At 37.4% G+C, this 235,427-nt stretch overlaps 60 protein-coding genes, 3 long non-coding RNA genes and 11 pseudogenes across 116 annotated transcripts in view; 47 read left to right on the top strand and 27 right to left on the bottom strand.

Annotated features, from left to right (window-relative positions):
- Nucleotides 1–3,060: 3,060 nt before the first annotated feature.
- On the top strand, nt 3,061–3,878 carry LOC147941781 (secreted RxLR effector protein 161 pseudogene; annotated as a pseudogene).
- Nucleotides 3,879–4,521: 643 nt separating this feature from the next.
- Nucleotides 4,522–6,774, top strand: LOC104702675 (fructose-bisphosphate aldolase 1, chloroplastic). The gene is made up of 6 exons (XM_010418575.2): nt 4,522–4,953; nt 5,051–5,320; nt 5,585–5,694; nt 5,777–5,867; nt 5,960–6,229; nt 6,329–6,774. The coding sequence occupies exons 1-6, from the start codon at nt 4,774–4,776 to the stop codon at nt 6,605–6,607; spliced, it is 1,200 nt and encodes a 399-aa protein (XP_010416877.2). The 5' UTR covers nt 4,522–4,773; the 3' UTR covers nt 6,608–6,774.
- A 409-nt stretch (nt 6,775–7,183) lies between these two features.
- Nucleotides 7,184–9,042, bottom strand: LOC104702674 (B-box zinc finger protein 18). 4 transcript variants are annotated; one of them, XM_010418572.2, is made up of 5 exons: nt 8,594–9,042; nt 8,064–8,160; nt 7,848–7,963; nt 7,595–7,759; nt 7,184–7,510 (listed from the first exon to the last, which is right to left on the bottom strand). In XM_010418572.2, the coding sequence occupies exons 1-5, from the start codon at nt 8,684–8,686 to the stop codon at nt 7,460–7,462; spliced, it is 522 nt and encodes a 173-aa protein (XP_010416874.1). In that variant the 5' UTR covers nt 8,687–9,042; the 3' UTR covers nt 7,184–7,459. The 4 variants fall into 4 exon arrangements, with proteins under 4 accessions (XP_010416874.1, XP_010416875.1, XP_010416876.1 ...); XM_010418573.3 differs by having other exon boundaries at nt 7,184–7,507; nt 8,594–9,034; XM_010418574.2 differs by having other exon boundaries at nt 7,848–7,942; nt 8,594–9,034.
- A 3,581-nt stretch (nt 9,043–12,623) lies between these two features.
- LOC104751786 (kinesin-like protein KIN-7E) lies at nt 12,624–18,659 on the top strand. 6 transcript variants are annotated; one of them, XM_019227909.2, is made up of 15 exons: nt 12,624–12,935; nt 13,385–13,455; nt 14,524–14,749; nt 14,953–15,042; nt 15,124–15,224; nt 15,310–15,423; nt 15,515–15,596; nt 15,756–15,823; nt 15,915–15,980; nt 16,070–16,194; nt 16,352–16,688; nt 16,801–16,899; nt 16,999–17,649; nt 17,721–18,031; nt 18,096–18,659. In XM_019227909.2, exons 3-15 carry the CDS (start codon nt 14,530–14,532, stop codon nt 18,418–18,420), a joined length of 2,589 nt encoding a protein of 862 aa, XP_019083454.1. In that variant the 5' UTR covers nt 12,624–12,935; nt 13,385–13,455; nt 14,524–14,529; the 3' UTR covers nt 18,421–18,659. The 6 variants fall into 6 exon arrangements, with proteins under 6 accessions (XP_019083454.1, XP_019083452.1, XP_087313349.1 ...); XM_019227907.2 differs by having other exon boundaries at nt 13,385–13,460; XM_087457223.1 differs by having other exon boundaries at nt 12,791–13,039; nt 13,385–13,460.
- A 737-nt stretch (nt 18,660–19,396) lies between these two features.
- LOC104702672 (small ribosomal subunit protein bTHXm) lies at nt 19,397–19,943 on the bottom strand. The gene has a single exon (XM_010418568.3). The coding sequence runs from the start codon at nt 19,941–19,943 to the stop codon at nt 19,644–19,646; it is 300 nt and encodes a 99-aa protein (XP_010416870.1). The 3' UTR covers nt 19,397–19,643.
- Nucleotides 19,944–20,012: 69 nt separating this feature from the next.
- LOC104702671 (epimerase family protein SDR39U1 homolog, chloroplastic-like) lies at nt 20,013–22,479 on the top strand. Its single transcript, XM_010418567.3, has 12 exons — nt 20,013–20,232; nt 20,327–20,380; nt 20,457–20,532; nt 20,613–20,672; nt 20,796–20,914; nt 20,993–21,037; nt 21,145–21,223; nt 21,312–21,373; nt 21,530–21,632; nt 21,731–21,791; nt 21,880–21,950; nt 22,072–22,479. Exons 1-12 carry the CDS (start codon nt 20,149–20,151, stop codon nt 22,311–22,313), a joined length of 1,056 nt encoding a protein of 351 aa, XP_010416869.1. The 5' UTR covers nt 20,013–20,148; the 3' UTR covers nt 22,314–22,479.
- A 160-nt stretch (nt 22,480–22,639) lies between these two features.
- Nucleotides 22,640–25,328, bottom strand: LOC104702670 (ubiquitin fusion degradation protein 1 B). 3 transcript variants are annotated; one of them, XM_087457221.1, is made up of 10 exons: nt 25,227–25,328; nt 24,686–24,738; nt 24,508–24,585; nt 24,311–24,335; nt 24,192–24,224; nt 23,979–24,100; nt 23,755–23,885; nt 23,351–23,571; nt 22,996–23,249; nt 22,640–22,907 (listed from the first exon to the last, which is right to left on the bottom strand). In XM_087457221.1, the coding sequence occupies exons 2-10, from the start codon at nt 24,686–24,688 to the stop codon at nt 22,809–22,811; spliced, it is 966 nt and encodes a 321-aa protein (XP_087313347.1). In that variant the 5' UTR covers nt 24,689–24,738; nt 25,227–25,328; the 3' UTR covers nt 22,640–22,808. The 3 variants fall into 3 exon arrangements, with proteins under 3 accessions (XP_087313347.1, XP_087313348.1, XP_087313346.1); XM_087457222.1 differs by having other exon boundaries at nt 25,065–25,283; XM_087457220.1 differs by lacking the exons at nt 24,686–24,738; nt 25,227–25,328 and having other exon boundaries at nt 24,508–24,591.
- Nucleotides 25,329–25,431: 103 nt separating this feature from the next.
- Nucleotides 25,432–27,471, top strand: LOC104704953 (NADP-dependent D-sorbitol-6-phosphate dehydrogenase-like). Its single transcript, XM_087457218.1, has 6 exons — nt 25,432–25,633; nt 26,073–26,167; nt 26,253–26,370; nt 26,533–26,665; nt 26,755–26,974; nt 27,080–27,471. Exons 1-6 carry the CDS (start codon nt 25,501–25,503, stop codon nt 27,308–27,310), a joined length of 930 nt encoding a protein of 309 aa, XP_087313344.1. The 5' UTR covers nt 25,432–25,500; the 3' UTR covers nt 27,311–27,471.
- Nucleotides 27,472–27,506: 35 nt separating this feature from the next.
- On the top strand, nt 27,507–29,430 carry LOC104702669 (protein BASIC PENTACYSTEINE4). 2 transcript variants are annotated; one of them, XM_010418565.3, is made up of 3 exons: nt 27,507–27,731; nt 28,258–28,342; nt 28,445–29,430. In XM_010418565.3, the coding sequence occupies exons 2-3, from the start codon at nt 28,274–28,276 to the stop codon at nt 29,261–29,263; spliced, it is 888 nt and encodes a 295-aa protein (XP_010416867.1). In that variant the 5' UTR covers nt 27,507–27,731; nt 28,258–28,273; the 3' UTR covers nt 29,264–29,430. The 2 variants fall into 2 exon arrangements, with proteins under 2 accessions (XP_010416867.1, XP_087313345.1); XM_087457219.1 differs by having other exon boundaries at nt 27,697–27,795.
- A 95-nt stretch (nt 29,431–29,525) lies between these two features.
- Nucleotides 29,526–30,319, top strand: LOC104702668 (uncharacterized). The gene has a single exon (XM_010418563.3). The coding sequence runs from the start codon at nt 29,649–29,651 to the stop codon at nt 30,174–30,176; it is 528 nt and encodes a 175-aa protein (XP_010416865.1). The 5' UTR covers nt 29,526–29,648; the 3' UTR covers nt 30,177–30,319.
- An 846-nt stretch (nt 30,320–31,165) lies between these two features.
- On the top strand, nt 31,166–34,941 carry LOC147941780 (uncharacterized). 2 transcript variants are annotated; one of them, XM_087457217.1, is made up of 6 exons: nt 31,166–31,289; nt 31,526–33,351; nt 33,439–33,541; nt 33,654–33,786; nt 33,891–33,975; nt 34,206–34,941. In XM_087457217.1, exons 2-6 carry the CDS (start codon nt 31,527–31,529, stop codon nt 34,688–34,690), a joined length of 2,631 nt encoding a protein of 876 aa, XP_087313343.1. In that variant the 5' UTR covers nt 31,166–31,289; nt 31,526; the 3' UTR covers nt 34,691–34,941. The 2 variants fall into 2 exon arrangements, with proteins under 2 accessions (XP_087313343.1, XP_087313342.1); XM_087457216.1 differs by having other exon boundaries at nt 31,526–33,541.
- Nucleotides 34,909–37,939, top strand: LOC104702667 (bZIP transcription factor 30). Its single transcript, XM_010418562.3, has 5 exons — nt 34,909–35,382; nt 35,485–36,637; nt 36,742–36,874; nt 36,950–37,034; nt 37,416–37,939. Exons 2-5 carry the CDS (start codon nt 35,502–35,504, stop codon nt 37,625–37,627), a joined length of 1,566 nt encoding a protein of 521 aa, XP_010416864.2. The 5' UTR covers nt 34,909–35,382; nt 35,485–35,501; the 3' UTR covers nt 37,628–37,939.
- A 1,047-nt stretch (nt 37,940–38,986) lies between these two features.
- LOC147941779 (uncharacterized) lies at nt 38,987–44,746 on the top strand (annotated as a pseudogene).
- A 450-nt stretch (nt 44,747–45,196) lies between these two features.
- Nucleotides 45,197–45,880, bottom strand: LOC104702666 (protein SMALL AUXIN UP-REGULATED RNA 12). Its single transcript, XM_010418561.3, has one exon. The coding sequence runs from the start codon at nt 45,792–45,794 to the stop codon at nt 45,477–45,479; it is 318 nt and encodes a 105-aa protein (XP_010416863.1). The 5' UTR covers nt 45,795–45,880; the 3' UTR covers nt 45,197–45,476.
- Nucleotides 45,881–49,062: 3,182 nt separating this feature from the next.
- On the top strand, nt 49,063–49,638 carry LOC109125677 (auxin-induced protein X15). The gene has a single exon (XM_019227899.2). The coding sequence runs from the start codon at nt 49,152–49,154 to the stop codon at nt 49,440–49,442; it is 291 nt and encodes a 96-aa protein (XP_019083444.1). The 5' UTR covers nt 49,063–49,151; the 3' UTR covers nt 49,443–49,638.
- A 1,474-nt stretch (nt 49,639–51,112) lies between these two features.
- Nucleotides 51,113–51,971, bottom strand: LOC104702664 (uncharacterized). The gene is made up of 4 exons (XM_010418560.3): nt 51,833–51,971; nt 51,695–51,748; nt 51,571–51,622; nt 51,113–51,453 (listed from the first exon to the last, which is right to left on the bottom strand). The coding sequence occupies exons 1-4, from the start codon at nt 51,901–51,903 to the stop codon at nt 51,343–51,345; spliced, it is 288 nt and encodes a 95-aa protein (XP_010416862.1). The 5' UTR covers nt 51,904–51,971; the 3' UTR covers nt 51,113–51,342.
- A 205-nt stretch (nt 51,972–52,176) lies between these two features.
- LOC104702661 (uncharacterized) lies at nt 52,177–55,285 on the bottom strand. The gene is made up of 6 exons (XM_010418559.3): nt 53,932–55,285; nt 53,514–53,713; nt 53,055–53,195; nt 52,893–52,973; nt 52,550–52,674; nt 52,177–52,468 (listed from the first exon to the last, which is right to left on the bottom strand). Exons 1-6 carry the CDS (start codon nt 54,152–54,154, stop codon nt 52,420–52,422), a joined length of 819 nt encoding a protein of 272 aa, XP_010416861.1. The 5' UTR covers nt 54,155–55,285; the 3' UTR covers nt 52,177–52,419.
- LOC109125678 (uncharacterized) lies at nt 55,268–57,061 on the top strand. Of its 2 annotated transcripts, none has more exons than XM_087457215.1 (2): nt 55,268–55,610; nt 56,923–57,061. In XM_087457215.1, the coding sequence occupies exon 1, from the start codon at nt 55,310–55,312 to the stop codon at nt 55,589–55,591; it is 282 nt and encodes a 93-aa protein (XP_087313341.1). In that variant the 5' UTR covers nt 55,268–55,309; the 3' UTR covers nt 55,592–55,610; nt 56,923–57,061. The 2 variants fall into 2 exon arrangements, with proteins under 2 accessions (XP_087313341.1, XP_019083446.1); XM_019227901.2 differs by having other exon boundaries at nt 56,918–57,059.
- LOC104702662 (uncharacterized) lies at nt 56,930–57,528 on the top strand (annotated as a pseudogene).
- Nucleotides 57,529–57,743: 215 nt separating this feature from the next.
- Nucleotides 57,744–60,353, top strand: LOC104702660 (triosephosphate isomerase, chloroplastic). Its single transcript, XM_010418558.3, has 9 exons — nt 57,744–58,294; nt 58,701–58,727; nt 58,818–58,887; nt 59,013–59,136; nt 59,291–59,375; nt 59,464–59,596; nt 59,677–59,850; nt 59,918–60,000; nt 60,084–60,353. The coding sequence occupies exons 1-9, from the start codon at nt 58,109–58,111 to the stop codon at nt 60,138–60,140; spliced, it is 939 nt and encodes a 312-aa protein (XP_010416860.1). The 5' UTR covers nt 57,744–58,108; the 3' UTR covers nt 60,141–60,353.
- A 428-nt stretch (nt 60,354–60,781) lies between these two features.
- LOC104702659 (translocon-associated protein subunit alpha) lies at nt 60,782–63,165 on the bottom strand. The gene is made up of 8 exons (XM_010418557.3): nt 62,714–63,165; nt 62,082–62,246; nt 61,940–61,990; nt 61,771–61,859; nt 61,603–61,680; nt 61,291–61,494; nt 61,135–61,206; nt 60,782–61,050 (listed from the first exon to the last, which is right to left on the bottom strand). Exons 1-8 carry the CDS (start codon nt 62,772–62,774, stop codon nt 60,997–60,999), a joined length of 774 nt encoding a protein of 257 aa, XP_010416859.1. The 5' UTR covers nt 62,775–63,165; the 3' UTR covers nt 60,782–60,996.
- Nucleotides 63,166–63,177: 12 nt separating this feature from the next.
- On the bottom strand, nt 63,178–66,198 carry LOC104702658 (protein XAP5 CIRCADIAN TIMEKEEPER). Of its 4 annotated transcripts, none has more exons than XR_015561214.1 (12): nt 65,920–66,198; nt 65,477–65,542; nt 65,327–65,391; nt 65,119–65,234; nt 64,560–64,638; nt 64,388–64,477; nt 64,236–64,297; nt 64,020–64,151; nt 63,878–63,931; nt 63,726–63,791; nt 63,548–63,622; nt 63,178–63,441 (listed from the first exon to the last, which is right to left on the bottom strand). XR_015561214.1 is itself a non-coding variant. In XM_010418554.3 (12 exons), exons 1-12 carry the CDS (start codon nt 66,088–66,090, stop codon nt 63,391–63,393), a joined length of 1,014 nt encoding a protein of 337 aa, XP_010416856.2. In that variant the 5' UTR covers nt 66,091–66,198; the 3' UTR covers nt 63,178–63,390. The 4 variants fall into 4 exon arrangements, 1 of the variants encoding a protein (XP_010416856.2); XR_015561215.1 differs by having other exon boundaries at nt 63,548–63,649; nt 65,920–66,195; XR_015561213.1 differs by having other exon boundaries at nt 63,548–63,649; nt 64,388–64,464; nt 65,920–66,195.
- A 2,338-nt stretch (nt 66,199–68,536) lies between these two features.
- LOC104702657 (proline-rich protein 2-like) lies at nt 68,537–70,200 on the top strand. The gene is made up of 2 exons (XM_010418553.3): nt 68,537–68,947; nt 69,183–70,200. The coding sequence occupies exons 1-2, from the start codon at nt 68,785–68,787 to the stop codon at nt 70,001–70,003; spliced, it is 984 nt and encodes a 327-aa protein (XP_010416855.2). The 5' UTR covers nt 68,537–68,784; the 3' UTR covers nt 70,004–70,200.
- A 1,167-nt stretch (nt 70,201–71,367) lies between these two features.
- On the top strand, nt 71,368–72,395 carry LOC104704952 (peptidyl-prolyl cis-trans isomerase CYP19-2). Its single transcript, XM_087457214.1, has one exon. The coding sequence runs from the start codon at nt 71,754–71,756 to the stop codon at nt 72,270–72,272; it is 519 nt and encodes a 172-aa protein (XP_087313340.1). The 5' UTR covers nt 71,368–71,753; the 3' UTR covers nt 72,273–72,395.
- A 947-nt stretch (nt 72,396–73,342) lies between these two features.
- LOC104702656 (putative magnesium transporter NIPA6) lies at nt 73,343–76,329 on the top strand. Of its 3 annotated transcripts, none has more exons than XM_010418552.3 (10): nt 73,343–73,681; nt 73,776–73,914; nt 74,143–74,199; nt 74,324–74,414; nt 74,536–74,696; nt 74,793–74,920; nt 75,031–75,168; nt 75,505–75,597; nt 75,679–75,796; nt 75,889–76,329. In XM_010418552.3, the coding sequence occupies exons 2-10, from the start codon at nt 73,794–73,796 to the stop codon at nt 75,963–75,965; spliced, it is 984 nt and encodes a 327-aa protein (XP_010416854.1). In that variant the 5' UTR covers nt 73,343–73,681; nt 73,776–73,793; the 3' UTR covers nt 75,966–76,329. The 3 variants fall into 3 exon arrangements, 2 of the variants coding, with proteins under 2 accessions (XP_010416854.1, XP_087313339.1); XM_087457213.1 differs by having other exon boundaries at nt 73,354–73,681; nt 73,773–73,914; XR_015561212.1 differs by having other exon boundaries at nt 73,379–73,681; nt 75,031–75,241.
- A 517-nt stretch (nt 76,330–76,846) lies between these two features.
- LOC104702654 (dirigent protein 23) lies at nt 76,847–80,060 on the top strand. The gene is made up of 2 exons (XM_010418549.3): nt 76,847–77,258; nt 77,355–80,060. Exons 1-2 carry the CDS (start codon nt 76,847–76,849, stop codon nt 77,594–77,596), a joined length of 654 nt encoding a protein of 217 aa, XP_010416851.3. The 3' UTR covers nt 77,597–80,060.
- LOC104702655 (pentatricopeptide repeat-containing protein At2g21090) lies at nt 78,035–80,060 on the top strand. Its single transcript, XM_087457210.1, has one exon. It carries the CDS (start codon nt 78,035–78,037, stop codon nt 79,829–79,831), a length of 1,797 nt encoding a protein of 598 aa, XP_087313336.1. The 3' UTR covers nt 79,832–80,060.
- A 127-nt stretch (nt 80,061–80,187) lies between these two features.
- On the bottom strand, nt 80,188–81,937 carry LOC104702652 (uncharacterized). 4 transcript variants are annotated; one of them, XM_087457211.1, is made up of 4 exons: nt 81,676–81,835; nt 80,951–81,593; nt 80,634–80,865; nt 80,188–80,556 (listed from the first exon to the last, which is right to left on the bottom strand). In XM_087457211.1, exons 2-4 carry the CDS (start codon nt 81,572–81,574, stop codon nt 80,420–80,422), a joined length of 993 nt encoding a protein of 330 aa, XP_087313337.1. In that variant the 5' UTR covers nt 81,575–81,593; nt 81,676–81,835; the 3' UTR covers nt 80,188–80,419. The 4 variants fall into 4 exon arrangements, with proteins under 4 accessions (XP_087313337.1, XP_087313338.1, XP_010416847.2 ...); XM_087457212.1 differs by having other exon boundaries at nt 80,634–80,847; XM_010418545.3 differs by having other exon boundaries at nt 80,951–81,937.
- Nucleotides 81,876–84,753, bottom strand: LOC104702653 (uncharacterized). 2 transcript variants are annotated; one of them, XR_754069.3, is made up of 9 exons: nt 84,280–84,703; nt 83,992–84,194; nt 83,527–83,905; nt 83,236–83,443; nt 83,010–83,117; nt 82,761–82,910; nt 82,604–82,673; nt 82,292–82,421; nt 81,876–82,214 (listed from the first exon to the last, which is right to left on the bottom strand). XR_754069.3 is itself a non-coding variant. In XM_010418548.3 (8 exons), the coding sequence occupies exons 1-8, from the start codon at nt 84,507–84,509 to the stop codon at nt 82,360–82,362; spliced, it is 1,410 nt and encodes a 469-aa protein (XP_010416850.2). In that variant the 5' UTR covers nt 84,510–84,753; the 3' UTR covers nt 81,876–82,359. The 2 variants fall into 2 exon arrangements, 1 of the variants encoding a protein (XP_010416850.2); XM_010418548.3 differs by having other exon boundaries at nt 81,876–82,421; nt 84,280–84,753.
- Nucleotides 84,754–92,362: 7,609 nt separating this feature from the next.
- On the top strand, nt 92,363–93,268 carry LOC104702649 (cold shock protein 2 pseudogene; annotated as a pseudogene). The gene has a single exon (XR_015561211.1). The product of XR_015561211.1 is annotated as a cold shock protein 2 pseudogene (transcript).
- Nucleotides 93,269–93,407: 139 nt separating this feature from the next.
- Nucleotides 93,408–96,023, bottom strand: LOC104704951 (auxin transporter-like protein 2 pseudogene; annotated as a pseudogene). The gene is made up of 6 exons (XR_015561210.1): nt 95,645–96,023; nt 95,350–95,535; nt 95,147–95,259; nt 94,871–95,054; nt 94,511–94,608; nt 93,408–94,367 (listed from the first exon to the last, which is right to left on the bottom strand). The product of XR_015561210.1 is annotated as an auxin transporter-like protein 2 pseudogene (transcript).
- On the bottom strand, nt 94,248–95,803 carry LOC147941778 (auxin transporter-like protein 2). The gene is made up of 6 exons (XM_087458643.1): nt 95,645–95,803; nt 95,350–95,535; nt 95,147–95,259; nt 94,871–95,054; nt 94,501–94,608; nt 94,248–94,367 (listed from the first exon to the last, which is right to left on the bottom strand). Exons 1-6 carry the CDS (start codon nt 95,801–95,803, stop codon nt 94,248–94,250), a joined length of 870 nt encoding a protein of 289 aa, XP_087314769.1.
- Nucleotides 96,024–100,262: 4,239 nt separating the features above from the next.
- Nucleotides 100,263–101,451, bottom strand: LOC104702648 (protein HIGH ARSENIC CONTENT 1, mitochondrial-like). Its single transcript, XM_087458641.1, has 7 exons — nt 101,439–101,451; nt 101,358–101,388; nt 101,172–101,246; nt 101,006–101,082; nt 100,853–100,923; nt 100,675–100,728; nt 100,263–100,581 (listed from the first exon to the last, which is right to left on the bottom strand). The coding sequence occupies exons 1-7, from the start codon at nt 101,449–101,451 to the stop codon at nt 100,459–100,461; spliced, it is 444 nt and encodes a 147-aa protein (XP_087314767.1). The 3' UTR covers nt 100,263–100,458.
- A 578-nt stretch (nt 101,452–102,029) lies between these two features.
- On the bottom strand, nt 102,030–105,714 carry LOC104702647 (synaptotagmin-1-like). 2 transcript variants are annotated; one of them, XM_087457208.1, is made up of 12 exons: nt 105,246–105,666; nt 105,066–105,209; nt 104,700–104,798; nt 104,575–104,625; nt 104,338–104,461; nt 104,048–104,166; nt 103,841–103,942; nt 103,663–103,737; nt 103,272–103,348; nt 102,934–103,180; nt 102,375–102,860; nt 102,030–102,290 (listed from the first exon to the last, which is right to left on the bottom strand). In XM_087457208.1, the coding sequence occupies exons 2-12, from the start codon at nt 105,174–105,176 to the stop codon at nt 102,159–102,161; spliced, it is 1,623 nt and encodes a 540-aa protein (XP_087313334.1). In that variant the 5' UTR covers nt 105,177–105,209; nt 105,246–105,666; the 3' UTR covers nt 102,030–102,158. The 2 variants fall into 2 exon arrangements, with proteins under 2 accessions (XP_087313334.1, XP_010416843.1); XM_010418541.3 differs by having other exon boundaries at nt 105,066–105,714.
- A 277-nt stretch (nt 105,715–105,991) lies between these two features.
- On the top strand, nt 105,992–108,770 carry LOC104702646 (uncharacterized). Of its 2 annotated transcripts, none has more exons than XM_010418540.3 (11): nt 105,992–106,324; nt 106,588–106,774; nt 106,882–106,956; nt 107,043–107,280; nt 107,383–107,507; nt 107,589–107,622; nt 107,709–107,755; nt 107,847–107,984; nt 108,070–108,134; nt 108,214–108,277; nt 108,367–108,770. In XM_010418540.3, the coding sequence occupies exons 1-11, from the start codon at nt 106,225–106,227 to the stop codon at nt 108,497–108,499; spliced, it is 1,206 nt and encodes a 401-aa protein (XP_010416842.1). In that variant the 5' UTR covers nt 105,992–106,224; the 3' UTR covers nt 108,500–108,770. The 2 variants fall into 2 exon arrangements, 1 of the variants encoding a protein (XP_010416842.1); XR_015561209.1 differs by having other exon boundaries at nt 106,132–106,324; nt 107,589–107,632.
- Nucleotides 108,771–109,071: 301 nt separating this feature from the next.
- LOC147941777 (uncharacterized) lies at nt 109,072–109,659 on the bottom strand. Its single transcript, XM_087457207.1, has one exon. The coding sequence runs from the start codon at nt 109,657–109,659 to the stop codon at nt 109,198–109,200; it is 462 nt and encodes a 153-aa protein (XP_087313333.1). The 3' UTR covers nt 109,072–109,197.
- LOC104702645 (uncharacterized) lies at nt 109,072–111,122 on the bottom strand. Its single transcript, XM_087457205.1, has 3 exons — nt 110,226–111,122; nt 109,913–110,135; nt 109,072–109,817 (listed from the first exon to the last, which is right to left on the bottom strand). The coding sequence occupies exons 1-3, from the start codon at nt 110,430–110,432 to the stop codon at nt 109,702–109,704; spliced, it is 546 nt and encodes a 181-aa protein (XP_087313331.1). The 5' UTR covers nt 110,433–111,122; the 3' UTR covers nt 109,072–109,701.
- Nucleotides 111,123–111,193: 71 nt separating this feature from the next.
- Nucleotides 111,194–111,888, top strand: LOC104702644 (uncharacterized). The gene has a single exon (XM_010418539.2). The coding sequence runs from the start codon at nt 111,290–111,292 to the stop codon at nt 111,689–111,691; it is 402 nt and encodes a 133-aa protein (XP_010416841.1). The 5' UTR covers nt 111,194–111,289; the 3' UTR covers nt 111,692–111,888.
- A 249-nt stretch (nt 111,889–112,137) lies between these two features.
- LOC104702643 (uncharacterized) lies at nt 112,138–113,434 on the top strand. The gene is made up of 5 exons (XM_010418538.2): nt 112,138–112,304; nt 112,382–112,478; nt 112,652–112,730; nt 112,826–112,907; nt 113,113–113,434. The coding sequence occupies exons 1-5, from the start codon at nt 112,272–112,274 to the stop codon at nt 113,242–113,244; spliced, it is 423 nt and encodes a 140-aa protein (XP_010416840.1). The 5' UTR covers nt 112,138–112,271; the 3' UTR covers nt 113,245–113,434.
- A 736-nt stretch (nt 113,435–114,170) lies between these two features.
- Nucleotides 114,171–115,782, bottom strand: LOC104702642 (protein CHAPERONE-LIKE PROTEIN OF POR1, chloroplastic-like). The gene is made up of 3 exons (XM_010418536.3): nt 115,120–115,782; nt 114,553–114,910; nt 114,171–114,478 (listed from the first exon to the last, which is right to left on the bottom strand). The coding sequence occupies exons 1-3, from the start codon at nt 115,459–115,461 to the stop codon at nt 114,303–114,305; spliced, it is 876 nt and encodes a 291-aa protein (XP_010416838.1). The 5' UTR covers nt 115,462–115,782; the 3' UTR covers nt 114,171–114,302.
- A 926-nt stretch (nt 115,783–116,708) lies between these two features.
- On the bottom strand, nt 116,709–118,327 carry LOC104702641 (uncharacterized). Of its 11 annotated transcripts, XR_015561206.1 has the most exons (6): nt 118,006–118,310; nt 117,842–117,894; nt 117,595–117,741; nt 117,410–117,468; nt 117,278–117,328; nt 116,709–117,194 (listed from the first exon to the last, which is right to left on the bottom strand). It is a non-coding gene; the product is annotated as an uncharacterized LOC104702641 (long non-coding RNA). The 11 variants fall into 11 exon arrangements; XR_015561201.1 differs by lacking the exon at nt 117,410–117,468 and having other exon boundaries at nt 118,006–118,327; XR_015561202.1 differs by lacking the exon at nt 117,842–117,894 and having other exon boundaries at nt 117,595–117,676; nt 118,006–118,327.
- A 652-nt stretch (nt 118,328–118,979) lies between these two features.
- Nucleotides 118,980–122,373, top strand: LOC104702639 (V-type proton ATPase subunit B2). Of its 4 annotated transcripts, XM_010418535.3 has the most exons (14): nt 118,980–119,112; nt 119,216–119,274; nt 119,366–119,421; nt 119,478–119,576; nt 119,670–119,729; nt 119,823–120,143; nt 120,356–120,484; nt 120,568–120,705; nt 120,779–120,929; nt 121,042–121,124; nt 121,206–121,253; nt 121,328–121,465; nt 121,648–121,923; nt 122,163–122,373. In XM_010418535.3, exons 2-13 carry the CDS (start codon nt 119,226–119,228, stop codon nt 121,831–121,833), a joined length of 1,458 nt encoding a protein of 485 aa, XP_010416837.2. In that variant the 5' UTR covers nt 118,980–119,112; nt 119,216–119,225; the 3' UTR covers nt 121,834–121,923; nt 122,163–122,373. The 4 variants fall into 4 exon arrangements, with proteins under 4 accessions (XP_010416837.2, XP_087313329.1, XP_087313328.1 ...); XM_087457203.1 differs by lacking the exons at nt 118,980–119,112; nt 119,216–119,274; nt 119,366–119,421 and having other exon boundaries at nt 119,422–119,576; nt 120,303–120,484; XM_087457202.1 differs by lacking the exons at nt 118,980–119,112; nt 119,216–119,274; nt 119,366–119,421 and having other exon boundaries at nt 119,422–119,576; nt 120,297–120,484.
- Nucleotides 122,374–123,472: 1,099 nt separating this feature from the next.
- Nucleotides 123,473–134,897, bottom strand: LOC104702637 (serine/threonine-protein kinase ATR). Of its 2 annotated transcripts, XM_010418533.3 has the most exons (18): nt 134,627–134,897; nt 134,229–134,373; nt 134,003–134,115; nt 133,431–133,762; nt 133,172–133,296; nt 132,814–132,958; nt 132,127–132,681; nt 131,972–132,047; nt 131,551–131,854; nt 130,184–131,428; nt 126,596–129,965; nt 125,942–126,511; nt 125,134–125,754; nt 124,849–125,043; nt 124,530–124,749; nt 124,264–124,336; nt 124,001–124,113; nt 123,473–123,911 (listed from the first exon to the last, which is right to left on the bottom strand). In XM_010418533.3, the coding sequence occupies exons 1-15, from the start codon at nt 134,790–134,792 to the stop codon at nt 124,600–124,602; spliced, it is 8,112 nt and encodes a 2,703-aa protein (XP_010416835.2). In that variant the 5' UTR covers nt 134,793–134,897; the 3' UTR covers nt 123,473–123,911; nt 124,001–124,113; nt 124,264–124,336; nt 124,530–124,599. The 2 variants fall into 2 exon arrangements, with proteins under 2 accessions (XP_010416835.2, XP_087313325.1); XM_087457199.1 differs by lacking the exons at nt 123,473–123,911; nt 124,001–124,113; nt 124,264–124,336; ... (2 more) ...; nt 125,134–125,754; nt 125,942–126,511 and having other exon boundaries at nt 127,022–128,210; nt 128,318–129,965.
- An 86-nt stretch (nt 134,898–134,983) lies between these two features.
- LOC104702636 (receptor-like serine/threonine-protein kinase At1g78530) lies at nt 134,984–137,752 on the top strand. Of its 3 annotated transcripts, XM_010418530.2 has the most exons (7): nt 134,984–135,341; nt 135,434–135,506; nt 136,111–136,296; nt 136,401–136,748; nt 136,845–137,102; nt 137,215–137,348; nt 137,438–137,752. In XM_010418530.2, exons 3-7 carry the CDS (start codon nt 136,161–136,163, stop codon nt 137,633–137,635), a joined length of 1,074 nt encoding a protein of 357 aa, XP_010416832.1. In that variant the 5' UTR covers nt 134,984–135,341; nt 135,434–135,506; nt 136,111–136,160; the 3' UTR covers nt 137,636–137,752. The 3 variants fall into 3 exon arrangements, with proteins under 3 accessions (XP_010416832.1, XP_087313326.1, XP_087313327.1); XM_087457200.1 differs by lacking the exons at nt 134,984–135,341; nt 135,434–135,506 and adding an exon at nt 135,934–136,023; XM_087457201.1 differs by lacking the exons at nt 134,984–135,341; nt 135,434–135,506 and adding an exon at nt 135,956–136,004.
- Nucleotides 137,753–138,407: 655 nt separating this feature from the next.
- Nucleotides 138,408–139,494, top strand: LOC104751749 (glucan endo-1,3-beta-glucosidase-like). Its single transcript, XM_010473769.2, has 4 exons — nt 138,408–138,668; nt 138,822–138,850; nt 138,939–139,176; nt 139,276–139,494. Exons 1-4 carry the CDS (start codon nt 138,614–138,616, stop codon nt 139,305–139,307), a joined length of 354 nt encoding a protein of 117 aa, XP_010472071.1. The 5' UTR covers nt 138,408–138,613; the 3' UTR covers nt 139,308–139,494.
- A 300-nt stretch (nt 139,495–139,794) lies between these two features.
- LOC104702634 (solanesyl diphosphate synthase 1, chloroplastic) lies at nt 139,795–142,176 on the top strand. Of its 4 annotated transcripts, none has more exons than XM_010418526.3 (7): nt 139,795–140,081; nt 140,206–140,376; nt 140,611–140,735; nt 140,825–140,952; nt 141,045–141,148; nt 141,235–141,362; nt 141,446–142,176. In XM_010418526.3, the coding sequence occupies exons 2-7, from the start codon at nt 140,211–140,213 to the stop codon at nt 141,992–141,994; spliced, it is 1,200 nt and encodes a 399-aa protein (XP_010416828.2). In that variant the 5' UTR covers nt 139,795–140,081; nt 140,206–140,210; the 3' UTR covers nt 141,995–142,176. The 4 variants fall into 4 exon arrangements, with proteins under 4 accessions (XP_010416828.2, XP_010416827.2, XP_087313323.1 ...); XM_087457198.1 differs by having other exon boundaries at nt 139,814–140,081; nt 141,027–141,148; XM_010418525.3 differs by having other exon boundaries at nt 139,809–140,376.
- Nucleotides 142,177–142,474: 298 nt separating this feature from the next.
- On the top strand, nt 142,475–143,696 carry LOC104702633 (uncharacterized). Its single transcript, XM_087457196.1, has 2 exons — nt 142,475–142,844; nt 143,073–143,696. Exons 1-2 carry the CDS (start codon nt 142,582–142,584, stop codon nt 143,464–143,466), a joined length of 657 nt encoding a protein of 218 aa, XP_087313322.1. The 5' UTR covers nt 142,475–142,581; the 3' UTR covers nt 143,467–143,696.
- A 276-nt stretch (nt 143,697–143,972) lies between these two features.
- LOC104702632 (SOUL heme-binding family protein) lies at nt 143,973–144,865 on the top strand. The gene is made up of 3 exons (XM_010418524.3): nt 143,973–144,280; nt 144,375–144,404; nt 144,437–144,865. The coding sequence occupies exons 1-3, from the start codon at nt 144,018–144,020 to the stop codon at nt 144,840–144,842; spliced, it is 699 nt and encodes a 232-aa protein (XP_010416826.1). The 5' UTR covers nt 143,973–144,017; the 3' UTR covers nt 144,843–144,865.
- Nucleotides 144,866–145,579: 714 nt separating this feature from the next.
- LOC104704948 (putative F-box/LRR-repeat protein At4g13960 pseudogene) lies at nt 145,580–147,361 on the top strand (annotated as a pseudogene).
- Nucleotides 147,362–155,063: 7,702 nt separating this feature from the next.
- On the top strand, nt 155,064–156,557 carry LOC104702631 (gibberellin 2-beta-dioxygenase 1-like). The gene is made up of 3 exons (XM_087457195.1): nt 155,064–155,516; nt 155,719–156,036; nt 156,145–156,557. Exons 1-2 carry the CDS (start codon nt 155,146–155,148, stop codon nt 155,963–155,965), a joined length of 618 nt encoding a protein of 205 aa, XP_087313321.1. The 5' UTR covers nt 155,064–155,145; the 3' UTR covers nt 155,966–156,036; nt 156,145–156,557.
- LOC147941776 (gibberellin 2-beta-dioxygenase 1 pseudogene) lies at nt 156,145–156,557 on the top strand (annotated as a pseudogene). The gene has a single exon (XR_015561193.1). The product of XR_015561193.1 is annotated as a gibberellin 2-beta-dioxygenase 1 pseudogene (transcript).
- Nucleotides 156,558–156,650: 93 nt separating this feature from the next.
- On the bottom strand, nt 156,651–158,036 carry LOC147941775 (uncharacterized). The gene is made up of 2 exons (XR_015561196.1): nt 157,779–158,036; nt 156,651–157,556 (listed from the first exon to the last, which is right to left on the bottom strand). It is a non-coding gene; the product is annotated as an uncharacterized LOC147941775 (long non-coding RNA).
- Nucleotides 157,903–158,920, top strand: LOC147941774 (uncharacterized). The gene is made up of 2 exons (XR_015561195.1): nt 157,903–158,119; nt 158,599–158,920. It is a non-coding gene; the product is annotated as an uncharacterized LOC147941774 (long non-coding RNA).
- A 1,196-nt stretch (nt 158,921–160,116) lies between these two features.
- On the bottom strand, nt 160,117–162,142 carry LOC104702630 (interactor of constitutive active ROPs 4). The gene is made up of 3 exons (XM_010418523.3): nt 161,811–162,142; nt 161,390–161,450; nt 160,117–161,285 (listed from the first exon to the last, which is right to left on the bottom strand). The coding sequence occupies exons 2-3, from the start codon at nt 161,401–161,403 to the stop codon at nt 160,316–160,318; spliced, it is 984 nt and encodes a 327-aa protein (XP_010416825.2). The 5' UTR covers nt 161,404–161,450; nt 161,811–162,142; the 3' UTR covers nt 160,117–160,315.
- A 1,455-nt stretch (nt 162,143–163,597) lies between these two features.
- LOC104702629 (E3 ubiquitin-protein ligase DA2) lies at nt 163,598–166,952 on the bottom strand. Its single transcript, XM_010418522.3, has 9 exons — nt 166,392–166,952; nt 165,747–166,150; nt 165,594–165,645; nt 165,460–165,505; nt 165,259–165,340; nt 165,016–165,160; nt 164,826–164,919; nt 164,397–164,463; nt 163,598–164,304 (listed from the first exon to the last, which is right to left on the bottom strand). Exons 2-9 carry the CDS (start codon nt 165,936–165,938, stop codon nt 163,753–163,755), a joined length of 1,230 nt encoding a protein of 409 aa, XP_010416824.1. The 5' UTR covers nt 165,939–166,150; nt 166,392–166,952; the 3' UTR covers nt 163,598–163,752.
- A 3,843-nt stretch (nt 166,953–170,795) lies between these two features.
- On the top strand, nt 170,796–171,678 carry LOC147941773 (uncharacterized). Its single transcript, XM_087458640.1, has 2 exons — nt 170,796–171,509; nt 171,607–171,678. The coding sequence occupies exons 1-2, from the start codon at nt 170,796–170,798 to the stop codon at nt 171,676–171,678; spliced, it is 786 nt and encodes a 261-aa protein (XP_087314766.1).
- Nucleotides 171,679–172,218, top strand: LOC147941772 (uncharacterized). Its single transcript, XM_087458639.1, has one exon. The coding sequence runs from the start codon at nt 171,679–171,681 to the stop codon at nt 172,216–172,218; it is 540 nt and encodes a 179-aa protein (XP_087314765.1).
- Nucleotides 172,219–173,297: 1,079 nt separating this feature from the next.
- Nucleotides 173,298–173,953, bottom strand: LOC104702628 (VQ motif-containing protein 10-like). The gene has a single exon (XM_010418520.2). It carries the CDS (start codon nt 173,756–173,758, stop codon nt 173,426–173,428), a length of 333 nt encoding a protein of 110 aa, XP_010416822.1. The 5' UTR covers nt 173,759–173,953; the 3' UTR covers nt 173,298–173,425.
- A 2,467-nt stretch (nt 173,954–176,420) lies between these two features.
- Nucleotides 176,421–178,234, top strand: LOC104704947 (exopolygalacturonase-like). The gene is made up of 3 exons (XM_087457194.1): nt 176,421–176,672; nt 176,788–177,615; nt 177,735–178,234. The coding sequence occupies exons 1-3, from the start codon at nt 176,514–176,516 to the stop codon at nt 177,945–177,947; spliced, it is 1,200 nt and encodes a 399-aa protein (XP_087313320.1). The 5' UTR covers nt 176,421–176,513; the 3' UTR covers nt 177,948–178,234.
- A 5,116-nt stretch (nt 178,235–183,350) lies between these two features.
- Nucleotides 183,351–185,912, top strand: LOC104702627 (9-cis-epoxycarotenoid dioxygenase NCED9, chloroplastic pseudogene; annotated as a pseudogene). Its single transcript, XR_015561192.1, has one exon. The product of XR_015561192.1 is annotated as a 9-cis-epoxycarotenoid dioxygenase NCED9, chloroplastic pseudogene (transcript).
- A 3,944-nt stretch (nt 185,913–189,856) lies between these two features.
- LOC104702626 (glycolate oxidase 1-like) lies at nt 189,857–192,480 on the bottom strand. Of its 3 annotated transcripts, none has more exons than XM_087457192.1 (11): nt 192,200–192,480; nt 191,897–192,086; nt 191,660–191,784; nt 191,503–191,549; nt 191,355–191,432; nt 191,086–191,278; nt 190,952–191,014; nt 190,788–190,857; nt 190,551–190,651; nt 190,339–190,443; nt 189,857–190,228 (listed from the first exon to the last, which is right to left on the bottom strand). In XM_087457192.1, exons 6-11 carry the CDS (start codon nt 191,092–191,094, stop codon nt 190,037–190,039), a joined length of 540 nt encoding a protein of 179 aa, XP_087313318.1. In that variant the 5' UTR covers nt 191,095–191,278; nt 191,355–191,432; nt 191,503–191,549; nt 191,660–191,784; nt 191,897–192,086; nt 192,200–192,480; the 3' UTR covers nt 189,857–190,036. The 3 variants fall into 2 exon arrangements, 2 of the variants coding, with proteins under 2 accessions (XP_087313318.1, XP_087313319.1); XM_087457193.1 differs by lacking the exon at nt 191,503–191,549 and having other exon boundaries at nt 192,200–192,315.
- Nucleotides 192,481–196,574: 4,094 nt separating this feature from the next.
- On the top strand, nt 196,575–197,993 carry LOC104702624 (glutathione S-transferase U19). The gene is made up of 2 exons (XM_087457190.1): nt 196,575–197,091; nt 197,410–197,993. Exons 1-2 carry the CDS (start codon nt 196,777–196,779, stop codon nt 197,752–197,754), a joined length of 660 nt encoding a protein of 219 aa, XP_087313316.1. The 5' UTR covers nt 196,575–196,776; the 3' UTR covers nt 197,755–197,993.
- Nucleotides 197,994–198,379: 386 nt separating this feature from the next.
- Nucleotides 198,380–199,551, top strand: LOC109125674 (glutathione S-transferase U20-like; annotated as a pseudogene). Its single transcript, XR_015561190.1, has 2 exons — nt 198,380–198,798; nt 199,044–199,551. The product of XR_015561190.1 is annotated as a glutathione S-transferase U20-like (transcript).
- A 2,785-nt stretch (nt 199,552–202,336) lies between these two features.
- On the top strand, nt 202,337–203,571 carry LOC109124868 (glutathione S-transferase U20-like). The gene is made up of 2 exons (XM_087457188.1): nt 202,337–202,838; nt 203,035–203,571. The coding sequence occupies exons 1-2, from the start codon at nt 202,524–202,526 to the stop codon at nt 203,380–203,382; spliced, it is 663 nt and encodes a 220-aa protein (XP_087313314.1). The 5' UTR covers nt 202,337–202,523; the 3' UTR covers nt 203,383–203,571.
- A 639-nt stretch (nt 203,572–204,210) lies between these two features.
- On the top strand, nt 204,211–205,281 carry LOC104702622 (glutathione S-transferase U21-like). The gene is made up of 2 exons (XM_010418517.3): nt 204,211–204,670; nt 204,799–205,281. Exons 1-2 carry the CDS (start codon nt 204,350–204,352, stop codon nt 205,141–205,143), a joined length of 666 nt encoding a protein of 221 aa, XP_010416819.2. The 5' UTR covers nt 204,211–204,349; the 3' UTR covers nt 205,144–205,281.
- Nucleotides 205,282–206,720: 1,439 nt separating this feature from the next.
- Nucleotides 206,721–207,736, top strand: LOC104702621 (glutathione S-transferase U22). Its single transcript, XM_010418514.3, has 2 exons — nt 206,721–207,170; nt 207,265–207,736. The coding sequence occupies exons 1-2, from the start codon at nt 206,856–206,858 to the stop codon at nt 207,604–207,606; spliced, it is 657 nt and encodes a 218-aa protein (XP_010416816.1). The 5' UTR covers nt 206,721–206,855; the 3' UTR covers nt 207,607–207,736.
- Nucleotides 207,737–207,812: 76 nt separating this feature from the next.
- Nucleotides 207,813–209,207, top strand: LOC104702620 (glutathione S-transferase U23-like). The gene is made up of 2 exons (XM_010418513.3): nt 207,813–208,507; nt 208,627–209,207. Exons 1-2 carry the CDS (start codon nt 208,193–208,195, stop codon nt 208,972–208,974), a joined length of 663 nt encoding a protein of 220 aa, XP_010416815.2. The 5' UTR covers nt 207,813–208,192; the 3' UTR covers nt 208,975–209,207.
- A 1,505-nt stretch (nt 209,208–210,712) lies between these two features.
- Nucleotides 210,713–212,059, bottom strand: LOC147941771 (uncharacterized). The gene is made up of 4 exons (XM_087458638.1): nt 212,005–212,059; nt 211,535–211,862; nt 210,937–211,423; nt 210,713–210,871 (listed from the first exon to the last, which is right to left on the bottom strand). The coding sequence occupies exons 1-4, from the start codon at nt 212,057–212,059 to the stop codon at nt 210,713–210,715; spliced, it is 1,029 nt and encodes a 342-aa protein (XP_087314764.1).
- A 1,003-nt stretch (nt 212,060–213,062) lies between these two features.
- Nucleotides 213,063–214,754, top strand: LOC147941770 (zinc finger BED domain-containing protein RICESLEEPER 2-like). The gene is made up of 2 exons (XM_087458637.1): nt 213,063–213,820; nt 213,872–214,754. The coding sequence occupies exons 1-2, from the start codon at nt 213,063–213,065 to the stop codon at nt 214,752–214,754; spliced, it is 1,641 nt and encodes a 546-aa protein (XP_087314763.1).
- Nucleotides 214,755–217,454: 2,700 nt separating this feature from the next.
- On the top strand, nt 217,455–218,988 carry LOC104702619 (VQ motif-containing protein 9 pseudogene; annotated as a pseudogene). Its single transcript, XR_015561189.1, has one exon. The product of XR_015561189.1 is annotated as a VQ motif-containing protein 9 pseudogene (transcript).
- A 386-nt stretch (nt 218,989–219,374) lies between these two features.
- Nucleotides 219,375–221,526, bottom strand: LOC104702618 (14-3-3-like protein GF14 omega). Its single transcript, XM_010418511.3, has 4 exons — nt 220,462–221,526; nt 220,138–220,260; nt 219,846–219,962; nt 219,375–219,747 (listed from the first exon to the last, which is right to left on the bottom strand). Exons 1-4 carry the CDS (start codon nt 220,939–220,941, stop codon nt 219,679–219,681), a joined length of 789 nt encoding a protein of 262 aa, XP_010416813.1. The 5' UTR covers nt 220,942–221,526; the 3' UTR covers nt 219,375–219,678.
- Nucleotides 221,527–223,188: 1,662 nt separating this feature from the next.
- On the top strand, nt 223,189–225,064 carry LOC147941769 (uncharacterized; annotated as a pseudogene).
- A 5,545-nt stretch (nt 225,065–230,609) lies between these two features.
- LOC104702617 (serine/threonine-protein kinase SRK2C) lies at nt 230,610–232,865 on the top strand. Of its 3 annotated transcripts, none has more exons than XM_010418507.3 (7): nt 230,610–231,085; nt 231,219–231,342; nt 231,454–231,528; nt 231,615–231,716; nt 231,802–231,855; nt 231,949–232,338; nt 232,426–232,865. In XM_010418507.3, the coding sequence occupies exons 2-7, from the start codon at nt 231,223–231,225 to the stop codon at nt 232,717–232,719; spliced, it is 1,035 nt and encodes a 344-aa protein (XP_010416809.1). In that variant the 5' UTR covers nt 230,610–231,085; nt 231,219–231,222; the 3' UTR covers nt 232,720–232,865. The 3 variants fall into 3 exon arrangements, with proteins under 3 accessions (XP_010416809.1, XP_010416811.1, XP_010416810.1); XM_010418509.3 differs by having other exon boundaries at nt 230,668–230,831; XM_010418508.3 differs by having other exon boundaries at nt 230,691–231,085; nt 231,201–231,342.
- Nucleotides 232,866–232,977: 112 nt separating this feature from the next.
- Nucleotides 232,978–235,427, bottom strand: part of LOC104702615 (lysine-specific demethylase JMJ21) — a 4,875-nt gene continuing 2,425 nt past the window's right edge. The window contains exons 8-16 of the mRNA XM_087457186.1: nt 235,185–235,427; nt 234,971–235,093; nt 234,787–234,867; nt 234,376–234,707; nt 234,073–234,291; nt 233,893–233,980; nt 233,646–233,805; nt 233,361–233,550; nt 232,978–233,279 (exon numbers count right to left, since the gene is read on the bottom strand). The exon at nt 235,185–235,427 is cut by the window's right edge and continues 336 nt beyond it. Coding sequence (XP_087313312.1) covers nt 233,153–233,279; nt 233,361–233,550; nt 233,646–233,805; nt 233,893–233,980; nt 234,073–234,291; nt 234,376–234,707; nt 234,787–234,867; nt 234,971–235,093; nt 235,185–235,427 — 1,563 coding nt within the window. The 3' untranslated portion in view covers nt 232,978–233,152. The remainder of the gene's footprint in view (nt 233,280–233,360; nt 233,551–233,645; nt 233,806–233,892; nt 233,981–234,072; nt 234,292–234,375; nt 234,708–234,786; nt 234,868–234,970; nt 235,094–235,184) is intronic.

Below are 235,427 nucleotides of genomic sequence, written 5' to 3'. Positions count from 1 at the left end.
CCTCTAAGCACCTTGTTGATCTCTATCAAGATAATCTACAGAAAAATCCAGAAGCTAATTTGGTTCATCTCGATGGTGAAGGTGATTTCGACCATGAGAAGGATGACATATTGGATTATGAAACATCTGATTGTTTAGGAGAGGATAATTAAACTCAAATGTTGTTTTGATTTAATTTTGTGGTTTATGTTTTGCATTTGATTGGATTATTGTTTTGGATAATTATTTTGGTTTAAATTCAAATTATTTATTTCCTTCAATATATTACTTTAAAAGTTTAAAATATAAATTCTTGTCTATATTAGAAATGGATGAGGACAAGAACATACTTGTGGTGGATAGTGGATCCAGCCACACAATTTAGAAGGATAAGAGATATTTTAATAATCTCATTATGAAAAATGCCAATGTTAGTACAATTGCGAGTATAGCAAGCCTAATTGAAGGTTACGGCCAGGCTAATATTTTGCTACCTAATGGCACACATCTTGAAATAAGTGATGCCTTGTATTCACCCAGCTCAAAGAGAAGTTTATTGAGTTTTAAAGACATTTGTTTGAATGGTTTCCATGTTGAGACAAAGGGTGAAGGAAACAAAGAGTTTCTATATATTACAGAAATCACCCAAGGACATAAAAAAGGTCCTAGAGGTTATACCTGCACTAGTGACTGGTCTTTACCATGCTAAGATTGATATGATAGAAGCTAACTTGGCAATGAATAAGATGTTCAATGAACAATTCACTTTATGACATGACCGGCTTGGCCATCCGGGTTCGAACATGATGAGTAAGCTTATAATGAATTCAAATGGGCACACCCTTAAAGAGAGGAAAGTTATCCCTAAACATCTCACTCGTGTAGCATGTGCACAAGGGAAACTTATTATACGGCCATCACCAGCCAAAGTAAATAAAGAGACTTTAAACTTTCTGGAAAGAATCCAGGAGATATATGTGGACCAATACACCCACCTTGTGGGACGTTTAGATATTTTATGGTCATGATAGATGCATCTACCAGATGGTCGCATGTTTGCTTATTGTCAACTAGAAACCTTGCGTTTGCTAGATTGCTAACCCAGATTATACGTCTGCGAGCCCACTTTCCAGATTTTCCACTTAAGACTATACGTCTAGACAATGCTGGTGAATTTACATCCCAAACGTTTAATGATTATTGTATGTCCATGAGGGTAAGTGTGGAACATCCCGTGGCAGAGAACTAAGATGGGACCTCAGAGGAGGATGGGAATATATGTTGGATATGATTCTCCCACCATTATTAAGTATCTTGAGCCAACTATCGGTGAATTGTTCAAGAAAGCGCTAGGCGGTATTTGGGCGGTGACCCAACGCCTAGCGCCTAGAACGCTTAGTCGGGGCCTAGACGGTTTTTAGGCGATTTAGGCGTTTACAACATAAAACATTATATATATATAATTATATTAAAATATATGTTATAAAAATAAAAAAAATTATAAATTATAAACAATGGTAAGAAAAAACATTTATTTAAGTTATATTAACAACATATAAATGTTTATAATTACATATATAGATATAAAACATAATAATTTAATTATATGTAATTTAAAAATCAAAAATAAATATTAAAACAAAATGTATGTAATTTTAAGCGGGTTAGGCGGTCATCTAGGCGTCTGCTGAGCGCCTAGCGCCTAGGCGGCCGCCTAGACCGCTTTCTTGAACACCGGCGGTGATTTATTTAAGGCCAGATACGCAGATTGTCACTTTGTTGAATCTGAATTTCCTATGTTGGGGGGAGAGAATAACAAGCTGGTTAAGAAAATATCATGGAATCAGACATCCTTAAATTGGCAAGATCCTCGGACTCTAGCATGTGATGCAGAGGTCCAGAAAATTATACATTTGCAAAAGCAAAATCGTACATACCAGCTTGTAATGCACCAGTATGTATTGATGTTCAGAAGGAGCACAATAATCAAGTTGTTACAGAGTCTAAGGCCCGTTTGAAACGTGGTAGACCATTAGGTTCCAAAGATAAGAACCCTCGGAAATCTAAGAAAGGTGCAAATCAAACCGAGGTTAAGGAAATTATAGACATGGTCGCGGCAAATCCTAAGGTACCAAATGAGGTTTGGGACGCTGAACCTCAAGGACCTGATGGTATTGATAATAATGAGATCTCAATCAATTATATCATGTCTGGAATAAAATGGAACCGTAAAGATGTCGACATTGATGAAGTAATTGCGTATAAGATAGCACTTGAGATAAATGAGGATCATGAACCCACGTCTATATTAGAGTGCACTCAAAGTAAAGATTGGTTAAAATGGAAAGAAGCTATTGACGTGGAGTTAAACTCTTTAAAGAAGAGGAATGTGTTTGGTCCTATCTTAAGGACACCATTCGATATAAAGCCAGTTGGACATAAGTGGGTTTTTGTAAGAAAGAGAAATGAGAATAATGAAATCGTGAGATATAAGGCGACTTGTGGCACAAGGATTCTCTCAAAGACCAGGAATAGATTATGAGGAGACATACTCCCCTGTGATGGATGCAACGACTTTTAGATATTTGCTAAATCTGGCTATAAGAGAAAAACTTGATTTGCGGCTAATGGATGTAGTGACCGCATATCTATATGGTCCACTGGATAATGAAATATATATGAGATTATCAGAAGGTATTGAGCTCAAGGATAAGAGCGGTTCTCGAGAACAATACTGCATAAGGCTAAACAAATCTCTTTATGGACTAAAACAAAGTGGGCTTACGTGGTAAAATAGATTAAGTGAGTACCTAACCAAAGAGGGCTATAAGAATGATCCCATCAATTCATGTATATTTATAAAGAAGTTTGCAAACAAAGGGTATGTGATAATAGCAGTATATGTGGATGATTTAAATATCCTAGGAACCTCTGGGGAAATCGCCCAAACAGTCGAATATTTAAAGAAAGAATTTGAGATGAAAGACCTAGGCAAGACAAAATTTTGTTTGGGATTGCAGCTTGAGTACATAGATAATGGGATCCTTGTGCATCAAATGGCATATACTGAAAAGGTACTCAAGAGGTTTAATATGGACCAAGCTCACCCATTGACTAGCCCAATGGTTGTAAGGAGCCTTGATTTGGATGAAGATCCGTTTGGTCCAAAGAAGGACGATGAAGAAGTTCTCAGTCCTGAAGTGTCATACCTCAGTGCAATGGGAGCGTTAATGTTCTTGGCTAGCCACACTAGACCAGACATTTGTTTTGCTGTGAACCTCCTAGCAAGATTTAGCTCTTGTCCAACCCAAAGGCACTGGAACGGTATTAAACATGTATTGCGTTACCTACAAGGGACGACAGATTTGAGTTTATTTTATACTAACCATAACAAAGAAGGTTTAGTTGGTTTTGCTGATGCAGGTTATCTGTCTGATCCACATAATGCTAGGTCTCAAACTGGCTATGTATTTACGCACGGTGGTACAACAATTTCTTGGCGTTCTATGAAGCAGACTATTGCGGCCACATCATCTAACCATGCAGAGATTTTAGCAATGCATGAAACTAGTCGAGAGTGCGTGTGGTTGAGGTCGATGACTCAACATATCAGGCCAGACTGCGGTATGGTCGATGATAAGGAACCAACCGTGATTTATGAAGACAATACGGCTTGCATCGCACAGCTTCAGGAAGGCTACATTAAGGGAGATCGGACGAAGCATATATTACCCAAGTTCTTCTTCACACACGAATTACAGAAGGTCGGAGAAGTTCAAGTGGTACAAGTTCAGTCTTGCGACAACTCAGCCGATCTCTTCACCAAATCTTTACCGGCATCAACATTCAAGAAGCTCATGCATCAGATTGGAATGCGGAGGCTTAAAGACTTTCAGTGATGCTTAGAACAGGGGGAGCAATGCGTGTTGTACTCTTTTTCCTTCACCATGGTTTTGTTCCACTGGGTTTTCCTGGTAAGGTTTTAATGAGGCAGCACCCCCAAGCGTATTGTACTGATCCCTTAGCATCGGCACAGTTATGTCATCCAAGGGGGAGTGTTGTAAAACACTTGGAGTGAACTTCCATAACTGGCCCATTACTTATCCTATTGTGTAAGGCTCATCGGCCATGTGTAAGGCTCATCGGCCATAACCTATTCGGTTTAGGTTTAGGCGTTGCCTTCTACTATATAATGTACTTGTTCTGTGAGTTAACGAGAATAAGAAGAAAAGAAACACCAACCATCTTTCTTACTTTTACAACAATGTCAAGTAATTTTTTTTTTTTTTGGACAAACTGTCAAGTAATCAATGTTCAAATATATATATAGTCACCAATAAATTTGTCAAAATTTTATTACATAGAAGCCAATAGATCTAAAATTTTGGGAAATTTTAGATTTAGCTTCTGCTTGGTTTAGTCTTAGATTTTGTCAAAAATTATTACATAGAAGCCAATAAATCTAAAATTTTGGGAAATTTTAGATTTAGCTTCTGCTTGGTTTAATTTTATAAACACGTAGTCTGATAAGTTTTTTTTATCATATGGTTTATATAAAGTCATCTTTTTGTTAATTTTGTTTTTGTCATTCAAAGATATTATCGTCCACGTGGCAAATCCTCGTCAGCCGGCTCACGAGAACCTCAATTATCCAATCTTTTGTTTATGTCTCTTCAGTCTCTCTATATATTAAACCACTGAAACGCACGATTGCCTGTACTAGTGTGCTGTGTGTGTTGAGAGCGTTATTATTAAGCTCTCTCTGTAGAAGAAGATAGTAGCAAAGCAACAACAATGGCGTCAAGCACTGCGACTATGCTCAAAGCGTCACCGGTCAAATCTGATTGGGTGAAAGGACAGAGTATCCTCCTCCGTCAACCTTCCTCCGTCTCAGCTATCCGTAGCAACGTCACACCTTCCTCTCTCACCATCCGTGCCGCTTCTTCTTACGCCGACGAGCTCGTCAAAACTGCTGTAATTATTCTTAATTAATCCAAAATAAAAACAAATCATTTAATAACTTCATTTGTGGATGATTTAAATATTTTTTAAAAAAAAAACTGGTGTGCAGACAACAATCGCGTCTCCGGGACGCGGGATTTTGGCGATGGACGAGTCAAACGCGACTTGCGGGAAGCGTTTGGCGTCGATTGGGCTAGAGAACACGGAGGCTAACCGTCAAGCTTACAGGACGTTGCTTGTGTCGGCTCCTGGACTGGGACAGTACATCTCCGGTGCTATCCTCTTCGAGGAGACTCTTTACCAATCCACCACCGACGGCAAGAAAATGGTTGATGTTCTCGTCGAGCAGAACATCGTCCCTGGCATCAAAGTCGACAAGGTATGTATATGTACATTGTATTGTTGTTGTACTAGTAAAACCTAGCTAGGTTTATGCCATCTTTAGGTTTAGTAGGTCTGATATATCTTAACCGGGTTAGACTTTAGTTTGTTTTGGTTTGGTCTATTCTTCGGTTTGTGAAATCTTTAGTCCGGTTGAGATTCGGTTCAGGTTGGGTTCAGTTTTAATGTGGTGTAATCTATGACTATGAGTGTTGTTACTTATGAAAGTGGATAATGATGAGTTTGTATATATTATAAACAGGGTTTGGTGCCACTTACTGGGTCTAACGACGAGTCCTGGTGCCAAGGACTCGACGGGTTAGCCTCTCGCACCGCTGCTTACTACCAACAAGGTGCTCGTTTCGCCAAATGGTACGTTTATATATACTCTCATTGCAGAATCAATTTACCAAAATGGTGTTTTTGATTGAACTCTCCTCATCTGTATGATTAGGCGTACTGTTGTGAGCATTCCAAATGGACCCTCTGCTTTGGCTGTTAAAGAAGCAGCTTGGGGACTTGCCCGTTACGCTGCTATTTCTCAGGTACTATATATAACTCTAATCGCACCGCTCTTTTTCATGTACATTAACACTGTATTGAATATACTTATGCGTTTTGAGTTTGTGTTCTGCAGGACAGCGGTCTGGTGCCAATTGTGGAGCCAGAGATTATGTTGGATGGAGAACACAACATTGACAGGACATATGATGTTGCAGAGAAGGTCTGGGCTGAGGTTTTCTTCTACCTGGCTCAGAACAACGTCATGTTCGAAGGTATTCTCCTGAAGCCGAGCATGGTTACTCCAGGAGCTGAGGCCAAAGACAGAGCTACTCCCGAGCAGGTTGCTTCCTACACTCTCAAGCTTCTCCGCAACAGAATCCCTCCTGCTGTCCCTGGAATTATGGCAAGTTTTCTCTTTTACTGTCAAATTTTTGCAGCTGAAGAAACTACTGTATGCTTTAGAATTGAAACAGAGATTTGATATTACCTATATTGTATGCAGTTCTTGTCTGGTGGACAGTCTGAATTGGAGGCGACCTTGAACTTAAATGCCATGAACCAGGCACCAAACCCATGGCATGTGTCCTTCTCTTACGCACGTGCCTTGCAGAACACTTGCTTGAAGACATGGGGAGGCAGATTAGAGAACGTGAAGGCAGCTCAGGACACTCTCTTGGCCAGAGCCAAAGCCAATTCGTCGGCTCAGCTCGGGAAATACACAGGAGAAGGCGAGTCCGAGGAAGCCAAGGAGGGAATGTTTGTAAAAGGCTACACCTATTAAGCTATTTGTAATAATGGTTCCATAGATCAAAACTCATAAACTTGAGAGCTTGATTCTGGTGTTTTGAGTTATCATTATACTCTTCTTCATTATAAGCGGTACAAAAGTCAACTCGTCTGTTATCTATCATCTGAGACTAGTTTTTTAATATATGATCGTTTCTACTATCTTTGTACTCGTTACTACCAATAATTGAGTTACGTCTGTTTTAACCATTGTTATAAAGACATTCAAACTCTGGCATTACTAGTTATGAAACTGTTATAATGGTACGTTATCCTCTCTCAGCTGAAAAATCACATCATCTAATACAAGAAAATGACATTACAAAAGACCAAGCATTATGTTAATGATGAATCCTAGGTTTGTATCCAAGAAAAATGGAGCAAGAAACATCAAAACACAATATTGAAACTTGAATAATGAGAGATTGCATTTCAAGGTCATGAGTGACTCTCATCTCATCTTTTTATAAGAAAAAAAAATCCAAAAACAGAGTGAGCTCAGAGTTAACAAAAATAGGCAGAGAGAGAGAGAGAGAGAGAAGAAGAAGATGATAATAGCAATGGCTCACGGTGATCACTTAAACTGAGCCAAGAAGTCATCTTCTTTAATGGCTTTTTCATAGTTTTTATTTGAGATTTAACTCTGAAGATTCGTCGTTACACAAGAATCTCTTCCAAGCTTTGCTACTATCTAATTGACCATTTCGCAAAAGAGAAGAAATCCAGAAAACATCTTATTGGTTTACACTAAGCCATTTAAGCTGATTTCTTCAAAACCAAAAGAGAGATTTCTCTATAAAGATAGTGTTCTTGCATAGGTTTCTTACTTGATCTTGTGTATCTATGATCACTGTTCAGGCTCATGATTGTTTGCGTTATCTACATCAATACCCTCCTCCTTGAAACAAACAAAACAGTTTAAGAGAACTGTAGAAAAATTGAGGCAACAATATTACGTTCATCAAGATAAAGATACACGTACTTGGTGATTCGATCCAGGCTCGTGTACTCTTTGAGGGTTGGAGTTGAGATCAATCATATTGTGATCATGATCACCATTTCCATTTGATTCTTGATCGCGACCAGAAGAACCCTTTTGACAACGTAATCCCAATTGGTCGGCATGATTAGGCTTATCGCCTGGGAACTACAAGACACAAACATTGTAAAGCAGAATCAATATCACAAAATCAAGAATGCTTCAAGATCCTAAGAACTAGTCTCAAGATTCAAACCTCAATCCTCTGTCTCAGCAATAGAAAACGCCTGTGTGTTCTCTTCCCACCAACATGTACAACCATGTCACATTGTAGACAAAGGGAACTACCATCTATCTCACAGTAAAAGAATGCTGCTCATCGAGTTAACACAAAAACATGTAAAAAAACCGAACTTTTCCTTTGTTCTATACACCAAAGAAAGACAAAGGAATCATATTCATTCATTCATACCAGGTGCATTTTCGCATATGTCACAGCGTGGGGCATTGCTTGGATCAGCTAAGCCTACACGTACATGTCGACTAGCAAGCTTGTTGCACTTATGAACCTAAACACACGAACAAAAATGTTTCTTTCTTAAATGTCATCATCATCACTTCCTATACTTATCACCATTCTCCTCAAAACAAAACTAATCAGAGCTCTTACAGCTGCAATAGAGTGACTGTAAAAGTGTATCACCAGAGACAATGCTATAAGCAAAGTTCAAATTCTGACTAAGCTAAAATCAGTACATGATCATCACTAAACAATCAAAAACACACGCCTGCTTTTGATAAAGAAATTGGTACTACACTTTTATGGGACAGCTTCGAGTTACAACGATAACCTCAAAATCCACAAATTTAGCACTGCAACTAGAAATTGCCTCAAAAATTATCCAACTTTATCAGCATTGGTTGAGATACAAAAGTGTTAAACTAAAAAGAAGAAGAAGAAGAAGAAGAAGAAAAATGGCTTTTTCAGATAAAGATGGTTACTTTTTCGTCGCAGGAGCAACAGAGAGCAGCTTCGTCGGCGGCGCAAAAGACAATTGCGGCGGCGCTCTCACAAGCATCACACAGAATTCGCATGTTTTTCTTCTCAAACGATCAGTTTCAAAGTTCGCATCTTTCTCACCAAACCCAAATTCCCCTTGCTATTGAAGGGGGGGAGGGGGGGGGGAGAGATAGAGAGATGAAGGGTTTAGGAAATATCGAAGTAAAGAAGATGATTGAGATATTTTTGACTCAAAAACTATCTCAGAGAGAAGACGGAGCCTGCGAGATAGAGAGAGATAGACAAGGAGCAGAGAAATATGATAAATTTTTTTTGCAGAATACTGCGAGTAGAGATTTATATATATATATGCAATACTAGTATGCTCGCTCTCTCTCCCGTTTATTTGATTTCTCCCCTTCTCATGGCCACAACTTAAACTTAAGGTAGCAAACAAAATTGAGTTGATATAATCATGGGTTTGAATGGTAGATGTGTATACCATTCTTTTTTTTTCATAAAATTTACAGTCTTTTACGGTTATCTCTTATTTTTAACCATTTACTACTCTTTATTTTTCTATAATTTTTACCATAATTATTACAGTTTTATTAAGTCAGCAATCAGATCTATAGATTTTAAGAATCAATTATGAGAAAACCATCATTTGGAATGGTATTTGTTGATTATAACACTTTTTTGAATAGTTTGTAGATTTTTGCCATTGTTAAAATTATCAAATGTGATTTATCTGTCATCTTTGGGTTTAATCAGTTCTATTTGTTAAGATTTAGTATTTGATATGAAGTACATATTGTATTGTAAAAAGAAAAAAAAATCAAAAATACATATCTTTTAACTTCTTAAAAGTGGTAAAATCCATGAACTATTTAACTAGTAGTATTTTCATAAATAAAAAAAAATTAAAAAAAAAAAGTGAAAAGTCAATCAGTAGAAATCGTTTTCGTGAGTAGATGACTTATCACTTATGTGGTAGTAATTAAAAGATGGTAAACATGAATCTATATTTATATGCATGTACGATTATTACATGCATCATGTAGGTAAGGTTCGGTGATTCAGAAAAAAAAAAAAAAAAGCCTGACTCAAATTAATGCATTTTTAAAAAATATGTTTCATAAGTGAAAAGTCAATAGATGGACAAAAAGAAAATGATAGATTAGAAACGAACTTTGGCTATGTGCATGGAGAGGTGTTCTAAGCCTTTTTAAAATAAAAAATATAGAGAACAGTGTCTTGAAAAACATGTTGTTGATTTTTGATGTAAAACTGATTTTGGGACAATTTTTGGGTGACGTGGCAACTCGTGAATGGATACAATTTTTTGTAAAGGAGAAAACATTTATTTGTTTGGAGGAAGTTTTGTTTGTATTTTTTTATTTATATCTTTAATGTTTTTTTGTTTCATAAAAATTTGGTATTGTATTTTGAATTTTAGTATAAGTTTTTGAAAAATTCTTTTAAATACCACTAAAAAAGTTTTTTTCCAAAAATACCACTTTTTAGTTTTTTTTTCCAAAACTACCACAAAAGTTTTTTTTCCAAAATTACCATAAACACAAAAAGTTGATTTTTAAGGATGTAGAATTTTTTTTTTTAGGTTTGGGTTGACACATTTAGTTTTAGGGTATAGTTTTAGGGGTAAAGTTTAGTATTTAGAATTTAGGAATTAGTTTTTAGTATTAGAAATTTAATTCAATTATGTGGTATTTTTGGAAAAAATTACATTTTAGTGGTATTTTTGGAAAAAAAACTAAATTGTGGTATTTTTGGAATAAAAACCTATTTTAGTGGTATTTATGACAATTCCCCTAAGTTTTTTAAGTTTGCAATTTAAATGTTATTTTTTAAAGTTATTAAAATTGTAATATATTTAAGATTATTATATTATTAAATCTTATGATCTTAAACATGTTCTCCCAATAACCAATTTTGTTAAACTTCTTAACAAAAGATCTAAACTAATAATCTTACATTATTTTTATAATATTTTTACTATAAGACCATCCAAAATTCTTCTCCGATGCCCTTAGGGTCAGAGTCTATGGACCCAGTGACGAATTAATGAGAAACTACATTAGACCAAACGACTTGTTGTTGTAACTTGTAAGAGCTGTTTCTTTCTTTTTGTCAAATTTGTAGAATGTTCGAGTTCGTGTAATCTCGTCCATGGAAATAAAAATGTCTGTCTTTTTTTTGGTAAAATCGTAATCAATTCCACGTTAGTTTTTATCATTTGTTGAACAAAAACAGGGTATAGTACGATAGGCTAGTTTTAGTAGTGAAAACTTTAAACATGAGGAAGGAAAAATAAGGGCCACACGAAGGAATGAAAACAGAAATAGTAGGGTCGAAGCTATCAACAGCCACTGGAACTGGTGGTCAACAAGTAATGATCGTTTCCAAGTAGGTTTGTTTGTTTTTTTTTTTTTTTTTTTGCATTTTTCTCTACTATGTCCCAAATTATTCGATTTTGGACAAAAATATACTGAAAATGTTTCTGCGTCGGTCCAATCAATGATCTTAGATATTTATAGAGTTCAATAGATTTTTTAGACCTTGATTGATCATTTGCTTTTTTTTTTTTTTTTTTGGCTCTCTTGTAAAACTATAAACAAACACATACAGCATATCTATGTCATATTCCTCCTAATTTTGCCATATGTTGCCAGCCATAAACAAAGGTTCTAGAATCTAGAGTGAAGTTTTACTATGATATTGTTAGTACAAGCCAATTCTTATTGAATTGAAAACTAGATAACAAAAGTTGCTATGATTCATAACAATGTACAAAAAAAGTCGAGTATATGTTGAATTGTTTGATATGACATTAGTTCCTTTGGTTTCTCAACGTTGTTCAACAACCCAATTTTCGATGATGTTTTGGATCTTTTTGTTCTTACCAGAATACCTTATATTGGGCTTTATGTGTAAGCCCACCAAAGATCTAAAGCGTAATGTTTATTTTTCCTTCATTGACACTTTTTTTTTTTTTTGGTGATGGCATGGACGGCACCATATGGCATATGCCAAACCCAAACCACCTGCAAGGCTGCAAAACCGCATTTGAGTTTCGTCGAATCACTTATCTTATCTTATCTTCGGTCAGTGTAACTAAAGCCACTGACTGATGTTTCCAGATATGAAGTAATTTAATTACAAGAAAATTAACGTTGTGTTCGAGCTTACCAATTTGACAATGGATTTGAAGTCAAAGTTTACATAGTTTATGTTACCAACTTCACTCATTTGTTCTATGTAACTAGGTCATCCGATTAACACATTGTGTTAAAGGAGTATACAAATACATTGGTTTGACCGTTTGAGAGTTAAATTAACCCCATAAACTAATGTTATAAATTGGGGTTTGAGGATACAATTGATCACATGGAGTTAAAATGGAGTTATGTTTGTAATTTATCACAAGGAGCATTAATTACAGTTAATTTGGGTTAATGACTTGTGGGGAAAAAAGAAGAAGATATGGACTGATAGTTACTAGTGCCTTAAATGGCTTTTTGACTTTACCATTTTCTCTTGTTTATTTAATTATCTGCTAAAATAAAATAGTAAAAAAACTTGTATAAGTTAAATGGACCGACATAAAAAAAAAAAAGGCGATCCGTGATTTTCGCCGTTTAACTAATTTCACGTTTGTTCGGTAAACTTGTACAGTATGTCAGTGTGTGTATGAGGAAAATAGTAGAAAAAGTTGTAAAATAATTAGTAAAATAAAATGTTTGGTATATAAATAATTAATAAATAATAATAAAAAGAGAGTCTCTTAATGGGGGAGAGAGTCTAGAGAAACACCTTTGGGCTCCGTACCTCTCTCTCAACGGCTATAAAAGCAGTGGTCTTCGTGCCACGTGTCTTAGTAGTAACTGAGAAGAATATATATATTATATATATATATATCGCGCATTAAAATTTAAGGAATAGAAATTATTATATATTAAAATTAAAAAAAAAAGAGGAATTAAAAAAGCAAACGTGGCAAGAAGGGGCTTTAATCAGATTCCCGACAACGTTTCAGGGGGTAAAATTGGTATTTCAGTTGGTATCTTCCTTCCACCGCACACACTCTCTCTCTCTCTCTCCATCGGTTCAACAAACAAATAGAGAGAGAAGAGAGGCGCTTTGGCTACGAGATTTGCGGGACCAAATCAATGCTCATTGGTCCCTCCTCCTCCTTCACACTCAGAGAGAGAGCCGAACCAAAACCAATGGCAATTGTTTAGAAAAAAAGATAGACGACGACGACGACGACAAAAGCAGCATGAGAAAGATGGAGTAAAGCAAACGACGACGAAGAAGAAGAAGGTGACTTTACTGTGATTCTCTTTATCTCTCTATGTATCTCTATTTCTCTCCGTATTCTTCGCACTAGTGATATATATATAGAGAGAGGGAGAGAGAGATCAATGGTTAGCTTTTGATTCCACTGTTTTATTATCCCATACATACCCTATATAGATTTCTTCTCCGATTTTTTTTTTTGGGCAAGATTGAAGCTTAGAGGAATTTATTTGGGTCAAGTGTTTCCTTTTTCCCTATTTTTTAGATCGAGATTGCTATTATTGGTAACCTTTTTTAATTTTATGTGGAGAACGATTCTGCGTTTTTTATATATTTTAAGATTCGCTTGATAGATTCAGAACACTATACGGTACCCCTCTAGTCTAGGGTTTATTTAATTTTTCGATTCCACTCTCAAAATCACTTCTCTCTGTGTGTTTTAATGCTCAAATCTTCTGTGGTGGATGTTTCAGATTAGAGCTCTGTGAAGAAGAAACGGCGTCACTTTGAGGAAGAAGACAGCAAAACTATATACTCTCACTTGGTCAGGTCTCTATAAAAAAAAGCCCTCTCTTCTTAACACATATCCAACATCTAACACACAATTCGTTTACACACATTGTATATGAATCAAAGATTGAAGATTTTAGGGTTTAGCTTCAAAGATGTGGGGTTTTTTTTTATTGCATTCTAGTCAAATTCATATACTATTATTTATTATATTCAATTAGTCCTACCCATTGTTTAATGTTAAACTCAGGCTTTTTTCTTTACTTGCATTATTATGAAAACTCAAGTGCACTGGTGAGAGAAAGACTTATGAATACTACTGTTTCTATATTAATTTTCCTATCCTTTCTTCTTTTTTTCTGTCTCCTTTTGCGTGTGTAAGATTGCAAATCAAAGTACTTTGAATATGATGATAACTTTTCCTTTTTTGAGTTCCTCTCTTTGCTATTAAAATATAGAGATGCGTTTTAACACAGAAGGTGTGCGTGCTTCTGTGGGACCTTTTCTTTACTTGTATTTCTATTAAAGAAACTTTAGATCGATGATGATACATTACTTCGTTTTCAAGCATAGTGGGTGGCCACTAATGAATAAAAGTCGGTACTCTTTTCTTTTTCGTTTGTTTCTTCTACAGTTAAAAGCTTGATCACCTTCTAAGTAAACTCTCTTTTGTTTTTTCTAATTACAATATCCCATCCCTCTATTAATAAGTAATAAGTCATCTCTCTTTCGCTCGTCTTTTTCTTTCTTTCTTTCTGTTTAAGCAGTGTGTTGCAGAAATTTTGAACTCTGGTGTTTAGTTGCAGTGTAATTGACTTTACTCTGATACTATGAGTTTGCTTTGTTGAACTGTTCAAGTTTTCTCTATTTTTTTTAAGGTTCTTGTTCTGGTAAGATGAGATGTCTGGGCTTTATCATTTTTATATGGTTGTGTTAGTTGGAAAATAATGACTCTTTTTTTTTTGGTCTCTTCTTAGATCTATTATGTTCTTGAAAGCTTTCAGCACTTGTTCAAATATGAATGAAATGCATCAAACTTCAAAAAAGTAACGAGCTTCCTCTGTTTAAAAAGCTCATTGTGTATTATTGTTGATTTGACCAGTGAGCAATGGGAGCTATTGCTGGAGAAGAGCTGAAAAAAATGGAGAAGACACAGGTGCATGTTGCCCGGGAAGAGAAGATATTGGTTCTGGTTAGACTTAGACCTCTGAACGATAAAGAGATCTTGGCTAATGAAGCTGCGGATTGGGAATGCATCAACGACACTACCGTGTTATACAGAAACACATTGCGTGAGGGCTCAACTTTTCCTTCTGCATACTCATTTGGTAAGAATCGCCATGGTGTTTTGAGTTCAAACATCTTCTATGTACTTGAATTAGCTTCAGTTTATGTTTTCTTTGAACCGTTCCAACCTCTTCTATTAACTTTATTCTACCTGGGCTTGTCCCTGTGAATTTCACACACACCTGTATATCACATCCATGAGTTGATTTGGATGCCCATTTCTCTTTAAACATTTTGGTGACAGATAGAGTGTACCGAGGTGAATGCCCAACCAGACAAGTTTACGAAGATGGCCCCAAGGAAGTTGCTCTCTCGGTTGTCAAAGGAATTAACTGTAAGCTTCCTTTATTGTTGTAATGATGTAGACATAGATGACATGGAAAGCTAAAATGATGCATTAATTATTGTTTCCCAGCTAGTATTTTCGCGTACGGTCAGACTAGCAGTGGAAAGACATACACCATGTCTGGAATTACCGAGTTTGCTGTGGCTGACATATTTGATTATATATTTAAGGTACTGCCAAAAATTAAGTCTGATTTTCTCGCACACTACTTTGATATGTATTCCTCGTTTTCGCTAATTGGACTGGGCGCTGCAGAATGAAGATAGGGCATTTGTTGTGAAATTTTCGGCTATAGAGATCTACAATGAGGCCATCCGAGATCTTCTCAGCCCGGATAGTACACCACTGAGGCTACGAGATGACCCTGAGGTGAAACATTACTGTTTTCTCCTTACTGTAAGTGCTTTTTGTTAATAATGGTGTGTGACCTTCTTCTCGTTTTTTTTTTTCTTCAATTTAGAAAGGGGCCGTCGTTGAAAAAGCCACAGAGGAAACCCTGAGAGACTGGAACCATTTGAAGGATCTTATCTCTGTTTGTGAAGGTAATATTCTCATATAGTCCACCTATTTTTCCATTACTACAAACGAGCTGATAGTTATGTAGTTTGCTCCAGATTTGCAACTCAGGTTATTCTGCATAAAGTGTTGTGTGAAAAATATCTCTCACCACGTGTCTGTACTTCTTGATGTTCTTATTGCAGCACAGCGGAAGATTGGTGAAACCTCATTAAATGAGAGAAGTTCAAGATCGCATCAAATTATCAAACTAGTAAAGCTCTTTTCTATCACTGGATCTAAATGATTTCCCTTTTTTTTTTTTTTTTTATCTTTGCATAATCTAAATTATTAACTTTTTGTAGACAGTTGAAAGCTCTGCTCGTGAGTTCTTAGGCAAAGAGAACTCAACCACTCTCATGGCGAGTGTGGTATGTTATTATCTACTTTATTTATATGCGTCTCAAGGTTCTAAGCTTTGCCGATCATCTTGTTTGTGCTCATTGTTTCTTATGTGCAGAATTTTATTGATTTGGCGGGGAGCGAGCGCGCATCGCAGGCCTTATCAGCTGGGGCAAGACTTAAGGAGGGTTGTCATATCAATAGAAGTTTGTTGACCCTAGGAACCGTGATACGTAAACTCAGGTGTGGAAGTGATACTTCGGCTGACACTGTAACCTTACAATTTGTAGCATGTGCTGTTGATCAATATTAACAAACACAATTCGAACTCTACAAGCATCTTTATTTATCTTTTTGAAACTTAATGTGCTTTGATATAAAGACTGTCAACATGATGCAGCAATGGAAGACAAGGACACATCAATTATAGAGACTCCAAGCTCACACGTATTCTTCAGCCATGCTTGGGGGGCAATGCCAGAACCGCCATAGTCTGCACGCTGAGTCCAGCGAGGAGTCATGTAGAGCAGACTAGAAACACTCTCCTGTTTGCCTGCTGTGCCAAGGAAGTTACAACAAAGGCACAGATCAATGTTGTCATGTCAGACAAGGCTTTGGTGAAGCAGCTACAGCGTGAGCTAGCCAGGCTCGAGAGCGAGCTGAGAAACCCAGCCCCTGCCACCTTAAGCTGCGATTGTGGGGTTGCGCTGAGAAAGAAAGATCTTCAGATACAGAAGGTTTGTGCTATTGTGGAAACCCAGAAGTAGTTTTAACAGATCCGTTGGCAGGGGTGGTTGGTTTACTTTTGGATAGTTGGGTTTATTCTGATGAAGGTTTGATATCATGCAGATGGAGAAGCAGCTTGCAGAAATGACAAAACAGCGGGATATTGCCCAATCTCGGCTTGACGATTTTATGAAGATGGTGGAACACGATGAGTCTTCAAAGGTATCTCAGTTCAGTCGACAGTTTATCAAATAATCTTTTACAATTTGATAGCATTTCTAGTTTCATCCATGTGTTTTTTTTCTTTTCAAATTTTTAAAGGCTGGGGCTCCGCATAATCGTAACCGGACCAACAAGTGGGAGGATGGTTCAGTGTCAGAGACATCAGGCGTGGTTGATCCAGATAGGACCAGTTTCATATCAGATGGGACATCTACGCCTCTGTCAACTGCAAGAGCTCATGTTAGGTCTCACTCTGATGATCTGGAGGAGGAATTGTCATCTGGGCATTTAGGAGATCAATCAGAAGAATACTGCAAAGAAGTACAATGCATTGAGATGGACGATGAATCAACCAGTGACATTAATAACAACAGTGAAGAAAGGACAGATGCAGAAACACTTCTGGGCCACAACACAGAGGCAAACGGTGGAACAGGTCATGCTCAAAACAGTACCCCGTCAAGTGTTAGAAGTGTCAGGAGGAGGCAGAGTTGGAGCCGTGGAGAAACCATGCCGGGCACAAGCACTCCTCCTGATGCCCTGGAGATGGACTACCCTGGAAGACCGGAGGTTCATGGTATCGTGTTTCCTGATTTAGAGTTCGGTTCTGGTGGGAAATTGTTGAGGGAAGATTCAATGTCCTCCCGCGGAAGTGATTCCACTGAGGCTCACAGTGTTGGAACACCGTTGGTGGGAGACGATGGAGGTATCACCAGCATTCGGTCATTTGTTGAAGGGCTGAAGGAGATGGTAAAAACCGTTATAGCCGTCTCTATCCTTTCTACAAAGAAGCAACTTCTTATGTGGAGCATTGTTTTCAGGTTTCGGACACTGAGAATTCAGGGAAAATGGGGAAGGACATTGGTGTGGACGCTATGGAGGAAGAGGTGTCTGGGACGATGACAAACTGGTCGGACGAATTTGAGAGACAGAGAGAACAGATTCTGGGGCTGTGGCAAACATGTCATGTCTCGCTGGTGCATAGAACATACTTCTTCTTGCTCTTCACGGGAGATCAAGCGGATTCAATATACATTGGAGTAGAGCTAAGAAGACTTTCATTTATGAAAGAAAGCTTCTCTCAGGGAAACCATGCCTTTGAAAGAGGACAAACACTAACAGTAGCTTCAAGGTTAGTACTTTTAGCGTTTGATTTTGTATCCGCTGCAAAAAGCTAATGCTCGGTTTTGCTGTAGCCTAAAGGCGCTTCATAGGGAGAGACGGATGCTAAGCAAGCTTGTCGGGAAGAGGTTTACTGGAGAGGAAAGGAAGAGACTTTACCAGAAGTTTGGAATTGCTGTGAACTCGAAACGCCGGAGGTTGCAGCTAGCGAACCAGCTCTGGAGTAAACCCAACGACATAACCCACGTGGTTGAAAGCGCTGCGGTTGTAGCGAAGCTTGTTAGGTTCGTGGAGCAAGGAAGAGCTATGAAGGAGATGTTTGGTCTGAGCTTCACGCCTCCGCTTCCAACAACACGGAGATCACTTAACTGGAGAAAAAGCATGGCCACGCTTTTCTAATTCTAATAGAGAGTTCAAACACGTTCATATAATGGTTTTTGAGGTTGTATGTGTAAATCTTCTAGGCGCTGGTGTTTGATGAAAAATATCATGATTCTACAGCTTAAGATGGATCTCTCTCTCTATTTTTATTGTCGGTTTGATGGGGTTTTTGATTTGTAAGCTGACATCAACACATTCTGATGTTTTTTCTTTAACTGGTAAGGCTATTTTAGCGCAACGAAACATAGTTTTCAAAATGTGCGTGACATTGGTCCAACATCGATACGAATTCGTTAAACAAGACCGATCAATTCTGCTAACTACAATTCTGAAGCCCAAAAGAATGCTCAGTTTCTAAACACTGTCGTTTTTGTATAAATGTTTTTAGTTTCTAGTTTCTACAATGTAAAACAACAGTAAAGGCCAAAATTGAAAGAAGAGTAAAAATATCAAACTAAAAAAAACAAGAGATATTGAGCAATCTATGATCATCACCAGGAACTACAAAACATAAAGGCTAACATCACTCAAACCGTCTAAATTTGCAGAGAGCAACCATAATTATAGTTACTCAATATGATATCTTGGAACTAGATCTTCAACCAACAAAACTGCAAACTGGAACAGGAAGCTGTCTGACCTCTCGTCCTATTCAAAAATCAATGAATACAAACAAGTTCTCGCCATTTTAAAGTGTGATATGCAACAAGGCGGGTATTCAAAAATCTTATACAACTCCAAATCTGAGAGTCACTAGTAGTCTCTTAGGCCAAAATTTGCTATCCTACATTCAGCCATCCATTCATACCAAACAAAACACTATACTACACAGTTACACACACATTCATACCAAAGCATCAAACGTGGCTCAGTTGCATAATCTTCCTATAACCACCTAATCCACAAGTTAAAGGCTCCCGGTGAAACACTCTGATTACTTCATACACACTTTTAAGCTTGAACCAATCAACAAATCTTGTGTATAAATAAGCGATTGCAAAATCAAAACTTATTAATTTCAGTGTAATTTGGATTCTGATCCCAAATGAAGCCACAAGGGGAAACATCTAAGCCTCTAAAATCGCAAATGAGTTGAAAACAACACAAATCATGAACAGAGACGAGTTTTATACTCAAATGATTCATGATGAGAAGAAGTATACAGACAACACCATTAAAGGCGACATTTTTAATTGTTGGCAAACAAGAAAAAAAAAAAACCCTAAAAAAAGAGAAAAGTTTCAGATGAGTTTGAAAGGGAGAGGCCAAGGAGTAGACCTGGGAACCTCAAGCTTGTCTTTGATTCTCTCAATCATCTTCTGCTTCTTCCCTCTCGAGTTCCCGTACGATCCTTTGAATCTCTTCCCTTTCTTCGTCTTCTTATCTCCTCTCCCGCACAAATCCATTCCCGATACCGCCGGAGCTGCAGACGCCGGTGATAAAGATGAATACTTCGCCGCCGAACAGTTCAATGCTGCAGATGTTCGCTGCGTCATCATAATCCGTCGCGCCATCGCGCCGCACCACTGCATCGCTGCCATCTCTCTCTCTCTCTCTCTCTCTCTCTCTCACTCACTCTTTCGTCCTCTCTCAAACTTCATAGAGACAGACTAAAACACACATTGGGTTCACTCATGGGCCTTTAGTAAAGCCCATTAAAGGCCTTTTGAGTGGTCTTGGTGCAAGACGTTATATGTGTCTCCACCACTCAGTCATTGAGTTAACGATCAGTATCAGCGAAACACCATGGAGCTTCTCTGCTCAACAACGTCTCTTTCCTCCTCCTTCGCTCTCTCTTCTGCTCTTGTCGTTCCTTCTTCATCTTTCCCAGTACGCAATTTTGGGTTTTAAACTTGTTATTTTCTGAAAATTTTTGTTCTTTTGGCCTCTAATTCGTTGCGGGAAATTTTGGATTTTTTTTTAGGTGCCAGGGAGCAGGAGATTCATGGTTCTGTGTAGTTCCGAGAAATCTCAGAAGGTACTTTCATTCAAACCCATTGCATTGATTATACAATTGAAGCTATTAAAAATGTGGTCTTTGTTGTTTTCCCCAGGAAAATCAGATGACAGTTTCAGTAACTGGAGCAACTGGATTCATAGGGAGACGATTGGTTCAGAGACTTCGTGCTGGTAAGATGATAATGATACACTGATGACACTCGTTCGACTTAGTTATGACTCAATTTTTTTTTCAAATGTTCGTTCTGCAGATAATAACTCTATCCGTGTCTTAACACGTTCTAAATCCAACGCTGAGCAAATATTTCCTGGTAAGAAGGTAATGACTGTTCATTCATTCTGATTCTATTTTACTAGGATCATATGTGATTTGATTAATCATATTTACCAGTCTTTTGTTTTGATTCATCTTGTTCTTAATGGTCTCCTTTCAGCCAAGGACTTCCCTGGTATTGTGATTGCAGAAGAACCGGATTGGAAAAACTGCGTACAAGGATCCACTGCTGTTGTGAACTTGGCAGGACTGCCTATTAGTACAAGGTGGTCTCCCGAGGTCAGTTTTCTTCTTACACCTTTCTCTAAAGTTTGATCCTTTTTCGCTTCTCCACTGATATCTTTGCTTGCTTTGCAGATCAAGAAAGAGATTAAGGACAGCCGGATCCGTGTCACCTCTAAAGTTAGTGATTATACTGTCTTTTTTCATTGGATTGTGGTTCCAAGCTTCACATTTTGAGGAGATTTTCTAATTTAGAGAGGTTTCATTTTTTTCTAAACTACATGAAGGTTGTTGAGTTGGTGAATAATTCACCAGCAGAAGCCAGGCCTACCGTTCTAGTTAGTGCCACGGCTGTTGGTTACTATGGTTCGTTACAATCCTATATGCGGTAGCCATCAAAGTTTGCATTCGTGAATCATGTCAACGAGAATTCTAACCCTCTTTAAACTGTCAGGTACTAGTGAGACCGGAGTATTCGACGAAAATAGTCCATCAGGGAAGGATTATCTCTCAGAGGTAAATGTCCTAGAATATATTTCCTTTTGCAAATTCTGAATCTTTTTCTAGTTTAGATCCTGAAATAACTGTTTGTACTTAGCGGTGATAGATGTCGATCTAACTCCATGTTCACCAAATTTGCTTCTTAAATGAAACATGTACTTGTGAACTTAGGTTTGCAGAGAATGGGAAGCAACTGCACTGAAAGCGGATAAGGATGTTAGAGTGGCACTTATCCGCATTGGTGTTGTTCTTGGCAAAGATGGTGGAGCTTTGGGTGCGTATTCTCTCTCGCTCTCACACGCTAATGAAATTTGTTTGTGAAGAACTTAGATACTTTGATGATATGATAAAGTATTTTTTTGTGCATTGCAGCCATGATGATACCCTTTTTCCAAATGTTTGCTGGAGGACCTCTTGGTTCAGGACAACAATGGTAAAAGTTGAGTTGGATACTTTTCTGGTTATCTCTTGATGGCTCTCAGCGATTTTTGAAGATCGTTCTTAAACAATTCATTGTGTAGGTTCTCTTGGATTCACGTTGATGACTTGGTGAACTTAATTTATGAGGCCCTCAGTAATCCATCCTACAAAGGTAACAACAAACATACATGTCCTTTATGTTTCGTCTTAAGAATAGGTAACGGAGTTTGTCCAAAAAAAAAGGAATAGGTCAAGGGCTAAAGCATAGTGCTATTGGTGCTGGTTGTTGGCAGGAGTTATTAATGGGACTGCGCCGAATCCGGTTAGACTTGGGGAAATGTGCCAGCAGCTAGGCAGCGTTCTTAGCCGACCATCGTGGCTACCAGTTCCTGACTTTGCACTCAAAGCTTTGCTCGGAGAAGGTGCCACTGTGGTTCTGGAGGGACAGAAGGTTTTACCTGCAAGAGCCAAAGAGCTTGGCTTTGAATTCAAGTACAAATACGTGAAAGATGCACTCAAAGCCATTATGCAATAAGGTGACACATAGAGCACCGTTGTAGCATTGGATTTGTCACAGAAAAACAAGAGATTCTTTTCTTTCGTCTCTAATATATTCTTTTTCCGAGGGATATATCATGTTATGTATGTATCTATCAGATGTGTTGAGAGGATATTATTACTCAGACATAGGATTTTTCTCATATACTGTTCTTATTCATAGGGTAATTTAGCCAACTCACAGGTCCTCTACAGGCTTCAGCCAATGACTTCACCTATAAAGCGCCAAAGCTTTGATATTCACGAAAAAATTATGTGAATGACGTGCTCAGACTTATATCATGCAGTAAGAATATATAGAAGAGCAGGGAACTGTATGAAATGGCATTGAATCTGATAAAGAAAACAAATCTAGTCAAGACAAGCCAGAGATTTATTAACTTGTTTTCCTTTTAATTCGAGGCACTAGTCTTTATAATACACAACATGAGGGGATCATAAATAAACTGAGCACACTCATTGTGTGAGTTGGTCAACCCCTCAATGAATACTTCTTCCCAGTGAAAGCTTGGAACTTAGGCTCTTCTTTCTTCTCCTGTTCTTCTTGCTTTGTCTCTTTTCCAGCTCCAACCTGAAAAAGGTCATTCATAGGTATTGGTCTCTCAGTTCCACTCCAATATCTGTTTTGCCATTGATCAAAAAAAGGTTTTTATAACTACCTTAGGAGGAGTAGCCTCTTTTGGAGCACGGTTGGCATTGGACCCAAACACAAGTTTTCCTTGTGCCTGTCGCGCCGCTTTCTCTGAGCTACTTGCTGCAGATGACTGTCCATTACCATTAGCAACAACAGGCTGTTTGTCTTTTGGGATAGAGGCAGGTGGTGGCTCATAGGCAAGAGGTCTCCCATCTAACCGTCTTCCAGATCCCGTGAAAGGATTGAACTTTGGTTCAGGTTCATCCACAACTTCCTCAGCTGCAAAAGAATTGGAAAAAAAGAACATGAGATCCAACAACTTGAAGCTAATAGACTAATAAGTAAATCCATCTTATGACTCCATGTCCATGAATACATACCTTTTGCCGGACCCTTTGCTGCAGCAGGTGCTGTGTGACGTTCAGGCTCCTTGTAGTCAAGGGGAGTTGCGAAATCAACCTCACAGTCTGTTTCTATGATGCTAATTCCGTTAGCAGGCTTAGTTTCAACTATATCTATAAAATATTTCTTGTTGTTGTATGGAACCATAATGCTATCCCCAGTGGTTAGGCAAGAGTAATTCCTCAAAGCAGTTTCCAAGCTGCAAGGTTCACTCATTCATCAGCAAGCCACAAGGAAATATAGATAACAAACAGAAACAGATGAAAGTATCTAACTACGAGCCAGAAGACAAGAAGAACTTTAATACAATACATTCTCTAAGCAAGAACCAACATGAAGACTAATACGAGATTACGAGAGGGTCGAAATAAGATGGACTCACATTGCTTTCGGGTTGGAGATTTCGAGGAAGTCTTGTGTGTGGGGCTGTAGTTTAACGTAAGTTCCTTTTGGAAGAGTGACATTTCTAACTCTCACAATGTCTCCTTCTTGCAGGAGCAGATTCTGCATCATCTGGATTAGATAAAAGTAGCAAACAATTAGTTTGGTAAAGCTGCATGATCCCGAGAATGTCAACCGATAACCAAAAAGGAAGCTGATACGAACCCAATATGGCATGTAGATCATGCCTTCTTCTGCAATGAACTCAAGGACTCCACAGTGAGAAACACGTTCAATTCCAGCATTACGAAGCTCAAACAGCATTGGATAGTCAATATGCAAAGAAGCTGTAAAGTTTCCTCAATATTAGAGCTATGATATTTTCCCAAGTTTAACATATTAAATCAAACTCAAAAGAGGAAATCAGTGGGAGCATACCTAGACGATCAAGGGCTGATGGTGGCATTATAACTGAAAAAAGAATTAACACAAATCAAACTTCGAGCTTGAACAATATGGATGAAAACAAACAATGGCGTCTAGATAGAAAGACTTACTCTTGTCACCACTTTCAATTTGTGGCTGCAGAACGAGAAAAGGGAATAGAAATCAGAAACAAGAAAATAGAAATCAAGTATGCAGAATTTTGAATTTGAATCTGAGAATTGTCAAAGAATTCATCAAGTAGAACCTGTAATGTTACAACAAAATAAGACTCCAAGATTAACTAAAAGTAAGAGAGCTGAAACCAAACCTTGTCGATAAAAGATGCCGGATAGCAGCAATAACTCTGCTCAAAGGTCGTTCCATGATAATGGTATCCATCGAAAAACTGCATCGTGTTAAGTTCCAAAGGTTTAGACAAAACAACATGTAAGTGATTACTAAACTAGCATTAATGGTTAAAAAATGAAACCTTTGAAGACACTTACCATAGTTTGTTTTTGGTGTTTGATAAAGAGAATAAGTTAACTCAGGCAATCAACTGTCAACATACCGCAAAAAAAGAAACGTCACACAACTCAAATTAGAAGAGATCCAAATCAGACAAGATATATAAAAATAAATATTAGGGTTTCAAATCGTCAATCGTGGGCAACAATTCCAAGCAGCAAGGAACATCCAAGTCGGTGACTTTGACAAACTTTAATCAAAAAAAAAAAAAAAAAAAAAAAAACCCTAAGACTTCAATTTCGAATCTCAGAAAACCTAAAAAAAAGTTCGAAGAACCATCTCTATAACTCGCAAAATCAAACCTTTTTCAAACAAAACCAAGTAAGATCCTTGGAAACCTATCCCAATACGACTCACCAGGAATCCCCAAGAGAGAAGAATCCAATCACAAATCCAAGAGTGAGATCGATTCAAACAAAACCAAAAGCTTTACAAAATTGAAAGCTCGCGTTGAGATTATCAGAGATAAAAGAAGACCACAAAAACTACCGATTGAGCTACCCCGACCATTAAATTTACCTGTGGGAGAGTTTTATTCGATTCCGGACACAAACAAGTAAAGATGTGAACTTTGATGGGGTGACCTGTGCTGTGGTAATGTATATATACCATGCGGTGCGTATTGAGTCTATGTCGACATACATAATATTGGGCCAAATAAAATAAAAAAAGCCCATTATTTACGGTTGGCCCATTGATGGCTTTTTAAATAAACACAGAGTGAGAAACTCACAATCTGACCAGATATTTTACCCAATCAGGGACTCATGAGGATTCAGGGAGAGAAGCAGAAATGGAGCTAACACTGAACAGTGGCTTCAAGATGCCGATCGTCGGCTTAGGAGTATGGAGGATGGAGAAAGAAGGGATCCGAGACCTTATCATCAATGCTATCAAGCTCGGCTATCGCCATCTCGACTGTGCTGGTAACTCTATCTCTCCTCAGTCAGACCTAGACCTATTGTGGTTGCTTCGGGTTCGTTTGAAGATGTGAATTTATTGGGGTTTGTGGCGTGTTCAGTATTAAAGCTTAAAACTTAATTAAAGATGGTCTAAGATTTGGGAGCTGAAGTGAGTACTCTCTGTAGATCTTTATTTGTATTTGTTGCTTCAGTATTTGGAATCACAGAATGATCTAAAGTTTTTGCTCTGTAGATGATTATTTTGTGGTAGCTTTTGTAGCTGTTACTTGTAATGGACATGGTTCATTTTGACTTTTGACTTTTTTTTTTTTTTTTTTTTATATATATGAATTGCTTGGTAGGTTTCTATGTCTTGATTTTGGGAGCTTTATGAGTCTTTTTTTCATCCCTTTTGTTTATGCTAACATCTTTTGGCGTGTACGTGTTCCATTCCATGCTGCAGCTGATTACAGGAACGAGACCGAAGTTGGTGAGGCTCTTACAGAAGCATTCAAGACTGGTCTGGTCAAGAGGGAGGATCTTTTCATTACAACCAAGGTCAAACGAAACCACATAGCTGTGATATGTATCTCTATTTTTAGTTTGGGTGATTAAGAAATGAGAATCTTTCTTGGTTTTGCAGCTATGGAATTCAGACCATGGCCATGTTATTGAGGCGTGCAAAGACAGTCTCAAGAAACTTCAACTTGATTATCTTGACCTTTTCCTCGTTCACTTTCCCGTAGCAACGAAACACACTGGTGAGGCTTCTGCCTTTTGTCTTGGCTAAAGACCATTGCATTTTGTTTTTATTATACATCCTCCTTTTCAACTGGCTGAATTCAAGTTTCCTGAAGTCTTTGGCATATGGTACAAACAATATAATAAGCTGTAACCCGTACCCACTCTATATGTGCTTGCAGGAGTTGGAACAACCGATAGTGCTTTGGGTGATGATGGGGTATTGGACATAGATACAACAATCTCTCTGGAAACTACATGGCATGACATGGAAAAGCTTGTTTCTATGGGTTTGGTCCGCAGCATTGGAATCAGGTTCAACATCTCTCCACTATCTTAACAAGTCCTTTTGTTTTCCAGGCTAATTTCTGACTTTTTTTTTTTGACCATTTGGCTGTTTGCAGTAACTATGACGTTTTTCTAACGAGAGATTGCTTGGCTTACTCCAAGATCAAGCCTGCAGTGAACCAGATCGAGACACATCCTTACTTCCAACGTGATTCTCTTGTCAAATTCTGCCAGAAGCACGGGATTTGTGTCACCGCACATACTCCTCTAGGAGGTGCCACAGCCAATGCCGAGTGGTTTGGAACCGTGTCATGTCTGGATGACCCAGTTCTCAAAGTAAGTCCCATCCCCTAAACCTTAAAAATTTTGGTTTGAAACAGTGAAAGAGTGTGTACCTTTGACAGTTGATTAAATTGGACTGGTTTAATCTGAAATCCTTAGGGTGTGGCCGAGAAGTACGAAAAGACAGTGGCACAGGTAGTACTGAGGTGGGGAATCCAGAGAAACACAGTGGTGATACCAAAGACATCGAAGCTTGGGAGATTGGATGAGAATTTCCTGGTATTCGATTTCGAACTGTCAAAAGAAGACATGGAACTGATCAAGACCATGGACAGGAAGTACCGTACGAACCAACCAGCCAAGTTTTGGGGCATTGATCTCTACGCTTGATCACACGCACACACTCTCTCACTCTATCTATCTATCTATATGAATAAATGAAGCTGGAGAAGTAAGCCATTAGCTAGACTGCAATATTCTCAAATATCTATTTTATAAAACTCATGTCAAACAGATTCTGATTTCTTTAAGTTCCCACTCTCATCTCTATAGTTTTTTGATTTTTTCTATGCTTAATCCTCAATAGAAAAGAAAAAAAAAATGAAAAACATTCAAAACGCACCACTGCAAGGAGGAATTAAAAAGACGAGAATGACCATGTTCTTTGTTCGCGTTCAATAGTATTGGCGAGGAGGGTATTTTGGTAAATTCGAGCTTCTTCTGCTTCGTCTTCTCTCTCTCCAATTAGATAGATCCTTTCGTCTCGATCGATCAATATCCATTGTTTCTTCCTCAGAAGCTCCACAAATTCGTAAGCTTTCGCGCCATTGTGTTCACTTTGATTTCGTTGTTAAATTCAGTGTTCTTTCTCTAGGGTTTGTAATTTTCAATTCAAGCTCTTCTTTCTTTTTTTATTTTTCTTCTTTCTTCTTTGTAAGCTTCAGATTGATTCGACCTTGTTGTTGATCGTGGTGACCTAATACAATCTTGGGTTCTTATATAGTATATATTTGTTAATTAATAATTGTTCATTGAAGTTCTGTATCTGACGAGTTTGTATTGATTTTGGTATTTATTTATTATTCTGATTACGGAACCCTAACTGGGAAATCAACTTCACAGATTTTGAATCCGAGTATCATAAATTAAGTTGAGAATTGTTTAGTTTTGTTTCTTTTAATACAATCTTGATTCTAGATGAGTGTGATGATTTAAGGTTTCGAAGAGTTCAGAGTGATTTGCTTAATAATCACCAATGTTTTGAAATTTGGTTTCACTATATTGCTGAGTGTCCTTGACGACAAGCTTGAGAAGTTTTATTTTTTCTCTTCTTGAAGATATATATAAAAGAGGATGGAGAATGGTGGTCAGTATGATAATGGGAGGTTCAAACCCGATTACTTAAAAGGTGCACAATCTGTGGTAAGCCATTATTGATTTTTTTTTGGGTTTCCCTCTTATGTTTTTTGTTGGGTGTGATTGTAGTAGGGCTAACAAGCAATGAATGTGTTTTTGTTAACTCAGTGGAATATGATGCCTCAGCATCAGATTAAGGAACAACATAATGCCTTGGTGATGAATAAGAAGATCATGTCCATCCTTGCTGAGAGGGATGCAGCTATACACGAAAGAAACCAAGCTGTCTCTGCCAAAAAAGAAGCAGTTGCGGCCAGGGATGAAGCGCTTCAGCAACGTGACAAAGCTCTTTCTGAGAGAGATAAAGCCTTGATAGAGAGAGACAATGCTTATGCTGCGCTTCAACACCATGAGAATAGTCTCAACTTTGCTTTGTCCGGTGGGAAACGCGATGACGGAGATGATTGTGTCGGTGTTGAACCCCACAAACTTGCAGTCTTCCCGTTATCAGCTATTCCACCCGAGGTTACCAGCACTACTAAGGTGGCCAAAAGGAAGAAGGAGAGCAAGCAGGGACAAGTAAAGATAAAAAAAGTTGGTGAAGATCTGAACCGTAGAGTTGCTGCTCCTGGAAAAAAATCTAGAAAAGATTGGGACAGCCTAGAGGTCGGTTTAAATTTAGTCACCTTTGATGAGACGACAATGCCAGTACCGATGTGCACATGCACAGGCTCTGCACGTCAGTGTTACAAATGGGGAAATGGCGGCTGGCAATCATCTTGTTGCACAACCACCTTATCTCTGTATCCTTTACCACAGATGCCAAACAAGAGGCATTCTCGGATGGGCGGTAGGAAAATGAGCGGAAACGTCTTCTCGAGATTACTCAGCCGTTTAGCAGCAGAAGGATATGACCTCTCTTGTCCTGTTGATCTTAAGGACTATTGGGCTAGACACGGGACAAACCGCTACATCACTATCAAGTAGCCTCTATATATGGTCTACAGAAGCCAAGTATGTTTCCGCTTTTTCTTTCTTCTTTTAAGGTTAGGTGTTGTCTTTTGTCTCTATTGTTCATAGTTCGTTGTTGTGTATGTTACAATATTATTATTATGTTAACTATCTTTTGAATGGGCAAAAATGGTTTGGCATAAGGAAATATATTTTGACTCTAAAATTTAAATCTTTAACAGTTAGGATTACGAGATCTTTTGACCCCCCCCCCTTTTATTAACAGCGAGAGAGAATATCTCAAAGTTCTCAACAGCTTTTTAACGGTGAAAACTCACATCAATGATTTGGTCATTCATTTACACTATTTAGTCTTATATTTTTACGGAGAACAAAAACAGAAAAACAAAACAATCGAAGCATGAACAAAGTGCCGGAGAAAGTCACAGTGGAAACCCAGTCGCAGCAAAAGCCATCAAAGATGCGTTGGCTTCCCGCCTCCAGAGCATTCTTGCAAATTCCAAATCCGGCGATTGTCAAAGTTTTCGTCATAAGCAGCTTGACTACGTTCACCTCAGGAATTGCCTTAGTCATTGAATGGATCTGTCACGGAAAGAGCCACAGCGGATTTGGGTGGATAATCTACTATGCGTTGTTCTTGATGTGTCTTCCTCTTCTCATCTTGACCGGTCTTCATATCCTCATGGCGATCTCTTCTTCTAGCCGGAGCTCAAAAGTTCAGATTGTAGATACAGCTTCAAGCAAAGAGCCGTGCGTTGTGCAGCAGAACCAGTGTACCGAGACGAATCAACGAATTGAAGAAACGGAGAAAAACAGTTGCCGAAGTTTAGCCGTTGTGGTTGCTTCGGATAAAGAGAAGATGCCGAGGATAAAACGCGCCGTGTCATTTCCGTCGCATGGCGAAGTAAGATCATGTCGTACTCGTTAGCAAAACAAAGTACACTAGATATTGTTTTAGTAATCATGAACCTAATAATCTCTTTGTGATATGTTCTTCAGCATTTTGTCTTTTTTTCATTGATCCAACGATAATGATTTCTGAAAATCGAATTACATCCTTTTTTCATATGATAGATATTGCCACAAAGTTCCATTTTCTTATATATAAATGGATAAAGATAGGTTTAGGAACGTGCACTTGTAGCTAGGAATTCATTTCCCCGCCCTAAGCGCTAACTCGTAGACTGACACTCGTAGTCCGGACTTGTTCACTAAGACACAACGGTTCTCACTTGTGTCATACACATGTGTCGGGCCTTTTGGTTGTGTTTTGTTTTACACTTCCAAACAGGGACCCATTTATCCCTTTACCGAACATGATTGCTACATTGTACTTTGTGTTCATGGCCCAAAATGAGAATGTTTTTAAAATTGATCTGAGCTGTATAAAGCTTTTTATAAAACCAGTCACAAAAAGAAAACCAAAGAGACAAAAGTAGTAAAATGACTTTAAAGTGATTTACCCAAAATAGGTGCTATGCGATTGGTCTAAGATATAGTATTACTTTTTGAAGTGATTTACCCCAAATTTAATAATATTTTTGCCCAAATGTGGTAAATATCATTTATAGAGAAATTGTGGACCTTTTTTTTTGTTGAGTAGCTGTGTGAGCTTTGTGCAAATCATTATATACAATAATTGTTAAAGACCAAAAATAGTTTTTGCTATATATAAAAAAGTATAGATTAATTGAAAAACGACAATTAATTAATGTGTGCTCGACAAATGTGGTCCATAAAAATCCAAATTAGCTTCAAATTTAAAAGGTATCTCTTAATTAGTGAAGACCAATATATGGACATAAAAGAGTGAGGCTTTACATTTTATAAAAGGAAATATATAAAAAGTTAAAAAAACAAATAAAATAATCATAAAACTCAAAAAAAATGGCGTATGGTGAAAAACATGGGAATCTTTGTCGCAACCAGGTCGTTACCACTATAAAAGGAGGCTTCGTGCAATCTATCAAATCCAGACAACACCAATCATATCCTCAAAGGTTCTTTTTATCAACTGTCCTAGTCCATTGTTGCAGCTCAGGTCTTTACTCTCTACTCTTTTTATTTCTTACTCAAAAGTTTCAATCTTTTGTCTCCCTTATCCATAATCTGAAAATCTCGATTGAGAAACAGAGATCTTTGATTAGCATTGAACTATTAACTTTTTTTTTTTTTTTTTCCCAATTTTATGAATTTGTTTTTTTGTTTGATATATCATCTGTAAGAAAAAAAAAACGAGTGACGTGTGTATCTTTCCATTGTCCAAATCTTTTGAAGGATGGATGGAGAAGGCGATATGAGTCCTTTCAACATCCAATACTACCAGGATCTACTTACCAATGATGACGGTGACAAGAGAACCGCCGTGTCACCTGTTTCGCCGTATTCTCAGGTCCCCCCACTGACCCGTTACCCAGCCGGGTCGCCGCACTTCAGCCCCGGACCAAGGAGTACTCAGCCGTTGACTACCTTCTCCTACATGCCCCAGATGAGTCCTTTATCAACGTCGTTCCATACTTCATTGGCACAAGTGCACCGGTCTTCTCCATCGTCGTCCGCTCTTCCGGAGGGTCCTTCTCGGTCGTTGTTCCGTCGCGATTCTTTTAATCATTCCAACCCTGGACCACGGTCGATGATGCAGCCGGCGCCTGTTCTCTCGTCCTTACAGCCGTCGCCTGTCTACTACTCATGTCCGCCTGCACCTGTGTTCTCCTCCCAACAGCTGTCGCCTCTCTACTACTCATGTCCACAGGGGACTGATCAGCCTTCGCCTGTGTTCTCGTCCCAACAGCTGTCGCCTATCTTCTACTCATGTTCACAGGTGACTGATCAGCCTTCGCTTGTGTTCTTGTCCCAACAGCCGTCGCCTGTCTGCTACTCATGTCCGCTGATGACTCAGCCGGAACCTGTGTTCTCATCTTCGCTTATGTATTCATCATTTACGCCGGGGACTCAACCGGCGCCTGTCTACTCATCTTATTCGCAGGTGACTCAACCGGCGCCTGACTACTCCACATTTACGCCGATTGATCCGGCGCCTGTCTACTCATCTTTTACGCCGGGGACTCAGCCTGCGCCGGAAAACTCCTCATTTACGCTGGTGACTCAGCCTGCTCCGGACAACTCCTCATTTACGTCGGTGACTCAGCCTGCACTGGACAACTCCTCATTTGCGCCGGTGACTCAGCTTGAGCCGGAAAACTCCTCATTTATGCCGGTGACTCAGCCTGCGCCGGAAAACTCCTCATTTGCACCGGTGACTCAGCTTGAGCCGGGAAACTCCTCATTTGCACCGGTGACTCAGCTTGAGCCGGGAAACTCCTCATTTTCACCGGTGACTCAGCTTGAGCCGGGAAACTCCTCAGTTGCGCCGGTGACTCAGCCTGCGCCGGAAAACGCCTCATTTACGCCGGTAACTCAGCTAGAGCCGGGAAACTCCTCATTTACGCCGGTGACTCAGCTAGAGCCGGGAAACTCCTCATTTACGCCGGTGACTCGGCCTGCTCCGGACAATTCCTCATTTACGTTGGTGACTCAGCCTGAGCCGGACAACTCCTCATTTACGCCGGTGACCGAGCTCTCCTCCTTACCGGCGCTTGTGTCCTTACCGTCGTCGCCTGTCTGCTCCTCGGTGCCGTCGTTGACCCATTCTCCGTCTTTATCCCTTGGTAAGCCGCCGAGATACCCTACTTCTCCGTCATCACATGTGGGGAATTCCGCTTGGTCTAGCCGAAAACCTCCTCGGGTTCCGGTCAAGGCGTCTACTACTAACTCCATGAGTGCATCCGGCAGCAACACTCAGCCACGGAGAAAGTCTCGTAAACGGACCGACTGTGGGATCAACTCAAGGATCCTTCCGCCGGTACCAGATCTTATGAAGGAAGGCGCCGTAGAGTGGACATATGATAACAACGGCAGCAATGAGTTTATGATTCTGGATAACACTAATCATAATGATGCTAGCGGTAGCGGTAGTGGTAGTGAGAATAATAATGTCGATGAGGTGATGATGATAACTGCTAGCCATTCGGAGGGTGGAAGCAATGCTAATGAGAACAGGTTTAAGACTGGACCGACTACTTCGGGTGTGAAGAGAAAAGCAGGCAAAGACATTGATCCTTTCTACCAGCGTGTTCCAATGGATGGTTGTTTCAATGACATGATAAAGAAACCTCTGTCTCCTGCTGCAGGGAATCTTCCGGTTGCTGGAAAACGCCAGCATACTTCTTCTGGATTGAGGATCGCCAGCGACATCAGTGAGGTTGAAACTCCTGAAGCTAAGAGAATGAGAAGGTAAACCAATGTTTTTTTTTTTTTTTTTAATTTTATGAATCACATATATATGATGTAATGTATATATATGGTTTTGTGATATTTTTCCATATTGTGGATATGCTCTTTTTAGAATCTTGGCAAACCGAGCGGCAGCTGCACGTTCAAAGAAGAGGAAGGATCTTCACATTCTTAATATGGAAAACAAATTAAAGGCTCTCGAAAGCCAACATGATACAGTGTGTCGTACATTCGCGGATTGGGAGGTGATCGATCGAGACATATATCATATTAACAACCATCTATTCTGTCATGTGTAAGTAAGTGGTTCCTATAAGAATTTTTGTGTTGTTTGTTGCATATGCTGCAGAAAAAGAATATGATGATGACGTACGAGAATAAGGAAATCAAGAGTCAAGTTTTCTACATGGAGAGAGAGAAACAATTTTCTGATGGTACGTCATCTTCATTTTTTTTAATTAATATCGATGCTTCAACCACTTAATTCTTTCTGCAATATATCTATAAGAAATGTTATGAATTTCCATATGCATATAGATTTTTGGATGAGATTATTGTTTTAAACTGGCCACTTTTTTATAAAACTGTGGAAATTGGAATGGAATCTATGCTTCGATTTCCTATGTTGTCGCTGCAGGCTTGACTGAACAATAATTGTGTGCAGAAATCTCAAAGCTGAAGGCGGCATTAGCCTTGAACGGACAAGCTAGTGTAGTCGACGACGCTCAACGGCTAAAGGAGCCATTAGCCTTGAACGGACAAGCTAGTGTAGACGACGACACTCAACAGCGGCTAAAGGAGGCATTAGCCGTGAACGAACAGTTGTGTGCTGAAATCAAGCTGCTGAAGTTGGCAGCAAGTGAGACGTTGTATCAGCAGGTGAAGCCAAACGAGGCCCAAGTCGAGGGATCAAACATGCAGCAGCCACAGGACCAAAACATGAAGCAGCCACAAGACCAAAACATGCAGCAGCCGCAAGACCAAAACATGAAGCAGCCACTGGACCAAGACATGCATCAGCCACTGGACCAAAACATGCAGCAGCTTCAGGACCAAAACATGTTCCAGCAACTCAACATCAACCAGTTTAATCAGTTCAACAAGTTCAATCAGGAGCAGCAAAACTTTGGTTTTGATGGACAGACCTAAAGAAGTTGAGGTGGCTTTGACAAAATCCTATATCATCTTTATAAAAAAAAAAAAAAAAAAAAAAATCCTATATCATCGGATCAAAGACTTTAAGTTCTAGTTTTCTTTAAAGTTTTTTTTTTCAGTTTTATCTTAATTGATTTGTTTAGGGGTCAAGTTGAGAGTAACAAATCTATCTCACTCGAGAGTAATAGATATGATTGTAACCGTGTGAGGTGAGGGTTGAGACTAAACAAAGTGACCTTTGTCAATTTCTGTTTTGTTTTATCCCAGTTCTCTCTGTTTCAAAAAAGCTCTCTCCTTTTTAATTTACAAAACAAAAAATTATAATGTTATCCAAATTTTTTTTTATGAAATTTTAAATTATATACTAGTATATTTGATAAAATAGACGAAAGTGGTCTTCTCGGATGTTCCTATTTTCCGACCAGTAGATGATGATTGCTTTGGTCAACGTTTTAAAAGAGTCTTGTTCTCTCTCTTTTACTTCCTTATTTGCGCCATTGATTTTGGCTGAAAGAAAGAAAGAAAGAAAGAAATATACAGAGAGAGATACGCTTCTATCTTTACCTCCTTTGCTGGTCGATTTCTTTCCTTTCTCTTCTTCGATTCTTGGCTATATATATATATATATATCAATTCAATCTTTTTGCTTCAAAGCCTCCATTTTTATAAGTCTCCGAGCTCCAAAGGTTCGACCTTTTTCTTCTTATCTATTAGGGTTTTTGATTCTCCAAAGTTTGTGTCTTTTTTACATTTTAATCGAATCTGTTTTTTTTTTTGTTTTTGGTCAGAAATCGAAGAAGTAAAAATGGGTGATACAGATACCAATATGATGCAGAGAGTGAATTCATCTTCTGGTTCTGGTACATCGTCTTCTTCGATCCCTAAACAGGTAAAGCCTAATCTTCTTCACTTGAATCCTGCTCTTCTCCGCTCTCAGCACCACCACTTCCGTCAGCCTTTCTCCGGACCTCCTCCTCTGCCCATTCCTCCTGTTTCTCCTTACTCTCAGATCCCCGCGACTCTACAGCTTAAGCATTCTCGCTCTCTGTCTCAGCCTTCGTCTTACTTCTCCTTTGATTCGTTCTCGCCGTTCATTCCTTCTCCCCCGCCGGTTTCCGTGTCGGTGGAGGAGAATACCGGTGCCGGGTTCACTCCTTCGCTGCCTCCGTCGCCGTTCACCATGTGTCATTCTTCCAGCTCTAGGAACGCCGGAGATGGGGAGAATCTGCCGCCGAGGAAGTCTCATAGGCGTGCGAATAGTGATGTTACTTTTGGGTTTAGTTCAACGGTGGCTCCTCAGAATCAAAAGTCTCCTCCTTTGGTCCCTTCCAGGTCTCTAGAGAGATCCATCTCTGGTGGTGAGGTTTCAGATCGGTCTAATCTGGTGAAGGAAGAACCAAGAGAAGGCTTCGTCAAGGCAAGAAAATCAGAGGGTGAAGCAGCAGCAGCTATGGACGATGTTTTCACGGCTTATATGAATCTTGATAACATTGATGTCTTGAATTCTTTTGGGGGTGAAAATGGGAATGTGGAGGAGATGGAGAGCAGTAGAGGTAGCGGGACGAAGAAGACGAATGGGGGAAGTAGTAGTGATTCCGAAGGAGAAAGCAGTGCGAGTGGGAATGTGAAAGCTGCGGTGAGTTCTTCTTCTTCAGGGGTGAAGAGAAGAGCCGGTGGAGACATTGAACCGACTACTAGACATTTCCGGAGTGTTTCTATGGATAGTAGTCTCATGGGGAAGTTGAGTTTTGGTGATGAATCATCGCTAAAGCTTCCACCTTCATCCGCTAAAGTTTCCCCAACCAATTCAGGTGAAGGGAATTCAAGTGCTTACAGTGTCGAATTTGGAAATGGTGAGTTTACTGCAGCTGAAATGAAGAAGATTGCAGCTGATGAGAAACTCGCTGAGATTGTTATGGCTGATCCTAAGCGTGTGAAAAGGTAATAAGAAATAGTGGCGCTTCATTAAACGTTTTGGAGTTGTTGTTGTTAATTTGTTGTTGTTGTTGTTGTGACATGAGTGTTTGATTTGACCATTTCATTAGAATCTTGGCGAATCGTGTGTCTGCTGCACGCTCAAAGGAGCGGAAGACGCGATATATGGCAGAGTTAGAACACAAGGTGCAGACTCTTCAGACGGAAGCCACTACCTTATCGGCTCAGCTCACGCATTTGCAGGTAAGTATAAATGAAACACAAAATGTCCTGTTTGAATAAGTCAGTAGTCTTATATTGTTTCCTTTTTGTGTTCAGAGAGATTCAATGGGGTTGACGAACCAGAACAGTGAGCTGAAGTTTCGTCTTCAAGCTATGGAGCAGCAGGCACAACTCCGCGATGGTACGCACATTATATTACAAAATTCTTCATTCTCTGTATTAGGGTGGTTGAGTCGCATTAGGGTTGTTTTGTATCCGAACTCTATGGAACCAAGTCAGTATCATGTCCTTCACCAAATTGTTCGTTTTCGGGTTTCCGCAGCCCTAAGTAGGAACAATGTTTTTTGTCTATGTATGGAAAACCTTGACTTCGTCCTTTGAAAATTAGCTCTTGGCCCCTAAGTTTTTGTTTATCCTTGAGGCTCAATATATGTCTTGTTTCATTCACTCTACGAAAAGCTTTGATCTTTCTTCTAAGAGTCGAGCTACTACATTTATTGATCCTTAGTTCATCTCTCAGTTTATCCTAGAGAGGTAACATGACATTTTCCATGTTTGGCAGCTCTGTCTGAGAAACTGACTGAAGAAGTCCAGCGCTTGAAACGGGTGATTGGGGAGCTGAACCGCAGGCAAAGTGGCAGCAGCGAATCTAACATATCACTGAACCCAGAGATGTTTCAACAGCTTAGCATCAGCCAGTTACAACACCAGCAAATGCATCACCATTCCAACCAGAATAGCACCATGAAAACAAAGCACACTTCAAACGAATAGGGTAAGTAGTGCAACCTGCAGCTTCAAGTTACATATATGACAATAAACTTATGTGCAGAGTCTGTTTTGGAAATTTTATAGAACATATATAAACATCATGTCCGGGAAATTGGATTGTAATTTCCTGAAACATACACATATATATGTATAGTGGTCATATATATGGAGGCTCTCTTCCTGGACTAAGTGTTATTCTTCTGTTGTCAGTTAGGATTTTGTTTACCTTTGGATTTTGGATTTTGGATTTCTATGAGACAGACAGTTGTTTTAAGGTTTCTAGATATTACTGAATCTAATCTTATATTTGATCTATCGACAGAATCCAACGATTTGAAACTAAACTGATTCTCTTGCTTAGACCACTCTCCAGCTTCATATCCTCTTTTGTCTTTGAACATGATCTTTTTATATCCTTTGACTGAAAAACGAATGTGAGTGTTAATATTGATACTACGGGAGGTGATGGCTTACACAAAAGAGATTTAGAAAAGAGTGTCAGGCCGGCCACAACACCAAGCTAATACAAATTGTGAAATAATTGAAGTCTAGGTTTACAATGATGAAGAAGCTCAACAGTAAGCAAGAACATGCCAAATTGACCATCACTGAAAAGCAACAATAATAGCTAACAAACGTGTGAGATGTATATAAGATTATATACGCACATATATGTTAAATTCAAACGTTATACCATGATAGTAACATACGTCTATATTATTACTATATATCTGCTTTTCATTAGAAGTGATATTGTCCGAACAACTTACATTTGTCAAACTATGCAAACACTGTTTCTTATTTTTAGCCAAACTATAAAATCTCACTTTTTGGCTAAATCACGAAATTATCGCAATCTAAAGCCAACAAGATTTGGATATAGATACTCAAATCCATTTAGATACTTATTAGAGGAGTATCTGGTCAGTAACAACTTATACTGGAAGGTGCACGTTCAAAGGAAAATAAAATAAAATTAACTCGGCAAAAACACAAAAAAAAAAAAAAAAAAAAAAAAAACGTGTACGGAAGGGGACGAAAACGATAGATTCTGCAGATTTATTTGGTAGCTACATCCATCTTTGTCCTATCTACAGCTTTTCTTCTGGTCCATTCATATTCCAATTTCATCATTATATGTTTTTTTATATCAGCCAATATTAAGTCCTGAGAGAGATAGATTGAAGTATGTAAGCTTAATGTTAAGTATGTAAGCTTAATTAAGTAGACCAGTTGTGGCTAGTAGAGAAAGGCAAAGAGGGAAGCTAAGTGCATTGAATTATATATATATATATATATATATATATTTTATATATACTGAATTTGTCGATATAACTATGTAGTGAACTATTAAAAAATAACATGAGTGCGGGCGAGTTTAGGGTTACGAACCCTAGCGAACAAGATGCGATGATGATGGAGGCGGGTGATGGGGGTCGTCCACCAGGAGATCCTCCTGATGGTTAGAAAGTGTGGGTGAACAAGGTCATCGGTGGTAGTCCCGGTGGGATGCCCAATCCGGAGAATCTGTTGGACGACAAGTTTGTGACTGATAGAGTTTCGTTGGCGTTTCCAAATTGGGAAGATGGAGAACTAGTGGTTACGATTGGGTCTGAGGTGTTGGCAGTCATGCATAGTTTGTGGCAGAAGTATATGATTGTAAAGGTTTTAGGGAGGGTGATTCCGGTAGCTGTGTTAAGTAGGAGGTTGCGAGAGATGTGGAAGCCGGTTGGGGCGATGACTGTTATGGACCTCCCGCATCAGTTTTTTATGATCCGTTTTGAGAAGGAGGAGGAATACATGGCAGCTCTCACAGGAGGTCCATGGAGGGTGTTTGGGAACTACCTTCTCACGCATGCTTAGGCACCGGAGTTTGATCCACTACGGGATGAGATAACCACGACTCCAATGTGGGTTAGGTTATCAAATCTCCCATTGAGTTTTTACCATCGTTCGATTTTGGTGGCTATTGCAAAGGGTTTGGGGAAGCTAGTCAAGGTGGATTTGACAACCCTAAATTTCGAGAGGGCTCGGTTTGCGCGGGTTTGTGTGGAGGTGGATTTGAGACGACCTTTGAAAGGTACTGTGCTGGTAAACAGGGAGCGGTATTATGTATCATATGAAGGTCTCGCTAATATTTGTTCTAAGTGCGGACTTTATGGTCACTCGATCCATACATGTCCTCAGACGGTTCAGGAGAGAAGGTTGATTGCGGTGTCAGAGCCGGTGGGTGCAGAATCAAGTGAGAGTAGACCGACGGAGGATGGTTTCACGGCGGTTCGCTACCGAGGGAGAGTTGCTAAACTGCTGGCCGTTCAAAAGAACCGGGATGGGAATCAAGGACGCAATCCTCGGGAAATCCCGATTAGGAAGGTTTTCGAGAATATTGCCATTTCTAACAAATTTGGCAATTTGGAGGTTGATGTGGAATCGCGTGAAATAAGGGGAATTGGGGATTCGTTGGATGGCAATAAGGAAAATAAAATATCTTTGGCGAATCTCAATAAGGGAAAAGTTGTTGAGCAAGCAAAGGAGAAGGTTTTTGGGGGTAATTTTGAAAAACCCTCTGGTGCTTTTAATGGTGTATTTCAGGAAAAACGGGCCGACGGATCAAAAATGATGGAGAAAAAAGTTTTGAGGCTTAATGGGCCCAAGCCCAAACCTAAACAAAATAGGCCCACACGGGGTTTGGTTTTTGGCCCGGGTAAGGGTGATGTTGAGTTGTCTACTTCCGGAAAGCGTTTGCGGACCGAGGATCTGGGGGCTTGCAGCTTGGGTGATGGTTTTGTCGCCGACGGGGAGACGGCAGTGGTGCAAGATAATGGTGGGGCTATCAAGAGGGATGGAGTGGGTGTTTCTTGTCGATTGGCACGTGATACTGACCAACAACATATTGTTGTGGAGAATGCTCCGTCGACGGGAATGGCGGAGAGTGAAAGTGCTTAACAGGCTGCCCCGGTAATTCGTGTGTTTGATATCAACTTTATAAAGATGATTAATTGTTTGTTGTGGAATTGTCGGGGGGCAAATAAACCCAACTTTCACCGGTCAATTAGATACATTCTGAAAAAGTTTAGTACCGATGTTCTTGCTCTGTTTGAGACTCATGCGGGTGGTGATCGAGCGAGACGTATTTGTCAAGGCTTGGGGTTTGAAAATTCCTATAGAGTAGATGCGGTTGGGCAAAGTGGAGGGTTGTGGTTGTTATGGAGATCGGGAATCGGTGATGTGACAATCGTTAATTCATCCGACCAATTTATTCAGGCTAAGTTGGTTGATGGTGAGGAAACTTTACATATTATCGTGGTGTACGCTGCTCCGTCTGTTAGTCGTCGAAGTGGTCTTTTGGGTTTGCTTCGAGATGCAATACAGGGTATTACTGATCCACTCATTGTCGGTGGAGATTTTAACACCATCGTTCGGGTGGATGAGAGAGATGGTGGAAATGGTAGACTGTCTGCTGAATCACTTGCTTTCGGAGACTGGATCAATGAGTTGTTTCTCATTGACATGGGTTTTAAAGGTAGTCGGTTTACATGGAGACGAGGGTGTTTGCAGGAGAATTATGTTGCCAAAAGGCTGGATAAGGTGCTTTGTTCTGCGTCCACACGGTTGAAATGGCAGGAGGCTTCAGTGTCTCATCTCCCTTTCTTGTCTTCTGATCATGTGCCTCTTTATATTCAATTGAGTCCGAAGTTGAAAAATGATCCAAGTAGGAGGCATTTTCGCTTTGAGGCGGCTTGGTTACAACATCCAAGTTTTAAAGAGTTGTTGTTGAATTCTTGGAATCGTGTGCTCTCCACCCTGCAGGCGCTAGAGGGGTTGAGAGTTACTTTAAAACGATGGAACAAAGAGGTTTTTGGAGATATACATCAGCGCAAAGAGAAACTTGTGAATGAGATCAAGGTAGTGCAAGACCTGTTGGAAGTGAGTCAAACTGATGAGCTTTTGAGTAAGGAAGACAGCTTGCTTAAAGAGTTTGATGCGGTTTTGGAGCAGGAAGAAATGTTGTGGTTTCAGAAATCACGAGAGAAATGGGTGGTTTTTGGAGATAGAAACACAAAGTATTTTTATACTTCTACTGTTATTCGCAGACGTAGGAATAAAGTTGAAATGTTGAAAGATGATACGGGTCGATGGGTCTCTGATATGGGAGAACTGGAGGACTTGACAGTGAGTTATTACAGTCGCCTATATTCTACGGAGGACGTGGAAGATGTTGTTGAGGCTCTGCCTCCACAGGGATTTCCTTGTTTTGCTCATAGTGAGTTAGTAGCTCTGACTTCACCTTTTGTAGGCTTGGATGTGGAAACTTCAATACGAAGTATGGGTGCGTTTAAAGCCCTGGGGCCTGATGGTTATCAGCTTATTTTCAATCAAGATTGTTAGGATACTGTGGGAGAGTCTGTGTCTCGTTTGGTCCTTCAGTTCTTTGAGACAGGACAATTGCCGAATGGCTTAAATGATGTTTTAGTGGCTCTGATTCCAAAAGTGGAGAACCCTGAGAAGATAGCTCAATTTCGACCAATAAGTTTGTGCAATGTTTTGTTTAAGATCATCACTAAGACGATGGTTATACATTTGAAGCGGGTGATCTCGAACTTGGTTGGTCCGGCTCAGTCAAGTTTCATTCTTTGCAGGTTGAGTACATACAATATTGTGGTTGTCCAAGAGGCAGTTCACTCGATGAGGCGTAAAAAAGGTAGAAAATGGTGGATGTTGTTAAAACTTGATTTGGAAAAGGCTTATGATCGTATTCGGTGGGATTTTCTTGAAGATACTCTTAAAGCCGTAAGACTACCGGAGGAGTGGATAAGGTGGATTATGCAGTGTGTGATGGGTCCTTCGATGACTGTGTTGTGGAATGGTGAGAAAACAAGTTCTTTCAAACCACAAAGAGGTCTTCGCCAAGGGGATCCTTTATCCCCCTACCTTTTTGTGCTTTGTATGGAGAGGTTGTGTCACCAAATAGACCGAGCTGTTGGTGCAAAAGAGTGGAAGCCTATCAAATTACCTCGGAGAGGGCCTCAACTTTCACACATATGTTTTGCTGATGATCTCATTCTCTTTGCTGAAGCTTCTATAGCTCAGATTCGGGTGATTCAGAGAGTTTTGGAGAGGTTTTGCTCTGCGTCGGGCCAGAAAGTAAGTCTAGCAAAATCCAAAATTTTTTTTCCTGGTAATGTAAGCCGTGATTTGGAGAGACTGATTACGGATGCGAGTGGTATCAAGTCAACACGAGACTTGGGGAAGTATCTTGGCATGCCAGTCTTGCACAAGAGGATTAATAAAGATACATTTGGGGAGATTCTGGCAAGGGTGTCATCGAGATTGTCGGGTTGGAAGGTACAAGTTTTAAGTCTAGCTTGACGGGTGACGTTGACTAAGGCGGTACTGTCCTCAATTCCAGTTCATGCTATGAGCACTATTGCTCTTCCAAAGTCGGTTCTTGATGGTTTAGACAAAGCATCACGCTCTTTCTTGTGGGAAGGAACTCCTGAAAAGCATAAACAACATTTACTGGGTTGGAGTAAGGTCTGTAAGCTGAAACAGGAAGGGGGTTTAGGGATCTGTTCAGCAAGGTTGATGAATAAAGCTCTGTTGGCTAAAGTGGGTTGGAGATTGTTGAATGACTGTACTAGTTTATGGTCGAGAGTGTTGCAGAGCAAGTATAAGGTAACGCACATTCGTGATTGTTCTTGGACTAATCCTAAGACTACATGGTCTTCTACCTGGCGAGGTGTGGTTTCGGGTGTCATTGATGTGATACGCCCAGGTATAAGTTGGGTTTTGGGTGATGGGAAGAGTATTCGGTTCTGGGAAGACAAATGGTTGTTGAATGTCCCGCTTCGTGAGTGTACTACGGGGTTGTTACCAGGTTTTGAAGCATTGAGGGTGTGTGATATGTGGAACAGTAGCACATGGTGGAAATGGAATGGTATTGACCCATATGTTTCAGAGGAGATTTGTCTGCATCTGACAGCGATGGTGGTTGATAATGTGTCTGGTGGGCATGATAGGATCTCCTGGGGGGAGAATCCAACTGGGAAATTCTCAATTCGCATTGCGTATCAGTTTCTTATGCGGGATGACACACCAAGGCCGAATTTGATGTTTCTTTATGATCGTCTCTGGAGGGTGGTAGCTACTGAGCGTATCATAATATTTATCTGGCTGGATTTACATCAAGTGGTGATGACAAATATGGAGCGTCAACGACGACATCTTTGTGAGAGTGGGACTTGCCAAGTTTGCAAAAGTGGCGAGGAGTCTTTATTACATGTTCTCCGAGACTGCCCTACTATGTCAGGTGTGTGGACTAGGCTTGTTCCTCGACAACAGAGAGCATCCTTTTTCACACTGACTTTAATGGAATGGTTCTATACAAACCTGGGTCTGCAAACTGTTACTTATGGTAGTCCTTGGGCAACTTTATTTGTGACGGCTGTGTGGTGGGGATGGAAGTGGAGATGCGTTAATGTCTTCGGGGTGCAGGGGAAGTGTCGGGATAAAGTACAGTTTATAAAAGACAAGGCCCATGAGGTTTTTCAAGCACATACGAGTTTGTGGTATGTAGGAGTAGAGGTACTTAGGGAGGACCGAATGATCTCTTGGCATAGATCGAATGCGGGTTGGGTTAAGTTAAATACTGATGGTGCATCAAGAGGGAACCCGGGTTATGCGACAGCAGGAGGAGTTTTACGAGATCATGATGGTGTTTGGTGTGGGGGTTTTGCTTTTAACATCGGGATCTGTTCGGCGATGTTAGCAGAATTGTGGGGAGTGTATTATGGACTTTGTATGGCTTGGGAGTGTAATATGAGATGTGTGGAGTTGGAGGTGGACTCGGAGATGGTTGTTAGCTTTCTCACGACAGGGATAAGTGATTCTCATCCTCTGTCCTTCCTAGTACGGTTGTGCTATGGCTTTATTTCTAGGGACTGGCTGGTCCGTATTACTCATATCTATAAGGAAGCTAACCGTCTTGCGGATGGTTTAGCCAACTATGCATTTTCTTTACCGTTGTGTTTCAAATTTTTAGAGGTTTGTCCGGATGTTCTTAATACTGAGCTGCTAGCGGATGAGACTGGAACTACATATCTACGTCGTGTTCGAATGTAACTTGGATTTTGTTTTTTAATAAATTATAGGAGACCTTGTCTCCTCTCTTCTACCAAAAAAAAAAACTATGTAGTGAACTAGTGATAGATGATGCACCAAGTAATTACTAGCTAGAGACAATGTTTTGTTTCACCTACGTCTTCTTAATATTTTGCTTTCTCACTTAGAGACAATAAATGCTTAAAACTCTTTGTTCATTATTTCAAATGGTCCCATATGTTATAACCTATTGGTATTAATTAGAGTCTATCGATAATAGGAAGCATTCCAAAGTTTTGTAGTAAATGCTTATTATGTATACACTACTTACTTTTGCAAAATAAAATTTTTCTTGATTGGCTCCATTGGAGGTTGGAAAAGATATTTGATAGATAAATTTATTCCATTGAACAAGACTAATTAAGAACTACAGTAGCTAGTATTAACAATATCTACTATAAATAATTCTTATTAGCCCAAGCCATCACTCCGATTTATTTGCGGAAAATAAATTAGGTTTACATCTCAAACCCTTGAATGCGAAACAAACATAGGGCGCTACACTTTAGGAATTAATAAACTATAACCCATGTCTGACATAATCCACATACTAAAAGGGTCATTTTACGCGGATCATCATAGGTTTTATAGTTCGGAAAAACACTTTGGATACAATGTTCATCCAAAGGTAACTAAAAGCTTGATTTATATTATAAAGAAAAAATAAGCTCTCTCTCTTTCTCTCACCCAATTAACATCCAATCATGGATGTTAGAGAGCGGAAAACAACTTCTTCACAAGGAATAGTGAGTCCCATGTCATGATTGAACCCAAACTCTTCCTCTGCCTGTTGAAGCAAACTCTTGAACTTGGGATGAGTCAAGAAGGAGATGGGTACGATGTAACGGCTCCTCTTTTCGCCTACATAGACGGCAAAATGACCCTTTGGTACGTCAACAGGCAGGCCATCCTCGTCATAGCATTGATTCTTGGCCAAGCTCGAGCACCTCTTGAGGATTTGCTTCAGCATTGCCGTTTGTGCTAGCTTTGAAGATCTCTTAATCGCCATGGCGCTAGCTAGTTATTTGTTTCTTGAGAGAAGAAGAGGAAGAAGAAGAAGAAGAAGTTGAGGTGTAGATGGCGGAGAGATGGTGAAAGGGTTATTTATGGCGGAGAATGAGGATGGGGATGGGATGCTAGCTTACACCAATATTTCAATTTCTTCATTATTCAAAAATATCAGATTTGGATGGATTCGTCTACTAGTGATGGAAAAAAAAAAAAACTACAGAGTAATGTCGTTAACTCAAATAGTCAAGAATTTAATTAATTTTTTCATGGATGCTGCTATGTTTTAGACCTTATGCGTTTTGTTTTATTGATTTATCTGTGGCGAATTTACTAAACACTTTTTGACATATGATCAGATCCTACGAAAACTACACTAAACATTGGTCAAATCACTAAAATGTAAAATATACTTTCCAAACAATATGGATATTGCCGTTTAAGACGACCATCTTTTTAAAACCCTAATAAAGAATGGTCTACCCCGCAATAAAATTTCAACAAACCCATCAATTATTTGAGAGTAAGTAATGATACTATCATTCTAGTTTTTAAAGATTCATATTGCGTATGTATATCATCAATCAACTAATTTTGGTCCTCCCCTCATCTCTTCTCTCTCCTAATTTATTTTTTTTACATTAGAAATAAGAAAAATGATATAACCATCATTTGCTAACTAGATTTCATAATGAAATGAGGATATATGTACCAAAGAGTACAAAGTATATGTACTTGTAAAGACTCCTTATATTGCACTTTGTTTTCGTTACGTGCATAGTTAAAGAGTTGACGCCAAAGCATGCAATTTATTATATTAATTACCTTTAGCTTATGATATAAGTCGTTTGTGGTCCAATATTCATTCAAAAAACCTCTAACAACACACATTACTTGTAAACAAATTTTTTATAAAAAAAAAACAAAAAAAAAACTCAAAGATTCTCCTTAATAACCATGTAATGTCACCATGTTCTAAACATAATGTGTGTTTTGTATTAAACAATACGATTAGAAAAAGACATTAGACTTTATCCAAAATCATAAAAAGAACCCACACTGCTTAGCTTATTGGCTTATTTCTCAAGAAACATCAAACTCTCTTCATTATTCTTCATCCTTCTTCACTTCAAATCCTTTAAAAACTTTCGAGCATTTAGCTCTCACGATTACGTCAACAGACAATAGAGAAACTAGAGCTATGGGGAGAGAGAGAGAGAGAAAGAGAGAGATAAAGAGAGAGACTCGTCGTTGTCAAGAGGAAGAAGCTTGCATGTTCTGTGAAGGAGATTGGTCATATGATAATATTGAAAATGAGAAAACTAAGAAGAGTCGTTAGGATGGATAAATTTGCCTAGAGCTAAAGACTAAGACATGTCTCATATATGTAACCACATGAACTCCATGTTACTACTGTCCTACCTCTATCCTTGAGCTGTCTTGTGTCTCTTACAAACTTTCCTCTTTCTTACATAACCGTTAAAAAAGAAGGAAAATATGTATATATAACCTATCTTCCGGAGCATAGGAGTCGTTCTCAAACGTTTTGTGTAGCCGCAGACATCTCACCTCCCAAAATCCATGTCTGCTTCTTTTTATGGAAATCTCTATTTTTTAATTCGACCACGTGAAAGAGGAATCTATTAAAACTCTTGACTTGTCCTGTTCTTTTGTACTACTCTGTTTTTTTTTTTTTTTTAAGTATCATTCACAAAGAAAGAACAGAGCAGATCCTATCAATGACCCTTCTCCCTTGATCAAGACATCTCATCTTCCCAAAAACCCCATTTCTATATAGAGAAGAACAACTCTGATGTATGTTCTTCAACCACGTGAAAGATAATCTGACATTTCCTCAACTGTCTTCTTCTTATAATATAACTCTGTCTTCTCTATTCATAAACCACACGGTAGATGCAAATCATCTTCAATCTCCCCAAAACTCGTTTTGTCTTAGTCAAGAAAAGAGAGCTGGTTACAGTCTAGCGAAATACACACAAACATAAATGTAAAGTCTTTTCATCACATGGGTTTGCAGGAAATTAGCAAAGAACGTGGACCCCAAAAAAACAACTGCAAATAGTAAGATACTATTCCATGTTATAATCAGCTGCCAATATGAACATGGACATATATATATGTACGATGATCAACAGTTGAATAGTGAACTGAAAATGACAACATGAGTCTTTGAGTAAACAAAAAAGGAAAAGAGAAAAGAAAACAAAAAACAGATTGGTACCTCGAGAATGAGACGGCACTATAAGAATAGCTAGAAGCTTTTTCTAAATACATCGGTGGTCAATTTTTCCTCCAAATAAGGAGGTTCAAAGGTTTGACGTTTAACGCCTTTGTCGGTTTTTCATTGATCATATTACACGGAATCATACATGTAAGTCACGGTTTCAAATACTAAAATAACCTATGTATCCAATATAACGTGTCTTAAGTACTTAAACGATACGTGCCTAATGGCTCTCTGCTCACATCCGTTCTCAACATAGTCACATACTCGCATGGAATAGAACTGTTGAGTGTGGACGTTCGGCTTTAACAGCGTAGTAGTATTCCCTGTTCACTGAAGCTGAGCCGAGTCCTTTTTGAAGTGCAGAGAGGCAAACTCACTCAGGCCCATGACACGAAAGGCCCAAGAAAATCGAAAAACAGAGCGTTCTTCTCTTCTTCTTGCTTGCTTATGTGTTAACAACTGAGTAAAATGCAGAATATTGTTATGTGAATTTAGAAAAATAGTTTTGGACTGAAGATGTTTAGCCAAGTGGAGTTAATCCATAAAATGGCGGGTTTATTGAAAATTTAGTTATTGTCTACATTAGGAGCTAGATTGTTATCTTGAGCGATATCACATGTTCTTCGTCTATGAACATGCCCTTATAGCTAATATCACAACGTCCCTGCTCATAAGTAAAGCAGGTCTTCTCAGCGATATGAAAAGACAGGATTAAGGTGGTCTTCTCAGTGATTTCAAAAGACAGGACCACATGACTTAGTTATCATACCGATACCTATCGTTCAACATTTATGTGGCAAGAATTGAATTCACATAAAGGTAGCCTATCTAATATTGAATCATATGTGGTTTGTGTATCATCATATCAACATCGTGGAGATGATCATTAGACAAAGCCATGTGCTTGTTGATGCTAATGATCTTAATTATGATATTCTGTAAATCAACCAATGGGCAATCGGGTTATCTTCAAGTAGTGTTGTTCTTTTCTATAAATAGCCATCACTCTTTTTCTTGAGCTCTCCAAAGTTCTCTCACTTCTTTTCTAGTAAAAAGCAATAAACTTTCACTTGCAAATAATCTTTCTGATTAGAGAACATCAAACTAACAATGGCTATCAGAATCTCTCGTGTGCTGCAATCATCAAAGCAACTTTTAAAATCGTTCTCACACTCATCAAACAATGCCGACGTTCCAAAAGGATACCTTGCGGTTTACGTAGGAGAGAGGATGCAGAAGAAGAAATTCGTGGTTCCAGTGACGTACCTGAGCCACCCTTGTTTTCAAAAACTTCTAAGAAAAGCAGAAGAGGAGTTTGGGTTTGATCACCCAATGGGTGGCCTCACTATTCCCTGCACTGAACAAATCTTCATCGATCTCGCATCTCGCCTCAGAACTTGATCGTGATTCAAGTGAACCAATTGATCTAACCCTTTAATTTCCATGCGTTTTCTTCAAGACAAAAGAAGAGATGATCTCTTTTCCTTGAAAGTGAAACAGAGATAGGATGTCTTTTTTTGACTGATGTAACATTCCTTTTCTTCCTCACATTTTACTGAGTTGTTGTTAATATAAAACAAACTCAAGAATTCTTCTATTGACACTTGAGTTATCATTTAGCACATTTCCACTTACTGTGACTACAAGGTTTGTCATCTGAACAAAGAAAGATTTTGGTTCATCCACCATATACTGAATACGAAGAAACCAACACACACATTGCACATCCGTGGAAGCTCTACAGAGATATATAAGATTTTGATATTACAACGTAAAGCTTGAGATCTTTGTATACCACTCCCCAATGCCAGAGCAATCAGGATTTTGTCTAAGTGACCACATATACTCTTTGGTTTCCTCGTTTTCCAAGTTGTGACTCCAAAAGGGGTAGATTCATCAGTTACCACAGACATACTCTGCAAACCCCACACTAAGAGCTTGATTTGTGTAATTGTGCCGCCTTCAGTTACCGAACTCATGCCGTTTAGTTTTACAGCATCAGAAAGCTGGCCATTTCTCTCTGGCATGACATTCTCCCTGTTTTAATGTTCAAAAGTGCACGACGTCCCGTTCTTTTGCTTTTAATCGGTGGACAACGTGTCGTTGTTCCTCGGCTCACACTGATCGTCATGCTGTCTCATTCTTGGTTATGTGCACTGCTGTATGTCGCTTTTGTCAATGCTGATTATGACAAATCAGCAACCGCAAGTTAGCTCCACAGTCCTAAGGTAGCAATCTTAATCTTAATCTCTAATCAATAAAGGAGTTTCAGCAAGGTGTGTCCATAACACTCACCTAATAGCACATGGCTTTGCCTCTCTTGACTTGATCGTTTGTGAATTTGGCAGACCAAGACGGACCCTCCCATTCAAATAGAGCTGCTGCAGTTTCTATCCTCAGACAAATCCATGTTAAGACCAGTGTGACAGTGAGTTCTTGATTCGTCATGTTCAACAACTTCAAAGTCTCCCTGTGCTGCTTCAATGTCCCACCATTGTGAAAGTCTACCCATACATGTCCACACCTCTTGTAGGCCACAGAACAATCTTCTCATTGATTTATATACAGAGAGAGAGAGAACACTTAGTTTCTCATCTCAAAACAAAACCAAATCATAATCAACAATTCAGAACTAGGACAGTAGTTTCCCTGATCCATCTGCAGAAACTTTGAGAGAGAAATGACACTGATGCGAGGTCTTTTGGCTGCAAAGAAGATTCCAACAAACAAAACAGCTTTGACACCAAAAGGAATTCTAGGGGAGAGCAAGAAGAAGAGATATATGGTGCCGGTTTCGTTCTTGAACCAGCCTTCATTCCAAGCTCTGTTGAGTAAGGCCGAAGGAAAGAGTTGGGGTGTATGATCATCCCATGGGTGGCTTGACAGTTGACAATCCCATGTCCTGAAGGTACTTTCGTCGCTATAGCTTCTCAGCTGAGACAGTAGTAGAACCAAGCAGCGAATACAATTTTGAACTTCCGATTTTCTTTAACTAGAGAACTAGAAGCCAATGTAAATATACATACAGTTTTCTTCTTTCTTGTTGAAAGAGTTGTTCCAAACGACAGAGATTTATAGGAAACACCATATTGGTATTTGCCTCACATCATTTCATACAGATAAAGAAATTAGATTATACATATGCTTCTAAATCATTACACACAAAACTTTAGGATTCACAAGGGAAGGAATATTCATATAAGTGACGAACACAAGCAAAAAAAAAAAAAAAAAGGTACAAAGATGAGATCTAGCCGTATAATCCAACAATAAACACAAGTACATGTCAATCCAACACATCTCATTCTGACCTTGAATCTGCACTAGTGTCTACAAAACTAGATTTTGGGTTGTGCATAGGATTTTTCAAATTCTGAAGCTTCATATCCAGAAAATTTACAGCCGAGCTAATCTGTAAGAAGAGGTAGGTAGAACCAAACCCGAGCAAAAGATGATTAAAGGTCGGAACTTGTTATTTCTTACATTCGGATTACGAATTAATGGAATTGGGAAGTAGAGAAAAGCTTACTGATTGTGAAGCTGTCTGAAACAGAGTTTTCGTCAAGGGAACTACACAAAACCTGTTCCAACAGATACTTGAGTTTCAAAGAAGAAAACTTTCCAATGTAATAAGGGTTTTTTGTTGGACTTACATTCCTCGGCCGCCGGCGAGAGCTTCTTCCGATGGGTCCTTCCAGTCGTCGACCCTACAATACAAGCCCAACAGTGTCATATTTATCTCCAATATATTGCAAAGGATTGAAATTGACTGCTGAAGTTAGAGAATTTACACCCAGCCGTAACGTCGGTCAAAGAGAAGGCGTCTGGAGGAGCGGTTGGAGGCGGTGGCCGGTGGTTCCATCTCTTTCGCCTTACGGTGTCTAAAACTCGAAAGACAGAGAACAAGGGGACAACGGTTCCCATTATTTATATTGGGCCTATTCGCAATTATTCGGCCCATTTACATATGTTTCTAATATTAGCCCATCTATTTAAAATGCTGCTGAAATCTTGAAAACAAGAGAGAACTCGACCATTTTGTGAGTGTAATATGCTATAACAATCTTAAGACGAGCAACGGTCTTGCGTTAGATATTCAATGTTTTTGTCCATAACTATGCTGCAACGAACACTATGAGAATAAAAGGAGGATTAAGCACAAAAGTGAAGTGACAAAATCATGTCAATAATATCCAAGGGACTGTCTAAGATGACCCACAAAAATATACAACACAGTTGAAAGAATTAGGATTTGGCCCGAGGGAGTAACTTTTGAGAGCAGCCTGGGGCTACTCAGATACACAAAGCTGAGAGATCTATTTTCGTGTTACAAATGCCATCAAAGTATCTATCTTTTTTTTTCCTTTCTCTTTGTTACTTAAACAACCCCAGATGGGAGCCGTAAAACAAGCTGGCCTCCGAACACACTGCACAAGAAAGAAATATGGATCAAAGAGGTGAAGCCAAAAAAGACTGAAGAAGTTTGTGGATGAAGAAAAGGAAAGTACCTTTTCACGTAGTAGTAACAGAAATCTGCCAAGATGAATGTTTGGACGATTTCTGAGATTATCACCATTGATGGCCACAGTCCATAACCCAGTGCTACAAGCAGGCGTCCACGGGTGTCCATAATCTGTTTCGACACGGAAGACCAAATCAAATTTACGCGTTCAGTTTAGAAATATCACAAAGTCTTGAGAAGAACTTATGATTAAAGACTACTGTAGAGTTGATCACTTGCTGAGTGACATAAGCTTAGGATGTTATATATGCCATTGATTTTTGCAAAACAAGGAAAGAACAAATTAAACAAGTAAATCTTCACTTTCTCTTGAAGATCAGAATCTATACCTGTAAGACCCAGTGTGCACAGCTAAGGAATCTTGCTACTCCAAGTGCAAAAACATAATGAGCGGTGAAGGGTTCGACAATCTGAATGAACAAAACATATCAGTAATTGGAATTGTTTTTAGTTCTCAAGTTTCAAAAAGCAACCTTATAAAAAGTGCATACCTTTGTGTTCTGCATCACTCTTAACTGTGGCAGTACTGACACAGCTTCGAGGTAAACACAGAGTGCCCAGGAAATTCTATTCAGTATATTGTGTGAAGTTGATGGATGGATCAATACAGCTAACACAACGCAGGGCACGAGCTGCAAAAATCAAAAGGACAAAAAAAAAACCAATATATATATGAATCCTCAATACCATACCATGTTCTGAATAGAAAGTAATATGCAGATTAACCAAATGTGATACTGATGCAAAATACGAAGGAACGCTGATTATAACTAATAACTTAAAAGAATCTAGTTACAGGAGGCTACCAATGAACGCAACATTTTTATCTGACCGTAAGGTAAGCTTGACTAAAAGACATTTAACTGTAACTGCTGATATAACCATCATGACTAGCAAGCACAGAATCCAAGTAAAAAAGATCAATAACCGAGAATGACAGACTCACTTACCACATAATAGAGAGCAAAGTTGTCTTTGTCCTCCATGTAACTAGCTTTAAGCTTAAAACGGATCATATATATGACCCAGAGAGTTGTTCCCAAAGTAGCCAAGTCCAGAATGGTATGTATATCATATTCCATTACAAAACTGCAATAGAGCCTAACAGCTAGAAATATCGCCGTAAGCTCCTGAGATTTCAGGGACAATCCTGACAAACACACCAAAGATCTATGATGATTAGAGCTTAATTCTGATTTCTGTAATGAGGATACTGAAATGTTGAATAAAGGCTACATTTTTATATCTTAACACAGATCCAAATTCTCATGTTCAAGCAAAAAACAACTGTATCCTAAATTAAGAACCCTAAATTGGATGTGATACTAGTAACAAACAACGAAGTCAAAGCAGGGATTGAGGTTGTACCAGCGCAAGTCTTTTCCTTCATGAGTTTATAGATAAGAACAGAGATTCCAATTGAATGAACAGCTTCGGCGGCAACGAAGAGGTTGTCGTGATCGTGAACGATGAATCTGAGGAGAACAAGAGCCGCCATGCCTGATACGACGGCAAGGAAAGCTTTCACCTTTGGTGGCTGCCTCCTCACCCATCTCGACACCGCGTGGATCGGAGCCGTCGTTAACTTCATAATTCGATTCCTTCGTTCTCTTCTTCTTCTTCTTCTTCTTCTTCTTCTTCTTCTTGTCTTGCTTTCTCGGTAAAGTGACGACGATAGAGTTTTTTCTACAGGTTAAATGTGTAAAATATACGATAAACCCATCGATACCAAAATGACTAAAACACCCTTTCACACGTGACTCATTAATACATTTATACTCAAAACTCATTGGGCCGGATCACAATAAAACCCATTTTAGGCCCTAAATAAAGAAAGTATTATGTTTTTTTTCTTTTCTCTTTTTAAGTGGAATAAAATAATTCAAATTTTTACCAGTTGTTTTTTTATCAGGATTTTTTTTTTACGTGCTTTCTCAGTTACCATACATATACCAAAATATGATATTTTTCTTAAGCTTTTTTTGGGGGTAAAAAAAACATGTTAACTAATTTTAAAATAAAACAAGACATATTATTCTTTAAACAAATGTACATTTTTTATGTTATGTCTTCTTGCTTGAACTGAATCAAAAAAAAAAAAAAAATGTGGATCAATACAGTAGTTGCCTACATAGAAAAAAAGGTCAATGATATGAATCCTTGGAAATGACATACAATACATTAGGCAGAACGTCTAAATTATGTTATAAAGGGATATGAGTGGAACAAGGTGAAATGAGTGTCTTTTTCATGGTAGGCCACTAAGATAAGCTTCCTCCTTGTTCTCATGTACCTAACCACCAATCACTCATATCTCATACAAATCCCATCACAATTTAAAGATCTGCCTGTTGTTTTTGGGGATTGGGTTCAGGCTAATCCGTATAGCGAACCCAAATGCTTAATAAGCATGAGTATCAATACGAATTAGTATAATTCTTTCGAAATTAGACAAAAATTATGGTCTGACTAATCCACAAAATTACATAATGTAAATGACAACATAAACTCCTTGGTTACCCCACTAGCTAGTTGTACTAATGATAATCCCAAAATAGTGAGTCGTATCATCATTCATCATCGACCACCATAATAATAGTATACCTAACAAACCATTATCTCTCTTTCTCTTTTTTCTCACTTTGTTTTATTAGATGCCGTGTAATTATATACATAAAATAGCATTTCACTACGAAACAACTAAACAAAAAAAACCAAAGAAAACACAACAAGTGGGGGGAGCTAGATGCATTACCACGGCTGCTGCTGCGGACGGTGCAGAGTATCTACGTCGCCTTTGCCGGTAATAGTCATGATCACGGTGGCCCTCGTCCTCTTAGCCCTTTCCTCCGTCGTGAAATTCGAGGTAGCCGTCTCCTCGGGAGAAGATGTGCTGAGCTGGCTCCTTCTCGCCGCGGTTCCATTGGCTCTGCTCTTCGCCGTGAGATGTCTCTCTTGCCTTGAAACGTCGAGGCGATCTACTTACTACTGTCCATGTGGTCGCTGGAGATGCGTTTGCTACTACTAGACGTTTGTTTGATCGCGCGGTTAGTATTTTGTTGCGTTTGCGTTCTATGCAAATCATCAGTTATATATTTTGTAAATGTGTTAGGTAATAGGTATTCCCTCTTGATGTTTACGTGAAGCATATATGTGACGTGAAGCACCGATTTTGGTGGATTTTGATGACCGTGATTTAGATTACAATATTTAACCTTAACCTTAATTTCTTATATTTGTGTGATCGATCTAATTGCTACATCTTCTTCAATCATAGCGATCAAATTTTTTTTTTTCTTGTATTTTTCTCCTTTTCAAAAATCAAAATCTACGGAATCCAGTAGTAAAGTTTGAATAAATTTATGAATTTCTGGATAATAGAATAACGAAATGATGAAAAGTTTTGTAGATCAATGTAATCGAGTACTTGTCGTTTTGTAGATCAATCTACGGAATCGAGTAATCTACATCTTCTGATTAATGTAATTAGTAAAGAAAACTGTGAACTGTAGTATAACAGAGTAATTATGTCATATTGTGATTAGGCAGATTAGAGTTAATGGTGGCTAGGGTAAAAGGTCAAATCATTTTTTCGTCATCTTTGAATTTTGTGTTGCTTATCGAAGAGGTGATAATTAATGACAACAGTTAAAGCAAAGGAAAATTAGGAAAATTGATAACGACGCTCCACCTATACAATTCTATAGGTGTTAGTGCGGAGCCCATTACGAAAGAGAAAGCAACATAAATTTCATATTTAATCAGGAAATGCCAGTATATATTTTTCAACAAAACCCAGGCCATGTATCATACGTTTCAAATTCGAAGGGGAAAAAAAAAAAAACTCGGATACATGAAAAAAAAAAAAAAAAAAAAAAAAACTAGATCAAGTAAAAAATATATAAACACAAAATTATAAACCTTTATTCTTAACAAGCTCAATATTATTTATGTAATTTAATACGTTCTTATTTACGAAAAATTGGTAAAAGCAAAGAACTCCAAAGTTAAAAAACCTATTAATTAATTTGGTTTGTGTATAGTATAGTTAAATTCGTTATAAATATGTTATCTAATATATAAGTTTTTTCTCCTTTCTCAATATTAGAATTTGGCTTGATATCGGTCTATATTAATCGAAATAATTGTAGTCCACTAATTTTCAGTTAGATTTATAATGAAATATGAAATAAAACTAAACATTATATAATCTTTCACCTGTCGGTCAAAAGTCAAAACTATAATATTATAACGTAGAGGCGGTTTCTATAAGTTTTTTTCTCTTTTTGTTTTGCTACATCCCATAAACGCAAGAAGAGCATCTCTCATCATTATCAACTATCATCTTTATTAGTATAGGGAAACTATGGCTTATGGAGAGAGAAGATCATCGATCTTGGACTCATTCTCGCTCTCGCGCTCTACCGTACCCAGTTCTTTTAATCCTAGCCGTGGCTTCGGTGTTCTTGTTGACGTCATGGTACTTCAGCTTGGAAGATGCAGCCGAGTCAGCGGAAGAGCACATGAATCTTGCTCTTCTCTTGATCCCTCTGTTTCTCATAGTCTTGGTACGTTGGTTATCTTCCATGGAGAACCCTGACGCTATTCTTGGATTGTTTTCGAACAGTCAACGTCGGGCTACGACTTACGTGAGTCCCGGTGCCGGAGATGGCGGTGGAAGCTCGCCATGGGGAGTGGCGGCGGTTATAGTTTTGTTGCTAGTTTTGCTTCAGTATCAGTCAAGTTTCTTGGAGATGTGGTCTGGTTAATGTTATTGATATTGATAGATAGGCTTCCACTTCACATGTTTTGTTGTTGTCGTCTTGTGGTCACTATGATGTACTTATTAAAACTTGGTCATTACTCCGAGGATGAGGATCGTGTGTGACTGACTGTGTTATCTAAATGTATCTTCTTTTCACGTCACTCAATATTATTAAAAAAGGATATGATAATTTTTCAAAATGCATTAAATTGAATAATTAATTTATACATACATGGAGCATGAAGTATGATGGACTATGCTGTAGATATTTTCCAATTTCAAGAATTTTAAACCAATAATATTCAAAATTTGTCAAAAGATCCTTTGAAGAAAAGATAAGTGATAGAATTCAATACACATCCGTAATAAGTGCATGATATTCATAAAGTTGTCACCGCTGTATTTGTTATGAATCGTGATTACTGATTAGTATAAACAAATAATTCATCGACGTATAGAGTGATTGCAAGATACTTTTTTCGATGTTGAAAAACAAAAAAAATCATCAAATGAATCATCATTATTCATTGACCATTTTGGGCACCACCTGAAAATGAAGCGCGTGAGAATCAGATGTGACTTAGGCGCGTGAGAACAGTTGATTAAGAGAGAAAGACAAAATTAGCCTTGAGAGAGCAGAACCGACCAACCCTCATCGCCGCTCTATCTCCTCTCCTCTGCTACAACCTTAAGCTGAGAGAGAAGAAGTCACAGTCTCGTCTCTATCTCCTTTTTTTTTTGCCTTTTCCACTCACTCACTACACGCCAAACCCGAACGACATGGCTGCTGCTACCTCCACCTCTCTCACTTTCTCCGGCCTCCGCCGCATTTCTCCCAAGCTCGACTCCGCCGCCGTCTCCTCCAACCAATCCTTCGTCCACCGCGTCAATTCCTCTATCCGTCTCGTTTCTTCCTCTTCTCACCGCTCTCCCAGAGGGGTTGTTGCCATGGCTGGATCCGGAAAGGTTCCAACTTTTAACCCTTTAACTCTATTCAAATGCTAGATTCTCACTGTTTAGGATTGAGTGATAAAATAAAAAGTTATTCCTTTTTGTTGCATGATTAGAATCTCAAATCTCTTGAATGGATTCAGTGCTTAACTTTTGGGTCTTAGTTTGCTTGCTACATCACACAAAATGTGTTGAATGATAGATTCATGGATCATGGTTTAGGATTGAGGTGCAAAGTTATTCCTTTTAGAGGAGATCAAGAATCTCAATTCTCTTCATTTGATTCAATGCTTTAACTTTGGTTTTGTTTGCTACTTTACCATATGTGTTGAATGCTAGATTCAGGGTCTGGGATTTCGACTGGTCTTTTGAGTCGTTGTCTAAACTCTAATCACTTGCTTTGTTCTCTGTTATGCTGCAGTTTTTCGTTGGAGGAAACTGGAAGTGTGTAAGTACAATGCCCAAAGTCTTTTCTTTTCTTTCTTCTGTAGCTTTTTTCTCATCCTCAAACTAATGTCTCTCGTGGCATGTGTTTTAGAATGGGACTAAGGACTCCATCGCCAAGCTTGTTTCTGATCTCAACAGTGCAACCTTGGAAGCTGATGTAGGTGAGATTCTTCTACTCTTCCTATTTAGATTTTCTACCAACAGTCAAGACTTACTTTTGAATGCGAAGGACCTCTTGCTTACCATTTGTTCTTAATGATCGTTTTTCTTTGCGTGCTCTGTGTAGATGTTGTTGTGTCACCTCCGTTTGTCTACATCGACCAGGTCAAGTCTTCATTGACAGACCGTATTGAAATATCGGGTCAGAACTCTTGGGTTGGAAAAGGAGGAGCCTTCACTGGTGAAATCAGGTTATGACATCTCTTATACACTTACACTATATCTCGCTGTTTATATGGTTGAAAATTTGGTAAACGAGCTTTGCAATTCGTCCCCCCTAAAGACGTTCTTCATTCTATATATGAGTCTTTGTCTGAACTTAAAGTCACCTGTTTCACCATACAGCGTGGAACAGCTCAAAGACCTCGGTTGCAAATGGGTCATTCTTGGGCACTCCGAACGGAGACATGTCATCGGAGAAAAGGATGAGGTCAGTTAATAAAATACTTAATAAGACTCGTGAGCTGTTAAGAAAGGTTTGTGAAGACATGTTTACTCTGTTCTCAACACAACCGTAGTTTATCGGGAAGAAAGCTGCTTACGCATTGAATGAGGGTCTTGGAGTAATAGCTTGTATTGGGGAAAAGCTAGAAGAGAGGGAAGCAGGCAAGACATTTGATGTTTGCTTCGAGCAACTGAAGGCGTTTGCTGGTAACACTCTTGTATGACGATCTCATGTTCCAAATCATGTCTGCACTCGTTTAACTGCAGTGAGTTATTTGCATTTCCAGATGCTGTCCCTAGCTGGGACAATATAGTTGTTGCATACGAACCTGTATGGGCAATTGGAACTGGCAAAGTTGCATCTCCTCAGCAAGCACAGGAAGTCCATGTAGCTGTCCGCGGTTGGCTCAAAAAGAATGTCTCTGAGGAAGTCGCTTCCAAAACGAGAATCATATATGGAGGTGCGTTAGACTAGTTGTCCACTGCAAAATCAGACTTTTGGTTGATTATTTCCTCCTGAATTGCCAGGTTCTGTCAATGGAGGCAACAGTGCAGAGCTTGCCAAAGAAGAAGACATTGATGGATTTCTTGTTGGTGGTGCCTCCTTGAAGGTAAGAAGTAACTTTAGATGTTTGTGGATATGTTCTTTATAAAAAGAAGTAAAGCTCACACCCACCTTTGATGTGAACTTTAGGGTCCTGAGTTTGCAACCATTGTGAACTCAGTCACGTCAAAGAAAGTTGCTGCTTGATTAAGAACTATCAGTAACGGAAATCGCTAGTCTCCATGGAACAGATGAGATAAGAAATAAAAGGGAGGAGTTTAGCGATCTTGTTGTCGTGTTGTTTGTGTTCTTACTTCTTCTTCTTGAACTAATAATGTAAAAACAAAAAAGTTGATTCATGAGCTCTGGTTTGACGGAGATAGAGAAAAAGGGTCTTTGATTAAGATCTTTGTAACTAAAGCTGTGATTCTCTATATTTACTTTGAGTAAGCTTAACTCAAGAGTTTCTTCTGTATAATAATCTACAGTAAATCAAATCTCGAGCCACACTTAAACATATGTGCTCTAATCCCTCAAATAAGTCGCAACTCATTGTGAATTGCTGATAGACTACGTTAGAAGATTTTTCATGCCTAGTTTGAAGCGACCGCTCCCTCCTGTCCGAGAAGCAGCTTATCCTCAAGTCACCTTCTATAACCCATCTTTCTAACTTAACCTCATGGCTCCTGAGTCTCTCTCTCGTCTCTTCTGATCAAATCATTAACTCGACTATTTTAGAGTATAATATATATTGTTTTGATGAACAAGTATAAAGATGTTAATGTACTGCTCAAAAAGGTTACTGATGTGTCATCCGTGGACATGCCCTGTTATAGAAGATTAACAACAACAAAAAACGCAGATCTAAACCATTATAAGTTAAGTTGTTTCATGAGGAGAATGTTTATGACAAGAAGTAAAGAGTGTCTAAAGAGTACAATGCTGGAACCAAAAAGAGTAACGTTTAAAACCCTAAATATCCTCAAGACTGAACTTAAACATGGAAACTCTTTCAAAACGCCGAAGCCGAGTCTATGACAACTAGAAAGAGCAAAAAGCTCCTTTAGTTCTTCTTGTTCTTTGATTTCGCGGACAATGTCTTGGCCAGAGTAGTTCCCTGGAAGTATAACACAAATTTCAACCAGATTCAATCATATTGTAGAGGAAAGAAGCGTAACGAGAGAGAGAGAGATAAGCGAACCTCGAGCCATTCGTCAAGTGATGCGTCAGTAGACCTGGTTCCTACTTCAACCTTGGACACCTTTTTGGTTTTCTGTTAAAAGAGGAGATTATCAAATGAATATATATAACTGTACAAAATGATTCACTGGAAAGAAAAGGAAATCCAATTGGTTACCTTAGTGAGACGCTGTACTTGGCTGTATGCCCATAGACCGAGGAGGAGGAGGAGACCGATTCCAAGTGTAATAAGGAAGACAGATTCGCCGCTGAGGAGACCTCCAGATTCAACTACCTCTATGGTTCCATTGTAGAAGACACTCTGGTATGGCTTTCCTTCCACGTCGTAAATGATATAACCCACCAGATCAAATGCTCCAGGCTGTGAAAGACAACAGCAACACCAAGTAAGATCAGATTCTATCGATTACCCCGTTGTATTTTTAGAATGAATGAGAATGATATGTTGTCTATGGTAGGATATGTGTACCTGCAGGTACTGACTGACTGCAAAGATGTAAGGGAATGTAGCTTGAAGAGACGTTGGGATGGATGCATTGTTGAATCTCTGTAATATAAAGAGAGTATAAGACCATCAGAAAACAATAAAATCATAACACATATTTTTTTAAAAATGGTTTCCTAGTAAAATGCTTACCAGCATGGTTAGATTCTGAACCAACAACTTGTGATCATAAGGAAGATGAACGCTGGCCCTAATTCCCATTACCCCGACGTTAGTTTTCCCTGTTTATGTCACATCCAATTTGGTGAGATATTAAGAGATTTAACAACCAACAGAAAACACAAGCCAAAGAGATAGCTACCATCATTCTTCAAAGCAACAAGGAGCTCAGTCTCTTCTCCAGCTGGAACCACTGCACGAAAACAAAGAGCATTCATGATGACAAGAATGGATATAGATATAAATACGTGAAGAAGAAGAAGAAGAAAGGAGAAAACACAAACATTTGGCAGTGTTTTTGGGGAAGACACAAACAGTCTCAACTCCTGGAGCAGAGGTCAAGTTATCCAAATCCTGGTCATCTTCCTCAACGGCATCATCACTGTGTTCTCCCACAACATCGTCAACAAGACTGGAATGATCCTCGGCATCAGATTGACATCTAGCAACTGACAAAAGAAACCAAAAAATACCCATCAGGCGACATGTTACTACAGTGTTCAAACATAACGTCTTCTTCTGAAAAAAGGTTACAAAATTGGGAATTATCCTCTAATCAAACACCAACGGGGAGAAAACAAAACACATGCAAGGCAGACACTATTGAAGAACATTCGATCTACATTTGAAAGTTTGTCTATTTGTGAAACCACATTGCTCAATTTGGATAACGAACTCAATTTCATTCGGATAGTCGGATCAATGAAATAAAGAACGTAACTTTGATCGAAAACAGGACTAGATCCCTATCGAAGAAACCCAGATCGGATACAGAGATCAAAAATATGAAATCTGTAAATTGGGGAAACGCAAGCGATGAAAACAAATGGATCTAGATCTACAGATTCCAGGTCAAAAGAAAACAAAAGAAGAAGGGAGAGAGAGAGAGAGAGAGAGAGAGAGAGGGGTTGCGAACCTTGAAGAAGAGGAGATGCGAGTAGAAGGAGAGCGAGGAACAAAACCCTAAGATTCATCATCGCTATCGCTATTGCTATCGCTGCTTCTACAAATTTGGTCAACCAATACAGTGTCTCTCCGATGCTATTTATGCTTTGCCCCTCCTCTTTCACAATTAGTGAATTATTTTATTTCTGAATAAAAACAAAACAAAACAAAAAAGAGATAACAAACACGAGTTATACAGAACACAACACAACCATAGAAACTCGTAAAACGACAGCGTTTTTGTCTTGTCTCTCATTTTGATTTTTAGACATGATTTTGTTACCATTTGTATTTTATATACCATCAGGAGGATTCACAAATTACTTTCTTAAACATTCTTAATTTATGTGCCCTCCTCCTTATTATTATTATCAGAAGATCTCATACAAAAAATTTCATATGAGAATTTCCCAAGAATAACTGGGAAAAACTATATAAATTAAAAAGATATATATATTTCCATGATTCCAAGTAATTAAAAAAAAAACGAGAGTATAATAATGGTACATTGAGGGACTGATAATGAGAATAATAAAGCATTAAAAAAATCCATGAACATTCCACTACTAGTCTGCTAATACACCAAATCTCATCAATCATGTCAACTAGATTCCATGCATGTAACAAAAGCATCTTCTGCTCCAAAAATCAATCCCCATGGACTGTGTACCGCTCCCACTTCTTTGTCGGGTCGTAAATCTGCCCAAAGATAAATGCGGAAGAAAACTTTAATTCCTATAATTATAAGATTAGCTGAGATTGAGAAAAGTACAGAGCAAAGGTGGATTTGGGAGTATTTATTTACCTCCCATCTGGAAGCAGGGAATATATGCTTGTTCTTCTCGTACCAATGCCTCTCCACAACTTTACCCGCATGCGACTTCAATAACACCACATTTTACAAAACCTTTAGAAACAACTTCCTCCTCATCATCAAACTACTCTGTTTTCTATATGCAACTGTGGGGTTAGGGGAAACATACCTCATCTTTCTCTATCGTTGCATCTGCTATTGTTCTCACATCTTCATGCACATCAAAGTGAAACAGCTGTTGACAAGAACAGTGCAGCAGTGGGTGAGTCTCAGTTACGATTTCTATATGAACTTAATTCACAAATTTTCTGCAAGGCATACCGGGCCACTCTTCCCCCTAGCTTTGTTAATGATCAGCTCATAGAAACTGTGTTGCTGCATTTGCAATAAACATTTCCATGTTATCGTTAAGTTCTAGATAGTGTGAGGGGATAATAACTTGATAAGTGTAATGGGTTCTCACATGCGGGATGATAAGATCTTCCTTGACATATAGCAGATTCTCAACTGATGTCGTCCGAATCTCCCGGAAGTCAGGGGCAAGCTGCTGCTGAACAGCCCGCAGAAAATTCCCAATTGCATCACCCTTGCGGACCTGTAAAAAAGCGTAAATCATACAGGTGAGTATATGATCAGACTTAATCTCAAACAGCACTATAAAGATGTAGCTTGTGCTTGCCTGGATAACTCGTCTATGGCCCGTCCCATCCCAGTAACTGTAAGTAATCTGAAGAGGCTCGTCTGAAAAGCAAAAAAAAACTAGTTAGTTAGACAATCTTCCTTAAATCAAGTGTTAGTACTGAAATTAGAAGCAACTGGAAAGTGGACAACTTTTAATCTGCTCTTGTTCACGAAGCCACTGCTTCTTCAGCCTTTCACGTTCAGCTTGTTCTTCCGCCTCCCGCTCACTGAAACAGCAACCTCAAAACACCACAGCTAAAGTTGAGACTTACTGCGAAAGCAGACAGGGACGATAAAGGTAAACAAGATAGCTAGAGATCACCTGTCAGGCAGGAAATTAGTTTCCACTGAGGGGTCCTTGCCAAGTTTTCCGCAACGTAAGTTCATTGTCCCAGAACTCTCTACACAAATAGTGTACATGATAGAAGTTACAAAGAGGAAAACACTCGAACAGTAGATGATATCTTAAAATTTCTATGCTAGCAAGCTATTTGCATTTTAAAAGCTCTAACAACCAAGCAAGATTCCAACTACAGATATAGAATTAATGTCTCTAATACATGTTGAGATTCAATATATCTGCAAAAGATAGAGATTCTACTTTTTCAACTTCCACACATAAAAAGGGATTCATCATTTCTGAAAAAGACAGACATTATACTTTTCAACTTCTATACAAAAAGGGAAAAAAAATTATAGTGGTTTAATTGAACGACACATGTATCACACCTAATCTTAAGTTCTTAACTATACCACACAAATCACCACTGATGTCACAACAGCATATTCCGGAATCAAGGTAAACTGGTAAACAAATACTTAACAAAGTCTAAGAAGTGTCCAAGTAAACTAATTGCAATCTAGGAGATCAATCCACTTACTGTTTTCTCCATCATCTTCATCACTGCCATTCTCGAGATCTTCAGCAAAAGATAAGAGGGAAGATCCCTTAATCTTTCTCTTCTTGTTACGCTTCTCTAGCTGCAACTCCTCTTCCCTGAAGTTTAGAAACAAAGTCGATCAAGCTTAATCCAGAAAAACAACATCAATAACTACGAAAAATGAACTTAAAAGAAAAACCAAACTCACTCTTGTTGTAGCTTCTGCAGTTTCTCTTTCTCTTCTTCCTCGAACTTATTACGAATATTAACCCTCTACAGATATCTCAGACACAATTAACACCATCATCTAGATAACTATAAAAATTGAAGGATAAAAGTCCATGAATCCAGTTAGTACCTTCTCCACATATTCCTCTCTTGTAACTAAACCGACTGTTTCTTTCTTGAAAGCAGTGTCAAGAATCTACAAACAAAAGAAAAAGAAAAAGCAAATTATGTCAAACAACCAAGTAGTCACACCCTAAACATCACATTAAGAAAACATTTCGGATTCTGTATATACTTCACACACCAAAGCTGCAATTTCTCAAGTACTAATGATCTAATTTTGTTCTGTACTTGAGAAATTGCAGCTTTCATACATATACCACTGAGAACTGAACCTTGTACTCATGCTAACCCCTAAGTATTTCGGAAACCTCCTAATTCAGAGTTAGAACAAAGTTCTAAATCTAATATTCCTACAACAATCCACCATTTAAATAAACTCTCGAAACCTAGAAATCGGAAAGTAGTATGTATATACAGTTGGTGATCAGATGGGATCTTGATTGGTCGAACCTCGCAAGAACTGGTGCCGAATTGGAGAAGGCCAGATTGGTCTTTGCCTGAGGCAGTCTTGCTCTTTAGCTCTTGGATTTTTTTGCGTTCGGCCTCTCTTTGCTTCTGAAGCCGTCGTATCCTCACCGCATCTTGAGCCGTACCAACGTAGCCGTCACCCATACCCGACATCTTTCTTCTCCCGCTTCGTTTCCCTCAAAAACCGGAATCGAATTCACAAGATTCTTCCGACCGCCATTGTTGAGAGAGAGAGAGAGAGAGAGAGCTCTTTTATGCAGTAGAGGCATGTGTTCATTTTGGGCTTTTAAATGTTTTCTTTATGGGCCTTTAAATAATATCATCAGGCTTAAATTTGGGCCTCTCTCAAACAAAACAAAAAACTTCTCAAGTGATGATGCTTGTAGGTATAGGACTCATAGAGTCATAGGATAGGAGTGTGGTTCTTTCAGTGTCTGTATTGTGTGGAGGCCATTTGTCCATGATGTTATAGCTTAGCAGCTTCCTAGACCGTGGTTGGGCGGTCGGAGTGTATGAGAAGTGACCCTGAGGCTGAGTCTACTCCCACGGAACATTGTACGCGAGTTCATCGTCTTCAGTTTTGAACCATCTATTGCAAAGCAAAAACATTTCTCTTGAACATACGAAACATTAGACACGGTCCACACTACATATATATATATATACAAGCACCTAGCTAGTGAAGAGGGGATGGCTTCTCCGATGACTTTTAATAACTCCTATGAAAGATATAGTGTCTTGTCTTCCATGATGCAAATCCAGCATTGGTTTGGTTTGGATAATTAGGTTCATAATCGGTGATTTAACCGTTTTAACTCAATCCACTTTAAAGTTGATTTTACTCAATCAGTTGAATATTTCTATTGAACAATCTTTTCACCACCACATCCACATTGTATAAAAGTCAGACGAATGGTGTCACAGACTCCTTTTTATGTCACTTCTAAGCATTATATAAATACAAACTTATATAAAAAAAAAACCTATCTAATTTATTAGAGATATAATGACTGATCTATATAGGTTGTCCCTTAAAAAAAAGTAATGAACAATATATACATAGAAGTCATAGTCGCTATAGCCTATACAAATGACACACCATCTACAAAAGTGTGCTATTTATGTTTTATTTAGTCATATTTCTCGTTGTATAATTAATAAGTTTTATAAATGCGATCAATGCATACAAACAGTCGGAAGAAAGGCTATTTCTTGATTCTACACTACGTACTGAAATCGCTTGCTCTGTTAGAGTTAAGGATCGTCGGGAAACATTTAATTATAAGGATTGGTTACATATTTTACTAGTTAGAAACAAATCGGATCGACATCATATATTAGACACTGATGATGATCAGTTAGATTTTGAATGGCTACAACATATATCATCAGATAATGTAGAGTAAATGTGCTATATACAATTTAAATATGTGAATATGGATGTTTAAAGTAGTTGAGAGAAGAATAACAGACAGTGTGTTTGAGAGCTGGCTTTTTCTATAATAGTCAGGAATTGTGGCTGAGGGGCCTTGCCAGCTTCGATAGATAACAAGAAGTAATGTCATAAATTATTAGTTCGATTCTGCCTTCTAACCAATAACCATATATTTTTAATTTATCACAAATTTCCCTACTAGCCAAATCAACAATATATGTATAAATATACCTTTTTAAACCTATATATGTTTTTTTTTGGGCACAAATTTTGTTTTTTAATTTTTTGGCATAAATTATGTTGTTCGTTACCTTTGTTACTTAGATCATGCGCCTTGCATGCATGCCGTACTTTTAGCCATAGTGGTAAATAAATGACTTGTTAATTCAAGCATTTGAGACGTGGACGTATTACCAACTACGTTATTCTCAATTTCTATTACTATATATAGCCTTGTGATAAGGTAAACTTTATAATTTTGTGTCGTATATTAATGTGGTCGAATTTGGCCACCGACTTTTACTTAAATACACAGATTTCAGATTTAACAATCACCGAATGTACGTGACTGAGCTAGCTATAAAACTCGAAACTAAATATATATGTTTTTTTTTTGCTTGGATAATCAACAAATTCTGGAATTGTACGAAGCTAGTGAGGTGTACTAGGTTCATACATATATAGTATCATCGGGTTAAGATTATTGTCTTTCTTACATCTAGTAGACTTGGTAGTTGGTTTATCTTGAACGATATAAAATTGTATTCTTCTTTTCTTTTTTTTTCCTCCACATATTTAGGTGATTAGAATAAACGTGAACCCTCCCTATCTGTTTTTGGGGGCAAATAAACTAAAGTCTATCCTCTAAAGACTAAGGCTCTCATGTGAAACGATTTAATTTGGGGTCGGTGGTACTCGATTATATACGATCTCATTTATTTGTTCATCTACGTACGTCGTTAATGTTTATGAGTAGTTTATCTATTAACATGTTTATTCCGGATCAATGTATTCCAATTACAATTAAAAATGTTTGAAACTCGAATAAAAACCAACTCGATATGATCATATCAAAATCCATCCATACTAATTTCAGTTAATTATGTATGTTGGTTCTCATTCTTTTAAAATGAAAAAGTTGAACCAATGATTGTATTGTGCATATGTATCGAACGATAAGCAGAACTAACTAAAGTTTAAAGAAGAAGAAAACGACACTCGTACATTCACGTGGCTACGGTACCACCAAGTAACCGTAACTTTAAAATAAAACAGACTAAAGAAATAAACCAATGAATTTATGAAAAATAATAGCCGTAAGCGACCTATAAATTTACAGGAGAGGCGATCTCAGTAGAATCATATGTTCTTTCTCCTCTACTAGTCACATCTACCTTCAACAAGAGAATCTGATGAGGATATTACCTAAAAACGGAGGTGCTTACAGCATCCTCTTAGTCTTTGCTCTCTGTTCGGTGGCTCATTCCCTTAACCGTGACATCAAGGTCGTTGGCGATGTCGAGGTCGTTGGCTACGCAGAAAGCAGCAAATTCAAGATCCCCAACGCATTCTCAGGTTATATTGTAATATATGCTTTAAAATCTTATACTCGATCAAGTCCATGCATGTTGTACACACTTGTACTTATATGTAATGTTCCGGTCGAGAAGTGTCGGGATACCTCTCGGTCCATATATAGTTTGACTGATTATACATGGAATAAAGCACTTTCTCATATATAACTAACTAACTTAAGTTATGTTTTTGGTTTCGTTACGACTTTCAAACTAACGCTTTTGTTTGAAAATAGGACTCCGAGTAACGATAGAATGCAAGGCGGCCGATTCAAAAGGCCCTTTCGTTACGAAAGGAAGCGGGGGAATTGACGAAACAGGAAAATTTAATCTCAATATTCCTAATCATGACATTGTCGGAGACGATGGAGCGCTAAAGGAAGCTTGTTATGCTCATCTATATAGCGCCTCAGGCAACCCTTGTCCGGCCCACGACGGTCTTGAAACCTCCAAGGTCGTGTTTCTATCGAAATCCGGCGAAACCCATGTTTTGGGTCTCAAACAAAGTCTAAAATTCTCACCGGAAGTTTGCATCTCAAAGTTCTTTTGGCATATGCCTAAGTTCCCTTTGCCTGCGTTAACGTTTCCTAAGATCAAGAAGCCTTGTCCCCCATTTTACAAGCCACCGGTTGTGATCCCAAAGAAGCCGTGTCCACCAAAGATTGCACATAAGCCCATCTACAAGCCGCCGGTGCCTATATACAAGCCTCCGGTGCCTGTTTACAAGCCACCAGTGGTGATCCCCAAGAAACCATGTCCATCAAAGATTGCACATAAGCCCATATACAAGCCACCCGTGCCTATTTACAAGCCTCCGGTGGTGATCCCAAAGAAGCCATGTCCGCCACTTCACAAGCCGATCGACAAGCCCTCGGTGCCTATCTACAAACCCATCTACAAGCCACCGGTTCCCATCTACAAACCGATATACAAGCCACCAGTAGTGGTGATTCCAAAGAAGCCATGTCCACCACTTCCCAAGTTTCCGTCCTTCCCACCTAAATACATTCCCCACCCTAAATTCGGGAAATGGCCTCCTTTCCCTTCTCATCCTTGATTGAGAGTTACAAAACAAATATATTAACTCTCTCTTTCTTATTTCAAAGAAAAGTGAGTGATGCCAAAAAAAATAATATTGCTTTGTTGCTTTGTTTAATAATTGAATTCTCTATGTAGATGTTTGATATTTCTATACCTTTAAATTAAATAATATTTTGTATTTTTTTCTTGTTAAATAAACTCTGTGATTTGACATTTTCTCTTTTAACTTCTTTTAAAAGATCTAGCTACTATTGTACGAGAAATGTCAATTCCTCGTAAATATCCTTAACCTAAGTAAAATTTTAAATTTGACAAAATGTAAACTAATCGCAATAATTAGGGATAACAAAATTATAGCGTTTAAGTAGGATTGACGATCAAAGAGAGCATGTGGTTAAACCAAACCTAAAACCGTTGAGATCTCGGCACGTGTCTCAGTCCAAAGGGCCTAGTATTATTTTCTCACTTACATTTCACATGTCGTTATAAATATTTCACCTCTTGCCCTCTTGGTGCTATAATATAAGTCACACATACAGTATATGCTTTCGAGATCGACAACGAGAATGGCGAACTTTGACATGCGCATCGGTGGTCAGACAGCGGGATGGATCGTGATGGAGTTGTACGCATGCAGACAAGACTCCAAAGACGGCTGAGAATTTCAGAGCTTTGAGCACCGGCGAGAAAGGTGTTGAACATAGCGGTAAGCCACTTCACTTCTAAGGATCTTCATTTCGACGTGTGATCCCTAATTTCATGTGGACGGGCGGCGAACCTATATACGGAGAGAAAGTTCGAGGACGAGAGTTTGAAAAGGAAGCGCACATGACCTGATGTTCTCTCTTGATACTTGAGAGTTGAGACCATGTTGATGTTAGATTAATAGTTTTTAAAATCAATCTGTAGCACCAATGATCCTTATTGGATAGTGCATACGAGAGTAACGAGCTTCGATTAGGCCCAATACCACTAGTCCTAGTCACTTAGTTGACATTTCCGACGATGGCAGACGGTCTTTGAATTGAGGTTTTTCCGTCACGTCGCTCAAGTTTCCCCAAGGTTTCTCTTATGAAGACTCTAAATCAACAAGTGAGGCAAAATGTTGGTAGTCTTTCAAGGTTGTGGTTACTTCTGGTGTCCTTTGCCTTCTAGTTCTTGCAATATTGGTTTGTTTGGGCAAAAAGAAGTTTGATTTCTCTGTGTAAAATATACTATCCTGTTTTAGATATCTGTATTTCCTTGTTGGGTTCTCTGAGTTTGGGGCTTAGTTTCCGAGAGCTTTAAGCCTCGTCGGTTTGTTTTCCCGGGGTAAAGTAACGTCGGCTTAGTTTCCAAAGGTTAAAGTTCTGCTGGCGTTTCATGTATTCCACCTTTATTTCTTTTTTAATATATATTTCAGATGAAAAAAATAAAATTGCAAGTTTGCAAACATTAAAGAAAATGGACACGTGTCAAATTCTGGATGGACAAATAGAAGAGCATTCACCGTGGTAAAAAAAACCCTAACCTAACCACGGTTAAGAAGATCATTCACAAAACAATGGAGATTCCATCACGTGTCTCAATCTAACGGCCAATAATATTATATCTTCTCACAGGATATTTTCTATTTTTTTTCCTTCTCTCACAGCATCTCTTCCTCTCTCTCTATATATATAAATATATCCTCTTGGTCCCTATCCTTCACAAATTCTCTCTCTAGGTCACAGTTCACACACACACTTTAATATTATTTTGCCCCAAATCAATCGGAACAAACAACAATGGCGTCGCATCCCAAAGTTTTCTTCGACATGACCATCGGCGGTGCACCGGCGGGAAAGATCGTGATGGAGCTTTACACCGACAAGACCCCGAAGACCGCTGAAAATTTCAGAGCCCTCTGCACCGGAGAGAAAGGCGTCGGACGTAGCGGCAAGCCACTGCACTTCAAAGGCTCTGCGTTCCACCGCGTGATCCCTAATTTCATGTGCCAAGGAGGGGATTTCACCGCCGGGAACGGTACGGGCGGCGAATCGATCTACGGATCCAAGTTTGCGGATGAGAATTTCGAGAGGAAGCACACGGGACCTGGGATTCTGTCGATGGCGAACGCCGGAGCCAACACCAACGGATCTCAGTTCTTCATCTGTACGGTGAAGACTGATTGGCTCGATGGGAAGCATGTGGTGTTTGGTCAGGTGATTGAAGGCTTGGACGTTGTTAAGGCTATTGAGAAGGTCGGATCTTCTTCTGGAAAGCCCTCGAAGCCGGTTGTCATCGCCGATTGTGGTGAGATCTAGGGTTTTTTTTTTTTTTTTTTTTTTTTTATAGTGGCGGTGGTTTCAATTAATGGACTGTGTCTGTCACCTCTCTGCTTTGATATTTTCCTAATTATTAATAAAAAAAATTGTGGCCTTTTCTAACTCTGCGTAAATCGTAATTAAGCAAATATCACTTTTTTGGCGTTTTGTCCAATAATAAATCGTGCAAAATCAGAAATGGATATTTTCTAAAATTAGAAAAGGCATCTCTTATTAGACTCGTCGATGGGAACATGAACATATATTGGTTGGTGCATAATAAATAAGCGAATAAGAGACCAAAAAAAAATAAAAAAATTTCAAAATTGTGGTGGAATACGACGGGGGCCTTCTGTAATAGGCCCAACAAAAGTTGAATAGTGAGAGTTGAGCCTAATGGTATAAATGGCCCTAATCGTAAGTTTTTTTAAATACACGACCAGTCTCGTAATTCACTTGATTGAAGCCATTATTGGACGACTGAGTCAAGAGTTGAGTTTTATTTATAGTCATGGACGACTGGTTGAAATAAATTATGGAATGGGGCTGGTCCGACGTTCGTTCAAATTTATATAGTAGTAGTGGATCAAATTTGACCCAAAAAAATATATATGAGTATGTTTGGTTGGCTCTTTGTTTTTTATAAAAAAAATTAGTACTAGTAAACATGATGATAATAAATAGGCAGCATCAGCATGTGCGTAATTTGTTTTCGCACACAAAAATGAATAGAGAGAGAGAGGCAAGCGGAGACCAAAAATGAATAAATTACATATCTCTCTTTCTTTTGTATGATTTTATTTTATTTGAACCGTTAAAATTTGTATGATGTATAAAAATAGAAGTGAAGAAATTTAGGTGAAAAATGGTTACTTATGGTTACCAAATAATGAAGAATATACATACAACCAGTAACTGTGTGTGGATTGAAAATTCCAAAGAGCCGGCCGACGCTGCTGGAATAGTGCTTGATGGCTATTAGTTAACACGATAGCGATTGATGATGAAAGCAAACTGTATTACTCTCTAATGTACAAATTAATAATTAAACCGAAACGCGTACCGGACCCGGTTAAGACTCGGCAAGACCCACGAATTTTCCTGACCTGTCGTCTCGCCAGAGGTAAACACAGAAGAGACCCACGAACCAGATCTCTCTCTCTCTCTCTCTCTCTTGATTTTGAATTTTCAGCAGCAAAGCAAATCGCAGAAGTCGTCTGAGAGAGAGACGACCGCGTTGCATCGCTGAGCACCACTTGTGCGATTCTCTTTCGTCGTCCGTCATCCATCATCCTCTCTCTCTTTTTCTCTCCTTTCAGAATTCTTCAATTTTGCCTGTTAATTACCGCCGGATTAGATTGATTGTGATCGGAATAACACATCCCGGAGATAGGATTATAGCTGTAGGGGTGAGACCAGAGATTGACTTCAATTTGTCTTTCCGATTAATCACAGAGATTAAAATTTAGGGTCCCTTAATTGTATTTTTTTGGTGGGTAGTAGTAATCCGAAATTAGGGGAATGGAGTCGGACAATGGCAAGGGGTTGATACTAGCTGTAGCCTCTAGTGTTTTCATTGGTTCCAGCTTCATTCTTAAGAAGAAAGGTCTCAAACGCGCTGCTGCTTTTGGCACCCGCGCAGGTCTCCTTCTCCTTCTCCTACCCCTTATCTCATTATTATTATTATCACCTTTTACACTCTTGCTTGCTAACAATATTGTTTCACTTCCGAAATGTAACGTCTTAGCTCATACTTATATCTTTGATGGATACCATCAATAACAGTTACAGATTAGTTTTTATAGGCTTTCAAGAAACTCACTAAGTATATCTCACAATGGGATTGTACTTCACTTTATGATTTTTGCAGGTTATGGAGGTTATACATACTTATTAGAGCCTCTTTGGTGGGCGGGCATGGTCACAAGTTAGTTTTTTTCTTCTTCTTCTTCTTCTTCATGTTTTTATTTAGTCTTTTTACTCCATCCATCTTATTATTAGGCTACGTTGCGTTCTCCCTTTTCTAATCAAAGTAATTCATTTTTTTTTAGTGATTGTTGGAGAAGCTGCAAACTTTGTGGCTTATATTTATGCACCGGCTGTACTTGTTACTCCTCTTGGTGCTTTAAGTATTATCATCAGGTATATATATGTTTATGTCATTGCCATCATTGCTCTCTGTTGTTACTCACTTTTGGATCTTCTGTGTCTGTGTTATATTATTCATTCTCTGACTGACTAACCCCTCTCATTTGCTTGCTAGTGCTGTTTTGGCACATTTCCTATTAAAAGAAAAACTTAAGAAAATGGGGGTCCTCGGATGTGTTTCTTGCATCGTCGGCTCCGTTGTTATTGTCATTCACGCACCAAAGGAGCAGACTCCCAATTCCGTTGAAGAAATTTGGAATCTCGCTACTCAGCCAGGTACCTCTCTCTCTCCCCGTTACTCAGTACTCACACACACTGTGCCTTTTGTTTATCTGAGAGAAACACAATTTTCCTTTCTTGTGTATGAAACAGCTTTTCTAATCTACGTAGCCATAACCATGTCCATTGTCCTTGCTTTAATTCTACATTTTGAACCCCTGTGCGGCCAAACAAACATTCTTGTTTATATCGGAATATGTTCGTTAATGGGTGCTCTCACTGTAAGTTGCTTCTTCTGAGCAGCATCTTGGATTTTACTTTTCGACTCTTATTTCTATATTTTCTTGTATGCTCACAGCTCTAGTAATTTCTCGTTGGTGTCTTCAAACAGGTTATGAGCATAAAAGCTATTGGGATTGCGATAAAATTAACAATGGAGGGAGTAAGCCAGATAGGGTATCCACAGACGTGGCTTTTTGCCATGGTTGCAGGAACCTGTGTAGTTACACAATTGATTTACCTAAACAAGGTAAACCCTCGACACCAGATATATGTTTGGCATTGGCATTAAAGCCTTTGTATACATATTCTGGACTCGATAGGTTAGTATGCAAGTGAAAGTAGAACAGTTATATTGTTAATGCCTGCAAACAAATATCCATCAGTAGATCATTCCTCAATTTGCCTTATGAAGTGAATAGCTGCACATGTAGCATTGAAGGTCTCTTTTTTTTTTTTCCAGCAAACATAAGAACTTTAGAATTTCTCTTTGCATTCTTGATACTTTTTACGTGTTTCTATTTGGCATACCATTCCTGTCTCGACTTAAGGCCTAAAATTGTTACTGTTATATTATTTTCTGCAGGCTTTGGACACATTCAATGCAGCAATTGTTTCTCCAGTATATTATGTAATGTTTACAACCCTCACAATTGTTGCTAGTGCAATTATGTTCAAGGTAGGTTCAACTAGATAACGTTTAGATTCCCAAAAGATCAGTTAAAGGAAACACTTAAAATGAAAAATCGGGTTTCCACAGGATTGGTCTGGGCAAGACGCAGCCAGCATAGCCTCTGAATTATGTGGATTCATCACTGTGCTCACAGGCACAATGATACTCCATGGTACAAGAGAAGAGGAACAACAAGCTTCTTCAGGTAAAAAACTCTGCCTTTTCCATCATCGATCATATCGGCATCTTGTGTTGCCATTATCAATCATAATGCTGGTATCATCTTTCGGTCTTCAGAACAAGTAAGATGGTACGAGTCAAGAAAGAGCACGAACGAAGAACATCTGATAAGTCTGTACAGCCCTGAATACTAGGAAGAAGAAGAAGGTGCCATTTCTAGACTCCCAATAGAATGAATGAGTTTTGCCAAGAACAAGCCTCAGGGATCTTATAACTGATCAATCAACATATCTGAGGGAAAATGAAGTCAGGTTCGTTTCTGTATTTTTTGTTTGTGGTCTCTGTACAGACAAAAGTTTGTCTAGTTACACTTTCATACATTCTTTAGTTTTGATATCTGTGTCTCTTCTTAGTACAGTACAGGTCTTCTTCTTATCTGGACTTTTGTCCAAATTTACTGTTATATATATTTATATGTATCTTCATTTTTCTAGGATGAAATATTCCTTAACTGTACTCAACTGAAACGAAAAAAATAAGGTAAATGTTTGATTAGTATTTTGACTACTTGAGAAAATAACAAGAACCTCTGTTCCATTTCTTCACAATCGCTAATAAATTGTACAATGAGAGCTATTGATTGTTATAAACGAGAGAGACAGGTAACGTTTTCAAGATTCTGGATGATCGATGAGTCTGATAGATGAAGGAAGACAAGACGTAAGTGAGCTGCCGGTGAATCAATGTTGGATACTAAAGTGATAGAAGTTGTTCGGTGGTAGGCTGAGACTTATGTCTATTCGCTACCATCGAACGACAGCGCCATTACATAGCCGAATTCAGAGTCATTAGGTTCACCAAGTCAATAACATAGAGTTAATTATATTATTGTTAATCCAAACCATTTAAATTATTAGGTGAACCATTACGCCACCACATACTGACTTTTGCCACAATTGTTTTCATATTTTTTCTAAGATCCTTCGGCAGTTTGGTTGAGCTAACTTGGACTGAGTGTGAGTCATGTGGGATGTTGGTTGATGGTTCCCTATAAATACAAATTATACCATATCACATGGAGAAACTCATTTTACTTTCACAATTACAAACACTTTGTTACAATTTAGAGACCCCATCAGAAAGAAAAAGAAAAAAAAAACTGAATATGGCAAAAGCGGAAGATTTATCAAGAATGCTAGTTTTGTTGATAACAATACTGCCACTTGCTGCTCAAGGATCCAGACTGTACAGCTGGGCTAATCGGCTCGAGGAAACAGAAAAGGAGAAGGTAACAAACCTTCAGTTCTATTTCCATGACACCTTGAGCGGCAAGAATCCGACCGCCGTGAAGGTGGCTCAGGGAACCGACACCGACAAATCCCCAACACTGTTCGGTGCTGTTTTTATGGTCGACGACGCTCTCACCGAGACAGCTGATCCCAAATCCAAACTCGTTGGCCGGGCGCAAGGCCTTTACGGTTCTTCATGTACGTATATTAATTGTTTTGTTTCTTTATGATAACCGGACCTATGATATAAAACAGGTTTAGTACATCAATGATAACCGGCTTTGATTGGGACAGGTAAAGAAGAGGTAGGTCTAACAATGGCCATGAGCTTCTGTTTCGAGGACGGTCCATACAAGGACAGCACCATAAGCATGATCGGGAAGAACTCGGCCATGAACCCGATCCGAGAAATGCCTATTGTTGGTGGCACGGGAATGTTCAGGATGGCTCGTGGCTACGCTATTGCTCAGACCAATTGGTTCGATATCAAGACCGGTGATGCCATCGTTGGTTATAACGTTACCGTTTTTCACTAAAAAAAGGCTTTGTTTCATCATCATATATAATAGAGCGACATTTTAGCTATGCCTACTACATGTAACATTTCACTATGTACTTCCCATTTCTCTACTTTTTTTACATACTTGGAGATTTAATATTGACGATCTACGAGATATATTTTCCATCCAAATTTTTTTAGTTTTAGAGAGGGGTTACATCGGAGGTTATATAGAACAAGTGGGACGTGATGGGCTGAAAACCTAAGCCCAAAAGTGAAATAAGAATAGTCTTTGTTTGTATGATCCATACCAAAACCAAAAACCAGATCCGGTTTCTAAACCCATTCCGACGGCGTATGATTTCTTACCGGCGAATCTCGCCGGCGCAAACCCTTTTATCAGAGTTGAGTCCGCCGGGAACATCAGGAGGAACCAAATCATTAAAGTCTCCTCCCATGGTGGTTTCTCCATCCAATGCCCATCAGTAACCCTAGGAAACGGCCAATCTGTGTCGCCCGATCGTTTCTCAGCAGACACGCAACAACCAAAGAAGAGCTCTCTCAGGCCGTATCGCGTCTCGAGTCCTTGACGAAACAAGGGATTCGTTTACCCTTTGAGCTCCTAGCGTCGCTGCTCCAGCGGTGTGGAGATACCAAGTCGTTGAAACAAGGCAAATGGATTCATCGCCACTTGAAGATTACTGGATTCAAGAGACCCAACACGCTTTTGTCCAATCATCTAATCGGAATGTACATGAAATGCGGTAAACCTATCGATGCGTGTAAAGTGTTCGATCAAATGCATCTCAGGAATTTGTATTCGTGGAACAATATGGTCTCCGGGTTTGTCAAATCGGGCATGTTGGCGCGTGCACGGGTGGTGTTCGATAGTATGCCTGAGAGGGATGTTGTTTCCTGGAACACCATGGTCATTGGTTACGCTCAGAATGGGAACCTACACGAAGCACTTTGGTTTTATAAAGAGTTGAGGAGATCTGGAATCAAGTACAACGACTTCAGCTTCGCTGGGCTTTTGACTGCATGTGTCAAATCTAGGCAGCTCCAGCTCAATCGGCAAGCTCACGGGCAGGTTCTGATTGCTGGGTTACTGTCAAATGTGGTGCTTTCGTGTTCTCTCATCGATGCTTATGCGAAATGTGGTCAGATGGAGAGTGCAAAAAGATGTTTTGATGAGATGGCAGTCAAGGATGTTCATCTTTGGACTACTCTCATCTCTGGATATGCCAAACTCGGGGATATGGAAGCGGCTGACAAGTTATTCTGTGAGATGCCAGAGAAAAATCCAGTTTCTTGGACTGCATTAATTGCTGGATATGTTAGGCAAGGCTCAGGGGACCAAGCTCTTGACTTGTTTAGAAAAATGATTGCTTTGAGGGTTAAACCAGAGCAATTTACTTTTAGTAGCTGTCTGTGTGCCTCTGCGAGCATTGCCTCTCTTAGACATGGGAAGCAAATACATGGCTACATGATTCGCTCCAATGTCAGACCCAATCCGATTGTTATCAGTTCTTTGATCGATATGTACTCCAAATCAGGGAGTTTAAAAGCCAGTGAGCAGGTTTTCAGTCTTTGCGATGACAGGCAAGACTGCGTTTTGTGGAATACGATGATTTCTGCATTGGCACAGCACGGGCTTGGTCACAAGGCCTTGCGCTTGCTTGATGAAATGATCAAATCCAGAGTCCATCCAAACCGGACGACTCTGGTTGTGGTTCTTAATGCCTGCAGTCATTCAGGTCTGATAGAGGAAGGAGTGAGGTGGTTTAACTCAATGACTGTTCAGCACGCGATTGTTCCCGACCAAGAGCATTACGCTTGTCTGATAGATCTCCTAGGTCGTGCCGGTTGTTTCAAAGAGCTGATGTGCAAGATCGAGGAAATGCCGTTCGAACCCGACGAACAAATCTGGAACGCAATCGTAGGAGTATCCAAAATCCATGGAAACGTAGAGCTAGGAAAGAAAGCGGCTGAAGAGCTTATCAAACTGGACCCTGATTCGTCTGCGCCATACATATTGCTCTCTGGCATTTACGCAGAACATGGGAAGTGGGAATCAGTAGAGAAGCTGAGAGAGATTATGAAGAAGAGAAGGGTGAATAAAGAAAAAGCTGTTAGTTGGATTGAAATCGAGAAGAAAGTTGAAGCTTTCACTGTCTCAGACGTGACGCATGCTCATGCTCGGAAAGAAGAGATCTACTTCATTCTGCATAATCTGGCTGCACTTATGGAAGAAGAAGCTTCAAGAACATGATCTAATACAAGAGAAGCATCATCGGGGACACCTGCATTTTTTCTTCCCAGGATTGTACACTGTTAAAGCCTGCAAAAGCAGGGATTTTATACGTGTTGTGATGAATTTGATTTAGCTTTTAGAAGTTTTGTCACTGTAACAGAGCTAAGAACTAGAGTCTTCGAATTCTTTGTTTCTTCTTCTTCTTCTTCCAGATTTATTGGTTAATAAAGAAGCAAAATCAAACTAATTGATGGATTTTTCTGGTTTCTTTTAAAACCAAAATCAGAGCTAAGTTATTAATAGTTATTAGAAAACGATGGACATTGCAGGTGAGAGAAAGGGACAATTACAAAAATGAAGAAAAAGCAATGCAGTTGGAGCAACCAATATATATTTATGATGTCTATCAAACATTCAAACCCAACAATGTCACATGACAATAACCTGGTTCTCTATCTTAAACCGGTGACCAAGTATTGTGCATCAATTTTAGTTCCTGTGTACATTCACAATCCAGTTGAACTCTCTCTCTTGCATCTATTGTTGGAAGCTTTAATTGAAGCTTTCACAGCATCTTTTGTTGTCTCATAGATACCTTAGTGAGTTCTAAGATAGAACCACAACCTTGCTCAGAATCCACATCACCAGTGAGAATTCAAATGCAAAAAGCGTATGGAGCAATCCCCTGTCGAGTGCATAACCATAGAGCGTAATTCCCTTGTTGTTATGTCGCAGGTATTCCACTGCAATGTAACTCCTATCAATTGTTTGCAAGTTATTTGAAAAAAAAACAAGACCTTGCAATCTCAATGTAACGCACCTAGAGCTTGTCTAGCCTGAAAGAAGGAAGATAGATCCAGTGACGGTGACACATTGATGTAAATGTTGTCGGATGAGTCAGTGTCACTCTCGGGTGATATTGCTTCAGAAGCGCATGTCAAAGCCATGTGCCACCTCGTTGCAATACACACAACTCCTTGAGCTCTATGTGTGATTCTTGCAGCACCCAACAAGCACAAGAAGAATCCGCTTAGCTGTACAGCAGAACATACCTTGAGATAGAAGAATATGTATGCTTCATTAAACGCAGAGCGCTGAAACTTGGAGAATTATTACAACAAAGCTTTAGAGAATTACCACCAAATCACCGGAGCTGAGGAAACTCTTGTCAGACTTTGAGGCAAGAACCAACAGTAAGGCCACAAACTGACTGGTACTTATCACAACAAAGGCCGCGATTATGAAGAACCTGTACCTGTGACTTGTAGCCGACAACTGTTTCTTGATCCTCACATGTTCCTTACACACATCTTCTATGGTGTCTGATCCACATCTATCGAACATCTTGTGAAGCCCTCGAAACCTCAGTATCTGAAGCTCACAGGTCAACCAGAAAAGGACACAAACAAGCAAGAACACTCCTGTCCGGTAAACCCATGAAAATAAGACAAGCAAGAACATCACAAAGTTCAATGCAGCACAAGATGACTTTATGAAAGGAAATGATACTTCAGCGGAGGAGAAAAATATGCTCTTGTGCACAAGTTCCACAAGGAAAGAAGGTACAAGTATGGAGGCTAGGTAACGTAAAGCCCTGTCAAGTTCAAGCGAATATCCAAGCCTCACCAAGGTTGAATCATCAAGAAACAGAAGCTGTGTGAGACTATACATCCTGAAGAAACATATTAGAGTCAAGAAACCAATGACGGCAAGTCCAGAGTCTGGAAATTGGACGATCACATTGAATGAGTTGGCGTCCATAACTGATGAAGGCCGGGTTCTAGGAGTTTTGATGAACAGACAATTTATGAGAGGGACTAGTAAGGTGAAGACTACAAATATCATATACGACATAGCTTTACCAGAAGGGTTGGAGTGATCCAACGCACACCACTTCAGAATAAGATGGAAGTTGCGCAAATCATCAGAAAGCAAGGATTTTGAAGGTTGTAAAGGTGTGTTAGACAGGTGATCGAGAAAGTATTCATCTTCACAAGGATTCATATCTTTCCAGATGAAACTAAGGGTTGAGGGATCACCTAAGCTATATATAGAAAGTGACTGCGAAAAGAGAAAGTGACAATTTCAAAATTACTACATCCGCATGCTCTGCTAGATGTATATAGGTATCTGGTAGAGGTCTTACATTTTTCATCACAAGCGATGATTGATCAAAAAAGAGTAACTGAGAGAGAAAAGCAAAAGTAGCTTGCTTTATCCCGTGAAGTAAAAAGAGTCCTCTCTCTATCTCTCCTCTACTACTTTTGGGTACTCCTACTTGCCGTGTGTATCTTTCCCCGCAAGGTAAGCCTTTTCAAGTCATCAGTTGAAAAGCACGAGCCGTCTGCTATGCAACACTTTCATCCACAACAAGATTTCGCTCATGCATTTCTGCTTGCCTCTGTCGGGAGGAACTGTATCGGTAAGTTTAGGCAGGAATTAAACCAAGGCTTGTGTTTTGTGTGTAAGAACATGTACTTTATATTCATTTCATCCAGTTTCAGTCAGATGCCATTCTTCAAGTCAGAACAGTGCCCTGGGACTCGTTATCGACAAAATTTGGACTTCATACTTTCTTCCAACGAACCAAACACTACTGAGAATAATCCTGCAGATGCATATTTAAATGAACAGTTCAGTTGTCTTCACGTTGGTAAGTTACAGCGAAAGTTTTGATACTTCACAATTTTGGTGAGATCAGACGAATAGAATCAAAGCTTTTCCAAATTCATGAATAAAGTAGTAATATTTTTCCAGCATAATTTGGGGAAACCGAGCAAAATGACTAACCTGACAGGGGGATATCTTTCTGCTGTAATGATCCTTTTATAAGCAACGTTCCTGGCATCTGTTGGAATACCTGAAACAGAAGTTTCTCCATCATACACCAATTTTAAATTGGTGATATGCAATTGTTAGGGATATTTTAAATCAAATCCAAACATACCGAGATGCGAAAAGATAGGTTATCTTCAGGGACTTGCAAACTGGAGCCATCCAGTGACTGTTTTTTTTCATATCCGTGGCTTCTCGCACTATCCACATCGGTAATACCATTCTTTAAGATTGTATTGCACTGGTCATCAGACGCGACAATCTGCACAACAATAGAAGGAAACAACGTTGAGCTTGAGATACTATAGAAACAAAAACAAGTTTAGATGGCAAGACAAAACGATACATGTAGTGCACTTACGTCAACAGAAAATGTAGAAGAGTTTAACTTGCACGAGGCACCACAGCTCTTAAAGAATTCTTCAACTGATTGCAGCACATCTACGGCACTGTACTGCCGTTTTATGCACTACAAGACACAAGTCCACCATAAATAATGTAAGGCTCAACTAAAGCCCGAGAATTTATATATAGTTACATAGCAAATATATGTTACAGGAACATGTAAAAGATGACGAATAGATTACCTCAAGCATAAAAGAAAGAAGGCTCTTTTTGACTAGAGGAGGTGCTAAAATCTTCCTAGCTGTGGGCATGAAGGACCAAGCGAGGCCCCAACGGGATGTTTGCCCTTGGACAAATTCAGTGGTCTTCACAACTGTAACACCCACTTCCCAAAGCTTAGATATCAAGAGCTTGAGGGTAGCCTTCTTCCCAAGCATTGAGGTGTACCACCTAATTATATAAAACATGATCGCAAAAGATAAGTCCTGGTGGATGGAAAACCAGAAAGCGAAAGATCCAAAGGTATAGATTACCTGAATCTTTGCCTCAGAACAGCACTATCTTGGATAATACGGGAGACAAAAGCTTGTTCTCCACCATTGCAAACCATCTCCTCAGGAGTTCCTCCGCATGAAGTTTTAGGGTTAAGGCCTGATTCTTCAAAAGTCTCAAAAAATGGAGGATTGGACATACAGAAGTCAAACGTTTCATTATCTTTGACAACACCGACTAGTACGGCTGGTTCAATAGAGCAGCTCTTGTTGTCATCATCTACAGACTGAACCGTGGTGGCGGCTTCCTCGGAACACTGTGGAAGAAGAACTTTCGAGTCTCTGATCTCGATAAGGTCTGAAATATGGGGATTACTTTTGACATTCTTCTCCGCCCAATCCAGAGCTACAAGAGTAAAATCTGCGTATAACAACAACAAGTCAACAGCAATGGCACCAATAGAGTAAACTAGGAAGCTAGCGAATGGAGTAAGAAGAAGAAGAAACCTGAGGCAACAAAAGTCCAACCAAAGAGGGATGCACCAAGGAGAGGATAAATGCAATTGGCACCTGTACCAATGTCAAAGCCCTTAACTTTGCTGCTTCCATCACCACCACCAAAACTCTCAGAGGACAAAAGATCATTGATCCAATGAATGTAATTCGATCTATTAGGCACAGTTGGACAAAGCTGTCCATCCGGAATCCACCTACATATAATATAAAAATATCATCTTTGAGAGCCAAAAAAAAAAAAAAAAGTAAGTTCCTTTGTACAAATTGAAATATACATACCAGTTGACGCCATGATCATGTAAAAGGAGGATACGAGTGAGCTCTCGGGTGGCGTTGTAATCGGTCCAGTCGATGCGGGGTCGACCACCACCGGAGAAGAAAACAAAGGGCTTGAAAGAAGGGTAAAGAGAAGCTAAGTTTGCAAAATCGGGTGGGTTATCCGAGTATTTGTTCCAGGGTTGCTTTGTGGATCCGGGTTCTGACCGACCTCTCTTCTTCCCCTTCCGCATCGAAACCCTAAGCCGCCGGGAAACTGGGTTAAAGAAGACAACGGCGGTGAATTGAAACGAAGACGTTCAAACCGTGAGACCCTCTGGCGCTCTTAGCGGCTTCTATCAGCTGCCCGAGAGTTTTACAAAGCGACGCCGTTTCAGAAAGAATATACGTATACTTGCGTCACTCATGTGTTTTTTTTTTTTTTTTTTTTTTTTTCAAATATATGTTTTGCCTCAGGTTTTATATATCCTCAATTTCATATTTTAAGTATTCTTTCGATGAACAAAACCAAAAAAAATATTTTCTTTCAACGGTGCTTAAATAATTGGTTAGCTTAGCTCAAAATGAACAAAACCGATAGAACATTAATTGTTTATATGTATTTCGAGTATAAAAAAAAATAAAGATATATCGTACGCATGCATTGCGTGCAAGTTTATGTTTATCTATTTTCAATTTTTCATATTAGCAAGTATGATTTGTATTTTAAAATTTAACGTATTATTTTTCTTATAATTTTAATAAATTAAAGTTTTATCCTGTTATATAAATTAATTAACTAATACAAAATTAATACAATATAGTAATGAGAAGTGAAAATGAAAGTTTAATTATAAGTTAAGTTTGAACAGTTCATTTTTATTATATATAATAATAAAGACAAAAACTGTTATACAAAATACTACCTCTATACAAGGTTACAAAGGTATACATGCTAACTGGTTATACGTCTTATCTCTCAACACAACATTATTCATTCAATATTCAAAACTATAATTGTGGCCATGATTGAATTGTACTGTTTTTGTGCATGCAAAAAAAAAATTTAAGTACTTTTATATTTCAAATTGACCTACAAAAACAATTTATGCTTATGTTGAAACAAGGAAAATTCGAACTACACTACATATTATTTATGGAATATATTTAGAAAATAATATGTTTATATTTCATGCTACTACATTCTAAGACTATAGCCACGGTAGACTATCATTCAATGAAACCTATTTCCAAGTTAACGAGGTTCGACTTCAACTATGTTATTTTAAAATGTATTTCACTGAACTAGGTGTTTGCGGATCATGATTCTTTTTTGCGTTTAATCATTATTTACAATTATTTAGAGAGACTAGTTAAGAGACATATCTAAAGAAATATAACATTGGAATTTTTACGTCATTGATACTTAATTAACCGTATATAATCTTCCTTCTAATTGGATTGGTATGCTCTTTTGTATTTAATTAGGTTCAGACCCGCACGTAGATGCGGAATTAATTTCAAAAACTAAATTTACTATCAAATTTGCAATATTATATATATATCTATATATATATATATATATATATATCTATATGAGTTTACTATCATATTTGTTTTTAATTTAGTTTAGACAAAAATTATAAGCCGACTTTTTTTTTTGCTATAAGTAAAAATAGCTCCAAAAGAAAAAAAGAAAAAAAAAAAGAAAAATGTGGAATGTTTATTTCCAGACAAAACAGACCCTATCTCATCTCATATATGTCATGTTCTCTCATCTAATAACTGTGGTTTTAATAATAGTTATCTATTTGAGATTGCATATTTTAGTCCAACAAATAAGGAAATATGTAAGAGATTGGGTTCTTAACAAAAAAAAATAGAAAAGCAATGTTTTAAACCTGGACCGGGTAGACATTCTGGTTTAGGTTACTTTTAAAAACAAAAAAAAATAAAAACCCGGGAAGAACCGAAAAACTCGCTAAAAAGCCGTGAACCGGTGGTTGAACCAACGGATCGAACTGAAATTAAAATATTTTATTTTTATCACACTTCAAATTCAAACCAGATTTAAAATAAATGTTGTTATTTATAAAAGAATAACTTAGTTATTTTATCTGATTACTTAAAAATTTAATCTAAATTTATTATTATATAATTATGTATGTTTTGTTCATTTATTTATAGAAATTGTATATTATATTCATAAAATGTAAACAAAACGATAAGCTAATTGATCCGCGCTATTCAACTGGTCCGACCCGTTGACTCAATGACCTGAAAGACGGTTCACCTTCCGGCCTGATTTTTAAAACATTGGAAAAAGAAGGTAAGAGATTAGGTACAACATTTATAACCCAAACATATATTAGTTGGGTATTTAGTTTGCTTTTTGGTTTGGTTTCAGTTTAGTTTATTAATATTTCAATACTAAAATTCAGAACAAATCAACAATCATACGCAATTAAAATGTATTTGATTAATAGTTAGTTAGTTTTATTAAATTCGTGAACTATTAAACCGGATATAAAACTATTACAAACAATTAGAACCTGTTTTTTTGTTCCGCAATTAAAATGTACAACTAATTCTTTTTCAAATTTTTGTTGTCCAACCTTAATTAGGGATGTTCATGTTATCAATTATTTTTGTGCGTAGTTTAAAGTTTTGTTTTAAGAAGAACTTAAACAAAATTCAGTAATTTGTATTTCTATCGGGCTTTAAATGGCCCGTTTGGTTGAATATATGTTAAATAAAGTAGTAGTAATTAGTAATCGGTCTTGAGAAAAAAAATGTTTTGAGAACTTTTTATTATTATTTTCGTCGTCGTTACCAAAAATTAGAAACGGGTAACTTTCAGAAAAGAATTGGTGAAGATGTGATTCTTCAACCTTACTCTATCAGTCAATCTCCAGAGAAAACACCACCTGAAAAAGATGAGAATTAGTTGTAACAATTGATTTTAGTTTCTATTTGTATTTTTACTTTTATTTGATTGGGTTTTGGGATTTCTTTGAGATCTATATTCATTCTTGTTTGACAGATAGATTTTCAGGTTCTTGCATGGAATCAATAGATCAAAAGTCAGATCAATATAGCTCACTAATCACGATCCACGCCCATAGCAAGGCTCACCATCGTTGAACAGGTTCTTAAAATTTTAATATTCTCTCGTTGTATAAGATGTAAATCGTTTAAGGGAATAAATTATTAAAATTTTGGATCCAACTGGATTTTTGATTGTTCAGTTTTCTTTAAATTGTTCTCAAATAACTATGAAAAACTGAATCAACTAATTCATGACTTTGAAATCTTGATTTTATTGCTTTCGCATAGTATCATTATCACCATCATCTATTCTTTCCTGCGATTATTGAATCCAAGATTTACTTCATACTTAAGCTATACTTAAAATCTAATATACATTAGATTCTCAGATTCCAGGGTCCAAAGTAAGTGATTTAGAATTCAATCTTTTTAGTTAGAGAATTTTATCAAAACTGTCATGTACAGTACCAAATATTTTGGTTAATGCCATTTTTCCTAATTTCTTTTCCCGCTTGCCACAACCCCATAACTGAAATACCATTATACCCTTCTTTTTTTTTAACACAAAACTAATAATTTAACACAAACTTTTTTTCCAAAAAAACAAATCTCTCTTTCTCCTCATTCTAGCGCTCGGCTTTTCTGTTTCTCCATCTTCATTCTCTCTCAATTTTTCATCTTCTTCTATTTCAGTGTTTCTTAGTCACAGACTGAATCTCTATTTCTTTTTTGGTAATACAAACTGAATCTCTTTCTGCAAAACTCCATTTGTTTCAGTCTGTAGCCTGCATATAATGGAGAAATTCTTCATCAAAACACAATTCTTGGACCGAGATCTCCATATGATCCGTTTGCCTCTATCATGGCAGATGAAACCGCTAGGTCTAGTTCCAGAGTTCTTATACCCGACCGCATGCAGACAAAACCGCAGGTCTGCAACTCCAGTGGACCAGATCCAGCCGGCCAGGTTTTTGTCCATCCCTATTATGTCCTTCATTCTCTTTAGTGGACTATATATGTTTGGTAATGCGTTTTGTGTCCATTGCTAACAATAAAATTTGTCCACACTTGAGGTCTGCAAATCTGGTGTTCGGTGGGCGAGATCATACCGACCAAGTTTTTGTCTACCACTATCAAACTTGTCCACACTGCAGGTTTCCATATCCGGTGGACCAGATCCAACCGACCAGGTTTTTGTCTACCACTATAATGTCCTTCTATCTCTTCAGTGGACCATATCTTCATGTGTTTTGTTTCCATTGCTAACAAAAAAACTTGTCCACACTACCGGTCTGCAGATACGGTAGACCACATCTAGTAGCCAAGGTTTTTTGTCCATCACCATTATGTTCTTTTGTCTCTTGAGTGGACCATAACCAAAGTTTAGTATGAAGATTCGTGTCCACTACTAACTGGAAAACAATGTCCACACTGCATATCTGCAATTTCGGGAGACCAGATACAACAACCAAGGTTTTTGTCCACCACATTGTTACAGAATGATGAACAACATGTTTACAAACAATTAATGTCAATCTTGATTTATTTTCAAAACCTTAATTGTAAATGTTAATAATCAATGACTTAATTGTAAATGTTAATAATCTCTTTTTTTTTTTCTCTCTTGTTTACTCTTTTATTGGACAATGATAACAAAATCAGTTTTTTTTTTTTTTTGACAACAAATCAGTTTCTTTATTGTCAGGTTAATTAAGTAAGACCAAAATATAAGCAATATGAAGCAAGGCAAGAGATGCATATGCAAGCACATGCCATTTATATACAAATAAGAGGTTAGTATTATTAAGCCTCTTAACTTCTCATTTACAAACTAATCAACATTGATTTGACTTAATACTAAAAATCCGTGACAAAAGCTATTTAATCAAAACGCTTAGACACTTGAGTAATTTTTGAAAATGATAACTCCTACATGTTTTGGGACACTTTCAGCATTCATTGTTTTGGAATGCTATTAAATCTGTGAAGAGCACCATCAACCTGTTTTAGAAAAAAAATTAGAAAACAAACATGATTAGTGCACCTTCAGTTAGACTTAATATATTATAAAGCAAATGATATACAATGGCCAGTAAGAAATGCTTAACCAAACCTTGTCAACCTTACAATTATCATGTCCATTGTAGATGGTATCCTTTTTCAAGATAGAGAATTGATTGAAAAATCCTTCCAACTATGATCATGATAGCATCTACCATTGACTCTCATCTTCGATGCTGTTTTCAAGGGCTTAATATCGGACACATGAGTGATACCATCATTGGCGGCCATCTATACTATCAAGGTGACTTTCTGAGTTGTTATATTAGGTTTGAAGTGTTTGTTTTTTATGAAGTCTTGTTTGGTTTTTATAGTAGTAATGGAGGTGGTTTGGTGCGATGGTAGAAAAATCATACATAATCCTCTTATGTGTTAAGAAAAATAGTCGATTATTCTATGTAATCAATTAAATATTTTCAGTTGCTATTTTCCTAATATTTTGTTTGCTATGAAAATAATTTCGGTTTGATAAGTTAATATATTGAGGATGTTTAGGAATTTGATTGATCTATTTATAAATAGTTTTGAATGGTGAATCGGAGATTATGGAGATGATAGACTCCAATAAACCGTATTTTTCGAATATTCAGTTTATTTGGGATTTTAATGTCAAAGAGTGTTGATATGGTTGGTTCCTAATTCTTCGTGATACAGTATTACAAATTTGTATATTTGATCTCCATAATTATTTACTGAATTTGCTCACACGTAAATGTGGAACAATCTGTTTGGATACGCTTGTATCATAAACACGATCCGAATAAGGTTATATGGAACGATTAAGGATCCGCGTGTTTTGTATATATAAGATTACCTCTTTGTCCTCTTTCCCTTTTTATTTCGTAGGGGTATTTCATGTCAGAAATGGTTTTATTATTCTTTTTTTATGTCTAAGTGTGTTTCCCAATTAATAGTATAGATACAAGTAACTGGATTTGCTTTTTTGCATTTAATACAAGTAACTGGATTGTTTTAGTACTATTGAATTTTAATTTTTTTTCTTCAAATTTACTATTAAAAAATGATTCAACAATGACTAGATATATATTTATTCAGCAATAATGACCGTAAAATCAAATATATCTACACATAAATTTTACGGTTATCGTTGAATCATTTTTTTATACTAAATTAGGTCTGACAACAAGTCAACAAGGTTACAAATCATTTACCTAGTTATTTTTAAGAGGTTTTTCTTTACTTTTGTGGATTGGATCATCTAAAAATGTTTTGGATAATATAGTGAAAGATTGGTAGGATATTTCTCAAAATTTTGTTCCCAAAAATATTTTTTGTGTTGTTTTTAATGTATGAATCATAAATATCTTCTCTACAGAGAGACTAAGACCATACAGTCTAATTCCCAAAGATCAAGTATGGGACATTACGATAAAGTCGTAGAGCTAACCAGATTTAATGCATAGTTTGTGTGCATTATGTATGCTATTAAAAAAAAAAAGTTAATTAGTTAGATGAAATAAACAGAACCTCGAAGATCCCATTCCCATAGCTCAAATGTAAGCATTTAACAAACTCTGCCGATTGAATGAAGTTTCATATCCAAACCAAAACAAATTCCGTAACTAACTTATCCTAAATTTTGAAAGCTCGATTACTTTCTTTTTTTTAATATACAGTAGGTAGATATAATCATACTAATTGATACTCATTAACTCCACTCGTTGTATGATGAATCAAACTCTATTCATTATTTTCAAAAATGGATAATAAGTTTGGGCAAAGTGTAGGAGGAAGTGAAAGTGCCGCATCGACAAGTCCCATCGTCATGTCATTCAGGACGTTAACTCTTTTGACCAACTCTTTTTGTGACTGAAGGTGAATAATAAATAATACACAAGAAAATTACCGAAAGAAAAACAAATTTGGGGAGTCGGCTCTTGGTTTGGAGAGTCCGCTCTTATCTTGATAGGAGGAAGCTCTTATATTGATAGGAGGAAATGGTTGTTATTTTTGAAATGACTGAGGACATCATTGATAAATCTCATTTTTAGGATTTTGAGACGAAAAGTTGATTTGTTGAATTTGAACTATTGAAGTCTTGTTGCTATTGTGTTCAAACCTTGGTTGCAATTTCCTTTGATTTGAGGCTTATATTTTCTGCTTTGTATGTTTAATGGTTTTTAGTTCTCAGTTTAGTTCCGAGAACTTTTTTTTCATCCGTCGGTTTAGCCTTTCTCGTTTGGACTTTTAGACGTTGGTTGAAGTTTGTAATTCATATATCCTTTACCTTTATTATAGTGTTAATATCAGATGACAAAAAAAAAAAAAAAAAAAAAAAGACAAAAAAGACAAATTTGGGGTTAACTCTGTACGAAATACTGTAACAAACGGCACGCAGTGTGCGTGTGCGTTCCCAAAAATGTGGGACTAGTCAAAATATCTGCTTACGTCCGTCAACTATAATGTTGACTGAACCAGAAATAAAAAATAATAATATTATGTCTTTTTCCCATTGTACCCCTTCAGCACTCTGTTAGATCTTTTCGGGAGAAGAAGATGATGATAAGCTTTGAACGATCTTTCTTGTTTTTACTAATATTTTTAAAATTACAAAAAAAATTCAACTCTTTTAGATTAGAGTTTGAAATCTAACGGCTGAGAAGCATCCTTTGCAAAGCATCCCCAACCGTCCAGATCAAAGCTGGCCCATCGCTTCCTTTAGTTTCCCGAAAAGGAAAAAATAATACAAATCTCGAACCTTAGCATGGCCCGTTTTTTTTTATTCTCTACTTTAAAAGAAAAATAAATTTGTCAATTTTACTGGTCAAACAAATTCGTATTTTCATTGAATATTTTTTTAAGTAAAATTGCTCAAATATATTGGAAGAAGTCAAGAAATAATGCAGGAAAATAGAAATTGCGAAATTAATATGGAAAATACGTAATAAGAGAAAATTGGGAATATTAAATTTAGAAAAAAAAAGAAAGAATTTAAGGGGAATAAATAAGAAATATATGACGTGGCAGTGATACCCATAGCACACATATATCTCGCAGATGTATATATAAACAGCGTCTCCCTCACTCCAAAGGAGAGAAGAGAGAGAGAGATCTGATCGGTATTTTGGTTCGTCGGAGATCAGAAGAATGAGCGGAGGCGACGAAAACATGAGCGGTGGTGGAGAGAGACGTAAGGGATCGGTGAAGTGGTTTGACACACAGAAAGGGTTTGGGTTCATCACACCAGACGACGGTGGTGACGATCTCTTCGTTCATCAGTCTTCCATCAGATCTGAAGGCTTTCGTAGCCTTGCCGCCGATGAATCTGTTGAGTTCGATGTTGAGGTTGACAACACGGGGCGTCCCAAGGCTGTTGAAGTCTCTGGACCCAACGGTGCTCCCGTTCAGGGAAACAGCGGCGGTTCATACGGCGGTGGACGCGGTGGTAGAGGTGGTGGACGTGGTGGTGGCTACGGAGGCGGTGGTTATGGTGGTAGAGGAGGAGGAGGCGGTGGACGTGGTGGTGCCGATGGTACTTGCTTTAAGTGTGGTGAGCCAGGTCACATGGCGAGAGACTGTTCTCAAGGTGGTGGTGGTGGTGGCGGTTACGGAGGAGGTGGCGGTGGTAGTAGAGGTGTCGGAGGCTGCTACAGCTGTGGCGAGTCGGGACATTTTGCAAGGGATTGCACTAGCGGTGGTGGTGGTGGTCGTTGAAGCAAAACAAGACAAGCCGGGTGGATAAGGGTAAATCAGTCATCTCACACATGAAAAAACGACGATCCTCTTTCTTCTCAGCTGCCTTCTATCAAAATATATTATTATCTTATCTTTTGTCATCAAACTCTTCATGTTTTCGGATTTTTATTAATTTAGGACTTTTGGTTAATTATGATGCTCTGTGATTTTTATTGCAATGTTTATCAAAAACTCTCTATCTGCTCTATTTCAAGCCTTCATACCTTCATAATTTTATTGTCTCTTAACTTATAATATATATATATATATATCGTGGTTTTTGGATGTTAAGACGTACTACAAAGATTGCTCTCCATGAAAGATTTGATTTGAGGTTATTCCTACAGTTTGTTTGTTTTCTTCTTTTGATTTCCAAAGATTAGAAGAGACAATAAAATTACACAATACTATAGAAGCAAATTGAACGCAAAAAACACACTACGGCGCCTTGGTGGTTTGATGTAAACGAACCCATAAAATAAAATCTCTGTAATCTTTCTGATCCGTGGAAAAACGCCAACTTCCCTGGCAGCTGGGGAGACTGATCTTGGGGGCCGTCTTGTCTCTAGATTGGTGCTTCAAATTTAAAGGCCACGAGTGTGGTTGTGGTTGAAGTGAGGATGGCTGATCGGAGGAGGCGACGAGGCCATAACCGGTGGAGGGCACTGGTAACATTTTGTGAAGAGGCCAAACGTGTCAATCTGGTGAACGAAATTGATCATACTGGCCCAACCACCAAACCCGAATCCAACTATGAAAACCCACACAACTATGAAGGCGTTGATGGTGAAGGCCCCTGTCCAACGTCCTAGAAACCTCGGCGGCTGCTCCACCGCGTTCTCACGTGCGGCGGATGAGCGGAAGGTGAAGATGTGAGCTAGTGCAGGGATGATGTAGACAGTGAAGCTGACGAGAAGAGATCCGACGGTCGAGTTAATGGGACCAAAGAAAGGGAATATGATGGCAAGAAACCATATGGGTATAACGACCGGAAGCCTAGCGGCGGCTCGTTTACACATGCTCCGGCACTCATGCATCCCTATAAGCTTCTCCCACACGAAGTAGAGTGGCGTGCAAGCAAAACCAAAGGTAATGAACTGATGGATGAGCATAAGCACAACTGCAAAGTCACGGTATAAAGATTCTTTGGGAGGAGAGCAAATGCGTTGGAATGGTTTAGAAGCAAATCACCAAACGCCCAATAGACCGCAGAAGCAGAAGGCAGCGTCAGCGTCAGCACGTACAGTGTTGCAAAGAGGTATATCGATTTGAACTTCTGAGGCTTCCACATCGCATGCATTATCTCTCTGCCCAACAAAACACACAATGAAAGTGAGTGGTCATTTTCATTCATCTGTATAATTCCAGTTATACCCCTTGGGATATGTTGTGAATCGTGATGGGGTTAAAAATGGTAAAAAAAAAAGAGAGAGAAGGAACATTAACATACACAGTAACAGCATGTCCACCGAATGTGTAAAGAATGTTTGTGGCCCCTGTGAAGTATAAGACCAGCTTGCTCGGTCCTGAATGCTTCACTCCTTCTACCTATTCATTTACATTTTATTTATTATCTACAAGTCTACAAGTATCGTTTATGCATTAATAAACTATGTCTGACACCAACGTTATAGGTTTTGGGTAAAGTGGTCCCAACCACATGTTAGCTTGAAACAGAAGTGCCAAAAAGACATAAGAAAGAAGACAACTTTGTTTATGTTTTTGAGTTCCCTTAAGCCACAACATCACCAACTATTTTAATCTTAACCATGAATTTTAATTAGAAAGGAGAGGATTAGTAATCTTTTACCTGTCCATGGAGGATGGAAGCAATGGTGAGATACCAAGCAGTGTAAGTGGTCATCACGAGTCCAAGAAAAGACCAGATCCTGTAGTTGTGGAAGGAAGGGATGAAGACTGTGGTTGCACAACATGCTCCAAATATGTATGTCCATGTCCTCTTGTCAAGATTGTCATTTATGTAGTATATGTTGCTGCAACATTCATCATTAACCATTAAACCACACCATCATCAGCCTCAGTTTCATATTTTACTGATCCTAATCTCTTCATCAAGAAAGCATACCTTGCACAGGCTATGAGTTGAATGACAGATCCGAAGAGAAGGAAGGTGCAGTTAAATGCTAACCCAACATTCCTCCAGTGCTTCCCAAGCAATCCATCAAGAACCTCAAACCACTTGACATTGTTTCAAAACCCAACATATGTCAACAACATATACTCAAAACAACAAAGGGATAGATGAAAAGAGTAATATTTGAAAGAAACCTGAATGACATGGTTTCTGAAGTTAACTTTCTCTCTCTCCTTTCTGGTTCTGTATTCAACATAGAGAATGCTGATGAGGTAAGCAGTCCAGCTACCTAAGATTCCATAGAAGAGCTGAAACAGGATCCCCGAGAGCATCCCCAGCTGTGAGAACGAGTATGGTAGTGTCAACAGCACTTGCGCCACCTATATAACACAAGTACACAACACAACACATCCATCAGAGAGACCATATAGTAAAAAAAAACTTGTTCATTTTCATGTGAGAGAATATATATATATATATAAACCTTACCTGGTTGGAAGCGCAGCTGAACCAAGCATCGTAGGCAGAACCACCATGCCAAAACATGTCAGATAACTTAGATTTGAGGTCTGAAGCTTTACCTTCCCTCTCCATCTCAACATAGTTCCCAACAACAACAGTCTCAGCTGCTTTCTCACCGTTCTCCATTTCTCTCTCTCTCTCTCTTTAATTGTGATGAATCAATCAAGTAGGAGTGAAAGGAGAAGATATAAGATTATATATATAGAGAGAATAGAATAGAAAGAGAGAAGAGTGTGTAGACAGAGAGGGAGACACGGAAGTAGTTTATCAAGGCAGGATGATGAGAAGCTTAACTCTCTTTGTTTTCTTGATAGCTACTTGTGAGAGTTTATGTTTCGGGAGCGACAACAACATCGAATCAATTCATACATACATACTTCTACTGTATCCATTAAAGTAAAATATTTATTGTAACCAGTATTGTAACAATTTATTATCAAACCTAACAACAAATAAAAGTTTCTACATCGAATCAATTCATATACATACTACTTATCTCCTACATAGTTATTTTTTTATACATGAAAAGTGTATATATTGTGTTGGTTAAGGACGAAATTAAGTGTGATTTTAATTTCCATTAGAGTGAGTCCATTTTTATTACTAGTATAAACTTTGTTTTTCGCCGGCAAATATATATATATATATATATATATATATATTTGTACTACTAAATAAGTCTATATTTAAGTACTGATTTGTTGTTTTTTTCAATGTCTAAGTACTGTTTTTGTTGTTTTTAACAACAACAAGTTAATTTTTAATACACTATTAAATTAGCGTAATCACATGGTTTATTTAGCGGCGAGTCACGTTTTGCTCGCACGAGTGGGGCTTTCGTTTCTCGAGCAAATTATTCGTTTACACTATATATTAATTTTTGAACAAAACATTTTTTTCTTCACTTGGGGGGGGGGGGGGGGGGGGGGGGGGGGGGGGCTATAATTAAGTTGAGCATATATATACGATATTAAAATGTATGTATAAAATGCTCTCTAGCATGATCATAACTCTTCTGGTATCTCAATGATACGAAATGAACTTTTAGGAAGAACAAAAAAAAGAAAAAGAAAAAAGAATTAGTAGTATTTGATAACAAGACAAAACTTTGAATGAAAAATCTGCTATATAGTACATTAATAGTCTCCCATGATTCGAACAAAACATTTTGTAAATCTCGATGTTGCTTATAAAAGAAGTACTTGTATTTATTGATCTAGATTTTCTTTTACCCGTTTGATGATTTTAATAGGGATACTGCATCTGCACTTTTTACATGCAGCTGTAATTTTTTTGAGCTGTCAAAAAAAGAAGAAGAGAAAAATGGTTACCATTACGAATTAATATTTAAAATGAACTAAGTTTGATACTAGAAGATTAGAAGTGTGTTTACCATACTAATCAAAATGAAACGAAACTTTTAGGATAAGATAAATCCTGCTCATATATGATCATACATACACATTTGAGGTAAATCATTTTATATATATAATAATATTGTATAAGAGGATCATACTACATGTAAACAACATTGCATTATATTTTCTATTTATCTTCGATGTCTATATTTTTATTTTAACATGTTAGATTATCAATTGTAGTGACATGTTACTGGCCTGTAAAATAACTATGCCAAAATTAGCATATTTAACGGTCAACGAATCTGTTAAATTAGCAGATGAAAACATTTTGCAAAATTAGCATAGTGAAGAAGATCATAGGAATACCCAAGAGATATCGCATTCGTATAATCCAAAATATAGAAAAATGTAATAATTTGTTTTTAATAGTAATAAGATAGGGTAAACAAATATATGCTATATATATTTGAAGAAAAAATAATATTTCCTCTGTCTCACAAAGATTGATGTATTAAGATATTTTTTTGTCTTACAAAGATTGATGTTTTGTAAACTTCAAAAAGTAATCATTGAAAATATTTAAATTTTTTGAATTATTATTGGTTTATATTTTCTCTCTACCAAAAAGTAATTATAAATTAATTTATAAATAAAAACTAAAATTTTTGTTAATATGTGTGAAAGTGTCAAAACATCAATTTTTGTGAGACAGAAGAAAAAAGTAAACCGAATCATTGCAAGAAAACAAGCGTGGTCGCTTTTATAATAATAAGAGGTAAGCTCTCTCTCTCTTTTATCACATGCCCCCATTCCATTCCTCTCTCTCTCTCTGAAATTTGTGCACTGTTTCTTATTATTCTCAGTTTGATACACTCTTTTTTACAATGACATTGATCTTATAAACAAATGTTAGTAATTGATCTATGATGGTGTGTGTGCAAATATAAGTAAAGTAGGTGAATAACATACTGACGCGCGCTCAAATTGGTTGTTTGCTAACTCTAGAGGGGATATTCCGAAGTGCACTGATCTTCTATACACTTCGAAATTTGGTTATATCTGAGGACTTGGGGAAGAAAATGTGCCGTTTTAGATTTTTTTTTTTTCATGCATTTTTTCACGTAATTTGGTTTTATTTATACTTGATCATTATATTATGTTAGTTTGTTATTTTAAAATATCTTTTTGCATGTAAGTTATTTATTTATTTATTTTTAAGAAAAAACGTTGGATTAATTGTATTCATTTCCAATAGGATTTTCATTTTTTTTAGTAATTTTTGATTATTTTCTATAATCTTTTAATTTTCATAGTGATATAGTTCTGCATTAACTACACATCAAAATAAATAAATCTCATATAATATATTTATAGATCAAACGACAAAAATAAAGAAAACTAAAGCTAATCATGTTTGGTGTTATATATATAGGCTCAGTTTTATTCAATGGACTACTGATTGTTAAAAAAATTGACCAAAAAAATATGTCGAACTCATCATTTTCCTAAGAGATTCATATGTGAAAAGCATATAAGTAAATCCTTAAAGGCAAATCAATACAAACAAAGTCGACAACCACAAACTAAAACCAATTATTCTTTTTTTATAAGATCATGTGGTCTCAAAAACAGACATCTTTTGTTTGTTAATGCCTATACTATCGATGTTCTCATTCAAATGCATTGACTCAAAACAAAAATATAAGTATATATATATATACAAACCACAACTCATTTTTATTTCTTAAGTCTACTGTCTTTTTCCAAGTGAACGTTGTTTCTTTCTTTAGATTCTCCTCCTCATGAGTCTGAGTAATAAGCCTAAAACAAAAATATTTACTAATTTTTCTTGTGCTTTTTATTTTGTTTTTTTCTAACTAAAGAGGTTTAACCTCTTCATGACCTCATTGAGGTGCTTTCTGATGCTAATATTATGTGAGATACTAAATAATCTCAAAGTTTTATAAATAAATAATCATGATGGTGAATTTATGATGCTATGCAATCATCATATTAAAACAAAATAGTTGAATTTAGGAGTCACTTGTTGCATCTTTTCATATACATATAGACATATTTATGATTTATGACCCTATCATCTCATAATGGGTTTGTCTTTTCAATAAATATAATTATATTAAAACAAAAAAATAACATTGTTAGAAATAATGACAAAAGAGCATGCATGAGCCTCCAAGCTCTTATTATGTTATTGTCATAAATCTTTGAAAGTATTAAGAAACATGAAAAGGGCATTTCCTGACAAATCTTCTTCTACTCAGTCAAGAACCCCCCACCTCAAAATTAATTAATCTCAAATGGATCTAGTGATTGGTAATTTACAAGAGTAACTAATATCAAAAATCACTTTAGTAATATATATATTTTGATATTTAGATATAATTTCATTTTAGAGCAATGGAATCATATGTTTCTTTCTTCTTTATAAAATATCAAAAACATGGCTATAATTACACAAGTAATATAATGTGGGATTGTTAAGTAAAACGAGGCTATGTATTGTGTGTAAGTGGAAAATGCCTGAGGCACGCTTCCTTCTCTGTTTTCTACTCAAAATTACTTAAGAGATTCAGAGATAATTTCAAATTAATACTCTTGTTTTTTTGTTCTGCTCTCTTTGTCTCCTCATCATAACTACATTTAATATTCTTACCAAGACTTATTTATTGCATTTCATGAAGCTGAGCCCTATATTTTATTTATATGTACCTGAAAGAAAAAGAAAAAAATAAAGCTGAGTGTATATTAACTTTAGCTAATAAAAGTAAAAACTTTTTCTTGTGTTAGCACTTAGCAGTAAATACGAAATACTTTATGAGTTTGTTTGTTCTCTTTGGTCTGAAACTGATTAGACCTGGTCAAACCAAAAGCTCCTTTTTAATCAAAAAATGTTAATGTTGCCTCATGAGCCACGCCTTTTACCACCACTTAGCATAAAGACAGAGAGAAGAACCAACATATGGTTTCGTTTCCATCATATTTTAGATTCCCATTGTTTTGTCATCATCGACCACAATCATTTTCCGTTTCCCTTGTTTTCTCTGTTTTACCAGACATTTTCCAGGGAAGATTAATCTTTAAGCATTCTAATAATTACTATTTTATTTGTTTCTTCTCGGAGTCGGATCAGAACCATCCATTATATTTTTTCCAAAAGAAAATTACTTTATGGCTTGTGATATTAATTTGACCCAAGCACAAAGTAAGACTTGATATAATATGCATATTCTTTTAGCCCAAAAATCCCAAAAGTAACGGCCCATAGAGTTAAAACTCGTCGAGCTCGAACCGAACTCGGCTGTTCTGAGACTTTATTACAGACAAACACAACACAACACAACATCACCATATATCAAGTTTTCAAGTGTTTTCTTTTTGCGTCAAACGGCCGGAACCAGTTTAGTTATCCTTGGGGCGGAACTTGCAAGCAATCTTGAGGTCCTCCAGGGGTTTGTCGCCGGCGAATCCAGCGTCAACCCAAGCCGAGTAGCCTCCCCCCATGTTAGCCACATGCTCGTACCCCTACCACGACATACACATAAGTCTATATATTTGAATAAATAGGATTAGGATATATATAATACTTAATGGAATGTATGAATGTATAAAACTCACGGCATTGAGAAGGTCAACACAAGCACGACTTGCTCTTCCTCCAGAGTTACAAGCCTTCACCGTATAAATTGAGGAAACGGTCTAACTAATATCTAAATCTAAGAGATGAAAGTTTCTTCAACCGATGGGTGATTAACAACAGCAAGTAATTACTACTCAATTCATATTAGATACTAACCACGATCAAATGTTCATCTTTCTTGCAAACCGATGCCACTTGAGGAAGGAAATCAGGATTTATAACCCTACCTACGTACACACCAAATCACAGTTTTATTATTTGTGATCAACTTTTAAAAAAATGAAACAAATTGCAAAAATTTGAGATCACCTTCATCTGTTTTGAACATATAAGGAATGTTCAAGGCCTCCTCAGCGTGACTCTTTGCGAATTCTTCATTTGTCCTACAATTACCAACAATCAATAAGATTAAAAATGCCTATATATTAACAAGAAGAATTTAAACGAAATGATAATTTTTTTTTATGTTTAACTTACATCGAGATATCGATGACCAGTACTAAGCAAACCTTTTGCTGTGTAACCATCAACTGTCTCAACATTTTCAACTCTGTAAAAATACAAATCAGACAATAGAAACCTAATACAATATACATACAGAATTGTTCATTTAAATCAATATACTCAAGATATAAATTTGTTTTTGTATTTTATCACTCACGTCTTTGTTTTTGTTTCCTCCATGAGAAAGCCTTCGGTTTGATCTTATTTCCTCTTTCGTCTTCTGCTATGATATACTTACAAACAGCATACATACAACTGTTCAACTTTATCATATATATATATATTAACTTAATCTAGTTGACATTGTATAAAGCGTCGTAACATGTAAGTTGACCAACTATTATTTTATCACGTATTGATCGTGCAACTGAAGCTACAGACAGTAGATTTTTAAAAAAATAGTCAAATATTTAAATTTATTAGACTCATACAAAATTGTTAATCAATAGTTCATTACATATTAGTTGACCACAACACCAAATCTGTTAATGTCAAGAAGCACATCTCACGATCTATACGGTATATATATGCATTTTAAAAGTCAATATTTAAGCATAAGAATCCAAGAACATATTTTGGCTCGCAAGGAGAAATGTCAACAACTAGCCGAACTCATACTAACTACATTTCGTTTCCCTTCAAAAGTAGAACAATGGAAGCAAGGTACACTCGGTTTCGGCTATGCGTTGATCTTCGATCATTTATGGTACTTGTTCAGTGCAAATAACTCTTGAGACATATCTTCTTTCTGAAAAGATGAGAGTGGAAACAGTCACACACTACCGAATGTCATAAGAGGAGAGAAGTGGAAGAGACACACAAATCCAAATAAAAGAAGGCTCTGCAAATCTCATGTTGGTTTTTAAAAAGTTAAAGCCCATTTTGTACAACAACACAGAGTTTTTAACAACATCAAACAAATTATCTCTTTTCTTTGTTCTTGAATCAAATTCAGAAATCAAGAGGCAGTTCGCCACTCCAGCTCGATTTGGATCTTTCCGTTCTTAGAATCGATAAGGTGAAACTTCTGATTCATCCTTTTGTTGTTCACCACGTCCACCACCGGAATATCCACGTACCCCAATGTTTCCTGCCGATCAACAACCATTTTTTGGATTATATCAATACACAAACAATTGTTAATGTTACTGTGCGAGTAAAACGAGTGTGTTACCTTGGGATGCAATAGACCTATCCTGGATGAGGTGCTCAGGACTTCCACATGCAGCTTCTCACGGATGGGAGGCTCCTCGAGCATGAAAGAGAACTCCTCATTCCACCTTGGGTCTCTGTTCTTCTTCACGTGCTTTGTTTTCCTCTCCTCCCCTTTGAAATAGATGCGTACATAAGGATTGGTATGGTGCTTTCCTTCAACATCCTCAGCCGAATGCACAATCACCACAAGCATTCCTCCAGCAGCCGGTGTGCCTTCTGGAGCCTTCTGCACAGATTGCGTTTCTTCAAAGCCTTTGGGCATTTCTTCCTCCGTGAATGGCTTATACAAGAGTTCAACCTCCAGCTTCCCCCTATACTTCTCTGGCTGCCCTTCTTCACCGCCATCCAGAGTCTTACGCAGTTCCAAGGTGAAGCCTTTATGTTCGTCAGGCACCATTTCTTTCAGAGCTAACACATTCATACCCATCTTATCGTGCTTCCCAACCTGCATAGCATAGACAAAAATTATACATATATCCTGCTCCATGCCACATGTCACCCATTGGATAGCTTGTTACCTGTTCCCAGTCGTACACATTGAACTCTAGGACCTGAGTCTGGGGATCTCTGACAGAGAATTTAAACTCCTCATTCCATTCAGGATTCAAATTCTTGTGCTTAACAGTGGTCTTCTTAGACGGAATCTTATCTTCAGATAGCTTGATTTTCACGTATGGATCTGCCCCACCCATCAGATCTTTTTTCCTCAGTCCAACAGCCTTCACAACTTTCACATGGACGATTCCAACAGGCCTTCTGAACGCTCTGCCGTATGAAAATTAAGATTCGGTCAGCAAAAATGAAGGTTTAAGGTATGGACTGATTGCTCAAAAGAAAAAGGTGGAATATGGCATACTTCGCAGGGTCAAGGATTGGAACTACAAGGGTCTTAGGCCAGAGATACATGTTCGCAACTTGATCCTTGATTTGCTCCTGAAAAATCAACGCAGCAGTGTAACTACAAATGAATATTTGATCCAGCAGAAACGTAACTGCTATAAGACCAAACCAATTCCACCAAATAAGAGACTGAATACACACATATATATATACTGATCATACAGGATGTCACAGTTTCATCAGCACATTCTGTCTGATAAGATTGAAACGAATCCTTTTCATAAAGCTAGAAGACTAGATAGAGTGAGTAGCTCCCTAAATTGAACAATTTCGTACCGCTCCCTATAAAATCAATTTCTAAGTCATACACGCCAGGGATCTAAATGATGTAAAAGAAAGATATCAACCTGAACAAATCTGTAGAGGCCAGGGATTGACATAAGATCGGCTCCACCAAGCTTCAGCCCAAAATCAACGTGTGGCTGCCATAGTAGCAAGAGACAGTCAACAACAGAAAAACTCTACCAAAGATCTGGTACACAAAAAAAAAAATGTCCTTATAAAGAAAAAGATTGTATCACAGACCTTGTCCATAAGAGAGACATAGATGTTGGCAAAACACGGAAAACTTGGGACTAGTGGCTTGAGAGTGATACGAGGCTGAGCAAACACTTGCAGATCGACCACCTGAAAAAGAATTCTTAGTTACGAGGGACAATCATGATTGCTAATCATAAGTAGGCTGCTTCTTGTTTTAGGGTTTGGTTTGCACTTAGAAGGATATCTAATTACCTGAACTGTTGCCTTCAACCCAAATGCTTTGATGGCAACCAAGATATTTGGATTTGCGGCCCATTTCAAACATGGTTCCATAATCAACTCTTTCTCGTCTGTCAGATAAACTTTCATCCCTGAGAAAAAAAAATAAAAAACAAAACTTGTAAGTCTTGGAACGATTCGTAATCATTTTTAGCAAGTGATCTTAGTTTCTGTCACCACATCCAGCTCTTAGTTCCAACATGGGAACAGGATACTCAGGGAGAGATTGAGAGTAGGAGAAGAAGAAAGGAGGATAAACCGACCTTGAAATGTAGGGGGTAAAGAACCTAGTGTAAGAGTTTCAAATTCAACAGAGTCAATCTTGTACTTAGGTATCTGCTCCTCGATGATCGGCTTTGCTATATTCTTTGCAGTCTTACATATGGCCTAGATAGACGATTGGAGAAAAACAAAATCCAAAAATATGAGAAAATGGAAAGGTAAAGAAACTGTAGTATCAGAAGAACATCAAAAACGTAGAAAGTCCAGGTAAATGTAACCTTGTCGAGATAAGGCCACATGTACTCGATAAATCTGTTTATCCAGTCAACCTAAATTCATAAGAAGATAGAAACATCAGAGACTGAAAAAAGGAACTCGTGATGTGAGGGAGAAGATGACATACACGATCGAAATCGGGGTTTTTGACCCAAAGAGGTATCTCAGGAAGCATCCGTTGCATATCTTTGGGGTCTTGGTCAGCTATGGAACGGATTTCAGGATCCTACAAGTGCAAAAGCAAATTGAAGCCATCAACAAACTGAGTTGACTTGTATCACACCAGTCACCACCACCAGAAAAAAAAAAGAGGAGCTATTCTCCGGTGAAAAACCAACTTAGACTACGCATACAACTAACAGTAAAGGCGTTGTTCAACAAGTAAACATGTGAATTCGTAGAGGGCAAACAAGTAAAGTTGATTCCATTTGCAATGTAAGCTTCTAAAAATGTGGAATCAACAAATCGCTGAAAGATAAAAGAAGAAACGAACCTTGACGTCGTTGGGGAGCAAGTAGACGAAAAGAACGTAACCAATAACAAGTCCCAAGGAAATCCCAACTCCAAATCCGCAGAACCCTAGTATCGCACTAAAAAAACCCATCGGGGCGTTTCAGATCCAACAACAGCGGACACCCTAAGATTTATCGTAAGCACAGATCAAGACGAAAACCCCCCCCCCCCCCTTTCGGGTCGGTTTCGAGAAGAGGACGAAAGATATACGGAGGAGGAGCACAAGGATACGACGAAGACAGTTCTCCGCCGTCGGAACCGATCAGGGGGGGGGGGAATTTTTGACTAATCGAAAGAGGTGAAAGAGCATTGACTGAGATCCATGGACGTGGTAATCGGAGAAGATAAACAGATGTCGTGAGAATCGTGACTCCCCCCAGCAGGCAAGCGAAGTGTGTGTGCGCTGCTCTGCTAAAAGACACGGCTCCTTTTTTTTTATTATTCCTTTTTTTTTTTAATTAATTACTATTATCATCAAATTATCTCTCTTCGAATAATAATAGTAACTCAATAGCATCGCTTTGGGAAACTAATCTTTTTCATGATTTACGTTTCTTAAGGTATGTGATACTCAAAACTATAATGATTTAAAGAAAATCCCATACCTATTTCTACATTAAGCATGTTTTGTTGTTTTTGATCCTATCGCAATCACTTATACTGTTATACATACAGATGCTAGTATCAAATCAATCAATAATAATAATTAGACGTCAATATTTTGGTTAATTAATATGAAATTTATAATGAGCACTAAAGCATCTTATATTGGGCCATCATCTCACTGAAGAGCCGAACTGATTATGACACGTGGCTAACTCTTATTGGATGTTAGTAGCAATCGTGGTTGGACCACGGAGAGTCTTGTTGTATACATCTGATCTGACTTCGTTACGAGACAAAAATGCCGTGCCGACACAATCAATCGTCACGCAAAATTAAATTATTCGGTTTACCCAACGTGATTTTAATTTTTTTTTGCGAACCGGCCAAACCCGGAAACGACGCCGGTTTAGCGTTTCGGCGGGCAACGGAATCAGTCTCCCGCTCAGAGGAAGAGAGATGTACAGTAGTTTTTTTTTTTTTTTTGTGTGTGTCTGCTGCTTCGCGATTGGAATCCGAGGAAAAAAGTAAAAATAATGGGAAGCCACCAAGAGGATCTTGATCTGCTTCTGTCTCTTGACGATAGGGTTCTCGAAACTCCTCCGGGTTCTCCTTCTTCTGCTGCTGCACCACCCGGTGATCTTCTCTCTCTCTCTCTCTCTCTCTCTCTCTCTCTTCACATTTTTAGGGTTTTGTTTCTTAAAATCCTGTGTACGCGAAGATTCCGATTTGTATATCTGATTCGATCAAATTAATTGCAAACTCATGATTGGAATATTTAATTATCTGGGTTTCCACCACATTCACTCTAACCATGTGTAAAGTTTGATGCTTGTTTTTTATTTTTCTTTTTCTAATTGTTGTTGTTGTCCTTGAATGCAATGGGGATGTTTGTGCAGGTTATCTCACGGATGATGAATCCCCAAAACGTAGGGGTCACTCTGACTTGTCTGACTTCAAAAGTGTTGTTCAAGATTGCATTGACTACGATCCTAAACCACCACTCCCAAAAAACACTAAACCAAAAGGCTCTTCTAGCAACTTCACTGCCAACGACATTGACAAGTTTTCTGGCTTGCGTATTAGGTCTCATTGACCATATGTTTATTATATATAGTCGCATATATGTTTTTTTGTTTTGTTTACCATCTCAATCCATTGTTGAATTAGCCAATCTATTTGATATCTTGTAGGAATCAATTACTTAGCCCTGCTGAGATCAGTGATCACTTTTCAGATATTCGTTTCGTCAGGTTACCAACAATAAAGTAAGTTCACTTTCTAGATAGATATGAACATTACCAACTTTTTGGGTAGCAGAGGAGTTTTCACTGAATCAAGTTTCTCTCTACAGGAACTTACTTATGGGTGACAAACTCTCTGGCTGCTGGGCGACAATTGGAGTGCTAACAGAGAAAGGACAACCCAAAAAAAGCTCCATTGGTCAGCCTTATGGCATATGGAAGATCGGTTGCTTAAATGATAACACTGTCTCCTTGTTCTTGTTCGGTGATGCTTACAAAAACAATCAGGCAGAAAAAGCAGGAACGGTTTTTGGTCTCTTTAATTGCTCAGTTCGCAAGGACAAAGTGGTAAGCATATAACATCAGCTTATGCACGTGAGTAGTAAGTAGCCTGATGGCTTTAACTAGATCTCCTTTGATAAAAAAAAAGAATTTGTGTTTGTTGGGCAGGGATGTGAGTTCTCATTGAGTGTCAACTCAGCTAAACAAATGGTAAAACTGGGAGTTTCGGCTGATTATGGAGTCTGCACAGCCAAGCGGAAAGATGGAACAACTTGTACATCTGCTGTAAACAAGTAAGTTACTTTAGCCATGCATCTTCTCACGATGTGTATTGTTTCTGAATGTTAGAGTTACAACTTTGAATTTGGTTTCAGACGCCAAGGAGCATTCTGCAAGATTCATAAACTGGTACATTTTGGTAATACCTTGGTCTTGTTTTCTGATGCGTCAATGCAGTGAACCATGTTTTTCACTAACTACCAATTTTTGCACAGAATGCATCGGACAAATTTGCTACAATGAGAACTGAGCTCAAAGGAGGGTATGTTTACTTGTACCTAGTTGTTAATTCGTAGATTGGTCATACCGCGAGTTGGAATATTTCACAATTCTTGGGAGTTTGTCTATTTCAGGAACATGAGAACAGCTTTCAGAGATCCAAAATCGCAAGGGATTTACACAGTTGAGCCACCAGCAGATAGAAGCGGAAACAAAAAGGCCACTCACCCTGTCCGAGTATTATCAGTGGAAGGTCTCCGAAAGGCTCTAAGGTTGGAAACTCTCAACTGTTTTACTTTTCACATAACGAACAGAATCCGATTTTCAGATTCTAAAAACCAACAAATGATTACGCAGTGGCGCGGATAAAGTGACCCCTAACGTACACTCACAAGGAATACGTTTCCTGAATGAGATGGCCAGTATGCTTCTTCCTTCTCATTTTGACACAATACTAATTAAAGCTTATACAGTAAAATGTGACTGATCTTGGACTTACAGGACAAACAGCTTCAAAGAACGTAAACAAGAAATCTGAAGTGAATAATACTTCTACAGAGAAGAGGTACCATCTTCCTGAGTTTTTATTTTTTTTGAGTTGTGTTAATGTAAAAATGTTATCTCAAAGGAGATGTTCTGGAATTTCCTCTTCAGGAAAGGATCGACAAAGGAAACACAAGTAAAGGGTGAGCCTAAGAGAAAGAAAATAGAGCTCAGGAGGGAAAAGCCTGAGATTTCGACCGGAAAAATGATGGTCCTAGATTTCTGCAGCTCTGACGAAGAATGACTCGTCAACAGACATACATTGTCAAACAGGTACTCAAGGCCTTCAACTATGGGCCAAACTCTGCCGTTATATGAGACCATAGACTTTGACCTTGATCCGAACAATATCCCAATTTTGTGTTTAAGCCGCCGAATGTAGAGCGTCTCGTTTATTCGATGTTGAGATAGATATTTGTGGTTCTCAAAATTAGTCTTGAAACCGGTAAAACAATTACCACTCATGCAAAAAATTTCATTTTAACCAAAATATATAGATTTTCACATTTGTTTAACGCATCGAGCAGTACCACGTATATGTTTATTGACATTGTTGAGGACCTATAACTCAATATTAGCATTGTTGTTGGAACTATGTCTCAGAAAATGGCTGGAACTGCAACTGTTTTATCCTCTAATCATCTGAATAATAGTGTTGTTGGAAATGCATTCCTTGCAGGCATAACTAAACTGGACCTTACCAAAAAACTCTCCCATTTTAAAAATTGCAGACACTTGTTCGGTAAAGATTTATTTAACTGAGAGACATGTCTAGCTATATCAAACTACCTATGGTTATAAGTAAAATTAAAGTAATTGGAGGAAGAGATAAGCAATGAACAAAACAAACAAGAAACAAAACAAGAGTTATCCAAGGAGAATCTAGTTATCAAATCAAAAAAAAAAAAAAAAAACACTGCAAGAAAGGGTAGAAACAATTAATTAATTACGATTGAGATACGTGAGAGGGAGGGAGGCGAGATAGTCGAAGTTGTCCTCCTCCCATTGCTGGATCCCTGCCTCCACCAACTCCACTGTTACACGTGAGAGCTCTTCTGCAGCAATCTCAGCCTCCACTGTCATTCTCTGCACTTGCTCCCTGAGCTCGGCAAATCCCTCAACGTCATCTCCTCTTATCACCCGTCTGTTTGTTTGGTCGATAAGGTAGGTCTCGTAGGCCTTGGCTTCTTTGATAGTTTCCTCGATGGCAAGGTAGGTCTCACGGAGTTGGTCGGCCATAGATTTGATACCTTTGTTAAGATCTTGTCGTGAAGCTTTGACATTCTCGTCGACTTTAGACCTCATCTCATCTCGGAGCTCTTGCCATACCTCGTCAACATTGAGGCGCATGTTTTCTCTCAGAGTTCCAAGTTGTGCGCACATCATACCATCCAATTTCGTCATGGTCTTCTTCCCATCTTTGCTCAACTCATCAAGAAACTCTCCCTACTCCTTTCTTTGAGTTTCAAAATTTGAATGAATCATATTCTCCATATATGTCACCATCTTCTTCCCATCTTCCACTAACTCATTCATCTTCTCCACTTGCTTGCTCACATCACCTTCATTTCAAAATTAAACAGAGACGGCGTATCTATCTTAGTATAAAGAAACATATAATTAGAGAGACAATAACTATATCGGTTTAAATAATTACCGGGAGTCTTATCATTCATAGATTGAGGTGACGTAGGTGGTACGGTTTGATGAGATCTAAGGAGATACTCGACGATGTAAATGGAGTGGATCACGAAGGAGAGGACAATGGTGAGACGCCAAAGGAAGGTGAGGTCAAAGCCTCCAGCCAATAGTTTATAATACTGAAAGGCTAAGTAAAACGTAGAGCGGTCCAATATAAACAGCCAGATTCCTCCAATACCCTAATCAAACAGATCAACACGTCAAGTTGGGTTCTTGGGTTTCCCCATACAATTAAGAACTGAGAAGAGATTTATTATATATATACTTACAGATGATCCAACTGAATAGAGATTACGGCAAAGGAAGAAGAAGGGTATTCCATAAAGAGTAGTGAAGAGAATGATTGGGATGGTAAGATCTAAGAGGTATGTTGGGAAGATGATAAGTAGAAAGAGAAACAAACGCTCTATCCAAAACAATACATATGGTTCTAGTCTCATCTCTATTTCTTCTCGTTTAACATTATTTATCTTCATCAGATCGTCTTCTAAAATACTTTGTTCTTGCTATGTTTGTGTTGTTGTGGGTATAAAATCTATTAACAAGAATTCAAGCTGGAACTAAATTTCCAAAGAATCCCACCTATTACTTTAAAATCCTATAAACTTGGGATTTTATTAGGATTTAGGTTTTTTTGGATAATTATTAAATACAAAAGAAAATATCCAAAACAAACCAGTTATAATTTTTGCGGGTATCAAGTGATGAAGAAAAGAATATTCCAAGTAAATTGGTTGGTCACAAGATGCCTTGAAGGAAGGGGTTTCCCCTGAAACTTGTCGACCATGGAGCTCAGAAAATGTGAAGCTTTTGAGTAGAAGAGGGCTCGCCTCTTCTCATATCAATATCCCCTACATTCTCCTCCTCCAGGACAGGCTTGAGCCAATCTTCTTTGATTTTCAGGGACTCTTTAACTGCAGTGGCTACCATTTCCATCAGGCTGAGATGCTTAATTTAGAGTTCAAAAAACCACCGAGGTCGAGGTAGTAGTAGGATGGTGTGAGTGTGGCAAGTGATTTCAGTTTGGAAGGGGACGCAATGTCACCGTGATGCTGGAGGATGTGCTGCAGAGTGGTCGAGACACCATCTCTGTAATCTTGTAGTCTTCCACATACAGAAACGTAAGACTCAGATAGAATGGAGGAGACTGACTTGGTCAATTTCGGCAACCTTTCTCTCTCTCTGTGTAATAGGAAGGCCTTTAAAAAAAACAAATGGGCCAAAATAGGCCCAAGATGGGTTTTTTTTAATCAAAGAAGAAGAGATAAACCCTAAGTTTCTTCTCTCGGTCTGGTGTCGGCTTCGTTTCTGGAAGGAAAAATCTCCGATTACGATGGCGACGCGGCTCAAGGAGTTTGTGAAGAAGTACGGAAAAGTGGCGCTAGGAGTCCATTTCTCGGTGTCCGGAGTCTCAATTAGTGGGTTTTACATAGCGATCAAGAACAACGTCGATGTCGAATCGCTCTTGGACAAGTACCAAATCCCTTGGTTCTCCTCCTCCAACAAGGAAAACCCTAACCACCCTAGCCTCGATTTGAAGCCGGAAGAGCAAGGCTTGGTGGTCACGCCCGACAACAAGACCAAACAGCTTGCCAAATCTGCTGGTGGAGCCTTAGCGCTGGCGGTTTTGTGCAATAAGGCGCTGTTTCCGATCAGAGTCCCGATCACTATGGCGTTGACTCCTCCAATCGCTAGATTCCTCAGGCAGAGGAATATCCTCAAATCCGGCCAATGACTCTCTCTCTCTCTCTCTATTACATTTTGGGTCTATCTGTCTTTTCACCATCTGTATCGGTTCCATTTTTTTTTTTTGTTGAAAAATTTCGAATGTAATGATGCTTCTGCTGATAGGAAGAGAATGAGAAAATTGTGGTAGAGATTGTTATAGTATTGTTGATCATCTAATAAGGTTTGAATCCAGAATTGCCAATATTGAAGTGGGCTTCTTCTTCTTCACACTAGATGTCAAACAAGAACATAGAAATGATGATGCTAAGAAGATTGCCAAAACTAATGATAAAGATTGATGAACTTCTTGACATGACGATGATAACAAAAAAATAAATATATATACTTGTCTGATAAATTGGGAAATTTGGGTGTCCTTACAAAGAAATAGGGAATTCGGGGATCAGTTGGAAAAATTTTCATCAGAAAGCCCAATAGTTATGGATAAAAAAGCCCGGCCCATAAAACATGACTCTCTTCTTGACTGTTTTCGGAATCTCAAGTGATCGATCGATCGATCGTCGGAACTTTTTTTTGTTTATTTCTCCAGTTTCGAGATTCGGAGGAGATCTGCAAAGGGGAGAAAGATGATTGTTTGCGTCGCTGTCGTCGGCCACCAGGTGACTTTTACATTCTGATTTTCTGATTTTTTCATGTGGATCTTTCCTGTGTCTGACTTGTGGATCCAAACAAACAGAACAATCCGCTTTACATACAGAGCTTCACGGATGCTGACGACGCTCTCAAGCTCCACCACATCGTTCATTGCTCCCTCGATGTCATCGAAGAGCGAGGTCCTTTTCTCCAATCCCATTCTTGATTTTTTTCCAAATTCTGGAGGCTTTCGGAGTTTTTGCGCCCTTTTGTTTTTTTGTTTTTGCTCTGCATTTGTTCATCTTACAGATCACACAACGTTGGTATATATAAAGAGTGTAATGTGGTTTTTTTTTTTCTGTTGTTTCTTCAGTGAATAATCCGAAAAAGTCTGGTACGACTCTGAACGAGGCTTTTCTTGGCCTGCTCTATCCTACTGTGAACTACAAAGTGTATGCACATTCCCACTCTCTCTCTCTCTCTCTCTCTGATGAATTTGTCTTGTTTAGAATAAACTCCTTTTAACGCGGTTCTTCTTCTCCTGCAGCTATGGTTACTTGACTAATACCAAAGTTAAGTTTATTTTGGTCACTACTGATTTGGATGTTAGAGACACCGATGTGAGAAGTGTAAGTATCCCTCATCTGCTCATAATGTTGCATTAAAACCAAGGTCGTTCCATCACATTGCATGCCTTCACTTACTAGTTCCTTAGCTAAGCCAAAAGCTCCGATAGTAACAGTTTGTTCTTCTACTTCTTTTGTTTGTTAGTTCTTCTTAGCAACCAATCTATGAACAAGTGTTTCATTCTGTGTTTTTTTTTCTTTCTCTCAGTTCTTCAGGAAGTTTCATGCTGCCTACGTGGATGCAGTCTCGAACCCCTTCCATGTCCCTGGCAAAAAGATAACCTCAAGAACCTTTGCACAAACTGTAAGCAACATCGTTGGATCGTACGGTTTGAACTGACCCTCTCATTAGTTGCTTTTTTTGTACCTCAAACTTGTCTTTTATGGAACATTCAGGATTTCTTTATCATCATATGTTGTTAATATCAACACTGAATTTGCTGTAAGATGCCTTGTTGGTTCACATGTTAGTATGTTACCTTGCTGAGCTGATGTACTTTGCCGAATAATTATGTAGTTTCCAACGCCAATCAGCTCACCACGTTTTCTTATCATATACCATAATGATACCACATATGGTGCAAAAGTTCAACAACTTGATGATGCTCAAGTGTCCGGATACATACAGTGCTGCTGTTTTTATTTATTTGTTGGAAAACAACCCTTAATTTTCGTATCTCTCTATTTAAAACGCACAAGGCAGATGACAATTGTGTAGCCCAATCGCTTTACTCGGTTCGACTTCTCCCGCAGTTGGTTTTTGTGGGTTTGGTCTTGTCTGGATGTCTAGGGAGAGAGAAGACGCAAGGAAATATACAATTACTACCACCATTTGTAGAGTGTGAGAGAGAGTAAGAGGACATCAGAAGAGAATGTATTATACAACTTGGATGTTAAATGGAATTCAGGGAATTGCAAAGCGGCTGGTGAAAACTGTGCTACAAGAAGCAGCAAAGAAGCGAGAGATGAGATGCTCTGATCTGAAGTAGATTGACTAAGGGGTCTGCTGCCACTTCCAATAGCTGAGTCAGAGGGCCTTGCACCATGCCAACAGAAACTACCCTTGGCTCCTGAGTCAATTTATCCCAGAGTCCATATTCATTCTAAACTCCGTAACTAGTCTATATGCTAGTTTTGTTTGTTAAATGTGTTAGTAGGCGTCAACTGGAAAAATAATGATGACAAGCGTAAATTATTCTTGTTTTTGTCGACGCCCTTTGATTTGGTTTACGCAACAGAAACTTCAAAAATCCAAGGAATCGAATATGAGCATGAAGAGTGATTGATGTCTACGAGTTGTTTACTTTTGAGTGTTCTGTACAAAATGAATATAAACAGAGTACATATACCAGCGTGACAAGGTTGAGCCAATTTTTGCAGAAGCCAATGTACAAAGTTCTACCTTAAGCATAGAGACACCAAGAACTGAGAGAAGACAATGAATTCACTCACCACTGCAGCTGGGGAATGGAGACCAAGGAACGGGACCACATCAACGTGGAGCCAGGTCTCTACGGCTGATCCCACCACTGCACCAGCCACTAATCCTCCTGCTGTTAACGCAGCTGCTTTTCCTGTAACAACACAGATAACAACAACATCAGAGGTGCTCTGAGGGGCTCAGAAGAAGATTGGAAGTGATCATTACCTAGCTTGACCTTCTTTTTGGTCATGAAGTATAGGGAAGCTCCAAAGCTACTGGCGAGTATGAGTCCAGGAACATCGGCACCGGCATAAGGCATCCCAGAAGACTCCAAGGAACTACCGTTAACGTAAGTCAAAACCATCATGGCTCCATAGACTCCAGCTTGTATACCCAGATCGCTAGTGGATGGCGTATCAACAGAGACAGGGGGATTCTTAATCCACTGAGACACGACGGTACCTGTTCCCAGAGGGTTACTACTAGATTTAACATCAGCGTAGCGTATGTTGTTGCTCACAACTTTTCCTGCTCGGCGTTGGTTAAGGCTCTGCATCAGCAGCATGTCATATGCAGCCTCAGCCTGAGAAACAAGGATTACATAGTGAGGCTCAAGAACAAGAAACACGAAACTAAACATTTCCATGGTTCATGATGATCGAGTAGTATTACTAGTAATGGCCAAAAAAAAACCTAAACAAAATTCATAAAAATTAGCGAAGTGGTTGAAAACTAAAAGCTGAAATTGAGAAAATTCTTCAACAATTGGATTCGATTTGAAAAGAGTCTGACCTGAGAGATGGCGCTGGGGTCATCCTTACGAGAAGCAAGGATCGATTTCTTGGCGCGAAGTATTTCGTCGAAGGAAGCTCCTTCAGAGACACCGAGAACCTTAAGCGCCGTCTCTACAGACATATCGAACGGCGGCGGAGAATCGTCGGCGCGAGAACTAGCTCTAGGAGCAGCGCATCGCCGCCCCCGTGGACGTAGGAGAATCGCGGTGGAGCGCCACAGCTGAGTCTTACCGGAAGGAAATTGGAGTTTGGAAGGGAGATATAGCGGATGGAGAGGGACATCGGAGGAGACTGAGTTAAGGCGGTTGGGTCGGGCGGCGGAGAGAGCTGCGGTAGCCATTTCTTTCTTCTTCTTCTTTATCTCGGTCGGTCTCCACCGAAGAAGGAAAAAAAAAAAAAAAACAACTTACTACTATCCGATTTGAGCGATTTATTATGATCTTTTTGTTTACACCGTTTGATTGAGTCTTAAGTTTGTACGGCTCGTACGATAGCCGTCAGATTGGAACGGCGGACTCGGTAGATTAGATAGACCTTTTAATAATTTAGCTCTATCTTTGCGTCAAATTCCCTTACACAATTAGAAGCGTGGAAGCAAAAGAATTCATCATTTTTTTTTTTGTACTTACCTAAATTATTTCATTCTTGGTTTTGAATCTTTGATAAATTATGTCTGTATAACAAATTTTTATTTTATTTTTGGCATGTAATTTATTTGTGGTCCATGTCTTTGAGTTTCTATTATTGCTTGTGAGAGAAAAATAAATAATGTTAATTCATACTATATGAGTTATATAGAAAAATGAAAATACTTTCACCTCCTCTTTTTATAACTAATAAAAGGTAAAAATAAAATAAAAATATTATGTTACTCCCTCTGTTTTATATTTTACATTTAAACAATATGATATGTCAGTTTGAGTTTAGAAATGAAGATTTTTATTTTGTCAAACATAAAAGAAGATTAGAGTTTAGATTTTACAATTGGATAAATTATATGTCAGTCTGAATTTATAAAAGAAGATTATAGTTTAGATTTGACAATCAAACGAAATTTTATGTCGGTTTGGGTTGATAAATGAGAATTAATGTTTAAATTTTACAATTAAACGAAGTTATATATCGGCTTGGGTTTACGGAGGAGAATTAAAGTTTAAATTTTATAATTAAACAAGATTATGTGTGGGTTTGGATTTACTAAAGTTAATATTTTTCTATTTTTTGTTAATGATTTTTAAATATCTATTAATATTTATTTTATTTTATATGATATGATATTATTTGATTGGTTTAAATAAGAGAGGTGAATCCAAGTATAGTCTATATATAATAAAAATCTGCATACAATTAAGAAAAATGAATGATAACATATTTTTAGGGTAAAAAACAATAATACAAAATTTGGTGTATGATATCTATGTTTGTGGCCATGGCAATACCCACACATCTCTTTACATACACCCACAAGTTCAAAAACTATAGCGAAACAAAAGAAGCAAGATTGTGAGGCAGTAAAAGATGGTGTGGGCTGAAGCAAATGATAATACAAGGTCCCTTGCGCCGCGAAGAGACTGTGATTCCAGCTGATTTCGTAAAGTTAGTTTATTAAAACAGTAGAATGGGAAAATCGGTAATTTCATACCCCTTAGATGGGGTTGTTGAATTCCTACCCCAGTTTTAATATTGGGCAAATCCATACATTAAGTTCAATAAAATTCAAATTCACTACCCCAACTTGTAAAACAGTGTTAAAATATACACAAGCCGTAACGGTGTTAAGAGACCGTTAACAGCTGATTACGTGTAGGCCACGTAAGAAACGACGTCGTTTTGAAAAACAAAAGAAGTTTCTTTTGGCTAAAACGACGTCGTTTCTATCTTCTTCTTCCTCTTTTCTTCTTTCCCGACTGGCGTTTCTTCTTCTTCTTCTCTGCTTTAGCTGCTGAAACTGCACAAGAAGACAAAGGAAAAACGATTTGCCTTAACTCTCAAGTGAAAATGGAGGTGACGTTGAACAGGGAACTGGTTCCACGCTCAAACTGATTTATGCAGTTTCCAAGCTGAAGCAAAGTTCTGTAGTCGGACAAAACAAGCTAAATGAAACAAAAATGGTTCATAGATATAAAATAAAATATTGAACACAGATAATTCAGCACCTTGTAATCAAAGGTGAACACGACTTGCGACTTATGTAGTTAATTTTTCAGCTGGCAGAGAAAAAGAAAGAAAGAAAGAATATGATTATTGGTTAATAATACAAAAAGACTAATTAGAGCAGAAGAACACACTGCAATCGAGTTTTGGAGGTAGAGGAATCTGAATCATATGGTACTTATTCTTATCAACTCTGCAAATACAAATAAAAAAATAGAAACACACAATCACGTACGCATATGAATGCAAAACAGATCTTATCAGATTTGCACAAAAATGAAGGATCATAAATATATAATTAAGAACAATTTAAGCTTACCATAACCTTCAGGGTCTTTGCTTATGTGCTTTGAAATGGACTCGTTGGCTAGAAGACTCATGTCTGTGAACTGGTACTCAACCTATAAGTGGTTCCAAGCAATAAACATGTGAAATCAAGCACCTTGCCCTCTCCAGTGCTTAAGAACTATCACATTGACACCACTAAAGAATCAACATCATCAAGTATGACTTAAAAGAACCCAGAAGAAGAAGATTGGAAAGATCGGCTGTATTCAGGAATTTACCCAAAATTAATCACTTAATTACAGTTATAAGCAACGAAGCATCCAAAATTCATCTGTAAAAGGATCTAGCAAATTCAATAAGATAACGATTCCAGAAACAAACAAAAAAAAACTAGCTGAGAGCTAACAAAACAGAAGCTAGATACGGCGACAGAGCTACTCACGTAGAAGCGGAGGGACCGAGCATAGGATTCTCGGAGAGAGGCTAGAAAGAAAATCGACCTAGGACTTTGGCGACGCAGTGTCCGTGAGAGTTGCCGGAGCAATCGTTGACGCCCATAGTTTCACCGAAGAGGACAGTTTGAAGAAGAACGAAGACGGAGACAAGCCAAGTGTCTCGTTTGAGTTGTCGTGACCGGTGACGGAAGAAGGAGATCTTGTCCCAGCATAAATTGAAATCATAAACTCAAATTCAACCAAAATCATACAAATCGTCTCCGAGCATCATCGGGGAAGAAGAAAACAAAATAAGAAGATAGAAACGACGTCGTTTTAGCCAAAAGAAGCTCTTTTTTTTTCTCAAAACGACGTCGTTTCTTACGTGGCATCCATGTAAGCAGCCGTTAACGTTTTCTTAACACCCGTTAACGTTCTCTTAACACCGTTACGGCTTGTGTATGATTTAATACCGTTTTATGAGTTAGGGTAGTGAATTTAAATTTTATTGAACTTAATGTATGGATTTGCTCAATGTTAAAGCTGAAGTAGGAATTCAACATACCCCTTTAGTTGGGGTATAAAATTACCGATTTTCCCAGTACAACGCCAAGGAGCTAATGGAAACCATCAAAAACATATCAAATTGCATCAAGATTTTAAAATTTCATTAACATGTGTTAAGTGGCGGATTCAAATCCACCAACAATTCAAAGATGAAGTATATATTTTGGCCAAATATAACAGGTGTAATGATATATTTTTCCTCCAACAAAAAATATTTAAGGTACAGTATTAAACGCAGAGGAAAAAATAACAGATAAGTTTTTTGCCCAAGAATATATGAAAAAATTGTCACTCATATTTAGGGTTCGAATGGTAACCGCGGTTTTGATTGTGCGGAGAAAGCGGTATTATAGTGTGATACGATTCAACTGCGGTACATGCGATTTGCGGTATTCTTGTTTTGTCCAAATAAAATAAATACACAAATAAAAAAAATTACTGGATCGGAGAAGTGAAGTGATAGATAGATATTATTATAAGTCGACGATAGATCTCAGAAACGGCTCACTTGCCCCATTGGATCATACATACATACATACACACCACAGGTAAAATCTTCCAAATGAATCGATCTGTGTCTGCAATTCCCATCGGATGGGGGAAACTAATAAGTACATATATTCTCATGATCGATTATTTTGATTGGTGAAGATAGGAGAAAATGGGTGCCGCTGAAATGGAGGAAGAAGGTGCCCTGGAGATCGGAATGGGTACAGTAAACTAATAACTAGTGTTGTTGTTGGTAGGCGTTTTTTTTTTTTTTTGAATTTACATTTGCAATTAAATTATTATTGGTTGCAGAGTATAGAACTGTCTCTGGTGTTGCTGGACCTCTTGTTATCCTTGAGAAAGTGAAGGTACTTTTTTTTTTTTCTTTCTTTTTCCAAATACGTTTTTTGTTGGATGCCGCCAGGGACCTAAATACCAAGAAATTGTTAACATTCGTCTTGGGGATGGAACTACTCGACGTGGTCAAGTTCTTGAAGTTGATGGGGAGAAAGCTGTCGTTCAGGTTTTTTTTTACAATTTTTCCCTGAATGTATCAAAAATGCAACTTTTAGTTCTTGAAGTTGATGTATGTCTTCTTCGCCTTTGCTTTGTCCAGGTCTTTGAGGGAACATCTGGAATTGACAATAAGTACACCACCGTGCAATTTACAGGGGAGGTATGTTAATGTTATTACTCTCTTGTTGCTAACATATATAATGTTATATCGTTCCGAGTGTCACTTTTGTTGCCCATCTCTTTTTTTCCATAGGTTTTAAAAACACCTGTCTCTTTGGATATGCTTGGACGCATCTTTAATGGTTCAGGGAAGCCTATTGACAATGGTCCACCTATCTTGCCTGAAGCTTACTTGGATATTTCTGGAAGTTCTATCAATCCTAGCGAGAGAACCTATCCTGAAGAGATGATTCAGACAGGGATATCTACCATTGATGTCATGAACTCCATTGCTAGAGGACAGAAGATTCCCCTCTTTTCTGCCGCAGGTCTCCCTCACAATGAAATCGCTACTCAGATCTGTCGTCAGGCTGGTTTGGTTAAGCGTTTAGAGAAGTCAGATAACCTCCTTGAGGTATTTGCTTTACCCGCAGATGCAATATGACTATGCTGCCTGACGGTTATAACATTGTTGCCTCATCTGAACAAGTTATTATTTTTTTCCAGAGTGAAGCTTGTGCAACGATTTATCTAATCCAACCAAAACTCTACTGTGATTTTTTTGAAGCTGTAGGTTGTGTAACGCTATTGACGTTAACGTATCAACTTTGTTTGTGAATTTCCAAGGACCAGGAAGATGATAACTTTGCCATTGTATTTGCGGCCATGGGTGTGAACATGGAGACTGCACAATTTTTTAAACGTGATTTTGAGGAGAATGGTTCGATGGAAAGAGTGACACTTTTCCTTAACTTGGCAAGTATCTCAATCAAGGTTTATTATATGCTTGAAAATATATACATCTCTAACGTTTCTTTGACTTCATGTTTTATCTACAGGCAAACGACCCCACTATTGAACGTATCATCACTCCTCGTATTGCTCTCACTGCAGCTGAGTATCTGGCATATGAATGTGGGAAGCATGTCCTTGTTATTCTCACAGACATGAGTTCGTATGCTGATGCCCTTCGTGAGGTGACAACCGATATAGATATCCTCTTACAGTCTTAGTGATACAAAGGCCTAATGTAGTTGATAACTGCACTAGGTTTCTGCTGCTCGTGAAGAAGTACCCGGTAGGCGTGGGTACCCAGGTTACATGTACACTGACTTGGCCACCATATACGAGAGAGCTGGACGAATTGAGGGGAGAAAAGGTTCCATCACTCAGATTCCAATTCTAACCATGCCAAACGATGGTAATTTCTTCCTAGTAGTTCTAACCATATATGCCAAACGAATTTAGGGGTTCTTTGTACTAGTCTTTTGATGTTCCAGAATTACAAATATTCTTACTTCTTCGTCGATCAGATATCACACATCCCACACCAGATCTAACAGGATACATCACAGAAGGACAAATTTACATTGACAGGCAACTTCACAATAGACAGGTAAAATGTTGCGGACGATAAAAAATTTCTTCAAGAGAGTTGTGGGCTAAATACAGCTGGTGTTTGTGTTGTGTTCCACAGGTATACCCACCGATCAATGTCCTTCCTTCTCTATCTCGGCTCATGAAGGTAATGGAAATTCTTGTAGATGGGATTGGAAAAAGATATATCGATTTGGTTGATCAGTCTGGTGTGTTGTGCAGAGTGCCATTGGTGAGGGGATGACTCGCAGGGACCACTCTGATGTTTCTAATCAGTTGTATGCAAACTATGCAATTGGAAAGGACGTACAGGCAATGAAAGCCGTGGTTGGAGAAGAAGCACTCTCGTCCGAGGATCTGGTTTCTCTCTCTCTCTCTCTCTCTCTCTCTCTCTCTCTCTCTCTCTCCCTCTCTCTCTCTCTTTATATATATATATATATATCTATCTCTTACTAATGCCATATTATATAATGAATGAACTCAGCGTTTCTTCGTCACTCGCACTAAAAAAAATAAAAATTAATTTGGTGTGCATGCAACAGCTTTATCTGGAGTTCTTGGACAAATTTGAAAGGAAGTTTGTGGCACAAGGAGCCTATGATACACGTAACATCTTCCAGTCGCTGGACCTGGCCTGGACACTCCTCAGGATCTTCCCCCGTGAGTTGCTTCACCGCATACCGGCAAAAACTCTCGACCAGTTCTACAGCCGAGACACCACCAACTGATCATCCCATGCTCTTCTCCAATTTGCATCTCTTTTTGTTTTGCTCCCTTTGCGCTTTGGTTTGCACCTCTCTGTCCTCTCCCAATAAAAGGTGACTGACCCAATCGCCGGCTATTCTTTTTTGAACATTCTTGTATCATTTATTTATCATATTTTCAAAATAAAAATAAAATTAAAAAACGTTGGAGACTTAACTTGAACGTTAGAGCTGTTATTCATGTGCCTTTATGGATGCTCCTTATGATGATGAATTAAATTACCAGTTTCACTTTCAACTGACTTTTTGATTAAATTTTTCATTGACTCTGTCGACACGATTTTGTGTAATAGGTTTTCTGCAGAAGGAGACGTTTCCTCGTTTTGTAGTCTTTGGATCTTCCGACACACTTCACTTTTTCGTATAATTTTTTTTTCTTTTTTTTTAAAACTTCCCTTCACTCTGCCAAATGAGGCAAGTCGTTATAACATTTTTTAAAGATTTATCATGAGAACAACATAAAGATTTATAAGAAAGTTTGAAGGATGGCGCCTAGCGTGGCAATCTTGGTTGTGCTACAGCTCGGGCAGTTATTCGGAATAGTGAGGGGAAATCCAGGTGGGTCCATTAGCGGAATTGTGTGGGGTGGGGGGGGGGGGTGTACTATGGTCTATATCTTACGTGGGAGAGATGGATAACTCAAGTGGAGTTAGCAGTCGATTCAGAGTTCATGGTCGGTTTTCACACGAATGGGATCCTTGACAATCATCCCTTGTTCTTCCTAGTGGGATTGTGTTATAGCTTTCTTTCAAAGGACTGGTCAGTCTGGGTTACACATGTGTATAGAGAGGTTAATCGTCTTGATAACTATGCTAACTGACATTTCACTCATCCATTAGGCTTGCAGCTGTTTGATTCTTGTCTCAAGGATCTTCTTTCTGTTTTGATGGAGGATGCTAGAGAGGATGCCATCTCTGGATGGATTTGTTTGTAATTTTATGTTCTTTTTAATAAATAAGGGAGGTAGTGTCTCTCCTTTTCCCACCAAAAAAAAAAAAGTTTGAAGAATAACTAAGTTTATTATTTTCACATAATCATGTCGCTTTACCTCAATCATTCTATCCAACATTGCAGTATAATTTTGAATCTCTCGACAGTAGTTGTCTCAATAAAATATCACAACATTATAAAACATAAAATAAAATATGTATGTTTAAGATTTTAAAAAATAGAGCTTAAAAATATAAAAAAATTTGTTGAATAAAAAAGTACCAAAAAAATATTATCTCATTTGGGTTTGATGTTGCCTTGTATCATCTTGTACATTGATCTTATATTATACTAAAACGATGAGGTATGATCACCCTGGTGAGAAACTAAAGCTATTTATTGTATTGACTAAGTCAACATTTACAGTTTTCATTAAACTTCGAAACTAAGTTTTTTTTATATATGTTTAACAAAAAAAAAACAAATTTGGGATATAAATCACTCACCTCCTATAAAAAACGTTTATTAATAAACCACTAAAACGTTTTGTAGATAGTTTTACACAAAGAATACATTTCCATCAAGTTAATTCTATTAAAATTGGGTGAGAAAAATTTATCCCGCAGTGAATTTATTATTTTGTTCACACCAACAATATTTAAAATATTAGACATCAGATCAAACTGATTTACTTAATATTGTGTAAAGAAAATAATAGTACTTACATCCTAGTTTATCCACTTGTTTCGGATATTATTAAGACATTATTGACTGCTTATATAGACACAGACATGCGCTGGAGCACGATCATGATAGCTGTTCTTTCTCTAAAATCTAAAATTAGAAAGTATGGCACCAACATATAATATAATAACCCTGAAGAAGAGGAGGTTGACACAAGCCCAAGTTTTCTAATGAGAAAATTGTCAGCAATATTTTCCCACCAAGCTTCTCTCCGATCTAATAACGGCCATGAAGCCAATACGCCACAACTAGTCTTCATTACGTTCTGGCTTGTCCAAAACTATGGGGAGCCCGGGTGAAAGTATGGGAAAATCAGTGATGTTTAAAGTGCACATCTCTCTGGGAAATACCTCCGCCTCCAGCCGCACCTGTGAAATCACCAGCAATGTATCGTCGTGGGAGCTGCTCAGAGATACCAATAAGGAACCCACTGGTGAAGCAAGCGGCTTTGGCTTACCTACAGCCTACGTCAGGGAGGCCACCGAGGACAGTGGTGGATCAAGGTCTTGGTAAATTCAAAGAGGTTTGCTGCAGGGGGCAATGCGGGTGTCTCGAAGTGGCTCCACGGTACTAGTACAAATGAAGAAGATGATAGTGATCTATTGATGAGACGAACTACGATACGTGAAGGATGGTAGTTTTGGAAATGGTTTTTGGACATACGTCATGGGTTGTTATATTCTCTGCTCGTGTTAAATCACCAGAGAAGAGAGTGCTTACCTTTCGTAGTTTACTGGGAGGTGCTTCTACTCAAATACTCCTAGGATCATATACTCCTGATTTCCTTGGGTCACTGCAATTGCAATTAGCGTAAGATAAGTTACACTCAAAAAGATTTGTAGCCACCCATGTATTCATAGGCGACCAATAAATTATTAACTGAAGTCTACTGTGATCTACGATTAGGAGGCACATATTTCACTTTCAGAATACTGTTGAAATAATTAAGAGTCTCATAGGATAGTTATGTCTGCATATCAACTTACTGTATTAACATAAGTGGTATTATGCAAACTGGTGTAGCGTGCAACCAACAGCGGGGTTCAGAGATTTTCATCAGAACCAGGGCATCCACCAGATGTACATCTTCCCAAGATTCTCAAGTGAGACTGCATCAGCAATCAACCGGTGAGCCTGACCTTCTACCGGTAGTGGAACACCAACAACCACGCCCTGCAACCGGGCTTCAATGCTGCTTATGGCCCGCTATAATTGCAAAATCATGTGGTTGTCTCAAGCAATTAGAAAGAAAAAAAAGGGCAAAAGAACTGACACGAAAGAGAATCATTAGATGATTATGCAAACCTGAGCATGTGGGTTCTGAACTTCTACTCCGCTTGATTTGTGTGTTTTTGTCCACTCCACAAGAGGATCATGGATGAATGTCTCCAGTATGCTCATCAATGTCTCCCTATGTGTCCTCAACACTGTGAGAGTGATTTCACATACCCTCATGAAGATGCCCTCATATCCAGTGATGCCCAAACCATCGATCATGTTCTGTGGTTTGGAAAATAACAGTTCATTATTATGACAAACAAAAACAAAATACCAACAAAACACACACAAAACAATTTTGCAGTTTCTTGCCTGGGTCAATCTGAATGGCACCAACTCAGGCTTCTCCAGTTGTAAGCCTTTGTCAAATAAGCAACTGAAGTCTACATGAACACAATCACCTGAAGTAGAGTCAAAGAGGATATTTTCTCCATGACGGTCACCAAGTCCAACAATGTGCCCAACCATGGACCAAACTGCTGTGGTGTGAGCATAAGCTACACGTGACCTAAACCAAGCAGCTGGTTCAGAAAACGTCGTCAAGAACCATTTATGGAAAACCGGAGGGAACATAGGGAGGATCTTGGTCTTCAGCATTTCATACTCCTTTTTAACAGCGCATTGATCATATATTCTTTTAATTTGCGGATTTGTTTTCTGCCGATCAAACTTTCCACAAGAAATGTATATATCTTGTAAAATATGGCGGAGTCCACGTGTATGTGGAACCCACTCCACCAGACCACAGTCTTCAGTCAGAGGAGCTACTGCAAAGGTGCGGATATATAGCTTCCTTCGCCTGCTTTCGGGGTATTTGGATAGTAAGCGGTTTATCATCGCAGTAAATTCCATCATCCGAGCATCTTTCCTGAGATCATCCTTGGGCTTGCAGAGGAATGGATACTCAATACCATCATTTCCCAGCAGAATGATCTGAATACAGAATATAATCTATTGGTAAGGCATATTTTGTAGGACTGGTTCTCAAAGATAAAATGATTTTATGCTATGGTATAATGCCCATACTGGGAGATATATAAAAGAAGCTATAAGCAGAACGCAGTGCAGAGAATCTTATACTATGGATGACGCTTTCAATCTGAAAAAAGGAAAAGCATACCTTCTTTGGGCGCTGAAGGGATGAAAGTATCTCGGCTTCATCAGCTATACCAGAAATAGTTGGTAGATCTGAATCAGAAAATACACTGGCAGAGTGTCGTTCATTGTTGTTCATATCGAATGCTGGTAGGCTAATGGTAAGAGATTGTTGAATTGGCATGATGATATCCAGCGGCATCATTCTTTTCAAGGCACTGAATTCAGTGGCTATATTGATAACCTTGGATCTTGGTTGTCCTCCATGGAAGCACAGTTTAATGAAATGATCAGTCAAACTAGCAAACTGAATGAACAAATTGTGGCCTCTGTCACCTTGGTTAAAACCTTTTCGTGCACCTTGTATGATTTCTGCAGCTGCTTCCCTCCTAGCAGGAACAGTAGATTTTGAAACAGCTGCCATAATCCAGAGACCTTGCTGAGGAAATTGATGTAGAACAGAGGTGATGATATTTTTAACCATTAGTACTGTATCCCCATTCTGGTGACAAATTCTAGAAACCAACTGAGGCAACACAGTTAACCACTGATAGGTTGGCAGATCCTTTAAGCAGCCTCTCATTAAACTCATTATCTGCGAAAATAATAAAACATATTATATATGCAGTAAGAAGTATTATAAAGTGAACAGCCATGAGAAAGAGTCCACAATCACCACCTTCATATGAGTACTTTTCAATTCTTTATTTCCCGCTGAGCCACTTGTTTTATAGATAGTACCAAAGTCAAACCATAGTGTTAACAACCTCGGAAGTGCTTGAAAGAGATTCTTGTGCCCACTGTGAAGTGCCTTGGCATAGAAGTACATTCCCTTAAATAGGTAATCCCACCCTGCTTTCTCAGTGCTTAAGTTCGACGAGACAGATCCTTTTTTACTGCCTGCAGAGCTCAATAAAGAGCTCTCTTGTTGACACTTTCTTGCATCAACATATAGTTCATCATAATACTTAGCCAAATGGAAAAATCCCTTCTCCCAGGGCAGCAAGTCCTTGACTTGGGTGTAAAGATTTAAAACATCTTTCTTTTGTTTCTGCCCACTGTGATGGATCCATTTGGAATACAAAAGAAGAGTCTTTGCAACATCTTTTTTTTCTTTGAAAGATTGTGTGTGACGAACTGTAGGCTCTTGATTCGGGGGAGCCATCAGTAAGCTTTTGATAGAAGAAATTACAGTTGAGTCAACAACTCCCTCATGCATATTCAGGAGAGACTGTTGTAGCTCTATAATGGCACTGTCAGAACGCCTAGTGATCCAAAGAAGTTTCGCCTTTTCCATGTGAACATTAGGTGCACCAGAAGCCTGAGCTTCCAAAATTGCCCTGTGAGCTGTCTCATAGTGTCCAGCTAAACGGCAAAGCTTTGCATATTGAAGCCAACAGTTCCCAACTTGAGAACCAAGCCCAGAGGCACCAAAGACGAGTCTTCGGAAAGCTAAGAGAGGTTCCCTTGTCCACAACGATGATTGTGTAAATCTGAGCCGGTTCTCCCAGTTATCTACTACTTTCGAAAACACCGGATCACTTGTACTAAATGACTTTTCCAGATATGAATCCCCATTAAGAACCCCCTGGAAGTCCTCTAGCTCCCTTAGCAAGTGAAGTTTGACAACAAAAGGATATGCTCGTGTATAGGAGTCCATGCCTGCAGCAGCTAGAGGAGCAATGAGAGCTTGTTTGGAAATTGCTATTCTCTCAGCTACAGAGTATTGATCTTTCTTCATCATTGCTTGGAGAATCTTTGCTACATCTCTGTCGAAGGAGGCATTACTGTCTGAGCTACTGAATAGTAAACCTTCTGCATCAGCTCCACCAAGATACTCATCCATCAATTCCCACTTTCCAAGTCTCCATGCAGCTTGTACACCTTGTGTGCACCACGTTTTCTTGTACTCAGGTACTCTGGAAATTAGTCCGTCAACATGAGTGACCATTGTCTGATGGTGGCACATGTTAAGCAAGCAATTAAGAACATCAGAATGCCTTTGAACTGATGTTGGTTCCATCTGAAGGGCTTGTTCACATGCAGTGAAAACTTCTGCCCAATTACCAGATTTCTTATTTATCAACAATTGGTCTTGCAAACTTAACGATTTGCTTAAACTTGCAAAGCCCGAAAGACCATCAGGCTCGTCAAGGCAGCTGTATATTCCCATCAGAGAAGAGACATCAGCATTTTCAAAGATGCCTGTCTTCTCTGCTGCGGGATTTAAGGAGCCTGACTTTCCACGTACATGGGATTCGAGGTACATCAATGACCTGGCATAAGCTTGGCACCTGAAAGAAGCCCTAGCAAGGGTCACCTTGGGAATAGCAAGCAAAAGCTCCAACACATATTTACATTGTACAAGAAGATGATCCTGTTCTGTTGTTAAGGTTGAAACCTGGTCTTTCAATTTGGGTGCTACTTGCCTACCACCTGATAACTGCATAGACGATGAGAGTGCTGCTCCCTGCTTCACGTCGTCAACCCATTGCCCAAGGTTATCAAGAAGCGTGAAAACAGCTTGAACACAAACTTCACTCTGACCAACACCAAAGCTGTTTATTGTCACTCCACTATTTTCTGATGCAGCAGCATCAAGAACAGAAAGGATCTCTTCTGAAATGCTAAGCCGTGCTGCTTCAGTCCCATGGCAAACAACATTCAGAACTAAGTATGGTAAGAGATACGTAGCTGTCTGCATATCGTGACGCACTATGCCACGGCAAGCAGCAAATATGCTTACACGGGATCCAGTTGCATGTGCTGTCAATTTCCTTATCCAGTAGGACAGCCACCTTCTGAATGACATAGAAGGCTGATAAATTGGTCCAGCTGATCCAGGGTCAGACACATTTGGAAGCTGAAACCTTGAAGTCAAGCAGGGAGCTATTAGTTCTTTAACATAGTTTGAGAAGCGATCCCATAGTTTTTTCCCCCTATCCTTCACTTCACTGTCACTTCCACATCTTCTAGAACCAGATACATTGACTTGTACACACTCCTGGGGGGTAAACAGAACATTCCCAGCTAATGATGGCTCACAACCAGCAATCTTTAGTAATTCCTGTATGGCAAGAGCAGCTGAGTCTTGTATGATTGTATCCTGTGCAGCTCTAAAAGCTCTTGCCAAGTGTTTATGAATGAGCTCAAAGATAAGATCATCATCTGAGCATTGGATTTTAAAACGACTGCATGAAGCAACTCTCACTTTGGCAGGGTCAATAGCACCTATTGCTCCAAGACAATCTGCACAGACTAACTTAAACCTCTGACCCACTGTAGTTCGAGATTCTTCTGCACATCCCTGTAGTAAAGATGTGATTAAAGAGTTCACGATTTCCATGTCTGAGACAAGTTCACCAGCAATTAGTGCAGCAACATCTTCATTTCTGTGATACAGCAATTTGCTTAGCTCACATGCCACCATGTATCTAACATTCAGGTTCTCATGTTTCATACCATTTACAATATCCCGCAACTGATCCTTCAGGCTCATTAATCCACGTGCTTCTTGTATAGCATTGTTCAATTCTCCTAAAGACGGTATGCTAGGTAAGAGGGGAAACTCACAAATGTGCTGCTTTAGTATATCTCTGTTCTTCAAAACAAGTTCTTCAAGAATTTTTACCACTTCCTCCAAATAAACATGAGGACCTTCCTTCTCTCTCTCCAAGAAGGGGATGAGTGCCGCAAAAACCTGAGAAATCACATACTTTATGCTAGATGGCGATACAGCAGCCAACTTTCTTGTAAAAAAATGCAAGACCGAGAGACCCTCGCTCTGAAGTGCATCTTTGTCAATGGCATGCATAAGGAGAACCATAAGCTTAGGCACATATGTGCTGAGATAATGGCCCATCATCTCAATGAGCAGCTTAATACGCTTCAGCGCTTGTTTCTGAAGAAAAATGTCATCTGCATGGAGCATTTTTCTGTCAATACTGTTAAGGAGTCCAACAAAATGATTTTGTAAGAATCCAGGAAGATCTTCGGTATTTGTTAAAACTTTTGAGATCTTCTTTATTGCCTCAGGCAGTCTCTGTAGCCTGCAAAACAAAGTACTAAAATCAAACGTCACAGAAAGTAAAAAACAAACAAGCATCAAGACGTTCAGATATTTGTTTAAAATGATGAATGCATTTTCCTCTGGCGACTAAAAAAACAACCTCTAGCCATTTCTGTTGACATGTAAATTTAAGAAACTTTCATGCTACTTCCAACTAGCAATTTCTGCTCAAAAGTACGAATCTATGCGAGTATATACCGTCTATCTGTCTCAGGTATATCAGCAATGTCCACAAAGCATACTAGCTCATCTAAGAGTGCAGGCAACGCAGCAGCAAAAATTTCTTGGTTGTCAGAACCAATCTGTGAGTGATACAATTGCAAAACTGAGAGCAGATTCTTGTCCTCTTTTTGATTCAGAGCAAATGCAAGAACTCTGGGTAACCAAATAACTATTAGCGGTACCACGTCTGTGTCTAATAACCTTGCCAGTTCGTTCAAGGTATTGGCTGCATCAGCATTTTCCTGCCGGTATACCAAGAGCTTAGGAAGAACAACAGGGACCATTTTCCTCACAATTTCTTCAGTTTCAACACCTAAAACAGCCTCTGCGAATTCTCTTACCACATTTGGACGGCTGGTCAGCCTGGCAGATAGATTATCAAACAACTCATTTTGAATATGAGCAACTCTGGAAAGTAGGGTTGCAAATCCCCCTTTCACATGGATGTAGGATGACCGATTTATTAACCTTGAAGCATTTATTCGGATGATCAAGTTTGGATGATCAAGCTGATCAATCAGCAGGAAAAGACAAAACATGAAAAGCTCACTAGTAACATCAACAGCTACCATAACTTCAGCTGTCGTTTCCAGTAGAGTCTGGATGACAAGAAGTTCCTTCGCTGTTGCTAGAGAATGTTCAATCAAACTAAAAAACTTTTGTTCGCAACTTTTTTCCATAGCATCGTCACCATGAAACAAACAGCCCAAAATAGGATGCTGTACAAAGATACCAATCTGAGCACAGAATGCTTCCCTTACATCTGTATTAACATGAAGTAACAGATATTCAAGGCATTCTATCCATTGAGACCTTGTTCTGACCAGAATATCTGGGGGTGTGTGGCCAAGAATTCTCCTTATTACTTCTACGCAGGCTAGCTGAGTCTCTTCAGAAGACTCGTCATTGAGAAGATTAAAATATAATTGAAGGTTAAAGTAATCACGATGATGGTCCATTTCCAATTTCACCATCTCTGGAGGCTCTATGATTATGAAATGCTTCTCATCTTTGCTTTCGATAAATTTATCACACTTTGAACATTGGAACCCTTGAAGTAGACAATTCAGAGTCTCATCTTTCTTCAAATCTTCATGTAGGAATAAATGGCATGCAGTTTTCTCTGAGCGGGTTGTACTTGACCCATAAAGACAAGATAAGAAGCCAAGGGACTGAGGAATGGCCTTCTTAACCATCAATTGCTTTTCTTTCAACAAATCCCTATGAATAAAAGACAAAGGAACAGTTAAGCTATGTCTTTGAGAGTATCTTGAAAAGGACTAGTAAGCAAAAACAGCCATATGAACTTCGTTTATTATGTCGTTTTTATCTCATCTACTTACTCCAGTCTTGGGAATATATGAAGAAGGGCATCAAGACCAGAGAAAAGAACTTTGAGGGGCATAGAGATAACAGCAACAGCTCGCACTTGTTCAAAATCATCAGAAAGAGCCCGATTGAAAATATCAAAACCACTCCCATCTTGTAAACCAAGCTTTGTCCATATTCCCACAGATAAACACTTAGACTTTACTAGAGAGCTAGGCTTCTTAAACAGCATGCAGTGCGTCCAAGGAAGCTTCAGCAGGAATTGTATGGCAACCAGATCATTCCCTTTACTTGTATATTCATACCGTGAATCCAAATCTGATTAAAGGGGAACACATTAACAGATGATAAATCCCAAACTGGTATAGAGCAAAAGATCAACACATTATTTAGCATGGAAAAACATGTCAAGACTTCATGGAAAAGGAGACTTACCAGGCACGAGCAGCACATTGTGAATTCCTTCCAAGTAAATAGAAATATCGAACATTATAGGATTTTCTTTCTCAACCTACATACATACCGTTTAAAATAAAAACAGGAATCGAAAATGCTAGTAAAAGAATCGGGACTGGGGTGTTCCTGGTTACCTGCTCAGTTATCCAGGGAATCCAGGCATACATCTGGTGAAACAAGCGATGAGTCATGTCAGTCCAGGGAGAGAAACAAAATGCATTGCTGAGCATGGTAAGTGCCACAATTGAAATTTCAGTCTGTAACAGACTAGGTCCAGCAGGTGGAGGCTTTAAAGATTCTACAGTTGAAATAAGCATCTCACGCAGACTAACAGCATCTTTTCCATCAGTCTCACTGGAAAATTCAGGATCCAAGTAAACCTCTCGTTGAATATCATCACCAACCTTCTGGCGCTTCCTTTTGTAAGCACGTCCATCCTTAATATGCCTTTTTTTTCCAACGTTAATTTCTAGGACAGGTGTATCACTTGCTGTTGATGTATGACTACCACATTTGGTTGTCTTACCTCGAACACAACCAGGTCCAAGAATTACAAGAACAGCTTTAAAACATTCTATCAATTGATAACAAGGTTTTGAAAGATGAAGCAACTCTGGAAGGCAATGTAGCTTCCATATACGAGGAGGACAAGATTTCACAATCCGTGCATATGCTCCGCACAGGGAAGCCTACATACATATATATCCCATGTGATTTCCCATAAAGTCGTTGAAAGAGTACCAGTGAAAATAAAATAAAAAATTGATCAGAAATTCATTGGAGTGGAACATGTGTATGGGAAGAAACAGATCCAAATATACCTTAAGCTCCTCACTGTTTGTTCTCTGTAAAGCATGAGGGAAGACCAACACTAAACTTTCTGCAGTTAGTTTGATAGCGACATCAGAACAGCTGGAATATAATGCCGTAAGGAAACGCCCAATAGTAGCATCGTAAATCGCATTTCTGTTACACAAACCCAGAACTTAAGTTCAAAGTGAAGGTAGATCTATATTCTGAAACTTCATCGGAGAAGATTAACTGAACCAGTGGGGAAAAGAGCAATTTAACAAATATTTTTTTTCCACACTCAAATGTGAGGAAGGTAAACAGAAACTTAAATTCACAATCATGTCAAAATAAAACAAAAGAGATGTGTTTTGATATGTGGGAACACACCTGTACACAGGAAGTCCTTCTTCATCTGCACTTAAAAGGAGGATGATTGACTGAATCAAGCCCACATGAGGGAGGATGTTGAAAGTAAGGATTGATCCGATAAGAGAAGCAAATTCAAAGCATGCCTTCCATATAAAATCAGATATCAGATTAATGTCCCAAAAATCATCCATCTCCAAAGAAAATTAAATGCACCAGTGACACTATCAATCGATCTGATAAACCAAATCACCAAGCTTATGAAGAAATAGTTACTCACCATCTGCACATCTGCACCACCACCGCATACTAGAGAACAAGCAGCTTTGACAAATGATGTATGGATGAGACCGTGGACGTAGAGTGTCCCCTCAGTTAGGCATTTACAGATGAGCTTAAGGATACAAGTAGCAAAAGGTTGCCATCGTTTGGCTCCCAATAAGTTCAACACAAGGCCATCCCCATCTCTGGGCTTATTAGCATCTGGCAGATCACAGAGATGACAAGTATCACCCAAAATTCCAGAAAAGGACATACAGAAACACCTAAATGGAATGTGAGATTCACAGATTTCTGGTTCATTTGAGTGACGTGATGCAATAGGTTGCATATCTGGACACAGAAAAGGAACGTTAGTTCAGTATAAGTTAAAGAATTTTGGAACCATAGTACGTATAATTAACAGTCACGGAGTCAGTTTTACAAGAAACAATCTCCAATTATATAGTTTGGTCCTTCTAACATTATTTGCATCGAGCAAAATGATACTCGTGGTACATAAAGTTCTTATCAGTTGGATAACGCCACATCAATATCATAAACAAGGAAGAAAGTCCTAAATCTTAGTATCACCTTCAATGGCCTGCAAAGAGTCATGGAAGAACATCCGGTACGCCTTCCTTGAGTTGGAACGCAGCAACATTAAGAGAGAGCCAACAGTTTCAAGTAGTACTCCATGCGCAGGACTGCAATTGATTTACCAAAAGAAAGCATTAGAGGAAAACTCTTGAGGAGTGACACCCAGTTCAGGAGGAGATATGACCTAGATAGGAACCAATATTCTAGTGAAACAACTTACACAAAGTCTGGTTCAGCAAAGAAGGGGATAATACGAGCAATCACAGGGAGAATAGCCGCAGGGCTTCCGTGATAGAAAACTCCTGGAATGTTCCTTGCTGTATGACCAACAAGCTTCAGAACAGCCGTAACTTCCCTCCCGTTACCTGTCCACGCACACGCACCACGACAAGGAACTATGAAATTGCGTTTCTCAAAAGTAGCTAACTCGAGAGAAATTGGAACTCAATCGATAAAGTGGAGTCCAAAAAAAAAAAAAAAATTCAGATGTAGGAGGAGCACATGAAACCACCGTAAACATCCTAGGGTTAACCTAAACCAATTCCAGCAAAATCCAATCCAAGCTAAGAATTATGCAAGGGTACAGAAACAAGAGAGAGAGAGACAGTAATTAATTACCGAGAGAAGGAACAAGGTAGGTATTCAAAAGATTGGGGAAGACGGCCCGAAATCGAATCTCTAGAGCATCTTCTTCTCCGGAAGAGTTAGCCGGAGTGGAGGAGGATGCGGCGAGCCGTTCACGGAGTTCGTGAACCAAGCTGGAGAGATTATTGTCGTTGGCCATTTCAGAATCGCTGAACCTACGCTCGCTCCCGTCTCCTCCTTCTTTCCCCCTTCCCTCCCAATTTTTAAAAGAAAAAAAAAAAAAAAAAAAAAAAAAAGTGTCTCTTTCACTCTTGAAGTGTCCCCAAAAATCTGACGCACTTCCCCAAATCCTCCGTAAATCACTTAAGAACCTTCTTTTTCTGATAGAGTATTCCAATCTATAGGAGAGAGAACTTTGAGCTGGAAAAAAAAAAACGCTTTCCCTTTCTCTAGTCTCCATGAGGTTGTGGGACATAAAAATAGATCTTGATCAACTATGCTATGCGAATTCTGTTAATCTCTTGCTTTATCTTTATAGCTGAAAGTTATATTTAGCTATAAGACTAATGTTGTCAAAACTTATCTCTCTAAATCATTTTATTGCTATTAACGAATACAACTTTGATTGATGTAAGAGTGGAACACAGAGGTTTTACTGCATGGGGAGCCCATCCGTGTATATCCACTGGGCAGCTCAAGGAGGTATTTGATCCAGAACATTGAAAGGACATATGCTTACTTTCACCAGGTGAGATTAGTTTTTTCTGGCTCTCTGCTATCTTTTTTAACAAAGTGCCTTGATGACTAGAGTTCCTTACAGTTTTGTCCCTTGATTTACAGAGCGAAGACGGTTGATGGGGATTACACATTGAGAGAAAGAGCGTTTCAGATCGTACCAGCTGAAGCTTCTAAGGTATTCAAATTATGTTGTTTTAAGCACAACTAGTTTTGATTTTAGATACTAACTAACATCTATATATATATCTCATAGAGTTAGTATATTTGAGGCCGGGAACTGAATCAGACTTAATGTTAAAGAGTACCAATTTGCATGGTTTTTTTTGAATATATTAGTGATGTGCTTTTAGATTGGTGAGCACAAATATTGTAAAATCTTAGAGGGCAAAGTCGGCTCAATAAAAATTGCAATTCGCAAGGGTTTTTTGTATTATTATTACTGATCATCTTCTTGAGTTCGTTCACATGTAGTCAACGACAAAAACAAGGTAATAGCTGGTAAGGTACCCTACTTTCACGAGTACTTGTACATTTTTTCATAAAGTGTTACACATCTCATTAAATATTTTCAACAAAAGCGGATGAATTTTTACGTACAAATCAATTTCGTTTTCATACGTAATAGTAATACAGATATGAATTGTTTTTATTGTGAGGCGTGTCCAAATTGTTGGTGAGGATAACCAAAAAAGGTCCTAAACCTACTTCATTTTTTTCTGTCTATCTCCGTTTTCACGTAACCAACTTTGTTGTCTTCTCTTCTTTTAATTCAAATGTAGATGATGAGATAAAGAAAAGAACTTGCAACTTTTATGTTCAGAGAAAAACGATGGCTAATGCAAAGGAAACAACTTTTTACATAACAATCTCTGTGGTTGCTTTTGTCATTGGTAAAATCGTAATCGCTCTTCTTCTCTACAAGAGATGGAAAAGAAAAAGCACTGTTTATGAAAACGGATTCCCAGGTAAGCAATAATCAAAGCTTTTTTTTGTGTTAGCTGTGTGAAATTTTCACATCATGTCGTCTCTTTTTATGTTTTGATTCATGTTCTTATATATGATCTTGCAGTCAAAGGAGGAGGAAAAATGGTGATGTTCAAATCTCCATTACTCAACTCTGTTTCCTCCGACATGTTTATGAAGAAGACACATAAGCTAAGCAACAAAGACATTCTCGGTTCTGGAGGATTCGGAACTGTTTACAGATTAGTCATTGATGATTCAACAACTTTTGCTGTCAAGAGACTAAACAGAGGAACCTCTGAGAGAGACAGAGGGTTTCATAGAGAGTTAGAAGCAATGGCTGATATTAAACACAGGAACATTGTAACTCTCCATGGCTACTTCACTTCTCCACATTATAATCTTCTCATCTATGAGCTCATGCCTAATGGAAGCTTGGATTCTTTTCTACACGGTACCCCAAAAAAAAAAATTAACAGAGCATTCATTTAGCACAAAAACGTGTTTTTATCTAGTTTCTCCAACCGCAAGTTTTTTTTTTTATTCGCAGGAAAAAAATCAGGAGATAAAAAAGTTTTGGATTGGGAATCGAGGTACAAACTCGCGGTTGGAGCGGCTAGAGGGGTGTCTTACCTTCATCATGATTGCATCCCTCACATAATCCATAGAGACATCAAATCTAGTAACATACTTCTTGATCAGAACATGGAAGCTAGGGTTTCTGATTTTGGTTTAGCCACTTTGATGGAGCCGGACAAGACTCATGTTTCGACGTTTGTAGCTGGAACATTTGGATACTTAGCTCCTGGTTTGTACAACGAATTTTGCTTTATATACATATTCAAATTTCACATTCCACTACAATAGAGAAGGTAGATCGATTTTTAATTTTGTTCAATGTGTGTGTTTTAAAAAAACAGAGTATTTCGATACGGGTAAAGCGACAATGAAAGGAGATGTTTACAGTTTCGGGGTTGTTCTTTTGGAGCTTCTAACTGGAAGAAGACCAACAGATGATGAGTTTTTCGAAGAAGGAACAAAGCTTGTTACTTGGGTATCAGTTTATCTATCTCTTTTCCTTGTTCAAGTTATTATTACTCTGCTTTGGTTTTAAAACGTCGTCTGTAATTGTTTACTATTCAGGTAAAAGGAGTGGTAAGAGACCAAAGAGAAGAGGTGGTGATAGATAACCGGCTAAGAGGATCACCGGTACAAGAGTTGAACGATGTGTTTGGTATAGCGATGATGTGTCTTGAACCGGAACCGATCGTTAGACCGACTATGGCAGAGGTTGTCAAATTGCTCGAATACATCAAGCTTTCCAAACGTTCTTCCTTTTGATGCATGTCTCTTGTGTCAATATTGCTTGCTCGCATCAAAGCACGTGAGTAATGTTCTGTAAGAAAACTTAATTAGTTAATTTCTTGAAATAATCAAATAATTCAGTTCCAATATAAAGTTTGGCTGACGAAAAAAAGACTTCGAGATTCGCTTCCTTTGATAACTGAACTGGAAAGCTAAAACTATAGTTTAATATAGTATAGTATAGAAGTTTATTTCTCATCTCTTTTTTTGTTCATGGAATAAAGGATTATACACAAAAAGGCTTAATATCAACTATTCTTTTCATAAGATTCTCGTACAAAGTGGGCATTGGATCTAAACAATTCCCCTAATATACAGCTCAAGTCACGTTTTGATGTCTCGTTATTTGACGGTGAGATCCCAAATGTTCTCACTACACTAAACCTTATGAAACAATTAGCGGACTCTTTTTCTTTCTTTTTTTGACTTAGCAAAACGAAAAAATAATACAAAAGTGGAATACAATACAAACCCTAAATGACGCTCAGTTTTTTTTTCTGAAACGTTTTCATTATATAATACAAAAAGTGAATACCATGGTGAAATACGTTTTTAAAATCCTAAAACCGACGAAAAACAAAAATATTTTTCAGAAGCTTTAAGCATGCAGAAAACACAAGGTAAAACACTAAACCCAAAAGAAAAGCTCTCGATAACAGCTGACATCAGATTTTTAAGATTGAGTTTCAAACCAAAGTGTACGTTTATAAAACGACACTTTGGCTAAAACGGTTACTTTTCATTTAAGCAAATTGCTGGATTATTCACCTTAAAAGCATGTAAACATTAATTAATTTGTATTACATGTCAAAAACAATAGTTTGTTTTTTCTTTTTTTTAATAGTTTATTCTTATAAAAAGGAAAAAAAGTAATCACTGATTCACTTGCTCATCTTTTATATATATCACCAAAGATTGTACAAGAGTTCTAAGTACTCAAACAAAATTCCAACAATGGCTAAAGCATGGATGTGCATTTCTTTCCTCATCTTCCTCTACCTCTCCTCAGGTAAATTCACTAAAACCATATCCTAGTTTATTTACTTATAGAAATTTACATGAAATGCCACACAAATTTTTAACTTAAACCTTAAGATTCATCATGTTGAAGTAAAATAATTTTACTTAACAGTGGCATTTTGATGTTTTTTCTTTCTCACAGAAAGAAACTTCACCAAAGTCAACGCAGAGGTAAAATGCGTAGACCAACTATCAAATTAATGCAAATCTGGTTTCTTTTTACTTGGTGAGTTTAATTTGTTCTAAGTTGTTGTTATAGATGAAGACTTGGTGTGTGGCTAAACCTTCTTCAGATCAAGCAACACTTCTTGATAACATAAACTTCGCGTGCTCTCATGTCGACTGTCGCGTTCTCTCGAGTGGATGTCCATGTTACTCCCCTGGTAACCTCATCAACCATGCTTCAATCGCCATGAATCTTTATTACCAAGCTAATGGAAGAAACTACTGGAACTGCAATTTCAAAAACTCTGGACTCATCGTCATAACTAATCCTAGTAAGTTTACTCTTACTCTTCCTCTTCTTATATATAAAACAATTTTTTTTTTAACAAAAAAATTCAGATTAAAGTTTCATTTTTTCATTATATATGTAGGCTATGGAAACTGCTACTATCAATACACATGAGGAGAAAAAAAACATTTGTTAGAAGAAAACAGAGGAGGAGGAGCATGTTTATGGGTGTTTAATTCAAGTTTACAGAATTTGATTAATCAAATGGTAAATCGAATGTTTAAATCCTGAATCATTGCTTCTGTTACAATCAAATTTGATATCATAAAAACAAAAACAAAGTATCCATTACTTATCAAAATTTGATATCAATTCAGTATGCAATATCATAACCAAACCTAATTATATAAGTAAACATATTGTTTACAGTATAAGCTTCAATAATTGAATCATTCACCACAATTACAGTAGACAATTGGAAAATATACCCAAGAAAAGTAACGTACAATATTCTTTCTTTCTTTTTTGGCGTCAGAAAGTAACGCATTCTAAAGAAGAAAAAAAAAATCACGTATTCGACGATTAAACCATTGGATGAGTGACACGTGGTGAGATCACAGCCTCAGATTAGATAAGCGGAGACTAATCTAATCGTTTCCCTCTTCTCTCCCTTCCCCTTTGGTATTGAACGAAAACAGAACAACAACAACACACTCGTCACTTTCGCCCTCGGAGTGATCGATGATCTCAATCTCATGTGGGCTTGTCTCGTCCACCCAAGCAAATATTATAAATAAAAAATAAACTCGATCGGCTACAACTAAATCAACCACTTGATTTTTTGTATACCTTTTTTTTTTTTTAATTTGTTGTAATTTTTTCATACACCCAATCTCCCGTGTTGGAGAAAAAAAGGAGTTAGTTTTTTTCTTTAATTTGCTTTTAAAGGTTGAATCTTTTTACAGACCCCTTCTCTAGTTTCGTAACCTCCCCTTATTAGTTAGTTCTCAAGCTTACTGGGGTTTTTTTTTTTTGGTGAGAATGATGACGTCATCTCGAAACATTGATTTAGGTACGATGATGATGGCATGTGGTTGCGGCCGTCGTCAGTTTCTTCCTTTTGGCAAGACTGTTTGTAAGTTTGGTAGCAGTAGCAATAGAAGCAGCTACTATGGCGGTCGGAATCTTGTTGGGAGTTGCAAAGCCGTGCCGACAAAACCAAAGGAGATCTCTTTGCTCAATGGTATATGATTCTCTCTTTGTCTTAAAAACTTTTTTGGTTCCATGTGATTGGTTGCTTTAAGGTTGGATTTAGTTTGAGTTGTGTTCTTGTCCCTTATTCTGGTCTCAATTTCAAATCTTGAATTGGGTTTATTGCTATGAATTGATTGTCTCGTAGAAGTGTTCTGTAGATAGTTATAGATTTTTATTTAAGAATCTGTGGAGTTTTATGCTTATGCCTCGTGAGATCCTGTAGGTATTGGTCAAGCTCAAACAGTGACTTTTGATTTGAAGCCAGAACCAAAACAGCCAATTTCATTGACAAATCTGTTTGAGGTAGTAGCTGATGATCTGCAGACTTTGAATGACAATCTTTTATCGGTTAGTATCCATCACAAGAAACTCTTTTTTTTTTTGGCATTGTCTTCTTCTATTGCACTAGGGATCTAAACAGTATCCTTCTTTATTAGATTGTTGGTGCAGAAAACCCGGTTTTGATATCTGCGGCTGAGCAGATATTTGGAGCTGGTGGTAAAAGAATGAGACCAGGTTTAGTATTCCTTGTCTCACGTGCCACAGCAGAGTTGGCTGGCCTCAAGTAAGTAATCTCTAGAGTTTTTTCTTGTATTCATTTGATTCATCCCATCCTTTGCGTGAAATGATCATATTCAGATTGTGTCTTTGATGCAGGGAACTTACAACTGAACACCGGCGTTTGGGTGAGATCATTGAGATGATTCACACTGCAAGCTTGATACACGACGATGTGTTAGATGAGAGTGATATGCGTAGAGGTGAGTTTCATTCTTGGTTTATGATGATTCTATCTCTTAACTCTTGAAGATGTTTAGTTTGGTTTAAACTCTCTGTGTAATTGCAGGAAAGGAAACAGTTCACGAGCTTTTCGGTACAAGAGTAGCAGTGTTAGCTGGTGATTTCATGTTTGCTCAAGCATCATGGTACTTGGCAAATCTTGAGAATCTTGAAGTTATTAAGCTCATCAGTCAGGTACATGATTTATCTTTTATGAGGTTATGCTCTAAATCACATCTCACTGAATATAATGCCATGCCCCAAACTTATGCTTTCAGGTAATTAAAGACTTTGCAAGCGGAGAGATAAAACAGGCGTCGAGTTTATTTGACGTTGATACTAAGCTCGAAGACTACTTACTCAAGAGTTTTTACAAGACAGCATCTTTAGTGGCTGCAAGCACCAAAGGAGCTGCCATCTTCAGCAGAGTCGAGAACAATGTGCCAGAGCAAATGTATGAGTTTGGGAAGAATCTCGGCCTCTCTTTCCAGGTAGTTGATGACATATTGGACTTCACTCAGTCTACAGAGCAGCTTGGGAAGCCAGCAGGGAGTGATTTGGCTAAAGGTAACTTAACCGCTCCTGTGATTTTTGCTCTGGAGAAGGAGCCAAGGCTGAGAGAGATCATTGAGTCTGAGTTTTGTGAGGTGGGTTCACTGGAAGAAGCCATTGGATTGGTGAGTGAAGGTGGGGGAATCAGGAGAGCACAAGAGTTGGCTAGGGAGAAAGCTGATGACGCGATAAAGAATCTGCAGTGCCTGCCTCCAAGTGGCTTTAGGTCAGCTCTAGAACAAATGGTGATGTATAATCTCGAAAGAATTGATTAGCTTTTCCAAAAGAAGTTAGAAAGATTGAGAGACATGCTTATTATAGACTTATAGTAGTACAGTAAAACACACACAAATGATGATTTGGCTGCCATATACAGAGAGTGTAACGTGGTGAAAATCGTTGATGTTTCTATATGTAGCAAAATTGACCATTACATTATTCATCTTGAACACTCCTATTCATCTTTACAATTTCAATTTTACTCATTCAATTAATAATTGCGCCTTAAAAAAAAAATGGAAATCCTAATTTGTTGTGCCTTTAAACAAAAAGAAATAGAAGTCCTAATTTGTTTCTGGTATATAAATTTTGCTGACGCAAATCTTTGCTAAACTTGACAAAAACATTTATCGAAATCCATTTTCAATCCCTCAAAGCATTTCATAATAGTCTTTGCCAAATTAGAGGTCAAACTTGTTCTAAGTTTAACTAGTCAAATGTATTATTAATAACTTGTAATCTATTCTTATCATCTCATTGCACAAAAATCTATCTAGATATAAATACTCTCCATTACACAAGACATTCCAATTAGTAATCTAAACAAAACCAGAATATATTCATTTAAATATTATATTCAATCATGGAAACCGGTTTCAGCATTTTAAAGCTATCTGTTTGCCTCGGCCTAGTCGTGGTTGTATCATGTGCCCAGGCTCCCGCACCATGGAATCCATCTAATGGGATGCGTCCGGGAACATGTGACCACTACGAGTGCCCCACCTATAAATTGGTAGAGGCCGGATACGCCTATGAGATCCGCATGTATGACGCTGCGGTATGGATGTCCACTAGTCCTATCTCTGCAAAATCCATGACTCAAGCCACCAAAACCGGTTTCCAACGGTAACTTATCAATCTAATATAATCTTTGTGACTTTGTTATATATAGGTGTCTCTAATCTAATCTGATTTAAGTTACTCCACAATATTAGAAAAGAAACAAACCTAAAATTGAATAATTAACCGAATAAGATTTATTTTTTTTCGGGTTTCTACATATCATAAACAGAATGCGAGTAATTTTTGTAAACTACTAGTGAAACCGAAACTGATTTTGTTTTGGTGTTGCAGATTATTTAGTTACATACAAGGTCAAAACAAGGACAAGGTGAAGATGAACATGACATCTCCGGTGATCACACAAGCAACACCAGGACAATCAGTCTACACAGTCTCCTTCTACATTCCTAAAAAGAACCAACAGAACCCACCTCAGGCCGATGACCTCCACGTGCAAACATGGAAACCAACCTACGTAGCCGTAAGGCAGTTAGGTGGGTACGTGTCTGACAATGTAGCCAAGGTAGAAGCTGCGGCTCTAATGGATAGTCTCAAGGGCACTCAATGGGTTTTGCCTATCGAGAAGAGCAAAGGAAAGTCACCGGCGTATTTGGTGGCTGATTATAACCCGCCGTCCCAAACCACAGCTAGGGTTAATGAGATCTTGGTTCCGTTTACTATGTAAATGAATAAATCATGTTACATCCTCACAATCGGATTAGAAGAGGTGGTTTAGAACCGAGACTGTAATAGCAGCCTCTGGTTTAACCCGTTTCATAAATATTTCTGGTTATTTATTAATATTGTTCTTTTGGTTTTCATTTTCTCCCTACCAAAGAATATTAGTAATTAAAGGTGGGAAAAAAAATGTAACCAAAAAGCTTATAATGGAAACTAAAATGAAATTTTCACAAATTAACTAAATTGTAATGGTTATACTTTAGTTTCAGTTTCTAAAAAAAAATATGATCGTAACCATGAAAAAAAATATCGGAAAATATAAACTAAATGGCTAATTTAATTCATGCCACTTTTGGTGTTTTTAATGCAATTTGTTTTCTGTCGGCAAAAATGTTGTATTAAATCATGTGTTTATAATGCAACTTAATCCTATCCTAAGATGAACCACAAACACAAACCTTATCTGTTACATTTTTTTTTTTTTGATTAAGTGTATAAAACCTTTATTCTGTAACGTTGCATGGCCGTAAGTCCGTAACAAAGAAAGGATTTGCCATGGAAGCAGCTTTGAGCATCTTTAAGCTCTCGTTCCTCTTAAGCCTTCTCTCCGGCGGTTCAGACTTTATCGACTCGCGTTCCCAACCCGGACAAGTTGGGACGATCCCGCCGTCGTGCATCCGAGTAGAGTGTCCGAGTTACGAGTTGGTCTACGCCGGTAATGGCTACGAGATTCACCGCTACAACGCCACTGTTTGGATTTCTACCGAACCAATTCAGGGTTCCTCTCTTAACGAGGCTTCAGGAACCGGTTGGAACGAGTATGTTCTTCATTTTAGTTCCTAAATTAATCATTTTAATTCCTAATATTAATCGGAATTCAAAACGCGTTGCTTTGATCTCTTGTGTATGCAGATTGTCAGATTACATGAGCGGGAATAACGAGTATCACCAGAGGATAGAGAGGATACTTCCTTATATCACCAGAGGATAGAGAGGATACTTCCTTATATCACACAAGTCTCTCAGAACTTGAGTACCTTCATGGTCTCTTTCTTCGTTCCCAAGGAATACCAACCTGATCCACCACCTCCGGTGAACAATCTCCACGTACAGAGATGGGATCCGACGTATGCGGCGGTGAAGCAATTTGGTGGATACGTGGCGGATCACACTATTGGAAATAAAGTGGCGGAGCTGGAGGCGAGCCTACAAGGTACCGTATGGGCCAAGGCAATAGAGAAAAGCAGAGAAACCGGATCGAACTGGGCCTACACGGTAGCGCAATTTAGCTGGCCGTTCCAGTGGGATCGTCGGGTCAATGAGATTTGGTTTCCGTTTGAAATGGACGATGAAGAAATTGTCAATATCGTTACTCAGTGAAAAAACTTATATCTTTGCTATTATTCGTCGGTCAAGTTTGAGTTCTTCTCTCTTGCCTTTTTTTTTTTTTTCCCTCTAACTCAACCTATCCCGGTTTACTAAAATTAAACCAGTAAATTTAATGAACCGGATAAAATTGAACCAACAGCATCAATATCACAAACAAGACTCGAGTCCACCGTCTTCGCGGCCTCGTTCTTGAAAGCATATTTGTCTTGTGGAACTGAAAGCTTGGGACTTACCCTCTGCCATTTACTGGGTATTATCTCTGTGTCTCTGTGTCTCTCTCTGTAGTGGGAGCTATTTGGTAATCTATGTATGTTTTGAGATTTGTCTGCTTTCGTGCAAAGTGTTGGAATTCAATCTTTGATTAGTAAGAAAGGTGAAGAAGATAAAAGATACAGTATAATAAAAGAAAGAAGCTATAGCGTGGGAAGAGGAGAAGCGTCCAGATCGTAAAGGAGGAAGCAGATGACGTGTTTTTTTTTTTGGTGTGTTAAATTGAGAAGGGCTTTGGGCCATAAATCATATTTGGCCCCAAAAATGTTAATGGGTTTGTTAAGGTTACATATAATGAATTTTACCCAAAAGAGATTATTAAGCTAAAAGACAATGGCTAAACCTAATAAAATACGACAAAATTGGAGTCGTATTATCCAAGATAGCTTGTCGAGTTTTAGGGTATTCGAAACTTGAGTATCTTGCACAAGATTCAGTGGAGTCGTCATCAAAGGGCTATGATTGGAGAGAAAGAAATTTGCAGTACTTGTTATTCTTGCGGAAAGCTTGGACACCTGAAGAAAGATTGTAAGAGCATACGAGATCAAGATAGGCAGATACAACAACCTATTGAACAAGAGGTTGTTAGCAATATTCTCCCAGACGAGCTTCTTTGTCATGTCTCACAACCTATTGATGAAGATTGTAAGAACAGACGAGATCATCAGGATTGTCTTAGCATTCTCCCTGACGAGCTTCTTTGTCATGTCTTGTCTTTCCTTACCACAAAGGAGGCTGCCTTGACATCAGTAATCTCCAAGAGGTGGCGCAATCTGTTTGCATTTGTCCCTAACCTTGACATTGATGACTCTGCCTTTCTTCATCCCGGTAAGCGTCATTCTGACATAACTCGACGGAGGTTCCAGAATTTTGTTAATAGAGTATTGGCTCTGCAGGGTAAAACTCCCATTAAGAAATTCTCCCTCAAATGTACCGATGTTTATACAAAATATTTAGTGGATGCTTGGATGAGTAATGTGTTAGCCCGTGGTGTTTCCGAACTTGATCTAAAAATCAGTTTGCATTTGTACGATGAGTATCTGCTATCTTCAAAAATTTTCCAGAGCAACAGTCTAGTTAAGCTGAAATTAGACGGTTTTTATATTGATTGGTTGCCTGGAGGCATATTCTTACCAATGCCTAAGCTGGAGGAATTAGTCCTGGTTGATATAATCTCGAGAAAGGAGGATATCAACGTATCTAATGCAAGCCTCAAGAGCCTAACAATCGATACCAGTTTTCGTTCTGGCCCTTATTCATTTGATACACCTAGTCTTATTTACTTCTCTTACACTGGTTTTGTTCCCAATGACTACACCCTAGTTAAAATGGAAAACTTATCTGAAGCCCAAATCAGACTTTTTGCAACTCGTTATGAAGTTATGGAAGCAAGAGCAGCGCCAAACAATGATCATTTACCTATTATCGAGGGTTTTTTTATCCCGATTTACAAATTTGGGGAAGCTGATGAATGCCATACGAAATGTTCGGTATCTGGACTTGTCTGGCGAGACTCTCGAGGTCAGTTCTTCTTATTTGCTCTCTCTTGTAATATCTTTTCTGTCTACGTTCATGTACCATGGCGGTCATGGTTGTTTTTAAAGGTCTTGTTTTCAAACATTTAACTGCAAAATCTCTAATTGTGGCTTTTCTTGTTTATCAGGTGCTTTCTCTATGCTGTGAATCAATAATGCCAATTTTCAACAACCTCAAATCGTTAACTATTAAGCGTGACGCAAGTCGAGGATGGCAAGCATTGCCAGTTCTTATAAGTAACTGTCCGCATTTAGAAACTCTAGTCATTGAGGTACAAAAACAACTCATTTTCGAACGTGTACAAACAATAAGAGGTCATACTTTGAATCTCTAAATTCTCTCCTTTATGCTTCCAGGGTCTCTTGCACCAAGTTACATATAAATGCGGGGATGCTTGTGACTGCGTTTCTCGAGAGGATAAGGGTCAGTCACTCACATCTTGTCCAGTAAAAGTGTTACAGATCAAAGCGTTTCAAGGAAGAGTCAACGAGATGCACATGATAAAGCATTTCTTGGACTATTTTCCGTGTTTGAAAGAGGTAAAGATCTTTATGGAAGGGAATGGTCCTACACAGCTCAGAGACCCCGAAGCGTTCGAAGTCATCATTGAGAAGATGGAACTCTACAACAAGTTATACAGTTGCAATGTCCAGCTCCTAGTGAGTGGTAACTTGTATAAGAAATAAAGTGGACTGGACTCCACCATGAAGCCTCTAAATACAAAAGTTGATCAAAAGCAGCTCCGAGTAGGTTTATGGGATCTAAAAGCTTGGATTCAAGGGACTTGTCGGTTTCATTTCGTTTCCCGGTTGCGGTTGGTAATGCCTTTCAGAATCTTCTTTTCTGTCATAATCACGATGATTCAACCTGAGAAACATACAATTCAAGAATGTTGAAAATTTTGTATCTGAAATTAAGAATTGGAAGTTGGTAGGAAAAAAAAATATAGTTGTTTCAACCTCATGTATAACAACATATAAGCTCCTTCGGACATCACTTGGCTCATATGCACTCGATGGAAATGCGAATTTGTTTAACCAAAAGTAAAAGTTTTTTAAGGATTGGTCCACAAAATATTTCATAAACAATTATAACAAATACAAAAAAAATAAATTGTTTTGCACATACATTTATTCCTTCTATATATATATAGGATTAACTAAAAAAAAACTTAATTTCAGGGTTTTTTGGTGTCAAAATTTGTTTTGATTTCTTGTAGGTTCTAAAGATCTTTTAAGGATGTCTATATAAATAATCAAGTTCTAAAAATATTTGATGTTAACATGAGAATGAGAGAGTAAAGACTGTAAGATTTTCTGTTTTGTTATAAAGAGACAGATATCCCACAGAGTTTTTCAAAATTTGGTGAGAAATGTCATAATGCAAAAAGGTTTGAAAATGACACTTCAATAAAACATATATATATATATATATATATTTCACACACACATGCACTCTTATAATTATCTTCTTCTTTTGCAAACGCTAATAAGATAGATTTAAGAATAATTAAGACTTCAACGCTGTGTTATACTATTACGCAAAACTAAAGTTTCATTTAGTGAAAACTCTCTGTCTATATATTTCAATTTCTATACTATAATAGATCGTGTTCTTTTCAGCATTTACGGATCGTTAATAAAATTTAATTTCTTAAATTTCTTTAGTTATAATTCACACTTTTTAAGAACAAATTAAAAAAATAAAAAAGCTGTAGGAATATAGGGACGTGGCATGTAGACAATCTCCACGTGTCTCAAAGCCAGTTGATAAGAAACATGTCTGAATGTGGGATCCTTTTCTTTTGTACCATTCTTCTTTATTTTTGTAAAACATCTCTCTGTTCTCTCCACCGTTGGATCTAATATGATCAAGACCTTTGACGATTTCGGGAAAAAAACTTGGTGCGACCCGTTTCTTTCTAAAAACAAAAATCACATACAATGTTATAAACTAAATTAGGTTGTGATCGTTTGTGTTGCCAATTGATAGTATTTTTGTGGTTGGGCCATGTTTTAGTCATGTATCCCAATTTTTGACATTGAAGTTTTTTCTCTTCTATATATTGTGATGCTTATTTATCTATTTATTTGAAAGGAAAATAGAGGGCTCTTCTTGAAACACAAAAATATAAATATTTAAGAAAAGTATACCAATGAAAGTTTTAAAACAAGAATCATAAATCAAACTGAGGAACAGAACAATTGATTATATATAAGAACAACCCGTTATTCTTATCGTATTAAGATAAACGAAGAAACGTTAATTATAACATCTATATAGCCAAATATCCCCAACATAGGTGATAGGCCCCGTCGTTCTGCAATGCTATGTTAAGGGTTCGTGCTTCATTCCAAATCGTTGGAGTACGTTGCAGTGTTTTTTTTCTTCTTTCTATTTAACAACCGCTGTAGGGTTTTTTTTTTTTTTTTAACACTTAATATTTAGATTAATGGGAATAGTTGTTTACAGAATGAAAAGCAGAACGAATACAAAAGGGAATTTCTAAGTGAAAATTAAAATCAGAAGATTTTTGTCTTTGATCTTTGGCCGGTATGTCAGCAATGTTGTTTGTCTGTCTTGTTGTTCATTTGAAAGTTGCTGATTCAAAACGCGTTGCCCATCCCTTTATTTCTTGAATCCAGTTGTGAATATCAAATCTTGTACTTCCATTATTAAGTATCTTGACCAAAACCTGGCAATCTCCTTCGAAAATGACTTTGCTATAACCACTTAGCCAGGATTGTTTTATGGCAAAAATAAGATTTTGACATTCAGCTTCCAAGACAGATGTAACAGCAGTATATATTGCTTGGCTTGCCTCACAAAAAGTACCATGTTCATTTCGAATCAACCAAGCGGCCGTTGAACGATGTTCCTTGCCAATACCATCATAGTTGCATTTGACCCATCCCTGTGGTGGATTCTGCGAACGAGTTGAATATGAGCGTCTATTACTGTAGGATTTTCTACTTACAGAAAGTAATAGTTTTTCTCGGAATAGTAAATAAAAAATTGCAAAAGACACAAAAATATCAGAATAAAGTTTAACCAATGGGGTTGCATCTGGAGTGTCATTTTTGGTCCGACATCACCCACATAATTAAAGCAACCAGACACCCCAAAATGTCGAAACCACTTGAAACCACCCTTAGATATATATTGTCCATACATATTTTTTTTTCCTCCCCCACATGAAATATTTCCTGTAATTTTCTTTTGTGGGATATTTTCACGATGTTCAGACTTTAGTGTATTAAAAAATCAAGACCATCATTATTTTTCTTTTCCTTACATATATAACATCAAAATTTGGAGCCAAAGCATGTATATCCTTGGAACCTCGAAGTTTTGGGTTAAAGAATTGATCCATATATAGCCATTCTCATGTTATTGTTTAAGGGCATTTAGAGAGCCACCCACATTTACTTCTTTTTTAATATAAACGTAATCTTCTTCTTCTTTTTTTTCTCTCAAAAGTAGAATATATGAAAGCTATATTTTTAAAATTCGCCTCAAGCCACTATACACCTTGGCGTGGCACTGAATGTATATTCGTGAATCCGAAACTAAACGGTTAATACATGACAAAAGTGTAAATTATCCGTTCCAAACAAAAAAAAAGGAACAAAAAAATCAAAAGTAGGGCACAATAAATCCTTTTTTTGTTCTTTCCACATTTTCTCACGCACCATTAAAAAAAAACCATCTCGATAAATTATAAAGTAGTAATCTAGTTTATGACAATCTAACCACTTTAGTTTATTAAACAAACAAGATAACAAACTTTGGTTTGGTATCTTTGTAGTCTAAATCGTTCGGTTAAAGAAATACTCTTTCTGTTACAAAATATAATATATTTTAAGTAAAAATACATAGATTAAAAAATAATTATTTGAGGAAAAAAAATAATAATAAATAATTATTTTTAAAAAGTCTAACCAATCGTAAGTAAAACTGTATATTTAAAGTATTAAACTAATCTAAAAATTGTATTGAAATTTAAAAACATCATATATTATAAAAAATTCTATAAAATATCTTATATTATGAAACGAAAAAATATAAATGAACCGAACAAATAGTTTTGTTTTGGCTATATACTGAAATTAATGTGTTTCTTTTTTCTTTTTCTTTTTTTTTCTTTTTTTTTCATACGGGGTTTAACCACAACAAAAAGTAAAATAAAAAAACCCATATATATTTTTGTTGTGTCCGTACTTGTCGGGTCTTGCTTCGCAGGCTGTCGTTCGATGGCCATCCAATCGCTTACGTCTGTACAAAATTTTTTTTATTTACATCGAATATATAATAGTAATAATAATACTATTAATGTTAGTCGTTATTGAATAGTGAAAAGCTAAACATTATTATTTTTGGTAAGGAATCTAACATTATTTAGTTCACATCAAACTTTAAAAGGGGTGGACATGCGAGGAACCTACATACGAAGCTCTGAGTTCTTTCATATACTTTTTCTCTCCTCGAATAGCCTCTTACGTGGCATTTCATGTACCCTTCACCTTCAACATATCCTTTTTGGTTATACCCTCAAAACGTATCTTATAAAAAAGAAATTTATTCGTTAGATACGTTTATCAACTATAGTCGATTATAGTATCAATCTATAGCTTTCTACGCTCAATAATAGACATATTTAATGATTATTGTTTTCTATGCCTACCAATTGATTATATATGTTCACAAATTGTAAATATGAACAAGGCGTCTTAGTAATTCTCTCTAATTATGGATGATGAAAAGTTAGAGAGTTGATACTATGTGTTATGCCACTTCTCACTACGAAAACTTAAAACTATGATCGGCCATTATCGACGCATGTTAATATACTTTCTAGTTTCTAGCGGTTGCTGATCCTAAATAGAAACACGAGTAGATAATAATGTTCAAATACTTCCTCTAGTCCTATTCATTTTCTACTTTTTCTAGTTATTATTTATTTAATGCATATTTATATAATTAATATATTTTTTAATAGCTATTTAATTTATCTTTGTATAATACTCGACTATTTGTTCTGAATTATTAGAAGCATAAAAAAAAGTATGAACACGAAAAATCAGAGAGGAGTAACGGATATGTCGACGTGGAATAACAAGAGACTCAAGAATGCAACCCACGACGAGATTGTTGATTCGTTGACAGTGACAACTGCCCCGCAACTATTTAGTGACACTTGTGGTTTGTCAAATTTTATCATAAAAGAAAAAAACACTTGTCGCTTTTATGCAATATCTTTTATTCTTTCCCATTATGCGTAATTGTGTATATATCTTATAAGTCATCATATATGTATGTTAGGTAGAAATTTCACATTGAAAAGAAGCAACTTAAAATATTAATATGAATTAATTTTATTTATTTTCAATCAAATTTGAAATTAAGAACTTATGAAACTTTAAAATGTACCATTAAATAATTGTCACATAACTAATTAATACGTTCGAACAAATCTGCCATCGTCGATCCATGGACTACACCACAATGGTATATTTCCGTTGTATGAATGGCAAAAAATATTTGTACGATTTTGTTAGTTGTCTTCAAGATTTGTGGACCACAAGTCTAATTTTATGTGGTTACTTACTTACTTACATGATCTTATAGTGTTCTACCCTCAGAAAAGGTCCGTATCCTTTTGATAATACTTGTGTGACGGATCCAAAAACGTAAATTTCCATCCTGTAAACGTAGCACTCTGGACTTTAATTTAAGTTTGGTAGCACTGAAATAACAGGTTGAACCGATAACACTTGGTGGTACACTTATTATATATAATTTTTTTTTTATGTGGTGACAGAGAGAAACACTCGGATCCATTCCAAGCCATACCGTACGTCTCTTCTCTGAAATTGCTGGTAACTAACAACTAACAAGAATCAAAACAAATCTTAAATCTAGAGATCGTTATTTGTTACGAACATTGAAGGACATATAAAGAAGGAATTATTTAGTCTAACTAGATTCATCGTACGTACCGCTTGACGACGTCATGGGTCGGTGTTGAATATGGGACCTTTTTCACGTCAATACTTTCATCAGTTTCATGAGAAGTTATAATCACCAAAAGGGTGATGAATACATTATTAGATAGCGGAGGTAAATCATTTATTTAGTTATTTTTGATTGTTTTTTTTTTTTTAAAGAAGCTTATCGGTTTTTTAGGTTTTCAAGTGGATACGCACCTTTTCTGAGTATAGAAACTAAAAACTATGATTATTAACAAAACTTATTGTCCTGTTTATAATGATTATTGGGGAATACGAAAATAATGATTATATCAGCCAACGAACATTCATAAAATTCTTTCCGCTCTAAAATATTTCTTTGTTTATTTATCTCGACGACTCTTTTTTTCAAAACACTTTGCCCTCCATGATACATTGACAAAAAAAAAAAAAAAAAAACTGTACTTAGTCACTATATATTTATGTTACAGATCACTAACGATGTAAAAGTGTATGTAGCAAATAATAAATAACATATGTCGACGATGGAGGCAAAATATTGTCCTGATAATCAATACTATTATTGATATCGATACCCAAAAGAGAAATAATTGATTTAGCTTTAGATTTTGAACTGTTTGTTCGTACGGCATTGTAAGATCTTTTTATTTTCCAAATACTTCCTAAACACTTAGCATTGATCCTAAAAACTTCCTAAGTGGTTGTACCACTATGTGTGTGTAATTGTGGTATCAGAGCCATGACAGTCTAAACTCTAGCTTTTCTCTTCAAGAAAGGTAATACGCCATAACGTTGTCTTCTACCATGCTAGTATGAAAGTATGCTCTGTAGTTGTCATATTAATGAATCCTCCACATCAGAAATCTAACTATGCTAAGAAAAAACGGTATGGAGAAAAATTTCTATGAGGTTGTAATGCTCGAAGTACCTTGAGGCTTTTTATGTTGCAAATATGTTGCCTCGGTTTGCGTAGTTAAGCACCTCTTGATTTATTTCTCTATATTCGTGGTACGTAAAAGAAAAACAGGGAGACAACTTATGAATTGTTATTACCTCAATGGTTAGAAGAGAGTTATAGTATTCTGTCTTGGTTTCTGGTTCTATCATATATTATGGAAAGTTCATCTTCTTTGTCTAAAACTCCCTCTTTTCGACGATCAAATTCTAAAAAGATTAATTACTTATATGAAGTAAAGTATGTGAGTGATGATAGCAAAGTTCCTATTACCCAACTCCCATTACTTAATCCTTACAAAACTTTCACTAAACCAAATTCCACTTTTCCAAAAGTCATCCGTCAAGTGTTTGTCCCTAACAAACATAATGCAAAGGAGCTCGTTCTAGCATCTTCATTAGAACATCATCTCATTCCAGCGACAGAAACAAAACAAATGATTCCTCTCAGAATCAACGAAGGCATGATACATCATTGGCGAACTCAAGGATATACCCATCTTCATTATGGAGCGATACGTTTGGCGCTAACACTCCATGGCAGAAAAGGCTTACCAGTTGTAGCACGGGTAGCTCTCCTCGACACCCGATACAAGGAATACCAACATGCTTGTATTGCAACTATCCAGACAACACTAAACGCTGGCACTGTTTTCGTCACCCTCTTCCCAAATTTCAACGTGGCATTGGAAGACCCTCAAATATATCAGAACATGCAAATCCAGCTGCAAATCACAGGAGCTCCACAAATTGGAAACACGTATGCAGCAACACTCCACCATCAAATGGCGTATAGAGTCCAAAATCATGCAATGGACTTAAGTCTCCCTAGAGACACTGAAGATGCGCTACTTATACAATTGGAATCCCAGCATAGCCCATCGTGCATCCATATTCCTAGACAGATTCCTAGAGATGAGCTTGTCAAGTTGCTTCCAGAATCATGGGTTACCAATTACGAAAAGCTCCATGACCGTAGCACCCCAATACAATCGGTGGACTCTTCTATTCATAGGAGAAAAGATGGAACTATAGAGATTGCTTTTAAGCAACAAGAAGAAAAGTCAAGACCAACGGCTTTCTGCACAGAAATCAATATAATTACTCCTTCTGAAGAAGCTCAAACTTTGGAAAACCATCCACGTTTAGATGGTGTTCCAATCTCATCTTTTGATTCGCTAGGAAATCCCATTTACTCTTTTCAAGATGAAAAAAGCCACAAATTCTTTGATGTTTGTGATTGCCAACACTGCCAGATGAATAGTTCTGATGATGATGACACCCCAAGGCGAAGGAGAAAAAGAAAAACCCTTATGTGGTTCTGTATTAAACCGCAGATTTCCTTCTGTCTGAGTTCGTCCAGTTTCTTGAGTTTCTTCGTATATGTTTCCATCTATCATCTGCTTATATATACACACGCCTTCGAGTACATTACTCGATGTCTCAGCCTTCAAAGCTAATCGAAAGTGACCCCTAAAAGAATAAAAAATTTCTTACGCAAATTACATAGATTTATATATATATATATATATATATATATATCAATGGCGGTCTTGTCTAAACCGATCATAGAACCGAAATCCGAGCTTTCGCTTATCCCGGTTATAGATATCTCTGACCCAGAGTCCAAATATGCCCTCGTCAAAGCCTGTGAAGACTTTGGCTTCTTCAAGGTGATCAACCATGGTGTTTCCACAGAGTTATTCTCTGTTTTAGAACACGAGACAGTCGAGTTCTTCTCGTTGCCCAAGTCAGAGAAAACGCAAGTCGCAGGTTATCCATTTGGATACGGGAGCTTTAAGATTGGTCGGAATGGTGATGTGGGTTGGGTTGAGTATTTGCTCATGAATGCTAATCTTGATTCCGGTTCCGCTCCACTCTTTCCGGGTCTTTCGAAAAACCCGGCAACTTTTAGGTTCGGTTTTTATATGTCCTTTTGTTTTTTTTGACACTCTCTCATACTCTGTTTTCGTGCTCTGTTTTATGCTCTGTGTTTGTTTTTATACTTCATCTTCTGTCTCTTTCTATGCTTTTATGGCTTCTTTTTCTGTAGTTACTTGTGACTTTTGTGATTCCATTTATTTATCTCAAGTTTTGTTCTTTTTTAATCTTTACAGAAACGTACTGAAAGAGTACATAGCATCAGTGAGAAAAATGACATGCCATGTCTTGGAGATGATTACAGATGGGTTAGGTATTAAACAGACAAACACACTTAGCAAGCTCGTGTCTGACCAAAACACGGATTCGATATTGAGACTTAATCACTATCCACCATGTCCTTTTATCAAAGAGAAGACCAATGATGGGAAAAATGTGATCGGTTTTGGTGAACACACAGATCCTCAAATCATCTCTGTCTAGCTGATGGCTCTTGGATCTCTGTCCCTCCCGATCACTCTTCCTTCTTCTTCAACGTTGGTGACTCTCTCCAGGTTCGTCTTAACCCTTATGTATATATATTCTCCCGTTTATAATTGTTTGCACAAAAAAAAAAAAAAAGATCTAATTAAGCTTTATATATATTTTCTTAAATTGTGTAGGTAATGACGAATGGGAGGTTCAAGAGCGTGAGGCATAGGGTTTTAGCGAACTGTAAAAAATCTAGGGTTTCTATGATTTACTTCGCTGGACCTTCGTTGACTCAAAGAATCGCTCCGCTGACTTGTCTTATGGACAAAGAAGAGGAGATGTTGTACGAAGAGTTCACTTGGTCTGAGTACAGATCCTCTGCCTACAACTCTAGATTGTCTGATAATAGGCTTCAACAATTCGAAAGGAAGACTATCAACCATAATAAACTACAGTTAAAATATGATTAATGATTTCTATTTTTTTCGTGATTCATAAATCTTATCTAAGTGTGTGTTATTCCCTATATAATTATTATGTGTATGATTGAAGTTAATGTTGATCCAGTAATTGTAATATAATGCAATAGCTATATTTTCTCTAACATCAGTATCGCTTTGAAAACTTTGTAAGAGCATCTTTATTGGTAGGTTTTTATTTTTGGGGTTCTTACATTTTTTAGTATTAAAAAGTGTACTTTTATAAAATAAGAACTTTTTGTTTGTAAATTAAAATTGTACTTCTCCAATGGTAAACTCTTATAAGTGAAGTTCTTAGTTTTGAAAAAAAAAAAATTTAACGTTTCCAAGTTCACAATGTTTCCAAGGGTTTGGAAGAAAGCCAAGTGGATTGGCATATAAGACAAGTGTGTTGTTGCTTCAGTGTCACTACTAGATGTGGTGGCCAGTGGAGGAGACTGCAACTTATAAGAAACTGGACCAACTTGTGTGAATACGTTAAAACTATCAGAAAAACTTGATAACCCGCCACTTAAACAGAGATATGTTGGCCACTTGCAGCAACTCTGCAAATAGATTGTAGAACATGGCATTCTCTTTGCAACAGTCTGCAACTCCTTTGCAAAACCTCCCCGAACTGATCAAATCTGTGTTTATACTCAAACTGCCGTGACTTAAAAATCTTGTGCTTCTTCCACTTCACGCCTGTGCTTAAAAACTGCAGCCAATAAATCACTTCCAAACTGCACTTGTACCTAAACTGAGTTTGCAGTCTCTTGGATCGCCGTTTGTGCTTCAAGTGGAACTTAATATCCTTAATGTAAAATTGTCGCCGTTTGTACTTCAAGTAGAACTTCATATCCTTAATCATGTGGCACATCAGCTTTAAAAAATGAAATAGTCTCATTCGTCCCCAAGGTGTACAGCTCCATAGCATTGTGAAACACCTATATTATCACTGTGAAGTCTATGGCTAGGTTCCAGAAAAGAGACTTGTACCTTAGATTGGGGAATCAATTGTTTTGCGCAGTATGGTTCTCTCTCTCTGGTGAAATTGATTCCTTGACACCAACCACTTTTATTTCATGAATCTCCTCTACGACCCGTTGAGAGTCTTCCTCACACGTAATCAAGATCTCTCATCTCTATATCATATCACACACAATCCCATCCACATGTTTCACAATTCAATTCTAAAGATAAACAAAATGAATCCCACATAAAGATTATTACGAGAAACTACATATCAAATCGGACACACAAACAAAACGAATCAAAACATAGTACCAAACCCAGATTTTAAATTGACGAAAGACAAAAAGCAAAGTTTTCAAATCAAATACCATCCATCGATGAAAAGAACTGACCTTTAAGACAAAAGGACTGACCTTTTCTCCAATTGATTCCAATGACCTTGTTCCTCGACCGTGTCAACATATCGTTGAGTTGGTTTTTAATATAAAAACAAGTTTTTTTTTTCCCTTTCTTTCTCTTCTTCTTCTTCTCTCTTTCGCGATACTCTCAACCCAAAACGAAGAGAGTTTTTTTCTTTAAAAAAAAAAATCAGAACATGGCAATCGGAACGACATTATCGGAGCTTCAGATTAAGCGACGAGTTTGAATGTGAAAGCGTTGAGTCTTCTCCACCAAATCAAAGCGTTACCTTCGCCAACTTGCAGATTTTGATTAACCAATCTCGATTATACAGGTAATTTCCTTTCTCTGATTCTATGGATTCTTGTTTAGTAAGGGTATAGAAATTAGGGTTCTTCAAAATCTGTTTCTATCTGTGTTCATAGGCATGATTGTAATTAGGGTAATCTGTTTGTAAAATGTGATCAAAGTCTTTGTTTTATTCTTTTACCTCTCTCTGTTTTCTGTTTTATTGCTCTGCTTCTCGTGAATTATGCTTTTTATGCCACCAACAGATGCTTAATCTTTAGAAATGGATATGTGTTAATTGGGCTGCAACTTGGTTTTAGTAGTGCTGGTAAGGCTGTGAAGTATGTCGCATTCTAGTTGATATAGATGGTAATGGTGGCTTTTAAAAAGTGAACTCGGATATAACTTATCTGTTTTTGTTTCAGTTTTGGTTATGATCATCGTCTTGTAATCATTTATAAGTCTATAAGTGTCGAGAAAACAAGTATCTTTGGTGTTTAATTTGTTGTTTTTGTTGCTTTTCAGATCACTTGTTACTGAGTTTTATTAAAAACAAAGGATGAATCAAAGCATCCATCGGTGTTTCAGGAGTTTATCGATGAACTGCAGTAGCTTGGCAGGTGGAGACCTGAAAGGATTGATCTTTCTGCTATGGCTTGTCCAGCTTCGAGGCAGATCTATCTGAGTTCTTGTGTTTACGTCCCTTTTTATCCATTTGTGTAGAACTAACCAAACAAGGGAATGAGAATTGTTCTGAGTTCTTGTTATGGGTGTATATTTCATTTATCTCAACTCATTAAAAATGTGATCACTGATCCGTTTCTCTCAAATATTTTTTTTTTCAAAATTAAGAACTCCAATAAAAACTTCACCCATTGGAGAAGCAAAATTTTAATTACCCTTTCACAAGTTCTTATTTTCAAAAAGTACAAAATATATTCTTTAAAAAAAATTAAAAACCTCAAAATAGTATCCTCACCGTTCGAGAAGCTCTAAGAGATCCCATTAAAGATGACCTAATACCAAGTTGTTTTATGTAAACACTTTAAATAACTAAATAAGCCGTTTTAATGAACACTTCCAGGTTCTTAAAAAAAAAAAAAGTTAATGAAAGAATTTGTATTTAATATTTTTAAACGATTACATATAGAATAATTAATTATGCGATTCTTTGGTGACATAGTAACTATACTGAAAGTACAAATTTAGAGTTCGTATGTATAAAAAAAAAAACTAAGCTGAAAATACATGATTGCTTAAGGCCGTACGTGTGTATACTCTCCAGTCTCCCACATTAAACTTAATTTTACACCCAATAAAACCATACATTGACATTCCGATATTACATTGTTGGATCAAACCTTTAAACACTCTATGGCTAACAACTTTATAATAGTATTAAAGATATCGATAAAGACATTACAACAAAAAAATCTCAATTCTTACACGTTGAATGTGGTCCGAGTATTTGTTTTTGGGCACCAATATGTTTAGTGATCTAGGTAGGCATATATATTAATATGATAATTTAGACAGCGTGTCGTGTACTTAATTAGAGTTTTGCAAACCATTTTTTTGTGTTTTCAAGGAAAGAAGTCAAGTGACTTGTCACCAGTTCACTGTATTGTTATTTTCGCTTGGGCCAACTTGGATATCTGAAAGTTTATACTTTTTTAACGTTGGTGTCTCTATAAGTTTTCTATAACGACTTCTCCTTTCTTTCTTCTTTTAATAATTCCTTACCACGCTGGTTAGTGGTACCCAGGTAGTTTTCAAGTTTAAACGACGGTTTTGTTAAAGAAGAAAACGCCAAAACCAGTCATATGTTCTTCCTGTGTAAAACAGAGAAACCTATACCATAAGGTCTCTTCCAATAGCAATTACTTCAACAATGGCCTACCCACAAGTATACTTTATGAGCATTGTTTCAACTTATTCCAAAACATTGCCGACATCGATGAATCCCTTTCTATGAGATCCCAGCAAAACTTTTAAACATTGCAAAACAATGTCAGCAAAACTAATTCAAGTGATCAAGAGAAGTGCAGACGAACCATCAGAATTTGGCAATTGAATCAGAATTCTGATAAATTAGCTTTTTGGTAAAGCAGCACAATCATTCTCTAAATGATCATCACTAGAAATCATTTTATATAATTCGAAATGATGAGCTCGTCATTTCGTAGACAATCAGACCATCCCACACTTCCTTGAATCACACGCTAGTGTTTGTTCTATCACTTCATTTTTGCCCTTTCTTCTTCCACAGGTCACCGAACATCTTCATCCCTGAACCTTTCCTCTTCCCAAACCCTAACCCGTCATCCAAATCATCAGCCATTCCCGGTGATCCTACAAATCTGCCTGCAAAATGCGTCTCCATTGACCCGCACTGCTCTGAGAACCGACCATTCATCTCAACCCCTCCAGATAGAACCGCAGCTGCAGCGTCTGCTGCTTTCCTCCACTGCTCGGTTTGTACTTTCAGTTTCTTCATCTCGGCTTCTAGACTCTCTTTTGCGTCTTCCATGGATTCAAGCTTCTTCTTTAGCTCTGCCGTGGTCTCGTTGCTTTCTTCCAGCTCTTCCTTAATCTGACTCACCTTTGAAGCTATCTCATCCTCTTTCACCTTTGCAGTGGACATTTCTGAATCCGTCCTCTTCAACTGATCCTTCAAGCTTGCGTTCTCCTCGCCAAGTGATACCTTTTCTTTCTCCAAGTCGTATAGTCTAGCTTTCAGTACATTGATTTGGTCTTCCTTTGAAGCCAACTCATCACTCTTCACCTTCTCACCTTCTTTTGCTTCCTCAACAAGAACCTCGAAAACATCAGTCTCTTGATGTCCATCACCAGGAATCTCGTCTCTCTCCGGAACAGAAGGGCTTGGTTTCTTGGATTTCTTCTTATGATGAAGCTCTTCTTGAGCACGTTTCTTGGCAGCCTCAGCTCTAGCCAACTGCTGTTTGAGCAATCTCAACTCCTCCTGGGCTTGACCTAGCTGCGACTCCAATCCAGAGATGCGACTCCCAAGCTTCTTCTGAGTCAGAGGATCAGTGTGAGGCCCACCACTCCTCGGAGATCTACGGTCAAGACCGAGCTTTGGACTCCGGTCTGTAATTGGACGGTTGAGATGCTTCGGCTCAGAGGAAATGGACGGTGATGATGTCCTTAGCCTTGGAGATTGTCTCTGAGGCAACTCTGAACCTCTAATACTATTCAAATCACAACAAGACACAAGGATTTGCAATTTTCAGTCTATCAGATCATAGAGAGACTAATAACAACACAAACCAATTCCAAAAATAAATCGCATTACCTTGGTTTTGGCATCCTGATTTACGCAGAGCTGTCGAGGCTATCTCCAGAGGTTGTATGATCTGATGCAAATCAAAGAACATACATGAGCTTGTTTCGGACGCAAGACTCACTCTAACAAGAGTTGTGAGACACGCGCCACTAAGTGCGAGTGAGACTCTCTTAAACAGAGTATTACACTAGCATCTGAGTCAAACCAGACAAGTGAGACTGTGAGAGAGAGAGAACACATTGCTTTTGCTTTTCCACTCAAAACACTTTAGAAGATTCAAGAAGATCACAAACTTCAATCTTTCACCAAACCCATAATAGAAAAAGAAGAAAAACAGATTTCTCAAGACTCTTAGTTTCTAAGTTCCATGTTCACATGAATCACATACACACTACACACATGCGGTAGTCTATTAAAGACTGAAACTAACCTTGAAGGAGATCAAGACAATGTAGACAAGCTGACTACTTTCTCGGTTTCTCTTTTGCAATTGAATACGAAGGAGTGATTGAGATAAATACTAAAACAGAGGAAATAAATTTTGAATCTGTTGATGAGATTAATTGGGGTTAATAGAAACAAGAGCACAAAGACAAGAAAACCCAAAAATGTGGAGAAAGGAGAAGTTTTTAGCTTTTGTCCAGAAAGAAAGAGAGAGACTCTCACAATTCGAAAAGCAGAGAGAGAGATATTAAAAAGAGACGTTGGGGGAGATTTGAAATAAAGCTGATGTTGAAAATGGGAATGACCTTTGAGAGAGAGGAGAAGAAAAAGGATAAAAGTGTAATTTAAGTCAGGTCCCAAGTTTACATGTAATCATAATGTTTTTTTCTTCCTTTTTTTCATACATTACTTTTTAAAAATTTAAGATTATGTGAATGATCTGATCTGAGTGATCCAAACATATAAGATGTTTTAGAGTAGTATTTTTATTTTATAATGTATAATATTTTTAAGTTTTTATGCAACTTTTTAATTTTATATTTTATATTATATAGTTCTATGTACGATTGGTTGAATTTTTTTAATATATATATTTTTAATCTGCATATTTTTTTAAAAATATTTTATATTTAAAAAAGGAGGGAGTATATAGGACGAATACTATATACATCGTGTAATAAGTTGCCAAATTGTAGCAATTTCTTCGGTTCATAAGTTAGAGATGAATTTATTTATATATTCAATAACATCTTCGTCTTATTCAAAATAAAAATAAATCACATCTTCGTATGTCATTTTATTACATATGCAAAATTATACAAAACAAAATGGTGTACTTATAATATTATACCCACATGTGTGAACCCTTTATCAATCGTTCTGACATTGTTTCTTTCCTTTTGTCGGTTTCCACAAAGTTCAAACTCTTTTGTTTTAGTTTAGTTTAGTTTAGTTTCTCTTTCATTTTGGATATATGTTAAGCTTCACATTTTCATTTCAATTCCTTTAGTAGATTAAGTTATGTTTATATTTTTCTACTTTACATACGAAAACTGAAACAATGTATATTCGAGATTCAGTCCATAGACAATGTTGCAAAGCAAACCACATAAAATTTAACTACATTATAGTCTTTATATTCAAGATAGAACCATAAAATCAGCATTATATTTAAAATAGTGTTAGTGTGAAGACAAAAGATATAAGTAAAAGTTGGCATTTGAAAAATTGTACACATCATCAAAACTCTTAAGTAAATTCAGTGCCACTATGATTTTATGATTGTAAGTTGCATCTAACCAACCAGTAACAACCACCTTTAACTTTTTGGTTCTTTTATGATGATGTTGGTAATAATAATTCTAGTCATTTTGGAATATTACATTTCAAAAATAATTTTGGGAGTTGTGAAACTATATAGGCCCATTTTTCAAATTAATCAGGTTCTCAAAGAAGACCATTAAGACACTAAACCACAAACATAAGTTGCTCGAATCAAGATATGAAATGGTGAAATTTGGTGAGTTAGCTGCTACTTGCTAGTCATATCTTTACGAAACCATAGACTTTATAAAAAAATTACTCTAAATCAATATATAAATGCGAAGCTAAAAAACCCTATACCCCACTAACATTATTTTGGTCAACACCCTCCTCCAACTTTGACTTTCTCTTCTGATTCATTTGCCATCAAAAAGACAAAACCTGTGCTCTTTCACTTTTTTTCTATGCTGATCGAGAAGAAATTATGGAAATAAAACATAAAGAACAGGATTGAACACAACCCAACCTTTTCTATTAAAACTGGAAATCATCTCATCTGTTTTACTTTTCTTTTCTTTTCTTTTCTTCCTATAGGAACAAGACATTTATATGAATGAAGGTAATCATCAGATCCAGACCCATGAAGTTTCCATTATTACCCTATTTTATTGCCAAGTAACTTCAGTTGGTGCACTTGTGGTCGTGGCATGAACCTCTGCTAAAGACACAGCCATAGCCATCATCATCTGCTCATCAAAACTCTCTGGAACAATGACAAGAGGAGGAGTAGGAAAGTTGTGGAAGCTCTCGCCCGTCATGTAAGAACTTACATAGTTGTTGCTGCTTCCTGTTTCTCCCATCTCAGTGTTGTTATGGTAATGTTGTTGTTGTTGATGGTGGTGATGGTTGTCAATGTCATCTACCTCTTGTTCTATGTCATAGTAACTGTCACAATTTCCAGGAACCATACTGTATGAAGAAACGTTGACATTGTGATTGTGATTGTGAATATGATTGGAGGTTTCTCCAACCATTTGGCGTTCAGCAAGTGCGGAGATTGCACAAGTAAGCCCACCAGATGATGATGAATACGTCATTGCTGGTTCTACAGTTGAAGACATTCGTGGTAGTGAAGAAACATAACTATGATCTTCTGTTTCATACTGCCTAGAAGAAGTCATTTCCCCTGAAGCTGAATTTTGCTGCGCCCCTGTTTCCTGTTATAGAATAAGTTAAAAAAGCCATGAGAATTTTGAAAATTGTCATCAGAGGTAAAAAAAAAAAGTTACACAAACAATTGTATATATACCTGAATGGAGAGCCATATTGCTTCCATTACCATTAACTCTTCAAGGTCTACGTCAACCTCGTCATCCCTGTAGAGTTTACCGATAAATCACATATATAGTCAGGCAAATATGAATCACTCCGATTAAAATCTCATCAGTGTGCATTTAGCTAATTTAATCATTAAAACATGATGTTTGTGAAAATGAGGCTATAGTGTTGTTGTTGGAGACAAAGTAGAAGCATAACAAACTTTAACTCGCAACTTTTACTTGTAAGAGGAAGCATAATGGCACTCACTTTATTCCTCAGTCCAAATCACTTGGTTCCCCAAAATAAGACTAAAAGTCTAATAAACACTGAAGTGTTTTTCATAAATGATATCCATGGTTAAAAGTACTACATTAATCCATAGAATAAATAAAACAGAGCAGCCAGTGGAAAAACAGACCTGTTTCCCCTAGGGCGAGAACGCTGTCTAACTACTGATGAGTTCTGCGATGGAACGATTTCCCCATCATCCATGGGGGAATTATAAGATACAGCTGCAAACCAAGGGACAAAAAACGAAGTCTGTCAAAACTGCCTTTGTGACACCATAGTTGTTCCAGATACGTTGTGGCAGGACAAAATAAACCGACCTGAAGCTGAACCATATTCCATCTCGCCAGTCATTGCGCTTGTGCTAGAGGAACATGATTCCAGACGTTTCTGCATTTTCTCTTCATCATCCTGCATTTCCTTCTGCCTCATCCTTATTTTGGCTTCTATAACCCGTTGCTCTTCCTGCAAAAGTATACAGTTTCCAGATATGTAAAAAGCAGCATCCCCATCAAACTTATCGACACAAAAGAGTTACTGTACACATTTGAGTTTTGACTTACAACTTGTTCAATGCCTTTTTCCTCCTTTGTCTTTACTCCACGGTACTCGACAGCATAATTGGGTGTTTTACAAAATGGGCACCTCAGAAACGTCAAGGGAGGACATAAAAGAGAAGATCCATGAAAATAACAAGAAATACTCTCTCGAACATTATTCCAAATGTAAAGTAATAAAAGCACAGAATTTAAGATGAAGGATACTGAGTAGGCCGAGCTGAATTAGGATTCTTCATTTGTAAAAAACACTCTGCAGCGAAATTAACAAGATAGCAATGTCAAATGAAATGGAAACATGAGTAGAACAAAGAGCCCAAAATCTTAAATGAACAGTTCACCTGTACAAATCCTTTTCATGCAACATCTTGATCTATTGAGGCTAGGATAATACTAGAAACACACAAAAAAAAAAAAACAGCAGAGTTAGCTCAACAAGTACATTGACGAGAACGTAATTAAAATTACAGAGACTGAGAAGAAAATTAACAAACCAGAAAACAAATAGGACACTCTTCAAGATCATGACAGCTCTCATCGTCTCCAGGATAGCAAGGAGCAAGCTTAGATTCAACAATCAGTTTTCTGAGCTTTTTAATGTCGACATCTTTATTAACATACAAACCTTGTGGTTTCGTATACCTTTCTTCCACCACTTGCCTCTTCCTTCCCAACTTATTACCCATCACACAAAAGTTTCAATCTTTTTTAAAACCCTTTCTTCTACTAAAACCCTATCCTACCACCTTTACAAGAGCAGAGAGATTATGATACTAATCTCACAATTTAACAACTAAAGTCAATTCCTTTCTACAGTTACACCCACTGGAGAAACAAACAAGCCTAATCTCTATCCTAAAGGTACAAGCTTTAAAATGGAAACAGTCTTCACCATAACCTGCACAAATGGTTAAAACTCAATTTCAGCACACAATTCGGGTTAAAAAAAAAACCCTAATTTTGTTATAGCATACATAAAATAAAAACCCCAACTTTGAAACCTTAGCAATTACAGAAGACACAGTATAACCCCTTAATAAGAAGACCTAATTAAAACATTCCAAACAGAAGAGAGAAAGAAACCCTACAAATTCTGATAAAAACAAGTACAGATAGAAATCGGAGGATGGAAGAAAAACCTGAAAACTTGGGGGGGGGGGGAGGAAACAAAATCTTGGAGGGGCAGAAGAAAACAAGAAGAGATCAAAACAAAGAGGGTTTTTGGGTAAACGATAAGAGACACGATCAGAAACTTTACTCTGTAGAGAGAGAGAAAGAGAAGAAAGAAAGAAAGAAAGAAAGAAAGAAAGAAGCAACAAAGATAATACAGTGTTTGTGTTTATGTGTGTGTCTCTTTCGTTATTATATAAAATTCATAGAAGAAAAGAAAAGAGAGAGAGAGAGAGAGAGAGAGATTAGAACGAGTTCTGTAATCTGAATATGTATTTTGTTTGTTGCTTCTTTTAAAAAAATATATATTTGACGAGAGAGAGAGAGAGATGAATGACGGACGATGATGAGGTGGAGAAGCAAAAGGGGAACAGGAAACGATGGAGTAAGAGACGAGCCAAAGAATCATCCTTCCATCACTCGTGTTTCCCTCTCTTCGCGCGTGCTCTTCACTTTCTTCTTTAAACGTCGTGGTTGCGCTTCTTTATTACAATAGTTTTTTTTAGTTTCTTGACCATGAAAAAAAGCTTAGAATATACGAAATCTTGTGAAGGCGGTTTTGTCTTAAGCACCGAGTTGGGTTAGAGTAGGGGAAAAATGTCAAAAAAAAATCTCGAACTTTTAAATTTAGGATGATAAAACATCAACTTTCTAAATGTTATTTAAATTATGAAGTTTTATTTGACTTTTTGATAAAATAGTTAAGTTTTATTGATCTGACCATTTTAGACACAACATTAATTTTCCGTTAAAATATAATATTTCCGTTAGAATCGAAACGACCTCATTCTAAAGATCTTCATTTTACTAAAAATTTAAAAAAACAAAATTGAGGCCAAGTAGATTCGAACTCGTCACCTTTTAAACACTTAGCAACTACTCAACCATTGAACCACGATAACACCCAACCATTACATCAATCGGAAGTTATATATTTATATACAATATTAATTAAAAATAACAAAACCCACAACAATGACATCGTCGGAGATGTTCTCGCCGATCTGGGACGTCATTGGTCTGTTGCTGTTCATGTTATCATGCGATCCTATATTTTCTGGGAAATCGACCTCTCTTTGATGAGAGCAATCCGGGTTTTGTTTGGTGTTCGATTGTCACAGTTCAGATTTCTTAATTTGGTCTTTTGCTTGGGTAGAATTGTCATGATTATGAGGTTCATATGATGGAATTGGATTCAGATTCCTTTGCTGGGCTCTTCCAGATCTCATGTCATTTTTAGATTCCTTTGGTGTTTCGAATCGTATTAATATATATCTTATCAATGTGATATGGTTACAAAATCTTATCGTGGTTCAGTGGTTGTGTAATAGTCTTAAGTTTGTGTGGTTGCGAGTTCGATTCTTCGGAGGATCATTTTTCTTAATATTTTTAGTAGGAAAACGACAACGTTTGAAAATCTTTAAAATGTCATAGTTTTGATTTTGACGGAAAGTTAACTCTGTTATGTTTTTTTAACATAAAATTATTGTCCTGCCCAAAAGGACCTACTCAACAAAACTTGACAATTTTATCAAAATGTCAAGCAAAACTTTATGATTTAAATTATATTTTAAAAATTGATACTTTTATTGTTCCAAATTTGAAAGTTCGGAAATTTTTTGACATTTTTCCCGTTAGAATAATATTGTCTTTAAAAAAAAAAATCCATTTCTTTCTTTAACTACATTTTTGTTTGTCGCATTTGCAGTAAATATTCGTAATTTACCATCAAAATCATATATTAACTAATGCATCGTGAACATTTCCCAGATTTTCTGTTTTTCCTGCAGACTAAAAACTCCTGTGAACATGTTTTAGGAGTGAAGGACTGGTTGAGCTATGATCAAGTCCATATTGTTGATCCAGTGGGTTGGAGCGGTGGTTTGGCTCTATTCTGGAAGGATACCTTTATAGTAGAGATACTACAATCAGATGCAAGGGTGATTGATACGAAGATTTCACAAGGTCCTCTGGTTTTTATATCAGTTTCGTTTATGGGGACCCGATTAGACATATGAGGCCAGAGGTATGGGAGAGATTGACGAGGATTGGTATCGAGAGAGATGAATCTTGGTTGCTCACAGGTGATTTCAATGAGATCATGGACAACTCAGAGGAAGTGGGAGGGGGGGGGGGCTAGAAGACCTGAATGGACTTTCTACCCCTTTCGAACAATGGCACGTAGTTTCAGGATTAAAGAGGTACCGAGTTTTGGTAACAGACTCTCTTGGGGGGCAAACGGGAGAATGTATGGGTCCAATGCAGGATAGATAGAAGCTTTGGTAACACGGAATGGTTCACTATGTTCCCCAGAGCGAAAACAGAATATCTGGAGCTCCTCGGGTCAGACCATCGACCAATTATTACGCGTCTGGTGAGTGAGGATACAAGCTTTAAAGGCCGGTTCTGTTTTGACAAACGTTGGATAACCAAACCTGAAACAGTGAACATCATAAAGAAGCATTGGTGTATGCCCTCTCAAGGTTCAAGTGTTTCGGTGATAGGAAGATTATTACAGTGTAGAAGGGCTCTGTCCAGATGGAAACAAACATCTCCTATTAACTCCAATAACTGGATACAACAGCTTCGAAAAGAGCTGGAGGCGGATTCTACCAAAAGATTCCCGAACTTTCAAAGGTTGCAGCGCATAAAATGGGATTTGACAGCAGCTTTTAGAGAAGAGGAGATATACTGGAAGCAAAAAAGTCGCCAAGCTTGGTTGCAGGCAGGTGATAAAAATACTTCTTACTTCCATGGAAGCGTCAAGTACAAGAGAATGAAAAACAGAGTTATCTCATTACTAGACAAGCATGGGAATGAGGCTTTTGAGGAGGGGTCAAAGGGAAGCATTGCGGCTGAATACTTCTCTGATCTTTTCAAGTCCTCTAACCTGAATGGCTTTGAAGAATTGCTTGAGGGAATGGAACCGCGGGTCTCAGATGACATGAAAAATAAGTTAACTGCTTCAGTTACTCCTTCCGAGATCAAACAGGCAGCTTTCAGGATTAAGGTAGATAGTGCACCGGGACAAGATGGCTGGACCGGAATCTTCTTTCAGAGATACTGGAATATCATCGGTTAAGATATCATAACCGAAGTGCTAAGCTTTTTCAATAATGGAGTGTTACCTCAGAACTGGAATCACACCCAAATTTGTCTTATTCCCAAGAAGATAAATGCCAACGCCATGCCTGGTATGCGGCCAATAAGTCTTTGTTCAGTGTTATATAAGATAGTTTCCACTATCCTCTACTCCAGGCTGAAGAAGTGTCTTCCTCATCTGGTCTCTGAAACCCAAGGAGCTTTTGTGTCAGGCCGTCTTATCTCTGATAATATCCTGATTGCACATGAGGTGGTCCATGCTTTGCGCACTAATGTCAAATTCAATGAGGATGTGGTGGCTATCAAGACTGACATGTCTAAGGCATACGACCGTGTTGAATGGGACTTCCTTGAGGTTTTGTTTGTAAAAATGGGTTTCCATAACACATGGATCCAGTGGATCATGTCTTGTGTCAGATCGGTGTCCTACACAATTCTTATTAATGGGTGCAGCCACGGGTTCATCAAACCAGATCGTGGGATTCGTCAGGGCGATCCCTTATCCCCCTTTCTCTTCATTTTATGTGCGGAGGCACTGGTGCATGTGATGCAAAGACGACAAGACCAAGGACGTTTAACAGGGTTTAGTTTTAACGAATCTTGTCCATCGGTGCAACACTTGTTGTTTGCAGATGACAGCCTCTTTATCTATAAGGCAACCAAGGAGGAGTGTGAAGAGGTGCTCAACTGTCTGACCTTATATGGAAGAGCATCCGGCCAGATGATTAACTTTGCTAAATCCGCCTTCACTTTTGGGAGTAAGGCTACAGTGGAAACCAAAGATTTGGCCAAGAACATTTTTGGGATTACTGAAGAAGGAGGCTCTGGGTCGTATCTCGGATTACCAGAATGTTTTAGTGGCTCCAAACATGCTCCTTTAGCTTTCATAGGGGATAAGTTGAAAGGTAGACTCCATGGTTGGTTTGCTAAATCTCTCTCGCTAGGAGGTAAGAAAGTGTTGCTTAAATCCATTGCAATGGCTTTGCCAGTATATGCAATGTCCTGCTTCCGGTTGAGCAAGAATCTTTGCAGAAAAATTACCAGCTCGATGACTGAATTCTGGTGGAGCAACTGTGAAGGACAGAGGAAAATAGCTTGGGTGGCGTGGAAAAAGCTATGTGCATCCAAAAGTGAGGGAGGCCTAGGTTTCAAAGACTTAAGTGACTTTAACTAGGCTCTGCTCGCTAAACAGTCTTGGCGTATGCTGAACAACCCGACTTCCCTGGTGGCAAGATTCTATAAGAGTCGTTATTTCCGGAAAAAAATCGATTATGGATTGTGGGGTTGGCTCTCATCCGTCTTATGCTTGGCATAGCATCATTCATGGTCGTGATCTGTTGAAGAAGGTTTTACTTAAAGTGATTGGTGATGGTCGTCAGACTTTGGTTTGGCAAGAGAAATGGCTACAAGAGACACATCCTCGGGCTCCATACCGCTTCCAAATCTTCTTTAATGTTGGCTTGAAGGTCGCAGACTTGAGGGACCCGGTGAGTGGTCAGTGGGATGTGCCCAAAGTGAATGAACTGTTTCCCCCACTAGATGCAGCACAAATCCTGAAAATGAAGCTGAGAGAGGGGAAAGAGGATCGTTATATATGGCCCTATAACAAGGCAGGTGTGTATTCAGTCAAGAGTGGATACTGGTTGTTACGAACCCTGCCTACGTTATATGAAACAAAGTCGGACGAGGTGATTAGATCCAATAAACTAAAAGCTGAGATTTGGAGGATAAAGACGGTCCCAAAGATTAAAATGTTCCTGTGGCGCATGTTCTCTGGAGCACTAGCGGTGGCAGACAGGTTAACGTCAAGAGGGATTGCAATGGATTTGCGCTGCTCAGTTTGTGGTTATCAGGTCGAGACCATCGGACACACGATGTTCGGATGCCATGTAGCTCGACAGGCCTTTGCTTTAGCCAACATCCCGGTTCCTATGGAAGGTTTCTCTGACATACATGTTGAGAAAAACTGGGAGTATCTCATGGAGGTGATAAAAGGCTCAGGGGTTCCGCATGAAACTTGTCTTGTAGTTCCTTGGCTGCTTTGGCATTATATGGAAATACAGGAATGTTGTGGTCTTTCAGGGTAAACAGGGCGATGTCCAAGAACTCGTGTCAAAAGCATTTCAAGCCGCTTTACAGTGGAAAGAGGCCTAGATGAGTGAGGAACAATTAGTAGCCGTGTGGAGTAGAAAGGGTGAGACTCTAGAACATCGGTGGAGTAGGCCTCCTTACGGAGTGGTGAAGTGTAATATTGCCCTGTCGTGGGTAAATTCCTCCTCTATGTTTGGTGGGGCCTGGATCGTGCGAGATGATTGTGGTCAAGTGCTCTTTCACGCGAGAGACGCATTCTCACGCACGGACTCCGCCTGTTGTGCTGGCTTGCGCTCTGTGCTCTGGTCCGTGGAGGCTCTACGGAATCTACGTGTAGAGCGGGTAGTGCTGGCCATTGATAGTGCACAGGTAACGGAGGCTTTCACAAACCCTCATGAATGGCCTCGTTTCTGTTTTATGTTAGAGGAAATCCTTCAGTTGTGCTCTGGTTTCGTTTCCTGGGAGGTCCTTCAGGTGGGACGAGCTGCTAATCGTGTTGCTTCAGCCATCGCTAAAAGTGTGACACGGGATGGCAGGCTCCAATCATACTTGGCATTAGGAGGTCCTTCTTGGCTTCAAGTGCAGATTGCCGCAGATCACTGAAGACTGTTCTGTAGGGTCCTGCATTTCATAGTGTTTGGAGAGCTTTTTGGCTTCACTATCAAACACTTGCATTGCTCCCTTCTCTTATATTTTTTCGGTTTGTTTATTTTTTTCTTGCTTTTGTCCTTCTTTAACTTTCTTTTGTATTGACAAAAAAAAAAAAAAAAAAAAAAAAAAACTAATGGAAAAAAAAGAAGAATAAGTTGTTGTTATCAAGGGGTTGTACGACGACTCATCATTATTTGTTCAAAGTTTGGTGATATTTCAACACTAGATTAGTCGGCGTTAATGTTATAGTAGTGTAAAAATGAACTTTAAAGGTGTTGTTCTTGTTTACGATTTTATTAGCTTACGATTTTAAAATAACAAAATACGTATATTTAATGTTGACGTATACTAATGTTTCTAATAATAGTTGAATCAACCCAACTGAATACCAGAAAAAAACCTGAAATTAACTGCCAAAAAGCTAAACTAATATTGAATGATAAATGAAACAAGACTTGTAGATGGGACGATTAAACTCGTGTGTTTGTATATATGTTTTGGGTTGATGAAAAAGAAATGGTTCACCCAACACAAAATTGGTTAAGGTTGGTTAGAGAAGGTCAACCATGAGTTTTGTTGCTATTTGCTTCAGCCATTTACGCACTTACACAACCCTGTTTTTTTATATATAAACACAAGAAGGTTAGTTGATACTTAGTTCGTTCATATATATACATAATGCTTGATTTGGTTGTTGTGAACTATATAACATGTTGGATTTAATTAATTGTGAATTTTATCCGGATAATATCATAGTACCCTTACCTATTTGGTTTTTTTGGTTGGTAGACTGACATATGTGTTTACACTTTACACTAATGCAATAGTTTGTTTGTTGTACTATAAAATCCCAACATTTTGGAAATTTTTATTTATAGGCTGACCAAACACATCAACAAAAGCAAATACTTGGGTTTTTAATGGGCCTTGAAACCAACATATGAAAACTATAAGACCGTGTAAAATTCAGAGATATGGGCCATACTGTTATGTAACTCACAATATACTTGGCAAATTATACTTGGATCTAATTTTAGTGTGACGATCAACTTAAAGATGATTAAATGATTTTAATCAAATCAATCACAAAACATAATCTTAGTGGATAAAAAAGAAAGATTCGATTTCAAGAAGAAAAAGAATAATATAATTTAATGACTCAATTTTCTGACCATAGTTTATACAACTCCTCCATGGCAGGCATCTCCTTGAAAAATCTATCAAACTCCGTCGTCGACCCTACTTGTCCTCCTCCTCCTCCGCCGCCGCCGTAGAGCTGTCTGGTATCTTCACCGATTTTACTACCGCCACCGTAACACCGGCTGTCGGAAGCGGAGGAGGGGGACTCAAAAGGACCGGCGGCGACGATGGCGTCCTTACCGGTGAGTTCTTGAACAACGGTTTTGAAGCTACGAGCATCTGTCTCAACGTACTGTGTGTTTATGAACACAACCTTCATCGGCTCCGATTTCACTTTCCCTCTTCCAGACATTACTATATTAAAATTAATCGATTTTAAAAGACAGAGAACAAGAGTTTTTAAAGATTTGTGGTGTTGATGAAGATGATGAAATGATCTTTAGTGACTAGAGTGAGAGTATATATTAGCAGCTTTAGCTCTTCCTGTGTCTTTGGGTGCTCAGATGTTTGTATATTTTTATATGGATGGTTGCATACTTGGGGTATTTATAGAGATTAGAGAGAGAGAGAGAGATGTGAATCATATGATTTAATCTTTGTGTGGGTGGGGCACTAGAGTGAGTCGTTTAAGTAAAATTTTCGTATTGGTTTGAAACGACTTTACAGTATTATATCTCTCGTGTCATCGTCCTACTTGAAATCTACATAGATGACGACCTAGTTTTTTTTTTCCAATGACGTCATATTACATTCTCGACGACCAACTTTTTTTATCGTCGAATATATGTAATTGTGATCATATTCGTTGAATTCCCTAACTGTTTTACATAGGTCGAACGACATTTGTGATTCTAGTTCTAGAAATGCATGCTTACCAATGAAGTTACGATTGAATGGGTGTTTACGACTTATCTTTTTTATAGCTGTATAAAAAAGAAGCACAATATTACGGACTAGACTAGCTAAAAACAACAAAGATAACGATTCTACATGCCTATATAAATCAATCATTCTACCATTAATGAGATCAACTCAATTAAAAATCACATGGCATGGCTTTTCTTATGCGTAAATAGCATTCATTGATCGTTGAGACATGTTGACCGTTAATAAAAAAATCCAGCAGCCTAGACGGACCAAAAATTAAATTTTTATATCACCATTATGTGTTCTGATCTATATCATCTTTCGTTATCTTTTCTTGGGTCAAAGTACGCCTTCTTTGATGTAACCCCATCACATCACTTGAATGAAATAGCCTACGAAATTTTTTTTTGTCGAGAAACTTTTAGAAAGTATTTGCACGTGTGGAGAATTTGCCCGTCTGAAATACTGTTTTCATCATAACAAAATAAAGTCGATCGTCTTCGGCTCATGCTTCTTCTAGAAAGTAATGATTTGTCTCAATGATTATATTATATTTTGGGTTAATAATCTTGTTTCCCGTTTTAGAACAGCATAAACTGTGTGTTATATGAATCATAATCGTAATATTTTACTTAACGAAATCGAAATATATTAAAATTGTGAAGTAAATGTTGATTATATGCGCATCTTCTATTTATAAATTCATCGCTGATAGACATGATTAGTTAATCAAGTATTTTTTAATATATTATTATTTTTGTATAAGAGTTTTCTGTTGTTGTTGTTGTTGTTGTTGTTGTCTTACCTCTTATATTTTGTAAAATAGATTAGAAATTCAACAAATCTTACAAGAAGTCAAGGATTGTTACATACGATGTTTCATGGAAAGTTTCATAAGAAGGGACCATCATTCATTATTTATGGTTTTTTTTTTTTTTTGACTCATCTTCTATTCATTATTCCCAAAACTCTTTTCACAAATTGCAAATAAGTTCCTAGTACGAAAAAAAAAAAGTTCCTAGTACGGTTGTACCACACACACAAAAATCCCATCATATTCAAATTAGTTATTTTCTTTTTTAATTTGTGTTTTTTTTGACGGGATTAGTTTTTTTTTTTTTCAAAGGATTGATATGATGGGATTGGTTGAGTGAGGCCATACATTTATAATAAGTCAGATATCATTACAAAATTTTAAAAGTATTTATGCGCCACGAATAAGTACTGTGTAGTTTGTATATCATTAATTTTCATCGACACATATATGGATGAGAACAGAGGCAAAGTCAAGTTTGGCTATAAAAGTTCATAGTAAAGCTTTTGACTAAAAAACTTGACTCAGAAATGTTTCCTTTTTGAATTGATCGCCCTTTTTACTACATTAAAGTATTTATATATATCAATTATACAGTTTCGGGAGATAACGTATTAAATCTAAGCCTTCCATATAGAATTGTAACTAAACCATCTTTCAAGTCTAGATTATAACGAAAAACGTGCCAAACCTGTGGGTTTTTGCAGATAATACTCGCTGATTTGAGGGTTATATTTACTTATTAACATGCCAAACGGTTTCAATTTCAAAGTATTTCAATATTTTTTTAAAAAATTAAAGATATGTAATATACAATTTGTTATTGAATTAATAATTTAAAATCATAAATATGGTCCACGAGGCTGATCACTATTGTGAGGCTTTACTATGGAAGTCCAGCAGATCTTGCGGGATGGGCTTCTTCTTCTGCCGTACAAGTATTTATCGTTTTGACGGTTTAGATTCAAATATTTAATACGATTGGGATATTTTCCATGCTAACTATATGGTAATTAACTTGTTTTTGGTAAGTTAAACCGTACGGAAGCAATTTATTGATAATTTTGATCCCACAATTTAATCGACAAGATTGGAACATTTACCATATTTACTTATATTCTGTTCATATATAAGGAATTACAAAAAATAAACCATCTATAATCAGAAATAAATCGATTTGTACTATTAAAGAAACACATTAATTTGGACGATTAATAGAGAAAAAGAATCATTTTTTTACCAAAAAACGGTACCAAGGATCAAGCCACACTGATATAGCGGTCTCTAGAGATCCACTAGTATATATTGAGACGCATACTATCACCAGTTCACCACTCTCTCAAGTCTTTTCGAAAAGGCATTACAACTCTTTTTTTATACATTTCAATTCCAAAAACGTAAGGCAGCTTCAGAATAGAAGAAAGAAATGATTTCCTCTGTTTGTAGTTTTATAAGGTTAATTTTACTCATAGCTGCCGTCGCAAGTAGCATTGCAGCAGCCGCTTCTATCCCTCTCCCCGGAAGAAAGATCTTTGATGTTCGAAGCTATGGCGCTCGCGGTGACGGCAAAACCGACAATGCTATGGTAGTAAAATTTATCGTTTTTTGTTTTGATCCAACTAATTCGACATTGATGTTTGTATTTCTTGATGAATTCTAACACGTGTTTGAATTTTTTTTTGGGTGTCTTGGTATCGTAGGCGTTTACAAAGGCGTGGAAAGAAGCGTGCGAATGGAAAGGATTCCCTAGAGTCTACGTACCATTTGGAACCTTCTACCTCGGTGGCGTAATCTTCACGGGACCATGTAAAAGTCGGATTAGTTTCATCATCAAAGGAACTTTGTTAGCACCTAAAGAAGCTAACGCCATCAAAGAAGAGACGTGGATCATTTTCAGGTACGTTGACTATCTCACAGTCTCAGGCGGCGGTATTCTTGATGGACAAGGAAGCTACTCTTGGCCACTCAACAATTGCCGCCAAAACTCTAATTGCCGGGCTCTACCTATGAACATGGGGTTCCAATTCGTGAGATTCTCAAGAATCAGCCACATCAGATCGATCAATAGCAAAATGGGTCACCTCAACTTCTTCGGAGTACAAAATTTTAACATCTCACGCATGAGCATTAGGTCCCCCGGAGATAGCCCTAACACCGACGGAATCAAGATAGGTTTATCAAGCAACATGAAGATCGACAATGTTGACATCGGAACTGGCGACGACTGCATCGCGATCTTGTCGGGGACCACCAATTTGGATATCTCCAATGTCAACTGTGGACCGGGACATGGAATCAGCGTTGGAAGTCTTGGAAGGTATAAAGATGAGAAGAGCGTTCAGGGAATAACGGTTAGGGATTTCATCTTTAACGGTTCGACTAATGGAGTACGGATCAAGACATGGGGTTCGACGAGTACACCGAACTTAGTTTCTAATTTCCTTTACAAGAATCTCCAGATGATTAATGTCGGAAGCCCAATCAACATAGATCAACAATACTGTCCAACGTCAAACTGCAACTATGAGGTAACTTCAATCACAAGAAACAAATTTTTAGTTTTCTTGACATGAACTAATTATTATTATTATTATTATTATTATTATTATTATTATTATTATTATTGTAGTCTGCTTCACATATTCAGATACAAGACGTGAGGTACAATAACATTTGGGGGACGTCTACGGACAAAGTGGCCGTAAAATTACAATGCAGCAAGAATTTTCCTTGCAAAGGGGTTGAGCTCACCGACGTTAACTTAGTACACAGTGGACCCGACGGTCCAGCCACCGCTTTCTGTGAGAATGTTGGCGGTAGGACACATGGCAAGATAGCTCCTCCCTCTTGCATTCGTTGATCCGCATTTTGGTTTCATCCTAATTAGTTCGCTGTAGCTTTTTTGGTTTTGTAACTCTTGACGCCACTCTGATCATATTCACTCGTTTAGTTTAAGTTAGTCAATTTGGACCAATTCTAAAGGGAAGTGAATTGAAAGGTTTGGAAAAGGAATAAGATTCTAACGAATCCCTTTGTTTACGTCATCTATTTTATAGTTTGCAATCGTAATCCTTTTTTTTTTTTTTTTTTTTTAATAAAAAGGTTCTCTTTTGTTAAAGTAAAAGGTTTATTTTGTTCTTCTTTCAACCAAACCAAGCTACTGTAATAAGTGAAGTACACAACGTGTTGTGTTGGATAGAATCTGTGCCACAAGACGTTATATCTACTAGGACTGGCTGGTTTTGATATTTTATTGGGTTATATCATTAAGCTCATTGAGGCCCATTATTAATATTATCAATCACATTGTATATAGTGATTGCTTGTTTCTATGTAAAAAAAATCTCCTCTCTAATAAAAGAGAGACCCATTGATCGATCGTTTGTTTTAAGAACCGTGTTTGTTCAGCGGAAGCTCCGTCGTTGTCGTCGGAATCAAGAATTCCCAAGGAGATTCGTCATATGGCGGAGTCGTGTCGCAGCATCATCATCATGTCAAGATATATGGTGAATCGCGAGGCCTCGCTGGACGCAGAAGCGCTTCGTCTTGAGAACACTCAACTCCGATATCTCGATGATTCGTCACCACAAAACAGAGGTTAACAGTCTCATTAGATCGATCGAAGATCAGTCGACTCGATTACGATATAAGGGTTCCGCTGCGGATGCTTAGCAATCGACGCCGACCAAGTGGAGAATCAGAACCTTACGGTTAAGCGATATGAAGACGTTAGTGATTAGAGAGTCCGACGATTACTGTTTTGATGGATCTGAACCGTTAAAGAAGAGAGCATCTCTGTGTGGTTACTCTAAGGCGAGCCAATGTGGGAACATAACTAAAAAGACTGGGACTTGTCGTGCTCAGCTCAGTACGGCTTTAAATAGTTAGACTCAATTCTAGTAATACAGTATTTTGGGAACTTAGGGTAATATCGTTGACTTGGTTTAACTGTTGAATCTGATCTGTATATATGTTGTTATTTTGTATTGCTAGTGTGTGCGTGCGTAGCGTAGTAGATCTTTGCTCTGTCTTTGAGCCCTTAAATCTTCTAATTACATGGAAACAAATTTAGGCTACAACTTATTCTGTTCCAAGTTATACAAGGAACTTTACTATAACATCAAACTATTGAGAAACTTCAATAATAAATTACAAAAAAAAAACCACTATGATGAACTAACTAAATATTGAGTATAGTCATTGGTTTGGTCATTTATATATTCTATAAATTAGACTTATTTTTTATTATTTAAAATTACAATATACATACACTCATCTATCAAAGAAATTAAATATTAAGAAAATGTGTTGTGTTTATATTGGATGGTGAGATTTCAAATATTTTTTATCCAATTATTTGAGTTCAATTATAATCTTTCAAATATTTTTTATCCAATTATTTGAGTTCAATTATATTATAGAATACAAAAATTTTATTTAAATATTTTATACCAAAATTCATCATTTTTCATTCTCTATAAATAGAGATTTGTTTCATTTAATTTGGACACACAAAAAAAACTCATATTTTCTACTATATTTTTGCTATCAACCTTCATAAACTCTTGTTTATTGTTTTACCTATCTTTTTGTTTTTAAATGGATCCTAATAATAACCCTTTCAATTCCCAAAATTCTTCTAATTATCCTTTTAGCTATCCAAATCCCAACAATTATCAGTTTCAAAATCAATCTCTCAACCATTCCCAGCATAAAATAAAGTAGAAGATAAAAATTAAAATAAATAATTATCCTTTTATTTTAATTTTATTTGATATTAAATATGATTAATAATATGTGATCACAAAAAAATAAACACAAATAAGGTGAAAAAATATGAAATAAAATTGGTGGAGTAAAGTGTTGTAATTTTGTTAAACAAAACTATTGTAGAGGATAAAAATGATGTATGTGTTGAATTATGATGTAGAAAAGAGAAAAGATGATGTGAAGTGTTAAAAACAAAAAAGTGGTTGTTGGAATATGAAAACCATTGTACATAGTAATAAGGAGATATTTATGTGAGTCTATCAGTCCATGTGAGTAGTTTCAACCACAAAATGATGGACATGATGATCACCTTATGGATGAACGGGCCATCACTCATGACGAAGTTTTCACGTTTTAATTTACACTGCCTGACCAATATATATCTACATGCACCAATTATTGCTTGTCTTATCAAATCTTAATTCCATGCCGATCATATGCTAAATTCAGTATATATATATATATGACTATATCGTAATTACAAAACTAAACTTGTTTTTGGGCGACTATCATTTAGTCACTGGACAAAGACCCTTGGACCAACTTGTTACTTTAGTTACGTAATCATTGGCTTTTATCATTTCAGTTTTGTTTTTTTCCCAATCATCAACTGATTAATTTATGAATGAAGAGGAGTGCAGATGGAACCGTTTACGTAAACCATATGCTTTATATCCAATAATGTGCTCGATAGTGTTGTTCATTAATCAGAAGATCTGATACGCAGCCGACCTTTGATTTAATTAAGTTGCTAATTATGACATTATTTGGTTTCTTGTATGATACTATAAATTATTGAACAAGACAAACTATTGTTAACTAAACTAATTTGGGTTATGATGTGAATTTAGTTATTTAATCAAAACTATCGCAAGAACGCATGTTTCAGATCATTTTATAATTTAAATAAGAGCAATTTGCAACCAAAGATCCTTTAGGTCATAATGGCTTTGGCAGTTTTTTCAGGTAAAGTCGGTTGGTCAAAACTCTCGAATCCTTATAAGACCACAGCCTATTGTGTCTAGTCGTATACACATTTTTAGTGTATTATAATAAAATATTATATATTTGTATTTATTTTGAATTCAGAAAAATTGTTTGTATATATTATTTATTACATGCTGTTTCTTTTTCCGTGTGGAATCTCATATGTTCCACACAAAAATACCAAAATTTTGTAAACATATATTATCGAATTTCAGATAAATTTAGTTACTACATTATTTAGCCGCGAAGAACTATACAATTGTGGGCATTATATTAAGTGTTTCATAAAAAAGGTTTAGTAGGTTCAATTTAGTAAACAAATAACAAGCAACGACCATGTTACTCATAATAATGGTCTTGCGAGCCAATCATAAAGTTTGTTAGTTACTAGTTGGATTTATTAATGTTAGACTGTTGGACCGACCGTATCCTACCTTTCAATGGATCTCAGTAAACCCAAAGCAACTATTCATCTATAAACCATTATTTATTTTGTTTTGTCATTTATATATGTGCACTTTTTCCCATTGGACAATAATAGGTATATATGAATCTTGGGGAAAAGGCAGGGTGACTTGGTTTAAGCATGTGCTTCCATGTGGTCTCATGAATTGAACCATAATGCATATATATGTACATAACATATTGTAACTCTATAAGATTAATGCGCGTATATATATACACGGAATATACACATACTATATAGTTCAAACTTCAATCCCTTCTGATTAGGGAAAACACATATGGCTACATATTTTTCAAAGTACAGCCATAAAGAAGAATAGAGTTTGGTGCTCGAGGTAGTCAAATTACAATTAGTCTAATCACTATCTTGAAACAGAAGATAATGTCAGTTCCAAGCTGAGATCCAGTTTAGAATTTGAATGTGGTAAAGACTAAAGATCCATGTAGCGAGAAGGTCTTCTCATATATTAGTCTTATCTTTTCGTTCATGTCCAAAATTTTGTACCAACGATGTTGCGACCAATTACAATACAACTTATATGATATGTTCTGTTAATTAAGAATGGATTAAAAATGGTTGGTTAATTAATGGTGTAATTAGTGGACTGTGATGCATCTACGATTGCTTCATTTCAAATTTTCAAATGGATGTTTACTCAACAGATAATGATCCTAACCAACCAACTTAATCTAATCACTCACCCTATTTTTATATAATCGAATCTCTTGTTAGAACTTAGAATATTTCATGTATGTATAAGACTTTGTTCTGCATTACCCAATAGTAATATAGTATACACAACATTTAAAAAATTTAAATCCCATTTTTCACTTTGAGACCTGCAGATGAGTTATGACTACAAAATACTTTGATCAGTCGAAGGAAGAACAACCGGACAAAGCTTTAGCAGTAAACAGAACGATTCATTAGAAAAGAATTTAATAAAACATATTCTCGCTCATTGTGTGTTTAACAAATTCAAGTAGTAATCAATTTCTGTATCTCACTTAAGCGTGCCAGGCACATTATACTTTTTCAAAAACAATTAACTTGAATGGTGTTTGGGCACATAATTCAAAACAATTAACTTGAATCGTGTTTGGGCACATTATTTACGTAATTCGGTGCTTGTTGTTATGTATTCTTCGGTGAGAACGCGCAAACATTTCGAAAATTGTTTATGTATGTCACAACAACTGGGAAGACGTCACGTGGTAATGCAACGTAAATCGATTTGATTTGGAGGCGACAACCAATCATCGCCACACTTCCATCAGCAGTGGAACGCTATTATCTCCGAAGATATTCATATGTATGCATTGTATTGTTGATAAATTAAACAGGAAACATATTGTAGTATTAAAAATATGAAATAACATATTGTAGTATTAAATTCACTTAGCATAGTTGTTCTCTAACCGGATTAAGGTTTCTTCATTGCCGGTCAAAGCAGACAAAAAACACAAGAGACTTTTAGTAATCACTCATTTTGAAAATTAAATCCTAAATAATCACCTGAAACAGTCAAAGTAAAAACTAACACTAGTAGAGTACGCAAGTTCTTGTAACGATAGATTTCACTTTGTTTGTATCATCGTCACCTTGACATAGTTCCGCTAAACAACTGCAGCCTAGCAGCATACATGAGCGAAGAAGAAGTGCTACAGGGGATTATATATCCTCCAATATCAAGGTGACATAACCCCCCAAAAAAAAAAAACAACAACTACAGTAGTAGAATACGCAAGTTCTTATAACGATTGATTTCACTTTGTTTGTATCATCATCTCAGTAACTCAGTTGTTATATTTGTTTGTCTTAATTATGTTACGTGACATAATTACTAACTACACTTTTCGAAAGAATACAATTTGATCTCGAATATTTTCTTACCCTCCATCCAAGCGGTAGATACTCCTGCCTTTTCAAGTGGGTTACAAGGCCATTAAAACTAAATATCTCTTAAACTAGTATAACTTAATTTTCTAAGCAAAATTATCAAACTTATACAGCTAATTAACGAAAACTGGGGAAGATAAAAGAGGATTAGCCATTTTACCTTTATTATCATAAATAATTATAAAGGAACGACAACGAAAATATTTATGCTAAAACGTTTACAAAATAAAGAAAAAAAGAAGCTGAAAAGTAAAAAAATAATTACGACTAGTCTAGTCTTATTATTATTTTTTTTTTTTTTGGACAAACAAATACAAGTCTAGTCTAATCAGATAATTACGACAGATGTTAAATAAAATTTTAAAAAATGAAGACCATAATACCCTTCTGTCATGCTTGTATAAATAGAACCTCCTTGTCCGAATATACTCTTCATCTCTCTCACACAAACTATGGGGCAAAGCTTATATAATACTTGGTCTTGAAGAAACCAATAATAATACTCTCAACCAAATCCCAAAAACGCAGCGTTTTATTGGAAACATCCATCAACCATGGCTTCTACTTCTACAACCTTACTAATTCCTTCTACTTCGACTCATCAATTTCTTGATCCAACTTTCTCAAATTCTTCTTCTTCTTCTTCAAGACTATCGTTTTCTTCAACACTCGGCAACAAGAAACTAACCCGTTGCTCTGTTTCATCCTCCTCATTCAACAAAACATCTCCCATCTCGTCTTCTCTCCAATCTCCGACGACATTAAAACCACCGTCTTCTTGGAAGAAACTATGCAGCGATGTCGCCGCCAATCTAATCCCCAAAACTACCAATCACAATCCGAAACTAAACCCTGTACAGAGAACCGCCGCCACGATCTTAGACGCGGTTGAGAACGCTATGGTTTCTCACGAACTCCGCCGTCATCCGCTTCCTAAAACGGCGGATCCCACCGTCCAAATATCCGGGAACTTCTTCCCGGTGCCGGAGAAACCAGTCGTGCATAACCTTCCGGTGACTGGAACAGTACCAGAGTGCATTCAAGGAGTTTACGTCAGAAACGGAGCGAATCCGCTTCACAAACCAGTCTCCGGCCACCATTTGTTCGACGGTGACGGTATGATCCACTCCGTCCAGTTCGATAACGGTTCGGTTAGCTACGCTTGCCGGTTCACCGAAACAAACCGGTTGGTTCAAGAGCGAGAATCCGGTCGCCCTGTTTTCCCCAAAGCAATTGGAGAGCTTCACGGACATTTAGGTATCGCCAAGCTTATGCTCTTCAACACCCGTGGACTATTCGGATTAGTCGACTCGACCCGAGGCCTCGGTGTCGCTAATGCCGGTCTAGTCTATTTCAACGGTCATCTCTTAGCCATGTCCGAAGATGATTTACCGTACTATGTCAAGGTCACTCAAACCGGAGATTTAGAAACTTCGGGTCGGTACGATTTCGACGGTCAGCTAAAATCAACAATGATAGCCCACCCGAAAATCGACCCGGTAACCCGAGAACTATTCGCTTTAAGCTACGACATCGTTTCGAAGCCTTACCTTAAATACTTCAGATTCACATCGGACGGTGAGAAATCATCGGACGTCGAGATTCCTCTTGACCAGCCGACGATGATCCACGATTTCGCGATCACTGAGAACTTCGTAGTGATCCCAGACCAGCAAGTGGTTTTCAGATTACCGGAGATGATCAGAGGTGGTTCTCCGGTGGTTTACGACGAGAACAAGAAATCAAGATTTGGTATCTTGAATAAATACGCTAAAGATGCTTCGTCGATTCAATGGACCGAAGTACCTGATTGTTTCTGTTTCCATCTATGGAACGCTTGGGAAGAACCGGACACAGAGGAGGTTGTCGTGATCGGATCATGTATGACGCCACCTGATTCAATATTCAACGAACACGACGAAACACTTGAGAGTGTTTTGTCGGAGATAAGACTAAACCTGAAAACAGGGGAATCAACACGTCGACCGGTTATCTCCGAACAACTTAACCTCGAAGCCGGTATGGTAAACCGGAATTTATTAGGTAGAAAAACCCGGTTTGTTTACTTGGCTTTAACCGAACCGTGGCCTAAAGTGTCCGGTTTCGCGAAAGTGGACATATCGACCGGAGAGATTCAAAAGTATATTTACGGAGACGAGAAATACGGAGGAGAGCCTCTGTTTCTGCCTTCCGGCGACGGAGAAGAAGACGATGGTTACATTATGGTGTTCGTTCACGACGAGGAGAAGGTGAAGTCGGAACTACAAATCATTAACGCTGTTAACCTGAAGCTTGAAGCTACCGTTACGCTTCCGTCGAGAGTGCCTTATGGTTTCCACGGAACGTTCATTAGCAAGGAAGATCTATTGAAGCAAGCTTAATTAGTGTTAGGTTTAGGTTTTTGCATTTTTTAGGGTTTTATAAAATGTTAATATATATATATATATAAGTGATATATAGAGATCAGGGAGAGAACTGTTTGCCTGAGGGATTGTTGTGCATTTTAGTCCCCGGGAACGAGTCTCTTGAATTTTAGTGTTATATGTTGATCCGGTTAGCGAATTAGCTATAGTATTTGGTAGATTTAATTTGTTACTTGAGCTTAATTCATGATCTTGATGTATTGGCGTTATTGACAATATACAGACTTTTGTAAGAGATCTAATATAATGATACAAACTTTGTAGCGAAGTTTTTTGTTTTGTTTCAATTGTATATACACAAAGGACTTCTTGCTTCGTATAACAAAATGTATTACAGAAGAAGCTGGTTACCCTCAAAATAGACTAAGTAGAGCTAAACATAGTCAACTAGTCAGTCTCAGCAGTAAACAAAGTGAACTAGGTAGATTTAAGGTTATATTTTTAGTAAAATATAGTATAAATTTGAGGGAATATATAAGTCTTCACAAATATCTCTGTGAGCGGTGTGTAGGAGAAGCTTAGAAGGAATTGTAACCTTTAGGAAAGTGGAAACCCAAAAAAATATCTCATGTGATCTCTGTTTAGAGTGAAATGGGTCCTATCCTTTTTTTTTTTTTTTTTTTTTTTTTTTTTTTTTCTCTGCTCGTTCTTTGTCCTCTTGCAATTATCAACCACTTCTATTTTCTTTGCTTGTTTCTCTTCTGCTTGCAATTATTGGGATTTCAAATCATGAAAGATAAGAATATATATAGCCACATCAAAAATTTGAAAAAAGAAAAAAGAAATTGTCGTTATCCAATTTTAAATTAAACTAGGATTTAATCCCCGGTACATCGAGAGATTATATTTTTTTATTTTTAAATATTTAAAATACGTATATTCTATTTGTTTATTATTTTGCTGTTGTTTTATTAATTTTTAAATTATATACCTATAACTATTTATTGAATTTACAAGACGATTTTAATGTTCATATATGATTTTAAATAAAATGGTTAAATTTTTTTGTTTTTTAATATAGATGTTACTATGTTATCTAAGTTTTGACCCTCGGTACATCGTTTGATTATGTTTTTTTATGTAGAATAATATAGAGATATGTGAGAAGTAATAGTTATTTTATGTGTTAAATGTACATAAAAATTAATATACGTATTGTGGTGATAAAATCTTTTTGCAATCTAAAATGTCCTAAATATATATATTTTAAATATGATAGTCATATTTGTAGAATCATTCGTCGAACAATTTTTTTTGATATAACTATTTTAAGTTTTTAACCCAAAGATTTAATTTTGATTGCACGCTTTATTGTTAGCATTTACTCGTTCTCTTAATTATCCTTGTTTAGGAAATTGGAGATATTGTTTGTTTCTATTCTCCATTTTAAGCTAATCTTATGTATATTTCTTCAATAAATGTATAAAATATTAAATGGAAACTATTAGTTAAGCAGAGATAATGTAAGGAAACTAACAAATTTTTTCTCTAAAGATCTATTAAAATAGGTTTGAAAATTTTTATGGGATTAAAATTTTAATGTGTAAAGTTGTTTGTGGAAAAATCAAAATGTATAGATGTTGTCCAGCTATTTACGGCAATAAATATATCAAATTAGGTAAATTTAAATAGTTTCATTAATTGAGTTTCTATGAAATATTATTTTAGTAAAATTGTTAGGCCTTAATATTGTAAATAAAAACATATTAAATAAGCAAAATTTGAAAAGTATAAACCAAAATGTATTTCAAAAATAATAATATAGATTTAAAAGCTGGAACACACTTTTAACAATATTTTTCCTAGTTAGGAAAATGCACCTGAGGAGGTTATTTTATTTGCTTACTTTACGTCGAGGTTGTTGCGCTTTCTAATTTTGGCGCACTGGATACATCTCATAATTTTGACTTTGTGTGATTTTTTTTTTTGAACTAAACCGGGTTTTCATTCAATCAATTAAGTAACAGAGTTTAGACCGGCCAACAAGCCTTTTTTTGCCAGAGCATCGGCTCGACAAGTGAAATCCCTAGAGATGAAACAGAAAACAGCAGAAGCAAAGGCAGTGGATAAATTCAGGATGTCGTGTAGAATCTCGTAGAGTTCCTTGACTTGGATCTCTTTGTTGATAGCTTTGACAAGGGTTAGCGAGTCTGAAGCGAAGGATACCGATGTGAGGTCCGATGCAATCGCAACTTTGATTGCCATCAGAGTTGCTAAAGCTTTCGGCTACCAACGGTGTGGCGACGTGCGATGCTGAAGAAGACCCTTCACAGATTGGTTCTTTCTGAGGGTTCTTTATCTCTCATCCTAAACCTGCTGATCCATCTTCTCTCCACGCTGCATCTGTGCAGATCCGGGGGTTTGAGTTTCTTGGGGCAGGCGGGACCAACTTCCGTGTCTTGGTAAGTGATCTTTTATCCTACTTCTATAGGTTCTGAAGCACGTACACGTAAGCGTATGCATAAGCACTCGCGGTTCACAATAGCCAATCAATTGATTCTACTCTTCTAATATGTAATGCACAAATGCACCCCTTTTTCGGGCATATATATACTCAGAGCCGTGCAACAATTATAGAAAGAGAAGCAGCCGCTTCCCGCATTCAATTTTGAAAATAATAATTAGAGCATATTATTAAGGTTACATGTATAGTTTATCTCTAATAAAATTATATAAATACGGAAAGATGGGTTTATAAATTATTCTTACAATGTCAGAAACAAAATATGAGCTCAGTTTACGATGTACTTTTAAAATGCACTTAAATTTTAAAGAAACACATATGACATGCACTTAATTTTTAATCTTTTGTTCTTAGCTATTTTAATCCATCCAAATAGAATTGGTTGGAAAAATTGATTTTGAAAGTTTGCTTAAAGATTTTGTGGAGAGAAAAAGAGAAAACAAATGTTTAAGAACCAATATTTTATTTTAGTTTGTTTCTTTAATTATTTTTGTTATGAGAGGATGTGGTTAATTTTTGTAAATATTTTTATTTTGTTTAAACCAAAGCGTTTTATTTTTGTTCGCTTCTTATACTTATAAACCTCGGCACGGCTCTGTATATACTTGAATAATACCTATCTATGTAAAAGAAAAAGACTGGTTTGGGTTTTGCCGACAAAAAAGACTGATATCGGTTAAAGTTTTGTTATGGATTTATAACGTGTAAACCGTGTCTTTGTAAAGTAGTTTTTTACTCAAATTTTCGTAATTATGATACAAAAATTTTGATTGTTTAGCAAAATCGCATCAGGATCATACGGATTTATACCAATTTCTATAGTATACAGTTTATCTTTAGTAAGTATATTCGCCAAAATACGTTAAAGTTGTCTCGGAACTTGACGCCTCAAAAATATTAGAATATAGAAAATCAAGCAATGAGTTTGTAGATAAAAAAGCTAACCTCACATGCCACGGCGTTATAGAACGTAAATTCGTTCGATGTTTCTAGATCAAACTCCATTGACTATAGAGACTCTAGAAACATATTCTAACAAACTTTAAATGAAAATAACAATTTTTTGTTCTTTTCTTTTTATAACAATTGTTTCTATCTATGTAGTTATCTTAATATGTGGGTGCTTTTTTTGTCAACTATGATGTGTCTATATATGATGATATATTATGTCATGATGATAGTATGTTGCTACGTGTCATGAGATATGGAACACAACGCAAGCAAATCCAGGTTGAGTCTTGCGCTATATTCTTCTCTATAAAACAATATCTATATACTGTATGTGCATGATAATGGATAGATCAAGTTATCAGCACTATTATTTGAGTGACAAATTCCTAATTTAGCAATAACTGATTTATACATACTTACGCTTAGCTACGTACGTTCGAATTACATTTGCTTGTGACTTTGATAATATAGCTACAACAGTTATTTTTTTGGTGCGAGTTTTATACTTGTTTTTGAATTTAAAAGAAAAATATGAGCGTTACAAAAAGAAAAAAAAAAAGAAAAAATTACTTTGGCGATAGGAGTTCTGAAAGGTCAGGTATGGATTGCAAAAGAAAAATAAAATTCAAAAGGGCTAATTGCAAACTACTATTATAAAAATGATCAGATGGAATTGTTTATAATATGATAAATCTATTATATCTTTTAAATGTATATAAAAAAATCATTTTATCAAGTTATGATCTGATATATATAAAAGTTATATACTGACAGAGATGATAAAAGTAAGGGTTACGTTGTTGCAATGATTAGATTTTAAATTAATTTTATAATTAACTAAAGTAAAACAAATAAACAAACGATATACAGTATTTGATTAACAACAGGGATCAACAAAGATACGCAAATAGTACTAAGGATCGAATACGCATAAGAGTATAAATGGCCATTGAAATTTTACATTACACGAAATCAAAGGAGCATACAGACTAGAGCTTTGGGACTAATCGTGCCTGAGGAGCATCCCAATCAGTGACAATGTGGTTGCGTGTGATCTCCTTTAAACTAGTGCATCCACTTAGTGCCATTGTGAGTTCGAATTCTTCTCTCATCATCTGTAGCACTTTCCTCACCCCGGCCTCTCCTTCCGCCGCTAAAGAGAACACCACCGGCCGTCCGATCTGTTTCCCAACAAAAGATTAAGAAATCGACGAGAATGAAGAAAATTGGGTTTCTTGTATTCCAAGAATAGTGAATGATACAAAAAAAACTTTTGGTTCTTAGCACTTACAAATATGCCGGAGGCTCCAAGCGCGAGGGCTTTGAAGACATCGGTTCCACGGCGAACCCCACCGTCTAAGAACACTGGAATCTTTCCCTGAGCTGCTTTAACAACCTGAGAACCAGAATAGCAGGAGAATCATCAAGAGGTAAATTACAATAGTAAACTTCACAAATTTGGAAATAAGTTGCCATTTTAGTTCTAATTAACAAAATAACAACCTCTTCAAGGGCTATGATTGTGGCTGGTACGTAATCTAGCTGGCGAGCACCATGGTTAGACACAATGATACCAGCTGCTCCTGCTTGTACTGCCATCCTTGCTGCAGGCAAAAAAAAAAAATATATAACTTACATTTTTATGGGATTTTTCACAAAATGCAGAGTACGTAATAACACATGAAACTAGTGAAGAAGAAGAATGAGAATTTTGTTTTGTTGAGTTTAGGGTTTTCTCACCATCCTCAGCTGTAAGTACACCTTTCACCAGAATAGGCAACTTAGTGATTGTCTGAAGCCACTGTACATCCTGTATCATTTATCCCGAAGAAGATCAATCACAACAGGTTGTGTTTTTTATTGATCTGTAATAGTTTCCAAGTCATTTATATGTATTGCTTTACCTTCCAGCTCAAGGTACGATCAATTTGTCCAGCCACGTAGGATGCTAATCCTGAGTCATTTGCCTGCAGAATCCACCGAGCATGTTTAGGAAATTTCCAACTCACATAGAAATTATATAGATGTCGTTAGTTACCTCATCCATCTTGCCGAGGTCAAGACCTTCAAAATTCTTCAAAAGTCAAGTAAGGTGGCAATGTAAACCTGTTCTTGATATCAGATTCTCTGCGACCAAGCCTCGGTGTATCAACATTGAGAGCGATTGCTTTGAAACCGGCTCTCTCTGCTCTTCTCACAAGCTGAGCCACCACGTTCCTGTCCTTGTAGACCTATAAAAACAACTGAATTCTTGAAGCTTCTTAATTCATAAGCGAGTAGAGTAATACAGCGTGCGATGGAGCTTACGTAGAGCTGAAAAAAGCGAATTCCTGGTCCTGTCGAAGCAACCTCTTCAACGCTAGAAGTAGCCCATGAAGATAGTGTCTGCAACAAGAGCTTAATGTCACACCTCACAGTGGTGGGCGTCCAAAACAAGAAAGGTTCAGGGTCAAACCATGATAGTTCCTGCTGCGGATGCAGCTTTAGCCGTAGCATACTCACCTGAAAAAAACGATAAACGTAAAGATGAGAAACTAGCATGCTCTGTTATTTACTCTGTTCTGTTTCTTGAATTCTTATTATTTACTATGTTCTGTTTCTTGAATTCTTACCTTCGGGATGAGCCATCTTCTGCATAGCAGTTGGAGCAACCATGATAGGCATAGATATCTTGAATCCCAAGACAGTAGTAGTCATATCAATCTTGCTTACATCAAGTAAAATCCGAGGCCGAAACCTTAAATTACAAGGGATAAAGAAACATGGTTTGGTTTTGATCAGAGAAGCTTTTCTTGATGAAACAGAACAATTGATTAGTGTTAAAAAAAAAACTATCATCAAAAGCTCACAAGATTCGAGAGAAAGCATTTCTGTTCTCTTGTAGAGTCCACTGATCTTCTGCACCAGAAGCGTAGTAATCGTAGACCATCTTTGGTAATTTCTCCTTAGCGATAGCTTCATACTCGTTAACGTTAGTGATCTCCATCTCCTCTAATAAATTTGATCTTCAACTCTCTTAGCTAATCTCTTTTAAAGTATCTGCGTAGATCACAGGGAACAGAACAAAAGACAATATCAATATTTATATACATCTGAGCAGTTCTGCAGGCATACATGTGTAAGTAAGGAAAAGGATCTGTGAGAAAGCTCACCAAGTTGAGGAATAGAAGAGACTTTGGACTTGGGATTAAGCTGCGTTTGTAAACAGAAACTATTTCATATAATGTGAATTTTTCTGCATGAGGACAAAAAATACTCATTGGTGTGTACTTATTAGATTTGTGAAGAGGATGAGAAATTGGAGGTGAGGATTTGGAAAGGAAACAGAACCACTCGAATTAAGAGAGTTCTTATCCAAAACCAAAACAAACCTTTTCTCTCTGTGTGTGTGTGTAGTTTATTTCCTTTTTCAATATCATTTGATTCATTTCTCATCCACAGAAGAAAAGTTGAGACCATTTGTAATTTTTTTTCCTTTTTGAATGATGATTGACTTTTCATTAATGTGTGTCTACGAAAAAAAAAATTACGATAATAATATGATTGTACGAGCATGTTAATAAAATATATGTATTTGAGAGACGGTTTTATTTTAGTGCAACAAAGAGAGAAAGGGTGCGAGTGACTTGTGAGTCTTGTGACTCTCCCTGGGCGTTCGGCAGAAACCGATCAAACCGAACCGGACAACCCGACTTTTTCGGTTATCGGTTGTAAACCGATTTACTATTCTAAACCGATCGGCGGAGTTTTCAATTGATTTCGGTTTTCGGCTTCTTCGGTTCGGCACACTAAACCCGATCGGCTTTCTCGGTTTAAGGAGACACCATATAAATTACAAAAACCCTAAATTTATTCTTATTCTAGCTTCTTCTTCTCTCGCTGTTTCTCATGTCATTTCTTTCTCCTTCGCCCTTCTTCTCTTTTTCATCGATTTTTCTTTAACTTCTTCTTCCCCACCTCGTTTTTTATCTTCTTCTTATTCTCCCTCTCTTGTTGAGATGGTGCCCCATGTTCTTCCTCGTTGAAACCAGAGTCTTTTGATGTCTTGGGATTTGTTATGTTGAGATCTGGTGGCTTGGAAGAGAGCAACAGAACCGAGAGAAGAGCCATGGACTCATAGATTTGGTGGAGTTATTAATGGTGCCGACGTGATAGAGAAGGTTGTCTAAAGATTTCAGCGTTGACGGCAACGCTCCACCAGATCTATAGCAGCGACGGCAAAATCGATGTCCTCTGTTGCAGCCGTCGTATTATGTTTGTAGTAACCCTAAATTTTGATGGGTTTTGTAAAGAGGCCCAGTCTTAATTAGATCCATTAAGATATTTTGTTTGTAAATGTAAATTTGTTATTTGAGCCCATAATTTATATTTTGATCTATTTCGGTTTAAATTAACCAAAATAGAAAAAAACGGTTTCTTTTCGGAATTGATTTAAATCCCCATAACCGACCCGAATAATCCGACTTCGGAACCGACCCGAACCGAATTTTAATTCGGGTCTATTTGGTGAAATTTTTTGAAAACCGAATTTCTCTTGAACTGAACAAACGGATCCAAATAACTCGGTTTAGCCGAACGCCCAGAGTGGCTTGTGACCAATCCATTGGAGGCTTTTTAAAAAAATATATATATATATATATATATTATAATGAAGAAATGTGATCCTCATGGAAGAAGTTTACAATACATGATGGTACATAATTATGAGAAACATATTGTGCATAATTGTCTATAGAAGCTTTTGCTAAGCAATCTGCTGCTTTGTTGTTGTTCATGTCTGTCCATTGGATTGTTGCTTGTTGAAATTTATACTTTCATTAATGAATTTCGCGTACCCAATCATGCATTCGGAAGTTTTTGGTTATTTGGTTACACTATTGGCTAGTTTTGCTACCATCTCATTATCTCATTCAAAGATAACATGTTGATATCTTTTAATCCACATTTGTTGTATTACTGTTGTCAAACTCTAAAGTTCGGCTTCTAATAATGTTTGAACATTGCTTTGTTTACTTTGTCCGGATGTCAAGTAAAATCTTTTATCATCTCGCGCAAGCCAGACCGATTGTCCATTGTTCCTATTTTGAATGAATCTACAGTCGTAGTTGCATTTGACATAACCACTTGCAGGTCGAGTCCAATATGATTCCCTAGCTGAACTTCTTTGCCTCTTTCTGCTTTTTAATCAATATCTCTGCTCAAATATCAATCCATTCTCTAGCTTCATCTGCAACCAAACTCAAATATTTTTGCCATGTATAGGTTTTATGTTGAAAGATAAAGAGATTTCTGCTTTATTATGTGTCGCTCAAATAATGTAAGGTAAAGGGACTGGTCATTGTAACAATCGAAAATTGTTTGAATTTTTGTCTCAAGTGTATGAATCAGAGAGCACAAAATCTGGTTTAGGTATCCATTTCGCCACCATATATATATTTTTATTATTTTGAAAATTTTAATGTGATAATTCATCTTTTTAAACAGCTACTAATCAAAATCAACATTGAATTCGAAAAACATATTATTTATTACTACTCGGGTTATGCAGAAAGAAGAAGACTGTTTACAAATTACAACTCCGGTCCAGATCCATTATGTAAATTAAGCACACATCAAATAACCAAAACAAATTCAAGATGTAAGTATGTAAATAACTAACTAACTAATACGGGAATTGACATAATTTAGAGGTGGGAACTCATATCATATCAGTATGGATCTCTGTCGCCTTTGTGATCATTGTCGACTGTCGCTGATCTCGAGATAGTAGTAGGCACACGTAAATACAAGCAGCTTTACACACTCCCAGTCACATCCACATGTAACTGAGTATCTCGAGAGTCCAATTGAGTCCGCCAATGTACGTGTACGTTATTCTACCACATTCTTCTACCTAGTGTCTAGAATATTAGCTCACTTTTCTAAATTCTTGTGGAGTTTTTTGTTTAGTTAGCACGTTTTTCAACTATTTGGACTAGTATGATTTTGAAAAAAATTCATCGGCTAAACTATTGTGTTGAAATTAAAAAAAGAAAAGGAAGAGGTCGATGAGAATATGAGATGGTTTTTATAATGTTCTTTTGACAAAATATCTATTAAAAGACAAATAAATTTGCTATTAAAAGAAAACAAATAAATTTGAAATTATAAATACCAAACAAAAATCCATTTTGGTGCTATGATAATAGAGTCCAAACGAATATTTGCAACTTATATCAGCCTCGACTACAATCCCATACTCAGTGCACCGCTTAAAATCAAGTCTCTTTTTTTTTTTAACTACAATTAAGCACATGTTTCATTAGTCTGTGTTTGGAGTCGGTTCTCACTATAATCCTATATAAATTAAGTCTTTTTTGTAATCTATGACTCTCACTATAATCCTATATAAATTAAGTCTTTTTTGTAATCTATCTTAACATTTTTGAGATATATTTTTGTGTTATCCTCTCTTATCTTTATATCTAAACAAATCTTAATTAAATTCTCTACAATCCTTACAACCAAATACAATCATTTCCTTATTTAATAATATTAATTTCCTAAAATATATCTATCTTATTTAAATAAATATGTTAGATTAAAATATAATTCTCCTTTCATTTTTATTTAATCTTATATTTAATTGTTTTAATTACTATTCAATACATAAAGTTAATAAAATTTTAGATTTTTTTCAGCATATAATGCGATTTGAATTTTTATAAACGAATGTTAAAAATTATCTTAGGATATTTGTAACCAAACAAGTATATCCACATATAGAGCTCGAAATACATTTTTGGAGTACAATAGGGTGCCATCACTTTTTGCCAACTTCAGGTCGGGTTTTTAACTAAAATTATAATCGATTCAATTATCCGGATCTTCTTTAAGATTACCGAATATTTTGGGCTGGTTTTTAATCCATAACATACTTATTTACATCCAATTAATGCATATTGTATCTTAGGAAATATCTAATTTGCGTGCCGAATTTTTAGGACCGAATTTGACAAAAAGAATTGATAACCCAATTTATGTAATCACATCCTCTTAATCACATCCCTATAATATAGCAACTAATTTAAGATGATTATATTTTAGGAAATATCTAATTTGCATTTAATAAACGATTACATATTTAGTAAGATCTTATTAGCTTTAAATGTATACTATTAATCCAATAATATCAATTGAGAATCATAATAAGAATATGCCAGATCATTCATTCCTAAATCATAACTAATAAATCATACTCAATTTGCGAATCAAGAGTTTCTACAAAACTCTACCTACAACTATTAACAGTATATATATCAACAAAATAATAGATCTATGGTGTACCACGGGATAAAACCTAGTTACTAACACTTAAAATCAAGTCTTTTAACCAAAAATAAAATAAAATAAAATAGTCACCAATCTATATTATAAAAAATATTAAAAAAAAAAATTAACAACAACAATAAAAACAAAAGAAAAGGAATGAAAATCGTATTATAAAACTACTATATATAACTTAATAAAATCTGGCCACATGTTTTTAAAGAGGTGTGTGACGTAACGACTAGAGTAAGCAAAAGATCCCCTTTGAATGGTATCATCTATAAATATCTAGAACCCTCTACATTCTCTCTTCTTCATTATCTCTACCACCAACAAACAAATCGAGAAAGACGTACTGTAAAAAACCTCTCTTTCTTTCTTTCTTTCTTTTTGTGAGAGCTTTAGGGTATCTTCGTAACAAATGGCGAATGAGGTGGTTCTTCTTGATTTCTGGCCGAGTATGTTCGGGATGAGGACGAGGATCGCACTGAGGGAGAAAGGTGTCGAATTCGAGTACAGAGAAGAGGATCTGACGAACAAGAGCCCTTTGCTTCTCCAGATGAACCCGATCCACAAGAAGATTCCTGTTCTCATCCACAATGGTAAACCGGTTAACGAATCTATCATCCAGGTTCAGTACATTGATGAGGTCTGGTCTCACAAGAACCCTATCCTTCCTTCTGATCCTTACCACAGAGCTCAGGCTAGATTCTGGGCTGATTTCATCGACAAAAAGGTACCAACTTTTCTCTGTTCCCTTTTGATTTATTAAGGCTGGCATCGAATTGGGAATCTCTAAAAATTGAAACTTGATCATTGCAAGTGAAAGGCTTTGAGAAATTACGCCCAAATCTTAGGGTTTTGTCTGATGTTGTTAACTTGTTTACTTCTGCGATTTGGGGATTTTAAATATTGAATCTTTCTTTGAGTTTGTTGTAGTTGGAATCCAAAGTTTAGGTTTTTTTTTTCCTTGTTGGACTCATCTTTTGAGCTTTGTTTGGGTCTGAGTTCTGACTTAATAGTTTGTGGTTACTTACTCTGTGGAATGGATCAGATGTACGATGCTCAGAGGAAGGTGTGGGCGACCAAAGGTGAGGAACAAGAGACAGGCAAGAAGGATTTCATTGAGATACTCAAGACTCTTGAGTCTGAGCTTGGAGACAAGCCTTACTTTGCTGGAGATGACTTTGGCTTTGTAGACATTGCATTGATTGGTTTCTACACCTGGTTTCCAGCATACGAGAAGTTTGGTAACTTCAGCATCGAACAAGAGTGTCCGAAACTGATCGCTTGGGCCAAGAAGTGTTTGCAGAGGGAGACCGTGGCTAAGTCCTTGCCTGATCCTGAGAAGGTTACCGAATTCGTCTCCATCCTCAGGACCAAATTTGTACCAGAGTAGATCTTGTTTCTTTGCCGTTTGGTTCTGATGCTCTCTGTTTTACTTTCGTGTGTAATATCCATCTTTAAATAATGCAGATTGCAGAGCATCTGTGAGATGATTTGGGTGTAGAGAACGTATGTCTCTGCTTGATTGAGCAGTTTCGTGTGTTTTTTTGGGCCTAAGGGTTTGTCCTAGTTTGTATGCAACTTGATTTTAAGTAAACGGTTATATTAATGATACGTTAAAATCTTGTGATTTATGTGCCTCTGTAAAGGTTGTGTCAACCTATCATAGTTAATCATACCAGTAGTAGAAGTTGGATATTGTATTGTATTAGGTTAGATCCGATATGCCACACAATGCCACGGGGCTGGTGTTTGGTGAGCTGGAGGATTACTTTTTGAAACTTAAGTCTGATCCGTATAAATTAGATTGATACCGTTCACATACCCATATCTTTGAATTTGAGTGTAGATTATAAAATCTATGATACATCAGCAATGATAATGTTCTGGACTGATCTTAATGCATGGGGAATTATGTATTGAGTTGTATTCCTTTGGTTTTAATATTTGGACCATGTGCTTTCTAAAACATTAATCTGACACTAACCGACAGCAACAACTTATCGAGTCCAAATTGTCCTCTTTAAACGTGACTCGCACTTCTTCTTAACTAAGTCGTTCACACTCACTTGTTCACACCACAGCAAAAAGTCAAGAAAATATTATTCAGAGATCGGGATCAATGGCGAAGCAGCCGATTCTTCTTGATTGCTGGCCGAGCATGTTCGGTATGAGGGCTAGACTTGCATTAAGGGAAAAAGGTATTGAGTTCGAATACAGAGACGAGGATTTCAAGAACAAGAGCCCTTTGCTTCTCCAAAGTAATCCGATTCACAAGAAAATCCCGGTCCTGAGCCACAACGGTAAACCGGTTTGTGAATCTCTTAACGTCGTCCAGTACGTCGACGAGGCCTGGCCCGACAAGAACCCATTCTTCTCTTCCGATCCTTACGAGAGATCTCAGGCTCGTTTCTGGGCTGATTTCCTCGATAAGAAGGTTAACTAATCTCTTTTTGTGCCCTAGATTTCTTAACTTGAGTTTGAAACAATGGGGGTTTAGCGTTAATTAAGTTTGAGTGTTAAATCTCCATGTAGGATTTATTTACATTTGTTAAAGTTGTAAATGGTAGTTAGTACTAGGCTCATACAAATTTTAAAGTTTTGTTTGTAGAGTCATCTAGTAAGTATATTTGATGTCTTATTTGGGATCTGATTTGAGCTTGTGTTATGTAATGGAATCAGTTGACGGAAGCCCAAATGAAGATCTGGATGAAGAAAGGTGAGGAACAAGAAGAAGGTAAGAAGGAGTTTATAGAGGTACTCAAGATTCTTGAAACTGAGCTTGGAGACAAACCATACTTTGGTGGAGATAGCTTTGGCTATGTAGACATTTCCTTGATTACATACTACAGTTGGTTCCAAGCATACGAGAAGTTTGGTAACTTCCGCATCGAACCAGACTGATCGCTTGGGCAAAGAGGTGCATGGAGAAAGAGAGTGTATCCAAGTCTCTCACTGACTCTGAGAAGATTGTTGGATACGTAACTGCGTATAGGAAGGATAATCTCGGGTCTGAGTAAAATCTTGTTTGTTCTCTTGTCGTTGTTAAGCTGTGTTCTCTTGTCTTTTTAACTTTGATTTTCTGTTTTCACTAATAACACGAGAGAGAGCATCAGGGTGTGACTCTATGGTGGTCTGTATGCATCATAAGTTTTGAATTAAGAGTCAATATGAAGTTGATTTTCACTTAGTAGAAGAATCAATTATCTTTTTGATGGTAAATATTTTTTATTCCGTCTTAAGCATCATTTAATATGAAAACATAAGGTTAGGAGTAAACTAAAAATTTAATTTTTTTGTGAACAAGCTTTAAAACAAAAAAAAATTGACTCTGAAACGACACCATTAATTAAGTACTGTACTGGTTTTTGAGCTTTGATTAAAACGATCGTTAATATCTTGTGATTTCAGTGATTGCGGGCTGGGCAAAATATCAGAACCCGAAAATTTAACCTGAATCCGATTAAAAATACCCGATCCGAACTTTAAAAATATCCAATTGGATGCTTTTTATAAATGAAATGGGTATCCGAACCCAATTGGGTATATCCGAACACCCGAACAAATACCCGAAACTATCCAAAAATTATATATATATTTAACAATAGATTGAGTTAATTTACAAGTTTCAGAAGTAATTTTATAATCACTATTACAGCTTACAAAATAAATTAGTTTTTATTTCTAAATATGTCAATTTTCATATGTTAATTTAGATAGATTATATAGTTCTAACTTTGAATTTGATGCCATTTGATGTTTTAAGAAGTAAAAAAGTATCGGCTTGTAAATTTAGTATTTTGTTATTTAGAATTGTTCTTTTCTTTTCATGAATTTAATTTGGTTTGATAACTTGATTTTTTTTTTATGATTATAATAATTTTTAATGAATTTGGATTGATTTTTTTTTTTTTTGAATTCGGATTGATTTTGGGCTCTTTTACTTTGGTTTGGATTAAAAAATTTCAAATCCGATCTAAACCCAAAATATAATTTGAGGCTTTGGGTGAAACTCGAAAATACCTAAACTGGATGGGTGTTTACCCGAACTCGACCCGATATCTAAAAATATCCGAATGGGTCTAATGTTTCTAAATCCAAAAATCCGAAAACTCGAAATACTCGATCCGAAACATGAAAGAGTACCCGAACGAACGCCCACCCCTAGTTCACCGTATATATAGATTGCAGGATGAACCTGAATTTATTGTACATGATGGGCCTTAATCGTATGGGATGGGAATAAAAGGCCCAAATTAATATCCATGTTGTAACTTGTAAGTCAGTTGGAATCTATATACATTTACATAAATCTCTAATAGTCACGTTTTTAAAATACTAAAATCAATGAGATGTACGTACATCTACGATCTACCTAACTGAAAGTAAAGTCTGACTGAGTGAGTCTTCAAATAAATCGAGTAGGTGGCCACGTTAAAAGTATAGTGAGTGTCTCAGCAACGAATCAATTACTGGTTTTAAGATTCCTCTAAACTCTAAAAATGAGTCTACAGAGAAATTTGAAATTTTTTTTTATTCATTTTATGTTTACTGGGTGATAAACCCAGTAAATTTCTCATCCATAAAACTTTTAATATAATTTAATATAATTTTATTTGAATACTTGTTTTGTTATTTTGTTTTGTATATTATCATAAAATTATTAAAATTTATTTAACTGGATTAATTAGTTATATTTTATACTATATAACATATTATCAATAATGTTAAAAAAATATTATGAATAATCATTATAAGTACCAATATAGTTAGTTTCATAATATTAATATTTTTTCCAACTCTCATAATTTGTTTAATCATACTAATATTTTATTATATCAACTAATATTAATTTACAATAATATGAATATATAATTTAGAATTATGCGTAATAAAACTTGTTAAATAGATAATTTTATTTTACAATTTATAAAAAAAAAACAAATTAACTGTTTAATTAAGATTTTATGTTTTTATAGAACTAATTTATTATAATAAATTATGACAATTTAGGAAGTGACATGTGTCATATGATTGAGAGAGATCACATAAGTTTATATAAAAAAATTTGAAATTTGATTTTCTTTTTTATTAAAATATTATTTTTCTTATTTATTTATTTTGATTATAAAAAACTTTTTTACAGTCTACCAATACACATGGTCTAATTAGTTCACTATTATTTCCTTTGATCTACTTGTAATTTACCACCTTATCCAAATTTAACTCGATTTCTATGTTTATAAAAACATTTCATTCTAATTTTATACATCAACGTAGAACTTTAATCAGGAAAAATAGAATAAAAGATACGTATATGTTTCTAACATCTTAGTTATTAAATTGTAATGAATGTTCAAGTTCATACGGAATTAATATTAAGTTCAAAATTAATATGCTAGTAGAAAATGTATTTTTATCAACGAGAAATTTTATTTATTAATTTGTAAAAGCTTTATTCTTGTACCAAAATTCTTTTTTAAAGTTGATGCGACGTGAGGGAAAGCAATATTCTTTACGTGACGCATTCGCTTATTTCCATCCCTCTCTCTTAACCACTATTATACCATCTCCAATAGTTTTTTCTATTTTTTCTTCTATAAAGATTTCTATAATAGAAATAAGTTCTAGTTCAATAGTTTTCTCTATTTTCTCCTCTATAAAAAAATATTTTTAATATATTCTATTTTTATTTTATAATTAACACCTTTTATTTTTTAAAATTGCAAACTAATTCATTTTACTTTAAATTTTGTAATATTTTCATAAAATTATTTTTTGCAAATGGTAGTTTCAATATTTTAGAATAAATATTTATACTTAAATTTATATTATTAATTCTTAAAAATATTTATTTTATTTATGACTAAATAAATAAAATAAAGTCATAAATAAAATAAGTTAAAGATTAAGAGGATTACTTTGCAGATAAAATAGTTTACTTCTATTTATAGAGAAAAAAATAGAGTTCCTTTATAAATAAAAAAAAAAATAGCAATTTTTTTTATAGAGGCTAAAATAGGATACCGGCCAAAAATAGAGTACTATTCAAGGTGCTATTACTCACACCTCTTCTTTATATCCACACACTCACTTGTTCACTTACGTTAAAAAAAAAAAAATCAAGAACATATCATCTGTGAGCTTCAGATATCGAAATCAATGGCGAACAAACCGATTCTTCTGGATTACTGGCCGAGTATGTTCGGGATGAGGGCTAGAGTTGCGTTGAGGGAGAAAGGTGTTGATTTCGAGTACAGAGAGGAGGATTTCAGCAACAAGAGCCCTTTGCTCCTCCAGAGTAATCCCGTTCACAAGAAAATCCCGGTTCTCATCCACAACGGTAAACCGGTCTGTGAATCTCTCAACGTCGTCTATTACGTTGACGAGGCCTGGCCTGACAAGAACCCATTCTTCCCTTCCGATCCTTACGGGAGATCTCAGGCTCGTTTCTGGGCCGATTTCGTGGACAAGAAGGTAACTTATCCCTTCTCTGTTCCTAGTTTTCGTAATTTTTGTCTGAAACAGGATACAAGGCTAATTTTAGGGTTTTTTTTGTAGATCTGTAAGCTTGTTTGATGTCTACTACTTTGGATTTGATTTGAACTTTTTTTTTTGTGTTCATCTGAAACAAAGTTTGATGTTAATATGTTGCAATGTGTAATGGATTCAGTTCACCGAAGCACAAGTGAAGATCTGGATGAAGAAAGGTGAGGAGCAAGAGGCAGGGAAGAAGGAGTTTATTGAAGCACTCAAGATTCTTGAAACTGAGCTTGGAGACAAACCATACTTTGGTGGAGATAGCTTTGGCTATGTAGACATTTCCTTGATTACATTCTACAGTTGGTTCCAAGCATACGAGAAGTTTGGTAACATCAACATCGAATCAGAGAGTCCCAAACTAGTCGCTTGGGGAAAGAGGTGCATGGAGAAAGAGAGTGTGTCTAAATCTCTCCCTGACTCTGAGAAGATTGTTGGATACGTTGCTGAGTTTAGGAAGAACAATCTCGGATCTGAGTGAGTAGAAATTGTTGTTCTTTTGTCGTCTTATCTACGTTCTGTTCTGTTCTGTTCTGTTTTTATCTTTGGTTTTCTGTGTTCCTTAATAATAATGCGGGAGAGAGCATTAGTGATTGTGTGGTGGCATGTATGCATCCTAATTGCTATGTATGGATTTTAAATAAACTTTGTTTTGATTGAAGCGTCTAAATGTGAAGTCGTATTCACGAAGGAGAGATTACTAGATCAGTAAAATCGTTTGGAACCAATGAAAGAAAAGTTCTCAAAAAACAAGAATCACGAGAAGATTATATGGTGGATTTCTTTGTCGCTTTCACTACAGAAGACAGTTTTTGTTTTTACTCCCTCACGAGACGCATTCTCCGCTGACGCTTGTGCGAAAAAAGAGTATAATAGAGGGCTATTATTAGTAGAGCTGGTGACCACGTTTCAATCATGCAAGTGTAGTGGCCCTACAAAAACAAAATTATAAAAAGTGTGTTGTGTTCTCAACCGATTTTGGGAGGACATGGCAGCCTAAAGCACTAAAAACACCTCCATCATCAGCTCAGTTCCCTCACTTTGAGGTTTGAGTGGAGACTCCACTACGATCGAGTACACATACATTATCTTTTTTTTTTTTTTTTGTCACTATTCAACCAATAATATATCATCTAGACGTGTCGAGTTTAACGTTTAAACAACAAAAAAAAAGAGTTACAATAATTCACACTTAGGATGCTTTACAAATTCATGGAGAACTTTTCATCCGCCCTACTGTAGTTGATACACCACTAGCAGCATTAAAATACGAGATATTGTTAAGTTACTATAAGACTAGTGATAGAAATTATATAATTACCACACTTTGATTTTCTTAAACCGTTTCATATGGTTGGCCACAATAGTTTTAGTAATTTTGAATGACACCCTAACAAGGCTACAGGTAAAAGACGAATCAAGAAGAAGAGCTTCACCGATCGCAAACAATGGCAGACGAAGTGATCCTTATGAGTTTCTGGCCGAGCATGTTCGGAATGAGGACAGTGTTCGCGTTAGAGGAGAAAGGAGTGAAGTACGAGTATAGAGGAGAAGAGGATGTGATCAATAACAAGAGTCCCTTGCTTCTAGAGATGAATCCGATTCACAAAAAGATCTCGGTTCTCATCCACAATGGTAAACCGGTTTGTGAATCCATTATCCAAATCCAATACATAGACGAAGTCTGGTCCGACAAGAACCCATTCCTTCCTACTGATCCTTACCAAAGATCTCAAGCCTTATTTTGGGCGGATTTCATCGAAAAGAACGTAACAACATTAATGTGTCTTCAAATTTCACTGTATTAAATTAGCAATTGAAAAGATTTTAGATCAGACTCTAGGTTTTGCTTGTAATCAGGTGTGTATGTGTATATTCCTTGTGGTACAATGAACAGTTGTTCCTTTGTGGGAGGAAGACTTGGGCAACGAAAGGTGAGGAGCTAGAAGCAGCCAAGAAGGAGCTTATTGAAATACTCAAGACTCTTCAATCTGAGCTAGGAGATAAACCTTATTTTGGCGGCGATACATTCGGGTTTGTAGACATTGTGCTGGTTGGGTTCTATAGTTGGTTTCCAGCATACCAGAAGTTTGGTAACTTCAGCATTGAATCAGAGTGTTCGAAACTGATGACTTGGGGAAAGAAGTGTATGCAAAGAGACAGTGTGGCTAAGGCTTTGCCTGATTATGACAAAGTTTTTGGTTACGTTTTACAGCTTAAGAAGGTATATGGGATCGAGTAAGAGAAGATCTCTTTGTTTAGCTATATAAGTTGTGTTTATCTGGAGGTTTTCATGTTTCTAATAATGACATTTTTGTTCTAGGATGATCTGTTGAAACTAATGATTTATTAAAAAAACTAGTTGAAAAAACCTTAAGTGTTAAATTTAAAATACGTATAAACATATTGAACTTATACACCAAGCTAACGGACCTGTAGGATGTGAGGGATGCTAAGTCCAGTTTGTTTTCAATATGGTTAAATTTAAATTTTAAGTTTGAAAACATTTTTTATTTTTTATTTTTGTTTCTTAAAGCTGTTTATTAAAAATAGGTGAAATATATACCTCTGTTTTTTTAAATAGGCTTGTGAAAAGGCTTTGCTTTTTGTTGGGCTGAAGATGAATGGGATTTGCAATCCAACACACACACGTAGACACCTTGATCGATGTCGGATCCAACACACACACCTTGATCGATGTCGGATCCAAGCAAACGTGACTGATGATGAGAAACGCAGAAGCTAAGAAAGCTTATCTCTTCTTCTTTCATCTCTTCATCTTGATCATCCCCTGATGAAGAAAAATTGGCAAAACACACCATCATTAGCCATCACAAAGGCTACACAGATAGTCATAGTCTCATATAAAAGTCAAAACTTTTCACAGCGAGCATTATTAACCTGAGTACCCGGTTCGGTGGCTGATCTTAACTCAGAACCATGAAGTGACCTTATATGTTGGACCCCTGAACGGTTACTTAGCATCTCCTTGAGCCTTTTCCTACACATATCAAATCATCATCAATACTTGGACTTGGGAGTTTAAAAACAGAGGCGAGAACTGCTAAAATCAGGAGACTTCAAAATTCAACACGGTTTCCATGATTCCATCGATCACAAAAAAAAAAATCAGTAATCGCAGAAATTGTGTCTGTGATGTTTCCATTTTTCTCACTATCAGAGTTTAAACCAAAACCTTAGGTTCGGTGATAAATCTAGCCGTTATTAAGGTTCGGTTAAACTTTTTCTATTTTTCTACTTAGTTACTGATTTATTTTCCTTTTTTTTAAGCCTTTGCATTAATTAAAGTTCGGGTAAAAACCATTACTAGTTCTGATGTATCTAACATAGTGAGCTGTCTCCTTTGTAATATTTTGGATCTTGTTACTTATCTTTAAGTGATTCTATATATATATTTTGCGTGGAAAGATAAATGGGAAAACAAAATTAAGTGATCAAAATTGTAGGATAGTACCACCAACCATTGTATCATATAATCATAATCTGAACTTGAATTCAATAGTGTACTACATGTAAACGAAAAAAAATTATAGGATAAGTTTATATATGGTGTCTGAGTCTGACGATATATGTTTTAAGTTGTAGGGATTGTGGAATTGATTAAGCATAAGCAAAAGATTACTGTCGTGTATTTTTGTTATTATAAATTTATAACATAAAAACAAGAACAGATAAGCATAATGACGTAAGCAGTGGCCTAAGCATTTTTTAAACTCCATTTAAAAAACATATCTAATTCGATAACACTAAGTTGACTTGCTTAACAACGTTCACACCTTGCTTGCTACGTGTCTTAACCTTTAAGATTCAATTAAATTTTCTCATTTTTATTCACAGTCAAATAATATATACATCAGCAGCGCATACAAAAACTCCTTATACAATTCCAACTATTTCATAAGAATTTCCAATTAGAGTAACAAACTAACAATAATGGCGGATGAAGTGATCCTTCTTGATTACTGGCCGAGTCCATTCGGAATAAGAGCAAGAATCGCGCTAAGAGAGAAAGGAGTTGAGTTTGAGTCCAGAGAAGAGAATCTGAGAGACAAGAGCCCTTTGCTTCTTCAGATGAATCCGGTTCACAAGAAGATCCCGGTTCTCATCCACAATGGTAAACCGGTTTGTGATTCCATGAACGTTGTCCAGTACATCGACGAGTTCTGGTCCGACAGAAACCCTATCCTTCCTTCCGATCCTTACCAAAGAGCTCAAGCCAGGTTCTGGGTCGATTTCGTTGACACCAAGGTACCATATCCAAAAATCTCTGTTATAGGGTTTTGTTTGTAGATAGACTCGTTATTGAGAATGTTTTGGATTTTGATTTTTTAAATGGAAGCAGTTGTTCGAGCCAGCGGATCAGCTCTGGCAAACGAAAGGCGAGGAGCAAGAGACAGCTAAGAAAGACTATATCGAAGCACTCAAGATTCTTGAATCTGAGCTTGGAGACAAACCTTACTTTGGTGGAGATACCTTCGGGTTCGTTGACATTGCCATGACTGGATATTACAGCTGGTTCGAAGCATCAGAGAAATTAGCTAACTTCAGCATCGAACCAGAGTGTCCCATACTGATGGCTTCTGCCAAGAGGTGTTTGCAGAGAGAAAGCGTGGTTAAGTCCCTCCATGATTCTGAGAAGATCCTTGAGCTTGCCTATAAGCTTAGGAAGATATATTGTGTCTAATAATAGTCTTATTGATTCCACCATTTTCTATGTTCACTGTCTTTTTTTTTTTAAGTTTATTGTTTGTGTTCTGTGAATATTGTCCCCCTTCTTTTTTATTTCACCAAATAAGATCTGTTTCTTGTCACAAGAAGATGGTTCCTCGATTTAAATAGGACTTAAGTGTTGTGCCTAGGCTTATAAAAAAATCTTAAGGCAATTTTATAAGTCTAGCACTTGTTATAAAAGTGAAAAAAGGTTTCAGAACATATGAAACAGTGATAATGAAAACTAACCAAGTCACTCACTAAATCATTCAACCTCTCTTGTGACATGCAAATACGAATTAAAAAAAAATCCAAAATACATAATATAAACTAGTTACATTAACCCTAGTTTTGCTTTTGATCACAATTTGGTTAAACAATTGTTCATGTTATTATGGCTATAAGAGCATATTACCTTTTTGCCAAAGCAGGTCCACTTACTCTCTTATCTTTCGTACAAAAGTTGATTGAAGTGGAGAATAGATTCGAAACCTTTCTTTATCTAGGCTCTATAATTACCACTCTCTCTTCTTCACTCAGCCTCACCGACAACTTAAAAAATGGCAGAAGAGGTTATTCTATTGGATTACTGGGCAAGCATGTTCGGGATGAGGACGAGGATTGCTTTGTATGAGAAAGGAGTGAAATATGAGTATAGAGAAGAAGATCTGAGTAACAAGAGCCCTTTACTTCTTGAAATGAACCCTATTCACAAGAAGATTCCGGTTTTGATCCATAAAGGTAAACCGATCTGCGAATCCATAATCCAGGTTCAATACATCGACGAGCTTTGGCCCGACAAAAACCCTATTCTTCCTTCGGATCCTTACCAGAGAGCTCAAGCTAGATTTTGGGTAGATTACATTGACAAGAAGGTTACAGTTTATTCTCTTTGATGTTTTTTTTGAGTTCTTTGCCTTACGATCCGTTAAATATATAAGTAAGTAACGGATGATGTGTTGCTAAATGTTGTTTTGGACAAAATTGGGATCAGACGTACGGACCATGCAAGGCTTTATGGTCAGAAACAGGGGAGAAACAAGAGGCAGCGAAGATGGAGTTCACCGAAGTACTCACGACCCTTGACTCGGAGCTTGGAGACAAATCTTTCTTTGGAGGAAACGAATTTGGACTTGTGGACATCGCCTTTATCGGATTCTACAGTTGGTTCCGTACGTACGAGGAGGTAGCGAATCTCAGCATCGTAGCAAAGTTTCCTAAGCTAGTCTCGTGGGCACAGAGGTGTTTGAAGAGAGAGAGTGTGGCTAAGGCCTTGCCTGATTCAGATAAGGTTCTCAAGTCTGTCTCTGATCATCGGAAGATTGTTTTAGGACTCGACTAGATTCCCCTGTTCTGCTGCTTTGCTCGGTTTTTGTCATGATGTGGGATTTGCTCTGTTTTCCCCCTGTTCTGCTTTGCTCTACTTTATACATGTTTTTCAATAAGTCGAGTATAGCTCGAGCCTCGATGTATGTTAGTGTTGGGTGGGATTTGAGTGAAGCTATGATCTATTTTTATTTTGGTTACTACTTTTTCAATAACAAGCGTCAACGGTCGCTTACTTTGATCAACAAACCCTTTTTGGATAGTATTTTATTTATTATATTTTTCGAGTACACAGAAAACAAATCAAATGGTAAACATAATACATTGTATTAACCATTTGTATTATCTGACAAAAAAAATACATTGTATTAAAAAAAATCTTAAAAGAATTTAAGTTGTAAAAGTCTTTTGATGTAATAATAGTTGACAAAATACTAGTGCTTTTACACTATGTATATGGAGTTCGAATTTTCGAAATTTAATTTATTATAAAGATCAATAAAGATAGTGAAGATATCTGTCGTCATATAATCTCGTTCGTTGTTGTCTCGTAATTTAAAGTAAAATTGTTCATTGTAAACATGGTATAAGTATCACAGTTGCGAAATTGTCAAATATGTTGGCCGTTGCTTTATGTAATGCATAAGTTATATTTTGTTGTGTGAGATATATATTATTATTTGTAATAGCATAAAACCAGATGAGTTCTCTTATAATGATGTAACATATCTTTATAAAAAAATGATGATGAAATGATATACGATACTATATAAATATATAAATTCATAGATTAAAAAAGAACCCAAAATCAGTCTTCTTTAAAATCATTTGATATTGCATGTAATGTAGACCATGTACTTATGTAGTACAGTTGGGTTGGGTGTGTATAACGTGGAGTTTTTTAGGTAGTCTTGTTTGGTTCAAGATTGAGGGCTCGGACGCAACTCGTAGTCCAAACTAAAAGTAAGATGTGAGAGTTGTTCGTTTGGGGAAAATATTCTGGCCCAAACGGTGAGTCTTGTCGACAATCACAATCCGCAAGAAAGAAAAAAAAACCACTAATAAATTCATTAACTTTCGTCACTTCTCTATTATAATGTTAAAGTTTAAATGAAACCAAAAAAAAAAAAAAAAAAACTCAAAACACTCTTCGTTGGAATAATAAACAAACAAAAAATCGTTGTGGCTAACGTTATTGTCAAAAATTTGAAAATAAATATCAAACTCAAACAGAGAGTACAAAAGAAAAAAATAAGAGCCACGGCACCAACGACGAGAGTACGTTTAGCATGGGGACTTGTACTATGATTCTTTTATTATACTAATGAGTCCCCACATTATGTGTTTACCTTTATCCAGTAACCTTTTTTTTTGTTGTACAATGCATAGAGCGTTAATGCACTAAAGCTTACTACTAAATATTCAACGTATAGAACAAACACAATGTTAAATTTCTTACTTTATACGAGTCCACTTTATAGCATCCAAGAATAGTTTCGAATAAGATTGGACATTACTAGAAAGAAGAAAAATCAAATTCACATGGATTGTAGAAATTTACAATGTATGGATCATAGATTCCAAATCTTATATTATTATACTTTTTTTTTTGTCAACTGGAGTTGTATTATATATTATAGATTGTACCAAAAAGATCCCCAAACACATCTTGTGATTAGCTAGCAAATTAGCCTATCTTTTAACCCTTTACTATCCTAAGCCTTTTTAACAGGCCTATACAAAAAATTTCAAACTCATTCTATGGCCCAAAAAAACTCCCAATTAAACAGCTGTTTCCCGACTTTCTTCTCTGAATAAACCATCCAGCCACACAGGATGTCCCGAAGCCACATAAGACATAAGACTGTAATCTTCCAACGTTTGTGACGCTTTGTGCTATCAGAGTAGCTCCTCTGTTTGACACCGAGTTTTCCAAAAGAATATTCCAATCCTTACACCACCTTAAGGATTTTCTTACCTCCATGGATTGGTATCTGAATGAAGGCCACATCGTTGGCTTGGTAATCGCTTTTACCAAAACATCAACCTGTAACGCAAAAGTTATTTTCTCCACTCCATGACTCCTCATGGCCTCTACTGCCCAGCTTAAACCTTTCAGTTGTGCTTCCTCTTTATCTTTCACACCAGCGAAAGCTCTTCTGCTATGTAACAGAACCATTCCTTCATGATTCCTCAGAACCCATGCTACCCCAGCTAGCTTGTTCCTCCTTGACCAAGACACACCAACGTTGCATTTGACCCAATTCTCAGCCGATGCTCTCCATCCCCTTTTCTTATGTCCTCCCTTTATTCTTTCTTGCGTCCCTTCCCTTCTACCCTCCGTTTCCCCTACATCCTCTTCCATTGGTTCCACTATTTGAGCATCCCTCCATTCCATCCAATCCTCTATTTTCTGAGTAGTTTCCAGAGGCGTAAAACCCTTCCCTTCAAAAGATATAAGGTTCCTGTTTTTCCAGATTCTCCAAAGGGTCTATGGGAATGATCTCTTTAATTCCTCTGGCCACACCTTGTTCTTTATATTCAGGAGAAGGTACTGAATATTCGAGAAAACTGACCCATTGTGGAACCCATTCTCGGGAGAAGGAATGCCCTTAAGAGCCCATATTTGTCTCGCTAGTGGACATGTGAGCAAGACATGGTTCACCGATTCATCCTCTTCTCCACAATTTTGACATCTCTCATCAATTCTCATTCCTCGTCCTCTTAGCGCCTTTACAACTGGCAAGGCACCACACATAACCTTCCATAAGAAAACTTTTAACTTAGGATCCGTATGAATGTCCCATACTTTCTCTTTAAGCACATTAGTGGATGGTAACTGAGTAGCTTCCAGCCTAACCTGTTCATTGAGCGATTGGGCTACTAGCCAGTAAGCCGATTTGACTGAGAAATCCCCACTCTTATTATGTTTCCAAGAGTAATAATCCTCCTGCTCAGTGACTGGTTTGATCTTTTAAATCCTTTGGATATCTGCAGGGAAAAAATTCTCCCGAAGCTTCTGTCCATCCCAATCTCTTAGATTTACATCCAGCAATTCTGATACTCGTAAATCCGGATTGAAGAAGTTGTTTCTTCTCCATGGGGCTCTCCAACTAGCCCTGGGCAAATAAACCGAATTCGATTAAACCGATCCGAACCGATCCGAAAAACCCGATTTTGATCGGATTCGGATACTGTGTAAAAACCGATCGGTTTATTTTTGGATTGTGAATCGGATTTTGGATATAAACCAATCCGAACCGAAATCTGATCGGTTATCCGCTAAACCAAGGACACTTTGTTAATTCTATATACATACATATATATACTGTTTTGTTTTGTCCTTCAACACCCCAAACCTCCTTTTCTTTTGTCTCGACTCTCACTCTCTCGATCCTTCTCAAGTCTCGACAGAAAACTTTTTCCGACTACGAACTGCCTCTCAACAACTCAGCCCTAGTTCCCTTGCTTTATATTGAGATGCAAATCCCAATTTCCACACTAGAAACCCTAGTTGATAACGAGTGCCGTCAATCCCTTCTCTCCTGTCAATTACGTCAAGGAATCACTCAGAGGTACTTTCTTCTCTGCTTTTGTTTTCTCCTATTTAAGCTTTCTTTAATTTCATGGTTTCTAGTTTCTAGTTTCTCCCTTTGAAGTATATGTGAAGCTTTATCTTTTGTTCAAAGTTCAGAACTTTAGATCTGTTTTTAAAGTTTTGTTTGGTCGTGGGTTGCTTGAAAGTTTGAAAGTAGTAGTAGGAATAGGAACATATGCTTTCACAAATCCTTGTTTGATTTTACAGGAGCTAACTACAAACGTTTTTGTAAATGTTTGTCATAATCTGTATTTTTTTACTGTTTGTGAAGAGTGTTGTGATTGATTTGTTTTTTTAAACATAGTTCATAACTGTTTGTGAAGTAATAATGTGATAGTGTGATGGATTGGTTTAAAAAAAAATAGTGTAACTGTTTGTGACTTTGTGAAGTAATACCGTGATTGATTGGTTTTGTTTAACATAGTATGTGGATGTAAGTGAAGTTATTCTGTGACAGTGTTATTTAGTTGTGATTGATTGGTTTTCTACTTTTCTTAAACCCGCAGATGGATTCTTCCTCACCTAAACCCGCAGATGACTTTGGAAATGAAAAAGATGGAGAAGAAGTAAAGTCTCAGTCTCCTAAAACTGGTCACACAAGTCATGAAACTGGGAACAAAAGGAAAGAAGAAGCCGATGGTTCAGTTCCTAAGGCTAAGATGGATAAGAAGAAGAGGACTAGGGTAATACCAAGGTCATGGGTATGGGATCATTTTACAAGACTCGTAGGAGAGAAAGATAGATGTCGCTGTCATTATTGTACTAGAGAGATGGGTTGCGTGACAACTAATGGAACTACTTGTCTGAAAAATCATCTCGGAATCTGCAAGGAATACAAGGTCTGGAAAGAATGCAGAAGTCAGACTCAACATGTTATAAATCCTACTAATGATAGTTTGCAGCTGTCCAAAGTTACTGAAGATGTGTTTAGGGAAGCATCTAATGAAATGCTTGTTCTCGGTGAATTGCCACTTTCATTTATTGAAAGTTTGGCTTGGAAAAACTTCTGCATAAAGGTTAATCTTCACAAACCTCACTCTCGAAGAACAGCTACTAGGGACATTGTGGAAACTTATGTGAAGAAGAAAGCAGAAATGATGAAGGTTATTGCTGCTAATAAGCAAAGGATTTCTCTGACAACGGATATATGGGTTGCACCTACGACAGGAGCTAGCTACATGGTCATCACATCACACTTTGTTGATGCAAATTGGCACCTAAGGAAGATGATCATTGGGTTTAAGCACGTCTTTGACCATACAGGGTCAACAATAAGTTCTGTCCTTCTTGACTGTTTGGCAGAATGAGGAATAAGGAAGATCTTCACAATAACAGTTGACAATCCTACTGCCAACACCAATGCTCTGAAGAAGTTCAAAGAAACGTTCAGCTTAGTAGGAAATGATGCATTTGTGTTAGGTGGAAAGTTCATGCATTTACGTTGCTGTGCTCACATCATTAATTTAGTTGTGAGGGATGGTTTGCATGATCTTAATAAGCGTGTGGAGGCCATTCGAAATGGTGTTCAGTATGTTCGATCTTCAAGTAAAAGACTCGAAGCCTTTGAGCAGAAGGTTGAATCAGGAAAAATGACAAGGGGAAGTTTGTCATTGGACTGCAAAACTAGATGGAATTCAACTTTTCTTATGTTAACAAGAGCTTTGAAATTCAGGTTGGCTTTTGATAGGATGGAGGCTGAAGATAAGCTGTATAATGATAACTTCTGTGAAATTGTTAATGGAAAACCGAGGAGTGGGCCACCAACTAAAGAAGACTGGGATGAAATAGAGAGGCTAGTAAGGTTTCTGGTCGTCTTCTACAACTCAACCTTAGTGGTTTCAGCATCATCTACTGTCTGCTCTCATAAGTGTTACAATGAGATTGTTACCATAGAAAGAAATCTTATAGCATTGAGCAATAATTCTGATGAGAAGCTTAACTTAAAGGCAAAGGCTATGAGAGACAAGTTCGATAAGTACTGGGGTGGATTGCAGAAAATAAATAAGATGCTAATTGTAGCTAGTGTGTTTGATCCGAGGAACAAAATGAAGTTTGCTGGTATGTGCTTTGATATGCTATATGGTAAAGATAGTTCAGAATCAAAGGAGCTTAGCAAGTCAGTCAATGATGTTTTGGAAAAGCTGTTTGAAGAGTATAGTATTGATGCAACAATGGTTGCTCATGAGTCATGTCCCTAGTACTTTTAATTTCTTAAAACCCATTCCAAAAGTCCGTTTTTAATAAAAAATTCGATGATTTTTAAGTGGTTTATGTTCTGCAGCTTTCTTCTTGTTCCTTCGTTTGAATCAAGTTTTTTTGTTTTAGTGTTTTACACAGGTTCTTTTCTACATTAGTCCACGTTTGAACTGATTGAGAGAGGAATCAAGAATGCGTGGAAGTTGGAATTGTGTTTGGATCAGTAAACTTATATCGCTTGTGTTTTTTTTTCAGTCTTTCCCTTTGGAACTTATTTGTTATTTCAGTTTTATGGTTTGGATTTTGAAACTTGGAGATGGAGTACTTTGTTTAGTTTATGAACATGATTATGAACTTGTGAATTGTTTGGTTTAAACTTTAAAGGATTTGTTAGGCTAGTTTTGAATGTAGTTTATTCGGATTGGTTCGGATAGTTCGGGTTCTTAGTATAATTCGGATTTTAATCAGATTATAGTTATCTTTCGGATTTCTTCGGATTCTTAAAAGAATTTGAAAACCGATCCGAATCCGAAACAATCCAAACCGATCTAATCCGAACTATATTCAGATTCTAATCGGATTATATACAGCTCAATCCAAAAAAAACGGAAACCCAAATAATCCGATCCGATCCGAAAATCCGAAAATCCGAATGCCCAGAACTATCTCCAACCCTCTTCATCCTCTATCCACTCATCAATCCACACGCTAAAAGAGATTCCATTTCCCACATTCTTCCTCAATCCTTTCACCAATAAATCTCTCCCAAATAAAATACTTTTCCTGGCATACGACGATCTATATTATTATACAAGTTACGAAATTTCTTAACCGTTTTTACTTTTCTGATAAATATCATAATAAGCACACACGACTTTTTTGCCGTCAATTGTTGGGTAAAATGAATCAATCAGAACTTTATCTTTTGTTAATAACCATAAAATCTACTGACAAAGTTTATTCTAAAGTTAAAGATGTTGTAACCATATACATATATCTTCTTATAACTGCAAAAATAATCAACGGGATTGATCGAGTCAAAATAATTTATACACACATATATACTATATTTTAAATACAAGATATCACAGTTTATCAGCTATGTATATTTATATATTCTAATAAAACAAAAATTGTAGAAGATGAATATGGAGTTGTACCGAACCCTTGGAAATATAACAACCCCCGCATAGTATTTACTTGAAATAGGTACTGTATTTATTATTTAGTCACAGAAAACTTAGAAAATATACTGTTACGAAATAACGTTTCTGATTATAATACTATTTGAAAACCAATTTATTGAATGATACGTTTCAGTGTAATGCTTTACCAATGCGATGCAAGAATATTTCAAAACATTATTTATTTTTTACGAGAAAAATATAAAAGAAGAAGAGAATAATTCAAACATTCATGCACCCAGAAAAAGACATTTTGGCCAAAACCCATTCGTATCAATTACATGTTGATCACTACTACTAATTAGACAGCAACAGTAAATTAGTAGTACTAATCAGACATTAACAGTGTAATTAACTAATACTAAGTGATAATTTTTGAGGAAAATTAAAAAAAAAAATAAAGGCTCAAGAGTCACGTGATAGCTGTCTGTCTCGTGCTGATGACACAGCCGTTGGATACGTCGTTTGCTGAGTCGGATCGAAGGTTTCGGTGGAATGCGAAGTATGTGATAATTACCAATTAGATTAAAAGGCTGTACGAATGTCGTTTTCGGTAAATACTTTTAGGGCTTTTGACCAAAATGGGCGTTGAATAACCCGACCCGTAACCCAAACGTATATATTATTATAATAATTTAAGGACTAATTAATTATTGAGGTTATTATTATTTGTATAGCATTGACGTTAGACCGATAATGTTTTTGGGAATAAAAGAATTACAGAGGTTTGTTTGTGTGTTTTCAGGAATAAAATAAATTTACAGATTTTTTTTGTTGTATATTATTTGCTTTATTTAAGAGTTTGGATTTTTAATTATAACACTATATATACTTAAAACAATTCGAAAGAACATAGTTTACATAAAAATTGTTGTACATACATTTTTCTTGCCAATTTAACTATTTTTATGTATGCACATTTGTTAAATTAAAATATATCTATCTTAATCTCCTTGAGATATATTTAGTAAAGCATGATTGCCTTGACTAACTAAAAATGATATATTTATATTAAAATTACTATGTTTATCATCATCATTTTCATAGATTGAAGAAAACATTTTACAAATTGGGGTTTTTTTTTTTTTGAAACAATGAACAATGAAACACTAGTTTTGTTTTTGAAACAAGAGAATTCTGTATATTTCTCCTGCTCTATATTAAGAGTATGTGCAAGCCATTAGATTAAACTTAAAACGAAAATAAAGAAGAGAAACTACACAACAACTCCTTTTGTTTTTAGATGTGGATAATATTTCCCATGCATGTAGTTACAACTCACAACATCTAATTTTTCTTCAATAAAAACAGTTACAACCGAACTAAATGCAGTAAACAGTAAAAGGATTATACAATTACAATTTGGGGTCACGAATAGAATATTACTAAAGGGTACATGCATTAATTTTTTTTTAATAATAAGCATTATATACATAGGCTATGTAGAAGAGAGAATCCATAGTTAAAAAACAATAGAGACAAATTATTTCCTTTTTATCTTATTCTAGAAAATTCCAATTAAAGCTTAACTTATTATTATTATTTGAGCCTTTCGAGTCGTATATAGTTTTATTACAAACATATCTCTTTCTCCCTAATAAAAACTTTTAAAAAAGATTATAAATATCTTTAATATACAGTATTAGTGAAAACAAAACAAACAAAAAAAGGAGAGAGAAAAAGCCATTTTCATCACCATCGTCTTCTCCATTATCTATCTCTCTCTACCAAATCTGGCAGAGAAAAATAACAAAAAAAAAAACAAAATCGAAGAAAGAAATCTTAAAAGGTTTTTGAATGGATAAGAGTTGTAACTCTTCCGGCGATTCCTCCGCCGTATCCGCCTCCACAACGAGTAGTACCGGTAACAACAACAACAACAACAGTACGAACAGAGATCATTACCTGAGACAACTCAATAAGCTTTCTCATAAGATATCAAAACCGACAACAAACTCATCCTCCTCCGCACCCGCACCCGCCGTGAACCGTGAAATTGATCATCATCCTCCTCCACCGCTACCTCCTCCGCCGCCGATTAATCAAGGGAATCTCCACCAGCACCAGCCTCCTGTTTACAATATCAACAAGAACGATTTCAGAGATGTTGTTCAGAAACTCACAGGCTCACCTGCACATGAACGGATCTCTGCTCCGCCGCAACAACCGATTCATCACCCTAAGCCTCAGCAGAGTTCCCGTCTTCACAGGATCCGTCCTCCTCCTCTCGCTCAAGTCATCAATCGTCCTCCTGGTTCGCTAAACGACGCTCTTATCCCTCACATGAATCAAAACTGGACCGGCGGTGGGTTTAACCTTCGACCGACGGCGCCGCTTTCTCCTCTCCCGCCTCTTCCTCCCGTTCACGCGGCGGCGGAATCTCCCGTCTCTTCGTACATGCGTTACCTTCAGAACTCCATGTTCGCCATCGATTCGAATCGTAAAGACTTCTCTGGGTTATCTCCGTTAGCTCCTTTGGTCTCACCTCGTTGGTACCAACAACAACAACAACAACAGCAGCAGGAAAACGCTCCACCGTCGCAAAACAGTCTCCCGCTACCACGTCCTCCTCCTCCTTCTGCCGCTTCCGGAACAGTTTCGCAGACGGCGCCAACATCGATTCCTGCGCCTCCACCGTTTGGGTGTTTGAATTCGCCTAAATCGCCATACGGATTACTCTCACCGAGCATACTTCTGTCGCCAACGTCAGGTCAATTAGGGTTCCCGGTGTCTCCGACGACGGTGCCGCTTCCTAGTCCTAAATACAAAGGTCGCTGATCAGTAAAACGTCGGAAATCCTCTTGTCGGTCAACTTGACAAACGTCGTCGTTTTGACCGTGACGACAAAATTCCCTTTGTTCTTTTTGTACATCATTAGTGGAGTGGTGAATCATTTGTTTTTTTTTTTCTTTTTTTAATTAACTCCAAATTACTTAAATCTGTTTTTCTTTTTTGACTTTCTTTTGTTGTTCATGTTGGAAACAAAGAGTAGGAAAAAGAAAGGTATAGACATTTGCAACTCGATATTGAAAATTCTCTTATAAGTTTGCCATTATCACGATCAAAATTGCATACACTTGTTTGTTTCATACAATTTTGATTGATTTACTCATTGGTAACGCCATTGGGATAGCTATACCGATCACTGAACTGTTACTTTCGTTGAATATATTTTTTTTTTGGCTCTAATGCTTTCATTTTCAGTTGAAACTTCGAACTCTGACGAGATCATTAATTTTCAACCTGTATGAATAGTGTAAATGACTAAAAGAGTGTCTATACTTAAATAGTTATTTTGAAAGGTATTCTTTAGATAAATCAAAGTTGATGATTGATCTTCAGACCAGGTAAAGTAATTGGCTTTTTACACAGTCCAATGAACTAAGTCTGCTTTTAAGAATGACGACAATCTACACCACAAGATAAGAGACAAGAGACTGACTTCATGATCTTCAAATTGATGAGAAAACAAAGAAAAAGGTTTCCATTGCATAGAGACATTGAAAAAAATAACAACCAAAAATAAAAAGAGAAAGAAAATCAAGCAAAAGAGATAAAATAAAATAAAAAAGATGATTGATGATGGTTCGGACTTGCCACAAATATGATGAACGAATAATAAGCTTTTGAAGATAAGCGAAATGGCAAGGGCGACCTTTTAGATGATTAAGAAAAAAAACATATGGACGAGAAAAGAAGAAATTCCAAACCCTAGAAAACTAGCAGTTTCACACTCAAAAGATCACTGCTGTTCCTCGGTCGGTTTTGGCGCTGCTGCTGCTGCTTCCTTGATCTCATCCGCAGCATCATCCTAATAAGATCCATCATTACAGAATTTAGTCAATGACAATGCGGAATCATCCCATACTAAAAAAAAAAGAACAACCAAGGATTGTATAGACAACAAACCTGCATATCGGATGTCCATAGAGTAAGGTTATCACGAAGAAGCTGCATGATCAAGGTACTGTCTTTGTATGATTCTTCACCAAGAGTGTCCAACTCCGCTATCGCTTCATCAAAGGCCTTTGATAGAACAACAACAAAACCAGTCACATTCATTTCCTTGAGATAAACAGAAACAAATGATATACTGCTACGGAGACGATGGATCGATGAGGTCAACTATTATGGCAATTCCCAAATTCCACATTAGAAAAAAAAAAAAAATTGAAAGATAAGAGTGTGGGGATTCAAATACCTGTTTGGCGAGGTTGCAAGCACGATCAGGAGAATTGAGGATCTCGTAATAGAACACAGAGAAGTTCAATGCAAGACCAAGACGAATTGGGTGAGTTGGAGCAAGCTCTGCATTGGCAATATCCTGTGCAATAGAGTTTCATCATCATCACATTATAACAAGAATCAAAACAATTCAATCTCAAGATCTTATTCCAATGAATCAACATCAATCAACATCTAATCCCGAAATCAGAAGTAATCATCTAATGAATCAACATCAACAGATCACAGACGCAATTCAATTAAACACTAGATCTGAGATTAGGAAGAGAAGGAAAGGAACCTGAGCGGATTTGTAAGCGGAGAGAGTATGTTCGGCGGCGTCTTTCCTCTCTTGAGCAGTCTTGAACTCAGCCAAGTACCTGTGGTAATCACCCTTCATCTTGAGGTAAAAGACCTTGGAATCGCCAGAAGCAGCGGCAGGGATGAGCCTAGAGTCAAGCAACCTGAGGATACCGTCGCAGATCCCGGTGAGCTCCGTCTCGATCTTAGACCTGTAATCACGGATCGCCGAGACGTGGTCGTCGTTACCGCGGCTCTCTTCCTTCTGCTCGATCGATGAGATGATACGCCACGAGGCACGGCGAGCACCGATCACGTTCTTGTAAGCGACGGAGAGAAGATTACGCTCTTCTACGGTTAGTTCATCTCCGTCGACGGCGGCGGAGACTTTCTCCATGAACTCTACCATCTCTTCGTACCTCTCCGCTTGCTCAGCGAGCTTGGCCATGTATACGAACTCTTCACGCGCAGAAATCGCCATTGTTTGTTGTTGTTGTTCCTTGAGAGATCTGAGATCTGAGATCAAAAAGAGGGGACGGTTTTGGATTTGAGGATCGGTGTGTTGTATAGGTCAAGAGCGAGAGAGAGAGAGAGGACGATGAGAATGAATTGGGTGTGGTGTGTTTAATGAGGGGAAAAAAAGTGATTAATGCGTTTTAGAGGAAAAGAGTGAAACTTGGAACCAAGATTTAATCGGGGCCGTTGGATTCGTTTCTTCTATTATGTGTGTGTGGCCGGTCCTGCTTTTTAAAGGCAACTTTATTTCTTTGAAGCCCCCCCCCCTTTTTTTTTTTAAAACCTCAAATTAAGAAAAACTTAAAAATACTTTTATGAAACAAAAAAAACATATGGTAAATTTTGATTGTTATGGAAATTTTGGGGCAATCTATAAAATAAATGGTATTGTAAATTTGATTCTATTAGTAGTATATGCATTTCTAAATGGGTCTAAGAGTTAAAATAAATAAAGGCTAGTTTTTGTTGAGTTGTAATCTAGTAGTACTTCTTTTTTTTTTGGTAATGAACTAGTAGTACTTTATACTGTTATTATCTCTACCAATTAGAAAGGAAAAAAATTTAGTATTCTATCTATATCACAATAGATGATGTTTTAGGATTTTTACATAAATTAAAAAAAATATTTAATGTTTAGATATAACTATACTCTTTCTGTATCATAAAGTTTAATGTTCTAGGATTTTTTCTTGTATCACAAAAGATGATTTTTTAGTTTATTTAATACATTTTTATTCTTAAAATCAAACAATTAATTAATGTTTTTACTTTTATGATAAAAAAATATATATATATATGTATGCATTTAAATGACAAATGTGAAAAATATAAGTAAATGAGTATTAAAAGGAATATAAAACAAAAGTAATTAATAATAATACAACATTTTTTTTTGGTGTTAATCCTAAAAAATTAACTATTATAATACAGAAGAAGTATTATTTATTTATAATAACATATTTCATAATTATTAATCAATAATAATTTATCAAACTTTTAAATTCTTATTTAATAATTTTGATAATTAAGATTTGGATACAATAATAGAAGCAAGTTGGGGTTAACAAAAAATGTGATAGAACACAGCTAAGAGGGGGACACATGTGTTGTGAACATGTCAGGGGATCCAAAGGACTCTCTCTCTCTCTTTCTTCTTCACATTTTCGTGGTGCTCCTCTCTAACTAAAACGTTACGTTTTCTTTCTAATTTTTTTTTTTTGTATACGTTACTGAAATATTAATATGAATCGAATCATTTAACGGGAAGTCAATCCTATTTGGATACCTATTCGAAATTATTTGTTTGTTTATCAGTTACGCTTTACACGAAAGTCTTTTTTTGGAGATTTATTTTACAGTTTTTGTTTATTAGTCTAGTGCTTTATCCTTATCTATGATTATGTTTTTTTTTTCTTCTTCATATTCATATCTGATTAACTTCTTCGTAAAGGTTGTTTTATTTTCCTTGATGATGATTTATATTTCAATAAAATAAATTAAAGTCGGTTACTCTCTCTTTCTAGCATAAAATGTTAAAATATACTATGAAAATACGGTAAGACAGTTCGAGATTTATGGCTTGTCCAGGCCCAGCTACATATGGTGATAAGAAGGTGAGAGAGAATGAGGCAAGCGCAAAAGAGATCACAAGTTTATAAAAAGAGAGTCGGATCAGTTAAACGACTATTTGTTCCGATCGACGTGTGAGGGGGAAAGGGACAATAAGAATAGTTGAGTAGGTTTTGCCCCCAAAAAAGAAAAAAGAATAGTTGAGTAGGTATCGATGCTAAGTGGTTTAAACCATCAAAATATCCATTCCCTAATTTAAAATGTCTTGCTTGCACGTTCTCTACATAAAAATAAGGGTTTAGAAGCCAGACTCTTGGTAGATGATGAACATTTGATCTTCTTCCGGTGTTTTGGTAAGGATCGGGAGACATGACATTAATTTGTGCCTCTCTATATATAGTTCAACCTATCATTGACATGCAGTTTTCTAAGTATTTAAGGAGGAGTGGTGACAAAGATTACATGAGCAGATTCGTAAACCGGATTTCCGAGTGGTCCAGGATTCGATCACGCCTAGCAGAGGATCGGAATGGGTGATTGACTATTGTATATTGTTTATATATATGTTTTCCGAACAAAGCATAAAACAAATATATATATATGCTGAGATGAAGATAAATGGATGGAAACTAACAATAAAATTATGGCAAAAAGAAAACTGTGTGCTTATTGGGTTGAGGAGGATGGTTTGAGACCCCATGGAGAAGAAACAATGTCTTCAACCCGGATCTCAGAATTTCTGAATTGGTTGATAGTACAAATCGAACATGGGACGCAGAAGTTCTGGCCTATCATTTTCTACCGCAGGATATTGAGAGAATCAAAAGGATAAAACCAGTACCTGAGATGGAGGATTACTATACTTAGAAGTTCAATAAAAGTGGAGACTTCTCGGTTAAGTCTGCTTATTGGTTGGCTTCTCAATCACTAAACACCTTGATAAGAGAGGAAGCAAATGTACAGCCTTCAACAAATCCGTTAAAGGAGCAAATATGGGGATTACAGACGGACCCGAAGATTCAAGTCTTTCTTTGGAAGGTGTTGTGTGGGGCTCTACCAGTCGCAGATGCTCTGTGTGGGAGAGGATTGAGGATTGAAAACCTTTGTCAAACCTGTGGTGGAGAAGAAGAAACGATCAATCATGTTTTATTCTCTTGTTCTTTATCTCGCCAATTGTGGGCATTATCCGGAATCCCATCTCCAGAGATAGGGTTTCACAATGGGTCGGTTTTTTCAAATATTCAATACTTCTTATTGAATATGAAGAACCCTCGGTGGCCGGAAGAGTTAAAAGAAACCTTCCCTTGGGTGATGTGGAGATTATGGAAGAATCGAAACCTGGTGGCTTTTGAAGGAACTCACTTCTCACCACAAGAAACGATCACTAAAAGCAAGGAGGATTGGAAGGAGTGGGTTGAAGCCCAACAGGAATGAGATGAGGAGGAGGATGTCGAAGATCGAGGGGAAGAGGAAATCCCAAGAAGAGGAGAACCGAGACAAATTCCAATGAAACCAGGGTGGAAAAGACTGGTAAGAGATTGGATGAAATGTAATATAGGAATCTCTTGGTCGGTTAGAAACCGGTTGTTGGGTTGTGCGTGGGTCCTTAGGGACCATGATGGAAGGGTTTTGTTGCATAGTAGAAGAGCTATGGCAGAGGTCAAGGATAAACAAGAAGCTCAGCTTGAAGGACTATTGTGGGCTATGGAAAGTATGAGAAGCCACAGGATAGAGAATGTGGTTTTTGGTTTGCAGGATCAGCTTTTGGTAAAGGTGGTGACAAAGCCTGCTTTATGGCCTTCATTTCGATATCAATCAAATGAGGTGCGGAGACTGAGGGGAAGTTTCAAGGATAGTAAATTCTTTTTGGAAAACTCATTTTCAAACAGAGGAGCTCTTATGATAGCACAGAGTATCACTCAAGATTGTAGACTCCAATCGTATGTGGCGATGGGGCATCCCGAGTGGTTGAGGTACTTATTTGCTGAAGACACAAGACTATCCTCTGATTGAACTTAAGTTTTTAATGGCTGGAGTAGGATTAGCCATTTTTTGGTATAGGTAAAAATAGAGTTTTAACTCTGTCTGTTTGTAGAAACAGAGAGGACTTCGGTTTAAGTTGCAGGTAAAGACTGGTATTAAGGCGTAGATGGTTTTGTAAAAAAGAAGATGTTACCTATATTATCAATATAAAACCAGTTGACAAAAAAAAAAAAAAAAACTGTGTGCCCCTGATTTATGATTTGTTAGTTTGATGAATGATCCACCAACCTTAGCCATACAAAATTCACTTACAGGCCCACCGACCAAGGAGAGAAAGTAGGGTCCAAACTTAGAATACCGTCTTTGTAGAAGGCTTTTAATTAAAGAAAATATTGTGATATCTTCTATATCACAGTCAATCAATCTCAAGGATACGATATCAATCACATTAATCTTCTCATTCAATATTTATTGTATAATCTCTCACATTAGGAAACATTCTTTTGTATATATGTAATGGTGATTAACATCAATAAGACAACACAATTCGACAGGAGCAACACCGCTGTTTGTGATTCTTTGCCCTCCGACCAACCCCCGACGAACTCGACTCCGACGAACTCAACCTCGACGACCCCGACACCATTAAACCCGACCACGATGGAAGTTCGCCGTACAATCTCTCCAAACGATTTGATCGCCGACGATAATCTCAGCGCTGTGATCTCTCAACCACTATTGAAAAGAACGAACTATGACGAATGGGCATGTGGGATGAAAACTGCTTTGGCTTCACGCAAGAAATTTGGTTTCTTGGATGGTTCCATCACACGTCCTGACATCGGCTCTCTCGATCTGGAGGATTGGTGGACGATTCAAGCGCTTCTGGTTTCTTGGATTAAGATGACCATCGATCCAGTGCTGCGTTCCAACATCTCTCACCGAGATGTGGCCAAGGATCTCTGGGATCACTTAAAAAAGCGATTCTCAGTCACCAATGGTCCACGGATTCAACAACTCAAGGCAGAGCTTGCCTGTTGCAAGCAACGTGGTCTCGCCATTGAAGCATATTTTGGCAAACTCTCACAGATCTGGGACAGCATGTCTGCTTATCGCCCACTACGAGTGTGAAAATGTGGACGGTGTGTTTGCGATCTTGGTGCAGTCCGGGAACAAGACCGTGAAGACGAAAAAGTCCATCAGTTTCTATTTGGTCTTGATGATAGCAGCTTTCGTACTGTTCAATCTAGCTTGGTGTCTCGCACTCCAATTCAATCTATGGAAGAGGTGTACAATATTGTACGTCAAGAAGAGGACTTGGTTCGCCAAGGAGCACAACCACCAGCTGATCAAGCTGACGTCACTGCTTTTGCTGTGCAATCTCGCTTTCGACGTGATGACAAAGATAAGGGATTTTTTTTGTAAGCACTACAATCGAGCTGGACATCCCTCTGATAGTTGCTACGCCGTGATTGGGTATCCGGAGTGGTAGGGAGAGAGACCAAGGTCCCGCTCCACTCAAAGTCGAGGACGTGGAGGCTCTGTTGCTTCTTCTAGTGTGGGTCGTGGCCGAGGTGTATCTTACGCTAATGTTGTGCAAATCAGTACTCCTACTACAGAACATGCCAACTACGTGCTCACCAATGCTGATCGTGATGGTGTCGCTGCATTAACCGATGCAGAGTGGAAAGGCATCAAGAACTTGTTAAACAAGCGAACTGCTCCTGCTCCCAATGACCGCTTCTCGGGTAAGTCATCTGTTTCTTCTTGGATCCTTGATACCGGTGCCTCTCACCACTTGACTGGTCGGTTAGATGTTTTGTCTGATTTGAAGGCAATGGCACCAGTTATGGTTATTCCAGCTGATGGCAGGGAATGCCTCTCTGTTTTGGAAGGTGTAAAGGTTCTTGGGGCTGGTCTTGTTTTGCAATCGGTTTATTATGTTGAGGGATTATGTTCTGATTTGATTTCTATGGGGCAATTGATGGATGAGAACCGATGTGTTGTTCAACTTGCTGATCACTTCCTTGTTGTTCAAGACTGCGATTGGAGTAGGGAAACATGAGCGTGGGACGTTTATTTTTCGAAGTATGGAGATAGCCGGATCTGTGACGACACGATCAAAGGAGACTTATGATTTGTGGCATTGCCGAATGGGTCATCCCTCTGCAAAAGTTGTTGGTCAACTTCATAATGTTTCAGTTTCTGTTTCTTTAGAGAATTTGAATAATGCTTGCGATGTATGCCTTTGTGCGAAGCAAACTCGTGCTCCTTTTCCGAGCAGTATGAATAAAACCGATATCGCTTTTCAATTGATCCATTGTGATTTGTGGGGGCCATATCGAACTTCAACTTATTCAGGAGCTCGTTATTTTTTAACAATTGTGGATGACTTCTCTCGTGGTGTTTTGCTCTTTCTTCTCAACGATAAATCAGAAACAGTAACGCAGATCAAATATTTTTTGGCCTTGGTTTCCCGACAGTTTGGTGCTCAAGTAAAGACAATCCGCAACGACAATGGCACCGAATTTGTGTGTCTCACTAGCTACTTTCGTGACAATGGGGTCGAACACGAAACCTCATGTGTTGGCACTCCCAATAGAATGGTTGTGTGGAAAGGAAACATCGCCACATTCTCAACGTCGCTAGAGCATTGCGTTTTCAATCTAAGTTACCAATGCAGTTTTGGGGTGACTGTGTTTTGACTGCTGCATATCTGATCAATCGAACTCCAAGCTCTATTCTACAAGGTGCTACTTCTTACGAAAAATTCTACAACGCTAAACCCAGTTACGATCATCTCAGGGTATTTGGAAGCTTATGTTATGCGCACAATCAGAATCACAAAGGGGATAAGTTTGCTTCAAGAAGTAAAAAGTGTGTGTTTTTAAGATATCCTCATGGTAAGAAAGGCTGGCGATTGTTTGATCTTGAAAAAGAAGAATTTTTTGTGTCAAGGGACGTGGTTTTCTGCGAATCTGTTTTCCCGTATGCCACATCAATGTCGAGTTCAGCAACGAATGAAGACGATGAAGCAGAGGTTAATTTATGGGCTCCAATTTCAAGTAGTTTGGATTTGGAACCATAAATTTTGATAGGCCCACTAACCACTCAGCAAGCCCATTCCGATTTGGGTCCTGGTCCACTACGAGATGGTTCTCCTCTTGTCACGGCTTCCCCCTCATTGTCTTCGGTACCAACTCCAGTACCAATTCCTGAATCCGACCCGACTCCCGACCCAGTTCTTCCATCTAATCCTCCTGCAGACCCGACACCAACACCAACACCGGTTGTTGAATCCACATATGCGTCAGTTGACATAGTGACTCAGCCAGAGGAAGCTATTGGTTGAGGACATCGCAGGAAGATTTCATCTGTTAAATTGCAGAATTTTGACATTTCTGCAAATCCTGTAAAGCAGTTCACCAGCTTCCTCTTCCATATCTGAATCTGAAAAAGGAGTTCGATTCTTGCCCTAACATCAAACGTTCCTTGCCGCCATCACATCTGCCATTGAACCAAAAACATTTCGTGAAGTTGTTCGTGATCGTCGTTGGCGAAAGGCTGTGGGTTCCGAATTCAATGCTCTTGAAGATAACGATACATGGACGTTGGAGGACTTGCCTCCATGGAAAACTGCCATCGGTTCACAATGGGTTTTCAAAATCAAACATAACTCTGATGGTTCTGTGGAACGTTACAAAGCTCGGTTGGTCGTTCTTGGCAATAAACAGATTGAAGGGGTTAACTATGGAGAAACTTTTGCACCAGTAGCAAAAATGGGTACAATACGCTTGTTCTTGCAAGTGGCCGTCAGTAAAGGATGGGATATTCATCAAATGGACGTCCATAACGCGTTCCTACATGGTGACCTTCATGAGGAAGTCTACATGAAGCCGCCACTTGGGTTCCGCGCTCCTGCTATTTAGGTTTGTCGTCTACAAAAATCTCTTTATAGTCTCAAACAGGCTCCACGATGTTGGTTTGAGAAATTCCAAATTGCGTTAATCGGCTATGGCTTCAAACAGTGCTTGTCTGACTACTCTTTGTTTACCTATAAGAAAGGTTATATTGTGTTAAATGTTCTTATCTATGTCGATGATCTGATCATCTTCGGTAGTACCAAGGAAGTCACCGACAGTTTTAAGAGGTACTTGTTTTCTTGCTTTCGTATGAAAGACCTTGGACCATTGAAATATTTTCTTGGCATTGAAGTGGCAAGAAGTTCGGAAGGTATGTATCTTTGTCAATGAAAATACACACTTGATATAATCAAAGAAGCTGGTCAATTAGGTTGCAAACCAGCGGAGTTTCCTCTAGAACAGAACAACAAGTTGGCACTTTCCGACTCCCCTCTTTTACAACAACCAGGTGTGTATCGTCGTTTGATCGGTCGTCTCATTTATCTTGCTGTCACAAGACCAGATTTGTCCTACTCAGTTCATTATCTTGCCCAATTTATGCAATCTCCTCGCGAAGATCATTGACTTGCGGCCGTTCGTGTTGTCAAATATTTGAGCGGCAATGTTGGGCAAGGTATATTGCTACGAAGTGATTCTAAATTGCAGTTACATGGTTGGTGTGATTCAGATTATGCAAGTTGTCCTCTCACTCGACGATCTGTCACAAAGTATTTTGTTCAACTTGGCACTTCTCCTATCGCTTGGAAGACTACAAAGCATCGTACGGTGAGTCTCTCTTCCACATAAGCAGAATACAGAGCAATGCGTTGTGTTGTTCAGGAACTCGCTTGGCTAAAACGGGTTTTGATAAGTTTGGGATGCTCTCATCCTTAACCTATGCGTGTTCATTGCGATAGTAAATCAGCCATTCATATCGCCACAAATCCCGTTTTTCACGAAAGAACCAAACATGTTGAGATAGATTGTCATTACGTTCGTGATGAGGTAACCAATGGTGAGATTTATTTGTCTCATGTTGACACATCTGTTCAGTTGGCTGATATCTTCACAAAGGCTCTAGGGACCAATGAGTTCTGTTCGTTCAGGTCCAAATTGGACATACAAAATCTACACGCTCCAGCTTGAGGAGGGGGTATTGTGATATCTTCTATATCATATCAATCACATTAATTTTCTGATTCAGTATTCATTGTATAATCTCTCACATTAGGAAACATTCTCTTGTATATGTAATGATGATTAACATCAATAAGACAACACAATTCGACAAACTATATCTGCGTCTCTTTAGAAAATATTAAGCAAAGCACTGATCATAATATCAGGGGATATATGATATATCCACAAGTTTCTTATAGAAACGCTTTCGAACTCCGTCTGTAAATAATGATATCCCCGAAGGCCGAGATTCCCCTACCAATAATTTTAGTTATCTTCTTTTCTTTGACTACTTTCTTAATAAACTAGTAAAAGAAACTTTCGTCTTGTTGAGATCGATGAGTCTATCTTGTAATCATGTTGATAAAGCCTTTTTCTTTGTTTCTCGGCGAAGACAAAAGAGCTTACAATACTGTTGTGGTTTTACTTACACACAATTTTAGGGTAATTTCTTACTTTATATATTTTCAAATACCTAACGATCAAATTACTTTAAAACTCTTCCAAAACAATAACTAATCATTAGTTAACTTTCTTATATTAGCAAAATCAAGAAAGAACCGCGAACTTTGACACTAGTTACTAGACTATCAAAACTACTAAATACAAGTTAACTTATAGTAAATACAAGCTTATGATGGACAGATCTAACTAAACAAAAATCTTGGACTTGAGAAACCTCCAACAGTCATCACAACAAGCTAATGATGCTACTGATAAGACTAATTATTATTATCTCAATTGTTGTCGAACATTGCACAGTAATCGTTTTCATCTTATTATTTCATAAGGCCAAGAAAAATGGAATTATTTAATAAATACTAGAATATACTAGTATTATACAATTCACATTCCTTTGTCACTAAGATTCCGAATTTTTTTAAAACATTATTATGAGAACTAAAAACAATTTCTAGGACGCAGAAAACCAACCACATGTGTAATAGAAACCCCACGACACGACATTCTTTAAATCGTATTTATAAAATGTGAAATTGTTGTTATACAAAATTTTATGGTATGAGATATTTAAGGAAAACAATAATAATACTACTACTAGTTGGCAAAATTTAAAACTCTCACGACATTTTAACACGTGTCAAATTCTGGATCGATACTTGCTCTCTCTCACAAGTCATAAACACACAAAACAGAGTCAAAAGCAATGACTACTCTGTTCCAAAAAGCAAAGCTGGTTCCCAAGAAGATCAAATCCTGAAATGTGCGATCCATCTTTAATCGCTTTGTGTTATTACATCACTTGCTAAAATTCCGGTGAAATCTTTATTTCCGGGGAGATATACTTCCAAAAAAAAAGCTGGTTCCTTTTTCTTGAAGTTATCTCTTCACTTCAATTAATTTTGATTGGTTCTTCTGTCTTCTGTCTTCTGTCTTCTGAGCAAGAGAACAGAGGAGCTCTGTCTCGTTTCCCTCTTATTTATTTCCTATTCTCAAACATACACAGACGACACATGTGTATGTGTGTTTGATTTCAATCTTTGTTTTTTGTCTCTGAAAAAGTTATATTCTGTTTTTACCTAAATTGATTTTGTGAGAACAGAGTATATATATATATATTGAAACAGAGCAGCTCTGTTTTACTTTGTAGAGTTATGGAGAGGTATGAGATAGTGAAGGATATTGGTTCTGGTAATTTCGGAGTAGCAAAGCTTGTTCGTGACAAATTCTCCAAAGAGCTCTTCGCTATTAAGTTCATCGAGAGAGGCCAAAAGGTCGGTCTTTTTCTTTAGCTCTCTGAGCTACTACTAATTCAAGATTATATTATGTTATGTAAGTTTCTCTGAGTTTCTTAAATATGTTTGTTTTGTGATTTGTTTATGAAGATTGATGAACATGTACAAAGAGAAATCATGAACCATAGGTCACTCATCCATCCCAATATAATAAGATTCAAGGAGGTATATATATATATATATACACACAACAATGTCTTCTCTTTTGGGGTTTATTTCTTCTTAAAGTGACATAGAAATTGAAAAAATAGGTTTTGTTGACGGCAACACATTTGGCGCTAGTAATGGAATACGCTGCCGGAGGAGAACTCTTCGGAAGAATCTGCAGCGCCGGAAGATTCAGCGAAGACGAGGTCTTTCTTGTTTTGATAGTACTGATTTTGTCATCATGATCTAAAACAAAACATTAAGTGTGTGTATGAATGATTGTTTATTCAGGCAAGGTTCTTCTTTCAGCAGCTCATATCAGGAGTTCATTATTGTCACAGTCTTGTAAGCAAACAATATCACATTTTGCTCTCTTTTATTGTTTTTGCAATGGTAATTTTACAATTTAAAAGTGTTTGGTATGTGGGAAAAATGAAGGAGATATGCCATAGAGATCTAAAGCTAGAGAACACATTACTGGATGGAAGTGAGGCACCGCGGGTGAAGATATGCGACTTTGGATATTCGAAATCAGGAGTTCTTCATTCGCAGCCAAAGACAACAGTAGGAACACCTGCTTACATTGCACCTGAAGTGCTCTCCAAGAAAGAGTATGACGGCAAAATCGCTGATGTTTGGTCTTGTGGAGTCACTTTGTATGTTATGCTTGTTGGTGCTTACCCTTTTGAAGATCCTTCCAACCCTAAAGATTTTCGTAAAACCATCGCTCGGATTCTCAGAGCTCAGTATTCTATTCCTGATTACGTCCGTGTTTCAGATGAATGCAGGCATCTTCTCTCTCGCATTTTCGTCGCCAACACTGAAAAGGTATGTAATGTTGTGTTCTCTTTCAACTGTGGAGATGGGAATAGTTTCGATTTGGATTCCTCAACTATTTCGATTTGGATGTGACAGAGAATAACAATAGAGGAAATAAAGAACCATCCTTGGTTTCTCAAGAATTTGCCGTTGGATATGTCGGAAGGATCATTGATGATGAATGGTCCATCTACTCAAACAGTGGAAGAGATAGTTTGGATCATTGAGGAAGCTCGGAAACCGATCACTGGAGCTGGTGGACTCACCGGTGCTGGTGGTTCCGGTGGAAGCAGTGGTGGTGCCATTGGCTGTAGCAGTATGGATCTTGATGACTTGGACACAGATTTTGAGTACGATATCGATACCGCTGATCTCCTTTCCCCTTTGTGAACTGTTTTTTATCACCCAAACAAAAGCCAAAGATTTCATGTTTCTGTCTTTCTGAAGCTGATATACATTGATGATACACACATACGTGAATATAATTGTTCTTTAGAGTTTTGCTTATTGAAAACTTAAATCATTTGAGTGTGAAACATTCTATGTGATTCTTTTTATATCACAACAATGTTATCAACTTATCGACATTTTTATACATACATGAATCATGCAGCATGATACGTATAAAAAAAAGTAAAAACAGATTCATGATATACATAATATATTATTAACGGTAATAGTTTTTAATTAATCATATATGAGTTAGAGTTTTCTATAAAGAGTTCTCTCTGCCACGGCAAGACAAAAACACATGTTATTTTCTGTAATTTGCCAAATACAACAACACAGATTAAGAAGAATTGAAATTGAAAAAAAAACGATATCAGTAGTTGTTAAGTAGATTCCAAACAGTTTGCTCAACTTGCTCCCATGATTCAGCTGTCCGAAGTTCATCCCAAATACTGAACATTGCACCTAACACATTCTCTTCATGTAATATACAGTAACACCTGCAACAAATCACAGTCACAGATCATTCAGCACAAGAAGCCTTCAAAACTTTTCTTTAATCATGTTTATTTACTACTTACATTGTGCGGTAGGAAGGACGCAATACTTTCTTCCTTGTACTACTACTGTCTGTTAATTTTGTAGTTACATTCTCCGGTGACCTACTTCTGATTAATGGAAGCCCGTAACTCTCAAGAAGCTTCTTGAAAAGATCAGTGTCTCCTCTGAAGACGTCCAAGTATATTGGTATCAAGTCGTAGATGGGATCTCCTGCAATGTCCTCACTTTTTCAGAAAACTCTCCAGGAATGCCCAAAAGTCTCCAAATTTGGGAATATAGTTTATGAATTTGGGAGTAAAAAGTACCTATGGATAAATCGCTGAAGTCAAGAATATGACTAGGACGCCATGAATTGTGTTGACCATCAACTGAATCATCTGCGTATGGTTCCATGTGAATGTTGTCATCCATGACGTCTGAGTGTATCCAGGTGCAGGGCTTGATTTCGTCTCCACCATTTGTGTCCTGTGATCCCAGAAAAAGGTTATGTTAATTCGATTTAAAGAAGGTCTAGATTCCTGATAAGAAAAAGAGAGAGATAAGAGCAGCAACCTTGAAAACATTGAGTAAATCTACAAAAAATTCATCAGGAATGTATTCGTCTATACTGTTCATCAGAGCCCGCGGAATAGGATTTCCCCTGAGAGGTTCAGACCAAAATAATCACAGTAAGCTTTTTATAGAGCAAAAGCAAATGGAAGCAGAGTCAATGAGTCAATTCAAGAAATGTACCAGTTTTCCAGACGGCTAGGCACGTCTTTCTTCTTTTGGGACAGAGCATCGACAAAAACTTTCCATTCTGCTGGAATATTCAACTCCTCATGAACAGCATTTACATTCAACAACTCAGGACATGTGACTGGTGGATATGGCAATAGATGAAGGTTGCGTAGTTGTTGTCCCAGAAAGGACGCCAAGTTCTGAGCATCGTTCCACGTCAGATCATCTCTTCTGCAACAACAGTTTTAAGTTAGAGATACTTGGTTTAAAAATGAGTCACACGCAGATACAAATAAGGAGAAAAAGAGCACTCACAATTGGGCAAATATCTTCCCTTTGCATCTTTTTGTTATAATATATGGCCAAACATGTGAACTCAATGTACCAAAAGAATCGGGTGCTGGCTTCCCCTGGTTTCTATGTTCACGTAGCGTTTTGTTCCAAATACCAAATGGGAATTCGCTGTTCAACATTGATGCGTCAAAATCGACATTGGAGCTAGAGATTATGTCTGGGATTCTCTTGCCATCCCAAGGGACAACTTTGTAAGATCCTTTTTCGAAGAAAAGAATCCCGCTTGCTAGAACATCAGGTATATGTGATTTCAAAGGAGAATCAGCCCGGCCAAGAATGTCATAAAACTCAAGCTGCACAAATGAAGACAAAGAGTTACAATCATAACAATGCACATGGGGTGCTCAAAATTATTGTATAAATATTACTTGCCTCAGTTCCAAGACCGTACATAGATTGTTCCAGCCCTCCTTCAACAAACAATTTAATGGCGTAGTCAGAGAACAGATAAACCTGACAGAAAAAATAAGAGATGTCAGAAGCAGATTAGTGAAAAAATTAGGAATATTGAGGAACATTTTTTGAGAAACTTTTCTAATAGAGACAATCAACTCACAGGGTTACTGCCAGTTCCAACTGGAAGCTTTTCTTCTTCGGTAACTGACGGCAGGTTGTGGAAAGTGCATACTTCCTCTAGACATCGCAACCATTTCTCAGCATTTAAAGCAATGCATGCTCCCTAACACGGCAATCACAGAGGACACGTTAAGAAATGATGACGGAGAGATACTTATAAAGCTATAAAACTAAAATTTCAAATACGAGGTTACCTTCCATATTAGTTCTCTCATCTCAGGCTTCAGAACCCAGAGCTTGGATAGCCAGGCTCTCATTTCTCGTTGACCTACAGAGTTTCCCATAGACCAGGGGAAATTGTAATGGTCTCTTTCTTTATCAAGAAACGAGGCAAGGAAATCAATATCATACGAGAATCCATTCTTCCACATATTGTATCTCTTCGATACTCCATTCGCATCCTCTTTGTGTTTTTCAGTGTCTGTCCCTCCATTCAT

Source organism: Camelina sativa, chromosome 7 (genome assembly GCF_030686135.1).
Source record: "Camelina sativa cultivar CO46 ecotype springtype chromosome 7, ASM3068613v1".
In the NCBI taxonomy this organism is placed as follows: domain Eukaryota; kingdom Viridiplantae; phylum Streptophyta; class Magnoliopsida; order Brassicales; family Brassicaceae; genus Camelina; species Camelina sativa.
The sequence above is the reverse complement of the archived record's forward strand: the minus strand, read 5'-3'. Positions and strand labels throughout refer to the sequence as shown.

Bases quoted from the DNA above. Each gene is read 5' to 3' on its own strand.
- LOC104702675 (XM_010418575.2), top strand. From the start codon at position 4,774: ATGGCGTCAAGCACTGCGACTATGCTCAAAGCGTCACCGGTCAAATCT. The intron at 5,321-5,584 runs GTATGTATATGT...TATTATAAACAG, and splicing joins CTGGCATCAAAGTCGACAAG to GGTTTGGTGCCACTTACTGG. The intron at 6,230-6,328 runs GCAAGTTTTCTC...TATTGTATGCAG, and splicing joins CTGCTGTCCCTGGAATTATG to TTCTTGTCTGGTGGACAGTC.
- LOC104702674 (XM_010418572.2), bottom strand. From the start codon at position 8,686: ATGCGAATTCTGTGTGATGCTTGTGAGAGCGCCGCCGCAATTGTCTTT. The intron at 8,161-8,593 runs GTAACCATCTTT...TCGTGTGTTTAG, and splicing joins GTTGCTCCTGCGACGAAAAA to GTTCATAAGTGCAACAAGCT. The intron at 7,964-8,063 runs GTATGAATGAAT...CTCGATGAGCAG, and splicing joins CATATGCGAAAATGCACCTG to CATTCTTTTACTGTGAGATA.
- LOC104751786 (XM_019227909.2), top strand. From the start codon at position 14,530: ATGGGAGCTATTGCTGGAGAAGAGCTGAAAAAAATGGAGAAGACACAG. The intron at 15,225-15,309 runs GTACTGCCAAAA...TGGGCGCTGCAG, and splicing joins TATTTGATTATATATTTAAG to AATGAAGATAGGGCATTTGT. The intron at 16,195-16,351 runs GTGTGGAAGTGA...AACATGATGCAG, and splicing joins ACCGTGATACGTAAACTCAG to CAATGGAAGACAAGGACACA.
- LOC104702672 (XM_010418568.3), bottom strand. From the start codon at position 19,943: ATGGCAGCGATGCAGTGGTGCGGCGCGATGGCGCGACGGATTATGATG.
- LOC104702671 (XM_010418567.3), top strand. From the start codon at position 20,149: ATGGAGCTTCTCTGCTCAACAACGTCTCTTTCCTCCTCCTTCGCTCTC. The intron at 20,233-20,326 runs GTACGCAATTTT...ATTTTTTTTTAG, and splicing joins TTCCTTCTTCATCTTTCCCA to GTGCCAGGGAGCAGGAGATT. The intron at 21,224-21,311 runs GTTCGTTACAAT...TTAAACTGTCAG, and splicing joins CACGGCTGTTGGTTACTATG to GTACTAGTGAGACCGGAGTA.
- LOC104702670 (XM_087457220.1), bottom strand. From the start codon at position 24,591: ATGCAGTTTTTCGATGGATACCATTATCATGGAACGACCTTTGAGCAG. The intron at 24,101-24,191 runs GTATGCTCCCAC...GAAACTTTACAG, and splicing joins ATCAGCCCTTGATCGTCTAG to CTTCTTTGCATATTGACTAT. The intron at 23,250-23,350 runs GTATGTATTCAT...ATTCTTTTGCAG, and splicing joins AGCAAAGGGTCCGGCAAAAG to CTGAGGAAGTTGTGGATGAA.
- LOC104704953 (XM_087457218.1), top strand. From the start codon at position 25,501: ATGGAGCTAACACTGAACAGTGGCTTCAAGATGCCGATCGTCGGCTTA. The intron at 25,634-26,072 runs GTAACTCTATCT...TCCATGCTGCAG, and splicing joins TCGCCATCTCGACTGTGCTG to CTGATTACAGGAACGAGACC. The intron at 26,168-26,252 runs GTCAAACGAAAC...TTGGTTTTGCAG, and splicing joins ATCTTTTCATTACAACCAAG to CTATGGAATTCAGACCATGG.
- LOC104702669 (XM_010418565.3), top strand. From the start codon at position 28,274: ATGGAGAATGGTGGTCAGTATGATAATGGGAGGTTCAAACCCGATTAC. The intron at 28,343-28,444 runs GTAAGCCATTAT...TTGTTAACTCAG, and splicing joins TAAAAGGTGCACAATCTGTG to TGGAATATGATGCCTCAGCA.
- LOC104702668 (XM_010418563.3), top strand. From the start codon at position 29,649: ATGAACAAAGTGCCGGAGAAAGTCACAGTGGAAACCCAGTCGCAGCAA.
- LOC147941780 (XM_087457216.1), top strand. From the start codon at position 31,527: ATGGATGGAGAAGGCGATATGAGTCCTTTCAACATCCAATACTACCAG. The intron at 33,787-33,890 runs GTGATCGATCGA...CATATGCTGCAG, and splicing joins GTACATTCGCGGATTGGGAG to AAAAAGAATATGATGATGAC. The intron at 33,976-34,205 runs GTACGTCATCTT...AATTGTGTGCAG, and splicing joins AGAGAAACAATTTTCTGATG to AAATCTCAAAGCTGAAGGCG.
- LOC104702667 (XM_010418562.3), top strand. From the start codon at position 35,502: ATGGGTGATACAGATACCAATATGATGCAGAGAGTGAATTCATCTTCT. The intron at 36,875-36,949 runs GTAAGTATAAAT...TTTTGTGTTCAG, and splicing joins CTCAGCTCACGCATTTGCAG to AGAGATTCAATGGGGTTGAC. The intron at 37,035-37,415 runs GTACGCACATTA...CATGTTTGGCAG, and splicing joins GCAGGCACAACTCCGCGATG to CTCTGTCTGAGAAACTGACT.
- LOC104702666 (XM_010418561.3), bottom strand. From the start codon at position 45,794: ATGGCGATTAAGAGATCTTCAAAGCTAGCACAAACGGCAATGCTGAAG.
- LOC109125677 (XM_019227899.2), top strand. From the start codon at position 49,152: ATGGCTATCAGAATCTCTCGTGTGCTGCAATCATCAAAGCAACTTTTA.
- LOC104702664 (XM_010418560.3), bottom strand. From the start codon at position 51,903: ATGGAACCACCGGCCACCGCCTCCAACCGCTCCTCCAGACGCCTTCTC. The intron at 51,623-51,694 runs GTAAGTCCAACA...CTGTTGGAACAG, and splicing joins CTCGCCGGCGGCCGAGGAAT to GTTTTGTGTAGTTCCCTTGA. The intron at 51,454-51,570 runs GTAAGCTTTTCT...CTCTTCTTACAG, and splicing joins TTCAGACAGCTTCACAATCA to ATTAGCTCGGCTGTAAATTT.
- LOC104702661 (XM_010418559.3), bottom strand. From the start codon at position 54,154: ATGAAGTTAACGACGGCTCCGATCCACGCGGTGTCGAGATGGGTGAGG. The intron at 53,714-53,931 runs GTACAACCTCAA...TGTGTTTGTCAG, and splicing joins GAAGGAAAAGACTTGCGCTG to GATTGTCCCTGAAATCTCAG. The intron at 53,196-53,513 runs GTAAGTGAGTCT...TGATTTTTGCAG, and splicing joins ACTTTGCTCTCTATTATGTG to CTCGTGCCCTGCGTTGTGTT.
- LOC109125678 (XM_087457215.1), top strand. From the start codon at position 55,310: ATGCATTACCACGGCTGCTGCTGCGGACGGTGCAGAGTATCTACGTCG.
- LOC104702660 (XM_010418558.3), top strand. From the start codon at position 58,109: ATGGCTGCTGCTACCTCCACCTCTCTCACTTTCTCCGGCCTCCGCCGC. The intron at 59,137-59,290 runs GTTATGACATCT...TTCACCATACAG, and splicing joins GCCTTCACTGGTGAAATCAG to CGTGGAACAGCTCAAAGACC. The intron at 59,376-59,463 runs GTCAGTTAATAA...ACACAACCGTAG, and splicing joins TCATCGGAGAAAAGGATGAG to TTTATCGGGAAGAAAGCTGC.
- LOC104702659 (XM_010418557.3), bottom strand. From the start codon at position 62,774: ATGATGAATCTTAGGGTTTTGTTCCTCGCTCTCCTTCTACTCGCATCT. The intron at 61,991-62,081 runs GTTTGTGTTTTC...GTTTTCGTGCAG, and splicing joins CCCCAAAAACACTGCCAAAT to TGGTTCCAGCTGGAGAAGAG. The intron at 61,207-61,290 runs GTAACCAATTGG...CTCTTTTAACAG, and splicing joins AAGTACAGCGTCTCACTAAG to AAAACCAAAAAGGTGTCCAA.
- LOC104702658 (XM_010418554.3), bottom strand. From the start codon at position 66,090: ATGTCGGGTATGGGTGACGGCTACGTTGGTACGGCTCAAGATGCGGTG. The intron at 65,235-65,326 runs GTGAGTTTGGTT...TCTAAACTTCAG, and splicing joins CTGCAGAAGCTACAACAAGA to GGAAGAGGAGTTGCAGCTAG. The intron at 63,932-64,019 runs GTGAGAACCCAT...TTGCAAATGCAG, and splicing joins AAGATCTTATCATCCCGCAT to CAACACAGTTTCTATGAGCT.
- LOC104702657 (XM_010418553.3), top strand. From the start codon at position 68,785: ATGAGGATATTACCTAAAAACGGAGGTGCTTACAGCATCCTCTTAGTC. The intron at 68,948-69,182 runs GTTATATTGTAA...GTTTGAAAATAG, and splicing joins GATCCCCAACGCATTCTCAG to GACTCCGAGTAACGATAGAA.
- LOC104704952 (XM_087457214.1), top strand. From the start codon at position 71,754: ATGGCGTCGCATCCCAAAGTTTTCTTCGACATGACCATCGGCGGTGCA.
- LOC104702656 (XM_010418552.3), top strand. From the start codon at position 73,794: ATGGAGTCGGACAATGGCAAGGGGTTGATACTAGCTGTAGCCTCTAGT. The intron at 74,415-74,535 runs GTATATATATGT...TTTGCTTGCTAG, and splicing joins GCTTTAAGTATTATCATCAG to TGCTGTTTTGGCACATTTCC. The intron at 74,697-74,792 runs GTACCTCTCTCT...TGTATGAAACAG, and splicing joins GAATCTCGCTACTCAGCCAG to CTTTTCTAATCTACGTAGCC.
- LOC104702654 (XM_010418549.3), top strand. From the start codon at position 76,847: ATGGAGAAACTCATTTTACTTTCACAATTACAAACACTTTGTTACAAT. The intron at 77,259-77,354 runs GTACGTATATTA...TGATTGGGACAG, and splicing joins AGGCCTTTACGGTTCTTCAT to GTAAAGAAGAGGTAGGTCTA.
- LOC104702655 (XM_087457210.1), top strand. From the start codon at position 78,035: ATGCCCATCAGTAACCCTAGGAAACGGCCAATCTGTGTCGCCCGATCG.
- LOC104702652 (XM_010418545.3), bottom strand. From the start codon at position 81,817: ATGAATCCTTGTGAAGATGAATACTTTCTCGATCACCTGTCTAACACA. The intron at 80,866-80,950 runs GTAATTCTCTAA...TTCTATCTCAAG, and splicing joins TCAGCTCCGGTGATTTGGTG to GTATGTTCTGCTGTACAGCT. The intron at 80,557-80,633 runs GTGCGTTACATT...GTTACATTGCAG, and splicing joins TCAGGCTAGACAAGCTCTAG to TGGAATACCTGCGACATAAC.
- LOC104702653 (XM_010418548.3), bottom strand. From the start codon at position 84,509: ATGCGGAAGGGGAAGAAGAGAGGTCGGTCAGAACCCGGATCCACAAAG. The intron at 84,195-84,279 runs GTATGTATATTT...TATTATATGTAG, and splicing joins CATGATCATGGCGTCAACTG to GTGGATTCCGGATGGACAGC. The intron at 82,422-82,603 runs GTTAGTCATTTT...ATGCATCTGCAG, and splicing joins GAAAGATATCCCCCTGTCAG to GATTATTCTCAGTAGTGTTT.
- LOC147941778 (XM_087458643.1), bottom strand. From the start codon at position 95,803: ATGGAGAACGGTGAGAAAGCAGCTGAGACTGTTGTTGTTGGGAACTAT. The intron at 95,055-95,146 runs GTATGCTTTCTT...TGAATGTTGCAG, and splicing joins CAACTCATAGCCTGTGCAAG to CAACATATACTACATAAATG. The intron at 94,368-94,500 runs GTTCCTTCTCTC...TTTGTTGGGCAG, and splicing joins CTGTTACTGTGTATGTTAAT to AGAGATAATGCATGCGATGT.
- LOC104702648 (XM_087458641.1), bottom strand. The intron at 101,247-101,357 runs GTGAGTGATAAA...GTATTTTTACAG, and splicing joins GAGGAAACAAAAACAAAGAC to AGTTGAAAATGTTGAGACAG. The intron at 100,729-100,852 runs GTTAGTATCTAA...TATACGGTGAAG, and splicing joins AAGATGAACATTTGATCGTG to GCTTGTAACTCTGGAGGAAG.
- LOC104702647 (XM_010418541.3), bottom strand. From the start codon at position 105,176: ATGGGTTTTTTTAGTGCGATACTAGGGTTCTGCGGATTTGGAGTTGGG. The intron at 104,167-104,337 runs GTCGGTTTATCC...TTTTTTTCTCAG, and splicing joins TTTACCCCCTACATTTCAAG to GGATGAAAGTTTATCTGACA. The intron at 103,943-104,047 runs GTAATTAGATAT...ATTCTTTTTCAG, and splicing joins GGTTGAAGGCAACAGTTCAG to GTGGTCGATCTGCAAGTGTT.
- LOC104702646 (XM_010418540.3), top strand. From the start codon at position 106,225: ATGGGAAGCCACCAAGAGGATCTTGATCTGCTTCTGTCTCTTGACGAT. The intron at 106,775-106,881 runs GTCTCATTGACC...GATATCTTGTAG, and splicing joins TTTTCTGGCTTGCGTATTAG to GAATCAATTACTTAGCCCTG. The intron at 108,135-108,213 runs GTATGCTTCTTC...TTGGACTTACAG, and splicing joins TTTCCTGAATGAGATGGCCA to GACAAACAGCTTCAAAGAAC.
- LOC147941777 (XM_087457207.1), bottom strand. From the start codon at position 109,659: ATGACGAAATTGGATGGTATGATGTGCGCACAACTTGGAACTCTGAGA.
- LOC104702645 (XM_087457205.1), bottom strand. From the start codon at position 110,432: ATGAAGATAAATAATGTTAAACGAGAAGAAATAGAGATGAGACTAGAA. The intron at 110,136-110,225 runs GTAAGTATATAT...CTGTTTGATTAG, and splicing joins TCTATTCAGTTGGATCATCT to GGTATTGGAGGAATCTGGCT. The intron at 109,818-109,912 runs GTAATTATTTAA...TTTGAAATGAAG, and splicing joins TATGAATGATAAGACTCCCG to GTGATGTGAGCAAGCAAGTG.
- LOC104702644 (XM_010418539.2), top strand. From the start codon at position 111,290: ATGGCGACGCGGCTCAAGGAGTTTGTGAAGAAGTACGGAAAAGTGGCG.
- LOC104702643 (XM_010418538.2), top strand. From the start codon at position 112,272: ATGATTGTTTGCGTCGCTGTCGTCGGCCACCAG. The intron at 112,479-112,651 runs GTCCTTTTCTCC...TTGTTTCTTCAG, and splicing joins CGATGTCATCGAAGAGCGAG to TGAATAATCCGAAAAAGTCT. The intron at 112,731-112,825 runs GTATGCACATTC...CTTCTCCTGCAG, and splicing joins CCTACTGTGAACTACAAAGT to CTATGGTTACTTGACTAATA.
- LOC104702642 (XM_010418536.3), bottom strand. From the start codon at position 115,461: ATGGCTACCGCAGCTCTCTCCGCCGCCCGACCCAACCGCCTTAACTCA. The intron at 114,911-115,119 runs GTCAGACTCTTT...CTTGTTTCTCAG, and splicing joins ACCCCAGCGCCATCTCTCAG to GCTGAGGCTGCATATGACAT. The intron at 114,479-114,552 runs GTAATGATCACT...GTGTTGTTACAG, and splicing joins CAAAAAGAAGGTCAAGCTAG to GAAAAGCAGCTGCGTTAACA.
- LOC104702639 (XM_010418535.3), top strand. From the start codon at position 119,226: ATGGGTGCCGCTGAAATGGAGGAAGAAGGTGCCCTGGAGATCGGAATG. The intron at 119,577-119,669 runs GTTTTTTTTTAC...TGCTTTGTCCAG, and splicing joins GGGAGAAAGCTGTCGTTCAG to GTCTTTGAGGGAACATCTGG. The intron at 119,730-119,822 runs GTATGTTAATGT...TTTTTTCCATAG, and splicing joins CCGTGCAATTTACAGGGGAG to GTTTTAAAAACACCTGTCTC.
- LOC104702637 (XM_010418533.3), bottom strand. From the start codon at position 134,792: ATGGCCAACGACAATAATCTCTCCAGCTTGGTTCACGAACTCCGTGAA. The intron at 131,429-131,550 runs GTAAGTAGATGA...TTTTATTCATAG, and splicing joins CATATATTCCCAAGACTGGA to GGATTTGTTGAAAGAAAAGC. The intron at 125,755-125,941 runs GTATGCTTTTCC...TTCTGTATTCAG, and splicing joins CCCTTCAGCGCCCAAAGAAG to ATCATTCTGCTGGGAAATGA.
- LOC104702636 (XM_010418530.2), top strand. From the start codon at position 136,161: ATGGCTAATGCAAAGGAAACAACTTTTTACATAACAATCTCTGTGGTT. The intron at 136,749-136,844 runs GTACCCCAAAAA...TTTTATTCGCAG, and splicing joins CTTGGATTCTTTTCTACACG to GAAAAAAATCAGGAGATAAA. The intron at 137,103-137,214 runs GTTTGTACAACG...TTAAAAAAACAG, and splicing joins ATTTGGATACTTAGCTCCTG to AGTATTTCGATACGGGTAAA.
- LOC104751749 (XM_010473769.2), top strand. From the start codon at position 138,614: ATGGCTAAAGCATGGATGTGCATTTCTTTCCTCATCTTCCTCTACCTC. The intron at 138,669-138,821 runs GTAAATTCACTA...TCTTTCTCACAG, and splicing joins CTTCCTCTACCTCTCCTCAG to AAAGAAACTTCACCAAAGTC. The intron at 139,177-139,275 runs GTAAGTTTACTC...TTATATATGTAG, and splicing joins CATCGTCATAACTAATCCTA to GCTATGGAAACTGCTACTAT.
- LOC104702634 (XM_010418525.3), top strand. From the start codon at position 140,175: ATGATGACGTCATCTCGAAACATTGATTTAGGTACGATGATGATGGCA. The intron at 140,953-141,044 runs GTAAGTAATCTC...TCTTTGATGCAG, and splicing joins GCAGAGTTGGCTGGCCTCAA to GGAACTTACAACTGAACACC. The intron at 141,363-141,445 runs GTACATGATTTA...TTATGCTTTCAG, and splicing joins TTATTAAGCTCATCAGTCAG to GTAATTAAAGACTTTGCAAG.
- LOC104702633 (XM_087457196.1), top strand. From the start codon at position 142,582: ATGGAAACCGGTTTCAGCATTTTAAAGCTATCTGTTTGCCTCGGCCTA. The intron at 142,845-143,072 runs GTAACTTATCAA...TTGGTGTTGCAG, and splicing joins ACCAAAACCGGTTTCCAACG to ATTATTTAGTTACATACAAG.
- LOC104702632 (XM_010418524.3), top strand. From the start codon at position 144,018: ATGGAAGCAGCTTTGAGCATCTTTAAGCTCTCGTTCCTCTTAAGCCTT. The intron at 144,281-144,374 runs GTATGTTCTTCA...TTGTGTATGCAG, and splicing joins TCAGGAACCGGTTGGAACGA to ATTGTCAGATTACATGAGCG. The intron at 144,405-144,436 runs GTATCACCAGAG...GGATACTTCCTT, and splicing joins TACATGAGCGGGAATAACGA to ATATCACCAGAGGATAGAGA.
- LOC104702631 (XM_087457195.1), top strand. From the start codon at position 155,146: ATGGCGGTCTTGTCTAAACCGATCATAGAACCGAAATCCGAGCTTTCG. The intron at 155,517-155,718 runs GTTCGGTTTTTA...TAATCTTTACAG, and splicing joins AAAAACCCGGCAACTTTTAG to AAACGTACTGAAAGAGTACA.
- LOC104702629 (XM_010418522.3), bottom strand. From the start codon at position 165,938: ATGGGTAATAAGTTGGGAAGGAAGAGGCAAGTGGTGGAAGAAAGGTAT. The intron at 165,646-165,746 runs GTTTGTTAATTT...GTGTGTTTCTAG, and splicing joins AGTGTCCTATTTGTTTTCTG to TATTATCCTAGCCTCAATAG. The intron at 165,506-165,593 runs GTGAACTGTTCA...ATTTCGCTGCAG, and splicing joins CATGAAAAGGATTTGTACAG to AGTGTTTTTTACAAATGAAG.
- LOC147941773 (XM_087458640.1), top strand. From the start codon at position 170,796: ATGGATTGTGGGGTTGGCTCTCATCCGTCTTATGCTTGGCATAGCATC. The intron at 171,510-171,606 runs GTGATAAAAGGC...GTGGTCTTTCAG, and splicing joins ACTGGGAGTATCTCATGGAG to GGTAAACAGGGCGATGTCCA.
- LOC147941772 (XM_087458639.1), top strand. From the start codon at position 171,679: ATGAGTGAGGAACAATTAGTAGCCGTGTGGAGTAGAAAGGGTGAGACT.
- LOC104702628 (XM_010418520.2), bottom strand. From the start codon at position 173,758: ATGTCTGGAAGAGGGAAAGTGAAATCGGAGCCGATGAAGGTTGTGTTC.
- LOC104704947 (XM_087457194.1), top strand. From the start codon at position 176,514: ATGATTTCCTCTGTTTGTAGTTTTATAAGGTTAATTTTACTCATAGCT. The intron at 176,673-176,787 runs GTAGTAAAATTT...TTGGTATCGTAG, and splicing joins GCAAAACCGACAATGCTATG to GCGTTTACAAAGGCGTGGAA. The intron at 177,616-177,734 runs GTAACTTCAATC...TCACATATTCAG, and splicing joins CGTCAAACTGCAACTATGAG to ATACAAGACGTGAGGTACAA.
- LOC104702626 (XM_087457192.1), bottom strand. The intron at 190,652-190,787 runs GTGAGAAAACCC...TTTTGCCTGCAG, and splicing joins TGTACTTACAGCTGAGGATG to CAAGGATGGCAGTACAAGCA. The intron at 190,229-190,338 runs GTAAGTGCTAAG...GTTGGGAAACAG, and splicing joins TTGGAGCCTCCGGCATATTT to ATCGGACGGCCGGTGGTGTT.
- LOC104702624 (XM_087457190.1), top strand. From the start codon at position 196,777: ATGGCGAATGAGGTGGTTCTTCTTGATTTCTGGCCGAGTATGTTCGGG. The intron at 197,092-197,409 runs GTACCAACTTTT...GGAATGGATCAG, and splicing joins CTGATTTCATCGACAAAAAG to ATGTACGATGCTCAGAGGAA.
- LOC109124868 (XM_087457188.1), top strand. From the start codon at position 202,524: ATGGCGAACAAACCGATTCTTCTGGATTACTGGCCGAGTATGTTCGGG. The intron at 202,839-203,034 runs GTAACTTATCCC...TAATGGATTCAG, and splicing joins CCGATTTCGTGGACAAGAAG to TTCACCGAAGCACAAGTGAA.
- LOC104702622 (XM_010418517.3), top strand. From the start codon at position 204,350: ATGGCAGACGAAGTGATCCTTATGAGTTTCTGGCCGAGCATGTTCGGA. The intron at 204,671-204,798 runs GTAACAACATTA...TACAATGAACAG, and splicing joins CGGATTTCATCGAAAAGAAC to TTGTTCCTTTGTGGGAGGAA.
- LOC104702621 (XM_010418514.3), top strand. From the start codon at position 206,856: ATGGCGGATGAAGTGATCCTTCTTGATTACTGGCCGAGTCCATTCGGA. The intron at 207,171-207,264 runs GTACCATATCCA...AAATGGAAGCAG, and splicing joins TCGATTTCGTTGACACCAAG to TTGTTCGAGCCAGCGGATCA.
- LOC104702620 (XM_010418513.3), top strand. From the start codon at position 208,193: ATGGCAGAAGAGGTTATTCTATTGGATTACTGGGCAAGCATGTTCGGG. The intron at 208,508-208,626 runs GTTACAGTTTAT...AATTGGGATCAG, and splicing joins TAGATTACATTGACAAGAAG to ACGTACGGACCATGCAAGGC.
- LOC147941771 (XM_087458638.1), bottom strand. From the start codon at position 212,059: ATGGAGAAGAAACAACTTCTTCAATCCGGATTTACGAGTATCAGAATT. The intron at 211,424-211,534 runs GTCAGTTTTCTC...CTGGAAAAACAG, and splicing joins GAGAATGGGTTCCACAATGG to GAACCTTATATCTTTTGAAG. The intron at 210,872-210,936 runs GTAAGAAAATCC...GGTGTCAAACAG, and splicing joins TCAGATACCAATCCATGGAG to AGGAGCTACTCTGATAGCAC.
- LOC147941770 (XM_087458637.1), top strand. From the start codon at position 213,063: ATGGATTCTTCCTCACCTAAACCCGCAGATGACTTTGGAAATGAAAAA. The intron at 213,821-213,871 runs GTCAACAATAAG...ATGAGGAATAAG, and splicing joins CACGTCTTTGACCATACAGG to GAAGATCTTCACAATAACAG.
- LOC104702618 (XM_010418511.3), bottom strand. From the start codon at position 220,941: ATGGCGATTTCTGCGCGTGAAGAGTTCGTATACATGGCCAAGCTCGCT. The intron at 219,963-220,137 runs GTATTTGAATCC...GTTCTATCAAAG, and splicing joins CTTGCAACCTCGCCAAACAG to GCCTTTGATGAAGCGATAGC. The intron at 219,748-219,845 runs GTTTGTTGTCTA...GGATCTTATTAG, and splicing joins TATGGACATCCGATATGCAG to GATGATGCTGCGGATGAGAT.
- LOC104702617 (XM_010418507.3), top strand. From the start codon at position 231,223: ATGGAGAGGTATGAGATAGTGAAGGATATTGGTTCTGGTAATTTCGGA. The intron at 231,343-231,453 runs GTCGGTCTTTTT...TTGTTTATGAAG, and splicing joins TCATCGAGAGAGGCCAAAAG to ATTGATGAACATGTACAAAG. The intron at 231,856-231,948 runs GTAAGCAAACAA...GGAAAAATGAAG, and splicing joins TTCATTATTGTCACAGTCTT to GAGATATGCCATAGAGATCT.